Genomic DNA, 288358 nt, shown 5'->3' on the forward strand with positions numbered 1-288358 from the left:
GCAAAAATAAATAGATCTGTGAACCCCCTCCCTGCTCCAATCATTCCCCCGATCCACCCCCCCTATGTCCGCTAATCTGTACAATTTGCCGAGAACGATCACATTTTCACGAGCGGCCGGTGCAACTAAAGCTTCAAGCAGATTAGCCAGGAAAATGCTTACCAACCGCACTAAGGCTGCCATTGACAGGACTGTACGTCCGATAAATTTGAAGTGGGAGGGCTGCCTCTCGGTTGAAATAGAACTCTTTTCAATTAATGCAGAAGGGATATTAAACGGTACTTGTCGGGCGTCTATCGTCGTTCATTGCGCTGAAAGAGTTAACTTTTGTTCACGTGCGTAGGTTTCATTTGGTTTTGATACGTCAAAATATCCATTATAAAAAACAAATTTTCTCTATAAAACACACAGATCAGGGGTGACAAATAGTAGAAAAGACATAGAAATATTAAAAGTATTTGGTTGCCCACTCCAATTTGATTTAATTTGGCCCTGTGACATGTGACCTAATGATACTAGAATTTAATCACCTCTCCCATTTCATATTATATACATATACTGCAAGTTTGATAATTCCTTTTATTCATTCATGAGTTATCTAGAACAAAAACATACAAATGCCATTTGGCCAAGTGACCATTGACCTTAAAATTCATAAATTTCATTCCTTATTTCATTTCATAGTACTCATATATTCCTGGAAAATTGATACCCATTCCTTGATTAATTGTTGAGTTACAAGCGTAGAAATTCACTTTGGCCATTTAACTTCAAAACCTAGACTGCAATAATTGATTGATACTGTTGCTTTTTCCCAACACAACACAAATACAATAGATACATTAAATTTGTCCCAAATGTCATTTGACTTTAAAATTCCAAGATTTAGTTACCTCTTCTATTTCATATTACAAATATATCCTTGCAAGATTGATACCCATTCATTAGAAATTTACTTTGGCCCTTTGACCTCATTACTTCACAATCTAGTAGGCAATAATTGTTTAATAATTATCCTTTTACTTGTTCTTGAGTTATTTTCAACACAAACCTACAGACAAATTCAGTCCCAGTGACTGTTGACCTTTATATCTCAAAATGTGATGACCGCTTTCATATTACAAGCATATCCTTGGAAATTGATAAAAGTCCCCTCAGTAATTTTTCAGTTGCATCTACTACACAATTGAACACACCAAATTTGCCCTATACCCTTTTGACCCAATTACCTCAAAATAGGATTACCTCTTCCGTTTCATATTACAAGCATAACCTGTAAGATTGTTAATAATCTCTTTACACGTTCTTGAGTTATCTCGAACAAACATGCCCATATGGAACAGAATACATAACCTTATTCTTTCTCAGCGAGTTATTCTGGCATCCTTGCAATAAACCCCGCTCCTTACCCGTCTGCCAATGTTGTTGCGACAATGGCACCAAAACTCGTTTCTCGCAACGGCCATTACTCGTTGGTCGCGAGATTGACTCTGGCACAGACGGCAGTACGTAAAAAAATGACAGGCAGCAATTAGTCTACTCTCCGGTCCCTTGTCAGTTTGCTAATTCTTTTGTTGTCAAGCCCTAGGATTGGCCTTTGTCAGTCACGCCGTGTTCTCCCTGCCACCTTCCATTATTGCCATGCCATCTTCTTCAAACTGGGAAAAGGTTACATATTACAGATTTTTTCATAAAAATGCTATAAAATGTGTATATTATTTTCAGATGTTTTAAGCCTTGTCTGTCTTTTTGTGTTTCAGTACGGCTGACCGGCGACCAGTCTAAGGTGTAACTCTGCCTTTCGCCCAGAGCCTGTTGGGATAGGCTCCAGCAAACTCAACGAGGATGTGCGATACAGACAATGAATGAATGAATATTTTAAGCATGATAGTATTTTCTTGTAAATGTTACGCATGTTAATTGTTAAATTTGAAGATTTTTATCACTTGATAGTGAAAAATAAAAGTCCATCACTTTACTGTTATTTAATGTAAAGCTCTGTTTTCGGATAAAATTAATGGCCACCGCCTGCTGCCTGCCATTTTTTTTCCTTGGTGCTGAGTTGAGTGACAGTCCCCTGTCTTCCACCATTTTCTTAGTAGCAAGTGGAAGACAGTGTGAGTTTCAAAGTGAATTTTCACATTTTTATAAACTTTTTTTATACTTAATATCAAAAACTGCAATGTACATACTGAAGCCGCAAATGTTGAAGCCACAAAGTAGTGAAGGATCACAGTACTTGTTTTGGTTAGAGTACGAAATTGCAACACTTACAATGACAAAGTCAATTATTTCTGAATAAACAGCTATTTAATGTTAAGTTGTTTTTGTCATTAATCTTCCATTAATCCAGCTGTCTTCGGGCGAAAGGCAGACTACACCCTAGACTGGTCGCCAGTCAGTCGTAGGGCACACAGAGAGACAAATGACCATCCGCACTCCCAATCATACCACCACCAGCAGGAATTGAGCCCGCGCCTGCCCGCACCGAAGTCAGGCGAATGACCTTCACACCAGTTGACTAGAGAGTTGCATCTGTGTCCCTTGGTAGGGAATCAGGATCTGACTGCTGTTTGTGTCTACGCACTAAACAGCAGCTCAGAGTACCCCCCCTCCTTTTTTTGGAGTTCATGGAAGGGTGGTGGAGGTTGCCTTTCCTAGGGACTCCTTCGTTTTGCTGAGGGACTTCAATGCCCATGTGGGCATTGGCAGTGAGACGTGGAGGGGTGTGATTGGGAAGAATGGTCCCCCTGATCAGAACCCGAACAGGTTTCTATTTTTGGACTTCTGCGCTTGCCGTGGATTGTCAATAATGAACTCCACGTTCAAGCATAAGGGTGTCCATAAATAAATATGCACTTGCACCAGGACACCCGAGGACACAGTTCAATGATCAACTTTTTAGTCATGTCATCGGAGTTGTGGCCTCATGTCTTGAACACTGGGGTGAAAAGAGGGGCGGAGCCGTCAAACTGATGGTGAGTTTCCTCTGATGGTGGAGGAAAATCCCGGTCTGGCTTGGCAGGCGCAAACGTTTTGTGAGGGTCTGCTGGGAACGTTTCAACTCCCACCTTCGGCAGAGCTTCTCTCATTGCTACGATCGCGCAGCGTCGTCGTGGCACGATCGGGAATGGATTAGGACCCAGGCGCGGGAATCAGGAGGGAAACGAGGCAGTTAGGTTCAAAACAACATCTTTAACAAATCAGAAGAGCTCTACAATTCAACAAAGGGCTGGAACCAAAACGGGAGCATGCAGGAATATGCAGCAGCATGCAGGACACATGCAGGACTTGGAGGAACGATCCAACAATGAGCCATCCTTTGTGTGGTGCTTAAATACCCACACCAGGAGGCAATTAAGGATTGTCTGCAGCTGCTCTGACCTGACGGCAAGCCAGGAGTGACAAATGAGCCACTCCTGAAACTCACCTCTGAGAAGAGGCGTGGATATTGAGTCCAAGTGGACCATGTTCTGCCCCTTTATTTTTGAGGCAGAAGACCAGATCGGCGGGCGGAAGGTGGTCGATGCCTGTCGTGTGGTACCCCACAAACTCCTGGTGGACACCAACATTAAGGGATGACAGAGATTTCAATTTTCTCACCAGAGGTCCAAGATGTTGGGGCGGACATATTGGATCTAATTACAAAATATCTCGATTTTTTTGATGGTTCATATTACTGTAATAGCTCACTTTCGAACAAGAAATAAAAAGAAAAAAATCAAAGCGGATATTTATTTTATTTCATAATCACAAATCTACTACTACTATCATGCAGCTAAACTTTTAAAATCATTGCCTGCATGTAGGCAAATTCAAAAAGAAAGTAATGTGAGCAGTACAACCAGGAAGTGTGGCCATAGTGGTCTAGTTTTCAGCAAGTCTCTGGGTGCAATGCTAGCATGAGATACACATTACGCATGTATCAAGGTTGATTAACCGCAAGACCTTCGATCAGCCTTAACAACTATTGGGATGTCCTAACATGGTAAACACTACAAACACATCTATTAAGGCTACTTGCGTCTGGCCAGTCAGAGCACGTTTAACCATGATAAGAATGGCGACGCCCTGAGCAAGCAGTGGCAAGCAAAAGTGAGTGATTTTTTTTGTTTTATGCCAGATTTGTTTATTTTTTCTTGAATTTCATTCATAGACATCAAAATAAATTTTGTTTAGCGTTTTATCAGTTTATCTTTTCTCTATTTTGAAATAAATTACCCTATTGGCTGCATTGTCTTGCGTTATGGCGTTTCGTCTTTGTCACCTTGCAGTTTCGTGCATGTCAAGTCTAATTTATGTGCATATAAGCCGTACCCTGGAGTCATCATTTTTTTGACTGACAAATACAGCTTATATGCGAGAAAATATGGTACCTGGAGTTGCTCCAAAATCAACACGTTGTTATTAGAGGTGACCCACAGTTGTCTCGGAATTAACAAGAAGCAAACCAAATCATCAAAAGAGACCTGGAGGTACAAGGAAACAGGAAGTGACTCCACATCAACACAAAGTACCTGAATTTGACAAACTATTGCTAATATTGTGAACTCATTGACAGCATCCACTATTCTAAAGATCTGAAGTGCAATGATGCATGCTAATATTTAATAAACTTCCCGTGCACATGCCCTAACCCAAATACCTCACATTTCAAATTTCACAAAGTTGTTTGCAAACTGTCAAGTTGCTGTAAGGTCCTTGGCGCTCTCGAGCAGATAAAGTTGCTTCTTTAAGTGGAGAAGAAGTGTTTTTAATGAAATTCGGGCGGATGTTTGCTTTTTGGTGGTCTTCACTTCTTCACACGCTCCAGTGTTTGCTTGACGACGAAGGACTGACGAGCTGCTGACGGCTCAGCCGTGCGTTACTGGCCTTCACCTGGAGGGTCTACAAAAGGGTCTCAGGGGGACACTAGAGTCACTCTCTTGGGTGTTCTCTGTGTTCTCTGGAGGCCAAACTAATTTTGTATTCTCTCAAGCAGTTGCTTGACTATGCGCATATGTGATTTTTTCTCTCTCCGTATTTTCAGTCTGGCAGTAATGGAAAAAAATCTGTTCAAATGGTAACTAATTAACTCCCATCAACAGCAGTAGATGTCCATTCCATTTGAAGTGGGAAGTTGGCAGCAAAGGAAAGAATATCGTGTCGCAGTTCAAATGGACTGAACATCTACATGTGATGAACTAAACTATATGAACAAATTAAAGGATGATATTTTATCAAGTTTTATTTTGTGGGAAGGTGCCAACAAATTAACACTTGTTAATTTGTTGACACCGTAACTCATCAAATGGATTGGTCATCTGCTAGTGATAAACACCCCTAACTAAATCCAGGTAAACACTTTTGCTAGTTTTATTCTCTATGGCTGCCATTGATAACGCTAGACGTCCAATCCGTTGCAAGTGGGAAGGTGGCATCGAATTAACAAATGTTCATTGGCTTCGGGCTAAAGGCAGACTACACCCTAGATTGGTCCCCAGTCAGCTTTAGGGCATAGAGAGAGACAGACAACCATTAACACACACAATCATACCACTACCCAGTTGAATCCCACGCTTGCCTGTACCAAAGTCAGGCGACTGAACCCCTGAACGATCAGATGGGTTGGATTGGATGTCTACAAATGATAAAGTAAACTGATTAAATCATGGAAATGATTTTCTGTAGTTTTATTCTCAATGTCTGCCATTGACGGGGGATGAACGTCCAATCCCTTTGAAGTGGGAAGGTTCACAGCCAGTGAAAAAATGTTCATTGGGTGACATCTACTCATGATGAACTCACTTATATTTACAGCAGAAGGGTGGTTGGACACTGCATGATTAGATATCTATCATCGTTAATGGCAATGAAAATGAACATGTGAATTTGATCAGACATGGTCGTCGATATATAGAAAAATGTAATTGGGATTCATTCATTCTTTCATTTACTAGACCACTTATTCTCACAGGGATCAATCGGGTTGTTGGAGCCTATCCCAGCTAACTGCAGGCACCAGGCGAGGGACACCCTGGATTAGTAGCCAGCTAATCGCAGGGCACAAGGAGACAAACAACTATTCACGCTCATACCTATAAGCAATTCAGAGTCCTCAACCAGCCTATCCTGCATGTTTTTGGGACGTGAAAGGAAACTGGATTACCCAGAGAAAACCCACGCAATCATGCAAACGGCGATCATGCAAACTCCACACAGTGAGGACGTACTTGGGACCGAACCCAACCCCACTCATTCCCTGGGCTGTATTTGGAATTCATGAATTTAATTGAGCGGCCCGGTAGGGCGAGTGGTTAGCGGCCTGGCCTCACAGCTCTGAGAATTTAATTGACTTTTTTTCCATTTTTTAAATTTTTAGTTTAAATTCACTTTTAAATCAGTTAGTTTTTTTCCATGAAATGAATTTGAAACTGTATTTTTTCTATTTATCTATTTATGTTCTAGTTTCCTTATTTTCTTTACTTTTCAAAGTGTATGTATTATCTCTCATTTCATTTTCTGAACCGCTTTATCCTCATTAGGGTCGTGGGGGTGCTGGAGCCAATCCCAGCTGTCTTGGGGCCAGAGGTGGGGGACACCCTGAATCGGTGCCCAGACGATCGCAGGGCACAAGGAGACAGACAATCATTCACATTCTCAACCATACCTAAGGGCAATTTAGAGTGTCCAATCAGTCTACCTTGCATGTTTTTGGTATGTGGGAGGAAACCAGAGTACCCGGAGGAAACCCACGCAGGCCCGGGGAGAACAGGCAAACTCCACACAGGTGGACCGACCTGGATTTGAACCCAGGACCCCAGAGCTGTGAGGCCGACGCGCTAACCACTCGTTCCACCGGGCTGCCCATGCTTTCATTATTACAGTTTTTAAATTTATTTTATATTTTCTGTTTGTTTTTACATTAATTTTAATTCAGTTTTGTAACACATCTTATCCTTTTTAAAAATATATATTTATTCAGTGATTTTATACATTTTAAACTTGGGATCTTTTTGCTACTTTTTGTCCCTGATAAATATCTTTTTTTTTCTTTGATGTGCAAATTTCAGTCATTATCCTGAGCTGCTTAGTCAATCAGTTAAAACATTGTTTTTGTTTTTACCTCCAGAAGGTTCACCAGAGGTTTTACTGACACTCCAAAAAATGGATAAAAGAACATTGGACTCTTTTGAACTTAGTTGAATACCTCCAACTTGGCAAACTTGCTGGAGTGTCTTCCTTTATTAGGGTTATCTTAAGAAGTGTGCTAATTGTGTGCACAAACACTCAACAAAAAGAAGAAAAGCTGCTGACATCTCGGCGATGGGCGAGTCAGGCCGATGTTTCTTCTCCTCCTTTTCCTAGCCGGGAAATTAAATGTCAAGCTACGGCCGCTTGATTAGGGCTAAATTGGGAGGTAATTGCGTCCGAGCGCCCATAAAAGAGGACGCGAGCGGCAGAGAACCTTTTGAGAGCCAATCTCCTTTTTCGTAGTGCTCGCCATGCGTCTCCATGGAGACCTACAAGCAAAAAAGTGGGTCAACGAGGACACTACATCCTTTCTTTGGTAGTAAAAAGTCTGACTCATCCTAACATAACGGATAATGTCATTGGTGATGATTCTGTCACTTTTTTAAATTCTTTAAGCCTTTACGTGGCACTAACTGGCTGCCATTGATGGCGTGAGACATCTAATCCTTTTACAATTGGAGGGGAAAATATAACTAATCTTGCACATTATTATTATCATTGCAGTTATTTTGTTTATTTTATGGGATCAGTTGCAGTCTTTTTCAGGCGTGTCACTTCCTGTCAAATTTTGGCACAATTCAGATTACCTGTTCTTTTGGGGTAACTTCTGGTGATTTTGAAACAATTACAATTTATTTTGTTGAGGGTGGGTCAGTTACTGTTGTTTTTTGGTCCCGTTCTATTGACTTTAAAGCTACAGGTTACCTGATATTTTTGGATCACTTATTGTTTATGTTAGGTCATTCTCAATCACATCCTGTCCATTTTGTGACCCTTACTGTTGATCTTAAATTAATTTGAGGTTATTTTAATGATATTGGATAGCATTCTGTTGCTTTTAAAAAATCCCAAATAATATTTTTTTTGTTTGTCACATGGTTAATTCTGAGGCAATTCTGCATGAATTTCAGTTGATTTTGCGTCCTTTCCTGTTTAGCCTTAATCATTTCTCTGTTCATTTTGGTTAACTTCTTATTCTTTTTAATTCATTGATTATTTTAACACAATCCAGAAAACCTTTTGTTGATTTTGAGTGACTTTCTATCAATTTTGGGTGACTTCCTGCTGATTTTAGGTTAGTACCTGTACAATTTGGCTCAAATGCAGGGCAGTTTCTCTTGATATTAGTTACATCACAGGTGATTTATTTGAGTTTGGGGTCACTTGCCTGGTTTTTGGGGCCTTCCTATGTTTCACTTTCTGTTCATTTGGGGCCACTTTCTCTTAACTCTAGATAATTTCTAAATTTTTCATGGTAACTTCCTGCTCATTTTAAGACACAAATATTTGTAGCCAATTTCAGGTAACTTCATTTTGAGTTTGAGTGATTTTCTATCCATTCTGTGTTACTTCCTACTGATTTTAGTTCACTATTTGTTAATTTTAGCCCAATTACATCTTAAATCTTGATTATTTTGCAGTAATGTAGGGTTTCCTTTTGGTTTTAGGTCACATCGTGTCCAATGAATGTATGATATGTGAGTGTGCTAAACCATCAGCTTCGGATGAGCAAATTTGTGTGTTTAACCCAGTTCCTTCAACACGGCAAAATATGAACATAAAAAATAATCCCGGCGAACTCAAACTGACAATCTCTGCACTAATGTATCATAATTTATCATGATACATCCAAGTGTAACCCATCGAAATATGATCAGAGTGAAAGTGATTAGATTCCCCTCCAGGCAGAAACTTTTGGGTGTTCTGAAAATACAATCTTAGTGTCATTTATTATTTATATTTACGCGCTTGAGCTCAGATCTCGTCCTGCTCTCGACCAATTGCGAGCTTTGCCCTCTGGCGGGTTGAATTAGCGTCCCTATTGCCAAACTTTTGGCATTGGAGGCCTGGGTAGTCCTTGCATGGCAGGGGCGCATGTGCAAAATCCAGATTAGTTATCCGAACGGACGCAGGTCGCCGTCTCGGGACTTTGATAAGAGAAAGCCAAAGTCGCATGCGATGCTATCGTTTCTTGCCGGATGACACGTGAGGAAATGAGATCTTCGAAGGGGAACCAACTAGACCATGGCCAGTAAACGCGCAACAAAATGGCGGCAAAAAAAAGAAAATTAAAAGCCCCAACTGTTGTTAAATGTAATTTTATTATTTCTATTAAGTAATACATTGAGATACGATCTTAATGTGGTCCGGGACCGAGCTCGTATGTCAATTTACTCTTATCTCAAATATTTTTTTCCCATAAAAAATAACAAAATACAAATTAATCCATTCCCACCCTCTGAAAAAACACAAAAAACAGGATATTACAAAGGAAAAACATCTTTTTATTTGCTCTAATTCACCACCTACTCACAAAGTAACAAATGCCTGTCTAGTGGTATATACAGTTGTGGTCAAAAGTGTACATACACTTGTGAAGAACATAATGTCATGGCTCACTTGAGTTTCCACTACAACTCTGAATTTTCTCTGATAGTGATTGTAACAGATACTTCTTTGTCACAAAAAAACATTCATGAAGTTTGGTTTTTTTATGGCTTTATTATGGGTGAACAGAAAAAAGTGATCAAATCTGCTGGGTCAAAAATATACATACAGCAGCGCTAATATTTGGCAATGGCGGGCCGTCAGGGCCTTCAGGGCCTTCTCTGTTGGCCTTATAAATATCTGAATCATATTTTGTCCAGCGATACTTATTAAATAATTCCAAATTGTCTGTTGGCTTCCTTTCATTGCTTTCCCCCCTGGTTGCACTGCTTCCAGATGTGTTTTCATATTGAAGCATTTAACCAATCACATTTCAGCCGTTATTTGTTGCCAGGGTCAGAAATCTGCCTCAAGGCCTTCACAATCCGTTCTGCGGGCTCTGCTCCATTAAACAAGCGTCTAAGACTGTTGCTTTAACCAATCAGATTTCGAGTTGGCAAAACCACAATGTAATGTCGCAGGCGTAGGGATATGTCATTGCCTTCTCGCAGGCGTAGGGATACGTCATTGCCTTCTCGCAGGTGTAGGGATACGTCATCGCTTTCACCAACTATGATTGGCTAGTGATTAGCCACAGCTACCAAACTATATCTAGAGCGAGCTGCACAAGCAAATATATTGGATTGGATAACTTTATTCATCCCGTATTCGGGAAATTTCATTGTGACAGTTGTAATATATTGATAATGATAGTTGCCTCGGGTTATGGAAGAGTGTTTAACCACGCCCCTGGAGCCGTGGGGTAGCACAGCGTAACCCGGAAGTAGTAGTGTTGTGTGTCCGGTTTGTGTGTGTGCGTGAGTTGGAGAGTAGGCAATAAAGAGCTACACGTGTTTTACCCTGGGCTCCGCCGTCTATTACTGTTATGGATATATTAACAGTTATATAACCTGCAAAGTTATTACAGTGGCGACGAGGATGGGATCCCTTTTCATGCGGTAGGGATTAAAAAAATTTCGGACGAAGAGATTAAGGCGTTACAAGGAGGTAACGTGACTTTGCAGACTAGCATTAGCACGAGTGCTAAGCTAACGGCGGCGCTGCATCATGGCCAGATTCCTGGGAAATCTCGGCGAATACGAGGCAGTTAAAGAAGATTTTGAATCTTACTTGGAACGTTTTGAGCAATGGATGATCATCAACGAAGTGGAGGAAGGTAAAAAAACCAACGTGTTCCTGTCTATAATTGGGGCAGAGGCTTACGGATTGTTAAAACACCTTTGCATACCAGAGAAGCCTAGTAGCCTCTCATATGAGGTGCTAAGTGGAAGATTAGCATCTCATTACAACCCGAAACCGCTGGTGATCGCGGAGCGATTCAAGTTTCAAAAGAGGAATCAGAGAGAGAACGAGTCTGTGTCGGATTATATCGTGGCGTTGAAGCAGCTATCCAGCCACTGCGAATTTGGTCTCCAGTTGGATGAAGCAATGAGAGACAGATTTGTTTGTGGATTGAGAGTGGAAGCTATTCAGAGAAGATTACTCACGGAGCAAGATCTAACATTTAAAAAAACATGTGAACTGTCGTTGTCCATGGAGATGGCATCAAAGAGTACGTTGGAGTTCGCTAGCAAAATGGAAGAACCTGCCACATTAAATAAGATTGACCAGGAAAAGACAAACAAAAGTGCATGGAAATACCAACCAGCCACCAGCGATTGGAAAAGTAAAACCACAAGTGGAAAATTCAGACCACAGAGAAGAGAAAATCACCAACCCTGTTACAGATGTGGACTAAGCAACCACGCCGCTCATGAATGCAGGTATAAAGGAGAGACATGTTACAAGTGTTCAAAAGTAGGACACATAGCAAGGATGTGTAAAACTAAAAATTGGCAAGGACACACGCAGTATGTAAAAGGAAATAAAAATGAGACAACAGAAAATGCGGATGATGAACTGTGGGAGTCATATCGCTTGAATGCCGTGTATCCCACAAATGCTGTCGGGAATTGGAGGAAGGAAATGACAGTACAGGTCATATTAGAAGGAACTCCTCTCGAGATGCAACTGGACACAGGAGCAGCTGTAACACTGGTTTCAGAAATTGTGTATAAGAAGCATCTCTCTCATCTGCCTTTGGAAGTAAGTAAAGTGCAGCTGTCAACTTTTTCCGGAGAGAACATTCCTTTGAGGGGACAAGTGACGGCCAAGGTAAAATATGGGACCCAGAGTGGGAAGCTACCATTAGTGATCGTAAAAGGTGACAGACCAGCCCTACTTGGCCGTAACTGGCTCCAAAACTTCAAACTGGACTGGGCACGCATCTTCTCAGTTATACCAGCAAGGGGCGGTAACGACGCAGATGTGGATACACTGTTGCAGAGACACAAAGCAGTGTTTGCTGAGGAGTTCGGCACTATTCGAAATTTTAAGGCCAACATTACAGTAAAGCCAAATACCAAACCGATCTTCAGGAAGGCCAGACCAGTGCCATATGCATTAAAGAATGCAGTTGAGACGGAGTTAAATCGCCTAGAGAAAGCTGGCATTATCTCAAAGAAAGAACATAGTCAGTGGGCCGCGCCCATAGTAGTGGTACCCAAAGCAGACAAGTCAATTCGTATCTGTGGAGACTATAAGGTCACAGTAAATCAAAGTGTGGAAGAGGAGACCTATCCACTACCAAACGTTGAAGACCTTTTTGCCACCCTAGCTGGAGGCAGTCTTTTCAGCAAGTTAGACTTGTCACAGGCTTACCAACAGCTGGAGTTAGGAAAAGACTCAGAAAAGTATTTGACAATAAATACTCACAAAGGACTGTATGTGTATCATAGACTTTCATATGGAGTGTCCAGTGCTCCTTCCATATTTCAGAATGTGATGGACCAGATACTCCAAGGTTTGGAGCATGTCACCTGTTTTTTAGACGACATTTTGGTCACAGGAAAGACAAGAGCTGAACACCTGAGGAATCTGGAGGAGGTACTGAGCCGCCTGGAGAGCTACGGGGTAAGAGTGAAAAGAGCAAAATGTGATTTCATGCAGGAGAAAGTAGAATACCTGGGGCATCTAATAAGGAGGGACTGCACCCCACTGCGACAAAAGTGGCAGCCATCGTTAATGCACCCCAGCCTACAAACGTCACAGAGCTACGGTCTTTTCTAGGACTATTAAACTATTATGGTCGGTTCATGAAAGACCTGTCGACGGTGCTGCAGCCGCTACATCAACTACTGAAGAAGGAAGTTGATTGGCAATGGACTACTAAATGTGCAGCAGCATTCAAAGATGCAAAAGAACAGTTAGTAAAAAGCTCAGTAGTAGTGCACTATGACACCAAGAAACCCCTGAGATTAGCTTCCGATGCATCCCCTTATGGAATCGGGGCTGTCATATCTCACATAATGGAAAATGGAGATGAGAAACCGATCGCATTTGCATCGCGTACATTGACAGAGGCAGAAAGCAAATATAGTCAGATAGAGAAAGAGGCTTTGGCCATAATTTTTGCCGTGACTAAATTTCATAAATATTTATATGGCCGAAAGTTCAGTTTAATAACTGACCACAAGCCCCTTCTTGCTATTTTGGGACCCAAGTCTGAAATTCCCACTTTAGCTGCTCTGCGAATGCAGCGCTGGGCGCTGAGACTGATGGCTTATGACTACAGTATTGAGTACAGAACGTCAGCAGAAAATGCCAATGCAGATGCGTTATCTAGACTGCCGGGGAAGGAAAAGGATAACACAGCGGAGGAAAACAGCATCTTCTATTTCTCAGTAGTAGATGAGCTTCCCGTGCAAGCTACAGAGATTGCACAGAGCACTCTCAGGGACCCAGTCCTATGCAAAGTACTGGAGCTGACTCGGTCTGGATGGCCAAGTCAAAACAAGGACGAGAGACTGAAACCATACTTTTTCAGGAAAAATGAACTGTCGGTGGAACAAGGTTGCATATTGTGGGGAATTCGAGTTATCATTCCACCAGCACACCGAGAGCGACTACTGCATGATCTTCACCTAGGACACCCGGGAGGGTGCAGGATGAAGGCCTTGGCCAGGAGCTATTTGTGGTGGCCGCAGTTGGACAGTGACATAGAACATACAGTACAACAATGTGACGCCTGTCAGAGTGTGAGGAAACTACCTGCAACCGCACCTCTACACGTCTGGAAATGGCCGACTAGAGTTTGGCAGAGAATACATATTGACTTTGCAGAGAAAGACCAACACCACTTTTTAGTACTAGTGGACAGTCATTCAAAATGGCTGGAGGTCATCGCCATGGCAACAACCACAGCAACCAAAATGATTGAGGCGTTGCGGAATATTTTTGCTTCCTACGGGCTTCCTGAGGAGATTGTTTCTGACAACGGACCTCAATTCACTTCGCAGGAGTACAAGACATTCCTGCTGAGCAACGGAATAAAACAAACTTTGGTACCAGCTTACCATCCCGCTTCCAATGGAGCGGCAGAGCGAGCAGTTCAGACAGTGAAAGCATCACTGCTGAAACAAGTACTCGAGGAGAAGAAACAAAAGGTCACAATAACTATGCAGCACAGGCTAGCTAACTTCCTGATAGCATACAGGAGTACACCGCACACTGTTACAGGATGTGCACCAGCGGAACTGTTTTTAAAACGTCAAATCAGGACCAGGTTCAGCTTACTGAAACCAGATCTCGCTCGAGTGGTGGAAGCAAAACAAGAGAAGCAGAAACACTATCATGATAGAACCACCTCCAAGCTGAGACATCTGTCTGAGGGGGACTCAGTTCTGATCCGGAATTTCCGTGGAGGGAAGGAGAGGTGGACAAAAGGAACAGTGGAAAAGAGACTCGGACCAGTCACCTACCTGGTGTGGAATGGTGTGAGCCGACGCTCGATCCACATTGATCATCTGCTGTACAACCAACCGTCCAGACCAGAGACATTGGAGCTTCCGGATGAGCAGCTGGACATCACAAACAAGTACCCTGTGGTGGTTCACGCAGATGTGGGGGGGAAAGGCACACCTGGAGCAGTAGGTGGTAGCCCGTACTCACCTGAAGAGACACGTGTAACATCTTCGCCAGGCTCAGTGGCCTGTGACAAGACAGTTACACCTGACAACCGAGCAGTCAGTTCCCCAGAGGTGTGTGGGCGCAGGTACCCAGTGAGAGATAGAGCACCTCCGAAGCGACTGAATTTGTGATCGGTCAGTTGTGAGGAACGTCGTTCCTAAAATAAAAGAGTTCCTGTTCATACAAAAATGTGAAAAGAGTTCCTGAGATTGAAATGTCAAAGACTGGAATATTGAGTCTAATGGTTGTGTTAGCAGTAATAATTTAGTTACAAGTTGAGAAGTAAAATTATAAAAAGTTAATGAGGCAAAGATAATTGTTGGAGTTGAGTGCTAAGTCTAAATAGGAACTTCATAGTTAAAGGGGGAGGAGTGTAATATATTGATAATGATAGTTGCCTCGGGTTATGGAAGAGTGTTTAACCACGCCCCTGGAGCCGTGGGGTAGCACAGCGTAACCCGGAAGTAGTAGTGTTGTGTGTCCGGTTTGTGTGTGTGCGTGAGTTGGAGAGTAGGCAATAAAGAGCTACACGTGTTTTACCCTGGGCTCCGCCGTCTATTACTGTTATGGATATATTAACAGTTATATAACCTGCAAAGTTATTACAACAGTAGCAAGAAAAGGCATAGTTATACGTTAGACAGTACAGTCAAAGGCCGCAGAACAACAAAGTAAAAGCAAAAAGCCCAAAGTACAAAGCAAATCAAAGTCAATGGGATCATTAAGAATTACCAATTCATTAAGACAGAAAAGCAGCAAAAACACAAAACGAGCTACGAGTTTCGGTAGCAAAAACGGATAGACTCAAAAAGACGTAAAGTTCTGAGTCACTCTTCCAAGCTTATCCGCACAGTTCCACAGTAGTCTGGAGCTGAAGAAAACAGCAGCAGGGCAGAACTCCTCGACTCCGTTGCTGGTAAGCGCTGACAGCTCTTCCATCTTATCCCACGGTGGAATGGTTGGTCAGAAGCGGCGGCACCGAGGTGTTGCTCCTTCTGCTGCGTATTGTAACAGCTAGTCCCATGTGTGTGAAAGCCTAGACATGGCTGAATGGTTCCAAAAAAAGTAGTAGCCGAAAGAAGCCAGGCTAACAGAACAAGGAAAGTTGTAAAAACATTAAAGTAAAAAGTAAAAAGTATAAAGTACAAAGTAAAGTAAAAAGGGATGTATTAAGAAATATTAAAATGTAATTTAAAAAAAGATAGGAGGGCTGTAAAACACGAAAAACATAAGAGTGTACAGAGCTACTCCCACTGGCTCCCGCGTGAACGGCGCCATCTTGGAATTCTGTCGTTTGGAATTCAATCTTGGAATATTGTTGTGTTGAGTAAAATATGGCTATATTCCTAAATGACGTGTCTCTACGCCTGCTGGAAGGCCTTGGTGTCACCAAACCGAATTCTGATTGGTTAAAGCAACAGTCTTATCGACGCTTGTTTAATGTAGCAGAGCCTGCAGAACTGATTGTGAAGGCCTTGGGGCAGATTTCTGACCCTGGCAACAAATAATGGCTGAAATGTGATTGGCTAAATCCTTCAATATGAAAACACACATCTGGAAGCAGTGCAACCAGGGGTGAAGCAATGAAAGGAAGCTAACAGACAATTTGGAATTATTTAATAATTATTCATGGACAAAAAGTAATTAACATCAGTCTGTGATTCAGATGGAAATCATAAAACATTAATGTTTGTTGTTGATTAATGTTGTTTTTCTTGTTGTTTGAATTCTTAATGTGGCGTTTGTAAGACATGTGTTCATGTGGTTATCGTGTCTTGTTAGGGTTTTGGGAGGATGTGTGTGTGTGTGTGTGTGTGTGTGTGTGTGTGTGTGTGTGTGTGTTTGTGTGTTTGCTTTTCGCCTCTTGTGTCCCGGACCATCCGGGCTTCCCTTGCTCCGCGGCACCTGGATGGACACAAGAGGCGAAAAGCAAACACCCACACACACAATCCACCCGAAACAACACATGACAGTGGTTGTGTGCTATCTTTTTGTTGCATACCGTTAGCTTCCTCTTGTTTCCCTCTGTTTGAACACGGATAGATTTTGTATTCTTGTTATTCATTTTAAGACATTAATAAATCATTTTCTTATAATTTTCTCTCATTTTAGTGTTTTTCCTCACATCTTTCATACAAAATTTGGACAGTTTGACGAATTTTAAAGGCTTTAGTTGGTAATTGTGTGAGGACCGTGGAAATAATTAGAGAAGTACTGCTCTCAAAATGTTCAAGTTAGGAAAAAATATCTGGAACCAATTAATTTTGTCAGTAGAGGTACGACTGTAGATGGATAAATATTGAAATGAATCTTAAAAAAATAACACTAAAAACGTAACTTTCAGTGCCATTGACGATGATATTGAATTATCTTTCTGTTCAGAAAATAAATTAGTTTATCATTAGTAGACTCCCAATGAATGAAAACAATAATTTGCTGCCAACATTTCATTTCAAATAGATTGGACGTTTATCGATGGCAACAGCAGACCACATGTTAATGTTGTGGCTGTATATGAAGCGGTGACAAGAGAAGAAAAGTGGTGACATACTCCAGTCTGACAAGCGCACACAAGCTGCCAATTGTCTGTTGTGATCAATAGTGGATGCTTGTCATGAAGACGATGATGAGCAGACGAGCGGGAGGAAATTGAGCCCCGGGTCACGGCCCACTTCCTGTTGTGATGGACGTTGCTGTCGGAATAACCCTTTTTGTGACCAATTAGCATCCAAGCACCACTTCCTGTATTTGCGGACAACACTTTCATTAGTTCACACGCTAAAATCAATAGAGCGTAGATTAATGGCTGCCTCCTCCTGCTACACATTTGACTTGCTCGACAGCCTACTTCTACTCATGATAGATGTACAGTACCTACCTAGGTTTACTGTATACAGTAAGACCTTGAGATACGAGCTCAATGCGTTCAGGGACTAAGCTTGTATGTCAACTTACTCGTATCTCAAATCATTTTTTCCCATATCAAATAAGTCAATACAAATTAATCTGTTCCCACCCTCTGAAAAAAACACACCTAAAAATAGGATATTGCAATGGAAATGCATGTTTTTAATTGTTCAAATTTACCACATGCGCTCACAAAGTAACAAATACCTATCTAGTGGTTATGATCTGCAATATAATGTGAGATTATCATGTAGTATTTCAGTGCTGTGTGGAGTTCTTACCTTCGAGACAGACGGTAGCAGCTAATGTAGATGTGTGCGGCAGCGGAGGACAGAGACTTCACGGCAGCACGTGACACTACTTAACATAACATAAACTTTAAATTTAACTTAAATGAACTTAGCTTACAAAGCACACACCTTTGTTGCGCTAAAACTTAGGCAAAGGTGTTAATGTATTCCACCGCGGCTTTTGAGTCGGAACTTGCTGCTTTCGCATGCCTCACAACTGAATATATTGGGATTCAGGGGCTGAACTTTTAAAATATATCCTAAGGGGAAAGGATCCCTGAATATGTCCACTTCAAACCAAAATGGCTGAATTCCTGTCTGTTTTTGATAATGACTTTCGTAGAGATTTTTGCAGATCTATCCATGCAAGACATGTCTACCAAATTTTCCCTTGCTGTACAAAACTGGCTTCAGGGGCTGATTTTAAATAAATAAATATATATATATATATATATGTATGTGTGTATATATATATATATATATATATATATATATACATATATATATATATGTATGTGTGTATATATATATATATATATATATATATATATATATATATATATATATATATATATATATATATATAGCCCAGGAGCAGAGGCACCCTAAAAAAATGTCCACTTTGAACAAAAACTCCTCTTGTGTCTTTTCACGCGTCTTCTTGATGCAATTTTGTGGGTGTACCATGATAGACATAATTAACAGGTTTCATGTCAATACAAAGCGCTATTGTGATCTGTTAGTTCCACTGATGTGCACCACTCCCTTCAAAGCTAGCCGATATGTGTTAGTTTCCGCCACAGCTTTTTGTCATGTGTCAATTCTAACGTTAGGAGATGCTTTATACTACGAATGCTGCTGACTGTATTAATGCAAGGGGGCCGAATAATACATTCACATACGTGTGCACACAAAGACACAGAGGCGCCCGTTATCTGTGAAATTAATGGCAGCAATAAGCGACGGCGGGGAAACGCGGGGTGATTAGCAAAAGCAATCGGTGTCTTTATTAGATTTAGAGGAACAAAGACGCAATCGAGGCGAGTGCTCTGTAAGATGAATGGTCGCCACGTCCTCTGGGTTTCAGCCTCAAGGAGATGGTTGTTCAAAGGCGAGTGTGAGCGGAAAAGTTGGAAGTACACTACCTGGCCAAGTTTAATTGCTTACACAAACACAATTTTATGGGGATATTAAATCAATATCGGCTGTTGAAATGTTATTTGTTGTTGCAGCCTCCACAAATGATTAACACTTTTGTTTTGTTTTTATGAACTCAGAGGCAGACCAACAGCAATGCATAATTTTAGTATTTCTGGCAGAGGATAAAGAATATCTCAACTAATCTCATTTTCTGAACCGCTTTATCCTCATTAGGGTCGCGGGGGGTGCTAGCTGACTCCGGGCCAGAGGCGGGGGACACCCTTTATTGGTGGCCAGCCGATTGCAGGGCACAAGGAGACGGACAACCATGCACACTCACCCATACCTAGGGGCAATTTAGAGTGCCCAATCAGCCCACCATGCATGTTTTTGGAATGTGGGAGGAACCGGAGTACCCGTAGGAAACTCACGCCGGCCGGGGAGTACATGCAAACTCCACACAGGTGAACGTGACCTGGATTTGAACCCAGGACCCTATAGCTGTGAGGACGACACACTAACCTCTCGCACCACCGGGCCGCCCTAAATGAAAATGTAAATAATTAATACAAAATTAAAAAAAGAATTAATTATCAGACTTTACATAGATGCCTCCTGATGACCAAGTGGTTAGTGCGTCGGCCTCATAGTTCTGAGATCGAGGGTTGGATCCCAGGTCGGGTCCTTCCCGTGTGGAGCTTGCATGTTCTCCCCAGGCTTCGATAGGTTCCCTCCCACATCCAAAAAACATGAAGCATAGGCTATTTGGACACTCAAAATTGCCCCTAGGTATGAGTGGGCGCATGAATGGTTATCCATTCCCTCGTGCCCTGCGACTGGCGGCCACCAATTCAGGGTTTCCCCCGCCTGTCGCCCAAAGTCAGCTGGGATAGGCTTCAAGCACCCTCGGTGACCCTTGGGAGGATAAGCGGCATGTAAAATGAATGAATAACTACATAGTAGGAAAAGTAGGATAAAGCACAAACGGACAGAATAAGACAAAACTAAGGTATCGCAAATCTACACACGTGACAAAGTATAATAATAAAAAAGCACGACCGAGTCAGCGAGGAAATTTGTCCCTCTGGCCCACCCATTCCGCTGACTCAGGTGCTGGAAAACAGAAAAAGAAAACTGAGTGCAAGACAGAGACATGACAATTTTAGCACTCCTTAAAAATAAATTTAAAATACTATATATAAAAATACAAAAACTAAAACTAATTCAAATAAATACGTACATACAAACTTAAGTCAATCAATATTTGAATATATGCATAATTCTTCAGATTGATTGCGAGCCAGCTGATTTTTAGATTTTCTCTGCCGATACGGAGTCCCGCAACGAAACCTAGGTAAAATGTTACGGAAACAAAATCACATTCAAATGTAAAACATTTCCATGCTGCAGAAATGATCACAGTTGCACAATGCTATCTTACAATAGCTTACCGCGAACGCTGCCAAAACGTCTTCAGATAGTCTTTATTACCGCAGTTTCTGCCTGTGTTGCAATGTTATGTAGTATTTCTTTTAGACGTATCCTTAAACATCTCTAACATTTGGTTGCTTTGAAGCCCTAAAATTTTATTCATTCATTTTCTATCCTGCTTATCTGCTGGACCCCATCCCAGGTAACTGCAGGCAGTAGGCGGGGTACACCCTGAATTGCCCTAAACTTTACCAAATAAACTACCGTATTTATTGGCATCTAAGCCGCCCCCGCGTATAAGCCGCACCTTAAAATTGCCTTAAAATTGTTGAATTTTACAATTTCTCACGCATAAGCCGCCCCTTTGATTCACAATTTTCACCTCGTTTTAATAGGGAGCACAAATGTGTTCATTTGAAGCGAAAATCATTGCACGTGGTATTTCTGAAAAATGGTATGAATCAAAAGCACATTGTTAGGGTCAATACCTTAAGGAAGTTGATATGCCTGTCTTTGTAAATGCAAAATACCAAATTATTCAATTTGAAAAAATAAATAAGTGTATCTTGATGAGAACCTGATGATTTTGTTAATGACAGAAATTACAATTTTCTTACCAGAAGTTTAAGATGTTGTGGCGGCCAAATCCCTTCTAATGTCGAAATACCTCAATTTTTTTCCGATGGTTCATAATAGCAATAGTTGTCACTTTCGAACAAGAAATAAAAAGAAAAAAAATCAAAGCAGAATTTTGTTTTATTTCATAATCACAAATGTACAATAGTTTCATTTATGTGTTCCGAAACCAAAAAGGTGTTGCCTGCACATAGACAAATTCAAAGAGGAAGTAACGTAAGCACAACCAGGAAGTTTGTACATAGCGGTATAGTGTTCAGCAAATCTCTGGGTGCAATGATAGCAGAGATACACAATATGCAGCCTCGATCAGCCTTAATAACTATTTGGATGTGCTGACATGGTAAACAATACAAACACGTATCTAGGCTACTCGCCTCTGGCCAGTCAGAGCACGTTAAACTACGGCAAGATGCAGTGAAAGGCACAAGTGAGTATTTTTCACCTTTTCTGGACGTCAAAATAAATTTTGTTTGCCGTTTTATCTGTTTATCTTTTCTTTATTTTGAAATAAATGACCGTATGGGCCACATTGTCTTGCATTATGGCGTTTTGTCTTTGTCACCTTGCAGTTTCGTGCATGTCGTCTTTTTATGTGCATATAAGTCATATCCTCGATTCAGTCATTTATTTTGAGCGGCAAATACGTCCTATATGTGAGTAAACACGGTACATAACTTTCACAGATCTTTTTCACTCGATTGTAAATTTTGTGATTGGACCTGATTTCGAATCATGTGATCAGATGTAGACAAAACTGCCACTTGGGAAATGAAATTAGCAGACTGTTAGAAAGTTGTAATTTTGAGTCAGTCAACGCTCGAAAATGACCGTTGGCATGCCATCGATTTCGATCTTCTCGCACCGGTTTCTGTTCAAACTTTCACATCAAAGTGCTTTTTACCGGCCCTGTAGTACACGTAGTTGCAACTTTTATTGTTAATAGGATACTGCGGCCGCTTCATTAACAAGCCGCTGCATATGCGCGAATGCAGCCGCGCGTGGCCTTCCGCTTCCAACTGTCTGTTGTACAAATTGCACGCGCATAATTGGCCACTTTCAATTAGCGTGTGTCAAAAGCCAGCAGGAGACTTTTAATGATGTGAGCGTGTTTCACTCCAGTCGGCAGAACTTATTTGTATTTCTGCAAGTAGTCACAGACTGCTTTAAGCCTTTTACAGCATATGTGTCAAACTCAAGGCCCGGGGACAAAATGTGGCCCGCCGTTTTATTTTGTGTGGGCATATAGCAGTGGTGGAATCACTTTGAATAAGGGCCTTGTGCGATTTTTATCAACAGGATCCTTGAATAAAGTGGCAGAGTGACAGAATGACAGTATGCTCACACAGTGACAAGAGAATGGCATGTCCATGGAAAGCATGCTCGCAGAAATCTGAATCTTATTTTGGATGTGACATCCTCATCTATGTGGAGATTTTAGTGGGTAGGGTTGAGGCACCTAAGAAAGGAAGACTAACTAGGATGTAATTTCATGATTATGTCTTTCCTGTCCCTTTTGGGGTGCATTTGTGTCCAAAATATAGACTGGTATCATTTCAATGTCACTTGCTGTAGTATTTAAGAGCAGCTCTAATGCCTTTTAGTTGATTCATTATGATGGTGTCTGATATTTACCAACCAAGATATGCGACCTCAACTGAGAATTCAATGCTGTGAGCTTAGGATGTTTCTGGAAACGCTGGCTTCTATTCGTGCCGTATTAAGAAAAAAAATCTTGCCATTTCCACAGTCCTTCTTCTTTGATTTGTTCGCCACTTGAGACACTCACTCCGATTTTGTTGTGTTGTCAAAGTGAAGGACGCGCGGCGTTATAGACAAAAAAATAAAAATTAGCTATACACATTCGGCTCCAATTAAGCGCGGCGGATTCGCCGAGACGTTGACGTTTGCGAGGCGCTCTTGTGATTAGAGCTTTATTATTTGAGCGTCTAAGAAAGCCGAGGCAAACACGTTTTATCCATGGACTTGACGGCTTATAAAAACACCAGGACGGAAGTGGACATGAAAAGAAAAGATATTATAAAAGGATAGAAAAGACATTATAAAAGGAGAGAGTGAAGGACGCTTAATTCGTCAAGGCAGTGGCGGCGTTCGTGCTGTCAAGTCGACGTGAGCTTCGAGCTACTTTTCTTTTGCTTTTTGACGGCTGCGGCCGGCATTACGGGTTTACTTGTCGTTATCTCTGGACGAGATGACAAAAGCGCATCGGGCGATTTAAGTGCGAGATGATGACGAGGTAAATTGCCGTTCGACCCTTACATCATCTTTTTCACGCTGGCAGTCGACATTGGACTTAACTGCAGCTAGAACACCGCAACTGGAAATGGCTGGCAATGAATGGTCACGATTTGGTGTCAGTGACATCCCAATCCATTTGAAGCGGGGATCTGTCAGCAAATTAATATTTGTTCATTCGCTGCCACAGCAGTTTTTATTGAATGCCGCAAGAATGGACTTCTGTAGCAATGAGTTTATTAAAAAAAGAAGGTACGCAGAAGCAGCAGATGATAATTCATTCATTCTTTTTCTGAACTTCTTATCCTCACAAAGTTCGCAAGAGAGAGCCTATCCCAGCTAACTATGGGCCCCAGAAGGGGGACACCCTAAATCAATGGCCACCCAACCGCAGGGCACAAGGAGAGGGACAACAATTTATGCTCACAGGCTAACACCATACGATAATTGCATTATTAAAAATAATGTAAAGAATGTCGTTCTAGGTGAATTTCCAAGTCATTTCCTAGTGATTTTGAGTCACTTGATATTGATTTTGGATAACTTTTAGGTCACTTTTTTCTGTTGGGGGAATATACAGATAACTTCCTGTTAATTTGAGGTTGATTCCTATGTATTTGGGGAAACTTCCTTTAATTTTGGAGGTATTCTGGTCAGTTCCTGTTGATTTGGCACACTTTAGATTGCTCTTGAACCATTTCAGGTCACCTTGTCTTAATTTTTTCATTCAATCATTCATCTTCTGTACATCAAATCCTCGTAAGGGTTGCCGACTGACTCTGGGCAAAAGGCAGACTACTCCCCAGACTGGTCGCCAGTCAGCCGTAGGTAAAAAAGAGAGACAAACCACCACAGCATTCATCTCCCGGCCAAAATTAATGCGGCTCTTTCCTTTTTAGAATATTTTGTATATATTGTGACACTTTGCCTCGTTTCATGTTTCTCGTTTCATTCAACTCCGGCTAAGTTGCATTTGCTGTGTGTTGAGGGTGGACACTAGCCTTGAAATGAAAACATTGTTGTTTTGTTAAGGGAAAGAAAGTGTTGTGGTGAATAATAGGGTTTTTTGTGTGTCTGTCTGCTTTGGCAGGTCACTGAGTGGTGTGGCTCTTTGACTTTCAGTTTAATTTTTTTGCTCTTTGTGTCTAACTTGTTCGCCACCCCTGCTCTACACATCAGGCATCTTGCCTTAATCCTAATACAGTGGTACCTCGTCATACGACTGCTCGTCATACAAAATTCTCGTCTTACGGCGGAAATTTCGAGCGAATAATTCGCCCGTCATGCGATCAAAATTTCATGATGCCACCAAGCCATGTCTTTTTTGCATATCTTTCGTGTATAACAATATCTACGAGCACGGAACGATTAATTCAGACGAGTTTCTCCTAAGACCAGGAAACGCACAACGCGCATGCGCGTGCAAAAAGAGGGCTTTCTGTGTAATGAAGTATACTCGTGCACACAACACCCATAGCCAATGGCAACCTTTCTCAGAATAAAACTTCATTACCCACAATCAATACAGACACTCCTCAACTTACGAACGCAATTGGTTCCGAGCGATTGTTCATAAGTTGAATTTGTTTGTAAGTTGATTTAGTGCTATATTTTGTATTATAATTTATGTTTAAGGCCTATATAAGTATATTGAAGGTTTATATAAGTGCATTTGTATGTTTAAGGCTTGTATAAGTAACACGCATTGGTTTGTACTGAAAAAAAAACATTTAATAAAATGGAGAGAATATGTACAGTACTGTAGAGAGAGAGATAGATTTATGTATTAGAAACTGGCCAAAAGAAGCGACCTAATGACGATTGCACAGTTTTCTTCTTTTTTTCATCATAAATGATGCAGTAGCACTGTATGGCATCATTCAATTGATTTGCAAACTTTGTGCAACGTTCAATATTTGGGTCCTGCTGCTCGATCTTTCTGTTTATAAATGGTACTGAATGTGCAACGCTCACCACTCTCATGCGCATCAAGCTTCGTTATTATTGCCACTCGTTTCAAATGAAATGGCTTGCCTCTTCCTTGCAACTCCCTCAATAGAAGCCTTTAGCTTTTTACCAACCATATTCAATATTGGATGCATGAGATATTTAATGATACAAATGAAAAAGGTTCTTTGCACACTGGAGATACATTCACGCACTTCCGCATTGCAACGAAGAAGAAGGTAGATGCTGGATGAGCTGAGCTCTCACAGCGCCAGGCGTCGGTATTAGCGGCGGAAAGAAGTACTACTCCGAAAAAGACGCGAAATACAAAATTGGACTTGCGAACATTTTTGGACTTAAACGCAATTTGCAGACATGTTCGTATGTACCGTTGTTCGTAAGTTGAATGTTCGTAAGTAGGGGAGCGTCTGTACGTGGGTAAGCTCAACTATTGTATTTCCTGTTATTCTTTCTAAGGAAAGAAGCTCCCACGATCGTTCTTTAAAGACTATTTCTCGTTGGCAAGTGGTCGTGCATTATCCTATTGTGAGGACATTTGTGTGCATCATTTTGGGAATATTTTGAAGGCAATACAACAGCAAACAGTCCATCGATAGCGAACATGAGGGTGGAGGCGTGGCAAACCGCCAAACCGGAAAACGAAGGTAACAAAAGATTACAACAAAATTAGAATTCAGTTTTGTGTAAAGTTACATTAAACGTATGTTTGAGTGTCTGTATATATTAATCTAAGTTAATTTAAATTAGTTTGTTCCGTTTACGAGTGCGTTGTCATGTAAAAAAAAAGGAACCCCACCCCCCACGCCCCCAAACGTCTCTGTCTCTCATCGGCGAAATCTGCCCAATTTTAGTTAGATTAAACACATTTTATTACTATTAAACCACTAGTTATGTGTTACTTTGTTAATAGATGGCGAATTAGAAGAAATAAAACATTTTTTCCAATCCAATATCCTGTTTTTGGTGTTTTTTCAGAGGGCTGGAACGAATTAATTTGTTTTCCATTCATTTCAATCCGCTCGAGTTACGAGAATCTCGTCATACGAGCTCAGTTCCGGAACGGATTAAGCTCGTATCTCGAGGTACCACTGTATATACTATATAAAAACAATTCTAAAATAAAATCCTAATTTATTTCATATTTTCCATTTAATTATTGAAATTATTTTACATTTGTCAATCAAAATAAATATTGAATCTGTTCCAATTGTTAAAAATACTTTTTATTGAAATTAATCTAGTTTAGTTTTGCGGGCAAGGTACACACATTTCAATGACTTTTCATCTTATTATCAACTTGTATCTTCTTGCAAGCGGCCCGGTGAGGAGTGGTTAGCGTGATGGCCTCGCAGCTCTGAGGTCCTGGGTTTGAATCCAGGTCAGTCCACCTGTGTGGAGTTTGCATGTTCTCCCCGGGCCTGCGTGGGTTTTCTCCAGGTACTCCGGTTTCCTCTCACATTCTAAAAACATGCTGATTGGACACTGTAAATAGCCTCTAGGTATGAGTGTGAGTGTGAATGGTTATCCGTCTCCTTGTGCCCTGCAATCGGCTGGCCACGGATTCAGGGTGTCCCCCGCCTTTGACCCGGAGTCAGCTGAGATAGGCTCCAGCATCCCCTGCGACCTTAGCGAGGATAAAGCGATTCAGAAAATGAATGAATGAATCTTCTTGGAAATTAAACAGTATGACCTCTGGTGCAACTAATGTCAGGGGCTGTTTTTCCATTTATTTGTGTGAATGTCCATCTAATTTTGTGTCTCTTAGTGAAACTGTGATCACTGTAACGCCGTCAGAGTCAGCAGGTTGAAAAGTGTCACTTTCATCTTTCCGATCGAACACATTGATCTGACGTTGGTCGGTCAAAAATGATAAAGTGGGAAGAAAGTTCAAGTGCTCACTGTGGAAAAAGAAAGGAAGCTGAGCGCCATGGAGGAGAGCTTTTGTGATTGGTCCCCGGGGTCTGTCAATCAAACCAGAGAAGTCAGGTGTGTCCGACCTCGTGGCTCCGTGATTGACAGGAGCGGCTGCCAATTAGACGGCCGGGCGCATACAAAATGTCAATGTTGAATTCTATATTTAAGAGTCGTCTGGTTGCCGTGGACGGGGATGGATGTCCAATAAATCTGGGCCGGCTGAAATTGTATGCTAGCTAATAAGTATCTTAAAATCCCATTTTCATTTCATTTATGTCCAATATTTTTGGAAATACTTTGCAAAACAAAATTCTTTTTTAATATTGCTCATAATGATAGGTAGCACTAATTACACTTTTACATTTTTGATAAAAAACAACACTTTATTCAAAATGACATCATTTCAAACTTTAGAAAATGCTATTTTACCTAATTTATTTTCCCCATTCACATAATTCAGACATTAAAATAAAGATCACAAAGATTAATTATTTTTTTTTTAGAAAAATGTCAAATTCCGCCCAAAATTTTCCATAAACTTCCCCATATATTTTCAGTGGCTCCATTAATTTCCAATGTAAAAAAAAAAATCATAAAATGTCCCCACAATTAACAGGATGTGACCCAGGAATGAACTTAAAACAACAAGTAAACCACAAATGCCAGCCTAATCCACAGGGTATGACCAATGAAGAAGTAAACAGAAATGACTCAAAATCAAGAAGAAGTGTATTCATTCATTTTCCATACTGCCAATCCTCAAAAGGTTTGCAGGGGTTGCTGGGGCCTAACCCAACTGCCTTCGGGCGAAAGGCAGACTCCACTCTAGACTGGTTGCCAGTCAGTCGTAGGGCACACAGAGAGACAGACAACCAACCACACTTCCACCGAGTGGGAATCGAACCCAGATTGTCTGCACTAAAGTCCGGCAGAGGAACCACTGCTACTGCCTGGGATGGACATCAACAGGAACTGAAATACCCTAAAGCTAACAAGTGACTCAAAATTAACCTGCCTACATTTCAGCACAACAGATGTCCAATTTATTTGTATTGGGAAGACTTGCTGTGAATGCAACCAATTCAATGCCACCGACGATGAAAATCAGCAGAAAATGGTCTAAAATGTACAGGAATGAGCTCAGAATGTCCAACAATGGGGGTGATGCAAAATCAACAGAAAGTGACCTGTAAATTCCCCAAAGTTAACAAGGAAGTGTCTCAAAATAAATTAGTAAGTGCCTCGCTCATTTGGTAGCATTTAAATCTCTTGGTAGATTGTTGGTGCATTTTCCAAATTTCTGCACTTCCTCAAAGTTGTGAAATGCTCAAATGAAGAAGAAATCTCAACAAAATAGCAGCAATGTCTGCTAATAAAAATAAACATTGATGAATTTATAAATGGTGTTGCGATAGCGAATAGCACGTTGATGTCTTTTCCTTTTAACGTAATATTATAAATCTAATCGTGTTGTTAATTCTCAACAAATGTGCATGTATTTTGGGATTAGAGTGAGTATCGGACCCTGAAAAATTCTATAAGAAGATTAGATGCATTATTTTCCATATTTGACATTAAGGACTTTAAATGAAAAGGATAGATTTATAATTTGGATCCACATATTAGGAACAGCAGGAGGTGAATCCCCTTTTGGGGTTCTGAAATATTTTCTATAATAAATGGAAAGAGATGAATGGATGTCACTCTGATAGATAAGATATATACAGTGCCTTGCGAAAGTATTCACCCCCTTGAACTTTTCAACCTTTTGTCATATTTCAGGCTTTGAACATAAAGATAGGCTTTTTTTATCAACAAGTGGGACACCATTGTGAAGTTTAACAACTTTTGGGGGGATATTTTAAACTTTTTTAACAAATAAAAAAACTGTAAAGTGGAAAAGTACAATATTATTCGGCCCCCTTGCATTAATACTTTGTAGCGCCACCTTTTGTTGCAATTACAGCTGCAAGTCTCTTAGTGTATGTCTTTCTCCGTTTTGCACACTGGGAGACTGAAATTGATCTACTGGGTCGCTGAAGACCAACTAGGGGACAAGCTGGATGTGGCGGGTACTTGGCAGCTGGCATGAAAGAAGGCACACAATTTGACAGAATTGGACATCATGGGGCGGTGGCGCGAGTGGTTAGCGTGTCGGCCTCACAGCTCTGTGGTCCTGGGTTCGAATCCAGGTCATGTCCATCTGTGTGTAGATTGCATGTTCTCCCCAGGCCTGCGTGGGTTTCCTCCGGGTACTCTGGTTTCCTCCCACATTCCCAAAACATGCACGGCAGGCTGATTGGACACTCTAAATTGCCCCTAGGTATGGGTGTGAGTGTGCATGGTTGTCCGTCTCTTTGTGCCCTGCGATCGGCTGGCCACCGATTCAGGGTGTCCACCGCCTCTGTCCCGGAGGCAGCTGGGATAGGCTCCAGTGCCCCCTGTGACCCTAATGAGGACAAAGCGCTTCAGAAAATCCAGGTAACTTGCATCCACGTATCTTAAATCCCACCCTCTAGGTCCTGGATGGCAGTGTGTATCTACGGCTCAGACCCTCACTTTTTCCCTGCTACACTGAACTGACACACATTATTGCCCTCCAATCCAACGCCTTGTGCTCACCCACCTTGACCACTGGTAGGAGAATGTACGGATGTGGCGCTCTATGTGGCCCGTTGCACATATCCACATCCCCGTGTCGCACCCTCCTACAACCATGTTCTTACCTAGCATGCTGTCTGCATTTTTATTTTAACTTTGATGTTATTTCGTATTTTTAAGTTGCTGAAGAAGAGCAAAAGGACACGTTTTTTTGGACAGACAACAATACAATTGGACATCATTTCGGTTTGGGATTACAGCCAAACCGATGGGTGGAGATTTCCAAGTGATGACATCTGGGGAATTAGCGCTTTTTTAATCCAAATGAGAGGCAATCTGCAGTTTATTTGCACATTTAAATGCTCAAAGAAGCTGGAAACAATTGGGACTGAAAAATGCAGATGAAGGCCTCGACCACAGCGACGCGCTTTCCCGCCCTCTCTTGTCATCCACCAGCCTTCGTTCAATCTAATATTAACGTGTTTTCACTGTTGCCGGCGTGCCGTTTTAATTAGCTGGCGCTATATTTATTCACTGTCCCGGAAGGCTTTGCCGTCTGATGCTGTCTTTGACTTGTCGTGCTTCCCTGCAGTCCAAGACACTTTTTGTCAAATGACAACAACTTACGCAACCTAACAACTAGGTCCGCCGTGATTGCACACCAATGCAACAAACTCAATTTTCAACTCTCAGTTTGTCATATGTAGATAACCAATAGCATATGTGGTCAACCTCACTTAAACAAAATGGCTGCAGTCTCAACTGTTTAAATATAGCCAATTAGTATCCTTCCTGTGATGAACCTCTGGATCTCTTGCACCCACTGAGCCTTGCCCCCGAGGAGCTTTTTAACCGCCTCAGTGACTTCAATCCTATGGACCGGAAAATCTGCCTCAGAGACCCCAGGTTCTGCTTCCTCATGGAAAGGCGTGTCGCTGGAGTTGAGGGGATCTTCAAATTATTTGGCCCACCAATTCACAACATCACGAGTCAAGGTCAGCAGCATCCCATTAAAATCAAATCAAATCAAAAGCCTTTATTGTAATTATACACAGCTGAATATAACAAAATTGGTGGTGCTACTCCACAAAGTGCGTTTTCCCAGTAAAAACATAAATAAGTAATATAAAAATATAAAAAGTCACATCCGGGCAAGGTAATTTCTAAAATATTGCACATTGTTATTGTACACCCTGAAATTATTGGACAGAAGGGATTGTGTGTCGTGCTAATGCAAGTTCAGAGCCCTGATGGCTGTGGGAAAATAACTGTCCCTTAGTCTATTTGTCCGTGTTTTGTGAGACCTGTAGCATCTGCCAGAGGGCAGCAGCTGGAACAGGTTGTGACCCGGGTGGTATGGGTCCCTAATGTTGTTCCCGGCTCTGCTGATGTAGCGAGGGCTGGCAATGTCATCCAGTGAGGGCAGAGAGCAACCGATGATCTTCTGGGCGGTGTTGATCACTCTCTGCATGGCTTTTCTGTCTGCTCCCGTGCTTCCAGCGTACCACGCTGTAATGCAGTATGCCAGGATGCTCTCCACAGTGGCTCTATAGAAGGTTACCAGAAGTTCCTCCTGAGTACCCTCAGGAAATTGAGTCGTTTCTGGGCCTTCTTCACCGCTGCCATGGTGTTGGTAGACCAGGAGAGCTTGTCCGTGACGTGGACCCCCAAGAATTTGAAGGACTGGACCCTTCAACGGATACTCCATTTATGAGGACTGGGGCCAGATCTGTGTTGCGTTTGCGAAAGTCCAGGATTATTTCTTTAGTTTTCATGGTGTTTAGTGTGAGATTGTTCACCAAACACCACAAAGACAGTTTGTTGACGTCATCTCTGTAGGCAGAATCATTCCCCTGCCCCCTGAGATGAGTCCGACCACAGTGGTGTCATCGGCAAATTTGATGATGGAGTTGGAGTGGTGGGTCGGTGTACAGTATTTGTACATGGCGTATAGAAGAGGACTCAGTACACAACCTTGAGGGGAGCCAGTTCTCAGTGTAAGGGAGGAATAGATGTGGGGACCAAGTCTAACAGTTTGCGGACGGTTGGTTAAGAAGTTCTTAATACAGCAGCAGATGGAAGAGGATAGTCCAAGTTGGGAGTGTTTGTCAGCCAGAACGTCTGGTATTATAGTGTTGAAGGCTGAGCTATAGTCAATGAAAAGCATCCTCACATAATTCCCATGGTGCTCCAGGTGGCTCAGTGCTGTTTGTAGAGCTACGGCAATGGTGTCCTCAGTGGACCTGTTTGCTCTATAAACAAACTGGTGAGGGTCAAGTCAGGGAGGGATTGTAGCCCTGATGTGGCGGGCGACCAACTTTTCAAAGTTGAAGTTTTCCGGTCCATAGGGTTGAATCCCAGCTGACTTCGGACCAGAGGCGGGGGACACCCGGACTTGGTGGTCAGCCGATCGCAGGGGACAAGGCTACAGACAACCATACACACTCACACCCATATCTAGGGGGAATTTAGAGTGTCCAATCAGCCTACCATGCATGTTTTTGGAATGTGGGAGGAAACCGGAGTACCCGGAGGAAACTCGGCCCGGGGAGAACATGCAAACTCCACACAGGTGGACATGACCTGGATTCGAACCCAGGACCCCAGAGCTGTGAGGCCGACCCGCTACCCACTCGCACACCGAGCCGCCCCAATCCGATTCGGATCCTATAGAAATGTCGTGGTCGAGCCCGATTGCCGATGACGTGATCATATCTACAACCCGTCTACTCAAAATTCATCGTGTCCAGGCCCCTTTTGCAACCGTTCTGCCACTGATCTGTTGTACCCAATGAAGCGTCCGGTCGTCTCCATTCTTCCATCTCACCACCTCCTGCCGAGCCTTTGTGGCGAGGGAGTCGTCAAGACAACGATGGCGATCACCCGCATGGCGGGGGCCATCATCTCCGACGCCGTATGCAGATTCCATTTCCACGCGTCATCAACTCCGTCGCCGAACGTCGGCAGGAAGTCAGTCGGCGTCCCGGCCTGCTCGCTCACACTTTCATTGGAGTTTTTTCCAGGCAAATCACTTCGACTATATACAATTTTGATGATGATGATTACCACCTGAAAAAAAACAATGATGGAATAAATTGTTTCTCACATTCAGTGAAATTGGATTTATACATTTTGCTTTCCTGATGCTGAAAAACTATCATGCAGTTTCATATATATTGTTAATTACAATTGTCATAATGATCTGTCTTTTGCATTTACAGCATCTACGAGTTATTTTATTTCCATCTTGAATTGTTAGAATATAAATTATTCGTAATTTTAATTCTTTAATTCTGCGCATCGGCCTCACAGTGGGGGACCTGGGTTCACATCCAGGTCGGTCCGCCTGTGTAGAGTTTGCATGTTCTGCGTGGTTTTTTTTTCCGGGTACTCCGGTTTCCTCCCACGTTCCAAAGACATGAATGGTAGGCTGATTGGACACTCTAAATTGTCCCTAGGTATGAGAGTGAGGGTGAATGGTTGTTTCTCTTCTTGTACCATGCAATTGGCTCGCCACCAATTCAGGGTGTCCCTCGCCTCTGGCCTGAAGTCTGCTGGGATAGGCTCCTGCACCCCCCGCGATCCTAGTGAGGATGAAGCAGTTCAGAAAATGATATGAAATGATATGAGAAAATTAATTGTTCATATTTTCCTTATTTTAAATGTTTTCTGTTTTAATATATAGTGCATTCTTTAATAAAATCCACATTTTACAAATGTGTATTTTTTATTATAAAAATATATTTAAACATTTCCTCACTTTTATTTTTGTTTATGTTAAATATGAATTTATTTAAAATTATATTTAAAAATCATAATTATCCCAATTTGATTTTTTTGTATGATTTAACAGAATACATATATTTATCTGATAAAATACAAATAAATCTTATTAAAAATATTTTTTTTATTTCTCACTTCTCATTACACATTTTTATTTTTTCAATAATTATTCCCTTTTTAATAACTGGATTAGTTTATATTCATTTATAATTATAATTTGTATGACTCATTTATAATGATTTGATAATAACATTTAATTTAGTTTTTATAAAGAATAAATATTTTCATTGATATATTTTATTGCTATTTAGAATTAAAGTATTCTTTAAAAATCAATCATTGTTTTTTTATTTTCCCTTATATAATTTACTATGACAAAACAACTCATTTTATATAATAGTATGAACTAATAAGGCAACATTCAAAATTGCAGTGTGTCATGTACTGTACTTGGATTAGGCAGCATCATTTGTAACATTACAGCATCCTGTTTTTCATCAGGGGCCGAACACTGGGTTCCTTATGCCTCTGCGGGCACTCCCGGCCGCAGGCCATGGTGTCCAAACACAAAGCAGCAGATGTCATGCAACAAGTTGAAGGAAAGCACAATGAGTCACATTAAAATCTGTTCATCATACCCACATGGGTGTTTGATTTTTACTTTATATTTTTTTTCAAAAACAGAACAAAGCCAGAAAACAAAAGTTCAGTATTACACTCTCACATGAATTTCAAATCTGGCTGTGATAAATTTTGCATGGGCAAGGGATAAGTTCGTGTTTTTACATGATCAATTACCATCTGACAGTTTTTGCTATAAATTCTTTAAACAATTTCCTGTTTTGATGTAATCAATTTCCTGTTTTAAGATGGCAAATTTAAATTTAAAAAAGCACATACTTTCCATTTTGCGGGGATGAATTTGTTCTTTAAAAATATTTTTGATGTGAAAAAGGTCCCATTTTTAGGTGAGAAAGTTTATCTTCATCTTATGCACATGAGTCTTTGATTTTCATTTAATTTAAAAAAAATAAACAATAAATAAACAAAGCCAAAAAATGATTGTTCAGTATCAGTCTCCAGTGAATTTTAAATTTAAACGTGATAAATTTATATTCTGATGTCACAGTGGCGGTCGGTGCATTTTCTGGTAGCGCCTTCAACGTATCAATCCAACCCTCAAAAACTATTTTATGGCTATAAAACCTCTACTGCAGCTAGAGCTGCGACACATAAAAAATAATCAATAAATCAATGCACAAAAATGGGGTAAAATCCACTTCCTAGCAGCATTTATTGACTGAATACAAATACTGGAGCTTTTGAGACATTACAACCAGGCCAGGGGGTGATTTCCTCGAGAAAAGACAGCGATGGACGTCAATGGCGTACGGGCAAACATTGCCCGAAAATGGGGTAAAATCCAGCCGAAAACAGCATTTATTGATTAATTACAAATACTGGAGCTTTTTAGACATCAGAACCGGGCCCGGAGTATCATTTCCCCGGTAAAAAGACAGCGATGAACATCGATACGTCCATACGTGAAATGACAAAAAAATGCACTGAAATTAGGTGAAATCCACTTCCTAGCATCATTTATTGACTGAATACAAATACTGGAGCTTTTGAGACATTACAACTAGGCCAGGGGGGTGATTGCCTCGAGAAAAGACAGCGATGGACGTCAATGGCGAAACGGCAAAAATTAAACTGGGGTAAAATCCACATGCTAGCAGCATTTAGTGATTAAATACAAACACTGGAGCTTAAATACAAACACTGGAGCTTTTCAGATATCAGAACCGGGCCCACAATTGAAATATTAATTAGGAATGTAGCCATATCATACTCACCAAAAATTCTTTTTAACTGTACACAATATCCATCCTCCTTTCTTTCTTCCTTCATTCCTATCGCCATCAAAGCTAATGATGAAAGTCAAGCCTGTCCTGTCATATTTCCGGCATAGTCCGTTTTGAAAATGGCTTTAAATCAACACAACAATATACTATTTGCTTGTGCAGCTAAGTTAGCGCACTGAAAGTGCCGCACACACCATTTTCCCGGCTGTAACAGGCTTGCTAGCTTCGGAGTTGACTGCCCTTTCTTAATCATGTCCATTTTTTCTGGGAAAAGTCCGTCTGGAAAATAGCTTTGTGAGCAAACAGAATCCATTTGTTTTTTGCTTCTGTCGGCCATTGTGGGTGGATTTGCGATCTATGGCTTTGGCCCGCCTACTAGCCAATCATAGTTGGTGAAAGCAATGACATGTCCCAGCCAGCAAAATGCTAATGCGTATGAAAAAGCATTGTGTGGTTGCCAACTCGAAATCTGATTGGTTAAAAGCAACAGTCTAGTTTAATGCAGCAGAGCCCACAGAACTGATTGTGAAGGCTTTGAGGCAGATCTGATCTGGCAACAAATAATGGCTGAAATGTGATTGGTTAAATGCTTCAATATGAAAACACACATCTGGAAGCAGTGCAACCAGGGGGGAAAGCAATGAAAGGAAGCTAACAGACCATTTGGAATAATAAGTATTGATGGCAAAATATAATATGATTCAGATATTTCTTAGGCCAGTAGAGAAGGCCTTGAAGGCCCTGACGGCCCGCCACTGCGATGTCATAATTGTCACAATTGATTATTTGACCTGATCAATTGCCATCTGATCATTTTTGCAATATATTGTAATCAATTTCCTGTTTTGACGTTATCAATTTCATGTTTTTCAGATGGAAAAATCATATTGTAGCATAAGGCGGGGAACGCAACACAACGGGAAAAGAAACGAGTCCCAAGCATAATAGGATTTATTCATTATTATTTATATTATTATCACGACTTTTCTCATTTCAAGTTGGAGGAAGAGATTGAAAAGGCTGAACTAGTTTCGGCGAAAACATGGTATGAGAGCCACTTTTCAAGCGTCCCAAAGCTCAGAGAAGATGAAGAAAACCCATATATGTGACGGACCGACAGACTGTTCTACTAGCTGTGGCAACTCGGAACTGGAGGAGGACCATCTGAGTTGGGTGGATTAGATTAGATTAGATTAGAACTTTATTTCATCCCGTATTTGGAAAATATCCTTGGTTGCAGTAGCAAGACAGTAGCAAGCACAGACCAAGCCACGCGATGGGTGATGTCGAGTCGCAAAGGGTGAAAAACAACAAAGCAAAAAGCGCAAAGTACAAGGCAAAGTACATGGGAAAGCATTAAGAAATATTAAAATGCAATTAAAAAAAGATAGAAAAGCAGCAAAAACACAAAATGAGCAAGAGCGGACGGGGCTACCGCTACCGGCTGCCACAGCGACATGTCAAATTCTGATTTATGATTTCCATACTTGGGCGTCAATGGTGCCTTGTATGCGTGAGGTTTAAAATGGTAATATTTATTTTTTGGACCGACTCGGGTACCAGTGGTTAGGAACTGTTGTTCTAAATTGTCTCTACGTATGAGTGTGTGAGCGTAAAAGATTGTTATTGTTGGATCTAATCGATAAACATTCAATAACTTCGAATTAGAGGAAGCACACAGAGTCGGCCATGATGAGTTTTATCTAGCTTCAGCTGAAGGAGGGGGTCAGAGCAGCCAGCGGCAGGAGCGCGTCTATCCTCCAGCCTGACTAGTTTGAACTCCCTGAATCCCCCCAGCAGGTCGACTAGTTTTATTGACAAAGGTCATGTGACATAGGTACAAACAGAAGGCGGGACAGTGATCTAATCATGTTTGATACTATCACATGCAGATGATGCGCCCCCAACTCATAGGTGTCACGGACGGAAATTTCCGCTAGCCCATGCAAAATTCTATCCTAGTGACTACACTAAATGAACCTATTGACTAATAAAAAGCATAAGAATACATTCCATACTCCACATTTCCCCCCTGTAGTTACTTTGAAAGAATTTTCATTAGACATCAATTTATATCCCTCCTATCCAGGTTCTAGAATACAAATATCATCAACAGTTACTTTCAACAGGGTATGGAAAATAATAAAATCACTTGTCAAGGCAGAGGCGAAAAACTCGAGGTATTTAGCGTCATTCGAGAAAAATTCCTCTGCGTCCCTCTTAATGAGCGAACACAATTTTTTAAGTCAAGACAAGTACAATTACCCGGACGACTCGACAAACTGAGGCTCGTCACACTTTGAAAGCGCAATAATCTCCAGTATGGTTTGCCATGCGGTGATACTGTATGTCACTGTAAGCTACCAGCGTGTGCTGGATAGTGTTTCAAATCATAACTTTGATACAGGGGATTACACAGAAAAAATACAGAACAGAAACAAAATCGCAAATGAGGGAGTTGCAAATTTAAACAGCATTGACTGGTTTCGTCTGGGATGAAGGTGCAGCAGTGTTCTCCCATCATGGCACACACACCTCCATCCTCCGTCCCGCAACATCCCTAAGGGCTTTGACAGTTTGGTTAATGAGCACTCATCTGCACCACTGCAGATTTAAGTGTGGCGTCTAGACCCAGTGAATTCAGGTTGTCAGGATACCACACGTCTTCTTCATAGTAGTTCTCCAGATTGTTCTTTCATCTTGCTGTTGAGGGATCGAAGACCCTCCAGGGCCTTGGTTAAACTCCCGTCAGCTGCTGTGTTGTTCGGGATGAACGTGCAATTTGGTCAGCGAGCTTATACTCATCTGGTACACTGCGGGGAACCCCGATGTTGATGTAGGTTGGGTCCCCATCCAAGAGCGGACCGCTTGGCTCTGCCTTTCCAGTGATGAGGCAGGACGTTTCCTGCACTTGTTTTCCAACTCGAGTCTCTGTGGGCGGGGCGTTCAGATACGCCCAGGTTGTCACTGACAGTGCAGTCACTGACAGTCCAGTCACTGTGATGTGGGTGGCAACAGCTTTCACTGTGGCTTCTGTATAGAGGTGCAAAGTCTATGGGAGGTCAGGGTTAAGTGAGGGGTGCTCGTGGCTGGTGAGTAGACGTCAGATGAGTTTCTTCATGGACAAGGGTTTTGACACCGTCCGACTTAGTCCACTCAGAGTCACCTGTCTCGAACTCTTGACCTGAATCGACTTTGACTTTTCAGCGATCTTTGCTGCTGTGGAGGTTGGTGAGTTGGGCCACGAATGGGTCTTCCCATCGTGGAGAGAACCAGGACTTCATTTTTATGACTCGGATCAGGATCCAGTCACCTGGCTACACCACCTCCTGCAAGATATACAAAAAGATCACGGCACCTTACATGTTCTTTGGATGAGTTTCTCTCCTTCATCTTCCCATAAAGGAAGTTGAAATGGTCTTCCAATAACTATCTCAAAAAGTGTTAATCTCAAGCTAGTTCTACCAGTTGTTTTGCCATGTTTTGCACTATGCTGTTTGAAAAATAAGCTCCATTGTCACTCCAGATGATTCTGGAGATCCCATGTTCTTTACAGATCAATAAAATAACAAATTAAACAGTTCCTACAAAAAATTTAAAATAGGTATTTATACCTGTTCACCATACCTCCCCCCTGTTGAGACATTTATGGCTCAATTATGGAATACATTTTTGGTAGGCACGGTAGGCCTTTAGCTTTGTACAGTTCGTCTGCTCTATAGTTTGTGAAAATTTAAATACCTTATCAGTCAAAATTAAACATGCTAGCTGATATTCTATTTTGAACACTGTTTCCTTGTTAAGATCAAAACCCATATTTGTTTTTTCCTCTTTCCTACAATTACACAAATTAACTAATCATACTAAGAATAGGAAAAATACAAAAAGCAAACCAGGCTGCTTTCTCCTCAGGAAAACAGCTTTCCCGTTCTCTGTAACAGTTTAGATTCACATCAATTAATATTCAGAAACAAAATGCACACATTTATAATTCTGAAAAGAATTGAACCCACTAAAATGTAACCACCCCTTGTTTGTCAGGGTCAACATTTTTAGCATAACTGTGTCTTTTAGAGCAATTAAAACCCATTACTTTTAAAATGCATACTAATCAAGTCCCAATTCAATTAACAATGTGTATCGCGTTGCATATTAACCTCAGTTGTTTGAAATTCAAAATATCCCAAACTAGTAGTCTTTTAATCAAATGTAACATTCCATTGTCTTTGGAGTTTGCCAATCAGCTCCTATAAAACTTTCTTAATCAATATTTCTCAATAGTCAGGCATAAAATTAAAATCTAGTTACATTTCTATCCATTGTAGTTTCTCTTTTCTCTCTAATTGTTTACTTTAAAAATATGTAAGAAGATCTAGTCACAATTGTTTACTTTAACTATCTGTAAGAAGGTGTAGTCTCAATTGAAACGCTTTTTTATATGGAGACAATAAAACCAATATAAAAAGTTCCTCATGGCTTATAGCATTGCTCCCCGAGCAATAATCTTTCCAATCAATATTGGAGTGCTTGCCATTTTGTCTGATTACGTCAAAAGTTTATCTTACCTGCCTCCGCATACGTTTCAACTGAGAGAACCTTCTTACAGAGCACAAAATGGATCCGCTATTTTCATGTCTGCTGGTTTGGTCAGGAACATTTGCACTCTCATCCTGGGTTGCTCATCATGTTTCCTGTTGAGAAATGCAATCTCCCTCTGCCAACCCAAAATTAATGCGTTTCTTTAAAGTTTTTTCTTTTATGCAGACATATGATTAGCCTCATCCTCCAATTCCAATCGTGTAGTTAATAATGGCGTTTGGTACATTCCACTAAATTGGATTTCCATATTTTTCCGGAACGAAATATGGAAACTTTTGTCAATTCAGTCAATTATTCTGTTAACACAATTTGGATGCCATTATCACAATAAATCAATAGTACTTTGGAATTTGGTATCAAGCACTGTCTTTTCAGTGCTCCTAAATTTTGCATAGCAGATTTGTTTCTCCACTTCAATTTTCACATTTGGAGTACTGCTGCTTTTTCCATTAAAAAATTCCTTGGACAAAATATTTTTCCATAATTTGTCGTTGCCATCCCTGGAACGGGCTTATTGGCGAATTCCGAAATCGATTCCAATTTGCTAAATCATTTTCCACCTTGATACCTAACCGATTGATTATATCTTGGTGGTCGGCCAATTAGAAACACAAAAAGACAAACAAACAATCATTCATGTTCACACTCATTTTCAGAAATCAGTGGTCTGCAATTTTTCATCACTGGTGAAGAGCGCCATCCCACGTCTGGGCTTTTTGGCAGCTTACCTCCATTTTGCTGTCTTATCAGCCTAATCATTCTCAAAAGAAATAGGTTAACGTCATTTGGTTGACATCAACTGTTTGATGCTAATGCAATTCGTATATCATTAATATTCTAATAGTCATTAAAATGAACCACGCCAAAGCATATTTCACTTGTTCCGGGCAAAACAAGGAATGCTTTTTGTGCACTTAAAAACATTCCATGCCTCTTCCGTCCCAGGGAAATCATGCCTATCCTAAATCAATTATTTTATCTAAATGTACCTAATAATTTGGATAAATGCCATTTCTGCGTTGTTTTCATGTTTGATATCATTAATAATTTGGATGATTCTTAATACTTAAGTCTAAATTGCAAATCACTCTCATATTTCTAAAACCCAATAGTTAAAGCTCTGGCTGAATTCCTATCCGCTCTAAGAAGGCGGTTTTATTTAAAATAAGAGCCATTTTCTGTGCTCACTGTTACCTCAATTAAAATTTAGGGAAAATAACCTTTCACTAGGCATTTCCTAATATAAATAAATATCAGTGTTTAATAAAGGACCCATAATTTGTCACTAATATATTACAACACTGTCATCTCTCTGTCTCTCTCTCCTTCCCTCCCCCTCCGTGGGGAGACAATCGGACTCAAGTGATTTAGGTTCAAACCTGCAGTGGCATTTGCGTGCTGTGGTTCCTCTCTCTCTTTGTGCAGGGGGAGGGGGCCTTGGGCTGGGCTGGTGTGGGCTCTCTCCTGGGTCCAGGTGTGAAATGGGCAGTAAGAGCTATGGGCGAGCCCCCCCCCCCTCTTTTTGTTTGCACCGGGTGTGCTTGGCTTGTCGGGTGAGGGGTGTCCGCTTCTGTGAAGGGGGCCTGGCCGTAAAGTGGGCTTCTTGCCTGGCTCCACATTATTCGGCCATTTTCGTCCTTTGTTCTGTCTTACATGTGCTCATTCCCCCTTCTCTCTCCCTTTGTAGCTCATCTTGCCAAAGGCCGTACCTCTTGAGCTCATGTTCAATGATCTTCATAGGGAGGGCCCCAATTTTGAAATGTGTGACTATTACCTGAACTTGTGAAAAACATATAATTCTTGTTCTCCATGAAGATAGAAAGTTTCTTGAGGAAAGACAACCACCTAAAGCAGCTCCTCATCCTTTCTGTCCAGAATCTTCACAAGCATGTTAACCATGTTTTAGTTTCATTCTTCAATGATCAGGAAAATCTCTCAGCATGAATTCCACATCTTCTTACTTCACGTCCCTTTGTTTGAACGTTTTTTTTAAAACAATGGTCACATGTTACGCTATTAATACATTTAAGGCGATATTTTACGGCGATTCTTTAGGGACGTTGCATCTAATTTATTATCTCTTTAATACTTATCTTTTATTATCCTATTTATCCGTCTACGTCGTCTTTTTAACCGTTATTCTCTTCAATCCTCTCGATTCATGAGCGCATACCAAGCGCGTACCAAGCGCGACATAAAGCGCGTCACGGCCTACTTCCGGTTCTTAACAAACGCTTCTGGTTTATATAATAGTAGTACTATACTTTTTAATCGAGCGCTTTCTTACTCATCGGGTGCAGTATTTTTGGAAGCTTTATTTTTGACAATCTCCAGAAATCCTTTTAACAAAGGGGACTCTAACCCCCACCTTAGGGGGACTTTTAACCCCCACCCTAGGTTAAGCCGCGTCACCAGCCCACCTCTTGGATCGACATTTAGTTGGCCAGACCGACTAAATGTACGTCCGTTGCATACCTTACGTATCTATTTTCCTTTTTTCTGACATACGTACTTCTCAACAGTATGCACAATTTATCCCCTATTTATGAGGCGTTTTTCTCGACTATTCCACGAATGAAAAACGGGATTCCCACCAGCCTTGTCCTAAATATTAATTTTAAACAGCCCCTTACCGTCTCTTGTGCCTCCTCTTTTCCGATGGGGGTTCGTTCTTCAAACGGGCCGCGATCGACCGAAATGCCTCTCTCTTTCAAAGTAAGAGTAGCTGACGTCAGTAATTCCTGGCCTTCAGTCCACCGCGGTCCGAAAATTCAGAAATGAATCTCCCGGGTTTCGGCACCAGAAAATGTTGGATCTAATCGATAAACATTCAATAACTTCGAATTAGAGGAAGCACACAGAGTCGGCCATGATGAGTTTTATCTAGCTTCAGCTGAAGGAGGGGGTCAGAGCAGCCAGCGGCAGGAGCGCGTCTATCCTCCAGCCTGACTAGTTTGAACTCCCTGAATCCCCCCAGCAGGTCGACTAGTTTTATTGACAAAGGTCATGTGACATAGGTACAAACAGAAGGCGGGACAGTGATCTAATCATGTTTGATACTATCACATGCAGATGATGCGCCCCCAACTCATAGGTGTCACGGACGGAAATTTCCGCTAGCCCATGCAAAATTCTATCCTAGTGACTACACTAAATGAACCTATTGACTAATAAAAAGCATAAGAATACATTCCATACTCCACAGTTATCTCCCTGTGCCTTGGGATACGTTGGCAACCAAATGAGCGTGTCCTCCGCCTGCTGCCCATAGTTTGCTGGGATGGGCTCCACCACCCTCTACGTCCTTTGTGAGGAAATGAAAATGAATGAATGAACACATTCTCATGTGATACATTTCACATTTAAATGGAATAACGTTTGCCTGGTGATGTGATAAATGCCATGTTTTGACACAATCAATTTCCATACGGCAAGTTCCATCATGCTATATATATCGTCATCAATTTCCTTTTTCAACATGATCACTTTCATGTTTTTAAGATAGCAAATTTCCCATTATAACGAAATGAAGCAGCAGGCCCTATTATCCATCCATGACTGATATTGCAAGGCAATATGACCGTAACCCACCTACCATCGTTACAATATTGAAGCAGAAGGAAGCAAAAAAAGCACTCCTTGCATGGCTGCTCTGTACTGAATGGCGAGATGGAGAGACTGTTACTCCTTTGGAGTTCTATTTAATGCTGAGTTGATTTAAATTCCTAATTTGAAGTTGTTAAGATGTGTTTATGGGCATTCGGTGCTTTGTCAGTTGCCTAACGGTAGCTTCCACCTTACAATAATGAATATGACATGTTATTGCATGTTTGTTATTCATGTACTACATCGTAGGCAGAGGTACCACTGTGTGTATGTAACATAATTTTAGGTAAACTTGTCTGTTTACGTGCGTGTGTACATAATTCTCTACAGCCCCCTGAAAAAGTCAACAACAACATGGTGTCAGAAGTGGGATAAAGATCTGTTTGTCATTGCCGAAGGACGGTTGGGAAATATTTTTATTTCTCCGCTTCTCAAGCCTAAGCAATGCTGCCATCATTCACGGTCTCCAAATGAAAACATTTCATTTGCCAAATTTCCTGTAATGCAATAAATTCCATATTTTCATGTCACATAATGTTTTACATTCCATATTTTAAAAGAGACATTTCACATTTGAACACAATAAATTTGAGTGTCATGCTAAAGTTCTCCTTCCGGTATGATCAATTTCAAGTTTTGACCTGACAACTATACCAATATGACTACATAAATGGATGTTGAAATGTGTTTAATCTTCACCTTTACAAAGTCTACTTTTTGAAGTGACAAAGTTTACAGTTAAAATACAGAAATTTAAATTTCGAAACAATAATTCTCCCTTTACAGTGTGATAAAGATTACTTGTAGCATTACATTAGCACACGGTAACTATGTTAGCTCATTCATACATAGGGATTGGATGGTCATTACTAAGTCATTTTTGGTGCGTTTGGACAAAGATGAGGAGCGACAAGAAGGTGCCAGAGCCCTCCCCGAAAGTCTCCTTTAAATCATTAAGTCCACGTATTTTGAAATATGAATTACGTAGTTATCAAAATGATTCCATTTGTAAAAAAGATTCAGCACGCAAAACAGCCAGCGGAGGGATGCGGCAGCAGCCATCCCCTTCAAGTTTTTCCCAGTCCCTATTGGCGTGGATGGTGTCGGGTTCTTGTCAAAGTGGGTTAGCCTCCGTTGCTAGCTGTTCGCCGCCACAGAGACCCTGAATATTTCACACCATACTGCATACCTTATTGATACAGCAATATTCAGCAGCCAGAACGAGTGAGAAAGTCATAAAAAGTCAGAATAAACTGGTAGAATATGACTCTTAAAAAAATAGGTGAAATGTTACAAAATTCAACCCTTACAAAGTCAACGGATTCACAATTCAACGTGATAAGATTCACATTTTCAAAGGTGAAATTGAGATTTTAGAGTGATAAAACTATCATTTTATCTTGTCGTTTCACATTCTAACATGAGTTTCAATTTGTGACGTGAAATTTTTCATTTTTTAATGTTTATGTTTTAATTTGATGGAATTCACTTTTTCAGTGGTGGAATCGAAGTTTTAACGTGATAAAACCAACCTTTAAGCGTAATATGTCACATTCCAACATGATGCATTTCAAGATGTAAAATGTCATTTTTTTAACGTTCACTTAAATTTACGATGAGGGTGCAATTCCCATAAAGCCCGCCTGCCTGTGAAATTTTTGTCAATTATTGTAAATGCAAATTGCCTGAGAAGAGAGAAGCACCTTTAGAGAAAAATGTGTTTCAGAAGCAAAAAGACAGGTGCTGGATGCGATAAAGTTTGGCATGGAAAGCAAAAGTCTGGGCACTGAAGTCAGGCAAGTGAACCTTCACACCATCAGGTGGCTTATTTTGTGTGCTCAAATTTCATTATTTTCCTAAAGTCTCACTATCACAAACTTCATTCATTCATTTTCCGCAGAGCTTATCCTCACAAGGATTGAGGCAATGCTGAAGCTTATCCCACTTAACTGTATGCAGTAGGCAGAGGTCACCCTGAATTGATTGCCAGCCAATCGCCAATAAAGTGTCTGAAGAGGGCGTCTTTCCGTCCTTCTGTCATGTCACTCGGTAGCGACTCTGGCTTTCTGTCCAACAGCGAATTTGGCTTATAAATGATTTTTGTCCTAAATTGTTTTTTTCTTTATAAAGAAAACGCTTGCAGGTTGTGGCTCAACTAAACCCAATCTATTAAATGTATTAAACCACCCCCTATAGTGTGAGTGTAAGTCTTATTTATATGTTGCAACTTGTACTGTTTTGATGGTAGAAATTCATATTCCGTACATTTGAGTCACTCGTAGATGAAAAACAGGTCACAATGTCATTTTGTCAGCTGTGACTCCAAGTCAGAGTTTGACAGATTTTTGTCGGCTCCGGACAGAAGAGTGCTTGTTCTGTTTTGGAATCTCGTCCGAGCCCCCAAAAGCCTCAGGCCAAAACTCTGTGCTTAAAATGGCCACCACCGCTAATCCTATTCCTGGCAGACAAGAAGTGGGGGGAAAACTGGGACGCCTCCGGACTTTTTTGCCATCGCCAGACAGTTGTTGTGGCGCCTTGGTTTAAGGGATCTCTTTCACTTCCCGCCCGACGAGTCGCATTGGAATCACAAGATGCAATGCATTTCTCGATGGACACCAGAAAGTGAATTTGCGGGGACATCTGAGGGGACATCCTTGTTCACTTTGCATAATCAATTAGAATTCTAATCTCTGGCTCGGGGGTTTTGGGATGATTCGACTTGATAGTTTTCGAGTTGAATATCCAGCCTTTCGAACAGCATAAACATTTTAAAAAAATTAACACGCACAGTGCGATTGACAGTGATAAAAGTCAGACAAAAATCAGGAAGCAGGGGGGCACCCTGAATTGGCGCCAGCCAATCGCAGATACTGAAAGTAATTTAAAAAAATAATACATGAAAAAAAAGATCTCGAAAAGCTGGGAAACCAAAATTAACTGTTATCTTGAAAACCACTATAATACCCCCAAAAAACAGAAAAAAATGTGACTACTAAATATGAAAATAATTTTAAAAAATGGAAAACTATAAGTGTGTGAGAAAATGAAAAGACCTTGAGAAAAGGAACAGAATTGAAAAACTCCACATCATTAAATGTACTGTATTAGACATAATATACTGGTGGGCCGTGAATTTCAAACCGACGCTTTCAGTGTTATGTCTGAATCAATCCAACCCTCTAAAACTATGTTATGGCTATAAAACCTTTACTGTGGCTACCGCTGCAACATGTATAAAAAAGCATCAATAATAACCTCATACAATTGAAATACTATTCAGGAATATAGCCATATTTTACTCACCAAAAATCTGAACACAAAATCCATCCTCCTTTCTTTCCTCCTTCTTTTCTATCGCCATCGAAGTTAATGCTGAAAGTGGAGCCTTTCCTGTCGTATTTCTGGCATAGGTTTTTATTCGATTTAGTGCTGAAAATGTTCATTCCCGGTTGTGGTAGGTTTGCTTGCTTTGGAGTTGTCCAACCTTTTTTAATGAGGTCCAGCTTTTCTTGAAAAGTCCGTCTTGAAAATGGCTTTGAGAGTAAATCCGCAAACAAATCAATTTCCTCTCCTCCTTCAGCCATTGCGGGTTGACAAAACTGCTATTAAATCAACACAACAATATATTTGCTTGTGCAGCTCACTCCAGATACAGTTTGGTTGCTCTGACTAGTCCACTCTATCACTAGCCAATCATAGTTGGTGAAAGCGATGACGTATCCCTACGCCTGCGAGAAGGCAATGACATATCCCTACGCCTGCGAGAAGGCATTGGTGTCGCCAACTCGAAATCTGATTGGTTAAAGCAACAGTTTTATCAACGCTTGTTTTATGCAGCAGAGCCTGCAGAACTGATTGTGAAGGCCTCAAGGCAGATTTCTGACCCTGGCAACAAATAATAGCCGAAATGTGATTGGTTAGATGCTTGAATATGAAAACACACATCTGGAAGCAGCGCAACCAAGGGAAAGCAATGAAAGGAAGCTGACAGACAATTTGGAATTATTTAATAAGTATTCATCGACAAAACATAATTAACATTAGTCTGTGATTCAGATATTTTTTTAGACCAGCAGAGAAGGCCTTATAGGCCCTGATGGTCCACCACTGCTATTTTTAGATATTTGAAGCTTTATTTAAGCGCACATACGCAGGCCTTGACATCCGCGACTTTAACAATGGATCACCGAGCAGAAATAAATAAAAAATAAAAGATGTCAATGCGCCTTCGACTCTCTTTGTGTGTGTGTATTTTCTTCCTATCATGATTATTTATACACATATCTTGTGAGTTTTCCACTTGCCCACATTAAATGGTGCTTCAAAGAAGCTTTTATCATGACCCAAATCAAATTAGTATGCCAATGTTTGAATATCATAGAGATGTTTTGCAATTTCATTCAGTGTCTGTGAACTACATTGGGTGCCACACTTAAACATAATTAAATGTCTAATGAACTGACAGATTTTCTGATAGTCGATAAATCATTTGTAGACATTAAAACTTGTCCAAATCCTCTTTTTGAGCCTCTTGATAGCAAATATTTTCTTGTCTTTTGAACATTTTTAATAAAAAATAGGGCAAAGTTAAATATTTCTATTTAGCTATTAATATTTTCTTTTAATTAAAAAGAACCAAAGTAAATATTCATTGATTTAATGATATCTTAATATTTTACTTTTCTCACATAATGTAAACATTTTTTACTTAATTCTTTTATCTTGTAATATTACAACATATTACTTAATTCTCATAATATTGCAATTTTGATTCATTCCTTAATTCGTTTTCTGAAGCGATTTATCCTGATTCGGGTTGCAGGGGTGCTGGAATCTATCCCAGCTGACTGCCGGGCCAGATGCAGGGAACACCCTGAATTGGTGGCCAGTCAATCGCAGGGCACAAAAGGACGGACAACCATGCACACTCACACCAATACCTAGGGGCAATTTAGAGTGTCCAATCAGCCTACCATGCATGCTTTTGGAATGTGGGAGGAAACCGGAGTACCCAGAGGAAACCCACGCAGGCCGGGAGAGAACATGCAAACTGCACACAGGTGGACCGAGCTGGATCAGAACCCAGGCCGCCAGAGCTGTGAGGCCGACGCGCTAACAACTCACCGGCCGGGCCGCCTGCAACTTTTATCTCGTAAAATTTCAACTATTCTCCTATTTAAATTTTCTCCCTTTCTTTTTTTTCTAGATTTTTATTGACGGGATGTCAAGAAAAAATCCGGCAACAGGAGTCATATGAATGGAAAAAAAAAAAAAAAATTATTGACTGCTTCAACGTGGCTGAAATATTTAACTGAAAAATGAACTCCGTCGTCTTCACTGTGCCACCATATTTCAACGCGAGATCTTGGGGGAGATGGCCTATCTGCTTAAAATGTTGACTGACACATGGAGCTCTAACTTCTCCCACGTCCATTGTTGTTATTGACAGCCGGGCACCAACACAAAGCCGTTAGCTGCGTCCATCCGTCCGGACGTGGCACGAGAACACAGGCCAGTCCGTGCCTGAATATGGATGAGCACCAGGCATCTCTTTGCGGACAGGGCGACCCGTCGCAGACGGGCCTCGCTCATTAATAAACATTCTCAGATGCTCTCTGAAAATATTTCAAATTTTACCCGTCCAGATGTCTACGGAAGTTCCGTTTTTCATCTCCACTTCTTGGCATCCGGTCAGTTCAAAAGAGAAAAAGGAACGGCACCACAGCCTTCTCAAATCCTTGTTGTTTTTCTAGTTTTGCAAGGAAATCTGCTGATATCTGTGCTCTCCCAGCCACAGTCAAGTGTATGTCTTTTTCTGTATGTCTCGTAATGCCGACTCACCTTATACTCCTTAAACTGCTCACCAGAAAGTAAACACTTTATCGGTGACTACATATTTAGTTGTCCAATATTCTTGAAACTACGACATTTAGCATTTACACCTGTTTTTTATTTATTTTATTTTTTTTTTTTTTATTGTCTAGCATTACTCACTTGATGCTAGTCACATGGACTCGTACAGAGTACCTGTTAGTATAAATGAATTAGACACACAGCTAGCAGTTTTTGTTCTGTAGTTATGAGTTGACATATTTAGTTTAATGTCTTTTCTATCTATATTTCTATAATGCTGGAGTTAACTCATTGCTTGGGGGAGTGCAATTAGTCCTTACCAGTCTTTATATCGCAATCCATTTTTTCAAACTCGATGCGTATCGTGACGTTTTATATCGCGATATCATGTTAAACAATATTTTGTCCCGAGTCTAGAGTAAATGATTATTTTCATTATTTTGTGCGCTTGTACTCAATTTACTGGGCACTGTCAACAGGAATGGAAATCTAACCTATTTGAATTGGGATTTCCAGGTTATTTCCTGGAGATTTTGGGTCAAGTCCTAGTTAATGTCTCATTTCATTTTCACACTCACACCCATACCTAGGGGCAATTAAGAGTGTCCAATCAGCCTACCATGAATGGTCTTTGGAATGTGAGAGGCAACTGGAGTACATCTGGAGGAAACACACGCATGCAGAACATGCAAACTCAATACAGGTGGACGTGACATGGATTTGAACCCTGGACCCCAGAGCTGTGAGGCCGACGCGCTAACCATTCACGCCACCGGGCAGCCCCCTAGTTAATGTTTACGCATACGTTTACTCAGCAGCAAAACCTTTTCTTCCTTCCCCCTGACCTACACACTCCTTCACCCTCACCTGCAATTCTACTCCATTGGAAAATGTGTTTCATTAATTAATTTTTTGTACAGCTTAGCTTCACAAGGGTCGCAATAGGTGCTGGAGCCCTAACCAGACAACTATGGGCACCAGGCAGTGGACACCCAGAATCGGTGGCCAGCCAATTGCAGGGAACAATAAAAACAACCATTCATGCTCACACTCATCCCTAGAGGCAATTTAGAGTGTTTAACCGGCCTACCAGGCTTGCTTTTGGGGTGTGGGAAGAAACCGGAGGACCAGGAGAAAACCTCCAGGTGCTCAGGGAAAACAAGCAAACTCCACTCAGTGAGACCTAACTGGGTCTGATGCGCTAACCAATTAATCTCTGACTTTAATGTCTTTACATTTCACATTCATTTTAATATCTTAATAAATAATTTTGTTTTGTGAAGTTGTTTGTTCATAAATAATACATTCATACATTTGCATATATATTTCATACGGGGTATACATGGGTATAACTTTATAATTTTTAAAGTCAAAAGAGAGCAATAAAATCAAATGCATGAATTAAATGCGAGCGCCTATAGATGTCATTCACTTTGATTGATAGATCTGTCAGCCAGTAGTGCTCAGGTATACAGGGGGTGGGCTGACTCATCGATTTACCTTCTATTTTGTGTCGTTAGCGCTGGGCTAAGTGTACTTGCACTTTATTTCTGAATCTTTTAAACATGAATTCCTGCAACAATTAATGAACTAAACTCAATAGAAGTGAATGTTTTTGAAGTGGGAAGGACAAGTTACAATTTTCGGAACTGGATTTTTTTGCGGGAACTAATACAATAAAAATAAATGAATAAAAAGACAATAACCTCAGCAGATTGAACTATTTTTTAATACTAATTAGTATGTCATGTTTTAGGGATCTGAAGGGTGGTCGGACCCAAAAGCAGTCAGTCAATCAATCAATAATTCAATCGATCAATCAATCGACCGACCGACCGGTCGATCGATCGATCAACCAACCAACCAACCCACACACCCACCAATCAATCAATCAATCAATCAATCAATCAATCAATCAATCAATCAATCAGTCAATCAATCTCTCCATTCACCCATAGAGATATATACTAATAAACATCTAAGAAAAAAAAATCATGCATATCAGGTTAATTTTAGAAATGTGAATACATACTATGTTTCAGTGCAATTGATCCACTAGACGTCCAATGAAATTTGACTAGGTGGGGTGATCTCACGAACAACATTGCATTGGACGTCTAGCGCTGCCAATGACAGTCAGTGAGTTAAAGACATGACCCAAAAATGCCCCAAAATCAAGACATTACAATTATGTTATGAGAAGCTTGTACATATGTACAGTTGATACAGTAGATGAAATTTTAATTCAGGACTTTTGACATTCCTGGGTGTCAAATCAAATATTTACAGCTTCTTCCTGGTTCAGGGGCCGTCCTCCCTATCGCTAATTAGTCAGTGTAATGGACGTTACAAGCGGCAAGGCTCATTAAAGACAAGTCTTCGCATGTCTATCGGTGAGAAGAAGAATGTGGGAAGACTTGTCTCATTATCTGGCTAATGACTGTCGAGACCCCTTTCAAAGTCCACCCCAGCCCAGCGCTGACAACTTTTGACACAAAAGCAACTTTCATGAACTCAGATCGAGAAACAATCATCGGCATTTGAGGATCAGAGAGCATGATGGAAATTGGAGCTGTTCACTTTCACTGTTTCGCATTAAACAGACACCAAGATATAAGCTGTTGTATGTTTATACATACACACACACATGCACATATACAATATACAAATATGCAGTAATCCCTCGAATATCGTCGATAATATAGACCAGACATCATACCTGTCAACCTCTGCCGATAACTGCCCTTATAAATTATTATGATTCCCCTTACAAACCCCCCCAAAACCTTACAAACACCGTACGACTCGTACGGTGTTTGTAAGGTTTTTGGGGGGTTTGTAAGGGGAATCATAATTTTTCATGCATTGACATGTTCATCCACTGTCACAACTCCCAATTGAAATGTATGAGATATCTCCTAGTGAAAATCACATTTAAATTCCCAATAGAGGAATGATTGGACGCAAGGCCATGTCACGCATCATCAATAGCACGTAAAGGGTTTAAAAAAAAAGAGTATTAAAAGAACAATGTAAATACAACTATTAAAAGAAAGTGGAACCTGAACATAAAATTGCACAACTAGAAAAAAGGTCTAACGTCAAGAGGCTACATTAAAGCACTTGGCGATGTGCTTAATGCTCTAATGATGGTGCTAAGCACTGCATGTTGGTACAAAAGGCTTGAGTGCAGCGTAGTTAAATTGGACGAGTTGGCTGCACGGTGGCAATACGTGAAGGTTTTCCAGCACCGTGCTAATCAAATATTTTAGCCAGTCAACATTAAGTCAATTTAACTTCATCTTGACCCGCACTCACAGCTCCAGGCTTATAATTAAAGGTCTAGGGTGCACTCCACTTGCTTGTGAAGGATTACTGTCACGTCTTTGTAATTATTTGCTACGTCATGAACATTTGGCCTCATAGGAAAGAAAAATCAAGTAGTGGTTTAAAGCATGGGTGTCCAAACTTTTTTCTCTTGTGGGCATCTTTCTCAATAATCAAAGCATACAAGTGCTAACTTGAATTTCTTCCATTTTTAATAGTTAAATAGAGCAGTGTTTCTCAAAAACTGTGCCGTGGCACACACTGGTGTGCCGTGAGCGATGGTCAAATGTGCCTCAGGAAATTACAAGTCATACATTGTCATATTCAGAGAGAAATGTTAATATTACGAGATTGAAATTGAACTATTTTGAGATTAACATTGAAAAAGATTTTAGTATTACAAGATTCAAATTGTAATATTAGGAAATGTGTTGCTTTATTTCATGTAACGTGAACCGGAAGTTGTTTGGTTTCACGGGCTTCAAATTCTGTCGATGTTCATTCTGTGTGAGCAGAAAACTGCTCTATGTGTAATATTAAGATAAAAAGCCATACAACTATGAGATTAAACATTTGACATTCCCTATTTTTACATCACTCGAAACAGAAGTTCCTCGGGGTACACAGACATAATTTTCTGGTTGGTATGAAAAATTCGATTTTTGAATAATTTTTGGGGTTTAGGTGACATAGTTCTAATTTAGAAGGTTTTGCTTTTGCCGCCAGATTATGAAAAAAGTGTGGTGCTGCTCAAAAAACTGTGAACGAGAGGATTGGAATTGGGTTAAAAAAATAAGTGTTTTTTTAATTGACAATTTGCGATATAATCATCAAAATAAACAAACCACATTAAATACTGATGTAGTGACAATATATCTCAATAAAACACCTACTAAAATCAAATTGTTTGTTCTTAAATTAAACACACAAACTGTTAAATCATTTTTTTTTAAATCACAACGCCTAACATTTTGTTCTTTGCTATTTAGAGACAATAAAAACGGTCAACTTGATTATTTTGTTAATAAATTTGAAGCCAATTTATTTACTAACAATCTAATTTTTCATAAGTGGTGTCTTTTCAAAGCTATCTGTGTAGAATAAGAATTTATATGTTATATTAACTGCACACATCTGCATTTATGTTGAGTGTGGGGTTCTTTTGTTTTGAAATATTAATTGAAAGTACACGTGCTAATCGATAACTGAATGCTCTACACCAGATGAAAACATGTTATTTCAAGTTCTTCAAGTTACTACTTTTAAAAAGTTTAAATAGTTACGTTACTGGAATTAAAAAATATATATAAAATATGATTTCAAAAAGTGTTTTTATTGTTCTGTCATACAGTAAGAGATAAGAAAACCGCTTCAAATGCTATGAAATGTAAATGGAATGTAGACAATATAACCTGCAGAATCTTGAAAAGGCATGTTTATATTTTATGAACTTGCAAACTTATCAAATAGATCAAATATTCTCACCATAATATTAATAATCAACCGAAGACACCATCACCACTGGCAAGAAAGCAAACTATTTGAGCCTTACAAAAAGAAATGATGTAAGTTTATCTCACATATGGCCGTTTCAAACGATGGATGAACTTAAGTGCTCTCTCTCTCGCTCTCTCTCTCTCTCTCTCTCTCTCTCTTCTCTCTCTTTCTTATACAGAGCAGCAGAGACCTCTGTGAAAGGACTCACATGACACTTGTGATTTTGAACATAACATGCAGGCTGAGGGATTGGAACCAATGAGGTTTGGGGACATTGTGTCGTGTGATGGGCGACTGCTCACTGGGGTTTAGTTGAATATAAGTCAGTCATGTTTGCTCACTGTGGATTCATGATTCCAGATAAAGTACACGACAGGGGAACTTTTCACACGTAACATAAGTAACAAAGGCAACGCTCGTACGATAGCTATAGGGCCATCAAAGATTCAGAAAATGTAAGGTGTACCGTTAGAAGTTACAGGAAAAGAAGTAGTTTTGTTATGTAATGTAACAAATAGAAATATAGCCTATTGACCACCTTCGCGTATAAACCGTACCCTTACGATTTCTCTCATATAAGTCGCCCCCTTATTCACAATTTTCACCTCCATATTCATGGTTATAATAGGGCAGGGGTCACCAAACTACGGCCCGCGGGCCGGATACAGCCCGTCAGCACATTTGGCCCGGCCCTCTGAACAATACCAGAGATGCTATCGGATTTATTTCCTATTTGGAAAAAAAAATTCCAGATTTTTTTTCTTCCAAAAAAAAATCCTAGGCCCCGCCCTGTCAAAGAGAGAACGGAATAATGGCAAAAAAGTTAGGTAAGAGAAAAATTGATTCAGAATGCAGGGTATTTAACCTGGAGTGGACAAATGATTATTTTTTTGTTCAATGCAAAGAAAAGGCTGTTTGTCTCATCTGTCAAGAGACGGTGGCGGTATTCAAATAATACAATCTTCGCCGACACTATGAATCCCGTCACAAAGACAAGTACGATAGCTTGCAAGGCCAAATACGAGCAGGAAAACTCTCAAAGCTAAAAAGTGGACTACTCTCTCAGCAGAATACATTTGTACGCCAAGCTCAGCTGAACCAGGCATCCGTTTGGGCCAGCTTTCGGGTTGCTAAACTGATAGCAAGCAGCGGTAAGCCATTCACTGACGGAGAGTTTGTTAAGAAATGTATGGATGCTGTCGAGGAGGAGGTGTGTCCCGAGAAGAAATATGCATTTAATGCCATAAGTCTGTCGGCGAGTACAATCACCAGACGCGTTGAAGAAATCGGGAGTAATGTACATGCCCAGCTGCAGCAGAAGACGAAAGAATTTGACTTTTTTTCATTAGCACTGGATGAAAGCACGGACGTGCAAGACACAGCGCAACTGGTCATTTTTATTCGTGGAGTTAGCGCAAACTTTGAGATATGCGAGGATCTGGCAGCCCTCCAAAGACTCAAAGGGACTACAACGGGAGAGGATATTTTGACAAAGTGTGCCAAACCATGGAGAAGTTGGACCTGGACTGGTCAAAGCTAGCTAGCATCACGACTGACGGGGCTCCTAGCATGGTGGGCGAAACTCGCGGTCTAATGGGTCGCATGAACCGGGATGCATGAACCACTGCCTAATTCACCAGCAAGCACTGTGCTGCAAAGTGTTGACGTGAGAGAGATTCTGCTCTGACAACAGAGCTGAACTTTTATCTGTTAAGATTGTGCATGGCACAACAGAAAGTTAATGTTCCATGGCTTTTTTTTTCTATGAAGAACCCAGAGAGAGTTATTTAGTTATTATTTATTTCATAAATAGTGTTATTTATTTCCTGTTTTTTCTGTGAAGAACTCAGAGAGGGTTATTTGGTTATGTGTGGCTTTCTGGAAAACAATAAAAAATTTAAGCTCCCCTACGATCGTCACACTTTTTCTGTTACAAACTGACACCGGCCCCCCATCAGAGAAGGGAAAGGTTATGTGGCCCTCACAGGAAAAAGTTTGGGCAAATTCAAAAAGGAAGTCACCTGATCAGTACAACCAGGAAGTGTGTCGGACTCTCTGGATGCAATGATAGCAAGAGACACACATTACGCGGGTATCAAGGCAGATATTTTAATGATGACCGCAAGAACTTCGATCAGCCTTAACAACTATTGGGATGTGCTGACATGGTAAACAGTACAAAAACATGTATCATGGCTACTCGCGTCTGGCCAGTCAGTGCACGTTTAGCTATCGGTAAGATGGCGGCGTCCTGAGTGAGGAATGGCAGGCATAAGTGAGTTTTTTCACGTTTTATGCAAGATACAATTTTTTTCTTGAATTTCATTTATAGATGTGAAATATTTGTTTTGCGTTTTTTCTCTTTATCTTTTCTCAATTTTGAAATAAATTACGGTATTGGCTCTGTTGTCTTGCATTATGGCCTTTCGTCTTGGTCACCTTGCAGTTTTGTGCATGCCAAGTTTAATTTGTGCTCATATAAGCCGTACTCTTGATTCAGTCATCATTTATTTGAGTTACAAATACGGCTTATATGAGAGACAAAATGGTAGTTACAACACTAGGTGTCAGTTATAAATGTTTTCTATTTTTTTAATTGTTTGCAAGCGCTGTCAACAAAATAGTTTTCATGCAGAAAGTGTCATCTTTTAACTGTGAAGGTTAGAACAGTAGGTGTCAGTTATAAATGTTTTCTATTTTTTTTAATTGTTTGCAAGCGCTGTCAACAAAATAGTTTTCATGCAGAAAGTGTCATCTTTTAACTGTCAAGATTGCGTTTTAGAGAAGACATCTATTGGTTGATAGCAGGCTGAAGTGGTTAGAAATAATGCGATTATTTGATGTATATAGTGACAGGATTAAATTCCGTCAAAGCAAGCGGGTAAAAAAGTAGAGTAGACAAGAAAAAAAACGTATATGTATGTAAGAAGGCGGCCCGGCATCTGAGTAGTTAGCGCCTCAGCCTCACAGGTCTGGGGTCCTGGGTTCAAATCCAGTCAGTTTGCCTGGGTGGAATTTGCATGTTCTCCCCGGCCCTGCTTGGGTTTTCTCCAGGTACTCCAGTTTCCTTCCACATTCCAAAAAACATGCATGGTAGGCTGGTTGGACACTCTAATTTGCCCCAAGGCATGCGTGTGAGCGTGAATGGTTGTTTTGTCTACCTGCGATTGGCTAGCCACCAATTCATGCCCAAAGTCAGCTGGGATAGGCTGCAGCACCCCCACAATCCTAATGAGGATAAAGCGGTTCAGAAAATGAATGAATGAAAAATGTATGTATGTATTGTCAAGTCAACTAAGCGGAAGATACATCTGCCCCCCTCCAGACCAACAGGAGGCAGAAAAAAACCCAAATCAGACCAAACTCTCCTCGCTTCCTGGCTGAGGTCATAGCCAGTATACAAGCTCAGTAGTCCAGCCTAAAAAAGTACAAGACTCTTAAGACAGGCAACCAAGCAGTGGCGGGCGGTGCATTTTCTGGTAGCGCCTTCAACGTATCAATCCAACCCTCAAAAACTATTTTATGGCTATAAAACCTCTACTGCAGCTACAGCTGCAACACATAAAAAATAATCAATAAATTAATGCACAAAAATTGGGTAAAATCCACTTCCTAGCAGCATTTCATGATTAAATACAAATACTGGAGCTTTTCAGACATTAAAACCAGGCCATGGGGTGATTTTCCCGGGAAAAGACAGCGATGAACGTCAATGGCGTACGGGCAAACATTGCCCGAAAATGGGGTAAAAAATCCACTTCCTAGCATCATTTATTGATTGAATACAAATACTGGAGCTTTTGAGACATTACAGCCAGGGGGGTGATTTTTCCCGGGAAAAGACAGCGATGGACGTCAATAGTGAAACGCCAAAAATTAAACTGAAGTAAAATCCACTTCCTAGCAGCATTTTGTGATTAAATACAAACACTGGAGCTTAAATACAAACACTGGAGCTTAAATACAAACACTGGAGCTTTTCAGAACTTGGCCCACAATTGAAATATTATTTAGGAATATAGCCATATTTGTAATTTTACTCACCAGAAATCCTTTTTACACAATATCCATCCTCCTTTCTTTCTTCCTTCTTTCCTATCGCCATCGAAGCTAATGATGAAAGTCGAGCCTGTCCTGTCATATTTCTGGCATAGTCCGTTTTGAAAATGGCTTTAAATCAAAACAACAATATACTATTTGCTTGTGGAGCTAAGTTAGCGCGCTGAAAGTGCCCCACACACCATTTTCCCGGCTGTAACAGGCTTGCTAGCTTCGGAGTTGACCGCCCTTTCTTAATGATGGGCCAATATTTCTTCATTTTTTTTCTGGAAAAGTCCGTCTGGAAAATAGCTTTGTGAGCAAACAGAATCAATTTGTTTTTGCTTCTGCTTCTGTCGGCCATAGTGGGTGGAGTTTGCGATCTCGGCTGCCTGGGTACTGCTTTGGCCCGCCTACTAGCCAATCATAGTTTGTGAAAGCAATGACATGTCCCAGCCAGCAAAATGCTAACGCCTGTGAAAAAATCATTGTGGGGTTGCCAACTCGAAATCTGATTGGTTAAAAGCAACAGTCTAGTTTAATGCAGCAGAGCCCGCAAGAACTGATTGTGAAGGCTTTGAGGCAGATCTGATCTGGCAACAAATAATGGCTGAAATGTGATTGGTTAAATGCTTCAATATGAAAACACACATCTGGAAGCAGTGCAACCAGGGGGAAAAGCAATGAAAGGAAGCTAACAGACCATTTGGAATAATAAGTACGTATTGATGGACAAAATATAATATGATTCAGATATTTCTTAGGCCAGCAGAGAAGGCCTTGAAGACCCTGACGGCCCGCCACTGCAACTAAGGAACCAAAGACACCCTTCAGTTCCCAATCATACGCAACTAGTAGGATCAAATTTGAGTATTACTTGGATTCCAGCTGATTGATACTCAGTTTGTTTCTCACAACCATAAGTTGTATAAGTTGCATTCTTTGTCTTTTCCTTTAACTTGGATTACTCTTACTATCAATCTCTGTAAAGTGAATATTCATGTTTGATTTACTCAATCAGTTAATGTTCACTGAGTTCACTTCCACTCTATCATTTGAACACTTCTGCATTTCTGTAGTAAATTCAAGATGTGACTAGTAAACTCAAGAGCAACACTTTGATCAACATAGCAACTTGAAACTTGAGTGATGACACATGCTTCCTTCTTTCCCCCTTCTTTAAGGTTTTCAACCTAATCACTTCCTATCTCAATAAACTTCAATAAAATTGTAAAATGGAGGAATAATTTGAGTTGTTCATGCGTTGAGAAGATCGGGGCCTTTTTCAAGTTGGGGCAAAAATTGAGGGAATTAAACAACAACTTGACAGTATACCACCTCATCTCATTTTCTGAACCGCTTTATCCTCATTAGGGTTGCGGGGGTTGCTGGAGCCAATCCCAGCTGTCTCCAGGCCAGAGGCGGGGGACACCCTGAATCGGTGGCCAGCCGATCGCAGGGCACGAGGCCACGGACAACCATACACACTCACACCCATACCTAAGGGCAATTTAGAGTGTCCAATCAGCCTATCATCTATGTTTTAGGAATATGGGAGGAAACCGGAGTACCCGGAGGAAACCCACGTAGGCCTAGGGAGAACGTGCAAACTCCACACAGGTGGACGTGACCTGGATTTGAACCCAGGGCCCCAGAGCTGTGAGGCCGCCGCGCTAACCACTTGCTCCACCGGGCCGCCTGTATGTACCGGGTGACCCAAAAAGATGCGTACCCATGAAAATTTCAATTGTGACTTTGATTAAAGAGCGATTTTTTTCAAATTACAACCACACATTATTCAGTTTATGGAAGACCATTCACCAGAGTTTCAGCTATTTCTGTCAATTTTTAGTCAATTTATGGCTTTCCCAAGATGTGTTCCAAATGTCCACCATTCCGTTGCAAGCAAACCTGTACTCGTCTGACAAAGTTGTCAATCACTTTTACACACTCCTCTTTCGGGATGGCTCTTATTTTTGCTGTGATGGAAGTTTTCAGTTCCTCAATTGTTTGTGGATTTCCCTGGTATACATTGTCTTTGAGGAAACCCCACAGATAAAAAATGAAGACGGTCGATCTCAGACAGTCAACAAGGAGCGCTACATGGCTGTTCTGAACAAGTACTGGGCGTCGCTGGGACGCCGGAGAAGGGTTGTGAGAGCTTCACAATGATTTCAGCAAGACTGGGCCACACCTCATACAGCCAACGAAACCATTGCTTGGTTGAGGCAGAGGTTCGAAGAGAGACTCATAAGCAGAAGATGCGATTTGGAATGGGCCCCGCACTCACCAGATCTTAACCCCCCAGATTTTTATCTGTGGGGTTTCCTCAAAGACAATGTATACCAGGGAAATCCACAAACAATTGAGGAACTGAAAACTGCCATCACAGCAAAAATAAGAGCCATCCCGAAAGAGGAGTGTGTAAAAGTGATTGACAACTTTGTCAGACGAGTACAGGTTTGCTTGCAACGAAATGGTGAACATTTGGAACACATCTTGGGAAAGCCATAAATTGACTAAAAATTGACAGAAATAGCTGAAACTCTGGTGAATGGTCTTCCATAAACTGAATAATGTGTGGTTGTAATTTGAAATAAATAGCTTTTTAATCAAAGTCATAATTGAAATTTTCATGGGTACGCATCTTTTTGGGTCACCCTGTATGTAATATTCTATACGTAGGAGGTTTTACTATAAAAAGCATCCCCAGAACAGTCTGTTATTTAACGCCTTTTCATTTTAGATTTAACTAATGTGACATTATTACTATGATTATTTCCAACTTTAGCAGTCAATTATGTCCAATAGATTACAAAGTAATCTTATAACAGCAAGATGACTTTTCAGGAATAGAATGGAAATCATTTCATTTCATCTCAGGTTTTAAGTTTCGTTCATGGTGAAGGTGTCGCTAAGTTAACCACGGTCATTAGTGAGTGGAGGAAAATGGCAGTACTTTTTTGCGGGTAAGTGGCTTATCTTTTCTTCATTATGCTGGGATTCCTGCACAGCCAGCAGACGCTTCTCGGCGTAATTACACAATTCACATTCTTCATCTGGCGGCGGTGGAGGAATGATGAGACGGTCAGAACGATTGCACAAGGCTTTCCTTCTGTGCTCGCCCGTGGGTCTTATCGCCTGCTACGTTGGGAGGCAATGCGGAAAGTTAATGAATAAATAAAGGCGTAATAAGTTTCAGGAATCATAAAAAAATAACCGCCTGAGGTTTTTGGGAGTCTACATGAGAAGTCAGATTTTTGTTTATATTTTAAACATGTGTATTTCCATTGTGTTGCGATTTTTCGGTGGTATTATGTGCTGTGTTTTATGCGCCGTTTTCAAATGGGACTCACTTGAAGGACGCGCTAAACAAATTGATTTGCTGTATTGCTTTTGGCTTCAGATCTATTGTTAAAATGTGACGCAAGCACTGACTTGTGCACTAAAGCCACACTAGAAGCTTTGCTCCAAAAAACATAATTGAAAGACCTGTTATAATTAGGAAGTCACCCAAAATGTACAATAAGTGATCCAGAAATGTCAAAAAATAAACAGGAAGTGTCTTAAGATCAAGAGGAGGCGACCCAAAAATGCTCCAAAATCAACAAGAAATATACGATTATGAATGTCACCCAAAATCAATAGACAGTGAACAGAAATGCCCCCCAAAATCATCAGAAATAACCCAAAATCAACAGGAAATGACCTGAAATAGAACTAAAACCAACAGGAAGAGTCAAAACAGAGAGGAAATTACACATTCAAATTGAAGGGACCTAAAAATGCTAAACATTAACAGAAAGAGACCAAAATATAACCCAATGTAATCAGGATCTGTCCCAAAATCAATAGAAAATAATCCAGAGTTTACCCCAAATCGACAGGAAGTGATTCAGAAATGACACAAAATCAAAAAATGAAAGGGAGGTCTCACAGGAATGCCCCAAACACAGTGGTTTCCTGCTACATTCCAAAAACATGAAGTATGGGCTGGTTGAACACTAATTGCCCCTAGGTGTAAGTGTGAGCCTGAATGGTTGTCCTTCTCCCCGTGCCCTGCGGTTGGCTGGCCACAAATTTAGGGTGTCTTCCGTCTGGTGCCAGTCAGCTGGGATAGGCTCCAGCACCCCCCACGATCCTTGTGAGGAAAAGCGGTACCGAAAATAAATGACTGGTAATTAAGTTATTATTAATTGTTAAAGTAACTGATGAAAATACACACATAAGAATACTAATATTTTTTTAAACTATCAAACATTCTTACTTGCCCTATGAATGGCAAAATGTTTTTTTTCATGTTTTACATATCTAGGTGGCCAGAAGACTTGAGTGCTTAGCAAGCTCTCGCGGCTCTGGGGTCCTGGGTTCAAGCCCAGGTTGGTACACCTGTGTGGAGTTTGCATGTTCTCCCTGGGCCTGCGTGGGTTTTCTCCGGGTACTCCAGGTTCCTCCCACATTTTGAAAACATGCCTGGTAGGCTGATTGGACACTGTAAATTGTCCCTAGGTATGAGTGTGAGCGTCACCGGACGTTTGGTCGTCGGACTTTTGGTCGCTGGACATTTGGTCGCCGGACGTTTGGTCGCCCGGACCCAAACGTCCGGTGACCAAACGTCGGTCTACGCATCAATCAAAGCCAACAATGGCCCTGAGCAGTTTCACTGAGCGGACATGTGAGTGTAAAAGAGTGTGTATGTACATGGGTTGTCCCCTTAGGAAGAGACGTCAGTAAGGGCCTTAACAAGTTCTCCAACAAAACACAATAAAAATACGGGAAATTTGCAGCTTTTCTTTAGCCTAATAATTAATAGGGCATTAAGTATGACTAAATAATAATTCGCAGTTTGTATTTAGGGAATTTGAGCAACAATTTTAAATGGTAATTATCAATGACCTTCCGGGCGACCAAACGTCCGGCGACCAAACGTCCGAGTACCGAGTGTGAGCGCGAATGGTTGTCCGTCTCCGCGTGCCCTGCGATCGGCCGGCCACCGATTTAGGGTGTCCCCCGCCTCTGGCCCGAAGTCAGCTGGGATAGACTGTAGCACTCCCTTTGACCCTAGTGAGCATAAAGCAGTTCAGACAATGAATGAATGAATGAATGCTTTACATATCTCATCTAATTTTATGAACCGCTTTATCCTCACGAAGGTCACAGGGGGTGCTGGAGCCTACCCCAGCTGACTTCGGGCCAGAGGCGGGGGACACCCTGAATTGGTGGCCAGCCAATCGCAGGGCATAAGGAGACAAACAAACATTCAGGCTCACACTCATACCCAGGGGAAATTTAGAGTCTCTAATAAGCCCACTACCCATGTTTTTAGAATGTGGGAGGAAACCAGAGTACAGGGAGAAATCCCACGCAGGCCCAGGGAGAACATGCAAACTCCACACAGGTGGGCCAATCTGGATTTGAAGCCAGGTTCGCCGGGCTGCCGCTTTACATTTCACATAAGATAAACTAAAGTGTTCACTCGGTTATATTAGATTTAAATTATATCGATATTGTTCAAAAACTATACTTTGTTCTATTACTTTGCACGGAGCCATTTTTCGATATATTGTGAACATCTTTTTTGTTCTCAACTGTAAAGAGAAAATAAGGCGAGCTTCTTGCTTGCATAAAATATAAATAGCACACAAGTTGTTGTCTCAAGTGAGAAGAGCTAGCGAACTAGCCCGCGCATGGCCGCAGGCGTTGTGTCCTTGGCGGTCCGCTGGCCCGTGCCCGATCCCCCCTGCCCGCGGCACATTCTTTGTAGCCGCCATGCAGCGGCCTCAGGGGTTTTACCCACAATCCTCCTCGGGGCCGTCTGTTACAGTTCGGCGCGCGAGGTCAGCCGGCCGCCGGCCAGGAGCATGCTCCTGCCGAAAAAGAACCAAGACAGTGCACTCTGCAAAAGTTAGGGGTGCTGATCACCTATGTGAAAAAATGTCGGGGAAAAGTTCTCATGCCAGAGAAACTTAAGTTTGAAATTTTACAGCTCTCCATGATTATTTCATTGAAATATCACGAAAAATAATATTTATCGGAAAGATTCACAGATTTTCTAATCTGGTCTGTTTACCTCCACTAAAAAGAACAAGCGATCTTACTTCATTCATTTTATGTAACATTATATACACCCTAAAAATGTCAGTCTATGATGTTTTTGTTTGCAGTGCACAATCTGAGTGATTATGGCCAAACTGTGATTTTCAAGCCTTGAAAAGCACGATTTGACCGAGTTTGTTCATTGATTGATTGAATATTTGAACCGTTTTATCCTCACAGGGTCACGGGGGAGCGTTGGAGCTTATCCCAGCCAAAAAAATGGGCACCAGGCAGGGGACACCCTGAATCGATGCCCAGCCAATCGCAGAGCACAAGGAGATAGCCATTCATGCTCGCACGGGGCAATTTAGAGTGCCCAACGAGCCTAGCAGGTTGCTAAAATATCAAGGAAGACAAAATTAAAATCCTCTTTACTGTGACTTAATAGCTTCATGAATTTGGGGCTAACAGTACCAGCCCCAGTAGCCATATAGTATACTGTTATCCCTCCCCATTGCGCGCCTTCAATCTATTGTGGTATTTTATCATATTATATTTTTCTGAAGTGTCCAAAATCCAAAAATGTTTCTAAAAATTTCAAAATTTGTACTAAAACTCGCAAGCAGAAAGCGCATGACGCTGTAGCCTCCTCGAAGAAAATGACAAAAAATCTGAAATTGGGGGTGAGATCGAAGGTCACCAGGTAGTGGAGATCATGATGTTTTTTTACTTGATTTTTTTTACGAATGGCCGCACACCACGGAGGAGCAGAGTGGACCTTGGATTTATCTTGCAAGCACAGGGCAGACGATGTTTCTCTTATCCGAAACCAGAGCAGCAACTTGTGTGCTGCTGAAGACCTTTTCACATTTCATTCATTCATATATATATATATATACATATATAGCCCTTGGTTTATAAAAAAGGAATGCTCCTGAAAATAATTTGCTCATTCAGTCTTTATGACAAGGAGAGCAAAACTATGTTTTGGATGTAAACACATTCAAACAAGAAGTTGCAAATTCATGAATCCATTCATTCATTTTCTGTACCACTTATCCTCACAAAGGTCACGGGGGATACGGCACCCGGACGTTTGGTTGACGGACGTTTGGTCGACGGACACTTGGTCCCCCGACGTTTCGTCGAACGGACGTTTGGTCGACGGATAACATGTACACACGCCAATAATACGCAACTTATGGATAATTTTAATATTAGATATTTAGATAATAATGCTCTGACATTTACAAACTCTCTCTCATGATTATAATTTTGAGAGCGAGCAAATCCGGAAGCGACAGAGCGAATCCGGCCATGAATAACATGTACACACGTTAGATATTTAGATATTAATGCCCTGACATTTACAAACACTCTCTCTTATGATTATAATTTTGAGAGCGAGAGATTACCTGGTTGATCGCTTTCAACAGTAAACTCTCTCTCTCATGATTTTAATTTTGAGAGGGAGTGAATCCGGCGACAAATTGTCCGTTCGACGAAATGTCCGGCGGCAAATCCGGCGACCAAACGTCCGTTCGACGAACTGTCCGTCGACCAAACGTCCGTCGACTAAACGTCCGGTCACGTGGGTATACGGAAGCCTATCCCAGCTGACTTTGGGCACCACGCGGGGGACATCCTGAATTGGTGGCCAGCCAATTGCAGGACACAAGGAGACCGACAACCATTCACGCTCACACTCATACCTAGGGGCAACTTAGAGCTTTCAACCCGCCTACATTTTTGGGGATGTGGGAGGAAACCGGAGTAACCGAAGAAATCCCACACAAACCTGGCGAGAACTGTTATGATCGTGGGCGGAGGGCAACAAAACAGGCACAAGGATAACTGGTTGTAGTGGCTTTCAGTTTATTCAAAACGTACCAGGGCAGGTCAAAGATACGAGAGAAGCAGCGTAGGCAGGTCGGTGAACGTGGCGTATAGGTCGATAGCCGAGAGGTCCGTAGAGGTATCCAAAAAAAGGTACACAATGCGTGGTCATCGCCGTGGTCGAGTTCGTAATCATGGTTGGTGAGCGTAATCGTGGTCCGAGGCAAACTTTTTCTACAGTCGCCAGGATTTAATTACTCTCGGGAGGAGATGCGATATATCCATCACAACAGATTACCAACGAACCTACAATATCCCCGAGGACATCTCGAGACCACCGGGATCTCTGTGGATAGTAATAGTATCTTAGATTAGGCAATATTTTAGTATTTACCTTAACAGGATGTGACTCTTGTATTTCTATACTACTTATTTTTGGTCTTTTACCGTGAAGGCGCACTTTGTGGAGTCGCACCACCAATTTCGTCATACGCAGCTGTGTATGATGACAATAGGCTTTTGATGATTCGATGATGATGATGATAAAGCCTATGTCTGAACAGTGAACAGTAAAAACAAGAGGTCGAAGATCAGACAAGACAAAGGTAACGCGAGAAGATATTTTACAGTGAACGGATAAAGACGATCCAGCGACGTCCTTGACAACTGATGAGTCACACCTGGCGCTGCTTGACCCAACAGGCGCTGGACCTGTGATTGCCTGGCGGGCGCATTTGCCCACCAGTCTGGCCCTGGGCTTGACAACAACATGCAAACTCCACACAGTGAGGAACAACCTGGGATCGAAATCACGAAACCCAAATTGTCCCCCCGTATTTGCAGATTTTCATTTTTTTCATTGTTAGGGTATTTTGAATTATATGACTTATTAAAATCTCTAAAGCTTTGCTTAACAAGACACGGGAAGTCTTCCTGTTTTATGTTCAGTCACTATTCATTTTGTGCCAGAAATGAGGCTCCCCCACATTGTCATCTCCAGGATCAACAACTTCTTAAGTTCTAAAGGAGCTGAAGGTGAATAAATCAAACAGACACACTCAGGTGTGTGTGCCAGTGTCACTATATCGATAATCAATAAACTTTGATTAAACACAGATGGGCTGATTGATGGGGCTCTCTATTTGCCAGAGAGCAAGCCACACGCTTACACAGGTGACGCGCATTGATTGGTGGAAATCTATAAAAGACACAAACAACCGTAAGCGTTAAACCTTTTTAGAGCACATGACTGTTTTTGGTCATTTAAGAAAACAGAACTAAAAAACTTAAAATTATGTTTTGTTTTTACGGGAAAAAGTGCTGGGAAAACATGGTTTTTGGTCAGACATTTACACTGAGCCCATGGCCACTACCCAGCTAATAGCCAATGGCAAAGCAGCTCTAACATAGCAATTTCAAAACAAAATACATGATGATAAAGAATATTTTATTTTAGATTTTGGGTTTCGTAACTTGGATATTTTCTTTTTCAAAATTTTCCAATTGCGGCTCATTGTGAACTAAGTAGTAACCTGATTTTTACCGGATTGTGATCTTTAAAAAAACAAACAACAAAAAAAAACAATGTGATCCAATCAGGGACATCGTTCATTTTTCTAAATAAAAATTGTAAAACTTTTTTAAACTATTCATAAAAATTCAATTAATAAAAACCGGATTAAAAACCCAATTGTTTTCATTGGCCACAATTGATGTTTATCACTGCCAGTCTTTCCCAGACCAAATAGATTGGACATCTAGTGCCATCAAAGTTTGCCATTAATTTAAATGACTGCCTCATACAGAGTTAATGTAGGTGTAACAATAATGAATGAAGAAAACAAAGAAAACTAAAGTTAAAATAAGTTAGTTTAAAACATTGATGACCAATTAACACGCAGGTCTGACAGCAGCCTGCCGCCATTGCCAAGACGACGGATGGGAAAACTCATTTTATTTTCTCTCTGTGTCAGGTTTTTCCTTTTGCAACCCATCAAAAGGTATTTTGCTTTGAGACACATTTTGAGTCACGTCAGCATGTTTTCAAATTTAAATTTAAATACAAATGGGAGGAAATTCTTAAGCCTTTTAAAATAAAGATTCTAATAGGCATAGAACGTTTAGATATAACCACATTATGTACATTGTACTAGGTATATGCCAATCGCATATTTTTGCATCCGAGTCATCTAATTTTGTAGATCTGCCGATACTGACACATTATCCTTTACCTCTGAAATATATTGAGGGAATTATAACACATCCAAATGTTTTTTTTTTTCTCAAATGGTTCTAATACTTGAACTTATCCCAAAAAAGTCCAATGTGATAGATGGAGCTTGTGATATTCTTGACATTTATGCTCTCTTTGTTGAAATGGGTCAAATGAATAAAAAATAGCAAGTTTCATATTTACTTTGCAACATTTACATCGTTAATGAAACTTTTTTAAGTGTCTTCCTGGGATAGAGAAATTGGGTTTTGGGGCTGAAATTTAAAACAAAAACATGCAAACACAAACCTTCAAACAACATTCAAATGTTCAATGACAAATGGCAGATTTTACGTTTGTTTTTTTGTTAATGAGACTTTTTTGTTAGTCAATGTCAAAGCCACTTTGAGGCCTGCATTTTCAAAATAGGCTCATGCATTCATTTAGTAGAGGTTGAAATTTGCTTGCATTCTCTGAATAACGAGAGATGTCACTTTGGCGGTAATTCAAGACTGACTTTGTTGTCTTCGTCTATCAGACGATTGGTTTAAATCGGCCGACAGATCGCCTCCTGCTTCTGCGCCGTTCTCCAGTTTGCAGTGGCGACGAGAGCCACGCTCCCTCATTCCAGGCTCAGAAATCAAGCAGCGCGTTGCGGTAATGTAAGCCGTTAAATGGAATCCCTTTTCATCGGCGCCCTTAATCTCGGCGCGCTGCAGCGAGAGCATGAGACAGCGTCCCAAAGCCTATCAAAACCTTAATTCAATCTGCAGCCAAGCTTCAAAGTGCCTGTCACGTTAAAGCGCATACGTGTGAAATTGTCCCGTCGAGTTGAAATGTTTCTACAAGTGCTAATGCTGGAATTGTGACACGTTTTCCTCATTATCGGTGACCACTTTTGTTCAATCAACAGCTTAAATCAGAGGTGTCAAAGTGGATCCGGCTTGCCACAACATTTTGTGCAGCCTAAAAAGGTAAATTGTGTGTGTGTGACTTCATGTTTTATGGCAGGGGTGGCCTCGAGAGCCTCTATCCAGTCTGTTTTCCATAACTACCTCCTCTACAATACCTGAATCAAATGATCAACTAATCAGCAAGCTGTCCAGAAGCTTCATAACGATCCCGATTATTTGATTCAGGTGTGTTGTTGGAGGGAAACATGGAAAATAGACTGGATATGGGGCCCTCGAGGATTGGAGTTGGCCACCCCTAGTTTATGGTGAAAATAAAATCAAGATTTAAAATACCATTTACTGTTGCTCCCTTAAAAAAATAATAAATGCCAATTCATGCATTCATTTTCCATATCACCTATCCTCACAAGATCATATCCCAGTCCAACTATCAGACCAGGTGGGGGGGAACCTGAAATAGTGGACATCCAATCGCAGGGCACTAGAAGAGGGACAGCTGTTCACGCTCACACTCAAACCTAGGGACAATTCAGAGTTTTCAACCAGCCTATTCTGCATGTTTTGGGGATGTGGGCTGAAACTGGAGTGCTCGGATAAATGTTGATTGTGTGGGGCAAGCCTGGGAAGGGCCGAACACTCGATCTCAAAACTGTAAGGCTGACGTCCTAACCACTTGGTCACCGTGCGGCTGAAATGCTCAATTTTTAAACAAAAACCTTGAACATTAATAATTAAATTAAAAATCTAAATTTTATATTTACCTGCGACCAATTCAGGGTGTCCCATGGGTCCACTGTGAGGATAAGCGAGAAAATAAATTAATGAATATTTAAATTTGTAAATATATTATTAATAGATTCCTGATGAAAAAAATACCTTATTTGGACAATTGTTGATGTCTATAAAAGATGTATCGACCATCAGAAAAGCTGTCAATTCATTAGGTGTTTAATTGCGGCAGCCTAGTTGGCAGATATAACAGCCTTCTGAACAAAAAGATAACCACGGTGTGGCCCGTGACAAAATGACTTGGACACTCCTGTCTTAATTTATCAGTGACGTCTTAGTTTCAATAATGAATGCGTCTTTGTGGCTTTAAAGAATTTAACATTGGCACTTATAGGTCTGCACTCAAATGAAAGTCTTCACGTCCAAAAGGGAAAAAATGTTGTTGGATGATTGTTGGTGGTAAATTTTTCCCTCAAATTGCCCCAAAAATAACCAGAAGTGACCAAAATATGTATGCAGGGAGTGAGTTGTGAATGTATCAAAATCGTCTGGAAGTGACTAAAAATCAACAGAAAAAATGCCACAAAAACAATAGGAAATGACCCAGGAACAATCAAAAGAAAGAGACTTGTAAGTTGCACATAAACAATAAAAAATGACATGGAAATGTGATATTGGAAAAAAAATTACAATGCAACTTTTTGGGTGTTTGCGAAATATAGCGGTATACATTGTGATTTTAAAAATTGTCTGTACATTCCCCAGAAAAAGCAGGAAGTAAACCAAAAGATACAGGAATTGACCTGGTAATGCACCACAATCATCAAAAAGTGAACCAAAATCAACAAAAAGTGAGCCATGAATGCACCAAAATTAACAAAACGTGACGGACATACACGGAGTGACCCTACATATAACATACCTGTCAACCTAGGCCAATTGCTACCCTTATTAATGATTGCAATTCCCCTTATTAAGAGACCTTACAAACACAACACAGCACATATTTACTCACATAGGGTGCACTTAAAAGTCTAAAATTGTCCCCATAGTTGACAGGGTGCCCAATCAATCAGTGCGCCTTTTGTATTCTGTAGATGTCACCGAATGTCACTGACAGCTTGACTGTCTGGGTACATTGCTTGCTCACACGCTAAATTTATATACTAGTGTAAAGGTGGACATGACTGACACACGTGCGCATATCATGCTTAAGGCATGACAATATTAGCAATCAACGTTGATGTTTTTGTCTGCTACCATTGACTGAGACGATAAGGATTAGAGCAGAAACGGGTAAGACAAGATTGCTTTTATAAAAAAATATACTTTTTTTCCCCTGTACGTAAATTGTTATATGTCGTACACAACTTGAAATGATCAAAAAATTTATCAAATACAAGAAAAATGTATAAGTGGAAAGGAATGAGATAATGGGTAGTCGGTCGTTTGGTCGCCGGTCTTTTGGTCGCTCGGAAGGTTATTGATAAACACCATTTAAATCGTTGCTCAAATTCCCTAAATACAAACTGCGAATTATTATTTAGTCATACTTAATGCCCTATTAATTATTAGGCTAAAGAAAAGCTCCAAATTTCCCGTACTTTTATTGTGTTTTGTTGGAGAACTTGTTAAGACCCTGACTGACGTCCCTTCCTAAGGGGACAACTCATGTACATACAAACTCTTATACACTCACACGTCCGCTCAGTGAAACTGCTCAGGGCCATTGTTGGCTTTTATTGATGCGTAGACCGTGTTGTTTTAAAAAAATAAAAAATAAAATCAGACTTAGGCTTGTCGTCATCATTGACTAGACAAAAACCTAATTGTCATCATACCTAGCTGCGTATGACGAAATTGAAGGTGCTTCTCCACGAAGTGCACTTTTCTCAGGCAAGAGTTCAGACTTGCTGGCAATTTTGCCGTGATGGATACATCGCATCACCTCCCGAGCGCAACCAGCTCCCGGCGACTGCGAAGGATTGCCTCACCGATGCCAACAAAGAATAAAATGGATCACTTACCTCCCACTGTCTTCCTTACTTACCTAGTCAGCCAGCAGGAGGCAGATCGCCGCCCAACGTCCTTCATCTATCCTCACCCCGAAGTTGTTACACTGTTTTACCTTGTTTTGTCGCCGGTCTTTTGGTCGCCGTCTTTTGGTCGCCGGACTTTTGATCGCGACCAAAAGTCCGGTGACCAAAAGACGGCGACCAAAAGACCGGCGACCAAACGACCGGACACGGAGATAATGTCCCCAAATCAATAGAAAGTGACATGTGAGTGCCATGACGACAACAGGAAGTGCCCTGGCAGTGCCCCATAAATAAGGAGAAGGGACCAGGAAATGCCACAAGATCAATGGGAAGTGACCACTATACAGGAAGCTACCCTGAAATTTACAGGTATTGAACCAAAATCAACAGAAGGTAACGAAAAATCAACAAGTGACAAATGAAATGCCCTAAATCAACAGGAGGTGCCGACAGTTCAACACAAAGTGAACCAAAATCTACGGGAAATGACTTGAAAATGACCTTGAATTATAGAAAATTACCCATGGAAGAGCAAAGCAGCCTCAGGCAATTTCGCATTTACTAATTTACTATAATACTGACAAAAATACTCCCTCTAGCAGACACATTCTGCCCGCATCAATTTTTTTTACATTGTTTTTGTTCGGTATTTGGCATCTTCGGTGGGCGGGAATTCCCGCTAAGAAGCTTTCGTCGACCGAGTGGACAATTAAAAACTGAGCATTGTCGTAAATGTGTTGTTTCTCGGCCTAAACGAGGGATTAAATTGAGTTTATCAGGGATTAAAGGGCTGCTATCTGCCTGCACGTCCACCTTGTTTTAATTGTGTTCTCCGCTTTGTCCAGACGCGGGTTGCGAGGATTATGCCTCCCCTCCCCTGAAAGCAAATATCATCATCTACAGTTCTGCTTTTCTTCTCCCTGTGGCGGGAAAGTTTCTTAGCACTCTCGCTTCTTAATCTGCGGCCAAAAAGGCGATCGAGCTAGCCTGGATTACGACAGGATTAGGCCAACCAGCCGTTTGATTAATCCACCATTTTGTTGTGTCCGGAGTGAAGGGGGTAAACCCGTGCGGGTTTTAGGGTGACCCACATTTAGGAGGCTAATGTTGTTTAAACAGGAGAGAGAAAATAAATACAGCACATACACATGTTCAGTGCATAATCCCAGTTTTGACGGCAATAGACGTCTGCTCTGTTTGAACTGTAAGGAGCTGTCAGTGATCAAATTTGAATTGATTGTTAAATTGTGGTTAAAGTTAGGAAGTAATATGCAATATAATTCATTAAAATGTGGACCTTATCACATGAAAATGGGGAATATAAAAAAATGGCTTCCATCCGTTTAACTCGTTACTCATTTTGCACCTTTTGGTTTTCCTTGGTTGTGTACAGGCAGCTAATGGGTGAACAGTCACCGATTCATGGTGTCCCCTGCCTGTAGTTGGCTGGGAGATGGCCCTAGCGATGAAGTCACAAATCTAATTGTGGCTAAAATATTATAAAACCAAGAGGCAGATTTGATGGTTTTTTTGTGTGTGTAATAGAACTGCCACATTAAATATCTTCATTACTCTATCCAATGTCTAAAATGCTTTATTTTCCAATCTATGCCACCACAGCAAGTATGATGTTGCATTTTTTACAATTGTTTTTTATCTCTGAAGCAGATATTTTCCTTATTTTCCTACTTTGTATATCAGTGAAATCAAAATCTCTAGTGCCCTATAAAGGGTTAAGCGCATGACATATCGCACAAACACACGATGTGGATGATTCATCCCTAAATGCAACTCCAGTCCACCTCCCGCTGTCCACTCAATCACACAAATCAGATTAACAGACATATGCCCGCCGCCATTAAGAATTTAGCGGAGCTCTGATGGGAAGCCGTAGCCGGGTGAAAAATCTCAATCAGAAAGAAAAAAAAGTCAATCAGCGCTCTGTTGTGCCGGCCCTCCATCCACTTTCCCTCACGTTCAAATCCAGGAATAATTTTCATCATACCACTGAAAAAGACTGTTGAAGTGAAAACCACTGGAAAAGTCCATGTCCAATAAGTGAATATATAAAAAATAAACAATTATTTATTTTTTCATGTGATTCCATTTTCATCCACTGATGTGATCGAGCCGATCACGAGCTCAAGTGTAACAGTTATCACTATGTAAAATTTTTGCAAGCGGCAACAAGAAATCATGACACTAGTTAGCCAGTAAAAGCTATAAATTAACTGTTTCATTATTATTTTGCCACAGAATTTAAACGAAGAGAAACTTTTTTGATCATTAGTTCAAAAAATGTGGTGTAGAGCAAACTGCTGTCACATAACTGCTAAACATTTAGCATCCTCATCATTGCAAATACCCAATGGTTGACAACTGCTCGGTTGTGCGTTGTCTTGAATCTTGAAAGACAAGGACAACTGGCCGAACGTGTGATTAGGTTAGTCCCCAGGCGTCTTTTGTGAAGGTTTGAACTGAAGCCATTTCTCTCTTTTCTGGTTAAGAAATGCTGTTCACTTAAAAAAGAAAATGAATTTTGAGTGTTAGAGTATGCTTGGACTCAGTCACCGAAAACAGTGCAGCGTGCCTTATTCACAAATTTTGCAAAGAATGCACCAACTACAATACAAATTAGGACACCAAAAATTTCAAGAAAAGGGCTGCTTATGCATACCTAAATCGCCAGGACGGGCATCAACATCAGTACAGACAGTGGAGCAGGTTCATGAAGCCTTCCTGCGCAGTCCTGGGAAGAGTGGTAGAAGAGTCCTAATTTGTTTTGTAGTTGGTGCCTTCTTTCCAATAGGGTGGTTGGACACTCTAAATTGCCCTATGAGCAATGTTCCCTCTATTTTTTTGTTTGTCTGGGCAGAAAGACAACCTCCCTGAGCACACTGAGTGACATCACCATTGCTCGCTATGGGCACACACCAGTATCACACCTGCCATAAGCAGGTGCATGTCTACTACACATAAATGATTTAGTAATAATAAAATGTAATGATTAATATCTATGAATGGGCGGCCTGGCGGATGAGTGGTTCACACGTACGCCTCACAGCTAAAATAAATAAATAAATAAAAATAAAATAAAATTGGGATTTTATTTTGTGTGCTCCATATCATTTGCTGTGCGCAGAGAAGACGAGAGTAGTGCGCAATTGCGCACGCGCGCAGCTTAGAGGGAACATTGCCTATGAGTGTGTGTGTTTGGTTGTGTGTCTCCTCGTGCCCTGTGATCGGCTGGCCACCGATTCAGGGTGTGTCCCCCGCCTCTGCCCCGAAGTCAGCTGGGATAGGCTCCAGCACCCCCCGTGACCCTTGTGAGGATAAGGAGTTTAGATAATGAATGAATGAACAATCATAAGAGGCGGCCTGGTGGCTGACTGGTTGGCGCGTCGGCCTCATAATGGGGGTCCTGGGTTCAAATCCATGTCGGTCTACCTGTGTGGAGTTTGCTTGTTCTCCTGGGCCTGCGTGGGTTTTCTCCGGGAACTCCAGTTTCCTCCCAGGTTCCAAATACATGTATGGTAGGCTAATTGGACGCTCTAAATATACCCTAGGTATAAGTGTGAGAGTGAATGGTTGTCTGTTTCCTTGTGCAATGCAATTGTCAGGCCACTGATTCAGGGTGTCCCCCGCCTCTGGCCCAAAGTCAGTTGAAATAGGTTCCAGCACCCCCTGCGACCCTAATGAGGATAAAGCGGTTCAGAAAATGAGATGAGACAACCTACTTTTACTATGGTTAAAGGCTTGGATATTTGTTGAAAAAAATGCATTAATAACAAGATGCAAGTAGAAAAAAATATGAGAAAAAGCTTGGAGCAGGAGACATGAGAAAACAAGAAGCAGAGTGTTTAAGGAGAATGAGAGAGAAAGAGTGAACGTTATCATTTCTGAGGATCCTAAATGCGCCACATGTTGTTTAGTCACCTCATCATCACCTTCATCTTTGTGCAAGTTGCTTCATTAAAAAAAATGGTGTTATGCTTCGTAAGGTTACAGGTGAAATGCTACAAATGGTGGTGAAGTGTTCAGTGGGCACCGTTAACACAAGCACGTGTTACCTGACCAACACATCACAAGTGGGCTAAAGGTTTGCAACAGTGCTACCTTTGCATCACTTTTCATTTAAACAAACATTTTACGGCTTATTTTAAGGCTCATTTTCGTCATTGGCCTAAAGTCAAAATTTAGCTAACAAATATACTATGTGAAATTTGCTACGCGTGGCCAGCATGAGTAATGACCCCTCCCGGGCCAAGAAGTAAATTACGGCGCCACTTGAGAGTTTTTGCCATTATGCTGGCAACTATGGAATGTATTTTAGCTTCGTTTATTTTAGAAGGCACTGGCTCTCGAGGGGGAAGGATTATGCGGATTAAAGCTACGTTGTTATGACCATTATATTAGCGAACTTACACTAAGACAAGTGTTAACCTACATTTTCAACATATGTGACAGCATTGCCAGCATATTTGAAAATTCAATTGATGAAAGCAGTATGCCTTAACATTACAGTATAGTTAAACATTGCTATTTATATATATTATTTATATTATATTATTTAATTTTCTCTCTCATTTTCTGAACCGCTTTATCCTCATTAGGGTCGCAGGGGGTGCTTGAACCTCTCCCAGCTGACTCCGGGCCCGAGGCGGGGGACTCCCTGAATCGGTGGCCACCCGATCGCAGGGCACAAGGAGACGGCCAACCATACACAGTCACACCCATACCTAGGGGCATTTTAGAGTGTCCAATCAGTCTACCATGCATGTTTTTTGAAAGTAGGAGGAAACCGGAGCACCCGGAGCAAACCCACGCAGGCCCCGGGAGAACATACAAACTCCACACAAATGGACATGACCTTCTTTCTGACCTTGCTGGCAGCTGCGATACATTTGAGGCGCACTGGCATGTAGGCGGGACCTGCGGGGGCAGTGGGCAAGGGTCTCATTGGCTGCCGGCAGGTGTGCTTCCTGACTAGTGCCCCGCCCCCATAATGAGCACCCACAGGAATGGAAGCGCGCAACCACGCGGGGGTTGGGGTTTCGCTTACTGCATCAGTCATGGCTGTCACTCACCTCCGAAAAATTATGAAGAACAAGAATAGATTGTGACTGGCAGGCAGGGCAAACAATACAAAAACATTTTTTTCTGCTCTTTGACAGGGTGAATTACGTCTATTTTATTTGTTCATAATAATAAACTCACTGACTGGTATTGGGGACCGTGGACGTCACCGTTGATGGCTAGACAGCTGGTTATATCATTCTGATTTGTCCAAGCTGTTGTCATGACAACCAGTGCAACAGGATGTATGTGGTGGCTGCTATTTGTGCATGAGCAGCATATGTTTTTGTATTTCGTGGCAAGGGCTTGAGCCTCCGAGCAATCAGATTGCTCCCTTAAAATAGACGCTAACATGCTCAGACCTGCAGGGGAGGTTAGCGGCGCACCGTCTCCGTGACGACCATCCATCCCCCCTCCTTGTTAGGCATCTTTTCCAAGAGGGCGGCTTGACACTCGTTTTATGTTAGTGATGACGTTGGTCGTCTGGATTAGTAAAATGGATCAGGTTAGCTATGGTAATAATTGTCTAGAAAAAGCTAAACATTTTACGAATTTCTTGAAGATGCTATGAAATACCACAGTTTATGACTTTAAAATCTGATAACCTGCGGAGGAAAGTCATTTGTATCCGGGATCATGTTCTTTCGGTTATGACCCACAGCTTGAGACCCTAGATGAGGGGAGAGCGTAGAATCTCTATCCAGTCTGTTGTCCATGTCTCCCTCCACCAACACATGTGAATAAAATGATCAACTAATCAGCAAGCTGTCCAGGAGCTTGATCACGATCCTGATTATTTGATTCAGCTGTGTTGGTGGAGGGAGACATGGAAAACAGACTTGATAGGGTCCCTCGAGGACCGGAGTTAGAGACCCTTGGTGTAGATCAACTGGTAAGTACAAAGCTTTGCCTTTAGGCCCAGCTCCTTTACCAAGACTGACCATTGCAGAGTCTGCATCATGGCAGACGGCACTCCAATTCCCCTGTCGATCTCCCGCTCCATTCTTTCCTCACTTGTGAACAACACCCTGAGATACTTAAACTCCCCCACCTCGGATAAGCGGAAAAAGATGACTCTAAAATTAAAAGTGAGAGCAAATGATAATAATATAATTCGATGATTATTAGTCTTCTTTTCTAAACTGCTTTGTCCCCATCCACACAAAAAAACTCCAACCAGAAGATGATGTCACACCCACATTTTTACAGCCTGCTCTCTGCTTGATGTTTTCTTGAGCTTTTTCTCAATATGTGCTAGATATCTTGCGCAGTATACTAGAAAATTAGACATGATCCTAAATTCTGGTTGGTGTGTGATTTCACAACAAATATTTATAAAAAAGGGAAGTGCTTCTCCCTGATGCCTCATTTTGGGCAGAATGATTTATAAACTGGGAAAAAGAAAAAAAAAGCCAGATTAAAGGCTACATTTGTTTTCTACATTTAACATTTAATTAGTTCATTTTTTTACATGGTCGCCTTTTGATGACGCATTTAACTTTTTCAGTACCATTGACAATTTTAGATGTCGAATGCTGAAAAAAGGTGGGTGGTCCATCATTCATTGTGTTCTTTTCATTTTTTTACATGCTTACCATTTCATAATAAGCTATCACTCAATGACTGCTAAATCCATAGCTGTTCCCCTTATCTTAAATGAGGGTAGTCATTGTCATATTACGGCACGTTTGTGATATGCAAGGGATTTTAAAAGAAAAGTTACAAAAATACAAAAAAAAGAATTAAAAATAAAAATAATAAAATATTTTTGACATATTTTAAAGGTAATACAAAGCATGTGACACAATTTTGACCAAAACCATCACACATTATGTTTCATTTTTGTTGCCTGAGAGAATGTGAGCAGTTTTTGGTGAGGCATTGTTTCTTTTATATAAAAATATTGTTCATGAGATAATACCTTTTATGAGCTGCTGTTTTTGTTAGCAACCATGTACGCTCACACTCAGACCTAGGGGCAATTTAGAATGTTCAACCAGCCTACCATGCATTTATTGGGAATGTGCGAAGAAACCGGATACCCGGAGAAAACCCACGCAAGCCCGAGGAGAGCATACAAACTCCACAAAGGAGGACCGTCATGGGATCGAACACAGGACCCCAGAACTGTGAGGCCAACGCGCTAACCAATCAGCCGCCATGCAATGCAAATTTCACCAAAAACCTTACATACATCCAATGAATGATACTAGGTAATTTATGTTGTCCGGGACTATGTGACCAGCTGTTTTGGCTAGCTAAAGTTCATTTGACACATTTAGGCCAGTCACGATGCAACATTTTGGTGAGCATTGAATATTCCCATAAATGATGCCAATATGCGATATTAGATTGTCTTTTTTCTTTTTTTAAAACCAATTTAAACACTAAACCAGTGCTTCTCCTTTGTTTTCTGTTGCGCCGCCCCAGGAAGAATTAAACCTTTCGCGCCTTCCCTGGCAATCACTTTGTGCCTCCCCGGCCTCCCCAGAGGGGCACGTCCCACTATTTGAGGAGCACTGCACTAAAGTGACTGTATATTCTAATAGACCTGACATTTGAATGTAACAAATAACTAAAAACACAAACTATATAAAGAAATAATAATTAACACATTTTAAAAATCAGTGCATATCAGGTTCCTTGAAAGGTACGTACTTTAGCATTGAAAGTGAAAAAGGTGAAGACCTAATGCCATTTTTATTTTCTTTCCATTAGAGCCGATAGAAACCATCGATTTCATAAAAAAATTACAGTATTCCCTCGAATATCGCGGATAATGTAGACCAGACATTGCCGCGATAATCGAAAAACCGCAAAGTAGGATCACCCCTATTATTAGTACCATACTACATGATTTTGAGCTTATACAGAAATACAACTACACAAGTACAATAATCAAGAAGTTTATTTATAAAATATTACAGCTATACGGATAAGAACTTACTTTAATGTATTAATATTTTAATATAATTTATGCATATAAAAATTGTAAATACTTTAAATACTGTACGCTCTCTTCTTGATATAAATCCCTAAAATAAACAGGATAATGGGAGTTTTATTCCAAGTCCTCCTGCGCGAGGCACAACTTTGCGTTTGGGATGAAACAGTTTAAGAATCCGTCATTTGTGAAGGCTTTCATGATCCAGGCTTTCCGGTTGCTCATCCAGTAGACAGGCAGCAAGGCGTTGTTCTTGTTTTTTTAAAGCATGAGGATGGTCGCACTTGGAGATTAAGGCGGGCTTTGCCATGAAGCCAGCCAGCAGCATCCACACATATGATGATTATCCGCACATTCAGTTCATCTTTGAATAAGAATTTCCTTGAAGGCATCTTCTTCCAAAAAAGGGCAGTCTCAGTCCCGGAAGAGAACCAACCATTCTCTTGAATTATGTGTGAGGGAACTCCTCCTCGACGTAACATTTCGCTGCCGAGGAGGCGCACTCACGGGAATGGAACAAGGTCGAGGTTCATCTTCATTGTTTTCGCCAGGAGCTAAGCTATCGTAAAAGGTCTCGGCTTGCTTTGGACTTCTTTACAGTCCTCTCGGCTATCGACCTCCACGACTCGTCTATGCTGCTCCCTTCATACCCTTTATTCCCTTCGCCCGCCCCTAGAACACTCTCAATAAACAGAAAGACGCCACGTCAAGCTTATGTTGGTTTGCCTGTTTCAGGGCCCTCCACCTTCAAGCGTAACACCACGATCCAGCCAAGTATGGACCCTGCAGTCTCCGAGCGAGCTCCCACCAACCAGTCACCACCACTCATGGATCAACACAGTCAGGCAATTCATTTCCTCTTGATGGAGGTATGTCAAATTTCTCAGTCATTACATTCGCTGCAGGCTCAGTTCACGCCGTTGCCTCATGCACAGAAGACACAACCTACCCCGGCCACGCCAGCTCACGCGGTAAACATGGCACCACTTGGCCCATCCGGCGCTGGACCTGTGATTGGCTGGCAGGTGCGACCCCCCACCCCTCTGGCCCTGGGCCTGACATGTGCACCATTCTTCTTCATATGCACCCAGCCTTGAGTGCCACCCATTTCAGCGCCGAAGAACCGCTGCCCTGACTTACGCAATTTTTCATCTACTATCTTCTGCTTGCAAGTTTCAGCGTGGATTTTGACATTTTTATGAACTTTTTTTATTCTTAAAATGAAAAAACATGATGTACTGAAGCCAGGAATATTGAAGCACTGAAGTGGTGGGATTACACTACTGTCATTATTTCGTGCAAAGTGCACGTTACTAGGATTGAAAGCAGTGTGGTTTCAGACATAAAATTATGTTTGTACGAATGGATTTCTGCTGTTTTGGTTATTATTATCATCAGCCAATTAACAATTTGACTTTTGGATAATTAGCCTGTCAAGCAGCAAGCGACAAGTCGAAAGTAAGTTTTTTTTTAAACCTCCGCAACCAATTTAAAAACAAAATGTCTATTTGACATTTTGCCTCATTTTTCAAAAGTGTGTCTGTGTATGTAATTAAAAATGAGTCGTTTGATGTCACAAATGTTTCATTAATTTGTGACAACTTGGGTTCTTTGTTGTGGTTGCTTTTGTTTTGTCTCTCAAAGCTTTGATTGCAATTTGTGAGGTCGTCTTTTGTGCGGCTGTGCGTGCACCCTTGAGAAAAGGTACCTACCATCTTATCGAAAGATGTTTATTGTCGATGCTAATTAATTTGCAACATTGGAGACAGGTAGCGTTAAAGGCACATGGCGTTCCTGTATGCTCATCAAGCAAGTAGTACGTGACGGACCTTGAGACTTTACATGTAGAATGTATTAGATTAGATTAAACTTTATTCATCATGGTATGTTTACAGTGCATCCAAATGATAAACATGATCATATCAGGATCAAACTTGATTTGGACAGTTGGATATTTTTTTCCGCTTGTTAATACTGCATGCTCGGTTTCAACAAGTGTGATTAACACGTATGCCTCACAGTTCTGAGATCAAGGGTTCAATCACCGGTGGGTTCCAACCTTCCTGTGTGGAGTTTCCGTCTTCCCAAGCTTGTGTAGGTTTTCTCCAGGTGCTCCGGTTTTCTCCCACATTCAAAGAACATGCATGGTAGACTAAATGAACACGCTAAATTACCCCGGAGCTGCCAATTTCTGTCCACCACATTACAAGCGTACCCTGTCCCATTTCTGGAGTTTTATGTTTTCATCAGGAGTGAATGCGATTCACGCTAAATTGATATAAAACACCAAAAAAATTAACAGGGTAATTTGGATTGGATAACTTTGTTCATCACGTATTCGGGAAATTTAATTGTCACAGAAGCAAGAGGGTGAGACTTTCAGATACAGGAAAGGCATTTTAAATATAAATCAAACTGTTATTATTGTGTTTTTACATGAATAGAAATCGTGTTTTTGCAAACCATTGAAAAAGTAAAGCATGATGAAAATAAGTATAAAAAGTGAAAGAAGTATTATTTGTCGATCATTTCTTGGCAAAATCAAATTTCCACAACATTATTTTTTAGCTGGTTCCTTATTCAAGTGACAATGTCAGTCCTTTTGAAGACAATTTCAACATGGGATATTTCATTGAATATGAACCAATAAACCTCTGCGAGTGTCTCGGAATTCTTATTAGAAGTTTCATCCAAATTGCCATCAATTTTGTGCTTATCCCGAGCAGGAATATTAGTAAGATTTACCAGTGCTGTGTACCTCCTTTAGAACAACCCCGGAAATGATAGGATTTGTTTCAAAACAAAAGACTGGTGGTTTAGTCAGCCTTAATATTACTTACTTCCCTTGTGAAAAAGATGAAAACGAAAATGTTAAAGCGATAGAGGATATCTATGCAATCGATTGCCACGCTGAAGTCGCACAAGATGAATCATTTGTCAGAAATTGTACATCGAATAATTCACAATGCACTAGTGTGACCAAATTCATCCGATTTACAGTGCAGTTGAATCGAGATAGCGGAAGCCATAGCGATGGTGTAAATTTTGAGGCATTTAAATTGGAAATTTGATACTCTTCTGAAATAGTTGGTTTAAAAAAAATTCAAATGACAATTTTTGGGATTTCTGGAGTTTAGGGAGGATGTCCGGAGTCCCGGAGTTTGCGTGACTTTTCCGGAATAAACTCTGCAAATTCCGGAGAAGTTGGCGGCTCCGATTGCCCCTTGGTATGTATGTATGTATGTGTGCGTGAATGGTTGTCTGTCTCCTTGTTCACTGTAGTTGGCTGGCCACCAATTCAGGATGTCCCCCTCCTGGTGTCAGCTATAATACTTATAAAAACGGAACCAAATGCAAAAAAACAACAACTATAAAACAATACTATTATAAATGATTGAATAAAGTAATAATATTAATAGTAGCTTTTAAAGTTCAAATTAATTTAAAAGGTAAACTACCATCAATAAAGGTAAAATAAGAAATGATAATGGAAGGAAAATAAAACCTTTAATATAAATACAAATCATACATGAAAATAACTATTTAAAGATTAAAGTCAGTATTATTATATATATTTTTAAATATTTTGACTTTGTCTATTTGATCATTATATCTAAAAAATGAATTGAATGATTATACATTCTTAATGTATTATGTTTAAAATTTAAACATTCATTCTTTCATCTTCTGAACCACTTATCCAAACAAGGGTAACGGTAGGTGCAGGACCCTAGCCCAGCTAACTGCAGGCACTTGATGGGGGACCCCTGAATCCGTGACCGGACATTTCGTCGACGGACACTTCGTCCCTGGACGGTTCGTCGAACGGACACTTCGTCGACGGACAATTCGTCGCCGGACACTTCGTCGACGGACAATTCGTCGCCGGACACTTCGTCGCCAGACAGTTCGCCTAACTTTAACCACTAACCTTAACCACTATTAAAGAAGACAAAGGAAATTCACATATTCTTTATTGAAGAAAATAAAAACAGCAACAACTCGCTCGACAACACAAACACATTAATATTTGGGCGTGTGCAAGTACTAGATGTGCTCGTCTCCAAACACACTACGCACGAAACGGTTCCTACGTTAAACGGTTCCTACGTTGAGCGCTCCATTTTTAAAATAAAAGGCAATAAATCAAATTATTTTATTAAAAAAAATATTAAAAAGAAGACAAAGGAAATTCACATATTCTTTGTTGTCTTCCCTTTTTTGCTTGGTATTCCCACAGGTATGAATCAGTGGCTCGCCAATCACAGATAATTAAAAAGAATATTTTGTTATTGTAAATAGCACAACATAATATATACAAAACATAACATATTATTTACAAAAAATGTTTGTTTTTATTATGACTGATTATAATATTAATGTCATTTTTTTTCTTAAAAAATGTTGACTTTTTTATTTTAAGCCCATCATATTCTAATGATGTTTTTAATCCTGCATTGATGCTGGTTTTAATAACCTGTTTATAAATGAAGTTGTTCTTTTTTTTCTAATAATGCTCCTAATGATGTTTTTGGCTTGTGTTGAGCAGACGCTAAACAAGATAATCCATACTCTCTTTCTAAGCTGCTTTTACTTTTTTTTTAAACACAGTAGGATTGGCATTGAATCATCACGTTTTTGCCATCAACAACAATAGACTTCCAAACTTCTATATTTTTGTTTCTAATTATTTGTATTAAAATAAATAGAGGATAAGTTGAATTATACTATAATTATCATAATTCAATACACAAAAGGAAGAAACAATAAACATTTTTTTAATATGTTGAAAATGTATTCATTTAATTTTGAAATAAAATTATTTTAAATCAGTATTATTTGATCTTTCATTCAGAACCACCGAAAGTCCATTTACCAAACAACATAAAATCGATGCACATTATTTACTACTTTTCACACGGTATCTGACATATTCCATTTTATGTAACAATAATTTTCATGGGCTAATAACTTTTATGATTTTGGAACACACGTAACGGTGATTTTTGAACATTTTTACGTTTCAGAGTTGACAAAAATTACAAAGAAAGGTAAAAATAAAATCTAAACAACAAAGCCACGCTTGAGGAAATCGTCCCTTTGCCTTTTTGGAACAGTATTTCATCCAATTTGTTGTTGCTGCCTCGTTTCCTCCATCACTACTTTGTAGCTAACCTGTAGGGGGCGCTCATAGCCCGGGTGAAAGAGCCTTCCTCCGGAGCTCCGCGACACGCACGCACTCGAACGAGAAATGACAAGAAAAAAAACATTTTTATTTACTGTACAGGGTAAAAGATGTATATCAAGACTAGAACTACGCGCGCGTGTTTCAGGCATTTTGTGTCAATTGTTGACCAAAAAAAAGAATTCCAAAAGCTATAAAAGTCCTTTTGACTTGATGAAAAGCAGTATGTGAATATGGTTTTATTATTATTTTATTTTTTTAATGGTGGAAATTTTATGGGAGTTGCACCCACCCACTCACACCCTCACGTCCGAGTGGTAGAGCGACACTCCCTCAGAGGAAGAGAGAGAGAGAAGGGAGAGTAGTTGTGAGCTTGGCAGTGCTTCAGTTTGTCATCATCCGGGCGGCAGCGCGGCAGCAAGCGAGCAACCGGCACATAAAACCGAGCCGGACCGGACCGGGCCTGGAGTCGGACCCCGAAGCATCAAGCAGGAGCCTTTTCTCCTTTTCTTTTCAGTTTTTACTTCTAAACATTTTTTGTTGTAATTTTGACATCCACTCGTCCGAGTTGAAACCCGGACGCAATGCCGACCGAGTGACCGAGCAAACCGAACCTGTCACGACACTCGCAAAAAGTGGACTAAATTGTGCCAGGGATATTGTCTTGTTTGGATTGGGACTCCTGTGGATTTTTATTTCGTTTTTTTCTTCTCTCTCCGAGCACCGGAGTGGACGCCGACCAAGAGCTGAGCCTGTAGCCGGGCTGGAGCGTTCCATCCTGGGCAACCGCGCGGCGCTCACCCGCTTCGGGTAGGAACGACGTCCACCTGGTGTCTATCGTTACATCGTCACTATTACTCCCGATTGTGTTCGCTCAACCCGCTTGCTTTATTTGATATTTGTGACGAGTTCAAGCCTTTTAAGAGCCCGTTTTGCTATAATTTCAAACACTTGTTGTCACAAATGGATCCTAGTTTAAGTCCACCTTCATTGCAATCATTCAAGCGTATCGATCCGCATCGATCACTGTTCAATACAATCAAATAGAACCTGTTTGACACCAGAACACTAGTTCGGGTGTGAGCCGTTCGAAGGTCCGTAAATCGGTATTTCAAAGATACTTTGGTGAGAAAAAAGTATCTTGTCGCAAAAGTTTGTGAATAAATGGACAACCTTTTTGGCAACCTGTTTGAAAATACCCATTTGTCATTCACGGCATTTAACGGTGATGGACGGCCAGTTCTATTTGAACTGGGAGATCCTGGCAGAAACCGATTGTCGTAGAGACCCCCCCCCCCCCCCCCCGTTCAAATATATTTGGACGTCTGTTGATGTCAATGGCACTGAGACATCAAGCAATACATTGGACATAAATATGTCAGGTATAATGAAGGTTTTTGATTATAACGTCTCCCTAGAAGCCGATTTGTCATAATTATAATTTCAATATTTATTTTAATTAAAATTGTTTGGACATTCAGATTGTTCTAATGGTTACTCTTAATTGTTGTGTACTTAATTTATGAAAATAAAATAATTAGAATTGATTTCTAAATTACACAAATTTTAGGTTGGATTAAAACATAACTATTAACTAATCTAAAGGCAATAGGATCATTTCTAATTATTTGTCTTTTGCTTGTTTTTTGAAAACCTAATAGTCGTACCTTTCCAGGATCATGCAAGACAAAAAGGCATATTTTTAAAAATAATTTGCCTGCTAAAAGCTGATTCTGAAATATCAAAGGAAAATATAAAATATTCAAAATGAAAGATTTTTAAATTCCATCCAATAGAAAAAATCAAAATGAAAAAGCTGTAAACAATAAAGTACAAGTTGAAAAAAAAAGTAAAATAAGAATTATAGCAATTTCTCTGAACATTACATATCATCTTCAAGTTAAATCAAATCACTAATGGATGGTTTATTGGAAGATTATAATAATAATTTAAAAAAAAACAATTTACTACAAAACACATTTTTGTCCTCTTTTGACGACCCTAATATTCATATTTCCAGCATGCTCAACATTAATGTATTCATTTTCTGTATCGCTTATCCTCACGAGGGTCGCAGGTGGTGCTGGAACCTACCCCAGCTGACTTTTGGCACCAGGCGGGGGACACCCTGAATTGGTGGCCAGCCAATCGCTGGGCACAAGGAGACAAACAACCATTAGCGCTTAGAATCATACCTAGGGGCAATTTAGAGTTTTCAACCAGCCTTTTTGCGATGTGGGTGGAAACCTCAGTACCCGGAGTAATCCCACGCAAGCCCAGGGTGAGCATGAAAACTCCACACAGGAACATTTGGACCTGTGATTGAACCCGCAATCCCAGAACTATGACGCCGACGCATTAACCGCTCCACCACCTGCCCGACCATGCTCAATATATCGAGGAAAAATGTGCATTTATTTTAATTTTATTTATTTAATTAAATTGGCTCTAAAAGCTGTCACCAATATATTAAATCAACATATAATTTAAAAAAATGTTACATATACGTTTTAAAAATCATAAGAATTTAAAAAAAAAATCTTTACCCCAATATTTAAAATTCAAAGCGAGTGAATGAAATCCTGTAAACACCATAGCACACTCAGTTGTCTTTTGGAGTTTCGGTGTATATGTGCGGGTCACAGCGAAGGAATCTAGTCATTCCGGTTGCGCCGGCGTGCCTGGCTGAGTGAGGATGTGTGAATAAAGTTTGTGAGTATTTACATTTGCCGCACACGTTCCTGTCCAACTACACTTTGACCCCCTCCCCCACATCCCGTCAAGTTTCCTCTGTAAAAAAATAATTTGCCACCACTGACAACATTAAAAATCCAATCTGTTTGGACTAGGAGTGGCTGGCTGCAACGGTCAATAGCAGCCAATGAGTTAACAGCTAATATTCCTACTTAAAGAATACACATACATGCTTTAATAAATTAATGCATAAGAAGTACCGTATAACAAAAACATTTTATTTTGTGTGTGCATGTATATATATATATATATATATATATATATATATATATATATATATATATATATATATATATATATATATATATATATATCCCATATATGGCATCTAATAACACTCATAAGTTTTTGTGAATTTTATAGCATTTAAGTCACTGGCTGGCTTTGATGTCTAATTCATTTTGACTGGGATAGATTGGCGGAGTTTAATTTGAACACTGTTTTTGTTGTGCAATATCTTGTCATTATTAACAATAGACAGCAATAGTGAGAAATTGTTTTTTGGTTCAAAATTAAAGCTCAGTTATTGCCAGTTACTAATCAAAAAGGTTAACTAAATGTTCAAATTGGTTGATGGTTGTTGAAACTGACTTTTGGTCTGAAATCTTAGAATTTTTTTGGTCCAAATTGATTCATTTTTTTTTAGCCATAATGGTTCATTTCCATGGTCGATCACAATTGCTGCCATCCCTCACAGTCAAAATGGATTGGACTTCTAGTGTCGTCAATGTCAGCCAATGAGTTGAAAGTGGGCCCTAGAAAGGGTCCCAAGAGTGCTGTTAGATAATAGGTATAACAATTTAAAAAATAACCTCATGATACATTGAGCTGTCATATCGTGAAGGAAAAGAACAAAATAGCTGACATTTGACCTTTGACTTGTCTGCACTTAATCTTAGTTCTCTTCTTGATACCATTTGAATACTCTTTTTGTTGTTAAGACTATGTCATCATTAATATCAATAGATGGGAGTTGCGTGTGTGTATTTTCTTTAATCTGAATCAAACAATAGCATGTGAATGGAGTCATTAGCGTAATCCTTTTTGTTATGCAGCCTGGCTGGACCACACACGCACATTAACATCCTGAAAATATAAAAGCACCTCTCTGTGTGTGTCTGTGTGTGTGTGCGTGTGTGTGTCAATGCGTGTGTACTTCTTGCTATGTAAACGGGTTGCGCTGGCCGCTCAGGTTACATGCACACACATCTACAGAAATGCTAAAAACCAGTTCGCAGCACCTTTTGTGGTGTGAAATAACATTTAAAAAGTGAAAGGTGTGAAAGTTGAAAGGTTATATAGCCTGATTGAAGGCAAAGGAGACGTTTAAACTTTGTTTGAGGATTTGGTTGACATTTCAGACTGTAATTAACTTTTTGGGTGCCGTTGACGGCGCTAGAATTCCAGTCCATTTGAAGTGGGAGGGTGACAGCATCTCAACAGACTAGCGATAAACGCATTTAAATACACTGCAGAAGACTGAAAAGAGACACAACATTGTCAATTATGCTGCAATAATTAAAGATGGGCGACCTGGCTCTTTATTTTGCCATTTTCAAGAAATCAAAATATGCCACACCCAACATTATGGAGAATCCTGTCACTTTAAGAAATCAAATTCCTTTTCCTAAGTGATTACTTGTTGGTTCCAAATGTTTAATTATCACTCAGAAAATTCAAGAATTGTTATTCTCTGACTACACAAAAAGTACTGTATTATTTTTGGTGCACAATATTTAGTCAAAATTAACATTAAGTAAAAGTGGTTAGATTTCTTTAAAACATTTTTTTTTCAAATTATTTTGTCTTAAAGGGTTTCTCAATAGTCAGCATTGGCAGTCCAATATGGTAAATTGTTGATCCAAATTGGATAATGTCTCATCTCATTTCATTTTCTGAACCACTTTATCCTCACTAGAGTCGTGAGGGGTGCTGGAGCCTATTCCAGCTGACTTCGGGCCAGAGGTGGGGGACACCCTGTATTGGTTGCCAGCCAATCGCAGGGCACAAGGAGTCAAACAATCCTTCATGCTCACACTCATACCAAGGGGAATTTAGAGTGTTCAATCACCCTAGTATGGTTAGATTTTGTAAAAATAAATAAATAAATCATTTTAATTCAGATTTTCTTCATTTCCTATCTCAGTTGATTTTTTATGAGATATGTTTTGCTGATACCAGCCCATTGCTCATACTTTTAGACCAGTAAAAATATTAAATACTTGAACCCAGTAAATGATGAATCTGGAAATGGTCTGTTTACAAATATTACACAATATATAGTTATTATGATTAATTTCTAGACAGAAGTAGTCCCACTCAGCCGACGTGTTTGCCTCGTCCAAGGGTGGGCTAATTGGTCCTCAAGGGCCGCTGTGAATCCAAGTTTTTGTTCCAACCAATCCAGCACAAACAAATTTACCAATGATGATTCTGTGAAAACAAGAAGCATCTGGTTGCAATCCACTGGTTACACTTTTAAGACACCAAATTGATGAATTGGCATCTCCTGTAGATGGCTTGGAACGAAAACCCGTACCCTAGTGGTTTCAGTTACAGTAGTCAAAAAACACCATGGTACTGAAAACAAGTGACTACTGGATTTGATCCAATCTTAGGACCACATTTGCTACTGTCCCATACTCCAAAAATAGCTGTATCGGGTAGTGAGTATCGGAGCAAGACATCACTACATTTGGGATGGATTTGTGTCAAAAATATGCTCTGCTTTTAAATTCACAAGGAGACAAACTAGCTGTTGTATTTCATAGCTCCTTTAACCGCCAATGACCTGGCGTCCACGTGTGTGGAAATCACATTTTTGGTTGTCAAAGACTATAATGTTAAATTTTGGACTACAAGGACCTGGCGTCCACTTATGATGTGCACATCTTTTCTCTCAGAAACTACATCATGTCAAAACATCATCATTTGTTTTTACACTCATCAGGTCCTAATTAGCCTAAATATCAAAGATAAAATACAAATGGATGCCTTTCAAGAGCTTGGGTCTTAGGAGTTTAAAGCAATTTGAGCAGTTTGAACTGTGTTTTCATAGTTAAGCTTCGTTGGTTGTTGTGTGCCCAAGTCAGAGTGCGGTCAGTGTAAGAAGCTAGTTTTCAGTTCTTTCAGCATTGCTTTGTCATGCGCACACACACGTTGGTGGTCTGTAGTGTGTCTTTTGTGCATGGCAGAGCCACACTTAGCAAGAGACTGCACTTGCAGTTTGACTCCATACACATTGAAATGCTACACATATACACATGTATAGCGGCAGGTGGGCATTTACATAACATGGTGTTTGTTGCTCTAGGTCTTTTCTTGGTATGCTAACAAAGCAGGGCTGTTGCAAGACGACACCGCATTTGTCTTACCGTTTGAAAAAAAGCAGGCCTTAAAAAGAGTTGTGGCAAGATATTTGTAAGTTTTGTGTTCAGAGGTCGTGAGAAGTTTGTTTGTGGCGTCGGGAGATTTTGTGACATTCCTGCTTGGGTGTTCACACGCCCTTAGCTGACATGTGTCTTCACGCGCACTCTCTGTTTCCACAGTTTCCAAAAACACATCAAACTGAATTTTAATGTTTGTGTGTACAAATGTGAACAAAAAGGGCAATATTATTTGATGGGGAGTTCTTTGTTTATTATTGAAAATGCTTATTCTAACAAACATGAATTGCATGCTTAACGACTTTTGCAGTCGTGAAGTCGAACAGACCTGACTTGGATGGGTTGTAAGTCAACGACTCCCTGTAACTATAAAAATCCGAAAATTCCTATACATTTAACGTTTTAATTACACCCATTAGCATAGAAAGATGACCAATGTACTTACTGTATTTTCCGCCCACTTTCAATAAATACTGGCCTATTTTAAAACGCTTTTCATATATAGTGCGCAACACCTTATACGGTAGACATAGTGGTTTGGGGGTTACGTTATGCATCCTGTAGATGGACCTGCGCAAAAGGGAATGTCATGATTAACCAATATTTACCCATATATAAGGCGCATTGTCATCTTTTAAGAAAATTTTAATCTTTATGGTGCGTCTTACAGTGCGGAAAATACGCCACCTTACATATCTCCCATATAAGCCTCATTAAAAAAGGAGAGGTAGTAAACTTTACTTGGAAATATAATTTCATCACTTTTCCACAAATAACTATACTAAACTATAAAAAATGTGTCACGAAGGAAAATAGGTTTTAACGTTTCCTGACAGTTGTGAGGGCAAGGGTTCATGCCTGTGTCCTGTGTGCAGTTTCCAATTTATTTTTAAGTACAATTCATAATACTTGTATTTTATATTATGTAAATTTTAGTTTTCTATACGTTACATTCATTTATGAAACACTACTCAGAAAATTACTTGTGGAACATTCTATCAGATCAGCAGTCTGCCTATGCAAGACTGAACTCTTTTAAGCCAACCAAAGACTGACTTCTAAAGGCTGTCGACTGTTTTTTAGTTGTTTTGAATTACACATTTGGAAAGTGAATACAAAATTGAATCTTTTCTCTCTGCTGCTTGTGGGTTTTTGGATTTACTTAACTGAAATAGGCGGCCTGCGGACGAGTGGTTTGCGCGTCGGCCTCACAGTTCTAGGGTCGAGGGTTCGATTCCAGGTGGGTCCTCTCTGTGTGGCTTTTGTATGTTCTTCCCAGGGCCAAAGACTGATTGAATACTTTAAATTGCCTCCATGTATGCTTGTGATCATGAATGGTTGTCCGTCTCCTTGTGCCCTCCCCTCCGATTGACTGGAACAACAAACACCCCGAGTCAGCTGGGATAGGATCCAACACCCACCGCAACCCTTGTGAGGATAAACAGTTCGGAAAAAGAATGAATGAATAAACTGAAATATCTTAATCAGAAAAGTCCGGGGAACGGGTGGAGATGGTATAGTAAGGCGGAGCTTCAAGGCTGGAAAACTCGGAAATTTTCAGTTTTTTTTTCATTATAGGCGTTCATTCACAGGTTTTATGTGCATTGCAGTTCACTACGTGGCATAATCCGCCTCAGTGTAACCTTCTGGGCTAAAAAAAAACAAAGTTACGTTTTGCTTGATTTCATCCTGATCCTTCTTGTTCTTGAGGCCACCTGGGTTGCGTCTCGGGAGGCCGCAGTAACTACACAGAATGCCATGCATTAGTTTTCCATCCAAACATGTTCGAAAACAACACTAATGGGTCGCGCCCAGCGGCCAGGCAGGTTCATTCTCATCACGCTGCCTCAATGTGCCTCATTTTGGCAATTAAAACCCCAAATTAAGTTTTATCAGGATCAAGTTAGCAGGACGATACACTCTACCAGAGCTGGCGGCTATGGGAGCACGCCATGCATTGCATTGAATTGTGAACTACAGCTTGCAAGAAGGCCCATAAAAAATTACCCCTTACAAATATTAAAGGTCTCAAAGAGGTTTTGTGTTAATGCTGTTATTGACATTTTTAACTGACGGGATTAATATATACTAATATTGTAATATTTAAATTAGATTATATATATATTAGATAATATTTATCTCTGCTATTTTGGTTTTATAAAAAATGACTCTGGGTTCTCGTCAATAAAGTCCAATCTATTGAACTCCGTAAAGTAACACCCCCCTTCACCCGCAAAAACACACATGCATGGGGGCCTTTAAAGTTCCTCGCTAGGATTGTGGGGGGTTGCTGAAGCCTATCCCAGCGGACTTCATGCCAAAGCCCGACTAAACCCTACACTGGTTGCCAGTCACCGTAGGGCATGAGAGACAGACAACCATTTGCATGCCCAATCATACCACTACCAAGCGGGAATCAATCCGAAGCTAGCCCATAACGAATTCAGGCGAGTGAACACCTACACCATCAGGTGGCTTAGTTATTCATTTGATACAGAATTAGTTGTTGACTAGTCAATTAATTGCAGCTGTTTTGTTGACGAACAAAAATGTCCCAATGAAGAAAGTCAGAACTACTATGTGGCCTGCAACAAAGATAGACTGTCCCATAATAACAATAATAATACATCAGATGACACAGTTGATTGATTGTGGCGTTTCCACGCTGACTAGTTAGCGTGAAATGCCTTGGCAGTTGGTGGTATATTTGCTAGCTCTTGGAGAAAATCTGTGCACATTCAGCCCAGTGGAAGTGTATTTGTGCGTGTATTTTTGATAGCAGGGAGGCAAAATGGCACCAGGCTGAACATTTGCTGCTCTTTTGCCTACTTGACAATGAGCAAACAGCACACCTAGCACAATAATAACCTCAATTTTAGTACTTGGTTGTGTACTCAATGCACTTGCATATATTTTCCATATACGATGAATTAGAACCCGGAGGACCGATGTCGAGTTAGATGAGGAGTGTTTTACATATTTGATAGAGTGGCAACTCTTTTTAACTCTAAAACACAAGCTGGAGCCATTCCTTTCCTAAGCTTTGATGAAATTCCCCGAAAATGTAATGACGTCTTACATTTCATGTTACAATCATATTCCACACATTTGATAATAATCCCTTTATTTATACTTATGTTATGTTGAATCCAAACATACAGATGTAACTGAATACACAATCAGGGTGTTTGGTCTTTGTTTTGCTAAAATGTCCACTGTCTTTTTTTTTCCAGCACGATGGCAGTGTTGAGGCGGCACTTCCTGCTGTGCTTTGCGGCGGCGCTACTAAAGGGCTGCGCCGCCTTCCCCTCCGAAATCCTCTACCGGGTCCCTGAGGAGCAGCCGCCCAACACTTTAGTGGGCAGCTTGGCAGCGGACCGTGGCCTCCCCGACAGTGGGCACCTGTACAAGCTGGAAGTGGGCTCACCGTACCTGCGCGTGGATGGAAAGACAGGTGACATCTACACCACCGAGATCCCCATCGACCGGGAGACCCTGAGGGACTGCCGCAACCTCTTTGAGGACGACAAGTGCTACCTGGAGTTCGAGGTGTCGATCACCGACATGGTGAAAGGAATGGGGTCGGGGCCTCGCCTGATCGAGGGCCGCATTGAGGTGCTGGACATCAATGACAACACGCCCCAGTTCTCCTCTCCCATCCTCACCCTCTCCATCCCGGAAAACACCCACGTGGGCGCCTTGGTCTCCATACCCACAGCTAGCGACCGAGACGCTGGCGACAACGGCGTGGCTGAGTACTCCCTCAGCACGGGACCTGATGCCGAGCGGCTCTTCGGACTGCAAGTGGCACTTGACACCGATGAGAAGCTGCCCCAACTGGTGGTCATGGGAAACTTAGACCGCGAGAAGAAGGACTCTTACGACCTGAATATCAGGGCGGTGGATGGAGGGCGCCCAGCAAGGGCGAGCAGCGCATTGCTCAGGGTGGTCGTCACCGATCAGAATGACAATGCACCCAAGTTCGAGAGGAGTCACTATGATGCCGAGCTGGCAGAGAACAGCCCGCTTGGACACTCCGTGCTTCAGGTTAGACGTCTCTCGCAATATCGTAAATTTCCGAGTCACTATGTGTGTGCCTTTCGGACAGTTTTTTTTCTCATGTCGGAAAAAGAAGATTCAAAAATGAATCTACAAGGAGTCCTCAGGTTACAATGTTCTCAAGCGATAATTTTTTGATTTTATCCCCAGCTATTTCTGGTTCCCTATTGAATAGGACATTGTTAAAGATGCGCTGCATTCTTACAAAATTGTTCCCTCAAAATGCCGCGTTCGTAAAAAGAATGAAGGAGAGCAATACCGACACACAGTGTCATGACTGCCTCGGGTGCATGGCGAGGGTTCCGTAACCCAGTGATGAGAGGAAGGGAAAAAGCGGCGAAAGTGCTAGTGGACAACTTAGGCTTTTAATGACAAAAAATGGTGGTATAAAAGTGACAAAAAAGGGGACGAATGCACGCTAACGAAGAGGCAAAACATGACTTACGTGGAGGGGAAACACGAGGTACAGTGCAATTATACAAAAGTTAAATTGTCCTACCAAAACACCTCTCTTAGCGCCAAAGGCCATTTTCTGTTCACACAGACATTATGTCACCAACAGCTAAAGTCAAACACCTCCCGGTTCATGTAACATAAAAATGACGACAGTAATATAACAAATCCTGTTATACGTATACTTGAGGCTGCAATGGGGATGTGTTGAGTGTTGTGTTTTCTGGGCTTCAGCATCTGTCTTACAAATAGTAGAGTAGAAGGGATGGCTGGAGGAGTTGCTTTTGGGTCAATTTTGTTTCATTTTTGTTGAAGGTGTTTTATTTTTTTGTTTTTTATTGGAGGTCAGGGTGCATTACATGTCGCATATGTCCAAAGAAATGGGAATTGGCCTTATTGACGATCTGGTGCATTTGATTTTTCCTTTTCAATTTTGGTTTGTTGTCAATTATATCTTCAATTTACTTTCAAACAGGATGAAAAATCTATCACCTTCTCAAGCTGTTGTTTGGGTGTTTCCCCAAGACAGATTTTTAGCACTCAACATACCAAACTTAGCTCTCACCCTGTCACAGAATGGCGATGATCAGGATTTAGGTGATAAATTCCACATGAGTAAGCGCTTGTCGTCAGCATGTGACACAGCGGTGTCGAAGGGGGCATTGGTACGAATGCCCTGCACGCTTACATATTAACCCGAGGATTGTGGGAAACTTTATTTTGTTTACTTTTGTGACTCTGCGACCAGTCGCTAGTCAGTTAGCCGAATAGTAACCCAGTTTATTGTTTCCTTTTTTTTAATCAAACATTTTCGAATTAGGCTTAAAAAACAAATAGTTGTTCACTAAAGGTTTTTAGAGCTGATAAAAAAATGAATTACCATCATGATTTAATTTGTTGCTTCTTTGATAGGAAGGCGAGTAGGTAGATTCCTTTGAAGATCCCATTCATTTCAGTCCCCTTCATAATCAGACATAAAATAGATTTTGAGATGTCTTTGCCGATACATTTTTTAGAGATGAAGCTGGTAGAAAAAGGCGTTATTGATTTACTTTACTCTTTAAGATCAATCCAAGGAAGGGTAGAGAAATCACTCTCCATTTATAGCCAGGGTGGGCAAACTGTAGCTAACTATAAAGGACCGCAGTGGATGTGGGTTTTTGTTCCAACCCATCAAGAGGACACCATTACACCATTACGTACATCAACCTACAAGCGCATTCAGTGGACTGCAGTCAGGTGCTTTTTATTTCTGCAGAAACCTCATTGGTAAAACGGTCTGTCCTGAATCGGTTGAAACTAAAAACGTGCACCCACAGCTGCCCTTGAGGACCGGTTTGCCCAACCCTAATTTATGGTCATAGAGATCAATGTTTCAAGGTAAAATTAATATAAGTTGAATTTCGCCATCTTCATTGATCATGTAAAAATAAAAATCTTAAAAATCTAAATATTATATTATATTCTATTTTTAAAAATACCAATCACACATTTTAAAGTAAATCAAAAATAGGTTAAATTTCAAAAAATTAACTGTAAGGCAAAATGTTATTATTCTCATAAAGATGGATGTAAATTAACCATGAGGAAAATAGGAGTAATAATTAGTAAAAAAGTAAAGTAAAAGTACACAATACAATAAGGCCAATTCTGCACATTTAATAAAAATACTATTTCTTAAACAATAATAATAATGCTTCAAAAGCAAAACAAACTCAGCAAAAGTCACATGACCTATTAGGGCCTGCTGTTGTGAAGACTGAACTGTAAATCGGTGGAGCGAGTCAGCTCTGGTTAATTGTTAACGTGCCAAACGGATGCTCTGCTCGATTCGTCCTGCCTCCAGCTGTCGATGATTTACGCGCTACTCGCATGAAGGCCGTGCCCCTTTAAGCCTTCCCAACCAAAAATTCGATCGATTTGGCTGGAAAAACGTGGTGTGAGCGGAATCCGCCACTTCCGACTCTTGCCCGTCGCCCACCAAGGGGCAGGGGAGATTTAGATGAATCTATCCTGTCTGATCATGCAAATCCCTCGAGGATTGCGCACCCTGACATTGCTAGAAAAAGAGATCAAGTGCTGCTGAATTCATCTTTTTTTATTTTGAAAAAATGTTTTTCATGGAGATTAAATTACAGACTTGTGGAACTGGTCTCTTGATTGGACGCTTGGCCAAACAGTGCTACCCAGGGAGTTCTTGAGTTACGAGCGAATTATGTTTCTACGCTGTTGACATAAGCGGAATTTCTGCTTAAGTGGGATTTCACAGTTCAGTTTAAGTCGAAACTTACGTCAAAATGCATAATAAAATATGCATGTAGTTAAATGTTTTGTTTTTAATTTACCTAAAAAAGTCAATACATTAAAATAGGAAGATTCAATCATTCATCTTCCGTACCACGTATCCTCGCAAGGATTGCGAGAAGTTGCTGGAGGCTATCCCAGGCTTACTACACCCTAGACTAGTCGGCAGTCAGCCATAGGGCACACAGAGAGATAGACAACCATTCACATACCCAGTCATACCACCTAGCGGCAATCGATCCCACGCTTGCCCGCTTTTATTATTCGCTTTTCATAGTGTTAGAAAGGAGTTATCTTATCAAAAAATACTCACTAATCCTCTTATTTTATATTCAAATTTCTTACAAAGTAAGGTAATGTGCAGTCATTTTCATAATTGAACAACGAGGATTTTTTAAAATTGGCATAACAATTTTTGCCATATTGTCCAGGCATATACAGTAATACCTTGAGATACCAGCTTAATGCGTTCTGGGACCGAGCTCGTACGAGCTCCTAAGAATGTGCTTTTGATTCATACAGTACACTCATTCCTTGAGATACGAGCTTCCGAGGACTGCGCTCGTATGTCGATTTACTCATATCTCAAATGAACTTTTCCCATAGAAATGAACTAAATACAAATTAATTTGTTCCCACCCTCTGAAAAAAAAAAAAAAACAGGATATAACCTTGGAAAAAATATTGGTTGGAATACACCATCTACTAACAGAGTAACAAATAACTAGTGGTTATGATGTTTAATATTAAAATGAGACAGTATTCAGTACTACAACGCAGAGAGAGAGAGAGAGAGAGAGAGAGAGAGAGAGAGAGAGAGAGAGAGAGAGAGAGAGTGAGACTTAACTGATGCACTTGTAACATAACATAAACTGTAAATTTAGCTTAAAAGAACTTAGATTCCTAATACACACACTTAAAAAAGTTTTAATCTTACTTTACACTCAATTTAAATCTTCTTGTGCAATAACCAAGACAAATAGGTTAATGTATTCCACCGCAGCTTTAGAGGCGAACTTCCTTCTTCTCCATACGTATTGGCGAGCCAGCTCAGTCACATGTACACTACTCTCATGTCATGTCATCTCGATTATTTTGTGCTTTTTGGCCCACGGGAATCTAAAGGTAGCTGATGGGTACCGGCTGGCCAAGCGGCATGCGGCTCTGGGTGTCTCCGAGGCAAAAACCCGGACATGGAGGAGTTCGGCGAGGCAATGTAAATGACCTTCAGGCTGCTTCAAATGAATTTTGGCAAAGCCGGGGCATTCTGAGGCGCTTTTTTCTCTGCGATTGAAGTCACTGAGGTGGATAAGAAGCCCCTCGGTATCAAAGTCCCAAGGGTGGATGAGACCTGTCTGCGGTTTCTAAAGGCAATGGATGGTGTGGGGTTGTCTTGTTTGACTCACCCCTTCAACACCACATGAATATTGGGGACAGGGGTAACCCCTTTTATAAAAAGGAGGAGCAGAAGGTGTGTTCCAATTATAGGCGGATCCCACTCGTCATTCACCTTGGTAAGGTCTATTTAGGCAAACTCTAGAGGATTTCTCGGGTGGTCAAATCTCGGATTGAGGAGGAGCAGTGTTGTTTCCGTCCTGGCAGCAGAACAGCGCATGACCTCTATACCCTTAGCAGGGTTGTACAAGAATCATGGGATTTCCCCATCCAGTGTGTTTTTTGGATTTGGAGAAGTGTTCAATCATGTCCTCTGAGGAATCCTGTGGGGGGTGCTTCAGTGTGTAGAGAGAGTGAGAAGCTCAGTCATCCAGGAGGGCAGAGATGAGGAGACTCAGGCATCCAATTACGATGCTTCCAAAATGTCTCCCTGCTGAGGTGTTCTGGACATGTTCAAATACAAGGAGGCCATGAGGACAATCGGACACGAGGGAGAGACTCTGTTTCCCGGCTGGCCCATGAACACTTTGAAATCCTCCCGAATGAGCTGAGTGAAGTGGCTGGGGAGATGGACACCTCGGCTTTCCTGCTGAAGCTGGTGCCCTAATGACCTTACCTCAAATGAGGGGGAAAATGATGGAAGAATGGATGGCTCAGAAGAAACAAAAATAATTGAAATATTATCCGATAGTGGCCCGGTAGCTGAGTGGTTTGCGCATCGGCCACATAGTTCTGCGATTGAGGGTTGAATTCCAGGTTCAGACCTTCCAGTGTGGAGTTTGCATGTTTTCCTCGGGATTGCGTGGGTTTTCTTAGAGAACTCAGTTTTTTCCCCACATCACAAAAAATGCATGGTAGGCTGGATTAGCACTCTAAATTGCCCCCATGTATGAGTGTGAAGTTTGTTTGTCTCCTTGTACCCTGCGATTGGTATGTAACCAATTCAGGACGTTCCCTGCTTACTGCTTGCAGTCGGCTGGGATGGGCTCCCACACACCAGCTCCCCTGCGATTATAGGCAGTACAGAAAAGGAATGAAGTATCTTCTGATATTTTTAGTCTTGAATGAAAGCAGAGTGAGTAACTTGGTATTGAATGTCTGATGATTATGGTTCTTAATTATGATACAGAAAGATAGATCAAAACGTTTTATTGAACCCTGAAAGATTAAATGCAGGTTGTTTGTCTTTACAGGTCCGTGCCAATGACGCCGACACGGGAGCCAACGGCGAGATCGACTATAGCCTGCACCAAATGTCCGAAGCCGTCCAGAGACTTCTCCGCATTGACCGTTCCACGGGTATCATCTACGTTAAAGGAATGGTGGACCGTGAGGAGGAGAACTTCCTCAAATTCTTTGTCGTGGCCAAAGACCGGGGGCCCAACTCCAAGAGCTCCAAAGTCCTTGTGACCATCAACGTTCGGGACCAGAACGACAATGCCCCCGCCGTGGAGATCCGCGGCATCGGCCTGGTCACACACCAGGACGGAGTGGCCAACATCTCCGAAGATATGCCAGTGGGCACGGCGGTGGCGCTGGTCCAGGTGTCTGATCGCGACGAGGGGGAGAACGCAGTGGTTACCTGTGTAGTGGCAGGAGACGTTCCTTTCCAGCTGCAACCTTTGGGTGAATCCAGCAATGATCGGAAAAGGAAATACTTCCTGCAGACCACCACACCGCTGGATTACGAGCGGGTCAGGGATTACAGGATCGAGATCGTGGCGGTGGATTCTGGTAACCCCGCCTTGTCCAGCGCCAACTCGCTGAAAGTGCAGGTCACGGACGTGAACGACAACACACCCATCTTTTCACCTACCATCCTGGAGGTAGACTTTGCCGAAGGGAACCAAGCGGGTGACAGGGTGGCGCAGGTGGCAGCAGCTGATGCCGACGGTGGCAGCAATGCAGAGTTGGTCTACAGCATCGTGGAGCGCTCAGCCACAGCGCTGTTCGAAATCAACAGCGCCAGCGGTGAGGTCCGGGTCAAGAACCCACTGGACCGTGAGGAGATGGAGCATTACGAATTCCGTGTGGCGGCGGCCGACAAAGGTGTCCCGAGCAAAACCGGCACAGCCACAGTCATGATCAACGTCCTGGACCGCAACGACAATGACCCCAAGTTCATGCTGAGTGGGTACAGTTTCTCTGTCATCGAGAACATGCCACCCCTCAACCCGGTGGGAGTAGTAACCGTCACCGACGTTGATCAGGGCGACAACGCCCGTGTGACGCTGTACGTAGAACCCGACAATGGCAAGTTCATCATCCAGAATGGCACTGGGAACATCCTGTCCAGCATCTCTTTTGACCGGGAGAAGGAAAGCACCTACACCTTCCGGCTGAAGGCTGTAGACGCAGGCGACCCACCTCGATCCTCCTACGTGGGCGTGACCATCAATGTCCTGGATGAGAACGACAACGCACCATATGTGACCAAACCAGCCAACAAGTCCTACAAGTACCTGAGCCCTGGGGTGCTACCAGAGACTCGCGTGGAGGTGGTGGAAGCCGAGGACATGGACTCCGGCCCCAACGCTGAACTGGATTATGCCATTGTTGGTGGAAACCCTTATGGGCTGTTCCGCATTTCGCCTGCCACAGGGGAGATCACCCTAGCACGGAAATTTACCGTCAAGCACAACGGTCTACACCGGCTGGTTGTTCAAGTCCGAGACAAAGGCAAGCCACATCGCCAGACCACGGCGCTGGTACACGTCTTTGTCAACGACACCAAAGCCAATGTGTCACTGATCGAGACTCTGGTGGGGCACAGTCTGTATACCCCCCTGGACCGGGACATCGCGGGAGACCCTGACTACGCCATGGCCCAGCGGAGCAACATCCTGTACGGGAGTCTTGCCGGCATCGCAGGCGTCATCTTGGTCATCGTGGGCGTTGTGGTGGTCCGACACAGGCTCCAGAAGGACGCCAAGAGCGGCTACCAGGCAGGCAAGAAGGAGAGCAAAGACTTGTACGCCCCCAAGCAGGGACCCAAAAACTCCAAGGGCAAAAAGAGCAAGAAGGGCAAAGCCCCAAAAGCTGCCAAACCCCTGGAAGAGGAAGAGGAGGCTGGTCTCCAGAAGGGCCTCAAGTTTAACCTCATTGACGAGTCAGTGGGCGACAGCCCGCGGATACACCTGCCCCTCAACTACCCGCCCGGCAGCCCCGACCTGGGGCGCCACTACCGCTCCAACTCACCTTTGCCATCCATCCAGCTGCAGCCACAATCGCCCTCAGCTTCCAAGAAGCACCAGGCGGTGCAGGACCTCCCTGCTGCTAACACCTTCGTGGGAACGGGTGACAACAACTCCACTGGTTCCGACCAGTATTCGGATTACAGCTACAAGGCCAACCCACCCAAATACAGCAGCAAACAGGTAGGACACTATGCAAACGCACCCTTGTACCAGCCGGACATTTATTGGACCGATGGGGTGTGGTAGTCTCGCCCCTCCAAGACGGGGGACACATTTAAACCAAAGCCACGCCTGCCGCATTCACCTTTACCCCATTTGTGTTGGTTTCCCTTCACTGTTTGTTTCCCATCTTCCCTTCACTTTTACACGGCATAGACCACTAGGGGAAACTGTCGAGGTCTAGCCCAGGGGTCGGCAAACTTTAAACCTCTAGGAGCCAATTTGGCCCAGTTTCCATGGCCATTTTCAATTATTAAACTTAAGTGTATATGTGTACCATTTGAAGATGTTTTGCAGAATCCACTCAGATGCAGAGGAATTTTTTTTTAATTTGTTTTTTAAATTTGGTTTAATTATTGGCGAGCCCTCCTGGAATATCCTAAAGAACCAGTTTACAAATATTACATGGTGCTCTGTTACAATCAGAAAATAATTTGTGCTAGTGAATTGTGTAAAGACTTGTGGGTACACCTCTCAAGAGAAGCAACCTTGACTAGATATAGTTGGACAAATTAAGATCTGATTGAGTATTTTGTTAAGAAACACTCTTTACAGTGACCGAGTTTTTCTGTTAACTATGGGAAATTTCAACTCCTTTTTAAAAATTTAAAGGTCCTCAAGTACATTTAAATCAAATATTAATTTATCTAATACAAAACTGAGTTGCATCAAAAGGATCAAAGAGACACGTGACTCTGGAGCTGCAGGTTGCCGACCTCTCGTCTAGGTTTCCTTCACTGTCTTATTTTCACTTGAAGGAACTTCTACAAAAATTAAGATGTCAACTTTTACTGTGAATTGACATGCCACCACTGTGACATTTTGTTTCCTTTTCTTTATTTCTCTTCGCTTGGGTTTTGGTAGAGCTGGACACAAAAAAAAAGAAAAAGGAAATGCCATTAACGGCGAGAGTTAACTCTAAAAATGAACAGTTTTTATACTGAGCACTCAGTAACTTTGACGTGTTACCACTCACAGCAATGACACTAAAACACATTCACAACCTTACTATTATTCCAATGACAGGTTTTTTTCCCCAGCTCATTGACTGCCATTCACATCCAATCCATTTTTACTTGAAGGTAAAAAAAAAAAAAAAAAAAAAAGGGGGTAAATGTTTGGTCAAAAAAGCGTAATGATAGGTAAAAAAATAGTTTGTGGTCATAAAAAGTCAATTTTTAGAAAAAAATGTTATTTTTTGTTGAAAATAGTTCATTTCAGGTTCAAAAATAGTTAACTATGGTCAAAACTGCTGATTTACGTATTAAACGGTTCATGCTTGGTGCCAAAAGTTAAAAAATGGGTTCTTGTTTGGTCTAAAAATACAAAATTTTATTTAGCTTTTTTAAAAACATTTGTGTGGACAACTTTTTAACTGGTCCAAAATGGTGTATTCAAAAATGCTAAATGTATGGTAATATATATTTATATATATATATATATATATATATATATATATATATATATATATATATATATATATATATATATATATATATATATATACATGTGTGTATATATATATATATATATATATATATATATATATATATATATATATATATATATATAAAGGTTCACGTTTCTCCCAATATTGTAGGCTTAATTTAATGTTTGATGCAACAACAATACACTAATGCTAATGATAATAGGGGTTAAAGTTTGTTTTAAAAAACAATTAAAAATGAAAATGTTTGGAAAATACATTTTGGTCCAAACAGGATAATTGAATTGCCTGATCGCTGCCAGTTCTCCCAGTCCAAATGGATTGAAAGTCTTTCAAACTCAATGGCAGCCAATGATTTAAAAATCTCCTTGCAAGTTCCCAAAAAGACAAATTATTGGCGCAGACTTGGCCTTCTTTTATTACCGACAGTGCCTTTTTCCATTTAATATTCTTAAGGAAAGACCACGTTAGGACAATAAATACAGAAAACTGATGACATTTGGATAAAGCTAAAAAGGAAGTCTAACCTTATGGCGTGGAATTTTTAGAGACTTACAACATATGTCACTTCTCTGTTTTAAATCTTTTACGTTTTTAAATTGGTTATTTTTTTGGCTCAAACACCTGTTTTGGATTTGTGGGGTGAATAGAAGGTTGCAGTTGTGAATTTTAAGCAGAATACTGAAAAAGAAGCATACTGATCACAGTCACAGTTTATTTCATTTTTTTTCATAATGGAAAATTACGTTGGGAAATTACATTTTCATGTTTCTATGATAGAAATGACTTTTCTCATTTGTGCTATTTGCGTGTACAAAGAAGGTAATTTAAAGGTGAGCTTTCATGGATTTTTTTCCACTGTTGACCTAATTGAAGTTTTTCTGGTTTGTAATTTTATTTTAATTGCTTTTGTGAGTTTAAGTGCTCTGAAAATGAGCAAAAAACAATATATATTCTTCTCCAAAAATATTCTTTTTTATTATTTGTATTTTTTTTTCAAATTTTCATTCTGAATTTTATTTGATTATTTTGTTCCTTTTTTAATGTTTTCATATTACATTCTTTGTTTCATTAATTTCGTGTTTTGGTTTCATTTGTACTTTTTTTCTTTTTCTATTTTTTCATTAATACATTTTTTAATTATTTTAAATTTGTTTTGTTCATTATTTCATCACTTTTCTTTCATTTATTCCCTTTGTTTTATTTAAATAAATAAGAATATTTTTGGCTTAGATTTATTTCAGCTTTTTAAATTGAAATTTCATTGGATTTCTTCATATGTATTTTTCATTATTTTATTTTTGAATCAAATTTCAAATCAGTGAGGTTCTCATGTACACATGACCCTCCCCACTTTGTGCTTTATACACACCCAACTGCCAATCAGAGCAAAGAGCCTAGATTCAAACATAAAACTCAAATAGTTTGGCAAAATGCCATCGGAAATATTCTTGCATACTTGATAAAGAGGAACAAAGGTCATTCAAAATTAATCAAATCCACTCGAGGTAGGAGATTTGGCAATGAAAAAAAAGTTCCTGTCAACTCTCCCGCCATAAACTGATTGGACGCCTACCAAAATAAAATATGAAAAAATAACAGAAAAAAAAGACTTTTGACCATAGAGAAAATAGACACACGTGAGTTCTTGAGTTCTTGTTTTCTGCCTGGATTTCTTGTACAGAAAGTTTGTATTGTTTATTATTTGTTGTTTTGTGTTTATTAAGTTTGAATGCATATTTCATTTCAATAAACGTGCTTCAATGTGATTGCTTTTGGGGCTTCCTTTGCTGCTTGACATTGTGAGGAAGCTGTCTTCATTTCCATCTATCACGCATGGAGATCAAATGTCTTCTTTTTCCTCGCATTTTTAAGGCTTTTACATTAGTTTCTTGTGTGTCATTGGCAATGACAAAAATGAACGTCCAACCAATTTGCGCTGGGAGTTATAATTTGCAGGCGATGACAAAGGTACTTTTTCAAATGTTTCTTTTTTTATATGCATTATTTTCATCTGAACCCATTGGTGCCTAAATTTTCATTTAACAACAAATATATATCAACCATTGTAGAAATACATCAGTATGTAGAGATATGTACATATGTAATATTCATTCATTCATCTTCCATACTAAGCATCCTCATAGTGGGGGTTGCTGGAGCCTATCCCAGCCGACTTCGGGCGAAAGGCAGACTATTCCCTAGATTGGTCGCCAGTCAGCTGTAGGACACACAGAGAGACAGACGACCATTCACACTCACAGTCATACCGTCACCAGTGGGAATCGAGCCGGCAACTGCCCACATCGAAGTCAGGCGAGTGAACCTCCACTCCATCAAGTGGCTTCTATATAACATTACGAGTTTAAATTCATTTTGTTGTATTCCTTACTTTGCACGAACCGGAAGTTGTTTGGTTTCCCTTTGATGACGTATGGTCTGTATCAACCCAAAAACTACTTGCCATAACAAAATCGTACAATCAAAGTTGTTGAAGTTGTTATTAATTTAATTCACAATTTTTCATGCCCCAAATCTGATCACGTAATCTTAAATTGGGCCCGATTGGGTCATTTTCACAGGGTTGGAATCAGGGTTTAAAAATGTTTTTGGTTTATTTTTGTTTTTAACTGTTAACTCATTGGTTGCCATTGACACTAATAGACATTTAATTCATTTTGACTGGTAGTCTTTTCCCGTGACCGGACGTTTGGTCGCCAGACTTTTGGTCGCCGGACGTTTGGTTGCGGACGTTTGGTTGCGGACGTTTGGTTACGGACATTTGGTTGCGGACGTTTGGTTGGGGACGTTTGGTTGCGGACGTTTGGTCGCCCGGACCCAAACAACCGGCGACCAAACGTCCGGCGACCAAAAGTCTGGCGGCCAAAAGTCCGGCGACAAAACAAGGTAAAACCACACGGTCTACGCATCAATCAAAGCCAACAATGGCCCTGAGCAGTTTCACTGAGTGGACGTGTGTGTTTAAAAGTTTGTATGTACATGAGTTGTCCCCTTAGGAAGGGACGTCAGTCAGGGTCTTAACAAGTTCTCCAACAAAACACAATAAAAGTACGGGAAATTTGGAGCTTTTCTTTAGCCTAATAATTAATAGGGCATTAAGTATGACTAAATAATAATTCGCAGTTTGTATTTAGGGAATTTGAGCAACAATTTTAAATGGTAATTATCAATCAACCTTCCGGGCGACCAAAAGTCCAGCGACCAAACGGCCAAGTACCGTCTTTTCCTTTGGCCATTTCAACGAAACATGATCACTCAATGCCAGTCTTCCTAGTTCAAATGGATTTTAAGTTAAGGGCTACAAGCAACAATAACAACAAAAAAATCCAGAAGTATAAGTTTTAGGGTTGTCCCAGATCCGATTACGTGATTGGAAATCAGGCCCCACCACCTCATTTTTTATAAATATTAATTGGATGAAAAAGATGGGGTTTAAAAAACAAATAAGGGACATAAATCAACAAAATATCTTGAAATATGTTGTCAAAAAAGAAAAAGATGTTCATAATTGCCAAGGTATTGAGTCAGTTGTTTGGCATTGTAATTACCTCAAAATCAGGGGACCCTTTACGTGAACACGCAGTTGTACCAAGGAGCACAGACTTCCACTTCATGCGAAACTAAGACCAGTATAAACACAAAACAGTATTTGGCAAAGGACGTAATTCTAAGAATCGGTTGAAGTTTTTCTCTCCTTGCCTGTTTTTCTCTCTTACCCCTCGGACCTGACACGACTTGACAGTAAAGCGAAACATGTGTGTGTGTGTGTGTGTAGCCCTCAGAAGCAGAAATACAAGTCAAAATATCAGTGCCCTCGAGGGCACCGCCGACGAGGTCAGTGCACCTGCGCACCTGTGGGAGGGGTCAAAGGTCGTGAGCCTCAAGCCGCTCCAGGCAAAACATCATGAATTGCAGGAAGGATATTTTGACATGTTTGCTTTCGATTTCTCTTTGTTAGATACCATTAAAAACAACACATGGCATTAGTTTCGAGATTTGCGATGCGGTCACATGACGGGCCACCAAATTGCGCCGATTCGGAAAGTCACCTTTTGTTTCATTCGCCAGCGGGTTTATGGAGATAAAAAAAATATAGAAAAAAGGATCAACTAGAGAAGCGGCTGTTCTGGTCACGCTAAAGAGTATAAAAAAATGGAGAAAAAGTGCTGCAGTAAAAAAATAGACATTTTTGGGTGAAGGTTTAGGGGGCAGTGCCAGCGTAGAAGGCGGGATTAGTCTCCGCCTGCATTTAAGGAGCACTTTAGCCGGCTCCTAACATTTGCGTGCGCATCAACATCTGTTAGGCGCTAATCCCAGTGCTGACCTCACATCTTCAGCCTTCATTTCCTCATTTTAATATTGAATTTTGGAATGATTTCAAGAGCTCCGGCTGGTCGAGTTGAACTTAAATTCAGGAAGGTAAAAAATGGAAGAAAAAAAAATAAAGATGAAGAAGAAAAGGGAGGAAAACCAGAGAAGAAATGCCAGGATTACCATCTGTCTTAGTCTGGTAGATTTTATCGAAGGATTGAGGTCGTGTGTTCATACAATTTACACTTTAGCTCTCATGCTTAAGTCTCCTTTTCATGGTAGCAAAAAAAACGAATCTTACATGAATGAAGTTGCCATTTTTTTAGGCAAAGTGACAAAAATTTGATGAATGAATTCATATTTTTATTGAAAAAGGAATAATGTTGTGGAATATTCTATTAATTTAAGAAAAATAATTTTATGTGAATGATGTTTTTAACATAAAAATATTATTTTCAATTTCTTTCGAAAATAATGAGATTTTTTTTCATAAATTCATTTTAAATCAGCTTTTTAAGGGAGAATAATGTGAAATATTGTATTATTTAAGAAAAATAATTTTATGTGAATATTTTTTAACATACAAATATTATTTCAATTTATTTCGAAAATAATGAGATTTTTTCATAAATTCATTTTAAATCAGCTTTTTAAGGGACAAATACAAAAACATATAAGTCCATGTTTTCCATGGTTACATTTTAAATGGTCAAATTTCCTCACAAGGAAAAAAATAATTTACAATAATTTTAATAATAATGTTTCAAAATATTTTTGTTGCCTGTAATGTGCCCTTTTAAAAATATTTGAAATCATTTTATGAGACTCAATAACACAGGCAAGGAGAGGAATTGGCAAATAAAATATTAAATTAGGAAAAACTGTTTTGATCTTTGTCCTGCGTGAAACTTATTTAAACAACAACAACTTTTCAGCAGACAGATTTTTGGCTAATTTTTCCTCCATGCGAAAGTTCACTCCTCATTTTTGACCAGGGGTCGGTAATATATAATTGGTAGAACAGTATTGCAGTATATTGCCAAAAATATATTTTCAATTGGGCTGTAAATGTATAATTGTCTATGCTGAAAAATTATCAATTATTGGTCGCTGAACCCAAATTATTTCCAATAATTTTCGGGATACTTAGAGCTAGTAGTATGGCTCATGCATTTCCTCACGTTGACCGCACGTTTTTAGCTGTGCACCACTAATTGCGAACGTTATTCCTTACTCAACATTGACTCAACATGTCCAAGAAGAATGAAGTGCTGTTGAGACTCCATTTTGGAATCGCGAGTTTTGTCTCTCGTACCGTTCCCCATAGTTCTCTCTTTTTTCATATAAATCTACAACCGTGAATCCAAAAAAACTCAAATGTCTTCTTGATTTCGGATGGGAACTTCAGGGTAGTAGTGCCAGGGGTTATAAACATTTAATTTTGGGGGTTAAATCTATTTTCTCCTTTAAAAAATAACAATTTTCACATGCTAAGCGCCAATAGAATTTTCGCCCAATTATTGAAATATTTTTTTTATCAATTCCTTAGGAATTTTGCGCACCAGAACAAGTTTTAGACGGTGCGCCCCCTCAATGCCAGAACTCAATTATAAAGACAGCCAAATGTGATACATTTCCTTGAAACTTAGTGACTTACACACTGACCTTCTTTTGAAAATTTGAAAAATATTAAAAACTGTATTTAGAAATATGTGGCCCGGTGGGGCGAGTGCTTAGCGCGTTGGCCTCACAGCTCTGGGGTCCTAGGTTTGAATACAGGTCATGTCCATCCATGTGGAGTTTGCTGGTTCTCCCCGGGTCTGCGTGGGTTTCCTCCGGGTACTCCGGTTTCCTCCCACATTTCAAAAACATGCATGGCTGATTGGACACTCTAAAATTGCCCCTAGGTTTGGGAGTGCGCATGGTTGTCCATCTCCTTGTACCCTGCAATCGCCTGGCCACCGATTCAGGGTGTCCCCCGCCTCTGGCCTGGAGACAGCTGGAATTGGCTCCAGCAGCCCCCTGCTACCCTAATGAGGATAAAGCGGATCGGAAAATGAGATGATAAGATTTGGAAATATATTGCAATAATTTTCAAATATTGATTTCTACGGCGAAAATTTCAATATGTATTTTTTCTGCGGCCTAAATTAAAATATATTTATTTTGTGAGACATATATATTTAATATGTAAAATATTTTCAATTATTTTTTTAAAATTTATTATTTATTTATTTTCCAGGCCCTGCTTTTTACACGCCAAAGTCTTAAATAGTGACACCGGGGGACGCCGCTACCGCACTGATGCTAACTGGGAGTGAGGGTGTTGCAACGGGCGTGTTCAGACAAACACACACGTGGGTTTAGTATACAGCCCGAGGCGGGTCTGCGCCGCCGTGACGGCGAGTTAAGAGCTTCATTCGCATCTCTCTGCCCCACAAGGTGACGTGCTAACTGCAAAGCATTCTTGGTAGTTTGTGCGGAAAGATAAGCTTGTTTGGATGTTCAGCTTTTGCGTTTGAGGATGGTCAATGTTGTACGACGGCAGTGGTTAGCAACAGATGGCTGTGTATAATGTTAAGTATGGCGCTGGCTAGTCAGTTAAAATAGAAACATACATATATATATATATATATATATATATATATATATATATATATATATATATATATATATATATATATATATATATATATATATATATATATATATATATATATATATATGGTGTGAATGCCTTTACCCAAACAATAAGGAACAGCCTTCATGAGGGTGGCCTGGGGGCCCGGCGTTCTGTAGTGGGCCCAATCCAGACAGCCCAGCACCTTAGACCTCAACTGACATAGGCATGGGAGTACATCATTGTGATTTTCTTGACTTATATTGTTGCTGGAAATGTTTTCTTTGTTCTGCATTTTTTTGGAACTAGTCTAAATATACACTAAATAATATAATACTGTATAGGTATTCATTCATTCATTAATTTTCCCTACCGCTTATCCTCACAAGGGTCACGGAGTGGGGGTTGCTGTATTATATTCCAGACAACTAAGGGCAGCAGGTAGGGGTGATTTTGAACTGACTGGTTGCCAACCAATCGCAGGTCACAAGGAGACAAACCATTCAGGCCTAATCATACCCGAGGCAATTTAGAGCAACAACATGCCTGCCATATGTTTTTGTTGGGGGATGGCGGCAAAAATCGAAGTACCCTGAGAAAAACCTATGCACGCCCGAGGATCACATGCAAACTCCACATAGGAAGGTTGGATCCCACCGTGGATAGAACCCTCGATCTCACAATTTTGAGGCGGACGTCCTAACCACTCTCGCACCAGGCCTTCTTGTATGTGTTTTTCCCAATACACCTATATATTGCTGATAATGCTTTCACTACATTTCAGTTATATCAAATCCATTTCAGTAGAAAGGGCTGGCATTGAATGAGCATGTTTTACTGCCATTGACAGCAGTAGGCCAATTCATTTTTGTGAGGGTTGTCAGCAATCTGTCCAATCAAACTTGGGGGTTGGAAATGATCGAATGATTGCTGCACACCCTGCCAGTCAAAATGGATTGGATGTCTATCCCTGTCAATAGCATTTCATACATTTTAAAATTCCGATCTTTTTTTACCCGATTCCGATCATCTGAAAATGACTTCCGAGCACATATAGATGTATATTTCAGTAAGTAGAATATAGTATATTGGGTTAGAAAGAAAAAAAACATAAATCTATGCTAACTATAAATTCTTACTGCACTAAGGAATTCATTTACATTCAACGTCTCATGTATTTTCACTGGATGGTCATTCATTCCAGTCAAAGTTCATAATTGAAGATTTATTCTTGTCAATTTGACTACCTAAATGCTTTATAAAGGGTTGAGATACTACAGTATGTACATTTGGTTAAAAATGAGATCCTGGGTCTACGTTAAATTACAAGATAGCCCTGTTAACTTGCTGCTACCATGTCTTTTGGAAAGCTGATGTTTACACACACTGACACACACATATCAATCAATTGCCCTGTTTGCTGAGCTCACACTCGACTGAGTGATTGACTGACCCATTTGTGCGAAGGCTCACTAGTGAACCTCAGATATACACAAACGTGCTGTCCAAACGCTAATGAAGCATCTTTCATGTGATTTAGTCAACTCCAAAACGTTAGAGATGCCATTGGAGCTTCACCTGGAAACAATTTGGGACGGTAACTGCAATGGGCTCTAATGAGATAATTACAAAAGTAAAGACAATTTTTAAAAATGGGACCCCAAAAGTAGTTTAACTTAACGACATGAAATTTGGTAGACATTAGTATCATGGGTAGGACTACGAAAAAGTCTCAAAAAGCCTTGCCAAAAAAGAAAGTCTGCAAATTTGAATGAAAGTGAAAATGGTATTGTGTATAGAACTCCCAACATTATCAAGAAGCCATACCTGACATGACACGGAAAGTGTGCAATTTTGGTTAAGAGACATTCAATGGGTGATTTTTATGGATCTTTGCCCTGGGATGTATTTAAAAAAAATCAGCCCCCAAAAATAAAATTTGCTAGACATGACTATCATGAGAAGAACAACGAAAAAAATCTCAAGAAACCATGCCTTATAATACACACAAAGTCTTCCAATTTAGTTGAAAGTAAACATTTTGGCAGAAACATTCAGGGATTCTTGTCATCAAGGATGTATCGTATTATACTATGGCATAACTAAAATATTTCAATTTTCTCCAAAGGCATCAGTGTACCACCACCGAGGGGGAATTGAACCCAGTCTACCCGCAGTAAAGTCAGGCGGGAGAACCCCTGAACCATCAGGTGGCCTGTGCCTAATTTATGATACACATTTTAAGATAGGCCACTCATTCAAAGTTTGCCTTATAATACAGTTTGTCTCAGTGAGGAAAATATGGTATTTTAAAAATTCAGTGGCACCCCGTGGTGTAAATGTTCACTCCCCTAACTTTGATCCGAGCAGGTGCGGGTCCAATTCCCGCTTGTGGCAGTATGGTTCTGAGTGCACATGGTCGTTTATCTCTCTGCGTGTCCTACGGCTGACTGGCGACCAGTCAAGTGTGTAGTCTGCCTTTCGCCCAAAGTCAGCTGGGTTGGGCTCCAGCAACCTCTGCAACTCTTTCGAGGATGTGTGGTATAGAAGATGAATGAATAAAAATTCAGCCCATTATGCCAATTTCATGTAGCAACATGAAACTCGGTGACCTTGTCTGTCATGGTAGATCCACAAAAAAAAAATCAAGAAACCATGTTCAAAAAAGAATCAGACAGTAACCCATTTTTGTTTAAACTGGAAATTGGTGTGCTCATTTCCAGGGATTCTTGACACCCTGGATGTAGAATATAAAAAATAAAAACAAACAAAAAAATCAGTTTCTAAATCTAATTTCACCTAGCAACATGAAACTTGGTAGTTTTGTCTATCATGAGTGGCATCCAAAAAGTCAAAAAAAGTATGTTTTTAGAGCAACACAAATTCTGCCAGTTTGGTTGAAAGTGGACATTCTAGGGGTCATTTGTAGGAATTTTTGTCCATTTTTTAAAATACAAATTTCAAAAATCAGCCCCCGAAAGTTGTTTCATGTAGCAACATGAACCTTAGTAGTTGTATCTATCATAAGTAAACCCACAAAAAGCCCAAATACCTAAAAATACACATACACAGAGACTGTAATATCACTTTGAAGTAGACGCCATAGTCTCATCAAATTGGGAAAATATTATTTTTCAGCTCTGAGACGAATGTTACTAAATTTAAACCAAAAGGCCTGACAGATGGACGTCGCTAAAGTGTCAATAATTTAAAAAAAATATCATTGCATGTGGGCTAAGCGCGATGGTGAATTATGGTGACCTGCCACCCGACAGTATCCTGTGTGGTGCCAGGTTCCGTTTAACACAACTCACTACTTTAATTGCTTTCAGTTTTATATTTCTTGGTCTCTCTGAGAGGTATTCAAACGTCAAGGCTGCTCGCCCACGTCCATCTAGCTCTCCTTCACTTGGACACAGAATACTGTTCCTAACAAGCATTTTCCATTTGCATTCTACTGCTTGCACGCTGTGAGCAACTCACATTTTTCAGTTTCAAACGGTGCACAGCAACAACAAGTAGAAAACATTTAAAGGGCTTGACTTGACGCTAACCTCAAAATCCCACTTTGACCCTCTTTTGCTTGAATGTGCGCGTGTGCAGTCTTCTCTCCGCACTCCTTTGTTTTACCGCCATGCAATGCACTGCATCATCGCTTAATGACTGACAGGCAGACGACTGACAACTGACAAGATGTAGAGATGTGCGTGTGTGTTTATGCAGGCTGCCGTCACCTCCGATGTACTTTCCGACAGAAAAAAAAACAAGCAAATTATGCATTTGTCTATTTCCCAAGATGTCTCTCAAAATTTTACATCATTTGCCTGATTGCTCACATGTTGTTTGATTTGCTAACACATGACATGGCAAAAGTTCTGAGGATGAAGTCGGAATTTCACGAGCGACGTTTCGTAGTGTGTCTGTGATCATTGGCTTCCAATAACGGGGATGGATTTGCAATCTATTTGTATTAAGAGGCCTTGAAGTGAGGCCTGAGAAATATGAGAAATATATTGTTATCACCATAAAATAATGAATTAGTCGATATCAATAATTGTCACGATAACTATCACATCCTATGTCTTTGAAATACTCCTGTGAATAATTAAAATAAATCATTTTACTCATTTAATTATGAAAGCAACTACATTGCCTTTCTTCAAGTAAGAGAGAATATAAAATGATTTTAATGTGTTTTTGTTGTTCTGTTGTGCAATAAAAATAAGACAACTCCCTCCTTACAAAGGAATGCATAATAAAACCTGTAGAAATTTTGACAGGCATCTTATTTTTATAATTTTGCCTTCAAACCAAATGTTTCTTTGCAAAATAAAAAATAAAAAATCACCTGAAGAGATCATCACTATGAGAGACTATTTTCGCAAAAAGAAACAAGGTTAAATTTATCTCACGTGGCCATTTAAAAAAAATAGACATTTAAATTAAACCCACTTAACCCATTTTAACCCAACTTAACAAGTTTTAGATTTTTGCAACATTTTCATAACATTTGCATAAAATGGGGAAACTCCTTATTATCACGTAAGAAAAGGAGAGTGGGTTAAAATGGGTTAAGTACATTTTCAATAAAGCTACTGTTATTCATGAGGCATTTAAAAAAAGAGAAAAAAAACGTAGAAAAGATAACATAGAAGTCTTTGTTGAGAAGACGATATGATGTGGAGCGCTGGCGAGGTTCAGTTTGGTCTCAGTGTGCCTCGCGTGCATTCATAAGCCCAGACCCAACAGTAAGAATTCACTTGGATCTTTTCTGGGTTAAGCTCGGTGTTGTCCTGCATCTCATAATCACTCATTTTGGCTGTTATTGTCCTTTTGCTTTCATGCTTTGTATGTGACGCTCTATTGCTAACTCTGCTGCTCCATTAGCTGTTCCTCACAATCTTTTTTGTCGCCAGATCGTTGGTCTGGAATTAGCATTCATGTTGCATCATCGCCCCCTTTCTTTTTGGTGTTTGGTGGTGTAATCTAAAATTCATCTTACATTTCTCGACTTTTATCGAACATCTTTATTATTATTAATGACAAAAAAGTTTTACTGTATAGTTTACCATCATCTTTTTATTCCCCAGGTCTACTTGGGGTCAGACATCTATACATATTAATATTTCTGAGAATGTGCGTGTGCATGTGTCCGTTATGTCTGAGTGAAATGGAGACAAGACCGTAAGTCCGATTTGAATGCGGTTTCCACCAAAAGTTGGCAAATTTACACCTCTAGGGATGCACCATGGCCGATTTTCGAAATTAGACTCCATTTTTTTTCAGAAAATTTATATTTGTACCAGGGTGTCGCATTTTTTAGGTCGGAAAAATGCAACTTTGGGCCATTTTTTTCGTTACTTGCGAAACGTTCAGATCAAAAATACTCTGTTTTGTAAAAGCACCATGACGAGGACAACATTGCACGTGCATCATTTTCCAGGTCATTCGTGTCGTCTTGCTAAAAATAAAAAAAAAAACTCAATTTTTGACACTTCCAAAAACAGCCATTTCATACGGATTGGACGCCATTACCACATTTTACATCCGATTTTAATGCGTTTTTGACTATGGTTAGCTTCAATAGTGAGTTTTGTCATGACAGGGCTTGATTTTTGAATTTTGCCTTTGGTTCTTCAAAAAATTGATTTAAATCGACCCTGCGGTCGAATTTTTTAACTTTGACCCAGTTTTTTAACACATGCAAAACTTTCAAACCACAAACGATTACAGTTTTTGCAGCACTATGCAGGATGTATCTGCTTTTTAAAGTGGCTTCTACCGTTAAGCTACGAAACGACAAAAACCCTTGATTTTGGACATCCTTAAAACTTGCTTCATGTTTTCTTTCACTTTTCAGGGTGCCCATGAAAGAGAATTCCATTTCGACATCTCATCTCATCTCATTTTCTGAACCGCTCTATCCTCATTAGGGTCGCGGGGGGTGCTGGAGCCTATCCCAGCTGACTCTGGGCCGAAGGCGGGTGACACCCAGAATCGGTGGCAAGCCGATCGCAGGGCTTCACCGGTCCCCCCTGCTTGTGTTTATTATTAATCATCTAAATAGTTCATTTTTAGCTGTTAAGTCAACATACCAGTTTCCGCTGACAAACTAATTCCAGATCTAGAATGCCCTTCCCGTAACTGTTAATTTGACATCTGATTCAAAGGTTTTTTTGCAATTATTTTTCAACCCTTTCTCATTAATCCATATGAAAATGTATTTCGCTAATTGCTTGTGTCTCGTTTGATTTGTTAACACACTGGAGATGACACAAATTACAAGGATAAAGTCAGAATATGAGGAGCGACATTTTGTAATGTATGATGGTAAACATTAACTTCCATTGATGGGACAGATATGCAATCTATTTGAACTGGGAGGGCATGAGGGCATGGTCATTATTATTCAACAAATTTTAACCACAAAGCAAACACAAGTAGCTGCAGACTAATTAATTGCAGATCTAGAATGTCCTTTCTTTTCCTGGTAATCTGAAATTTGACTCCATGGGAATTGTTGCAAAAACGTTATAACTCTTCATTACTGATACATGCATATATAAACATTGGTTTGGCTAATTGCTTGTTTCTTGTTTGATTACCTAACACACAAGAAATGACCAAAGCTAAAGTTGGAATTTTGATCTGCGGAGCAACATTGAATAATGTGAGTCATAATAATTCGCTTCCGTTGACAAAGATAGATGTGCAATCCAGTTGAACTGAAAGGGCATGATGGCAAACATGATCTTAATTCATCATCGAAATGGTAGACTATTAGCTACGAACCCAACATACTAGTTGAAAAAATAAATGCAGATCCGGAACATACTTATCATGCCTGTTAATTTGGCTCATTACTCAATAGGGTTTGTGGCAAATAATTGTAACATTTTGTAACCTATATAAGCATAACCTGCTGAGTCACAATGCTGTTAGAATCCATATATTCTTTGGTGTATCCAACAATATGACCCGGAAGAAGCTACAAGGTGAATCACAGGTACTTGAGTGCAGATTTGTGGGTGCGAGAGAGATTCACTGCGTAATCTGCTACAGTTATTGCCATGCGGGTTAGGAGGACAAACATGGCCGACTTGGGTTTCTGGGTTACTTTGGACACATCGCTGACGCGAATCCGGGACCTCGCTGAAAGAGTGTTTGGAGCCTCCGGGGGCAATGGGAGTATTGATCGCAACGTGTGTGTGTGTTAAACATCAGAGTGTATTGTTGTTGCTAGATGATCTCACACGCACACATTTAGATAGTGCAGGTCAGTGTGTGTGTTTGAGTGTTTGTCGATAATGCCGGCGGCAGTGGCATAACGTGCATGGATTGACCCACACATGCGCGCACGGATTGAGAATGCTGTCACAGATAAATGATCCGCCCGCAGCTTGTAGGCAGAAAATACTGTTCCATTTTCAAATGTGGGACTGAGCAAAGAATCGTTACGTAGTTGCATATTTGTTCTGGCCTTAAAAACTAGTGTTTTTTAAAGTAATTATCTTCTGGTCACTTTGAGTTTAGAGTTCATTTTTAGAAATACTAAACAATAATATTAATATTATTATTAATAATAATGATAATAATAATAAAGTTATTAATAATAATGATAGTAATATACATAATACCAATCGACAATGATAAAGAATGATGATAATAATGATAATAATATAAAGAATACTAATCAACAATGATTAATAATGATGATAATAATGATAATAAATATAATATTAATATCAATGATAATAATAATAATAAGAATAGGAGTAGGAATAGGAATATGAATGGGAATGGGAATGGGAATGGGATTGGGAATGGGAATGGGAATGGGAATGGGAATGGGAATGGGAATGGGAATGGGAATGGGAATGGGAATGGGAAAGGGAATGGGAATAGGAATTGGAACAGGAACAGAAATATGAATAGGAATAATAATAATAGATTAATAATATAGGTGGCCCTATAATTTTTAGATATTTCTTGGTCCCCTTAATGTTCAGTAGCCCAAAATAAAAAATAAGTGACTTGCACCTGCCTACAAATCAACACACCCTGAAACGCCCCACAAAGAAAAAGAAAGTGACTAAAATGAGCAGGAAATTACCCCAAAAATGCCCCAAATCATCTTACTGGCTGCCATTGATGGCCTTAGATGTCCAATCTATTTCAATTGGGATGGATGGCCGTAAATGAATGAATATTAATTCACTGCCATCCTCCCAATTCAAATGGATTGCACAACTACGAGTGATAAACTCATTTCAATGCACAGTAGAAGGTTAAAGAGAGTGTGGTTTTCTGATTATTGGTTTAATACTGTTATTAGTTAATTTAATATTTTAGAATGATTTCCTGTATAAATTTTCCAATATTTGTATAGCCTCATGACGTACCCAGATGTTACCACCTCTAGCGTGTTTGAGCAAAAATGCTTTATGTTCGCGTCATAGACGGACATCTCACAGTTGTGAGATCGAGGATTCCTATCCCCAGTGGGTTCCAACCATTTTGTGTGAAGTTTGCATGTTCTCCCAGGCCCGCGTGATTTTTCTGAACTGGTAGTCCAGTTTCCTCGCACATCCCCAAAACATGCATGGTAGCCTGGTTGAACACCCTAAACTGCCCTTTGGCATGAAAGAGAGGGTGAATGGTTGTCTATATCATTGTGCCCTGTGATTCAGGGTCTCCCTTCTGCAGCCCATAGTTGGCTGGGATAGGCCCCAGCACCTCCTTGACCCTTGTGTTGATAAGCGGTAGGGAAAATGAATAGTGATTTAATTCATGTCAGGTCTGGGGCTCCGTCTTTCAGAGGACCTTTAAATGTACATACTATAGGGATTAAGGAGTAAATTCTGATTCTGCATTCTGCTCCACTTTGTACTTCAAACTCTTTGCTTTCTGTGCTTCGAAAACTCTAATCGAATGTCTTTTCTGTTAAGGGTTAAAGTTGAGCCACACACACGTGGTTCTAGTTATGTCCTTGTTACCGCGGCGACCAGGTGGAAGCTGATTGATGAGGCTCTTTTTATCCACCTAATGGATAGGCAGTCCTGACCTCTGAACTCGCTGTCACACGTACTCCAATACCCGATTATGGCGTTACATGCATGCATGAATGGCTAGACCTAGGCTCTAAAACTATAAAAATAATTATCGTCAACTAAATGTTTTCAACAGTAATAATACAAACTTTTGATAATTGTATGTATATATACAGTTATGGTCAAAAATTTACATACACTTGTGAGGAACATAATGTCATGGCTCTCTTGAGTTTCCAGTTATTTCTACAACTCTGATTTTTCTCTGATTGAGTGATTGGAACATATACTTCTTTGTCACAAAAAAACATTCATGAAGTTTGGTTCTTTTATGACTTTATTATAGGTTAACAGAAAAAGTGATCAAATCTGCTGGGTCAAAAATATACATACAGCAACACAAATTAGCAATTTTGGTGACTTAGAAAGTTGTGTCAGTGAAATGAGCTTCATAGAATGGCCTCTTAATTTCTTGTGAGTGATTATGAGTGACTACAGCTGGTGACTTCTCTGAGACCATTTAAATAGGGCTCATTGGATGCAAACACCCACAAACTCTACAATGGGAAAATCAAACGAGCTCAGCATGGATCTGAAAAAGCGAATCCTTGACTTGAACAAGTCAGGAAAGTCACTTGGAGACATTTCAAAGCAGCTGCAGGTCCCAAGAGCAACAGTGCAAACAATTGTTTGTAAGTATAAAGTGCATGGCACTGTTTTGTCACTGCCACGATCAGGAAGAAAACGCAAGCTAGCACCTGCTGCTGAGAGAAAATTGGTCAGGAGGGTGAAGAAAAGCAGATCTGCCAAGAATTAGAAGCTGCTGGAACACAGGTGTCAGTGTCCACAGTCAAGCGTGTTTTGCATCTCCATGGACTGAGAGGTGCAAGAAGGAAGCCCTTGCTCCAAAAGTGGCACCTTAAGGCTCGACTGAAGTTTGCTGCTGATCACATGGACAAAGATAAGACCTTCTGGAGGAAAGTTCTGTGGTCAGACAAAACAAAAATCAAGCTGTTTGGCCACAATGCCCAGCAATAAGTTTGGAGGAGAAAAGGTGAGGCCTTTAACCCCAAGTACACCATGCCTACCGTCAAGCACAGTGGTGGTAGTATTATGCTGTGGGGCTGTTTTGCTACCAATGGAACTGGTGCTTTACAGAGAGTAAATGGGATAATGAAGGAGGATTACCTTCAAATTCTTCAAGTCCGAAGATTGGGTCTTGGGTGCAGTTGGGTGTTCCAACAGGACAATGACCCCAAACACACATCAAAACTGGTAATGGAATGGCTAAATCAGGTTAGAATTAAGTTTTTTTAATGACCTTTCCAAAGTCTGACTTAAACCCCAATGAGAACTTGTGGACAATGCTGAAGAAACAAGTCCATGTCAGAAAGCCATCAAATTTAACTGAACTGCACCAATTCTGTCAAGAGGAGTGGTCAAAGATTCAACCAGAAGCTTGCCAGAAGCTTGTGGATGGCTACTAAAAGCGCCTAATTGAAGTGAAAATGGCCAAGGGACATGTTACCAAATATTAGCGCTGCTGTTTGTATATTTTTGACCCAGCAGATTTGATCACTTTTTTCTGTTCACCCATAATAAAGTCAGAAAAACGAACCAAACTTCATGAATGTTTTTTGTGACAAAGTATCTGTTCCAATCACTCTATCAGAGAAAAATCAGAGTTGTAGAAATAACTGAAACTCAAGAGAGCCATGACATTATGTTCTTCACAAGTGTATGTAGACCTCTGACCACAACTGTACATATATATATATATATATATATATATATATATATATATATATATATATATATATATATATATATATATATATATATATATATATAAATAGTGCCCAATTCCAATCCCCTGAAAATCATGTGGTCGGGTCAGGGACATCATTTTTCAATTAGTTTTACACTGATTGACATACGCACTTAACTCACTTGTGTTTCGGATTGATTTCATGTGCAAGTCTGCCTGTATTCCCAACCAATCTGGAGCCAGCAGGCAGACCAAATTGTGATTCAAGTGTGTATAACAATTGTTAACTTCAAAAACCTTTTACAAAAACAGTATTTCACTTTAGAATTATGGAATTGTGGCTTGAATCTAAAGCTTACTCGTCATATTCATTGATGGTGATAAGTCAATGGTAGCAAATGAGTTTAACACGTCGCAATTCACAGGCGAGCGCCAGCTCTAATGAGGCAGCGGAAGGCCGCTCGTGGTCAAAGGGCACACTTTTGTGAATACCCGTTTGCGGCCGAGAGGTGAAAGGTCGTCAGGCAACTCGCAGCTGAAACGACACACAAACATTTGTTGATGGCGCGCCACTGGGTCAAATTTTTTCTTCATCTTCTGGTTTTCAAGCTTCATTCTTTTACTGCAGTTGCTTATAGGCATCAAATTATGTGGGGCCAGTCGTCCCTGTGAAACAAAATTAGTATCTGAGGTCCAATCCATATTAATAGTGAGGGTTGTCAGCAGATGATAATCTGTTCACTCACTGCTAACCCTCACAGTTCAAATGGATTGGAGGACTACCACCATTAATGGCAGCCTATAAGTTAAAGCACAAGAGTTGAAATCATTTTGGCGCTAATAGATTTCCATTCTATATGAAATGAGAGGATAGGAAACAAATCAATCGACTTTATTCACTGGCAATCCTCATTGTTCAAATGGAATGGACGTCTACTGCTGTCAGGTTAAAAAAGAAATGAAACACTTGCTAAGGGTTGTGCAGCTCTGTTTTAAATGTCAAAGACGCCAACAGGATGCGGGAAGCACAACAAAGGAGATTTCCTGCGGGGCGGCAGGATGTTAGCGGCGGGCGGCTGGCCGGACGGCGTGACACGTCACGTGCGGCCGACTCAAACGCCTGCCGAAATGGCAGACAATATAATGTAAACAGGAAACCATATCGAATTGACGCTCGCCGCACATATTTGCTCAGTCAACATTGTCTGACAATGAGGCTAAGGGCCGTTTGCACAACAATGCTATGGGTGTGAAATCGCAAAAACTTTTCCAGGCAAAAGCATTTCCAGACAAAAGCATTTTGGAGGGCTTAAAACATAAACATGAAAAGTCCTTCCAGAGTGAATATCTTAACAACACTCAAGCCTGTCTACACTAGAAAAATACAGATGTAAATGTAGTGGCATGAAGGCCAGATCTGGTCCACCACATCACTTTGGGTGGCTTGCCAAACAAAGGTATTACGGTATAACGCACAAAATGTTGCCCCAAAAAACTGAAGCAAAGTTCGGGTGCGTGTTATACACGGATCCTAATGAAATTCTGCCCTCCCTCTGTCCATAGGTATGAGTGTGAGTGTGAATGATTGTTTGTCTCATTGTGCCCTAAAGTTGGGTGACTGGCAACCAATTCAGTGTGCGGTACCTACTTCTAAGAGTTTGAGTTTGATTTATTTAATAATGGGACAATATTTATTAATGAACATATACATGCTCATGTTAATGAACATATGTATGTTAATATGTAAGATTGTAGCCAAAGGCTAATTTCCATCTTTAGTCCGTTGTACAGGTTGAAGATAAAATTAATAAGGCAATAGTGGACAAAAGACAAGAAAGCAACATAGAAACGATGAGACATGAGACATACACAAGTGGCACAGGTCTAGGCAGTGTTGTGATCACATTGTTGTTCACCCAGCAGCCAGGCTTTAAGATGATTGGCAAAGAGGTTCAAAGACGAGAGTTTATGTATGGTAATTGGTAATGAGTTCCAGGTATGTGAAGCAGGAACAGAGAAGGTGGTTTATCTTGGATAGCACTCACACGACCCTTGCAAGTACGCTATGCGTACCCCAGGGAGCCAAACCACTTCAGGCCGGTAGCATTAACCTCTCACCTGATCAAGACATTGGAGAGAATCATCCTCAATCACCTCAGCCCCCTGATGAATGCAGAGCTGGACCCTCTGCAGTTCGCCTATCGTCCAGGCATTGGTGTGGAAGATGCTACCACCTACCTAATGCACAGGTCTCTTTCACACCTGGAGAACGCGGGAAGCACGCTGAGAATGATGTTTCTTGACCTCTCCAGTGCCTTCAACACCATTCAGCCGGTTCTACTGAGAGGGAAACTGGAAGAGGCTGGAGTAAGGAACCACCTAGCCGCATGGATCATCGACTTCCTCACTGACAGACCACAATATGTGAGACTCCAGGACTGTACGTCTGATGTGGTAGCTTGCAGCACGGGGGCCCCACAAGGCACAGTGCTCTCTCCACTCCTCTTCTCCCTCTACACATCGGACTTTAAACATAATACAGACACCTGCCACCTCCAGAAGTTCTCTGACGACACCGCTATTGTTGGACGAGTGACGGACGGGAACGACCTGGAGTACAGGGGAGTCATCACAGCCTTTGTTGACTGGTGTAGGCAAAACCACCTCTACATCAACACCAGTAAGACGAAGGAAATGGTCATCGATTTTCGGAGGAATCCTCAACAGACCACTCAGGTGAACATCCAGGGTACAGACATTGAAATCGTGGAGAATTTTAAGTACCTGGGTGTTCACCTCAACAACAAACTAGACTGGTCCACAAACACAGATGCCCTGTACATAAGGGGCCAGAGCCGCCTCTACCTACTGAGGAGTCTACGGTCCTTTGGAGTGTGCAGGACACTGCTGAGGACTTTCTACGACACTGTGGTGGCCTCTGCAGTGTTTTATGCAGTGCTTTGTTGGGGATGCGGGAGCACGGAGAGGGACAGGAACAGGCTGAATAAGCTGGTCAGGAGGGCCAGCTCTGTTCTGGGCTGTCCTTTGGACTCTGTGGAGGAAGTGGGAGAGCGGAGGATGCTGACCAGGATGATGTCCATCATGGACAGCACCTCCCACCCCCTGCATGAGTCTGTGGAGTCCCTCCGAAGCTCCTTTAGCAATAGACTGCGGCACCCTCATTGCAGGAAGGAGCGCTTCCGCAGATCCTTCCTCCCATCAGCTGTCAGGCTCTTTAACAAAAAAATGGCTGTGTGTTAAGACCTACCGTATGCATGCATGTACATTTATGTGTATGTATGTATGTATATATGTCCTAAGCAACACGCTTATTTAATTATATATTTATTCATGTATTTATTTCTTGACCTACTTATTACCTCTCTATTACCTATCTATTTATGTCTAAAATGCCTTTCCTAATCCTGCATCCTCACCCTCTTGCCACTGGAACAACGAAATTTTCCCGAATACGGGATGAATAAAGTTATCCAATCCAATCCAATCCAAGGAATAGGTGAAACTGAATGAATACACAAATAGTGTGAAGACACAGAGACAATCCGGGTGAGGGCCGCAATAAAAGTAAGTTTTACACCCCTCGTCAGTTGATCTTTCACAATTCAAATTGATTGATTGATTAGATGTCCATCACTGTCAGTAGTCGCTAGGAGTTAACGCAGAAACTTTGAAATGAAGTTGTTATTAGTAAAAGACCAATTAATTTGAACTGATAGACCAGGCAGCAAATAAAAATTCATTGAAAATGCAGAAATGTTGAAATGAGTTTGTCGATTAAACACATTTAAATAAGACAATCTGCATCATTCTGTTCATATAGAAAGATTCCTGTTTCATTCCATGTAAAAACAACTCTTTTTACCAGCAACTCGGGCTTGTTTTTACCTGTGAGCAATTGTTCGTGTTTCAGTAGATTCACATACCAAGTGGTAGGACAAATGCCATGCGAGTGGGGGGAGGAAAGCACACTTTAACAGCAGACATGAAATGGTCCCCCCCAAATGGGTCTTTTTGTGTTCCAAAGTATTTGTTTCTCAACAGGAGAGCGCCTTTCTCCTCCTGCCATTTTATAAATAATAGCAGCTTTTACCCCACTCTTGCTTTGCGAATACCGCCTCTGAATAGTAACATTAGTCATTTACAATGCATACATAACAAAGTCAAAGCCCATGCTTTGTTTGCACCGCTTTTTATAGACCGGGTGAACAGGTGAAGCAGCGGAGGATGGGGGCGGGGCTCCATTGGTTGACGACCCCGTCTTCATCATCCTCTTCCTCCTCACATTTGTGGCTCAAAATGTGACCGGCTTTACGAGTCTCCGCATTCTGGGGGAGGAAGATGCCGACTGGGAACAATGGAGATTTACTTGAAAGCACTCATCTCATTTTCTGAACCGCTTTATCCTCGTTAGGGTCGTGGGGGTGCTGGAGACAATCCCAGCGGGCCAGAGGCGGGGGACACCCTGAATCGGTGGCCAGCCGACCGCAAGGCACAAGGAGAAATTGAAAAATAAAAGGGGAAAGTAAAAAATATTCTCAGTTTTATTTATTTATTTTTCTAAATTTTAGATTTAGAAAATTATTTTGAGATAAAAAGAAAAAAACTAAATATTCAGTTTTTTTTATTTTTAATGATTTGTTTTTTTATTAAAAAATGAAGACAGTGAATATATATTTGAAAAATATATTTATTTTTATTCACATTAAAGAATAAAAGTAGAAAATAGGAAAACTTCTATTACTTTCCTGTATTTTTTTAAAATGTGTAATGTGCCACAAAACGATGAAGTGGTAAATGTTTAATTTTTTATATAAAAATTGATTCACATATAACCGGCAGTTGAGTGGTTTGCGCATCGGCCTCACAGTTCTGGGATCCTGAGTTTGATCCCAGGTGGGTCCTCACTTTGTGGAGTTTGCATGTTCTCCTTGGGCTTGCGTGAACACAAATTCATTCTTTTATTAATTCTGCGAACAAGTATATGTAAATTGCTAATAGTGATATCCCGATGCAATACTCAGGATCAAAGCCCTAGACGGCTTTTTTTGGAGTATTGGATTTGGTCACAAGATCAGATCCATTAATGGTACCTTGTTGCTTCTTGGCTGCTCTAAATCAAATGTGTCTGCCTCTCTTTAAAAAAAAAATAGTAATGATAGTAATAGAGCATTATGTAATATTTTTTAAAATGGAGGGAAATTAGGGGGTGTTGATGGTACTGCAGCAAATCGAATTCCACCAAATTTCCAATATTTTTAATATGTTGGATTATTGGTACCAAACAAACTAGGAAAGGAGCCTTTAATGGAAAATATTTCATTTTCTATCACCGGTGTCAAACTCAGGGGTTGGGGGTGGAATCCGGCAATGGCAGACTTGAAGTCTTTGTGTGTCAATGGCAGTGAATAAGCAAAGCAAGTTTATAATTCTATTAACTCATTCATACTGTTGTATTTCCATAAAGACATTTATAATAATAATAATAATAATAATAATAATAATAATCGGACATAGCCCTGTCGTCATTATCAACAACAAAAAAGCCTTTGGGCAGTGTTAATCACTTTCTGCATGGCCTTTTTGTCAGCCGCCGTGCTTCCAGCGTACCACACTGTGATGCAGTACGCCAGGATGCTCTCTACAGTGGTTCTATAGAAGGTTATCAGAAGCTTGGTGCCCAAGTTGTTCTTCGTAAGTACCCTGAGGAAATGGAGGGTGAAAAGAAACAAGAAAGCAAATACGTAAAAAGGAGCACTACTTGGAATATATTTCATTTTCTTTACGTCGGGTATCAAACTCATAAATCAGGGGCCAAATCCGGCCTAGCACATGTTTTACAGCCGTTGAAACATCCAATTCAATGCCTTATTTGAAGTCAATATCAATTTGCTTTGGCAGCAAGAATGGAGAAAATTTATTTCAAAAGCACCCATTATAAGCAATAGTGTGTTGTTTGCCTCATCCTTCAAAGTTCTTTCATCACACACAGACGCACAAAGAAAGGCACCCGTGCCTAATTTTAGCCGGCGTTCAATCCTTGCAGCTTGTCGAGCAGTCAATAGAATCCTCGGCAAGCCGTCGGACATGTTGTCCAAATTTGTTTCCCACATCCTTTCTGAAGCCTGAACATTTCCTCTTCTTCCTCGCCAGCGAGCGCACTCAGGTTTAGAATTGGAAGGTTTTACAGACGCTGAGTCAGAGTCAAGTTAGGTGGATCAATGGAACTTTTATGTTGAGTAAATAAAACAGGCAATCTTATTTCATTTTTCATGCTTTTATTAATATATTTTTTATAACAATTAATAATTTTATTAAGGTAATGTTAAATCTTTCAGGGGAAGGAGTTACAGAAGTTGTCTATTATGCCACCCCTAAAAGATAAATGTTTTGTCAAAAGTTGGCCCAGCGGGTGAGTGTTAAGCGTGTCGGCCTCACAGCTTTGGGGTCGAGAGTTTGATCCCAGGTCGGTCCTCACTGAGTGGAGCTTGCATGTTCTCCCTGGGCTTGAGTGGGTTTTCTCTGGGTATTCCAGTTACCTCCCACATACCAAAAACATGAAGGGTCGGCTGGTTGAACACTCTAAATTGCCCCTGGGTAGGAGTGAGTGTGAATGGTTGTCCGTCTCCTTGTGCCCTGCGATTGGCTGGCCACTGATTCAGGGTGTCCCCCGCCTGGTGCCCGCAGTTATCTCCATCACCCCCCTTTGACCCGTGTGAGGATAAGAAAATTAATGAATGTTTTGTCAAGTATTGTCAATTCTGGGTCCGAACAAGTATAAATACTTTGTACAAAATACCTGAATTGAATTGCTAAAACGCTGCCAGCCTTTCCCCCTCCAAATCGATTGGACATGATTGCCATCAACGGTGGCCAATGAGTCAAAACGGTTCTCTGTCGGACCTTTTTTTCTTATCTGTCAGAGTGTAGCGAAGCAGGAGAGCTTCCTTGTGCGTGCGTGCAGTATCACTCTTCGCACGTGGAAAATTAATTTTCGACATGGCTGCTCTTTTCCGCGTGTGCACGAGCTGCCGTCAATACTAATTTGTTGCCGGAGAAAACAAATGTATTTAATCCCTGCTTGTCTTGTCCTGTTTCCCTCTTTACTCCCCACCGCCCTCCCTCTATTTGCCTTCTTCCTCCTCACCGTCCCCCTGCAGAGGGATGATAGCCATTAGCGCCGCAAAGAGAATTTTAATGCAATGCCGGCCTCGGTGCGAGAGGAACGAGCTTTTAAAAGGAACCGACGGCAATAAAGGCTAAGAGGAACTATCTGGTCTGTGTGCAAACGTGAGCAATAAAAGGGAATAAGTTGCTTTTGAGAAAAGACTAAATCGTTTTACATTCACCTCTCCAAGTCCAAATTAATTTGGATGTCTGGATCCATCAATGGCATTAAAAAATGAGCAGTCATGGCTAGACCTCGCTCTTTAAATAAATTGTTTGTCATTTTAAATGCAGGCATTGCGTTCACTTCATTGTTCATTTTAGAGTATTTACGAATAGCTTTGATTCTGCTGATAATGGGTCACTCCCTGCACATTTTGAGGCATTCCAGCTTCCTTTGCTATATTATTTCATTCACTTTCCATACTTCTAATCCTCACAAGGGTGCAGGGTGTTCTGGGGGCCTGTCCCAGCCAACAACGGGGACCAGGCGGGGAACACCCTTATTTGGTGGTCAGCCAATCTCTGGGCACGAGTCGACGGACAACCGTTCACGCTCAGACTCATATCTAGGAGCAAGTTAGAATGTTCAACCAGCCCTTTCTTGGATGTGTGAGGAAACCAGAGTACCTAGAGAAAACCCCTGCAAGGCCTGGAGAACATGCAAACTCCACACAGGAGTCAACCCTTGATCTCAGAATTGTGAAGTAGACGCTGTACAAGGCAGACAAAAATAAATTACACATATAAAGCACACCGTATAATAAGCCTCACCACAAAAATGATATTAAATATTAGCGAAAGCACACATATAAAGCACACCAGACTGCAAAACATCTGTTAATTTTCAACCCTAAGGCCGTGGGAAAATGACTAATTATGGGCCACTAGCAGGTTTGTCCACATGGTGATGTATCATTTGGGATCCATTCCAGGAAGTTGGCTTATCTTGGAATTACCTGTTGCATGGAGGAATGAGATTGTAACAGAATGAAAGCTCATATTTTGGCACTGATTCACAGCGCTCATCTGATTTCCACTCAGCCAGCTGAGCAGATCGTGTTATGTGTACTTCCTGTTCGTTCTTTAGGAAATGTCACCGGCGCGGTTGGGTTTCATAGTGCAGCAGCTCGTTTATACTGACTCCGTTCACTGATCAATTGATTCTGCTGACTTGTTAGCGTTTGATCTCAAAGAGTTGACTCTTTTAAATGCCTCTCTCATGGAAAGGGTTCTGTGCAGAAGAGCAAGTTTAGGTTTAATCCCAATGTAACGTCTAATAATGTAGTGCAGACATGTTTGCAATAATTGAAAAATCAAGTATGATCACTGCTATTATTTCTACCATACGCACATATTTGCGACCATACAATATTAAGAAGTGCAGATATTAAAGTTTACACAATAATATGCTTATGTATTTCTGTAATGTATTAATATTTAAATAGAATGAATATATAATAGCGGCCCAGTGGGGCGAGTGGTAAGCACGTCGGCCTCACAGCTCTGGGGTCCTGGCTTTGAATCCTGGTCATGTCCATCTGTGTGGAGTTTGTATGTTCTCCCCTGCGTGGGTTTCCTCCGGGTACTCTGGTTTCCTCCCACATTCCCTAGGTATGCGTGTGTGTGCGTGGTTGTCCGTCTCCTTGTGCCCTGCGATCGGCTGGCCATGATTCAGGGTGTCCCCTGCCTCTGGCCCAGAGTCAGCTGGGATAGGCTCCAGCACCCCCCGTAACCCTAATGAGGATAAAGTGGTTCAGAAAATGAGATGAGATGGGTATATATAATAAATGCGTAAATACTTTAATAACGAGAATAGCTCTTCTCTGCTTAATATTATTTGATTCATTCATTCATTTTCTGAACCGCTGTATCCTCACTAGGGTCGCGGGGGGTGCTGGAGACTATCCCAGCTGACTTCGGGCCAGAGGCGGGGGACACGCTGTATCGGTGGCCAGCCGATCACTGGGCACATGCAGATGGACAACCATTCGTACTAACATCCATACCTAGGGGCAATTTAGAGTGTGCAATCAGCCTACCATGCATGTCTTTGGAATGTGGGAGGAAGTACTCGAAGAAAACCCATGCAGGCCCGGGAGAACATGCAAACTCCACACAGGTGGATCGACCTGGATTTGAACCAGAGCTGTGAGGCCGACGTGCTCACCAAAAATGATGATGGGAGACCTGTGCAGTACAATTAAGGTGAAGTGAAGATGATGACAATGTGAGCAGGTTAGTGAGAGCTTCATTCCAAGTCTCTTTGTCAGATTTGAGATGAGTCAGCTGGTCAGCAGGAGAAGCTTCTGCGGAAGGTTTTTTAGCCCACAGGGATCATAGTGATGGAGATTTGTGACTGGTGTTTCTTTTTGTACAATATGATTTTGTAGAAGGACATGACAACGTCAAGAAATGGCCAAATTTGATGGCTATGACCATGTTGTCATCAATCTCAGGGACACGTTGTTGCAAACTGCGAGCTATATTGAAGATTTATTGTTGATTTCTCAAAGTACTAAGACCACGTTGCTCATTGTCATTGCCGTCATTGTTTTGGGGGTAATCCAACTTCCACTCTGCTCCTCCATAGCATCTAGCCATCTTACCTGCCCAGAGAGATCGATTAACAGATGAGGGTGACAGCATGAGCCATAACGTTGCCCGAATATCGCACTTTGAAAAATTAAGGGCAAAGTCCACCCTCAGCTCCATTTCTCCGAGGATCCTGTTCGTCCTGTCCGTTTTAGGGGGCTCTTTTTTCGGATTAGGCCAACAGCAATTGCCCTACATATCATGAATTGGCATTCTTCTTCTTCACCGCCATTGTTCTTTTTCAGCTGAGTTCAATGGTTTTTGCGAGTTTCAGCGTGTATTTTAATATTTTTTTACGAACATTGATTTGACTACTTAATATAAAATAATGCGATAGACTGAAGCCACAAAGTGGTAAGGGATGGTTTTCCTTTGAATTTCATTATTTTCTTACCACAAAATTATGCACATGCAAAGTGACCCAAAATTAACAGAATCTGACCCCAAACTGTTAGAAAGGCCTCGGCTACTGACGGTATTAGACCCAAAAGCAGGAAGCAGTCAACAAAAAGAGAATTTTTGGTGCGCAAATTTAAGGATTAGTCGGAAAACAACTACAAAATAACTTTACAAACCTGAAACTGGGGAAATTTAACAAAATTAAAAATTCAACAGGAAAGGCAACATGACAAACTACAGAAAATACTCACACATTAATGCACAAACACAGGGTTTAAATACACAGCAGTTGAAGACAATAACAAACACCTGGGTCCAATGTTCCCTCTAATTTTTCGTTGGTCTGAGCAGAAAGTCAACCTCCCTGAGCGCACTGAGTACCAGTGTGAGCGACATCATCAGTACTCGGATGATTCGCCTAAAGACGTTTCGCCGACGGACGTTTGACAGACGGGCAGGTCGCCGAATGAACGTTCGGCGGAACGTCCATTCGGCGACCTGTCCATTTTTCATGTAAAACATGCTGTAAAACACGAAAAACATAAGTGGACAGAGCTACTGCCACTTGCTGCCGCTTAAACGGCGCCATCATGGGGAAAAGGGTAAAAAAAAAAAAAAAAAAAAAAAAATCCGATTTTTTTTTTTTTTTTTTTTACTGCGCGCCATATGATTGCTGCTGCGCAGCGAGGACGAGAGTAGTGCGCAATTGCGCACGCGCGCAGCTTAGAGGGAACACTGCCTGGGTCACACAATGGAAGGAGAGCCCGAAAAGACAAGGCAGGGTAAACTCATATATACAATCACGCGGACATGACACACAAGGAAACACACCCAACCACCAAAACACCAACAAAGCGTGACACAAACTACCTCCCCAAAACAGGAAGCGACCTGAAATAATCAATAAATCCAACAAATCTTTTTGCAAGCAATCTGATTTAGTTTCATTTCCATAACTGTTTTGCTGTGTAATAATTTTACATTCATAATGTGTTCTTGAGGAAAAACTGCAAAGATTGCATTTCAGGTCTTTCTTTGTGGCCATTATATGGGAGCATCAATTATTCACTGTTTTTTTTATATTCGAGGTTGGATGAGATCCTGTTTTAATGTGCTTATGAAAGAAAATGTTTTCTTCAATTGCCATTTTTCTTACCTAGTTGGTCGCCATTGACAGTGAGAGAGGTCCGACTTGGTACATTTAACTAAGAAGTAGCGGACAATGAAATAGCGATCCCACCGACTTTTAACTGTCATCTGAAATTGAACCCAAATTAATAAAGAACTGCTCCAAAATCAACAAATCAAAAAAGAAATGCACCAAAGTCAACAAGATCTGCTGACAATTCCCCCAAAATAAAAATAAAAATGCACCAAAACCAACCACCTGTGCTGAAAATACCAAAACGAAATGCAGCAAAATCAAGAGAATGTGCTGAACATACTACCAAAATTGATAAAGAAATGGTAAGTGACCTGGAAATGCCGCTAAATTAAAAGGAGGTAATCCAAAATGCCCCAGAATTAGCCAGAAGTAGCAGGAAATGACAAAAAAATGATCAACAAAAAACACCCTAACACTAAACCCTAACCCTAACCCATTTCTCCAAAATCAAGAAAAAAGACAAAAAATAACAGGAAATGACACAACAATGCCCCCAAATTATCAGAAGAAATGCTCCTAAATCGAGGCAGGTGACCTCTAAATAAAGAGGAAAGAGTAATTTCCACTCGAATGAGCTAGAACAAACATAAAAATACACCCAAATCAATGGGAACTGACCCAAAAGAAAAATCTTCCTCTAGAAAACCAACAGGAGGACCTCCGACTACTAAGATTTTTTTGCATAGAGAAGAAAATTCAGAATCGTGTCAATCTTAGTCCATACACGAGATGAATTGTCCAACAAACCAACAAATGTAAACGTGGAAATATGTTTTTTTCTTTATGCAAAAAGCTAGCATTTGTTTACCCCTGTTGAGTCAGAAAGAGACGGCGCACAGTGCTAATATTTTCTTCCTTTAGTCATGTGGTTCATCTGATGTTCCGAAGACAAACGGGGGTCGACCGCGGCGTGAATACGAAGTGCTTAACGTCCCGTCCCGGCGTCCTTCGCGCCGTGTCGGGAGGGCGGCAAAGCGGCGAGCGGAATTTCAAAGAGGACGCACACAAATTGACTGTCAGCGAGCTGTGAATGACACCTTCATCCACATTGGCGCGTGCACTCCCAACCACCCTCCTTCCCTCCCCCGTGCCTGCATGGCCATGTATGTCTCCCAGCAGGTAAATGTGCGGAGTTAAAGGTTGGCAAGCACACTCCATGACTGCTTTGAACAGACCCAGTGGGAAACCTTCCACCATGATGACATAGACACAGTCACAGACACAGTACTGTTTTAGTGCATCAAGTACTGCATGGCTACGGTCACTGTGTTGTAGACCATCCAGGTGTACCCAAACCGGAAAACGTGGACGACCAGCCTGATCCAATCACTCCTCATGGCCAGTGATGCAGCATTCAGATCTGGCGATAGGGCACTCTACAGCGCAGCTCGCGCCAACCTGAGTGAAGGCATCAAGGCTGCCAAGGCAGACTACAAGGGGAAGATAGAAGGGCAACTCGATAACCCCCGAACAATGTGGCAGAGCATACAGTCCCACACTAACTACAAGGGCTGTGCTGCGACTCATCCAGATTCAGATATGGCAACGGCAGAGGAGCCAAACAAATTTTTTGAGTCCCAAGCCAAGCAATCAGTCACATCACCTTTACCTCCAATACATCCCACACCAACCTCTGGAAAAAGCTTCATTCCACTCATCATGGATGTAGTGGATGTGAGATATGTGCTCACTGCTGTCAATCCCAGGATCCCCACAGAACTGGGTGGAATTCCAGGGAAAGTACTTAAGGCATATGCTGACCAACTAGCACCAGTCTTCACAGGCATTTTCAAGCTGTCACTAGAACAAGCCACCACCCCAGCCTGCCTAAAATCGGCCACCCTCATCCCAGTACCCAAGAAGTCACCCGCAAACAATCTGGACGACGACCGCACACTATCTCTCTCACCAATCATCACAAAGTGCTTTGAAAGACTGGCACTGAATCCTGTCTTCCCCTCAACCACAACCTGCATCAGTTTGCATATCAGCCGAATAGATCCACCGAGGATGCAATCTATGCTCCGCTGAGCCATCTTGAGAAAAGAGGGAGTTATGTCAGAATGCTCTTCATTGACTACGGCTTAGCCTTTAACACAAAAATACCAGACATTCTTATCCCCATGTTGGCCAACCTGGGGCCCCTACCTTCCATCTGCCCCTGGATTAAAGACGTTTTGGTCAACCGACCACAGCACCTGAAGCTGGCTGCCACCTCACATGCGCCCGCACGCTCAGCACTGGCTCGCCCCAAGGCTGTGTGCTGAGTCCACTACTTTACTCGCTCTACACACACAACTGCAGATAGACACATCCTGAGAACATTATTGAGGAATTTGCGGATTAATGCCTCTACCTACACTGTCCACCATCTACAAATCCCATTGCCTAGGAAAGGCAACGAGCATCATAAAAGACAATATAGATGCCGGCTTCCACCTCTTTAACCTGCTGCCCTGTGGCAGGCGCTACAGAACCATAACAGCCAAAACAAACAGACTCAAGGACAGTTTCTTCCCAAGAGCCGTCGCCATACTCAACTGGAGTTCTGTACCTAGGAGGACCTAATCAAGACTAAGGTCTCATCTAGAGCTTGCACTAAAGCTCCATAGACTGCTAAACACTTTAGTTACTTTTTGTACCAACTTATATGTTTATATTGTTTATTGTTATATTGCTTATATGTTATATGTAATATTTATCTTGATTACTTATTTATGTTGTTGACAACTCATTATGTAGATGACTTATTTATTTATTATTTATTTATAATTATTTATTCATATTTATTATTTATTGATTATTTATTTGTGCACTTCAGAGTAAAGCTTTAAATCTCATTATACTTGTATAATTACATTAAAAGCATTGAATTCAATTTAACCAAACTCACAAAACACCCATTTTTTTGTTATTGGAGAAAAACTTCCCTCTTATTCACAAATGCAACAGCAAGACATTCATTGATTCTAAACACTGCATAAAATATAGCTTTCATTACACGTGTGCGGGGTCTTTCGTGACGGGGGGCACCTGCTTTTTCGTTTATTATTTTATTCATGTGTGCTACCTCCGGCTGCCAGCTGGCGGCGGATCATCAATAAGACGGCAGATCGGGAAGCCAGTGTCTGTCTGCTTCCCCGCCCTGCTCAACAATAAGCCCAATAAATAAATGCATCACAAAGTTGGTGCAGGAACGCTCGCTGTCAGCCAAACGTCCCATCAGACTGATTCCGCCGCACGTGGGACCATTTGTCCCTCCCGTCAAAAAGACGCATCGGCCATTAGGTGAAGTGAACTCAACGCATTGAATGACATTTGGATGTCAGTCGTTATTTTCTTGTTCATCATTTTCCAAGCTGGGGCCAAACAGCTGTGGCAAAATGACATTTGTGCATTTGAAATCCTAGCCAAATGAATTGGACATTTAGCGACGTCAATTGAACTGAAAGAGACATACCATTCAGAATAATTATGAGGTTTCCCTGTAGAATTACAGCGAAAATAGCATTGTTTTGCGTCATAGCGTCATGGCACCATGGCGTCATGGCGTCATGCGTCATGATGTTGTGGTGTTAAGGTGTTATGGAGTAGTTTCGTGTGTGTTGAATTTTTATGCGCAAATAAGCCGTTCCCTCGATTCAGTCATCATTTTTTGTCAGACAAAAGCGGCTTATATACGAGTAAATACGGTACCATTTTTGGACATTTCCAGCTAATTTCCTGTTGATTTGGAGTCACTTCATATTGATTTTTTTTGTTGGTTTTTTGTATTTCTATGTTACTTCCAGTTCATTTGTGGGCACTTATTGTACATTTTAGGACATTTCTAATCAGAATTTCACAAAACAATATGACAAGTCTTATTTTAAAGTCTGAACACTGTAAAACCATGAACATCTGTGAAAATAGTGTACAAAGAACAAAAAATATATATATTTGGGGGCTTTGCTTTGCAATGCTAATCACAGAGGCAAAATGTGAACTGCGAAAACTAGGGAAACTGGGAAACTATGCCAAACTCTTCACACAGGTGGTCACCTGTCCAGTGAAATCTTCCCTACGCCAATCTTACCAGTCACTATTTCAGAAACATGACATAAACAGGACATGACACATGTTTTTAATGGGTCACTGTAACTTCCAGGGATTCCCACTTGAGTGGACAGAAAATAACGTTTTATTTTTTCCTACGGCCTGGCTTTTGTTCCTCATGCATTGTTGACATCTTCCTTCCTGTCGGGGGAGGGAGGTTCCCTAGGGGAGCCCTGCATCCGTTGTCGCCCACACACTCGCGCACTTCGTCCTCGCACATCACAGGGCAGGAAGTGGTGACGTCACATCCCGCCTGTTTGGAAAGGAAGTAGATTGGACGCATCCAGCAGCGGAGTGTTTGTGTGTCGCCACAGCATTTGATTTATGCGCCTAAGCCGAGGTCGCTGGCAGAATCCTAATTCACCACTCAAAGAGCTGCTGTTCATGGTAGCTCCAGCATCCCTTCTTTCCTTAGCCAGTTATCTACTTCTGCTACTGACGGCGATGGACGTCTAATTGTTTCTTTTGGTTAGAAGCAGGCATTTTCTGAGTCATTTTTTTATCGTTACCAGGCCAATCATTCATTTTCTGAACTGCTTATCCACACAAAGGTTGTGGGGGGTGCTGAAGCCTATTCCAGCTAACTACAGGCAACAGGCGGGGGACCCCCTGAATCGGTGGCCAGCTAATTGGAGGGTACAAGGAGACGAAACACAATTCACACTCTCACTCATACCTGAGGACAATTTAGAGTGTTCAACCAGCCTACAATGCATGTCTTAGAAATGCGGGAGGAAACCAGAATACCCGGAGAAAACCCAAGCAGACCCGGGGAGAACATGCAAACACCACACAGATGGACCGACCTGGATTTGAACCCAGGTCCCACACTGCGAGTCCGATGCGCTAACCACTTATGGGAAGAAACCATGAGTACCTGGAGAAAACCCACACAAGCCAGGGGAGAACATGCAAATTCCACATAGTGAGGACCGACCTAGGATCGAACTCAGGCGCCGGGCTGCCAGTTTGCCACACAGATTTTTAAAATTTAGCACTTGTAGTTTCTTGAATCACTATGAATTTTGTTAGGCAAATGGATCATAGGAAACAAAAAAAAAGGGTTTCATGAAGCGATGCTCATAGACCGTTTGAGAACACTCAAACTCCACACAGGAAAGTCCGAACCTGGGATTGAAATTCGATTCGATCTCAGAACTGTGAGGTGGACACGTTAACCAGTCGTCTACCGGACCGCCCACGACATATAAAGCAAAAAGTCTCAAAACGCTAACATTCACTGGCAACCCCTCCCATTTCAAATGGATTGGCTCTGTGTTGCCAGCGAAATGAATTTGCCAGAGGCCGTGGCCCGTTTTTCTAATTTGTCTTTATTTGCACCCGAGTGATGAAAACAAATCCAAAGCGTTTTGTTTGTTGTGCCTGCACTTTACGAGGTCGGCTCTAATCAAGCCGGCCGAGTCGCCGCCGCATAATGACCTTGAACGGACGGGCTTGCTCAGTCGAGCCCGGAAATGGGATCGTCCTGAATGGGACGCACCTAAAAAAAGGGAGCACATTGGGGAAACGCTGCTTTGGCGGTCTATAAATCACAGAGGTGTATGCATGCGCAGATGCTTTGCGTTTCTATACATGCCGATAAAAATAGACACGGGGCGATGAGGGGGGAGGGGCCGCACTGGCTCGGGTCGATTGTGCGGAAACAAGAGAGGACGTAAAATGCTGAGTGAGAAAAAGAACATGGAAACAGACCAGAATTCATTACTTACATTCATTCTTACATTGGTTGGTGACCATTCATTTTGTTAACCTATAGCCTTTACTTTGATCAAAAGGGTGTATTGTGTATGTTGTGTGATATTGGGTTAATTGGAAGACGTCTCCTGATACTGACCGACAGTTTGTTTCTTCTGCCATTGGTTGGTGACCATTTTTTTTTAACCAATAACTTTTTGTATGTGATAATCGGTCACGGCTAGTTTTTTTTTTTTTTTTTTTTTTTTTTTTTTCTCAACCTAAAACCTGATATTGAATAGAAACCATTCATTCATTTTCTGAACCGCTTATCCTCACAAGGGTCGTGGGGATGCTGGAGCCTATCCCAGCTCACACTCATATCTAGGGGCAATTTAGAGTGTTCAACCAGTCTAAACCCATGCAATCCCAGGGAGAACCCACACAGTGAGGACCCACCTGGGACCAAACTCTGGACCCCAGAACTGTGAGGCCAACGTGCTAACCACTCAACTGCAGGGCCGCCTGAATGGAGACCAGTCTTTTTTTTTTGTGAGATTGAGTGATGACCATTTCTTTTGTGTTCTAATATTAAGTAGTAAGCAGTCATTTGATTTGATCAGAAGGTTGTCATCGCCAGTCTTTTTTATACACGTGTCCAATATTAACTGTCGTTCAATCTATTCTTGTCCACGTGTTCTAGCATCGATTGCCAAAAAGTCGTTTTTTGTCTCCATGTGGCTGACCTTTAATGGTGCCCAGTTATTTTTGTCTCCATGTGGCTGACCTTGACTGGCGCACAGTCATTTTTTGTCTCCACGTGCCGTAACATTGACTGCCGAACAGCCAATATTTTGTTCACATGTGCCCTGACATAGAGTGATGATAAGCCAATTTTTTAATCTTCATGAATCTGACATTGGCTGGTGACCAGTCTTTTTATCTACATGTGCGTGACATTGACTGGCTTCCATTCATTTTTTTCTGTCTAAATTTGCCTAACATTGACTTGTGCCCTGATAACCTTTCTTTTTTTACATATGGCCTGACAGAGTGGAGACCAGTCTTTTTGGTTTACATGTGCCCTGACCTATAGAGTAGCAACTAGTTATTATATATCTGCATGTGTCTTGACAATGACTGGTTAGCAATGTATTTTATCTACATGTGTCTGACATTGACTGGTAACCAATCTATTTTATCTACATGTGCCTGACATTGACTGGTAACCAATCTTTTTGGTATAGTAGTAGGTGTCCATACATTGAGTGGTGATGGGTCTTTTTATCTACATGTGCCCTGACATTGACTAGCGACCAGTCCAGTGTTCATCTAAAAAATCCATGACCATTCTTTTGTTTCCCCATTAATGCCATGACGCCGAGTGGTGACAATCATTTTATTTTGTCTGAATTGCCCTAGTATTTATTGGTCTTAGTCTAAATGTTCCCTGACATCGAGTTGCAACCAGTCAATTGCTTGTCTAAAATATAGTTTATTGCACATTTTAGGTCAATGTCTGCCATTGGCAGCAGTCAACGTCAAATCCATTTAGACAGGGTGTGTCATTGTTACGGTCATGGGCGGAGAGCCCCGAAGCCAGCAAACACACACAAACTGGACGTGGAGCATTCTGTTTATTTTAAGTGTCAGGTGAAGGTACAAGGGGAGAAGCGTAGTGGAGTCGTCTTGCGTAGCATCGAGGTTGATAGCCGTGAGGTCGGTAGAGGGGTCAAAGCAAAGGTACAAGATGCGTGGTCGTGATTGTGATCATGATTGTGGTCCGTGGTCGGAATCGTGATTGTGGTCTAGGTCCTGGGAACAAAACGAGAGGTCGGAGATCAGCTGAGGCAAAACAATTAGGTAGCACGAGAGGGTACTGTACAGTGAACTGATAAAGACGATCCAGCGATATGGTCATGCTCTGGTCGGCTTAAATACTCCTTGATGACTAATGAGCCGCACATGCCGTTGTCTAGCCCATCAGGTGCTGGACCTGTGATTGGTTGACAAGAGCAACCACCCACCTGGGCCTGACAGGCATTCTTTATTTGCCACTTACAGTTTAAATGGATTGGACCTTTATTGCCATCAATGGCATTGGTTAGTTCAAATGTTCTACTCCCACTTACAAGTTATACATTTGTTATACATTTACCAACAAAGCATAACACACTAGTATAGCACACTATACTGTATGTAATTCATTTTTACCATGATGCGTTCCAGTTTACTTTCGTAAAACAACAGGATTTACTTACTTGGCCAAATGAAAACTTGAAATACATAAATTTATTTTTGACATCTATTAAAGTGACCTGGAACAAATTATTGAATGAACATGTGGCGTTTCTCCCCACTTTTAAGCGTTTCTTGAGTCGTTAAAGCCATTTTGCTAATCTTCCAAGTGGACTGTTCTCCCTTCTCGTGGATTAAAGAGCACCACAAAGAAAGCCGACTGTTGCAAATATTAAATGAAACGCTGTACCTGCCGTGTGCTGCTTTGGACTGATAGTTTAGCTATAAGCTGGATGCTTGTGATGTTTGATTGACAGCGGAGAAGCGTCAGCAGCTCTCTTCAAGGCGCGCATTCAGACAAAAAAAACGTCAAGTCGTTTTTGCAGAGCTTTTTCTTTTCTGTCAGCCGTCGGTGCTGCGTTCGGGTTCTGTCCGGACGTTTGAGTGTTGAGCCTGAAAGCAGCCAGGCAGCAAATTGAAAAATAGCAGCGGAGAAAAGAGATTTACTGCTTTTTCTCCCCCCACCACTATATGTGTGTGTGTGTGTGTGTGTGTGTGTGTGTGTGTGTGTGTGTGTGTGTGTGTGTGTGTGTGTGTGTGACTTTTGAGTTCATCCAATTCAAGTGTCGTCACAGAACTGCAGGGCAGACAAATGTTGGCGTTCTACTGAACTCTGGAACCAGATGATGGACTCAGCTGACCTGAATTGAGCGTGTGTGCGTGTAAAATGTCACTGTCACAAGCTCATGAACGCAGATGAGAGACTCAGCTGGCATGTGTTGTTGTCAAAGTGCAAGAGCAAAACACACAAACACACAAATGTCACATAAAGACACACAGTGGATCCCACATACACGACTACCTTATTAACAATGGACTATCAGCTCAAACTGACCATGACCAAGAGAAAACCACTATTTATTCTTTTGAATTGAATAAAAAATTGAATAAACAATTGTCTGCGATCTGATCAGAAATTGTACGGAATCATGTCATTTTTGGAAGATCAGAATTGAGTTAAAAAGATGGGATTCCATTTATATTCAAGTATTGACACATTGGCTGCCATTGTGTTGTAGAGATTCACTTACCTGACTTCGATACCAACAGATACATGTTTGATTCCCACTGGTGATGGTATTATTGTGAGTGTAGATGGTCGTCTGTCTCTCTGTGCGCCCTACGGCCGACTGGTACCAGTCTAGGGTATAAGTTCCGGCAATCACTGTCACGATCACGAACTCTATGGTATGGAAGATGAATAAATGATTTGATTTAATGTCTATGACTGTCAATTGCAGTAAAATGATTAAGGGCTACAAGTGTAACCCAGACAAAAGCATGAGTGAAACTGTTTGTTCACGAAAACAGTAACGTGCCATTCAAACAGGTGGTTACTTCTGAATCGAAAAAAAACACCTATAGTAATCCCTTGTATTTCGCGGATAATGTAGACCAGACATGGCAGTAATAATCGAAAAACCGTGAATTAGGATGACCCCTATTATTACTACCATACTACATGTTTTTGTGCCTATACAAAAATACAAGTACACAAATACAATTATTAAGAAGCGTATTTATTAAATATTACAGTTTTAAGCATATTAAAATATTATAATGTGTTAATATCTAAATATAATCTATATATGAAAAATATAAATACTTTAAATACTATTCTCACAACAAAAATAGTTCCTCTCTTTAAAAAACAGGTTAATGGGAGTTTTCATCCAAGTCCGTTATACATGTATAATGACAATGAAGGCATTCAATTCAATTCAATTCAAGCCCTCACGTTCAGGGTGAAACAGTTTAGGAATCAGTCGTTCGTGAGGGCGTTCATCATCCAGGCTTTCCTGCCGCTCATTCAATAGACAGGCAGCAAAAAGAAAGCAAGAAAATCAAAACAAAATAATCATATCAGCGAGCATTGCACAGTCTCACAGTTTGTTTTTTTGTTGTTTTTGTTTTTTGTTTTTTTGGACTTATGGACTTGTTCTTGTTTTTTAAAGCATGATGACAGTCGAACTTGTAGATTAAGGCTGGCTTTATCATGAACTCTGGCACTTTCAGTTCATCTTTGAATAAGAATGTCCGGGAAGGCATCCTCTTCCAACCAAAGTCAGTCTCATCCATGTTAAAAACCTGCTCTAGAAGATAACCATTCTCTTCAGTTATGTGAGGGAACTCTTCCTTGATGTATCATTTCTCTGCCTCTTGGTCTCCCGAGGAGGCTTCCCCATACAGCAAAACGTTGTAGACTATAAATCCTCTTAAACTTTTAAAACCAGCCCTTGCTTGCAATACAACTACGAGGCTCACTCGCAGCACTGGTACAGGGCTTTGGTTCATCTTCATTGTCTTCCTCAGGAAATACGATATTGTGAAAGGTCTTGACTTGGGTTTTAATCATGTTGGTATCCAGATGTATCTTCTCCATACAGTACAAGATACAGACCCGTAGGGAATTCTCCATCTTAACAATTTTATTTTCTTGCTAGTGGTTACCACTCCCTTGGTGTCCTTGGAAAAATATATAGTTGCTGTTTACTCAATGTTCGTTTCTTCTTTCTTCATGTCACGCACAGTAGATTCAATTATGATGCCTTAGATGACGCAGGACGCTGAGGAGGCATTTCTAATATTTTAAAAATCCAAACAATGCTGGAATAGGCTCGGTGTAGTCTTTCTGTGTGTGGTGCGAAATGTAATCCGAAGAAAATAGAAAAGGCAGGATGATGTCCTTCTTGACTGTTTGCATTATTTGGCGCGTCATCCTTCTACGGTGAAATTTTGATTCTTCTTCTGCACTGAGTGCCACCCATTTCAGCACCGAAGAAGAAACGATACCCTGACTTCCACATTTTTCATCTCCTGTCTTCCACTTGTGGGTTTCAGCATGAACTTTACAAACTTTTTTTAATACTTCTATAAAAATCTGGATGTACTGAAGCCGCGAATGTTGAAGCCGTGAAGTGGTGAAGGATCACAATATATCTCTTTGATATATCTAACCCACACACCACACAATCACAAAACACATCCTCACCAGCAGGGCCCCTCAAAACACACACTATAACCCTAACCCACACTCTCTTAACACACACTCACCTCATCACGGTTCATTGGTTAATCCAAATAATTGCTAAACTTCCACTCGAATCGGTCGAATCCTTTTCTGTTTCCGCCTGATTAACCGGCAGGATTTTTCTCTTCTCAGGTTTCGCCCACCTCGCGCCGCATTAGCGTGAGAAGAAGAATGCAAACATGAAAGCGGCTAACACTATTTTAACACCTTTGAAAAATCCCCCACCGACATCCACACTTTGACCTTCAGGTGGTCCTTTCGAGGATGTTGACTGGTGCAACGGCCAAAGCCGGTTGTAGCTCGTGATACACACATGAACCAATTGCGATATAACGTGTTGATTGTGTATTGACTGTTCTTATCAACGATTTTCAGAATCTTTACCCTCTGGGAACCACCTGATAGGTTCACTCGACTGACTTCGGTGCAGGCAAGCGTAGGAGCGGTTCCCATTCGGTTAAGCTGAGATAGGCTCCAGCACCCCCTGCGAGCCTCATGAGGATAAGCAATATGGAAGATGAATAAGTGAATGCCCTCTGGGATATCTAGAACAAGGCAGACTAAGGCTAAAATATGAAATGACCCAAACACTTACAAATTCAAACTAATAGAACATTGGCACACATTTATTCATGCTTAAATACGCACAGAAATGTTGGTCTAAAAGTATATTTTTGCCCCTTGCCACTTGTAAAATTTAGGAAGCCAGTTTGATGCAGCAAAATGAAAATAGATTCACATGGCTAACATGGGCAGACCCAAAAAAACTGCTTGAAAAGACAACATTTTGTTTTAAGTTATCATTTTAGTGGTCCTTCTCAAGGATCCTTGCCCCAACGGATTTCTTTAAAATTTCACTATATGAAGCCAGTTTGGTCTAGAAAGAGAAATGGGATACATGTGCAACAAGGGTAACAAAAAAAATCTCAAAAACCTATAGTTGAAGAGAGACACCAAGTCTCCCATTTTGGTTTAAAGTTTACATTTTAGTGGTCATTCTCAATGTTCATTGCCCCACGTAGGATATGTTAACAAATCCGTTCCTTAAGCCAGTTTTATGTAGCAACATGAAACCTCCAAATAATGTCTATAATGGGAAAACCCACAAAAAAGTCTCAAGAATAGTGATCGACCGATATGGCTTTTTCAGGAACTATACCGATTATTAGTAGTTAGATGAGGTCGATATTTGGACGCAATATGTGTGTGTGTGTGTGGTTAGCGTGTCGGGCTCATAGTTCTATCTTGGATGGATCTTTGGACTAGCGTGGGTTTCTCTGGGTTTCCTCCCACATTCCAATAATATGCAGAGTAGGTTGGTTCGTTCATTCATTGATTGATTTTTTTCTAACCGCTTTATCCTCATTACGGTCGCGAGGGGTGCTGGAGCCTATCCCAGCTGACTCCGGGCCAGAGGCTGGGTACACCCTGAATCGGTGGCCAGCCGATCACAGGGCACAAGGAGACGGAAAACCATGCACACTCACACTCATCCCTAGGGGCAATTTAGAGTGTCCAATCAGCCTACCACGCTTGTTTTAGGAATGTTGAAGGAAACCGGGGTACCCGGAGGAAATCCACGCAGAACATGGAAACTCCACACAGGTGGACTGACCTGGATTTGAACCCAGAGCTGTGAGGCTGACACACTAACCACAGTAGGCTAGTTGAACACACTAAATTGTCCCTAGCTATGAGTGTGAGCGGGAATGGTTGTCCTTCTCCTTGTGCCCAGCGATTGGCTGGCAACCAATTCAGGGTGTCCACTGCTTGGTGCCCTTAGTTTGCTGGGACAGGCTCCAGCACCCAGCGCAACCCCGCTGAGAATAAGCATTTCAGAAAATAAATGAATGAATGAGTCATTTCTAGCAGGGGTAGACCCACAAGTCTCAAGTTACCATTCCTGGGAAGACACAGGAAGTCTGCCTTTTTTATTTAAAGTGGCGATTTTAAACCAAATGACCATATTGGCGGCTACCAAAAGGTTTGCATCCTGTGTGAATACAGTGACTCGCTCACTCACTTCCACACGCTTATTTTTTGTGTTCCCTGCTGTTTGTGAGGAATTATGGGATGTCGCTGCTCTCGACGTGGACCACGTGTGTTTGCGAGTGTGCGCTTGCATACTTGATAAGCACAGACTTTTATAAGCATGCACAATGCAGCCTCACACACTCTTATCTCCCACACAGGGAGGTAATGAGGAGCTCTCACACACACACACACACGCTCACGCACACACAAAAGTTGCGTTATCTGCCGCTTTGTGTCTCGGCTGACAAACAGCCGGTGAGACGAAGCGTGGTACGTCTCTCCTCTCCTGGTTGCTTTTTAATCATTGGCAGCCCTCCACCTCGTTGCTGCTACTTCCTCTTCCTCCACCTGCGGCTCCTCTTTACGGGGTCATTTGCTCCCGTTCACCCAACTAGAACCTTTTTTCCACACCTTTTCTAACAGTAAAGGCAAATGTAAATTTTTTCCCACTATTTATTCCGCCTGATTTGGAGCAAGTACATCAAAAGTATTACCTCTCATTACCTTGCATTGAGTAGCAAAGAAATCATGGGAAGAATTTTTTTAGATAATGGGACCTTAAGTGCTTCCCTTATGTGAAAAATTGCGCATTGAAAAAAATTAAAAATTAAATATTTAAATCCCCTCCCAAGTTGAGCGGCCTGGCATCTAAGTGGTAAGCACATCAGCCTCACAGTTTTGGGGTACGGCGTGCAAATCCAGGTCGGTCTTCCTGTGTGGAGTTTGTATGTTCTGCCCGGGCCTGCGTGGGTTTTCTGGTTTCCTCGACATTAGTAAGTCCAATCCATTTGAAGTGTTCAGATGGATTGGATTCCACTAGTGCAGGGGTGGAGAACAAGTTAGAAACAAAGTGCAAAAAAATAAACTTTGAGAGTCAAAGAGCCACACCACGCAGTCACCAGCCAGAACAGAGAGATACTCAGAAAAACACACAATTAAAACCATATTATTCACTATAACACTTTCTTCCCCTTATAAAACAAGATGTTCATTTCAAGCTAAGTGTCGAACCTCAACACACACATCAAATGCAATTTAGCCAGAGTTAACACATCAACTACAAGGCAAAGATCCACACTATACATAAAATATGATAAGAAGCAAAGAGCCGCATTCATTTTGGCCAAGAGCCGCATGCGGCTCGAGAGCCACGTGTTCCCAACCCCTGTACTAGTGACAACCTCATTTCGATTTAGAACACCGGATTGGCCGCGACATAATCAAACGTTTATCATTGTCTGTGTCACAGAAATAAACTTTACCCCGATAAATGTCATAAGCACAAATCTGAATTTTATGTCAGCTTAGTTCAAAGGACAACCTAGACATTGTTTTTTTGTGAACCGCTAGAGGGAGTTTCTAACTCAGCCCTACTTTTACGAATCACTCCCAAGTGTATATTAGTTCATAGCATCTCGCATGTAAATAATAGAAATGCGTGTGGGCGTCTTGAAAAAATCGTAGAGATCCAAAGAGTTCCTGGGGTGATTATGAGGTTGTGCTCTACTTTTCTATTTTTTTCTGTCTTCCTACGACTGTGACGTGTGAGGCGCGCTTCGTCTCCGCATAGAGATGGTGAAGATAGCGGAGATGAGTTCGTCTATTTACGGCAAACAAACAGCGTGCCAACACATGGGTACAAAAGGATAAAAACAAACAAAGATTTGTCGCAATATGTGCCAGTTCACCAAGTAAAAATAAAGGTACTAAAGATTAAAAAAGACTCCAGGGAAGTAAAAAAAAAAGGAATAATGAAGTTTTGGAGCTATGTAAGGATGGAATAGATTTTTCCCAGTCAGTGCATTATTAATATAAATTCATTCGAAAACAAAAATAACTAATTCCTTTTTAATTTCTATTTTTTTTTTCAAATTAAGAAAACAAAGGGAAAGCTGGGTCCTGTTTTGTTTATTCTTCACTTGTATTAACTTTTATTTTATTTTTTTAATTTAGTCATTGTGTAATTTAGTCTCTTATCCTCATTAGAGCGGTGGGTATTTTTTTTTAATAATTATTATTGTTTTAATAATTGAAAGAAATCGTAATAGTAAAAAAAGACAATTAAACATGACATTTTCTCTTTTGACTTAGTATTATATATTTTTAACAGCAATATGAAACACAAAGGAATATTGTATTATTTTTTTTAGCATTTGGTCCTTTTCATAATTGTACTTAATTCTAAATGATACATGAACAAATATAATTTTTATTTTTTTTATTTTTGTTTTTTCATGCAGTCACTTTCCTTACCACCTTTGCTCACAAAGGTCGCGAGGACTTTTTAAGAATCGTAATACATTTTTAATCAGCACAATAAAAAATTTGACCACCCACATTTCTTGATTTCTCCTAATTTTCTTTTTCTTTTATTTCGTGTTCGTAAATTTTCATTAAATAACTTTTTTATTAGATTTTTGGGGGGAGGAAAAAACTCCTTTTAAATTATTTCCATTTTGTTTAGTTTTTAACTATGTATACCTAACAAGTAAATATCTTCAGAACATTTCAATGTATATATATATATATATATATATATTTGTTAATTTCAATGAAAAATACAAAAAAATAATTAAATAACTAAAACAAATAACAAACAAAATAAAAACAAAAAAATGGAAACGAGATATTCTCTTTTTTATTATAGAATAGTATAACTTTTATTTTCTTCTCATATTAAATGTGTTCACCCACTCATTGCCATTGATTTTTATTAGCCCTCTCTTGGTCAATAGCAGCGAACACCCAGAGATTACCTGACTGAACAGTTATAATTTTGACAAAAACTTCTCAAAACAGCAAGTCTTTTGGGTGCCGCATAAAACTGTTCCGGGTCCCGACTAGGATGCCAGCAGTTCCCATGGAGACCAAGTCTCCAGCCAGCTAGGGAGGCACGCATAATGCCGTTTATCTGCTCGGCCGTGCTCAGGTGTGTGCGCGTCTGGATCTGTGCGTGCATGTGTGTCCTGCAGCGCTACATGGACAGCTAATTGTATTTTAATTATAAAAGCATCAAGTCAGACAGCTTCCTCCTCCTCCACAAAGACAAAGTCAATGAAGCGTCAAAGTTTGTTTTCAGCCTGCTGATTTTATGCAAACTAACTTGCCGCTTTCAGATGACATTTAAACTCCAAATTAACTCAGCCATGCTGACTAGGACGTAGACTCAGAGGGAATGGCTTGCGCGTTTGACACATTTTCTGGCAAAAATAAATGTTATTGGGTCATTATGTCGGCAGAGGAAGACATATTTCTGAGAGTAAGGATCTAAACTGCATTTGTCATGATCTTTCATTTGCTACGTTCTCATGTTGATTTTATATGGACTTTTTTAAATCACGTTTTGTGTGGCAGCCCGGTGCTGCGAGTGGTTAGCACATCGGCCTCACAGCTCTGGAGTCGTGGGTTCAAATCCAGGTCATGTCCATCTGTGTGGAGTTTGCATGTTCTGCCCGGGCCTGTGTGGGTTTCCTCCGGGTACTCCAATTTCCTCCCTCATTCCAAAAACATGTGTGGTAGGCTAATTGGACACTCTAAATTGCACCTAGGTATGGATGTGAGTGTGCTTGGTTGTCTGTTTCCTTGTGCCCTGTGATTGGCTGGCCACCGATTCAGGGTGTCCCCCGCCTCTGGCCCGGACACAGCTGGAATTGGATCCAGCACCCCCCGTGACCCTATTGAGGATAAAGCAGTTGAGAAAATGAGATGAGATGAGATAATTTTGTGTGGTTGATGGTTTTTTTTTTGAAAGAAAATGTTTTTGTTGGTCATTTTACCATCATTGCGGCCCGGCAGGTGAGTGGTTAGTGTGTTGGCCTCAAAGCTCTGGGGTACTGGGTACAAATCCAGGCTGGTCCACCTGTGATACTGTGAGCTTAACATTTGTTTTTTATTTTATTTTCATTTCCTAAACCATTTTATCCACACTAGGGTCAAATCCCAGCTGTTTTCGGGCACAAAACGGGGGACAACCTGAATTGGTGGCCAGCCAATCGCACGGCACAAGGCGACAAACAACCATCCAAGCTCACACTCATACCTAGGGTCAATTTAGAGTGTCCAATCAGCCTACCACGCTGTATTGGTGGCCAGCCGATCGCACGGCACAAGCAGATGGACAACCATTCTTACTAACACCCATACATAGGAGCAATTTAGAGTGTCCAATCAATGCTTGTCTTTGAAATGTGGGAGGAAACTGGACTACCCAGAGAAAACCCACGCAGGCCCAGGGGGGAGAACCTGCCAACTCCACACAGGAGGACTGACCTGGATTTGAACCCAGGTCCCCACTGTGAGGCCGACACACTAACCACTCAGTCAGCAGGCCGCCCTTGCCATATCGTGTTTCATTATATTTGCATCATCACAAAAAGGCATATTTCCCAAAATATTGTGTTTTCTTTTATTTAATATATGACTCAAGGTTCATTTTCTTTTGACCATTTTCAGCAATTTTATGTGGGCTGTTTTTGGTCATATCACCATAATCCAAAAGCGTCTTTATGTCACCACAGAAGGATAGAGGTGGCAAACATGTGGCTCAAAATGAATGTGACTCTTCGCTTCTTATCATATTTTGCATATACTGTGGCTCTTTGCCTCATTCTATGTTTTTCTTATTTTTATTCTCTTAAAACACTCAAATTCATCTGGGCCCACCCAATATAAAACAAATATTGAATTATATCTAAAATAGAATTTGGCCGACTGGATTTTTTAAAAGATGCTTCTGATGTAATGGACCGTCAATCATCTCTGCGGGTGTGAATCTTTGACTCTTAGAGTTTAAAATTGTATGCCTTTTGTGTCTAACTTGTTCGCTACCCCTGTACAAGGGACTGACAAAATGATTTTGGCTCTAGCTGCATTTGGCATGGGCTTTTTTTGATGTATCACTTGACATTCTTTTTTCATGTGTTGTTTCCTGAGTAGTGTATGTTTGCCGATGTTTTGGGGATTTTTTTCTTAGGTCATTTCACTATCAGAGGGAGGGCAACTTGAAGATTGAGTTTACCTAAGCATTTCATTCGACATATGACTCATTGTGGTTTGTAGTTTACTGATGTCCTACTTTTTAAGTGAATTTGGATTTTTAAAATGTTTTTTGATTCAAGAGCATATGTTCAAAATAATCAAAAATCCGGAATGCCGTCATGATGGCCTTTGGAATGTCACGCGACATTACGCTGTTTAAGTTATTAATCACGTGCATCGTCTACTTCCCAGCTGCCGCACCGCCGAGTGACCTTCTCCACTGCCAACCAGTCGCAGGACCTGCAGGACGCATCCCAGCACAGCTACTACGACAGCGGGCTGGACGACTCAGAGACCCCCAGCTCCAAGTCGTCGTCCGGGCCTCGGATTGGCCCACTGGCGCTGCCCGAGGACCACTACGAACGCACCACTCCTGACGGCAGCATCGGCGAAATGGAGCACCCCGAGAACGGTGAGTCCTCTCCCCCTTCTTTCCAACGTTTACAACAGCAGATGGTGGGGATCCCGCCGTCTAATCACATTCCCGCCGTTCCCGCGCAATGCAATCAATATGCAACATAATCAAGTCCCATGGCTCGGCGCATTAACATCACGATTATGCAAATGACGGCCGGTCCAACCTTCCATCAGCTCCACTTAAGGATCCACGGGGGAGACTGGAATTGGGTTTGCGCTCGTTATCGTTTTTGTCAGCTCCACGACGACGTGTCGCTTTGCTTTGTGCGTGCGCCCGGTTGGTTTATTATTCTCACTCGCAACACCGACAAATATATTTCTTGATCAATGTGTCCACATGGTATGAGGCCATATTGTTAAAACAACAGTAGTTTTAGAATGCGTTCCTCATAGTCTTTAATTTGATATGTGACTCTTAAGTTTTCTTTGTCATTTTTTCATCATTTCAAAATCTAATCGCAGACGCCATTGTAGTTATGGATTTATTCAGTGGGCCGTTATATCTGCCAACTAGGCTCGCACAATTAATCAACTCATGAATTGACTCTTTTCTGATAGTCCATACATCATCAATACATATACATCAGTACATATGGCCAAATCCTCTTTTTGAGTAACAGTCTCTCCATCTCATCAATCTGTACAGAGAGGTCATGCCGAGGAGTCGTCACTTTTAGTGCTTCCTTCTGCTTCAATAGCAAAACGATACTAGTAGGTGGCTTACGGGCAGCCTGTATTGGCTTACAATATCAGTCAAATGCAGGCCACTTTCTTATCTTCTGTTTTTCCTCGATGGATAACAAGGCCCCCTTATTCATTTCATTCGCACCAATAATTTTAAATAAAGAACTCTGACAACAAACGGCGGGCAAAAGAGAGTTGCTGTTGTGAGGTTCCTGTAGGAAGTCAGCGGTGTGTCAAGGAGGACGCAGAGCAATTTCAAAATATAATTACGGACACAGCAAATTGTTTTGTTTTGGTGTTACTATAGGGGTGGGCAAACTATTCCACAAAGCCGCAGTGGGTGCAGGTTTTCATTCTAACCCATAGAGACGGCACCTTTTCACCAACCTGCTGTCCTACAAGTGCAATTAATGAATTGCAGTCAGGTCATTGGTTAAACTGACTGTGCTGGATTGGTTGGAACAAAAACCTGCACCCAAAGCGGCCCTCAAGGATCAGTTTGCCCACCCCTGGCTTACTTGGATCTTGTTTTTGTATATTGGAAAGGTCATTTGCATATCAAAATGTTTCATATGCTGAAAATGTAATTTTTAGAGGCGTTCCAGTGTAGTATTAGTAAACCCCTTTATTATCTATTTAGTGAGGTTTCAAAGCATGAAAACATGATTTCTTCATTTCTTGAATATATAAGTGATATTGCTGAACTACATCTATGCAGCTTTTGGTATGGCCTTTGATTTGATAATTACTATCTTCGTTTGTAAATTCCACCTTCCCCCCTTATCACCAAATCTGTTTATTATGTGGTTTAGAAAGATTTGATTTTGCAAAAGTATCAAGATATTAAACTTCAGTGAGTGAACTAAAATGACTTGGCTGTAAGTAACACTGATGCACTACAAATCTCTGCCATGTTCACTCATTTGGCTTATTAAAGAGCTTATTTAGCCAGCACAAACCCATTTTTGTTAATTGCTTCAGCATAGTGCATATCACTAAAATTCCAGATCTACAAAGCTATTATGGGATATATAAATATTGTTCTTTAGCAAGAAGCATCAGCATATGATGCAAATGTTATCACTTATTTCACTGTAAGTAACAATATGATGCTAAAATCACTTTTATGCGTATGTCTTGGTCTTCAAAGGCTTAATTATGAGGTACTTTTTGCTCTAAAAATATATTTATTTATTATATTTAAAAATATATTTTTGTTCATTGCTTTAGCATACAGGCCACCTGATGGTGCATTGATTCCCAGTTTGTGGTAGTGTGATTGTGAGTGCGAATAATTCATTCATTCATCTTCTGAATCGCTTATCCTCACAAGGGTCGTGGGGAGTGTTGAAGCCTATCGCAGCTAACTACAGCCACTAGGCACGGAGCACCCTGAATTGGTGGCAAGCCAACCGCAGGTGCAAGTGCAAATAATTGTCTGTCTTTCTTTGTGCCGAACCCAGCTGTCTTTGGGCAAAAGGCAAACTACACCCTAAACTGGTCGCCAGTTAGTTTCAGGGCACACTGAGAGACAGACAACCACTCATACCTGCACCGAGTAGGAACCGAACCCAGACTGCCCACAGCAAAGTCAGGCAGAATAACCACTGCACCATCGAGCGGCTAATTCTCTACTATGCGATTCATCAAGATTTTTGAAGTAAAGCACAAACATCTGATTCAATTTTAATGAGTTCTTTGCAAGTAACATGGTGATGCTAACAAGATCACACCCTGTCTTAAAAAGCTTAATGTGTTGCATAAACAGATTTTTTTTCATTGATTTGATATACAAGTCTATATCACTAAAATGATATACAACTTGAGTTACTACTCTACGTATAAGTAACATTGTGATGCTAATAACACCCTTAAGAGAATGTCCTGTTTTCAAAGGTCATCATCTCATGGGGGTCAAAGTTAATTAAGTGAATTAATGAACAAAAGAAGAAGAGTTACTTTGAAGACTTGGCCGCTAATTCAATTGTGCATTTTAGCGTTTATGTGCGTGTGTGTGTTAGAGCGGCAATAATCAACGCAAATTGACTCAATAATAAAATGGCCTCAGTGGACAATTAAAAGTTATTTTAACTGCTCATCTTTTATGCAAACAATTTGATGCTCTATACTCTTTTTTTATATAAAACGACAATGATGATAGATGTCCAATCCATATGAACTGGGAGGGCTAGCAATGATAAGCGATTTATAAATCATTGGCTGACATTAAAGGCAATACAAGCCTAATCCATTTCAAGTGGGAGGTGGCAGTGAAATAACAAATCTTCATTTGCTGGCAGCCCTCCCACCTGAAATGGATTGGACATATAGTCGTGATGAACTCATTTAAATTTGCTGCAGAACAATGAATGGACGCCAAATAATTGCATCTCTATCACTGTCACTGGCACTGAGAGAGCTTTTAAAGATGTGTGCGTCCAACGCGTGCTATGCAGCAGATGGACACGCATCTCCTCCGATCAGTGACCAGTGCTCTTAATGCTCCCTGTTGGATTACGGTGATATCAACTGGTAATCTGAATTTAATCCATGTCACATGTAAGCGCACTGCCCATAAAACAAGAGTAGTCTGGTGTTGTTTCTACTTATTTTTATCTTTCTTTTCCTGTTTTTTTCTTGTTGCCACGGTGACCAATTACAGCAGTGGAAAATCAATATGCACAACAAAGGTATAAAATGCTACCCTACAGGAAATCCTTTACTGTCATAACTTCCGGGACGGCTATAGTTGCCACGGGTGTCAATGACTGTCAATGAGGTACTGTCATATGAGCAAAATATTATACATACAGGGAGTTCTCGACCATTTCTATGCTTGTAACGTAAGCTAAAACTTTGCTTGAATCGGTTTTCATCTTTAGTTGAAATGTACGTCAAAACTGACTTTTTATGTACATACTGCTGGTGGTGTGATTGTGAGCGTGAAAGGTTGTTTGTCTCTCTGTGTGCCCTACGACTGACTGGGGTGTACTAATATGCCTTTCGCCCGAAGTCAGCTGGATAGGCTCCGGCAAATGCCCACAACCCTTACGAGGATACGCGGTACGGAAGATGAATGCATACCAAAATTACAATTACTCTGTTATGGTGGTCCATAACAAGAGTTTATTGTTTTGATGTTTTTCCTTCAATTGACACATGTTAATTTAGGAATGATAAACATTCAGTTATTTTTTCTTTCAATTCAAAAATAAATTTATTGTATTTAAAAAGTTGCTAATCATTTCAAAATACAACAAGATACCATGTTATTGAAACCCATAATAATATATTTTTTTAAATCTGAATTAAAATATATTACATTTCTGGGGAAATAATACAAAAATAATTGGAAAATAAATACAAAATATATTGATAATTTAAAAGTAATAAATAGTTATCCCAGTCAAGTTGAGGTCTTTCACTGAGTGAATTAGTTCAAAGTGGTGCTTAAAGCTAATTAAAGTGGTTTGTTGTCCTTATTTTCCATTTAATTGTTAATCAACACAGCAGCTCTTATGAAGCATGAGAGATTTGTATGTGTGGATTTGTCCATGTGTGCGCGTGGGTGTATAATTTGCATTTTTGTGTATATTTGAGATGGTGTGCATGTGCACATACGAGAGTGTGTTTGTTTGCTTTGATGTGAGGTGGATAGGAACAAAGTGAAGAGAATGAAAATGAACAGCAGATAGAAAATTTCACCCTATCTAATATGAAGTGCATGTGTGCATGCAACACACACGTGCTGTCATACACTCCATCAGTCCTCCATTTTGTGTTAGTGGCTCAACTTTGCTTTCTAGCTCTTAGTAGACCTCGCTCAGCCCCCCCCCCCCTCCCCCCCCCCCCCCCCCCCCCCCCCATCGTCATCATCTTCCTCATCCAGATGCTCCCTATTGCCGTGTGCGCTCGCCACCGACAGGAAGTGGGCACATTAGCGAAGCGAGGCAGGCTAGAGCCACGGGCATTAGTGTCCATTACGCGGGCTTTTAGAGCATGTCTTCTCGTAGGAGCTCAAGTGAAAGCAGCGGAGGCGCGCCATCGTTGTCACCGCGAGGCGGATGACCTCGCGAGTGGACACCGACAGCGCTGGAAAGTCCATTTGTCTGCGTAACTTCTCGTTTTTTTATCACGTTCTCCTGAATTCCTCCGTCGACAGTTGTCAATTCAGAAAGGAAATGTATTTTTATGTTTAAATTTAATGATGACACATGTTGGATGGGTCAAAGGTTAATGGAATAACATTTATCATTACTAATTCCTTCATTTTTCGAGCCACTTATCCTCACAATGTTACGGGTTAGGGTTAATAGGCTCACTGATTGATGATGTCACCGGTTGGGTGTGTTAAATGTTGGTGATGTCACAAATTTAATATACTGTAGGGGTGGGCAATATAGTAAAAATATCATGTGTATTTCAAATGAAAATGACAATTATCATGAAATTGATCAATCATATTTTTTTTACTAATTTGAATAACACTGACCATATAACACATTTAAATATTTAAAAATGTATACAGAACTCTAAAACAAATGAAACACAAAAAACTATGTTAGGCCAAATAAGCTTTCTTTCAATTTGATCAAAATGTAGAATGAATATAAAATGCAATGAACAGCAACACAAAGGCCCTCATCAAAGAGCCGCATGTGGGTTGCGGTCTTCATGTTCACAACCCCTGCTATAGAGCATTTGCCAGTGTATTTTATCTTTATGAAATTGTCAACGCCTCAAAAGTCCATAACGATTTAATACCTTTGTGTCACCCGCTTGTTGATGTCACAGTTTGCAGAATGTGTCATTAGTTTATGATGTTATGGATTGCAAATAGGCAATGTCACGGATGTGATGGCAACGGAGGGTAATTTAAAATGATGTCACAGATTTACTATGTTGCAAATTGATGATCAGTTTTGTGACAAAATGACGAGATCACAGGTTAGTGTTGTGCCAGTGTGCGGTATTATGAATGGTAGTAATGTCATATGAGGATGATATCACAGATTGAGTTGGATGATAACGGTGTCACATGAAGATGTCAGGTTTGTGATGTCATGGATGAATGTGTCATGGGTTCATGATGTGACAGATTGGGAGTGGGTGTGATAATAATGGTAATGCCAATAATGATAAAATTTAATGATGAAGTCACTGATTCATTATTTTGCCAATTGATAATATCAAGTTCATTGTGTCACAAAACGGTGATGTCACAATGTGTCACATGTTAGTGACATTACAGGATGGTGCTGTCAACATGTTGATGATGTGACCGATTAATTGAGTTGCTGATGACGATGTTATGCAATGATGTCCGTGGTTGGTGAGGTAACAGGTTGAATATGTCATTGATTTACCATGGTGCAGGAATGTCACAGGTTTGGCCATCACACATTATCTCTCTACGATTAGCATCTTGCTTGATGATGTCACAAAATTATGTCACATGATGAAGTAACAGCATCTTGCTTGATGATATCACAAAATTATGTCACATGATGAAGTAACAGGTTGTCGCAGTTTTATTAATGATATCACAAGTTTGCGACATCGATAGGCGACAATGAAACATTTGAGGATGTCACAGTTTGGTAAGTTACAGGATAGTGATGTCAAATGTTGATAACATCTCAGGTTGGTCATGTAACATGTTAAATGTGTCAACGATTGTCACCGAGTGACCTTCGGTTTTGGATGTCGGACATTAATGACGTCTCATCTCTCATCTTCTGAACCGCTTTATCCTAATTAGGGTCGCGGGGGGTGCTGGAGCCTATCCCAGCTGACTGTAGGCCAGAGGCAGGGGACACCCCGAATCGGTGGCCAGCCAATCACAGGGCACAAGGAGACGAACAACCATCCACACTAACCCAGCCTACCATTGCTTTTTTTTGGAATGTGGGAGGAAACCGGAGTACCCGGAGGAAACCCACCCAGGCCCTGGCAGAACATGCAAACTACACACAGGTGGACGTGACCTGGATTTGATCCTCGGACCCCAGGGCTGTGAGGCCGATGCGCTAACCTTTCGCGCCACCAGGCCAGCCCATTAATGACTTGTGCTACATTTCAGAAAAATGACGTCTTCCATTCCTGACTTGACAGGATCGTGATCTCCCACGTCAATAAAGTTCGCCGTGTTTTATGACACATTGTTCCATGGTGATGATATTACCAGGTCAAGCTTCGTTGCTTGCAGTCCCCATGCTAAACCTCTTATTTTTCTTACGGACATTTTTGCCAAGAAAAGCTCAGCATCCTTCGCATCAAACCGACATACATTTCCTCTTCTGGCAGCTGCTTACTTTGCAAAAAAAAATCACTTACCGACTAATAATGGCTCTCTCTCACACACTCACACACACAGGCAGGCAGGCAGTCATTAGAGCCCGCAGTGTTGGAGCGCCGCACGCTGTGTGTTCAAAGGCTTTCCAGGCTGAACAACGCACACGCTGGCAGTTGCATAACCATGAAAGCGGACGTCCACGCTTTCGGAAGTGGGACGCTCGCTGAGAGATTGGCTGACGGAAGCGCCGTCCTCAGGATGAGGGCCCGTGTTTGCATTTGTCTGATGCTCATTAGCCGGCAGATAAAAGCGCGAGAGGTGATTTCTCCCCGTGGAAGCGCGGTGGCACCTCCCGCTCACTTCTCTCCCTGTCTGCTATTTGTGTGGTGGATCGATTGGCTCGCTGCGATGCCGAGGAGCTTCGCAGGAGCACTCTCCATGCCCTTGTCTGGAGAACAATCTTTTTTTCCGGGTCTATTGTTTATTTCAGTTTATCTGTGCTAGATGCCCACGTGGGAAGGCTAGTAGGTTTTATGCTCTGTTCAAAGCGACTGGGTTTTGTCGCACCGAAGCACGTCGCCAAATACAGTTTTTTTTGGTCACACGGTCCAAGAGTTTCCGGTTCAGGTAACATAAATATAAGTAATGTATCGTCTTTTATCTCATAATTTTACAGCTTTTGCATATTTTTCCCCTCTCAATACTACTTCATTCATTCATTCATTTTCTGAGCCGCTTATCCTCACAAGGGTTGAGAGGGGGAAGGGAAAACTTGAATTGGTGCCCAGCCAATTACAAGGCAGAAGGAGATGGACAACCATTCACGCCCACTCTCATACTTCGGAGCAATAGAGAGTGTTACACTAGCCTACCAAGCATGTATTTTAGATGTGGTAGAAAGCCGGAGTACCCGTAGAATATGCAAACTCCACACAGTGGATGTTGAGGAAAGTTCCGGCAAGTGAAGTCACGTGAATTTTGGCCGCTTTCTCGTGGTCAAAATCTATTGTGGAAAGATGAACTCAGCCCTCTTTACTACGGTTGGAAAATGACACGACATTGCAGGGTGATGCCTATCTGATCAAACTGGCGCGCTGATGCCTATCAGCCTTTGTACACCATTATATTGACTTTGGACTCGAACTCATCTTTTTTACTAGCATCTTTCACGCAGAGATATTGGCAAACGGGCGGCATCACAACTGACTTTTGATGGTGAAGGACATTCAGACTGGGACTTCTGCCATCGAACGAACGCACTACCAGTTCAGGACATCTATGTTTTTTAATGAGTTATCATAAAACCGTATTTCAACAGCATGCCGTTCTACTTTTCAAACTTTCCCCCGTAGTGCCGTTCAATTAGAGGTGCCGTTCAGTTAGAGGGTGCCGCTTTATTTTTCGACTAGCTGGTCAGAATTTTGAGAAGATGCGGGAAATTTTATGGATGAAAAGAGAAATCAGGTAACATATACATATTTATTTAACAAAAGTCACAAATACAAGGCGATTACTGGTAAGTAATTACAAATTCAGTGGTGAAAATCAAGTGACACTGTTGTAGCTGTCATTCACATCACCTTCCGCATCAGTGTCGAGTGTCTGAGTGAGTTCACGTTCATCGTCGCCAGCATTGGCCCACGCTTGCTGGAGAAGGTGGAAACCAGTCTGAATCGTGCCGTCTGACCTGAAACAATGGATCTGGCAATCCTTCGAGCCATCGAGAGCAGTTGGTGCTCGCATGTTGCCGAATTTGGTGTAGCTCTGCTTGCCGTGCAACATCCAGTTCTCGTAGAACTGTCACACTTTGGTCTTGAACCAATAGACCTCGGGGGGCTGTATAAATTTGGTGCACCCTCCTGGAATCACGGCCACATCGATATGGAGCTTCTTCAATTGCTTCTTGGTGGCATCGCTAATGTGACAACAGTATGACTCCCAGGCAAGAAAGCGCTTGCCATCTCACCACCTTCTCAGGTAGAGAAAAACCTCTATTTTACCGGCATGCCGCTGTATTTTTCCAACTTTTCCCATAGTGCCGTTCAATTAGAGGGTGCCGTTCTGTTTTTCAATTCTTCAACCAAGGTGCCGTTTTCTTAGAGGTGCCGTTCAAATAGAGGTTTTACGTTAAGTGTTGGGACATAGTGAGGTTGACAAATGAGGTTTCAAGATTGGGTTAAAGTTTCAAGCTAGGGTTTGAAGACTTATTTAGGGTGCAAAGGGGTATGCAACACTAGGTTCTGAGATTTCAAGTCAAGTTTCTAAATAATTTTAATGTTTTACGGGGAGGTTTTTAAGTCCCTGATGCTGTTTCAAACAAAGGTTTAGTCTTTCCGTTTTTTTAAAGAGCGACTCATGTTGTAGAGGTTCACTCGCCTGGCTTTGGTGCGGGCAGGCGCAGGCTCTGGCTCGATTCTTGCTGGTGGCGGTATGATTTTTTTTATTTGAATTTAAAAAAAAATATTTTTATATATTTTCATTTGTTTTGTTCTCAATGTTTTGTATTGAAGAATTATTTCAAATGTTCTTCTTTGCTTTAGATTTTGAGTGCTTTTGGCTTTTAAACAGTTAGAAATCAAAGTGTCAAGCCCAGAATAGGGTGTGTTTAATATCCTCCTTTAGATTCATTATAATATGGCAACATATTTATCTAATCTCAGAAATTTAATCTTGGGCGACCCTGAGCCGCTACCTGGCGGGTCCTGGCTTGGGTCCTGGCCCGGCAGCTGTTCCCGGTGAGCTCTGACGACGTCTAAGGTACAGATGGTCTGCCGGCAGGAGGGGAGAGAAGGGTTAGTGGACACCTGGGAAACCGTCCAATGAGAGCGCAGACGTGGCAGGGGATTTTGCCACAGGTCTGGTCGCGAGGTTAGCGAAGCATTATGGCGACTAATGAATGCTGGGTGGTTGTGGGATGTAAACAGGTGTGGGTGTTTGTAAAAGGATACACATTTCTCCCTGGTGTGTCCAACTTTGTTTTTGAGCTGACCTGCTGGTATTGTTGGAGGAGATGCATCGCCATGGACACACGAAAGCACACTGGGATGTTTTTGTTTAGTTTTGGGAACTCACCTGTCATGCACACACAGGCTGAGTCAAAAGATTAATGGATTATTAACAAGACAAATTTTAATAGCATGTTTTCTGTCTTTTTCCTAAATGGCTTTTTGAGACTTTGCTGCAAATTTCATGTTGCTTAGTTACCACAGCTTAGGGAGGTTAATTTTAAAATGCATCTCAGGGGCAAGGATCCCTTAAAATGATCCCTATAATGTACACTTGGCTGACATTCTGGGTCTTTTAAAACACTGCTTATTTAGACATTTTTGTGGGTGTACTTTAAGAGACATACCTAATAAATGTCATGTTGCTTAGTGCAGTGTTTGCCAACCAGTGTGCCATAAGCAATGCTCAGGTGTGCCGCGGGAAATTGCAAGTCTCACAATGTAATATTCAGTGAAGAAAATTCATAGGAATATAACGAGATTAAAATTGAACTATTACAAGGTTAAAATCTAAATATGTTGAACATTAAATGATAGATTATAGTATTACAATTAAAAGATTCAAATTGTGAGCACACCATTTTTTTCCATAATTTAAGGAGATTTAAGTTAATAGTCCAATATTTGGAGAAAAGTTATAAAAGTATGGGATTAAAAACATGACATTACTTACTTTTGCATCACTCAAATCGGAAGTTGTTCAGGGTCTGCAGACATGAACTTTTCATGACATTAGGTCAGTGTGAAAATTTTGATTTTCGAATAATTTTGGAGGTTTATGTGATTCCTGCTGATAAAACTTTGATGACAATGACTATTGTTAACTGAGGCGACATAGTTTTAAATTAAACGATTTTCAGATGGTGGCGTCCCTTGAGATTTTTTCAATGCAAAAAGTGTGCTGCAGCTCAAAACAGGTTGGGAAACACTGGCTTAGTTGCATGGCTTCGAGGGCTGAATATTAAAATGCATCCCTGGAGACAACGTTCCCTGTAAAGGATGCCTAAAATGGCTACTTTATAAAACAAAATGGCAGGCATTTGGTGTCTTTTCAAACATTGCCTCTTACTTGGTTCCACTCATGACAGACATAACTACCAAGTTTGATGTTGCTACGTAAAACTGGCTTTGGGTGTTGAATTTTATAATGCATGCCAAGAGGTAAGCATCTTTGGACATAATGCCTAAAATTTCAAACTTAAAGCAAAATGCCTGATTTTTCTTTTTCTTTTGGTCCACTCATGATTGATGTAACTACCAAATTTCATGTTGCTATGCAAAACTGGCTTCAGGGGATGAATTAAAAAAATCACATGATATGGATGCTTAGAAATGATGCCCTAAATACACTTTATAAATAAAGCATCCTGTGTCTTTTTTAACATGACCTAGACCCCTAGTTTGCATGTTCTCTCCTTGTGCCCCACAATCGGCTGACCACCGATTCAGGGTATCACCTGCCTCTGCCCCGAAGTCAGTTGGGATGGGTTCCAGCACCCTCATCATCCTTGTAGGGATAAAGCAGTTCATAACATGAATGAATGAATAAAAAAATATATTACTACTACATTGTTTTGTGAAACCTAAGCTAAGTTTTTTGGGGGAGTTGGAGTGGGACTTTTTTAGTTTTAGCTATTTTAGGAGGATATCTGTGTGTGCATGTGTGAGTTACTTTGCATAATTCTTATGCAACTTAACACAGAATAAATATATACCCATTTCAATTATTAATTTTCACCAGGAAAACCAATTAAAAGCTCAACATTCACAAATACATATACATGTCTGAAATTCAAAAACAAATCAGTGACCAATATAACCACCTTCCTTTGCAACAACACTCAAAAGCCTGCTATCCATGGATTTTGTGTTTTGAACTGTTCACAATCAACATTGCGTGCAACAGAAACCATAGCCTTACAGACAATGTTCAGAGAGGTATAATGTTTTCCCTCCTTGTAAATCTCGCATTTGATGAAGGACCACATATTCTCTATGGGGTTCAGATCAGGTGAACAAGGAGGCCATGTCATTAGTTTTTTTCCTCTCTACTTTTTGGAGTATTGTCCGGCATAAAAAACACAGATTTATTCCTATACCAATGCTTCTAAAGGTGTCTTCCAGAAACTGGCATTAGTACTGGGAGTTGAGCTTGACTCCATCCTCAACAATGGAAGGCCCCACATGCTCATCTTTGATGATACCAGCCCATACTAGTACCCCGCCTCCACCTTGCTGGTGTCTTAGTCAGACTGGACCTCTCTCCCCTTTACCAATCCCCCCATGAGCCCATCCATCTGGCCCATGGAGACCCACTCATCTCATCAGTCCATAAAACCTTAGAAAAATCAGTAATGAGATATTTCTTGGCACAGTCTTGATGTTAGTGCTTGTGTGTCTTTTTCAGTGGTTGTCATTTTTCAAAATTCCTTACCTTTGCCATGTCTCTGAGTATTGCACACTTTGTGCTTTTGGACATTCCAGTGATGTTGCAACTCTGAAATATGGCAAAACTGGTGGCAAGTAGCTTCTTGGGAGCTGCACGCTTGACTTTTGGATTGGATTGGATAACTTTATTAATCCCGTGTTCAGGAAATTTCATTGTGACAGTAGCAAGAGGGTGATTAGACAGAACAACAAAGTAAAAGCACAAAGTACAAAGCAAATCAAAGTAAATGGGATCATTAAGAATCACCAAATCAAATCAGGACAGAAAAGCAGCAAAACCACAAAACGAGCAAGAGTGGATGGAGCTACCGCCGTCGGCTGCCATTTGAACAGCGCCATCTTGGTTGCGGTAGCTAAAACGGATACAGACTCAAAAAGACATTGTAAAGTTGGACAAAAACTGGAACCACACACAGGAAGTATTCCACAAGATGGGGAACTTCTGCAGACTGTGACCGAGGTAGAGAATATGCAGAGTCACTCTTCCAAGCTTATCCGCACAGTTCCTCAGTAGTCTGGAGCTGAAGACAACAGCAGCAGAGCAGAACTCCTCGTCTCCGCTTCCGGCCTGGTAAGCGCCGACAGCTCTTCCATCTTATCCCACGATGGAATGGTTGGTCAGAAGCGTTGCTTCTTCTCCCGGCACTTTTGTCCAGCTCCGAATTTCCAGCGGGATTGAGGTGTTGCTCCTTCTGCTCCGTATTGTAACAGCTAGTCCCATGTGTATGACAGCGTAGGCATGGCTGAATGGTTCCAAAAAGAAGTGGCAGAAAGAAGCCAGGCTAACAGAACAAAGAAAGTTGTAAAAACATTAAAGTAAAAAGTATAAAGTACAAAGTAAAGTAAAAAGGAATGTATTAAGAAATATTAAAATGTAATAAAAAAGAGGCTGTAAAAGATGAAAAACAAATAAGAGTGGACAGAGCTACTGCCACTGGCTTCCGCGTGACGGCGCCATCTCAGTTCATGAGCAGTTATTTTGCGCCTTGGTTTTTCCACATGCTTCTTCCGACCCTGTTGATTATTTTGAATGAAACTCTTGATTGTTGGATGATCACGCTACAGCAGCTTGGCAAGAGTGCTGCATCCCTCTGCAAGACATCTCACTTTTTTGGACTTTTCAGAGCCTGTCAACCCTCTTCTGATCCATTTTGCCAAAGGAAAAGAAGTTGCCTAACAACTATACACACCTGATATATGGTGTTGGTGTCATCAGACCACACCCCTTATTATTACAGAGATACACATTGCTGATATGCTTAATTGGTAGCCTATACAGCTCGGAGTAAGACAACGTGCATTATGAGAATGATGTTGACAAAATGTGCCTAATCATTCTGCACTCCCTGTAATTACAGAGTTTCATGTTGCAAAATGAAACTGGCTTCAGGGTCTTGAATTAAAAAAAAAACTATACCACAAAGAGGGTGGCCCTGTGGACAAGGTGTTAGCGCGTCGGCCTCACAGTTTGGAGATCGAGAGGTCGATCCCAGGCCCAGACCATCATGTTTGGAGTTGGAATGATCACCCCAGGCTTGTGTGGGGTTTATCCAGGTCCTCCAGTTTCTTCCCACAAACATGCAGGGTAGGCTGGTAGAACACACAAAACTGCCACTACGTATGACTGTGAGTGTGAATGGTTATCCATTTCCATGTGTCCTGTGATGGGCTGGCCACAAATTCCTGGGTGTCCCTCTTCTGGTGCCCACGACCCCTTGTGTGGATAAGCGGTTCAGTAAATGAATGAATAAATGAATACCACAGAGATGGGGGCCTTCATTTCTTGGCTTAAAAGGCAGTGCTTTGGTCGCAACTTTACTTCCTGTGTCAAAATAAAAGCTCTCCCCAGCTGCCCCTCCTTCAGTGCAATTAAAACCTTGTCAGTAGCAATTAAAACGGGCGTCGGCTGATGGATTAGTGCAGGCTTAAACGTGTGCGCCGGTCACATAGCGCCAATTAAACGCTGCACTACCTAATTAAGGAGCGGCTCAGGGCGGACTTGCGCTCTTAAACCAATATTGGGGGAAAAAAGCTACTCAAGCGTTTCCCGTGGTTCAACTGATGACGGTGACGGTTCGCTCGGGATTAGCAAACATTAGCGCTAATAGGGCTAAGCTCTTCATGAACTTAAACAAAGTCATGTTAGACTTTAATTTTGCAAATGCCATGTGAAATTCAGTATTGCATTTCTATCATCCAAAACTTATTTCCCTCCAAAACAATTTAGTGGAGAGAAAAAGATATATACACCATTCATTTCCAGATGCACATTCAACGGATTGTCTATTTTTATCGTGGTTAAACAGCTGCAAAATAAATACATTTTTAATTCCCCATTGGTGGAAATTTCCCAAAAATAAAGAGGAAAGCCACTTAAAATCAACAGGAAGTTACCTGAATTGCCCTAGAATCAATTGGAAATTACTTAAATTCCAAAAGAAGTGAACCACAAATTGTTTCCTTAATCAACAGGAAGTTCCAATAAATAAAGTCATCGAAAATCAACAGGACATGACTCGAAATGAACATATGTAACCAGGAAATGTCCCAGAAGCCTAACCAAGTGATGTAGAATTGCCCCAAAATCAACAGGAATTATTTTTGTGATGTGTAGTTGGGGTTTTGGGGTGGATGTATGTGCGTTAACTTCTTGTGTGCTGTCCGTGTGATTATTGTATGCATTTCGCCAATTGTGTCCCTCATGGTTTCCCTTGCTTCGTGTGATCAGGTGTGTGTATTTTGTAATCAACCTCTGTCCGTCTATTTAAATCTTGTGTGTTTGAGTCTTTGTTGGATCGTCTGCTTTATACTGTTCTACGTTGCTACGCTATTCCTCGTTTCCCCGTCTTCTCATCAGGTTTGGTTTTGTTATTTGATTTCAAGAGTTCTTGTTATTTTCTGAAGATCCTACCTTAGTTATTAAAGGTTTTGTTAGACTACTCCACTTCCACCTCCTTGATTGCTTCCCCGCATTTGGGTCCATCCACGTTCCACGCTTGACGCTGCTGCACTTATGTGACAGTTTTGTACTTTTATGGTGCCTTCCCCCAAGGTGGCCTTAAAAAGCTCTTTAGAAAGTCATAAATCTCTTTGTAAAGCAGCCATAGTTCTCGTGACCACGATCCCCCACAATGCACCTGTTGCATCCTCACAGCTGCCACCTTTGGCACGCTTTCGAAGCAGCAGGCGTGTGTTTGACCTTTTTTTCCTCTATGTGAAGTAGAGCAAATGATAGCTGGCCGCTCAGAACCCGGCACATCCTCCCGCTCGCCCGCCAATTATCCGCTTCGCCGGTATCCCTTCGGCTGAGGCTGGCAGCGCCGAAAGCAGGGCCGCGTCAGAGCGCGTGCCTCGCTGCTCGCCCGCCGGGTGAACCCTCTGACCCGCCAGCCAATTAGGAGAGGTGACACGCCTTTGACGTACGGTGTTTCATGTGGGCGAGCATGGGGGAGGGCAGTGGTTCAAAGCCAGGAGTTAACTAATACATTTTGGGCTGGTCCCTTAAGGGATTGCCACAAAGAATCAACTTTTTCCACTTGACCCTGTCCTTTGCATCATTCTCCACCACAATCCACTTTCATGTTCTCTCCCTCACTATATCCATGTATCTTCTCTTACATCAACATCTACCCCGCTTCCCTGATAGTTCCACCCATATCAAAACCATTCATGTCAGAATTATTTGACCGATTTGTTGACAAATCTGAATGGATAAAATAAATAAAAATGAGTCCATGTATCTATCCATCCATTTTCCGCACTTACAATCATACCGCCACCAGCGGGAATCAAGCCCACACCAAAATCACCACGACTCGGCACCAGAAAAGGAATGAATGATCAAATATTACCATTAGGTGACCCCAAAATGCCCCAAAATTAACAGGAAATGACCTGTTGTTAAATGTCCCAAAATGAACAGGAAGTGAGAAAATATCAAGAGGAAGTGGGACAGAAATGCTTTAAATTTAACAAGGAGTGGACTGATATCAATAGGAAAGTGACCTGTTGCGATCCTGAGATCAACAGGAAGTCACCCAATGTAATCAAGAAGTGAGTGGGAAAAGTCCCAAAATAATATGAAGGGAGAAAAAATTTGGAGAGTAAGTACCACAAAATGTCATCAAATTAACGGGGACCTGACCTGACCTGATGTCAATGGGACCTGTGAAAACCCCCAAATCAACACGAAGTGAATGGAAACAAACCAACAGGAGATGACCCAAAATTAAGAGCAAGTCCCGGAAATTTTCCCAAACTAACAAGAAAGTGAGCCAGCATCAAGAGAAAGTGACTCAATGAGTGTCCAGAAATCAAGAGGGATTGCCTGAAACTAAAAGGAGGTGACCTGTAAAGCGCCAAAATCAATAGGTTAGTTACCCAATATGAATAGCGAGTGATCGGCAAATGTCTTTAATTTAATGGGACGAGAGCAAATATCAAGTGACCCTGAAATGCCCCAAAATTTGCAGCAATTAACCTCATGTCAATATAAATTCATCAGAAAGTAATGTGCCAGAAGTGCCCTGATGTCAATAGAAAGATACCTGCAGAGATCCCAAAATCAACAAGTGACTGAAAACCAGCAGTAGATCTGGGAAATTTCCCAATATTAACCAAAAAGTGAGCCACTGTGGACCCAGTAGTGTTCCAAAATATACTTGAAGTGACCTGACTTCAAAAGGAAGTGAACTGTAAAGCCCCAAAGATCAACAGTATGTGACCGATAAATTTCCCAATATGAGCATGTAGTGTGAATTCTTCCATTAGTAAGGGAGTTTTTAATAAGAAAATTAACTCTCAATGGTGTTATTGTATCATTTCCCATTGTTTGTGATGCCAGACCTTCAAAAGGTGCATTCTGGGCTATGTATAGGGATCCCTGATTGGGCGCCGGCATCTTTGCCCGACAGGATTTGGATTACGGGCAGTAGGGATGCGTCGGGACAAAACAAAAAAAGACAGCATCTAATCCGCAGTGACCCTCGGCTAATCCACTTATTTGCCACTACGATCCTTCCCGAGTTAATAAGGTTTTCCGCCCAAAGGGTTTCCGATGTATCGGGTCCTCCAAACAAACATGTCGGATGAACTTGATTATGCTGTCACGCTGACGGATAAGAGCGGGGATCCCCAAACTGTCCTTGGGACATAGGTAACAGCTACCGAGTTTTGCATGGTCAAACGCTTTTCAACACAAGTCATGAATCAAAATACATTTAAATATTTCCTTTCTTACTGATAGTCTGCAAGTCAGAGTTTGGCTTGGGTTGTCAGTCATGTATTCTTTTGTTTTTAAGTTTAATTTTTTTGGGATGCCAACGCAAAATCCCTAAAATGTTTGCAAGAGTTCCACCAACAAAAACTATTTATAGTACAATTGTAAATGAATAACATACATTAGTAATTTGTGAGTAATAAGTGAATATCCTAATGAAAAAAAACTAATAATTCAATGAACAAACTATGGCATATTAGCAAGAATTAAATACATATGTAAAAAAATAATTAGTCAAAAAGTGTGTTGTGTTGATATTCCGTGCTACTTTTTAGTGATAGATGTCCATTCCATTAGTCCTGGGATACTTGTTAGTGAATTTTGCCTTTTCAGTCTAATTGAGCGCCTTTAAAAGCATTGAGCGAGCTAAACTTAATTGTTTTGGAAAATGGTTTTAGCATGTGTGGGTAAAATTAGCCTCTGAATTAATGTGTTCACTCATTCACTCTCTAATTTTGGGTTAATTTGGCATTTTAAACATTGAACATGTTGACGGTGAAAGCTTTCTTAGTCATTTTCAGTCGCGTGACTTGGCAAGGGAGGAAGAACAACGAGTTACAGTAGGCAGAGGATCCTTGGGATTAGCCGCAGAAGGGCAGGTAATCCCAGGCAAGGAGGTCGCTAGTCCACACGCAACTAATTACTACGAGATTTGTCCGACAAGCTTCTTACGAGGGAAGACAAGATAAACGTGTGCATTTCCAATGAACGAGGAAGAATCCTCGTGTACTGCAATTGCAATACATAGGCACTTATATTTTACTGTAAATTCTGTACTATTGCACACTGGGAGACCCAGATTTAATTAAATGTAGGGGGAAAAAACAAGCATAGTGAAGAGAAATCCATCTTCTACAATACTTACCTGTCACAGTGAATTGACCTATAAGAACCCCTAAAATTAACAGGAAATGATGCATAAAAGCCTGATAACAAATTTTTTTACAAACGCAGCAATGCGATCAGCGCTGTGAAGCTAATGTTGCATTTGGTGCTATACTAGGAAAATGTAGGAAATAGAGTTTTAACAGATAGCAGAACACTCGCGTTAATATTTAAAGATTTTGGATGCACCAAAAGCAGCTATTTTCCCCTAAATCCATCAATTAGCTTGTTCAGTATTAAAGCTAACACTTCTAGTTTACCCTATTTTCTAGGTTATAAGCCGTATTCATCGCAAAAAAAGACTGAATCCAGGGTATGGCTTATATGCGCACAAATTACACTTGGCATGCACGAAACTCTATAACGCAGGAAAATGGGGCAATATGGTAATTTATTTCCAAATAGAGAAACGGTAAACAGATAGAATGCTAAACAAAAATTAAACTGTGTCTTTCGTAAAACGTGAAAAATCTCACTTACTTGGGCCTGCCATTGCATCTTACTCTGACTGGCCAGACACAAGTAGCCTATAAATACATTTGTTCATAGTCTTTACCAGGTCAGCACATCCCAGTAGTTGTTAAGGCTGATCGAAGAAATACCATGTGTTATGATTTTTTCTTAAGATTTTCCCTTCAAAGTAACACATTTGTACTCCCTATTAAGACCATGAATTATGGAGGTGAAAATGGGGAATCAGGGGGCGGCTAAAATGTGAGAAATTGTAAAATGTATTGATTTTAAGGCAATTTTATGTATACGGCTTATACGTGGAGGCGGCTTATATGCGAGAAAATTCGGTAATACTTTTCTTTTTCCTTGTTTGCTATCACCCCATGAGACAACACTTCTTCCTTTCCATCAGATATTTCCTCCTCCTCGTTTTTCATGTGTGCAGATATTGGATTTTAAAATGTTTGAGCATTTGGTGCAATCGATTCTCACACTTCAGTCGCCGGCTCGGCCTTCGAGTGTTTTCATCAAATGTATCATGCAGAGAATCTCTTTATTTCTTTATTTGGAGAGCAAAAAAAAAAGAACAACTAAAATGTTTATAAAAATGTCCAATTTTTTCAATGTCTTTTTTAAAGAATGATTACAAAAGTTGTGGTATGACAAGATTTTGCTGCATTTTTAAGGTCTGAGAAACCTAAAACCAATATCATTAGTCATCAAAATGTCAGAAGAGTTTGATGATAACGTGCCTATTGTGAATTTGATTAAATATCCGTAACGATTGGTTTGCATTTGATATTTTTTGAATGAGTAACAATGAGAATTTCATTAAAGTAAATGTTGGACAATATCAATTAATTCAGGTGGCCCAGTGGGCCATTGTTTACTCCGTCGGCCTCACAGTTATGGGTTCATGGGTTTGATCCTAGGTTGGTCCTCACTGTGTTAAGTTTGCATTTGCTCCCTTGGCTTGCTTGGGCTTTTTCCTGGTACTCCGGTTTCCTCCCACATCCCCAAAACATGCGGCGCATAATGGTTGTACACGCTAAATTGTCTCTAGGTATGAGTGTGATATTGAATGGTTGTCCTTCTCCGATTGGTTGGCAACCGATTCAGGGTGTCCCCCGCCTGGTGCCTGTATTTAGTTGGGATAGGCTCCAGCACAGTATTATTTGAATTTAATAAGGTATTAAACATTTAAAATGATTAAATATATTGATGAAAAGTTTAATGAATAATTGTTTAAAAATAATAAATACATGATTATTAAACAAATAAGTAAGAAATATCAAATTAAGATTACATTAATGTTTGGTAAAAATAGATGGGCATGGGATGATAATTTTGTGTTAAGTTTTTGTCGCTTGATTTTTTTTCATGACAAACATTTGACATAAGACCTTCCTTTTTTATTATTATTCATTTTTAATATAAGTCCATATGAACACCAGGAAGACTCGTGATCAGTCTTACCAGATTGAGAAAATGTTGATGTATAAGCAGTTCTGGCCGAAAGCAGGTTAAAACACCAATACAAAAAAATCATTTTGGAAGTAAGCAAAAAATGGCAAGAATGCTCAGCTCGTCATTGCTCTTTTAGGGTTGATCTGCGTAAAATCCTGTCACTCCATTTACAGGCATCACCTTTATTTGATCTTTAAATCGTTAGGGCACTTTTTTCTGGCCGTGTCAAATGTCTAAATCAGAAACACGTGTGGCCCCACGCCATCTCAAAGACCCCCGGAAAGACCGCACCGGAGTTCAAAAGACTCAAATGGAGGGATCCGGGACCAACGGGGTCCAGGTGGTTTCAAATTGCCGTAGCCGAGCAGGTCTTCCGTCCTGATTGGATTATCCCGTCATCTGCGTCGCCTGATCCATCCGTCCTCAGCATGCTGCTACGCCAATTCCCTGATCCCTAAGCAGATTTGACAGACAATAGCATTAAATAGCATTACGGCCGCAGCACATGGCTTACATTAACGCGGGGGATGGGACAGGAGACAGGTAGGGGTGCTAGAAATAGTTGTTTCATGCACGTTTGATGCAAATTACTAATTGGAACTGTGAAGACCGTTCTTGATCTTGTGACCATTTCCAAGGTTTTTTTTTCAGAAGATGAGCAGAGAGGAAATATTTTGGGTTTACCATCACTTAACATATTTTATTTGTTATATCTATCAAAATTAGACCCCGAAGAACAAGCCTCATTCACAAAGTCAAAATAATTCAGCCATCTTGCTTTGAAGCAGCCATTTTGTCCATTTTCAAAGTCAACTACTACAGTATATTGACTTAAACAAACCTTTAAAAAACAAAAAGTAATTAAAGCTATAGCTGAAAAGTCACACGATTTCTGCAGCCATTTTGGCCATTAATCCAAGCTAAGTCTACTAAATGTTACTTAAAAATTCAGTCTGAAGCCAGTTTAACTTATCAACTTAAAATTTGGTGTACATGTTCAGCATGAGTGACCTTCAATAAAGTCTTAAAAGCCATGGCTAAAAAGTTACACTTTGCATTTTAAGCAGCCATTGACAGCTATTGATCCATGTCTGGTCTATGAAAATAATATTTAGAAAATTAAGCCCTTTAGGCCCGTTTGAGTTATCAATTTGGAATGTGGTGTAAGTCTTCATTAGAGATAGCCCTTCAAAAAAGACTCAAGAAGCCATGCCCCAAAATATATAGGATTCCTGTCTTCGGGTGACTGGCAGACTACACCCTAGACTGGTCGTCAGTTAGTCATAGGGCACAGAGAGACAGACAACCACTCACACTGCCACCGAGTGGGAATCGAACCCAGACTGGCTGCACTAAAGACAGGCAGAAGAACCACTACACTATCGGGTGGCACTGTCCTCACAACATGAATAAAAATGACACGTCAGTGATGCTTACCAGCAGGAACGTCCATCATTCGACATCACCGAGGGCCACAGATCAGCATTGGCACTGGGGGGACAAGGACAGAGCTAGGGGGGCACACACACAACCCGGAATGTATGTTGACACACATACGGAATGTCCCGGATGACGAGGTCACCTCCCCTGCAGCGCGCCAACATTTTTCTTTTCTCGCAGGGTGACAAAGTCAGAATGGAGAACCTTCTGACTTCTCATCCTTGTGTTTCATTAAATAAGACACTTTTTATTAATTATTGGTACAGACGCTCCCCTACTTACGAACGAGTTAGGTTCCGAGTGATTGTTCATAAGTTGAATTTGTTTGTAAGTTGCTCAGTGCTATATTTTGTATTATAATTTATATTTAAGGCCTATATAAGTATATTGAAGGTTTATATAAGTGCATTTGTATGTTTAAGGCTTGTATAAGTAACACGCATTGGTTTGTACTGAAAAAAAATTAATAAAATGGAGAGAATACATACAGTACTGTGTACACATACATTAGAGATAGAGAGAGATTTACTAGAAACTGGCCGAAAGAAGCTATCTAATGACGATTGCAGTTTTCTTTTTTTCATCATAAATGATGCGGTAGCAATGTATGGCATCATTCAATTGATTTGCAAACTTTGTGCAACGTTCAATATTTGGGTCCTGCTGCTCGATCTTTATGTTTATAAATGGTACTGACGGTCGAACGATTCAAGTTGTATTCCCGTGCAACACGCATCAAGCTTCGTTATTATTGCCACTCATTTCAAATGAAATGGCTTGCCTCTTCCTTGCACCTCCCTCAATAGAAGCCTTTCGCTTTTCACCAACCATATTGAATAATGGATGCACAAGATATTTAATGATAAAAATGAAAAAGGTTCTTTGCGCACTGGAGATACGTTCAGGCACTTCCGCATTGCAACGAAGTAGGCAGAAGAAGGTAGATGCTGGGTGAGCTGAGTTGTCACAGCGCCAGACGTCGGTATTAGCGGCGGAAAGAAGTACTACTCGGAAAAAGGCGCGCAATACAAAATCGAACTTATGAACATTTTTCGACATAAACGCAATTAGCAGACATGTTCGTATGTACCGTTGTTCATAACTGGAATGTTCGTAAGTAGGGGAGCGTCTGTACTGTGTTTGAAATTAGTTTTCCCCTAAAAAAATATAACTGAATTTGACAGTATTTAGAAAAAAAATATTTTGAAAACAAATGATAAACAGGAAAATAAAAAAAGTGTTTTGCATCAAAATGAAAATCAGACAGTGAAATTTAACTTATTATAGACAAATTTAACAAACGATGGATCTTGTTTTGAAAATAAGATATGTGGAAATATTTTCTACTGAATACTTTTTGTGGGATTTTTTTTAATTACAGCTGCTGTGTCTTTGGAAAAAATATATTAACATTATTTTTTGTCTATTTTTAATTACTTTAGATACAAATATCCACCAGACGTTTTATTTTAAAACCATCATATTGTATTTTGAAAAATAAATGAAAAATAAAACAATTGTAAATTTTCAGTTTTTGTAAAAATAATTAATGGGCAGCCCAGTGATGAGTGGTTAGCCTGGTCTGTCCACCTGTGTGGAGTTTGACTGTTCTCCTGCTTGGGGTTTCTCAGGGTACTCTGGTTTCCTCCCACATTCCAAATAACATGCATGCTAGGCTGATTGGACACTCTAAATTGTCCCTTGTTATGGGTGTGAGTGTGCATGGTTGTCCATCTCCTCGTGCCCTGCTGGTCACTGATTCAGGGTGTCCCGCGCTTCTGGCCCGAAGTCAGCTGGGATAGCCTCCAGCACCCCCGCAACCCTGTTGAGGATGAAGCGGTTCAGAAAATGAATGAATAAATGAAAACAATGAGTATTTTTTTCATTTATTTTCATCAGTTTTTATCCTGGAAAAAGAAAACTATATATAAACATGATTATGCGATCAGAAAATATCATTTTCAGTCAATCTAAATCCGGTAAAAAGATTGTTGTTTTATGTAATAAATCATTGGCTCCCTTTGATTGAATCTAATGATCGCTGTCAACTCTCCCAGATAAAATTGATTTGATGTCTATATATAACAGTTAATGGCAGTGAACTCGTTAAGGGCTATGGACAACAAAGTAATCTCGACGTGTCAATTTAAAAAAATAGCCACACAGTATATTTGATACTATAGATTTATTTTCACACTAGTTGTTGGAATAATGATTCAAACCTTTTAAATCATTATTAGTAATATATAATTAAAAAAGGAAAAACATCTTTCAACAAACTCTGCTTACAACTTGCAAGGAGATGCAATGTGACGCCGTCTTAGTCCCCAGTGCATTCTGAATTGCAGTAACTGAATCATTGTATTTAATCGCGACACTCGAAAAACATGGTTATGTAATCAGTACAATAACACCCTCGCTGGTTAGAAAAACAACAGTGTGAGGAATGCTTTCAAGGTAAACAAAGCAATGTTATACTGTAAGCAAAGCCGTATTTTCAAACAATAATGCGATTATCGCCATCTGCTGCTGGAGTCCCGTCAAAACAGTCCCGTTGTGTTCTGCCGAAAAGCGTGTGTGAAAACAATGTGTCCTCGAGCTGTGGGGCCTTGAGGAGACGATGTGGAGGAAAAGTGTCCATGGTTCCATGAATTGGTTTATAGCCTTATTACTTATTGAAAAATGCTTACAACACATATAGAATATTCCATAATAATTCTAACATTCCCTCCTTTTACTATATGTTTGTTATTCATTTTATGACAAATTCAAAAAGACAGGGATATCCCCGTTGGCTGTTTTAATTTTACCCGCTTAGGCTCTACTCGTTCGGCAGGTCTGAAAAACAGAAAACAAGATCATTTTCGTCCAATCCATCCTCGTAATTACCATGCTCCTGGAATTCACTGTTAGTGTCAGCACGTCTCAGTAGGGGATATAATTCATGCAATTTGGAATTTGTAGGGGCAATCGCAGTGGTTATAAGTCGGCTTATCAAAGATCTTAAGCAGGGAATAATACAACACCCACATAATGTCAAAATCGTAGCAAAAAGGGCTACGGAAACTGCAACGGATTGAGCCAAATTCCGATATTCTCCAAACATATCCCGCCACCAGCGCTGCCAGACGGATTCACTGACTCCAGAATGCTTCTTCATATTGCGGTTGAGGGTCTGCAGGCCATCAATGGCGTCGGTGAGGGACCCCTCGGGTGACGTGTTGTTCGGTATGTAAGTGCAACACTCATCTCCGAACATTGCACACACGCCCCCTTTCTCCGCGAGCAGCATATCAACTGCTATGCGATTCTGGAACGTCATTAGGCTGGTGGCTGCTAGTTGTTCCTTTATCGCCACAAATCCCTGTTCAGTATAATTTCCAAGTTTTTGGACATTGTAATGCAGGTAATTTATCCGATCAACATTTTTGTTTGGAGTAATTAAAAGAAAAATAGACTCCCAACCTGCTGCGATCTGATTAACCAACTTATACTCATCTGGGACTCCCCGGGGGACGCCAATCGCATCAATGTAGGTCGGATCACCCTCTCTCCATGCCGATCGACGCCGTCGCGAGGGGCCCGCCATCATACCAGATTTCTGTGCAGCCAATTGTATCTCCTCTACTGTAGATGGAAAAACAGACACTGGTAATAGCAGTGAGACCAAGGCACAAAGTCCTGCGGCATTTTTGCAGGAGTCGTATAATTTGTTTTGGCCGCACCACCACCATAGGTCAGAACGTGGTATCAGGGGTGCAGTCTGTTTTAGGACGTGGGCACACCACGTCACATTTATCGCTCCCAGTGCCGGACCGTGCCCTGTGAGGACTAAACAGGTAAAATGATTAAACGCGACATGTGTTGAAAAGTTAGGCTTGTCCTTCGCTGTCGTTGTAACTGGGTAGACATTATTCCATTTCATACATTTTGGGCTTACATCTTCTTTTGTCATTATCTCATTTACACAATCAGGGGTAATTTGCGCGGGTACTACTCTTAAGAGAGGTCGGCCCCCCATACATGTTATACCGGTTTGATACAGGTTTGATTTATAATAGCTGCATTTTCCATCAACAATAACCAATTATTTCTTACCGCCTCCCGTTTGGGAACTCCCCGTTGCAGAAATGAATTCTCTGGTCATCTCAGATTTTAATTTTACTATGGCGGATCCGGGTGTTTCCATCTCTGACGACCTTCTTACCCATGGACTTAGGAAAAACGTCAGACAAAGATCCACAAGTTAATTTGTCAGTCTGAATTATGATTTGTAATGCCCCACCGTATGGGTTAATTTTATCGAAGGCCTGATGGTTTTTCGCACACGTGTGTCATCCAAGCTTGCCAATCTAGACCAGTTTCTGCAACAAGGTTTCCCCAATCTGTTTTAGGACTGTTATGTACCATACATATTCTATAAAATCCATGTGTATCCTTTGAAATGGATATGTAGCTTTTGTAGCTTGACATTGGATTGGATTGGATTGGATAACTTTATTCATCCCGTATTCGGGAAATTGCGTTGTTTACCTTGAAAGCATTCCTCACACTGTTGTTTTTCTAACCAGCGAGGGTGTTATTGTACTGATTACATAACCATGTTTTTCGAGTGTCGCGATTAAATACAATGATTCAGTTACTGCAATTCAGAATGCACTGGGGACTAAGACGGCGTCACATTGCATCTCCTTGCAAGTTGTAAGCAGAGTTTGTTGAAAGATGTTTTTCCTTTTTTAATTATATATTACTAATAATGATTTAAAAGGTTTGAATCATTATTCCAACACTAGTGAAACTAACTTTTCAGAAAGAAGAGAGCATTAAAGTAAATAAAATCACAATCATGCGAGCTCAAATGTAGAACATTGCATTATTTCTTACATAAATAAAAAATAGAGGTATATTGCACAAAATACAGATACATTTGTTAATTTCTATATATTTAATTTTATACTCTTGAAACAAACAGCAGAACAAAGAGAGCATAAAAGTAAAAAAATCATAATTGAGAGCTCAATTTATTGAACATTTTCCCTATACGTTTATTTATGAGAGCCAAATATAAGATTGTGATTTGTTTGCAACCCTATTTTGTGCAGCACAACTGCTTTCTCCTCCCATTTAAAAAAATATTTTTTCTTTTTTGCTAATGACCTGCTTGTGAGGCTTTAATTTTGGATATCTTTGTTCAAATTAGAAAAAAAAAGACTTTTGGTTGTGCTATTCTTTTATCCTTAAAAAATGTCCGATGTTTGGAATTGGGACTCAGTATCGTCAGATCCACAAAATGAGTTGACTCTGACTCGCCTCATACATGCAAAAATATATTATCAAGACATCCCTAATATACAGTAATATGAGCTTAATGCATACCGGACCGAGCTCGTATGTCGATTTACTCGTATCTCAAATCAACGTTTCCCATAGAAATGAACGGAATACAAATTAATTTGTTCCCCCTCCTCGGAAAACCCCCCCACCAAAAAACAGGATATTACAATGAAAAACATATTTTTATTGGTTCTAATTCACCATTTACTCACAGAGTAACAAATAACTAGTGGTTATGATGTTTAACACTAAAATGACACATTATTCAGTAGAACGTGGGGTGCGTGCAGGAGGGAGAGAGAGAGAGAGACAGAGCGACAGAGAGAGAGGGAGAGAAAGAGAGAGAAAGAGACACTTGTCGTAACATAACACACGGAAACATACATTTAACTTAAATGAAGGGTTCCGGTTGAGTGGAAGGCTCCCCTTTTTAATATGATTGCTTTGCTTTTAAAGTCATGTAAATTCTGCTGGCTTTTTCACATATTGTAGACTTGGTCACGCTATCTCCCGCTAACTGTTTATCTTTTATCCATATGAAAAGAAGGCTCTCCATCTCATTATGAATGTCACTGCGCAGCTTGAAAAATATGGTTAGTCTTTGGTAAGCTTGATATCCTTAATAGAGTCCTTCTGCTTCAGGATGGTGCATATTGTTGAAACACTCTCATATTGGCGAGCCATCTCCATCACACGTACACCACTCATGAAAAAAAATGCAGCGCTCCGCCCAGTGCTTGTAGAGATCTTTACACAAGGGAGATGCGGTGAGAAAGTGCACTGAAATCATAAGCAGCCTGGCTGTCTCATTTGCTCATATCTCAACATTTTCTCGTATCTCAAGGTAAATATTTGCTCAGAATTTTACTTGTATCTCAAATTCCTTGTATGTCAACGTATTACTCTATAGAAATCAATATGATTGTCCGGATTCATGTCGGCCTCTGTGAGCATATACCTGTTTTTTTTTCTTTTTTGCATGCATTTTTGTGCGCGTTTGTTTGCTGGTGTATAGCTCACATTTGTGACAGGAAGTCAATTTCCTATTTGCGGTTTGTTGTGGCGGTGATTGGTCCGGTCTGTAGTTGATTTGTCTCGCTGAACGCCAATCAGATTTTTTCCCGATGATGGACCGACGGGATGCTGTTATTATTTACAAATTGAACTCCATGTCGTATTTCATTACACAAGGTGTTTTGCATCAGAATGTAAACCCTTAGTAAACGTTTGACTTTGGTGTGCTCATAGTACTAAGATTATTTGAAATATTTCTTCATAACTATGGACTTTTAAAATTAAAAAAGTTTAAAAAGCTGCTCTAATTTTGGAAAACAGATATCAACATTCTTCCTGGTTTGGGCTATTCATAATACTTAAGTTTTTATTTTTTTGTTAAGCAAAACAATAATTCATTCATTTTACAAACTACTTATCATCACAAGGGTTGGAGGGTGTGCTGGAGCACTATGGGCACCAGGGGGAGCACACCCTGAATTAGAGGCCAGCCAATCGCAGGGCACAAGGAGAAGGACAACCATTTGCAATCACACGCATGCCTAGGGGCAATATAGTGTCCAATCAGCCTCTCTAGGCATGTTTTGGGGAGCACTGAATAATAACTGGGTATAACTGGATATTAGCTGGGTATGATGACAATTAGGCTTTTGTCTAGTCCAGGGGTGGCCAACTCCGGTCCTCGAGAGCCGCTATCCTGTGTGTTTTCCATATCTCCCTCTTCTAGCACACCTGAATCAAATGACCAACTCGTCAGCAAGCCATCCAGAAGATTGATACCGATCCTGATTATTTGATTCAGGTGTGTTGGTGGAGGGAGACATGGAAAACAGACCGGATAGCGGCTCTCGAGGACCGGAGTTGGCCACCCCTGGTCTAGTCAATGATGATGACAAGCCTAAGTCTGATTTTATTTTATTTATTTATTTATTAACTGCAACACAATCATCTTTAATTTTGAAAAATAATTGTTTTTCATACAATCTGCTTTTATTTTGTACTTTTTAAATTTTTGTGAGCGCTGCCCAGTGGATGAGTGGGTAGCTTGCCAGTCTCACAGTTCTAGGGTCCTGGGTTCGGTCCCAGGTTGGTCGTTCTGTGCAGCTTGCGTGGGTTTTCTCCAGGTACTCTAGGTTCCTCCCACATTCCAAGAACATGCATGGTAGGCTGTCTGAACTCTCTAAATTGCCCCTGAGTAAGAGTTCGAGCATGAATGGTTGTGCGTCCTGTGATTGACTGGCCACCAATTCAGGGTCTCCTCCGCCTCGTGCCCCAAGTCAGCTGGGATAGGCTCCAGGACCCCCCGCGACCCTTCTAAGGATAAGCGGTTCAGAGAATGAATGAATGAAAAGGATGAAAAAGTGGTAAGTCTATCCGCCTCACAGTTTTGAGATCAAGGGTTCAAACCCTTGTGAGTTCCAACCATCCTGTGTGGAGTTTGCATATTTTCCCGTGCCTATGCGGGTTTTCCTCCCACAACCCAAAATATGTATGGTAGGCTGATTGAACACTCTGAATTGCCACTAAATATGAGTGTGAATTTGAATGGTTGACCATCTCCTTATACCCTATGATTTGCTGTCCACCAATTCAGGGTGACCCCGCTACTGCCCAAAGTAATTCCAACACCCCCAGTAACCTTTGTGAGAATCAGTCTTACAAAAAATGAATGAGTGGTTTGTATTTTTGTTGTATACTTTTTTTTCATGACATTTTTTTAAAGAAAAAAAAATCCATTGATTTTTTTCAATACATTTAGCTTTAATCTTTAATTGGTTCTGAGTCACTGGCTTTTGAATATGGGGACAGTCCTGGTTCACTTCAATGTTCACTAAAACAAGATCAATAAGAAGTGACCTGTACATCGCCCAAAATCAACATAAAGTCACAAAAATGAACAGGAATTTAGCATAAATGACCCACAATGTACTCATTGGCTGCCATGACGAATGAATGAATGCATCCCTCCCATTTCATTCATAGCAGGAGGTTGTTATTCTGATTATTAGTCTATTTTTATTACTAGTTAACTGAATATTGTAGAATTATTTCTTGGCTAATGTATGTCATTATCTTAAGCATTGAGTCGAAAATTTTATCCTATCGTGAGATTTCTACCTCTACTTATTAAGGTCACCTTAAATCACACTGCCATTTATGGCCAACATCTCCCCACTTACAAGCGCATTTACTCGATATTCAATTCCCATGTACCTGCACTTCGTCCAAAGTAACTCTTTTTGCCGATCAAATCACTTTTCCGTGCTTTCTGCGCACGCTTGTCAGCGTGTGTGTACTTGAAGGGTCAGGACAAAACGAACGCTTGTTAAAGGCAGCGAGATGCAACGCCTGAAGCTGCTTTTTTTAACCTCAAGATGGAGACGGTGCAAAAAAAAGGAGAAAAAAAGGAGGAAAAAAAACAAAAGCTTCTTTTAAGACGAAGGAAGTCGTGGCAGCGGCGCCGCTTCGGTGTGCACCTTCATTGTGCAGTGCACAATAGCACGAATCAAAAGGCGGCCAGGTCGCTGAATGTGCCGTGAAAAGACAGACTTTCTGAAAGATTATGTGGTGAAGCTTACACCGATGTCAGGGACATGGACTCTGGCCGACTCCTAAGATGCTAATGCTGACATTCAAATAGAGATAGAGAATTTCAGTTAGTTAATTCTTTTCATCATTATTATCAAAATGGTAAAATGGTTAAAAATGTGTAAATAATGAACTCATTTAAGTGCAATTGACAGCGCTAGACGTCTTATCCATTTAGACTTAATTCATCATTTAATCGATTAGCAAATACTGTCATTAATTTTGATTGTCGGACCATAAAACAACCATTTTGGACCTTATTCAACCATTTTCTCTTTGGACCAAGTATTTAACTTTTTTTGTTATACGTTTGATATTTTGTCTTATAGCTGTTTTTGGCATTAATGTATGTAGCACTATTCAGGAATAACAGCAATAACTGTATTTGACGTTGGTGGTTGTAGATGTCTTTTGTAATCACAGTAATGATGACATAATTGGCTTTGACGTTTCTAGAGATCTTTAGCATTGAGGCCATTTTTTGCCATTGTAGGTTATAAATGGCTTTCACATTGACAGTTATAGACGTCTTTAGCAATCACAGCAATAACTCTTCTGGCATTGAAATTTATAGACACATATACCATTGACGGGCACAGCTGTCTTTGGCGCTTATAGACATCTTTGGCACCAGAGAAGTTGGAGAAGGATGCCAGGGAGATGAAAAAAATAATTGAAAAATGAGAAGAGAAAAGGCACTCGACAGCGAGACTCCATTTTTGTCTTTTTCATGGCGCTAAAAGCCTCGCGCATTCACTCACCTTGTCTTTTTGTCTTTATTGTCAATGTTATGAACTGTGTGTCATTATTCCTCTGGAGTGTTTTTCTCTTTCCTCTTTTTCTCCTCTAAATGACTCCTCATCACCGATTTCCTTTTCATATTTCTGTTTCCTTTTAAAAGGCTTATGCTCATGCCCCTCTGCCTGTCTTGCCTTTAAACCTAAACTCGGTGTAATTAGCAACAATATAGTACGTCGATTACGCGTGCTAATGACAAAATACCGACCCCATAGAAGATTAATTTCCGTGCATTAAGCATGAGTGGCCGCCATTAATGTATTTTAGCATCCCAAAGAGCGGTGACCATTTTGTGAAAATCTCCGCCGGGCTCCCTTCGCCGATTTGTCTATTTGCTTTAAGGCAATCTGCTTGTACCATGCGACGCTTATTAACATAGAGCAAATATTTGCCAGATTTCCTCAGTGGAGTGGAAGTGAGTGCAGTCAGAAGATACTGTTAGTCATGAGGAACAATTTTGATTTCATATTTCAATCGCACTTTATTAGCACTGTTGAACAATTTGACTACAAATAGCTTCAGGCACCAAAATTAAACCAAACCAAAAAGTCGCTTCTGGCCAACAAGACACACTTCCTGCATGTTTATGGGCAGTTTCTTAGGCTTTCTTTTCTGATTAACGTCTACACCAAATTTCAAGTTGTTTAGTCAAACTGGTCGGAGTAGTTACATTTTCAAATTTTAGTCTTTTCGTAATTTGGACAGGACTTTGGAAGAACTTCTGAAAGCCTACAAAATGACAGCTTGTCAAAAATAATAGATTGTTGGATAGACGTGTGGTGATATAAAGATGACATTTCATGTGGATTTTTGGGCATTACTTCTTAAGACTTTTTTGTGAAATCGGGTTCACTTTCAACTATTGTTTAGAATATTTTGTAAGTCTACTTATGATTATTAATTCCGCTTATCCGCTTAAAAGGGTTGTGGGGGCATTGGACCCTATCCTGGCCAACTAGGGGCAATAGGCGTAGGACACCCTGAATTCGTTGCCAGTCAATCGCAGGGCACAAGGAGACAGACAATCATTCACGCTGACATTTATACCTAAGGACAATTTGGAGTCTTCAACCGGCCTACCATATGTGTTTTGTGGACGGAAACCAAAGTACCTTAAAAAATCCATGGATGTACGTGTTAACTACTCGACCAACATGAATGATGAATATCTACACCAAATTTCAAGTTGATAGCACACTTCAGGAGCTCAATTTTGAACATATATTAAATTCAAGTATCAAATCACAGAAGGACACCTGAAAATAGCTGCCATGCCACTCTTCCTGTCTGTTTTTGGACATGGCTTTTTGAGGACCTTTTGTATGCTTACTGCTCATAATGTACATATATAGTACCAATGTTCACATTCACGTCAACTCAAGTTGGCTGCACGTGCTCAGTTTTCAAACATTCCTTGTCTGAGAAAGAATTGCTTAAAACGACCCAAATGGCAGTATAAGGGCTGCGGGGGTCTTTGGGGGCTATCCCACCTGACTTCGGACGATAGGCAGACTATCTATTTATTCTCAGGCATTGCTTTTTGAGACTTTTTGGGATGGGTCTCATGACGAATATGTTCACCAAAGTTCAAATTGAAAACTAAAACTAGACTCAGGGGCTAAATTTTACAAATACTGCTCATTGTAGGAAAAAACCCTCTAAAAATGGCAGCTTCCAAGAGCTGAGACTTTTTATAGGTTACAAGTTATAAGTTGATATATAAAACTGGCTTGAGAGGCTCAATTTTGAAAGTGTATCCCTTTTATACCCATTGTTTTCAAGAAGTTAATGACGGTGATTGACGTCCAAAACATTTTGACAGCATTCCTGCCAGACAAAATCCACACAAATTTGAAAACGCTGATCACTGTCAATGGCTGTAAATTAGTGACTTGTTACTTTTTCTAAGTCGGATGACAAAAAGACGAACCGTAAGGTTTCAAAGTAAATTTACAAAACAGAAAAACATTATAGGGCGGCCCGGATGGTGAGTGATTAGCATGTCCGCCTCACAGTTCTGGGGTCCTGGGTTCGAACGCAGGTTGGTCCTCCTGCGTGGAGTTTGCATGTTCTCCCCGGGCTTACGTGAGTTTACACCAGGTACGCCGGTTTCCTCCCACATCCCCAAAACTTACATGGTAGGCTCCTTGAACACTCTAAATTGCCCCTAGGTATGAGTGTGACAGCGAATGGTTTGTCTCCTTATGCCCTGCGATTGAGTGGCCACCAATTCGGGGTATCCCTCGCCTTGTTCTCAAAGTCAACTGGGATAAGTTCCAGCACCCCCCTTTTGAGGATAAGCAGTTCAGTAAATGAATGAGTGAAAGAAAAACATTTTGTTGTCCGGTCAAATGGTCCCAATAGGCTTACCATATCTAACAATGCTATGCTAGCTCTATTTAAATCTAAATTCTTGAAAGGTCCTGGTGTAATTTTAGTAAAATTGGTTTTACGGTGTTAGCGCTAGCTTGTTTAGGCGCCATTTTTTTCATAGATGTTAGATTTTTGGCTCATAAACATTACTAAATGTATAGGTACATATTTTTTTTCAACATTTTCTTTCTGCTGTTTTTTCAAGACACTTCTATTTTAAAATCCCTCCCTCCTGTTTTTTTGTTGACTTTTTCCTTTTTTTGTATTTTTATTTTATATTTTTTGCATGGATTGTGCTTTTTGTGCCCAGCGTGACCTGAATTGAGGTGTAAGACGTTGCGTGTCTATCCTCTCGCAGGTGCAGCATCGTCCAGCAGCCAGCTGGAGAGGGCAGCCGGACTAAAAAGACTTCCTTAAGACAAAAAAGTCCCAAAGAACAGCCCTTTTCCCCCTTCTTCTTATTCTTCTTCATGCTCCATTTTAAAAACTGTTGCGCTCCCCCTGCCGTCCTTTATTAGGCCAAATGATTTTTGTGCATTTTTTGGAATGAAGAGAAAATATCTGCAACAAGACAGAATTCAAGTTTTTGGACTACTTTGGACTGGCTGGATTGTCTTTTTGATTGTTTCTTTTTTTTCTCCTAAACTCTCACTTGGGTCTTACAAATTTATATTCTTTATTTCGGAAGTCAGGGTGAAAGATTCCAACAGCTCTTGGGGGACAGAATTCCTGACGAAAGTGAGAACATTTTCTTTTTTTGAACGGCTTCCTTGAGAACTGTAAAACCACTGGCCTAAAAACACCAGAGCTTATTTTATCAAGAATTTGTAACATGATATAATAAACCTCAAATAGCCTTCAAACAAAATTTGAACAGGATGTCTGTGGCTACATGAATAAAAGTTTCAAGTGTGATTTTCAAGCCCTTAAAGATACTGTAAACTCAAAGTAAAAATGAATAAATTGTTGGATGGAAGAAAGTAAAGACATTGCTAATAACCCTGGAAAATGTATATGAATTTAACCAAATCACGAGTGCATGTAATAAGGATTTACAAAGGGAGAAAAACAGTTTTCCCTGTTAATATTATGATTTCGTAGGCATCTCAATGCCGGCGGTCAATCATACTCCTAGCTAACTGTGGCCCGCTGTCCAGTATTCATTTGCCCGGAGCAAATTATGAAACTATCATTATTATTAAATTCAACCTAAAATGCATTGCACTTCTCAGCTTTAACAATAGATGGAGCGAGCCACTTAAACAGTGATTCTCCACTACTTCAGGGGTCTAAAACCTGACAGGTAGAAATTAATTTGTGAAACTACAATTTTAGCATTTTGTCTAAATAAACTTTTCTAAGAAAATAATCTAAATTATTGGCATGTAGTATATATATATATATATATATATATATATATATATATATACATATATATATATATATATATATATATACATATATATATATATATATATATATATATATATATATATATATATATATATGTCATACCTGTCAACCTCTGCCGATAACTGCCCTTATAAATGATTAGGATTCCCCTTACAAACTCCCCAAAAACCTTACAAACACCGTACGAGTCGTACGGTGTTTGTAAGGTTTTTTGGGGGTTTGTAAGGGGAATCATAATCGTTTATAAGGGCAGTTATCGGCAGAGGTTGACAGGTATGTTATGTATACAACATAATTTGTACTGTGCAACAAATTTGCTAAAAAGAAAAATGGTTTGGATAATAACTATATAACTTTAGGTTTGGAAAGGTTTGTTTGAATTAGTAAAAAAAGGCATTTTGATGTGCTATTTTTCCTTCTTTAATAAATTTGCGGGGTATCGAATCGGGAGTCGGTATCAGCAGATTCACAAAATCAGGTGACTCACAATCAACGACCATGTAAAAATATGTCAATGGGTGATCTATAATTGTGTTGCTTGTACCCTTAAGTCATTCACAAAAAAAATGACAGTTGTATTACATGACTCCTTGTATTACATGATTACAAGGGTTTGTGTTTATTTTTCGCTCGGTTGAAACCAATGATGACCTAACATACCTTTAGCTATAATCTTGGAGTAGCTTTGTTTAACTTTGAAAAAAATGACATATGGATGTGCTTTTAAATTATGGACGAAACATTTGAAATTTAATACGTTTTCGAGGTATCGGATAAGGATTTGGTATCGGCGGATCCTCAAAATCTGATGACTCAGACTAACATGCAGAAATATGTTATCAGAACATCCTCACCAGAAAACCCCAAATTTATATCACACTCAACTGTCAAGCAATCCTTAACCCGCTTAACATTACCTTTAAAACTTGAAACTGCAGACATCCTGTTAAAAAAGGGGAAAAAGTACTTTAATATCACGAGATGTGTTGTGAGGTGTTCATAAAACAACATGATCGTTTGAATGCTTTAGTATCTGTTCTCATTTGTTTTAGCTTAAACTGCAGACACACCCATTAAAATACAGTGGGGCAAATAAATATTTAGTCAACCACCAATCGTGCAAGTTATCCTACTTGAAAAGATTACAGAGGCCTGTAATTGTCAACATGGTTAAACCTCAACCATGAGAGACAGAATGTGGGAAAAAACTGAAAATTACATTGTTTGATTTTTAAAGAATTTATTTGCAAATCATGGTGGAAAATAAGTATTTGGTCAATACCAAAAGTTCATCTCAATACTTTGTTATGTACGATTCGTTGACAATAACGGAGGCCAAACTTCATAAGCTTTTCACCCACTGTTGCTGGTATTTTGGCCCATTCCTCCATGCAGATCTCCGCTAGAGCAGTGATAATTTGGGGCTGTCGTTGGGCAACACAGACTTTTAACTCCCTCCACATATTTTCTATGGGGTTGAGATCTGAAGACTGGCTAGCCCACTCCAGGACCTTGAAATGCTTCTTACGAAGCAACTCCTTTGTTGCCCTGGCAGTGTGTTTGGGATCATTGTCATGCTGAAAGACCCAGCCACGTCTCATCTTCAATGTCCTTGCTGATGGAAGGAGATTTTCACTCAAAATCTCTCGATACATGGCCCCATTCATTCTGTCCTTTACTCAGACCAGTCGTCCTGGTCCCTTTGCAGAACAAACAGCCCCAAAGCATGATGTTTCCACCCACATGCTTCACAGTGGGTATGGTGTTTTTAGGATGCAATTCAGTATTCTTTCTCCTCCAAACACGAGAACCTGTGTTTCTACAAAAAAGTTATATTTTGGTTTCATCTAACCATAACATATTCTCCCAGTCCTCTTTTGGATCATCCAAATGCTCTCTAGTGAACCGCAGAAGGGACTGGATGTGTACTGGCTTCAGCAGGGGGAACACGTCTGGCAGTAGAGGGTTTGAGTCCCTGGCGGTGCATTGTGTTACTGATAGTAGTCTTTGTTACTGTGGTCCCAGCTCTCTGTAGGTCATTCACTAGGTCCCCCCGTGTGGTTCTGGGGTTTTTGCTCACCATTGTTGTTATCATTTTGATGCCACGGGTTGAGATCTTGCATGGAGCCCCAGATCAAGGGAGATTATCAGTGGTCGCGTATGTCTTCCGGTTGATTTCTTTACACCAAGCATTTTACCTATTGCAGATTCAGTCTTCCCAGCCTGGTGCAGATTTACAATTTTGTCTCTGGTGTCCTTCGACAGCTCTTTGGTCTTGGCCATAGTGGAGTTTGGAGTGTGAGAGACTGAGGTTGTAGACGGGTGTATTTTATACCGATAATGAGTTAAAACAGATGCTATTAATACAGGTAACGAGTGCAGACCTTGTTAAACCGCATTAGATGAAGTTAGACCTCTTTGACAGCCAGGAATCTTGCTTGTACGTGCCCAAATACTTATTTTCCACCCTAGCTTGGAAACAAATTCTTTAAAAATCAAACATTATAATTTTCAGGGTTTTTTCAACATTCTGTCTCTCATGGTTGAAGTTTAACCATGTTGACAATTACAGACCTCTGTAATCATTGCAAGTAGGAGAATTTGCACAATTGGTGGTTGACTAAATACTAATTTGCACCACTGTACTTCATACGCCTATGCTATACCATGTAGCTGATGTTAACTATGAAAAGTCAAATGAAATGGAGATGATGTACAGTCCATTCATTCATTCATTTCCTGAACCGCTTTATCCTCACAAGGCCCCCGGGGTGTGCTGGAGCCTATCCCAGCTCACTTTGGGCACGAGTCAGGGTACACCCTGAATCGGTGGCCAGCCAAATGCTGGGCACGAGGAGATGGACAACTATCCACGCTCACACACATACCAAGGGGCAATTTAGAGAATCCAACCAGTCTACCATGCATTGTTCGAATGTGGGAGGAAACCGGAGTACACGGAGAAAACCCACGCAGGCCCGGGGAGAACATGCAAACTCAACACTGGTGGACTGACCTTGATTCGAACCCAGGACCCTAGAACTGTGAGGCCGATGTGCTAACTCCTAACCCTCAGCCGCCGGGCCACCCCCAATTGGACAGTTTTTCTTTTTTTAATAGTTTTTTTTTTGTTATGAGCTTGGTGACATCACATGAGGTCTTATTTGCAAGTTTGTGTCAATCGAGCCATTGAAACTATAAATATTAAGCAATCATTTACCTGCGTGTAAATGAAAGCTAAATACCAAATAGAAAAGTGTTGCCGTGTAACGGGAAAGCATAATCTACTCAATCTACTCATTTTAAGCGCCGCCCTTCGTGCAAGCTGTCAATCAAGCATTCTTGTCGTCGTTGCCTAATAGCCGAATGGAATATTTATTGCGCGTGTGTCACAGTGGTTTGTATGTGTGTGCGTGTGTGTTATGGGAAGTTAGTCATGACTAGGGCAGTGTAGCAGGAAGTTGTTCCTGTGAATGTATTTATGATAATATGATTTGTATTCACTGGTTTTTATGACAATAAAGATGTGTTGAGCTTACATTATGTGTTGATGTATTCATTTTCAATTCTGGGTAACCTCACAAGGGTAGAGGGGGATCTGGAGCCTAGGTGGGGAAAGCCGTGAATTGTTTTCCAGACAATCGCAGATGTTGATTCATTTACTATGAAATTCAGGAGACATATTTGTGAAGACCCACAACAAATGTTTTTGCCCACTCCACCCAGTTATTTCATTCATTTATCTTCCATACCGCACATCCTCAACAGGGTTGCGGTGGTTGCTGGAGCCTAACCCAGCTGACTTTGGGCAAAAGACAGACTACACCCTAGACTAGTTGCCAGTCAGCCGTAGGGCACACGGAGAGACAAATGAACAACTGCACTCACAATCACACTGTCACCAGTGGGATTTGAACCCACACTCTCCCACACCAAGGTCAGGCGAGTGGACCTCTACACCACGAGGTATCTCCCTCACCTAGTTGTGTGCTTTAAAAAATTTAGGCCTCACACCTAGTATAACTTAGACCATCCTACCAAATGTCATGTCCTATCATGAGTTGACCAAAAACAATTTATCAATAGGTCTTTCCTGAAAACTTAATGGAAATCTACCATGTTTCTTGGAAGTTACCATTTTAGGAAAGGCAAATTCAATCCACCCAACCATTATGACTTGGGAACATGCAATATTGGTAGGATAGTCTATGATGAGTAAACCCACAAAAAATACTCAAGAAGTCATACCTGAAAATTTAACAGAAATCTATCTTGTTACTTGGAAGTGACCTGTTATGGTCGTGGGCGGAAGGCCCCGAAGCAGGCACAATGACAATTCTGATGGTGGGGATTTCTCTTTGTTTCGAAGTAACCGCGACGTACCAAGACAGACCGAAAGTACGAGGGGAGCAGCGTAGGCAGCTCGGTGAATGTTGCGGCGTGGGTGCAGTGAGCCATGACGTCCGAAGGATAATCCAAGGAGAAGATAAGAGCTCTATGAGCGAAAACGTTGTCTAGGCAAAACAAGAATTCGGAGATCAGGCAGCAAGAAGATAGTAACAATGAACTGATAGAGACGATCCAGTAACCCGGCGATTGGGTGACATGCACGTCACCCCACTTGCCCAGCCCTGGGCTTGACATGACCACTTTAGGCTCATTATTTATGCAGCTTGTTGTAAAAGTAAAAAAAAAAATTCAGTCCCCGCACTTAGTGAAACTTAGTGACCTTATAATTTGTAGAAATGTACCTCATTTAGATGCCCACAAAAAAGGTTATTTCCAAAATGTTAAGAGGAATATTAAAACAGTCATGCTCAAAAATACATAAAAAGTCTTTCATTTTGGTCTGAAGTGTACCTTACAGAATTCATTCAGTCATATCCCATACCTCATGCCCTTAAGAGGGTCTTGTAGACTTTTTTGGGCAAATTTCAAAATTGAGTGGAATCAAAGGCACTTAGAATGCTGGCAAATCTGTTGCAACTTTCAAGTTGAGTGCACATATTAAAATGCACTAGCTTTATTATCAACAGTACCATTAAGATTCATGAGGAGGATGAAATAAAACATTTATTTGTTTTAAAAAATGCCCCTACAGCTAAACCAATTCAACATTTCCTGCATTTTTGAATTTATTCAATGTTATCCATCGGCATAATCCTACTAACTGTGTCATTTTAAGACTGCCGTGTCTCAAGACTTTTGCCCACAGCTGTGCATTTATCCACGTCAGAAGCATTTGGATTTTAATTGAGGTTTCGCTAATAATTAACATTCCGAGCTCACATTTAATCTCATTTGGTTTCAGGCCTTTTTTTGGATCACGAACGTCGCATCGTGCTGCTTCCTATCACAATTCATGTTGAGTTATCTTCGCTGGCAAATCGCCAGCTAAAGATGCATTTTGTGCACGTGTTGGAATGCCCGCGTACGTGCATGTTCATACTTAGTGCTGCTGTTATATTTTAATTCAAGCTGAACAGCGGGCTTAATTACCGCCATGATAAACAACATCTTTCTCGTTCACTCGTCTTCAAAGTTCGGCCAGATGCACACTCATACACACACGCAAGGAGTGTGTGTGTGTGCAGTGATTTAGCACATGTGAGTTCATGGCTCTTAATGAAAACTGAGGCCACAGTCCCAGAATCCCAACACTAATCACCATCCCGCTCTCTGGACACCACCCTCACCAAGACTCATAGTGTGTGTGTGTAGTGTATATATATATATATATATATATATATATATATATATATATATATATATATATATATATATATATATATATATATATATATATATATATATATATATATATATATATATATATATATATATATATATATAGTTGTGGATATATGCGTGTGCGCATCATCAATTTTACTGTGTGTGTGTATGTCAAGTGAAGCGAGAAAGACTTTTTTCCTTTTTAACCCAGCAAAAATGTTTCATAAAATCTCCCTCTAGAGACAGTTTGACTTGGCAACATGGAATTTGGCAAAAATATCCAGCATGTGGTGACCCACAAATAAGGCTCGAGAAGCCATGCAAGAAAAGTCACAAGAAGTCAGCCATTTTGATTGTTTTTTCGGCATTTTGCCATTTCTGCGACATCAGGCCCCACATTCGGTTAGACTTATCAAGATGAAATTTGGTACATATGACGATCATAAAGGTGGCCCGAAGGGGCGAGTGGTTAGCGCTTCGGTCTCACAGTTGGGGACCTGGGTTCAAATCCAGGTCGGTCCACCTGTGTGGAGTTTTCATGTTCTCCCCAGGCCTGTGTGGGTTTTCTCTGGGTACTCCAGTTTCCTCCCACATTCCAAAGACATGCGTGGTAGGCTGATTGGACACTCTAATTTGCCCCTAGGTATGAGTGTGAGCATGAATGGTTGTTTGTCTCCTTGTACCCTGCGATTGGCTGGCCACCAATTCAGGGTGTCCCCCGCTTCTGGTCCGAAGTCGGCTGGGATAGGCTCCAGCACCCCCCGTAGCCCTAATAAGGATAAAGCGGTTCAGAAAATGAGATGAGATAAGAGATTACTATTTCTGAGAATGCATGTGTGTGTGCGTTAGTGTCTTTGTCCGTTAACATTGGACATGGATACGATTTTGGTCACCAACAGGAAATTTGATGAAAACATCCATGTATTGATCTAAAAAGAGGCTCAACAAGCCATTAAAAATAGAACATTTGAAGCTTATTTTAAATATTTTGTATTTAGGTAGAAATATCCAGCATGAGGTGGCACACAAAGAAAACTCAAGAATCCATGCTTCAAAAGCCACAGCAAGTCAGCCATTTCATTTTGAATTTGATATTTTTGAGGCATTTTGAAGTCTTATGCCAATTTGAAAAATCAGGCCCCAAATTTGGTATATCATAAGATGATTATCAAAAGGTGATCCCCAAAAATGTCAGAAAATACATGAAAAGTCAAACATTTTTTTTCAAATTTGACAACTTTGAGGCATTTTTCTTATTTATTCAAATAACAAAAATTAGTCCCTGTATTCTATTTAACTCAACAACATGCTATTTGGGATAAATATGCAACATTTGTTGACCCAGAGAAATGCCTCAAGAAGCCATTTAGAAAAAGAAACAAAGTTAGCCATTTTGTTTTTAATGTGATGTTTTAGAGGTATTTTACTGTTTACGCAAATTTGAAAATTCACTTGTTGACAGTTTGACTTAGAACCAAAACATTTGTTAGGGATTTCTATAATGACAAAAACCATTAAAAATTCTAAAGAAGCCATTCTGAAAAAGACAGAAAGTAAGAAAGAAAAGTATTTTGCTGTTTGTGCAATTGACAAAGCAACATGTAACTTGGAATCTATGTCTATCACGACTAGAAACAAAGATTATGGGGAAGCCATCTTGCAAAACACAGTCACCCATTCTGCTTTGAAGATGACAACTTAAAGGCACTTTGTCCTTAAGGGTAATTTGAAAATGTAACATTTGCAGACAGTTTGACATGAAAGTTGGCAGCATAAAGTGACCTACAAAGAAGTTTTTTAAAAGCCATCCCTAATAAGACAATCAATTTAGCAATTTGGTTTTGAGGTTGATAGTTTATGGGCATTTTTGTTTTCATGCCAATTTGAAATTTGAGCCACCTTAGACACTTTGACTATCAATTGGAAAGAAATATCTAACCCATAAAAAATTCTCAATAAACCAAAATGAGCCACCTCATAGTTTAGAGCAGGGGTGGCCAAGTCCCGTCCTCGAGAGCCCCTATCCAGTCTGTTTTCCATATCTCCCTCCTCTACCACATCTGAATCAAATGAGCAACTCATCAGCAAGCTGTTCAGATGCGTCATACCGATCCCAATTATATGATTCAGGTGTGTTGGTGGAGGGAGATATGGAAAACAGTTTGGACAGGGGCTCTTGAGGACCGGACTTGGCCACCCCTGGGGTAGAGGTTCACTTGCCTGATTTCGGTGCGGGCAGGCGCAGGCTCACTTCCCACTGGTGGTGGTATGATCGGGAGTGCAAATGGTCGTTTGTCTCTCTGTGTGCCCTACGACTGCCTGGCGACCAGTCTAGGGTGTAGTCTGCATTTCGGCCGGAGACAGCTGGGTTAGGTTGCAGCAACCCCCGCAACCCTTTCAAGGATGGGCGGTATGGAAGATGAATGAATGAATACATGAATGAATGAATTAATGACTGAGTGAATGAACCAATGAATGAATGAACAAACCAAAACGGACAGGAAATCTTCAATTTTTCCATGCAGTTCCATTTTTTAATTACTTAAGTCGTGGTTTTCTTTCTTTTTTTTAAACAAGAAAATACTTAGCAACTACTTGATCTCCTGTTTTGCCTTTGCTGTTAAACACTGAATAGCCGCTAAAGAGCATTAATTTCCCCCGGGCTTCAAATACTCTTTTAAAAGAAGAGGAAATGTTGGATTTCATCGCAGTCAAACGAAGTCTGGCGCGAGTGCTAATAAAACGCTGCAGCGCGCGTTACGACAGCAGATAAAGCTAACCAAGTGTTTAGCGGCCGCGCGTCACAAATTAACAGCATCGGGAGCGGAGCCGGCGTGTTTTGGCGCCGTGAATCAGGGAATAATGAGAGTTTATTAAGCGCTGGCCCCACTCAAAGTGGCAGCACGAATTGGACGTTAAAAAGCTCGCTGCTAATTTAATTTTCATTTTTATGAGCAGCTCACCGTCTGCATCCGCAAACGCTAAAGGGTCGTATTTGCACGCTGGATAGCCGCGCGGGCAGGAATTTGACAATAAATCATATTGAGAATTTCATTAGCTCCTTTCACATGTGCCATCAAAGCTGACCTGACTCATGCGAAATGTGCTAATGTGGGACGCTGAGGACGAAAGAACTGGTAATTTTAACTACGATACATGTCCAATCTGGATGAACTGGATTCTGGTTATATTTGATTGATGAACTGGAGAACAGAACATGAGTGCTAAGGTTTCAGTTTGTCCCCAAAGGCAAGTTAGATGAATGGATGGATGGGCATCGTACATGTTGATGGATCCTCAGAAATATCTGGAACAATCGTTCAGTTGTTGTGCGAAAGGAACATCCCAGAAGGCGAAACTTGATGGATCATCTAATTATAGTTTGACTAAGTCATGACAATTTAGCACCAGACCTCCCAAATCAATGAATGAAAATGTAACCCCAAATGTGTGTGATTATTTTTAGCCATCATGCAACTATTTGGGCTACCAGTGACAATTTTGAGCAAAAAGTTAACCACTGTCAAACAAATATTAACTTTTTAACAATTCAATCGAATGTGCAATACAGCAGACGACCCTTTCGATTCATACAGTATCTCAGAAATACCACGTGCGCTGATTTTCCCTTCAAAGTAGCACATTTGTACTCCCCATAATCATGCATATGGAAGTAAACATCTTATATGAGAGAAATTGTAAAATTCAACAATTTTAAGGCAATTTTAATCTATAATCGGAGGCAGCTAATATGCGAGAAAATACAGTATTTAAAAGGCAAGTGAAAGCCTACAGCATCAGGTGGCTGCAGCTCTGTTAATGTCAGATTATATGTACGTTTATTTTTAATTTTTATTAATTATTTGGATCAACTATAGACCTCTACAACAAATCCTCACATTTTTTCTTTACCAAAAATCAACTATTTTCATGTAATTAAAAAATTACAACTCAATGTTTATTATTATTTTATTCTTTTTTCTGTATTTTTACCAAATATGACCCTTTTTCTTCCAAAATTTAAATTTTAGCGTAAAATAAATAAATATTTTTAGTCGAAGACCTAATTTTTGGTTGAAGTCAAAGGGTTGAGGTTTGGATCGTAATTTCACAAGGGGAAAATTTGTTTATATTTGGTAAAAAAAATGGGTTATACTTTGTGTTAAAAAAAGTTTAATCTTTGTATAAAAAAGCGTCCATAAAAAAATCTAATTCCCTTGGTCCGAGAGGCCTTTTGTTATAATAATTTTATCAAACATTACACTTTGAACTGCAAATATTTCTTCAAGATACAAGTGCCTTTCTCTCTTTATTTTGAGTGAGTACCCTACAAAGGTTTAATACTCTGCCCTACCTGACCCAAAATGTGACGTCAACATTTTTTGAAATTCCAAAAAACAATTGCTTGGTTTAAAAAATAATAATAACTCATATGCCTGCTCATCCTATGTAATGATGTTGAGGTGTCCAATTTGACCAAAGTGCTTTGAAAAAGAGTTTCAAAAGTATTTTTAAACCTGCAGACTCTTTTGAAAAAGGAACAAAAAAGCCTTGGCTGGTGTGTGGTTGAGAGCGTGTCCTGACTGTCCTCCTTAATGAGCAAACACAGAACAGACTCGTCTGTAGAGGGAACCTTCCAACCTCCATTACTGCGATAGTTACAGTGTGTGCTTGGAGTGTGTGAGTGTTCCGCTCCGTTTCCAGTAAACAGCGACTTCTCATTAAAGCTTTCCGCTCGGCCGCCGGCAACTCCCGCGGACCGCCCTGATAATCCACTTCCTGAAACACTCGCTGGCGCGTGCGACATGCACATTCACGGTGCCTCGCCGGTTACCTGTGGAGAAGATGAGAGTGGAGTGGGATCAGTGTGAGGAGGAAGAGATACAAGTGAAGTAAACAAGGAAGAACTTGAACACTGTCAGACTCAAGGTCCGGGTCCAACGTCTCAAACAAGTTCCAAGTCTTTCGTGTTGTAGGCAAGATGCTGCAAGGTCACCACAGGGTATAGGTTACTCTATTCCATATATTGGATTTAGCTGAACCACCTCGTGGTGTAGAGGGTCACTTGTGTGACTTCGGTGTGAGCAAGCGCGGGCTCAATTCCCGTTGGTAGCGGTATGATTGGCGGTGCGGATGGCCTTTGTTCTCTCTGAGTGCCCTGTGGCTGACTGGCGAACAGTTTAGGGCAGTGGTCTCAAACCGGTCCTCAAAGGGCCGCAGTGGGTGCAGATTTTCATTCCAACTCAACAAGAGGATACCTTTTGCAAGTGTAATCAGTTAATCAGTTGATTGCAGCCAGGTGCTACTTATTTTAGAAGACACCTGATTGGTTAAAATGTCGGCACTGGATCGGTTGGAACAAAAACCAGGACCCACTGCGGCCCTCAGCGGAATCGGTTTGAGACACCTGGTTTAGGGGGGTGTAGTCTGCCTTTCGCCTGAAAACAGCCGGGTTAGGCTACAGCTGGGTTCAGGCTCCAGCAACCCCCGCAACCCTTTCGAGAATGGGCGGTATGGAAGATGAATGAATGAAAGGATTAAGCTGAGCCACAACCTATAGTCTTTTTCTTTGTAAAATCAACAAAAATGCAAATAACAGTTTTAATCCCAGTTCTCTGTTGGCCAGAGGCATAGTGGCATAGTTAAAATTGACACAGGAATAGAAACTACACAGTTTTAGCCTGCATTTCCAAAACTCAGTCACGAGGGCTGTGTTATGGCACTTCGGCCTCCATTTTGAACTCATACAGTAAAATCTCATATTCTTTGTGAATTAATTGCTCCGCGGACACATTTTCAGTTTCGTATTCCAACACGTCGCAAGGTACACACGAGTATTCATATACTTACTAGTCCATTGACTCACAGGCCCTCTGGTGGAATCCTCACCTTTAATTACACTGCCTGTTTCAACTATGCACAGGCAAACAGTTACATAAAATATATAAATATATTTTAGTGTACAATTTCACTAACAATGGATCTGTATATGCCTTTATAGTTATTTTTTAATACTCTTTGGTAATATTATATCATTTAATTAGTGAGTAAAAACCTGTGTTACTGGGATTTTAAGTCCCTTGCACTATAGTTTCTACTAAGATAGTGCATAGTGGTCGTCAGTGTTTGTGCGCCGGCCGGGAGGATCTTTGCTTTTTTCACCTTTCTTTTTTTCATATTATGACCCCAATGAAGAAAGTGGTGTCTTCTAACTCTCGTAAATACAATGGAAACTAGCTTAACATCACATAAAGGACAGATAAATGAGAAACACCGACAAACAGCTGATAAAGATGGGCTGCATTCAGACCAAAGTTAAAACGTTGCAGAAAAGGCATCGCCAAATGCAGTTTTGTGTTCCCCCAGACCTTAAGTAGGGGAATGGTCAAAGTCCACGAAACCAAACAACTTCCAATTCACGTAACCTGAAAATAAGGACATTGAAACATTGGCTTTCATGTATGCTTCAGTTTGCAACGTTGACATGTTGATGGCTGTATTCTGGGCTTTGTCTAAAACATGTCATTGCCATTGATAATGATAGACAAACCAAATGGATTGGAGTACTAAAACTCCCAAAAAGATTAGTATCAAACTTACATTAGTCACATATTTGGTCAGAAAATTTATTCTATTGAAACCATCAAGCAACTGCACAATTATTCAAGAGATGAATCTATTATCAACTCAGTGACTCCCAATGATAATGTGTCGGCACCATTGACGTTTTTAGACGAATCAATAGGTTAAAAAAATTAGAAAGTCAGTTGCTTTTCACAAAGCATGCAAAGTCAAGTGGCATCACGGCGTGACCGCCAAGGAGTTAGCATGAGGAGGTCTTCTACCACTTAATCCTCAGATTTCAACGCCTCCACCGCGTGGGAGGATTAGCCTCTTCGTTGAGCTACAGTGCCAAGATGACACTAGTCCCGCCGCTGGGCACCTCCTGCCCTCTTCCTCCCAGATCTCTGCGTTTTGTTTGGTCCTGAGCGTGGTTCGGAATAACCGATCAGGGGACGGTGGCGGGCGAGCGGTCGTGCGTCTCTGCGGGCGATGGTTTTGATGCCTCCCCTCAATTAACCTCACCAAAACACCAGAGATAACGCACGCATTTATATGCACGATACAAAGTTGTACAACACAGACACGCGTCAGGTCAGGGGGAGGTTGATACTCATAATTCATATCACACGCAAACTCGCACGCTCATGATGCCGTATTTACAATTCGGGTCACACAAGCGTGGATAAAAACACACCGAGGCCAACATGGGTCACTGGTGCGGCTGACTGTGGTACACACACATACACACCTGTATAGATGCACACACCCGGGCAAGTCGCAAGGGCATGGCATCGCTTACAATATTTGGATTGCTAAACGCATATGCAGTTTAACACCAGGCACACACTTGCAAATTTACACTCTATTAAAAATACAGACTAGAAACGCACAGACATTTGAGACAAACACAAACGGTTGAAATGAAAAAAAAAAACACAATTTGGACAAAAACTCATTGTCTGCCATGGCCAATGCATACCGCCCAATCCACTTAGATTTTGAGGGTTGACAGAAATCCATCTTGTACCGTCAATGACAGCAAATGAGTTAATCACGTTTCACATTGTTAAAACAATTACCATTGTCACACATATACCACTTACAATGGAATGGACATCCTGTGCCGGCGATAGCAGCCAATGAGTTAATAATAATTATGCATTAACCATCTGTACCATGCATCCTCACAAGGGTTGCTGGAGTATATCATGCCAGATTATTTAGGGTAAAACATAGACTACACCAGGGTTAGGGAACCTATGGCTCGGGAGCCAGATGTGGCTCTTTCGATGCGTGCATCTGGCTCTTCGCTAACCTGTGAGCTAAAATATGGAACCCGCTGGTGACAGAACTGAGATACTACGTCCAGTGCTGCTTTAGTCTTCTTTTTTTTGCATTCGACTCTGCTAGAATGCATACTCTCATTGATTAGCAACTGCATAAGAATGTTGTCAAAAGTATTCTTTTTTCCACTTTAAAAGTGGTGAAATTACTCAAATAAAAGACACCCATTTACATGTATTTTGACTTTTAAATTCGGAGTATGGCTCTCAAGGAATAACATTAGAAAATATGAATTGGTTATGGCTCTCTTCGTCAAAAAGGTTCCCGACCCCGGGACTACACCCTAAACTGGTCACCAGTCAGCCATAGAGCACACTAATAATAATGAATTAATAATATTAATATTTCACCTTTTTATACTATTGTTTAGCCGCCTCGTCGTGTAGAGGTTTACTCGGCTGACTTTGGTGCAGGCAGGCGTGGGCCACTGGAGGTATGATTGGGGGTATGGATGGTTGTATGTCTCTCTATGTGCTCTATGGCTGACTGATGACCAGTCTAGGGTGTAGTTTGCCTTTCGCCCGAAGACAGCTGGGTTAAAGTTTAAATCATTTGTGATAACTAATACATTTCCCATTAAGGTAGCCAAGCTACACTTACAACATTATGCCATAGCCCCCGTAGTCTGATTGGCCAAACTGCCAGCTGGCGTGACCCTGTCTCCCACAGGCTAGCGGGCTGCAAATGGACACGTCGAACGTCGCGTCATATAACTCACATTTGCCGGCTTAGGGGACACAATGTTGAGTGTGCTCGTGTCCAGAGGGTCCATGTTGTTCTGCTCCAGTTGCGACCCCCTCTCAGACACTAGCACCGTCCTCCACGGTCCAGTTCCTATCCATTTCCTGGTGCCCTTTGAACCCCACTGGCTGACTTCAGACATCCCGGGGGGTGCATGTTTCTGCCTAATGAAGTGGAAAGACACTCTTTGGATAATTTTGCTTCTCTAATGCCAAGGGAGGTTCATGTTTCTGTGTCATTGGCGGCGATAGACTTCCAAGCCATTTGAACTGGCAGGGAACAAACTTAAAGATATTATTTTTGATGGTGTGTGAAAATAAATGATGTGCATCGACTTTGTTTATTGCTAACCTGAAATTCAAATAATATTTATATATCAATGGATATTTCATTAATCATTCATTCATCATCCGTTCTCCGCAAACTTGCAAGGGTTGCGGGGGTTGCTAGAGACTATCCCAGCGGACTTTAGGCATAAGGCAGTCTACACCCTAGACTGGTCACCAGTCAGCTGTTGGGCACACAGAGAGACAGGCAACCATTTGCACGCACATTCATACCGCCACCAAGCAGGAATTGATTCCACGTATGCCCGCACTGAAGTTAGGCGAGTGAACGACTACACCTTCAGGAGGCTTTATAGCTATTGAATATTTTTACCATTTGACTTTATTTGAAAGTAAATAGCAATAGTAAATATACATCAATAAGGAGAAAATATAATAAAATATTTTTTAATCCTGACTTTTAAAAAAAAAACTATCAGTCGATATTGATAGTTAGAGATAACTATCAGTATATTTTGTCTTTTAAATTTTAAACTTCATAGTTCTGTTAATAAGTAAATAAATGACTTGTTATTCACTTTTGAAAGTAAATACTACATCCATTCATTCCTTCACTCATTTTCTGAACCTCTTTATTCTCACAAGGGCGTCGACCTCACAGCTCTGGGGTCCTGGCTTCAAATACAGGTCATGTCCATCTGTGTGGAGTTTGCATGTTCTCCCCGGGCCTGTGTGGGTTTCCTCAGGGTACTCCAGTTTCCTCCCACATTCCACAAACATTCTGGCTGATTGGACACTCTAAATTGCCCAAGGTATGAATGTGAGCATGAATGGTTGTCCGTCTCCTTGTGCCCTTCGATCGGCTGGCCACCGATTCTGGGTGTCCCCCGCCTCTGGCCCGGAGTCAGCTGGGATAGGCTCCAGCACCCTCTGCGAACCTAATTAGGATAAAGCAGTTCAGAAAATCAGATGAGATGCGATGGAAACTGTTGTGCAATATGAAATAAATACAATAATAATAATAATCAACTAAAGACATATTTACCGTTGGCAAGCAGACTATTTGGCCACATATGGACATTTAAAATACAATAGAAAAATGCTGGATGATCATCACCCAATTTAAACCTAGTTAACCTTTTTTTTGCAACATTTTCACAACATTTGCATAAAATTGGGTTACCACTTTATATTAAGTAAGAAAATAATTACTGGCTGTCCCCAAATCTCTGAATTTCTTTTAGTGGCTTCCCTTGACATCTTGCCCTAACCATCCAGCCAATCAATAACCTCTTCTGGGACGAGCTGTAGTAATCACGTCAGAGAGAGAATGAAGAGTCGTGTACACTGATGTCTTGAACATTACCTGCACTGCTGAGGTTTAGTCAATCATGTTTGCTCTCATTTTACTTCACGTGCCTCCACAAGTACCCATGCTTTGTGGTATAATTACATCGAACATTTTTATGATTATTGATGACAAAAAATATTTGTTGATATTTACTGTTGTTGTTTTATCTTTCCAGACCAATAAATAGTATGTATGGATTAATTCGCTTATCCTATATACCAGTGGCGGTCCGTGAATTTCCTAGTGACGCCTTCAGCTATCGGAATCAATCCAACCCTCAAAAACCATTTTGGTTGGCTCGTCCACTCTATCACTAGCCAATCATAGTTGGTGAAAGCGATGACGTATCCCTACGCCTGCGAGAAGGCAATGACATATCACTACGCCTGCGAGAAGGCATTGTGGTGTTGCCAACTCGGATTCTGATTGGTTAAATCAACAGTCTCATCGATGCTTGTTTAATGCAGCAGAGCCTGCAGAACTGATTGTGAAGTCCTTGAGGCAGACCCTGGCAACAAATAATGGCTGAAATGTGATTGGTTAAATGCTTCAATATTAAAACACACATCTGGAAGCAGTGCAACCAGGGGAAAAGCAATGAAAGGAAGCTAACAGAAAATTTGGAATTATTTAATAAGTATTTATGGACAAAATATAACTAACATCAGTTTGTGATTCAGATATTTCTTAGGCCAGCAGACAAGGCCTTGAAGGCCCTGACGGCACACCACTGCTATATACCCACAATAATATTTGCTATTAAGAGTTTAAAAACAAGGATTCAGGCCATCTTTGTGTCAACGGTGCTCCTAAAAATGAATTGACATAATGAAACCGAATAAATCCAAATTCAATGAACTGATTAGTAACTGCTACATAGATTGGTTGTGAAGGCCTTGAAACAACAGTTTGGCTCAAAGAGTTGACGAATCCGAGAAGAAAAAGCAGGCTAACACGGAACCGTGTCGGGTCACGCGGTCATCATCGTCGCTTTCGCCACTTTGGACGTGAAAGGGGGCCTCTCAATATTTCAAGTGAGCTGCAGGAAATGCGCCAGGCGTGTTTGATTCATTATTCATCCGCCCCGCGTCTTTTCTCGCGCTCGCCCTCGTGCTGCGCGACTGAGATAACGGCTCGGCTTCACGCCGTAATTCTTTTGCATCACAGATTAGACGACGAAGGAAAAAAAAACAACAATCCCGACAAATTCTGCTTCTTCTTTGGGGAAAACAAAAAAAAAGCCCTGTGGCGACACGAGACGACGAGCTGGATCCGGATTTCTGGTTTTTTTTACATTTATTTTATCGTTTGTATTTAACTGGTTCATACACGGAAGTGGACGTTTAATCCATTTGATGTGGAAAGGCTGGCATTAATTTATCATGTTTCAGTTCCATTGTTGCTGGTTAAAAAAAAGTAAAAGTTCAAAAAGTAGATTTTTGATTCCAACTTGGTGAATGTTAGGTTTGAAAAGGCACATTTGGAATAAAAAAAAATGTTTCATTCATTTTCTGTACTGCCTATCTATCCTACAACGGTCACGCAGAGTGCTGGAGCCTATCCCAGCTGAATTGGAGGTCAGCCAATAGAAGGGCACAAAGAGATAGAGAACCAACCTAACTGCATGTCTTTGGGATGTGGGAGATAACTGGAACATTGCACATTCAATCTCCACACAGGAGGACCAAACTGGGTTCGAACCCAGGACACCTGGACTGCGAGACCGACTCGCGAACCAGTTACCACCTGGCCACCTCCTGAGTTTCAGTGTTGGAAAATTTATTAAAATTCTTAATATAGAAACAGTTAATATTTAAAAGAAGTGTGTTTCACCTGTAAACCTTAATTTTCGCAAATGAGTTCTTGCAGCAAGAGCCGTGCTTCCTCCGGCTGCCGTTGCAATGTGAATAATAATTGTTGAAGAACTCTCCAATCAAATCTGGGGACAGAGAAAACAAATTACCCCCACCCCAAAAATAAAATAATAAAAAAGAAATAAAAAATAAAATAATAAAAAATAAAATAATAAAAAATAAAATAATAAAAAATAAAATAATAAAAAATAAAATAATAAAAAATAAAATAAATAAATAAAATAATAAAAAATAAAATAAATAAATAAAATAATAAAAAATAAAATAAATAAATAAAATAATAAAAAATAAAATAAATAAATAAAATAATAAAAAATAAAATAAATAAATAAAAATAAACAATCTCCGAACATGACACTGGTTTATCCGTACTTGTTCCATATGAATAAGAAGCGGGGTAGTGTTGTGCAGTGGCCTAAAATGTGACTCAAAGGCACTGAGAACGAGTAAGAGGGCCATGTGAGAGAGGCAAACTCACAGAAGAAAAACGATGACTAACGCTAGCCTGGAGCTTTCACGCCGTCGCACGTCAGACGGTGTGAAAGGTACCTAATGCCCGGAGGGCAAAGGTCCGGATGAAGTCCACAGGCTCAATTTCACACCTGGGAACTGAACTGACTCGCTCTCTCACACACAGTGTCCGGCATTGGTGATACTCAACATCTCTATCACACTCTCACACTTTCCTACTCTCATAATAAAAAATGCACAAAAAGCAATGCAGTCACACTCACTCTCACATATGCTGTCATAGCACAGTCATGCTGTTGCATGAAATAAAAAAAACCTCCTCACACAATAATGATCTCCCACACTCAAAATCTCACCCACTTATGCCCTCCCACACTCAAATACATACTAATTGTGCTTTAACACTCACAAAACACACTTTTTCTCTCACATACTTAAAAAGGACACACTGTCACCATCAAAAACACTTTCACAATAGCTTGCACACATAAAAACACAGGTTTAGGGTCTCCTTCACACAATCATACACGCATCCATTCTCACACCAAATTCCAAGCTTCATGCTAAAGTCCATGCTGTGGAACAAAAAAACACTTGTACACTGTCACACACAAAGAAATGATGGACAAAAAAACAGTATCACATGCAAAACCACAAGTACACTCTCTCACCTAAACACACAAATACATGCACATGCATTCAAGAAACAGAAACATATGCCTCCCACACAAAAACACACACCTTCATGTTTCTTAAAACCCGCAAACACTCTCTCATCCCCTCACTAAAACACACACTAACGCCCTCCTAAACAAAATTACACAACACAAACACTCTCTCACGGTAAGCGTCTAAAATTTTACACTTTCACACACAGAAAACAGACGCAGTTACTCCCACTCCCACTCTCATATTACTGACACTAAACTACTCTCTCATGATGACCCTGCTTCCTTCGAACTCACGCACAAAGATGCTCTCTCGCTGAGACAGCAGACACTCATATTCTTCCAGGTGGCTCGGCGACAGCTATGAGGCGCACAGTGGGCAAAGCGGGCCCTGGGGCAGCGCCACATTTAGCTGCTGCATGTATGCCGCTTTTGTTCACTTCACACATGAGAGAGACAGAGTGAGAGAACACCAGCACAAACAGATAACAACTTCCTCTTTTATCTTTTGCCAGAAAAAAAATGCAAAGACGCAATAAAACAAGGAAGCACGCGACTTGTCCTCATGCGGCATCTTAACCCGTTTACTGTCGTTGACATAGATAAACATTCAATCCATTTGAAGGACAATGGTTCAGTTCGGTTACCCTTTAGCACTAAAAATGAACCATTTTGGATCGAAAATGAACCATTTATCACAAAAGAATCCTTCCTGAGATTGTTTTTTAATGCATTTACCAATTTTGGCCAAATATGAACAATTTCTTACTCAACATTAAACCTTTTAGATCCAAAATTTAAAAAAATGGCCACCTGATAGCGTAGTAGTTCACTCGCCTAACTTCAGTGCGGCAAGCGCGGGATCAATTCCTGCTCGATGGCGGTATGATTCTGAGTTCGGATGTTTGTCTGTCTCTCTGTGTGCCCTACACCTGACTGGGGACCAATGTGCCCTCTCATCTCATTTAATTTTCTGAACCGCTTTATTCTCATTAGGGTCGCGGGGGTGCTGGAGCCTATCCCAGCTGTCTCCGGGCCACAGGCAGGGGACACCCTGAATTGGTGGCCAGCCAATCGCAGGGCACAATGTTCCCTCAAAAATGTCATATGTCTGGGCATACAGACAACCTCCCTGAGCACACAGAGGACCAGTGTGAGCAACATCATAAATGCTCGCTATGGGCACACACCAGTACCACACCTGGCATAAGCAGGTGCATGTCAACTACCCTAAAATGATCTAGTCATAATAAAATGTAATGATTAATATCTACGAATAAAACATCTTAATAAATGAGACTAGAATATGCACAAATCTGACTTAAATTTTACCTTATGTTTCACTTTGGTCCTTCTTTTTTCTCATTCTCATTCAAAGGACTTTTCTGCTGAATGTGTCATTTGAGATTGTCAAGTTTCCATTTATATGCTATCTTTTTCCATCAAAAAACTTGCTTACAATTTCAGCTTCGTTGCATGTTTTGCAGAGGAGAACCTTTGATTTTGATTTGATTTATTTAATAAGAGACAGCACCTAATAATGAAAATATTTATATTCATGTTAATGAACATACATATTTAAATATGTAAGATTGTAGCCGAGGGCTAATTTCCGTCTTTATTCCTCTGTGTAGGTTGAAGACAAACACATACTACACACACACACACAAACACACATGCACACATGCACACACGGACACAGATGCACACGCAGGCACACACGTGTAGCACAGTTTTAGACAGTTCTCACCCAAATTCACCACCTGTTCTTCTATTTGTATACACTCCGACAACCATTCCATCCTAAAAGCACCACATTTCTTTTTTTACTTTGGCTTGTTGAGTGGCCCTGTCATTTCGTATGATAAAGGAGTGGTACCAGATCCACCGAACTGTTAGCTATTCCGAACCTGGAAATCAGAGGCACCTGCGCATAACTCGTAATTGACGCATCCAATCAATGTCGTTAACATTTACATTTACTCATGCCGCGGAAGTAAACACACGTGACGCAAACTGCATCATATCATTGGCTGGGCACAGTGTTAGTCATAGCTTTATATGTGATTAGCGTTTCTTGTTGTTTGTCAGTGACAGGCTGCCACTCTCTTGAGTTGCGTTGTAAAATAGCAAAGAAAAAAAGTGTATTGTGTTTACTTTTTTTAAAATTCAGGTTGGGTTTTATTTTGTGCGCTGCATATGTTTGCTGTGCTCGGAGAACACGAGAGTAGTGCGCAATTGAGGACGCACCCAGCTTAGAGGGAACATTGCTGGCGACCATTCTTGGGTGTAGTCTCCTCTTCATTTGAAGTCAACTATGATAGGGTCCAGTAAATCCCCGCAACCCTGAAGAGGGTGCACGGTACAGATGAATGAATTAACAAATGTTCTACTTTTTGGGATTGGAGATTTCTCACCATCAATAGCAGCCAATGCGTATTTAAAAAAAAATCAATGTGTGTAGATAATCAGACACCTTTTGGATCAAATAAAAACACAATAAAGAAAAACAACCATTTTCCTAATCTTAATGTTTATTTTGTTAATTTTACAAATTTTGACCAAAAAAATAACATTTTAGTTTTTCCCCAAAATTAACTTATTTTGAACTAAACCTTAACTGTTTGCTTTTTGGGGTATTGGCCATCCATCACCGACAACTAGAGCCACTGTTCATTAACAACATTAACATTCAAACAAACACAACAAGTTTGCTATTTTTTTTAAAATAAGAATTGATGAGTTTTGTGCCAGAAGTTGGCTAAAAAGTTTCTGTCCGGAAGTTTCATATGAAGTTAGCTAACTCGCCCTGTGAGGACTTCCCTCAGGAAAACTTTAAAACTTTGAAAGAATTTAACGGGATCGCTTCCAGGAAAAATGTCTTCATGTTCTTATATTTTTTCTATGTGTTTTTGATGTGCAAGCGTGTCTGTTATTGTTGTGTGTGTGGAAGGAGGAGGGGGGTGTGCGTTTGTGTGATTGTGTGCTTACAAAGGAAGTTTCGAGGGAAAAACGTACTCATTATTTATCTCTTTCCTCATTCCTCACTTTTTTTGTCTGTGTGTTCTACTTTTCTCCAAGCGGGAATGCGTCCGTAATTTGTAGGTCATTTTGCAGCCCCGTTTAGCTCACGTATTGCCATTGACACCGCTAAACGTCTCCTGTGGGATTGGAGTCATGATTTGAAGTGGAATGGTGACGTCAATGATTGAATAAATTATCTTTTTAGGTTCTTTAAAAATATTATATATATATATATATATATATATATATATATATATATATATATATATATATATATATATATATATATATATATATATATATATATATATATATTGGATTGGATAACTTTATTCATCCCGTATTCGGGAAATTTTGTAGTCACAGTAGCAAGAGGGTGAGGATGCAGGAATAGGAAAGGCATTTTAGACATAAATAGATAGGTAAAAGTAAGTATATATATATATATAAAAAGAACCACATTTTTACAGAGGATGTGTCGTGACAGTCAAAGAGGAAAATTGATATAGAAAACATCCGTTGGGAGGAACTGGCAAGGGCTGGAAGCGATTGTTAAATGTTTTAATTGAATTTGACGTCAACTTCCATCATTGACAGCAAACACCCACAATTCTAAGTAATTTTGAAAAAAAAGCAAAACAGATATTCTCATTTCTATAGTTCAAAATCATAGAAAAATGATTATCTTTTCGATAAAAAATGGTAATCATGATTCAGTATAGTATATTATTAATAATAATAATAATAATAACAACAATAATAACAATTTCAGTTTGTGTATTCTTTCCATACATCACTTTTCATACCCCTTTTCTATTTTTACTTCTTTTCCTTCCTCCAAATTTTTCAAGATGGCGTCAGCGTCCCATTAACAAGCCCCCCAGTCCCTGCAGCCTTCTTCCCGTGCCCTCTCCCCAGTGCATTCTGGAAACTTTTTGCGCCGCAGGCGCCGGCTCAGCAAATTTATTCACTTTTGGCAGATAATTGAATTTTCCCGTCATAGTCGAACCGGACCACAGGGATGACAAGCGCTCATGCAATCTTCCTCCTCCTCCTCCTCCTCCTCCTTGTTCTTCTTCTATTAATAATCGCCTCGATGTTGCCGTCATCCCGCCGCTAATTCTGTTCTGCGTTAGATGTGAGTCGAGTTACTTTGCCGTTGATGTTATTTACGTTCAGGCGGGCCTATGCGTCCTGACGGGCGATGGGGGCAGGGTCACCTATTTCCAGCAAGAGGGTCACTTCCGGTTTTGATGTGCTTTTAACACTGGCGAACACAAACAGCGCTTTTATTCGATGACAATGACAGGCAATGCGCGTACTCACACGTATGGCTCGACGCAAAATGACGACAGACCAACGTGTCCTTTAGACAATGAATAAGCAATGGATTTTCATTCAGGTTACCTCCCGCTCCCTGAGAAAAATTCACATTCCATCCCAAGCCTGAGTCATAATCACAATATCATAATAACAATCAATTTCAAACAAAGGTCCAACCCAACACAAATCTCATAACCTTTCGTCCTGATTTTGTTACAACAGGCAATCTGCCTTGTCCTTTGGAATGGATAAAAGGAAAACCAAACCAGCATATTTATTGCCTACCTTAGATGAATGAAAGTTTAAAAAATAACACATTTTAATAAGAACTAGCACAAATAAAAGGACAATACAACATACAAACTATATATTTTATTAGCATTTTTTACACGCTTACATATGAAGTAGTACAACCATAATTTCCCACTTATTAAATTTTCCACAAGAACAAGGATATTTCAATACATTGGTCCAGTTAAACCAACATGGAGTTTCATGTGTTCTTCTCTCTTTATGCCTTCACTTGCTCCACCGTTTGCCATGTTGTTGTGTTATGTCTCTGAGTCCAGTCCACTCATCTGCTAGTAACCAGAAATGAAATTTTCGTTCCTTTGACACAAGTCAAGATAGTGTTGGTCAAAGAAAATTAGATACTGAAATGGACGCTGCGATCCTGTAGGTTATTTAACACAGGTAAAAATCACATTGTTTAATGTGTTCCCAATTGCGCCCGTTTTTCTTATTCCAGTATAGTACTGTCCTAATCACGGAATAAATAAAATCTACTGGAGTCCCACAGGAATCCTGTGACCTGGGGGATTTCCCTAAGTATAGTGTTATCTCTACTGACAAAGTTAATTTATTGCAGAAATGGTTTCATAACTTAGACTTGGAAGTAGAGATTTACAATGAAATGTGGTAATTTGTTGCAACCGTTCTAAGGTCCCGATACTACCTACCCCCGAAACAATGTTGTGTGATATATGTGCAAAACAAGAAAAAAGAAAACATAGATAAGAAAATTATTCATTATTCATTAAAATTAATATTACATGAAAATGGATTTTCCATTGGGATGGGGGTGAGTGTGTAGGAAGAGGCAAAAGTTAGCCATCTGAACCAACATGCATACACGTCTTTTGAGACAAATTTTCCCAATGAGGCCAGTCAGAACCTGAATATTTGGTATGTAGAGACACTCGTAGTAGTACCATCCTCTGGTATGTATCAGAGTTATTATTTAACGAAAAAAAAATACTTTTCCTCATGTTTTTAATTATAATATAATATAAAAATGTAATCATTATCCTGTAAAAAAACAATAATTTTGATTATGATTATCACGCAAATAGATTGTCTACCTTGGTACTTCTACTTATGACATTAATTGATTCATACTTTTTCGTAAGTACGTAGAGGCATATTTTACATTAAAATAGCATAATCCATTATGCAATCTTTAATACTACCCGCTATAAAACCTTTTAAATTGATGGTATAACAATTTTGTATGAAATATCTATACAAATCTGTGTACGTTTGCAAAGAAAAGAGCAAACATATAAGAAATCTATAATCCCATCAGAATAAAGCCACAACATTGAACCAAACAGAAATGGGCTCTGACTGTAAAGAGTTGTAAACTTGACTATGTAGCATGGGTGTTGCTAAAGTCAAAATGTATTTAGTGAGTATGCCTTGCATACTAGCTGCAGAAAGTTGGCAAGTGTTGTAGCAGTTCCTTACTATATTTATCTGCTAAACCCCAAGTGTTGTAGCAGTTCCTTACTATATTTATCTGCTAAACCCCTTTTGATGTTTCGTAACTTGGACAGATTATCACATCTTGCAACACTAATTTACCTATGAAAGTGTTTTTGTTACTTGAAAATTGTGTACGTTGAAGAATCACTGTACATGCAGTAATACCGTGAGATGCGAGCTTAATGCTTTCGGGTAACTAAATACATATTAATCCATTCCCACCCTCTGAAAAACACCCAAAACTGGATTATTACAAAGGAAAAACATTTCATTTGTTCAATTTCACCACCTACTCACAATGTAAGAAATAACTATCAAGTGGTTATGATCTTCAATACTAAAATGTGACATTACACATTAAAGACTCGGTCACGCTGTCTCCAGTAAAAAAAAGGCAACCTGTATGGCCCGGTGCTCGTAGATATCTTTACACAAGGAAGATGCAGCGAGAAAGACAGACCGATGCTATTCTCAGAAGCAGTCTCTCGGATACTCGGACGCCACATTGGGAACACTCTCGTATGCTCGTAATTCAAATTTGTCTCAGATGTAAAGGCAAAAAAATTGCTCTGAATTTTTCCTGTATCTCAAATTTCTCGTATGTTGGGACACTAGTATGTCAAGGTATTACTGTATATGTGTATAAAATAATAAATATCATAGATAATGAACAATAACTATCACATTTTCAAAACACATTACCATGTCTTAAACATAAAAGTCATAAAAAAACATAATCCCATTATAGAGAGTAAGAGTGACCGTGAAGATTAGGCATTTTGAAGACAAGGTCAGAGAGAGCATACTTTAGTAGTTTGGGCATTTTCCGAGGAGATATCGGGAGTAACTATACTGGTGCAAAGATGTTGAGGGTGGAACTTTCAGGGAAGAGGGCTTGAGGTCGACTGAGGAGAAGATACATGGATGTAGTGAGGGAGGACATGAAAGTGGCTGGTGTAGGGGAAGATGATTCAACGGACAAGGTGAAATGGAAAAAGTTGATTTGCTGTGCCGAAACCTGACAGGATGAGCTCAAAATGTACAAGTACTATCTTTATCTCTCTGAATTGCTTGCATTTTTTAAAAACTTTTAATATATTTTTACAGTGCATTTATGTACTTCATATTCATCAAAATTGAGTGCTGGACGTCCTTCCATTGGCCCCTCCCAATCTAAATGGGTTGAAATGGGTTGGACTTCAAGGACAGCCAACGAGTTTTATGAATGCTCTGTAAGGGTAAAATAAAAAAAAAGAGTCCAATACACTTCAAGAAAATATACTTGGCACATTTTGGAAGTCAGCTTGGAATATGAATTCTAAGTAAAGAAAAGCCTCGTTGCCCTGCTGCTTTAAAGACTTCTCTCTCACACACACACACAGACACAGACACACACCGGCAGCGGTCAAATATTTATGCGCCGGAGAAGCTGCAGCCGCGTTATTGTACTTGAAGTGGCTTCGGGCGCCTTCTGTCCGATTCTTTCGCAAATGTTGAAATACAAAACGCTACAAAACCAAAACGGCAAGCAAGCACACGCACCCGCAAAGCCTCCATTTCATGCTGCCCGTCACGGACGGATTTACACCTTGTCGTTCTGCGCGTATGGCAGATGGCACAATAGCCAGGGACTGAAGGAATTTCTCGGCCATACAGGCAGTTCAGAAAGCAGATTGGCTGAGGAAAGGATTTTTTTAAGATGGTTGACCATGTCAGGCCAACTACGTAATTCAAATGTTTTGCAAAAAGAAAAAAACACTAATTCAAATTGGCACAATACGAACGCCAATTTATAATGCTTTGCAATACAAAACCAGAATGCACATTTCCAAAACGCATGAATGCAAAAAATAGCAACAGCAACAGGTAGATAGTTGTAATCCTAATGCCTACTCCGTGGAATTTAGTCCACTTTTGGATCGTCCATTTCCTTTTGGGTTGTGGCTTTTTGCATTCATGCTTTTCTTCTTTTGCATAGCGTTCTGAATTGTTCTTTGTCCTGTGGCAATTTAAATTCATGTTGTTGGCAATTGGAGTTCATGTTGTGCGTCATTGGGGTTCATATTGTGCGTCATTCAGGTTTGTGTTGTGCGTCATTGGGGTTCATATTGTGCATCATTCAGGTTTGTGTTGTGGCAATTGACGTTTGTCTTTTCAAAATTGGGGTTCTTGTTGTGACAGTTGAGGTTCATGTTGTTGAAAATGTGTTTGCTTATTTGCATTTGTGCTTTGGACATTTTGCATTTGTTCTTTTCTTTTGCAAAGCATTTTGAATTGCCATTCGATCGTGGCAATTTGCATTCATGTTGTGGCCAATTGCGATTCATGTTCTGGCAATTGGGGTTTGTGTTTTGGCAATTAAGGTTCATATTGTTGCAATTGGGCTTCGTGTTGTGGCTATTTGTGTTTTGTCTAATTGGCATCTGTGATTTTTTTGCAAAGCTTTTTGAATTGGCATTTGTCATGTGGCAATCTGCATTTGGGTTTTGGCCAATTGGGGTTAGTGTTGTGGCAATTAGGGTTCATGTATTGGCAATTAAGGTTCATGTTTTGGCAATTAAGGTTCATATTTTTACAATTGGTCTTTGTGTCGGGGCTATTTGTTCTTCCAATTTGAATTTGTGCTTTTCTGTTACAAAGCATTTGGATGATGCTTTTCAAGTTTCTCTGCCACAATAATTTATGCTTAAAAAAATAGTGAAAATATGTGAATCGAGAATCTTACAATTTCAACTTGATACCAATAGGAACCTATTAAAGTGATATGCTGAATGTGCCAATGAGGACAGTTTCTTTGGTGCAGAAGTATCAATTGCATGTAACATTCATTCATGTTCCAATTCATTCATTTATAGTTCTACAAAACAAACATTCATTTTGGTCAATCAACTGTGACGTGGATGTTCTTGCCACTCAACTGTGACGCGGAATATTACCTTAATAGGGCTGTAGTACGTATAGGCCTTTCGTGTTTGGTAAAAAAACGTTTGGTCCATAATCAGAATATTATTGAAAAACATTGTGAATATGTTAGTGGTAAATGCAAATGTGTGAATTTAATTTACTAATGGATTTGAATGGAATGAGTAGAAATAAAAATAATAATAATAATGTGTGATAGAAAATGTGTTAATGGGATTTGATGGCAGGTATTTTTGTAATAAAAATGGTCAAATTTTGGATCAAAGATATTTGAAATATATATCTGAGGTTATTTAATTTTGTCTCCTTGGATTGGAACGAACTTGTTCTCTCCTTCGTCCTTGTCTTCCCTGAATCATTTAATTAATTGCAGGCTAATTTAATTCCTGCAAAAGTAATAAGTTGTTTAAGTCACAATAAAGAGTGACAAGACATACTTCTAATCTGACCCTAGTTTAATTAGCCCGGCGACATTCGCCGGAAGTGGCGACCGGGGGCTTTTGGTGCTGAAGGACAGGTATATGTATATGTAGAAATGTGTGTATATGTGTGTGTATATATGTATATATATGTGTGTGTGTATATATGTGTGTGTGTATATATATGTGTGTGTAGGTGCACTAAAAAGTCTTACATTTTCTCCGAGATAGACAGGGCGCCTTATAATGCGGAGCGCCGTGTGTAAGCTCTTAAGTCATAGGCGGAGAGGCAACAAGACCGTGCAAGCTACACACAATACGGACCCCAGAACTGTGAGGCCGACACGCTAACTAGTACTTTTCCATCAGGCGGCCTCATTTTTTGTATTTTTCAAGTTTAAAATAGTGTTGAAAATTGAAACGCATAAAAGAGATCATGACACTTTTTACACCTTTTCCCCAATTCTACAAAGAGTCAACAAGTTCTATGTTTAATCAACACTCAAAAGTGTTTTCAATTAACCATGGCAGCCAGGATTGGCCCATAGCAAAAGTCAGTTTCATCTTGTCTATTTTCAGATTTTTTTTATGTGTACTGAAACTCCTTGATGCTTTCCATCTCTGGCGCCTCCTGGAGATTACCCACTGGGGTGACTTTTTTTTTTGATAAACGATTGCAGAGATTACAGTTTTAATCTCCTGATCCCACCCTGCAATGCTTGTTTTTTTATGAACTTAATTTTTTTTTCATCTTGTTTTTGTCGTTGTTACCACGGCAATCAAAGTAATTCCATGCATCGTTTGTGTCCCCCCGTTCAGATTTGCGGCCCCTCCCAGACGTGGCAATGACAGGCAACTGCACGCACGAGTGCACCGAGTTCGGCCACTCGGACTCGTGCTGGATGCCCGGCCGGCCATCGCCTGAACACAAAGGGCCCCAGGGCGCCGCCGCCAAGCTGTCTACCTTTGTGCCTTATCAGGAGAGCACCAACGCCCGGGATGCGTCGGCCTTGGCCAATGGCAGCCCCAAGCCCATCCCCGGCGAGGAGCGCGGTCCGGGCGCGAGCGGGGTCAGGGTAACCAACATGCGCTTCACGACGCCCTACAGCAGTGCCTACCCCATGGGGGCCTCTGGTCAGACCCCTGCCAAAGACTGTGGCTTGGAAGAGATCCCCCTCAGCCAGACGGTGGAGTTCCATTCGGCCACCACATCTGCAGGGCACCACGCCTCCAAGAGGGAGATCTACCTGTGAGCCTCACCCTCTCTCGATCCCCATTGACCTTGCTGATCTAATGAAACACATACATTGGCACCCATATGATTCCTGGACACTTACCTGTGCCACCCAAACATCTCACCACCTCTCTAACCATCTCACCAATCCCTTTACCAATCTTACCACCATTTTATTTGAAACTTCACTTACCTCCCCCAATAATAAAATGTACTGACCCTAAACACCTCCATACTGCCAGCCCTAACCACCTCACCAGGCATTGAAACACCAACACCTGCCTGCAGAATTACACACCTTACGCTTCAACCCAAACAGCTTAGCACCACCCTTAAACACCTCATTATCCCTAAACAGATATACATCTCCACTTTCTCACCTCCCACAAACAATCTCACTGATCACAAATATCCTAAATGTTTTTCTTCCTTACTAAATAACTCCATTCTTGTCCCTGAACACCTCACTGGCTGTTTGAACAGTGAATTCTAGCGCTAATCACTTCCCTCATTACTAAACTCTTCACTCCCACGCAGAAACACCCTAGTCAACTGCTGTTCCACACCCTAAACACCTAACTCTCCTATTAAATATTTCTCTTCATTCACTGAAGACCTGACTAACACATAAAAAAAAAAATCTGGACTCTGCGTGGAACGCTTTACTTCCTTAATTAACATCTCAATTCTTGTCCCAAAACACCTCATTGTCCTTCCAAACAAGTAAACTCCAGCCCACGTGTAAAATCTAGCCCTAAATACATAAAAAGCACCCTTCTTAAAAAAATAAATTCCATCTTAGACTACACCAGGAAAACCCTTTTTTGTCCCTTAACACCTTACGACCCTTCTAAAGACATCCCTGTGCCCCTAAACACCTTACCACCCCATCCTAAAATCTGAACACTGCCCTGAACACCTTACTTGCCTACTAAACAATTAAATCCCAGCTCTTAACACATTACTGCAAACATCTTCCTGCTCCAAACACCTCACCTGTGCCTGGTTGTGATGCACGACAGCCCCCTTTCCCTCCACCTTTACGCCCACTGCTTTAGACTCTGCCCACCTGGCTTCTTGCCAGCCAATCAGCTGTAAATGAGGAAATGGAAGGAATGTAAACAACACGTCGCGTGGTCTCATCTTTTTTCCCCCACCTGGTTGACTTAGTTGTAAATCCTTACGCAGTATTTAATGTGAAACTAACTAGCCTGACTTTGGGATTTGTTTTCACCTGGAAGTTTACAGATCAAAAAGTCAACACCCTGGCCTTTTTTTTCTTTTTTGGTCCCGTTTCCACTCGACAGATGTACACATGTAAATATGGCGAAGCTCACTTGACGTCTCGTCACTTACTGATGAGTTTTGCATGTATAGAAGCGGCCAGGAAATTTGAGTTTTGTCCATTTTTGCTTTTTTGAACATCACTTTGCGCTGGTTCCAGGAGAAACTGTGTGTGATTGATCCTTGGGCCCAAAATGCAAGTCAAGTGTTAAATTATCGTCTTGAGAGCTGAAGGTGACAATTTGACTTATTGAAGCTAGACCTTCACGATTTTCTGATTGTCATTATTGTCTTGATTACATTTTTTTCATATACCAGTCTATGGAAGCCATAAAATGCTTTATAGACCACTCTCTTTAAATGCCTGGCTGCCATTGATTGCAGTAGACGTTCAATCCATTTTGACTGGGAGGAATTCAAAATGGCGGCGCAGAAACATTAGCATTTACAATGAGGCCAGAAGCCCATTCATGACATTGTTTTTTTGTTTTAAAATTTTATTCATTTGCTGGCATTGGTGCTCTTTCCATCATTTGTATTTTTTTCCATTATAGTGAATAAAACATAAAAAAACAGTTTTTTTTTCTTGTTGTCAGAATTGAGGTCGTGTTAGAACAGTGATGACTATCATGTAAAAAGTGATAATTATCACAAAAAGGCAAACAGGTTAAAATATAATTATGTAAAAAAGAATAACCGTTACATATAATTGTGATTTATGTAAAAACATGCTAAATATTCTGTTTTTACATATATATGTATTGGATAACAATACCATAGTAAATTAATGTGTTTTCATTATAGTACAGTATGAAATTGTGAAATTGTCACAAAAATTTAAAAATCATTTAAAAACAAAAAAATATTAATAATATTTATTTTTGAATTTGTTATATTTCTTTATTTACTTTACTTTTAATATTGTATTTTTTCCACAATAATAGCATATAAAAATGTGATCGTTAACATATACATGACAGCTGGCTGTATTTTTTTGCTTGTGGTTGTGGCAGTGATACGCTTCCCTAATTTAATAATGTGAGTTTATAATTTTTATTTTACCTTTCCAGAAGACCGATTCAGCCATACGTTTTTTTTTCTATACTCCAGTTCTTTTCCTTTACTGGAAGGAATGAGCTCCCATTTTCAATCATTTTTGTGGCATATTTGCTGCATTTGGATAGTCAGGAATGAGGTGGTGCTTGCCAAGTGGTCACCATGTTTTGCTGTGTGAGGTAAAGATGGCGAGCAGAAGTCATGCTCGCTTTTTGCCACCAATTAACCTCGCCGGCCTCTCAACTTTTAGTGTGCATGGTCGCTTCATTTGAAAAAGTCCATAGGATGCTGTCTCATTTTCTGAGTCTTAATTTAAGACTTTTTGACCCTGGAAACCAAAGAAAAATAAGTTTAACTGCCCAACACTTTTATTTATCAGCTCGCCAAAACAAAAAATCCACTAACGGCAATTCATTTGAAACAGTGGGTGGCGGTGAATGAACAAATGTTGCAATTGGATTGGAAGACAAACTCACTGGTGAGCTAAATTTTGGGCACAGATGAACATTTCAAAACTTCAAAAAGCTTAAATATTTTTCTTTTCTGCTCTCTTCCAGCTGTTAACGCAAATTCACTATGAACATTTATTCATCACTTATTTCAAATGGATTGAACGTCTGTCTATTAGAGAGAAAATTTGGCACCAGTTGAACATTAGTTTGTTGTTTTGTTGCCAAACCTCAAAAAGAAACAAGCCCAAATTCAGCTCTTATCTGACCGCTAACACAAATTGCTCTGAACATTTGTTCTATCGCTCCCAGACCTTGTTTCAAATGGATTGGAGATCTATTAAAGACAAACTCAGTGGCGAACTAAAATTTGGCAGCGGAAAAAAAAGTTTGTATCTGTTTTATCGCCAACATCCAAACAAGAAGTAGCCAAAAAAGATTCCTTCAGCTCTCATCCGATCACTAACAATGACTCTCTAACGTTGCTGTTTGAGCTCCTTCCTCCCGTATTACATTATCGCCACAGCGTGCCTTGTGGCAAGAATTCAACAAAACGGGAAAAAGCAGGTCAGAAAAATGTGACAAAACACAAGAATTTGTACAACTGAATTTTAAGCGTTATTGTTCAATGAATGGTTATAATATTTCTCACAATTTTACACTTTGTTTTTTTAATTGTACATTATATTACTGAGCATGATACAAGCAGATTTATAAATATGAAAAGGTTTTATTTTCGTTTTTTGCTCTGTGTAATTGTTTTTTGTTGTATTATGTCGGAATGATTCAAGTTCTAAAAGTTATTTTCTGGTGAAAACAAGAAAAGTGCAAATTAAGGACACTCAAAATCAATTAAAGTTTAGTCAGTTAATTGTATAATATATATAAAAAAAATACTTTTTTCATATTTTTGAAAAACGAGACATGTTGACTAAAAAAATGTGAAATTTCCCATAGCAAACAACGTAAATTATTACTACCATTTTTTTACAATGCTTTGCTTCCGTTCGAAAAATCATAAATAAATTCTTACTACCTTAAATGTTATTAAAAAAAAATCACAATTTAAATCTACAGGTAATCTTTTTTTACACTTTTATAAAGCTCTCATGTTTTGGCCAATTTAAAGAAAACAAAACTTTATTTCAAATAGTTAATTGAGCCACATGAACTTAACTTGTTTCAGTTTATACATAACTCGATAATACCATGTGTTTCTCGTCAATTAGTTACAATGTTGTGATTTCAATACAAAATAATTCAACTTCTATGATAAAACCGATCATCTGTTTATTTCACAACCACTACTAAGACTACACTTTCGACTTGTCCAGTAAGGTGTCGCCACAAAACGGTCAAAAGGGTTATGCTAGATTGAGACGAGTGGCCGAAATGAAACAGTTGTTTCCAGTATGACGCGAATGAACGTTAAAATGGAAGCCCTAAAACATATATTTTTGAAATGCTGAAAACTACACAAACCTGAAATGAATAAATAAATTACTTTATTCTGATTTTAATGCAAACTGTAACATTTATACAAATTAAATCTGCAGATATTAGTGTTTATGCTTTCAGTTTTTTGCCAATTGACTAGGAAATTGGTTAAATAAATATTTTTGTGTAATTTTCACGTAATGCGCCAACATGATTTGTTCCTCTTTTCAGTACCAAATGGCTCAAGCTGCTATAAAAATTGATCAATGTTGTTTTTTAACCAAATAAAACAACTGTTTAGCTAAAATGTAAAAAAAAAGTATTTGACAAACATTTGTGAAATGTCATAGATTTCTAATGATGAGTTCCAAAAATATTTTTCGCTACGAACCAAACTTACAATTTCCTTATCAAAACAATTATGTCAGAATGTTACGAGCAAATGTTCTGGTCAAAATGAAATCAACATTTCAAAGTTAAAATGCCACAAAGGAATGTTAAAATTCTACGTTAAACATATTTCTGAAATGCCGCAAACTATCCAAACTTAAAAAAATATATAAATAAATAAATAAACATAATTTCCACTTAGCTGACAGAGGTTCTAAGGCTAACAAGTTAGCATGAAGTGTTTGTAAACAAAACCTTGTAACATTGTGACACATGCTCTAGCTCAAAACAGGGAAAAAAGTCTGTCAGGCGACTTATAGTTTCCTAACTTTGAAAGTGTATCTTTTTTCACGAATTAGCGCAAAAAAAGCCTGTTCATGTTTGTAGACTTGCTGTGAATTGATTGGTCGGTTATATTTCTATAGAAACAATGCTAGTGCTGCCTTGTTTTTTGTACAGTTTTATGTACACGGAATTGTAGTTTTTTCCAATGAGATGACAAATACCGATATCTATCTATATCTAATAATCTATACTCCAAGTGTGCGAAGGAAAGGTGGCACGGAGGTTCGCCGTGCTGCTCGGACGCTTCTTTTTTTCAAATTCTTAGCGGAGGATTGTCAGGTGACGTGTCGGTTTTTATTATTATTATTTTTTTCACGGGCATGTTTGACTCTCAGTGTCAGTGTTTTCTTTCTAGTTGTTGATAATTTTTTTGGCTGAGCAAATCAAAGAAGTGATGACTTGTAATTCTGACTTCTTCCTTATAGCTTTACAATAAAAGACATTAATTCGTTCAAATGCGACGGCATCTTGTGTCTCATTTTGGAGGGCAGTGGCTTCACTTCCTATGTTTTTAAAAATCTTTTCACAGGTGTCTTAAGGTTTTCTTTTTTCCAGTTTCCTTTCTGATTTCACACTTCTTCACAATACTTCTTAACAGAAACTGTTGGAATAATCATTATTATAAATGTGTTTGCAATGCTTACTTAGGAATAGAAAGCCTTATTATAAACATGCTTACTATATTAATCAATATATTTACTTATTAGGAATAGTAATGCTCATCCTGAATGTGTAACAATATTAAACAATACATATATGTGTTGAACACTGTGCTTTTATGTTAGAGTTATTGGCATTAATAAAAGCCATTTTAATGCATGCCTTGCTAAAGTAAGGACTGGTTCACATCAAGAGGACAGGGGATGGAGAGGTCTCACAACAATTGCTCTTGGGAACTGCGAACTGTTTTCGGCTTCGGAGGACTCAGGACAGGTGCTCTTGGGAACTGAGGACTGTTTACGGCTTCGGGAGGAGGACTCACAACAAGCGCTCTTGGGAACCAAGGACTGTTTCGGGAAGATTCGACAGGACGTACAATTGTTTTGATAACTGTGCAAAATTGTTGTGAGACTCTACGAATGTTTAGACTTCTGTGGGGCATGGCGTTAAAACCTTATGAATAAATTAGCGAAAGGGACTTCGAGTTGTTAGAATTATCCTGACGGGAGTCGCGGATGGATGTATTCTCTTCTTGCAAGAATTAAACAAAGATATGACTTCCGATGCCTTTTTATTGAAAGCTAAATACGGAAAAACCTAAGGATAAACCTACAATTGGATGAACCTAACAGAAACTCTTTCAATGACAATTACAAGGGCTGCGGGGGGTGCGTCCAATATTACTCGGCCCCTTTACTTTCAGTAAAGTAAACCCACTCCAGGAGTTTTGTGACAATCTCTGAATTATCCATTGTTTACTGATGTTGATAAATAGAATCGATCACTTCCTCTGTCTTATTTTTAATGACGATAGGACTGGATGACACAAAAGGATGGCGGACCCGGGTCGTCATCTCCTGCGGTGTCCTCCGATGCTAATTAATAAATAGAATCGAACTATATGTACTCATGTCTCTGTATAAATGTACCTGCTTGGTAATAGTCTCAGGCTTCTGTTTAAATCGCATATAGAAAAAGATTTCTCAAGCTTTAAACATCTCAAAGAGCACTGTGCAAGCAATCATATTGAAATGGAAGAAGTAGCAGACCAATGCACATCTACCAAGACCCGGCCGTCACATTAAACTTTCACCTCGAACGAGAGAAGACTGAAAGAGATGCAGCCAGGAGGCTTATGATCACTCCGGATGAACTACGGAGATCTACAGCTGAGGTGGGAGAGTCTGTCCATATGACAACAATCAGTCGTACACTGTACAAATCTGGCCTTTACGGATATATATATGTATATATATATATATATATATATATATATATATATATATATATATATATATATATATATATCTATATATATATATATATACACACACATACAGTGGTACCTCGTCATACGACCGCTCGTCATACAAAATTCTCGTCTTACGGCTGAAATTTCGATCGAATAGTTTGCACGTCATGCGATCAAAATTTCGCGATGCGACCAAGCCAGGTCTTTTTTGCATATCTTTCGTGTATAACAATATTTACGAGCACGGAACGATTAATTCAGACGAATTTCTCCTAAGACCAGGAAACGCACAACGCGCGGGCAAAAAGAGGGCTTTCTGGGTAATGAAGTATACTCGTGCACACAACACCCATAGGCAATGGAGACCTTTCTCAGAATAAAACTTCATTACCCACAATCAATACGTGGGTAAGCTCAACTATTGTATTTCCTGTTATTATTTCTAAGGAAAGAAGCTCCCGCGATCGTTCTTTAAAGACTATTTCTCGTTGGCAAGTGGTCGTGCGTTATCCTATTGTGAGGACATTTGTGTGCATCATTTTGGGAATATTTTGAAGGCAATACAACAGCAAACAGTCCATCGATAGCGAACGTGAGGGTGGAGGCGTGGCATACCGCCAACCCGGAAAACGAAGGTAACAAAATATTACAACAAAATTAGTATTCAGTTTTGTGTAAAGTTACATTAAACGTATGTTTGAGTGTCTGTATATATTAATCCAAGTTAATTTAAATTTGTTTGTTCCGTTTACGAGTGCGTTGTTGTGTGATAAAACAAAAAAGGAACCCCACCCCCCCACGCCCCCAAACGTCTCTGTCTCCCTTCGGGGAAATGTTAGATTAAACACATTTTATTACTATTAAACCACTAGTTATGTGTTACTTTGTTAATAGATGGCGAATTAGAAGAAATAAAAAAAAATTCCAATCCGATATCCTGTTTTTGGTGTTTTTTCAGAGGGCTGGAACGAATTAATTTGTTTTCCATTCATTTCAATGGAAAACGTCCGCTCAAGTTACGAGAATCTCGTTATACGAGCTCAGTTCCGGAACGGATTAAGCTCGTATCTCGAGGTACCACTGTATATATATATATATATATATATATATTATATATATATATATATATATATATATATATATATATATATATATATATATATATATATATATATATATATATATATATATATATATATATATATATATATAGTTTTATTCGAGACACCATTTAAGGCTCAAAGATTAAATTAAATACAGTGGTCTTTAAAGGGTTAAGTAATACATATATTGACATATTCTTTCAAATTGTATACTGGTGAATGGTTGTTTTTCTCATTATGCTCTGCGATTGGTTGGCAACCAATTCAGGTTGTCTCCAGCCCACTGTACACAGTGGGCTAGGATAAGTAAATGAATGTATTTGTTTGTTCTGAGGAATAATTAAATGCTTAGCGTATGAATCATTTTAATTTGAATTACATTTGTGGTTCTGAGTTTAAAGGGTTATATGATACATAAACAAATTGTATTTCTTTTTTTAATGCTACACTTTTGTTCATGTAATTGATTTTTTTTTAATGAGTACAAAAATGTTTTTTTTTCGAATTATATATTATATTAGTATTTATAATGTCCCCTGCCTCTAGCCAGTAGTCAACTGGGATAGGCTCCAGCACCCCCCGTGACCCTAATGAGGACAAAGTGGTTCAGAAATTGAGATTAGATCATTTTTAACAGAAAACAGTATTTTTTCAAATTGTTAAAATGTAATCATGGAGTGGTTTGGCTCAACGAGTTAATTCTGTATTGTTGGCCTTTTTTTTTTACGCCGTTCTACAGAAAATAAATAAAAAAATTAAAATTGCACTCCAATTCTTCTCTTTCAAGACTCGAACAGGCCCGTTTTTTTCATTGATGAAGTACAGAAGAAAATAAAAGTACTTGAAGCCTGTCACATTGGCACAGTCAAAATCAATACGATCATCGATCACTTCCACTGTCTTATTTTTGATGACGACAGGACTGGATGACACAAAAGGATGGCGGAGGAGGGTCGTCATCTCCTGCGGCGTCCTCCCATGCTAATTAGCGTCATGCTAATTATCGCCTGCCGTTAAAAATAGTTGATGAGGATCAGTGCGACCGCCTTTGTCCTCTTTAGGCATATAACTTCTGGGATTTTTTTTTCTTTTAACCGAATACTTTAAAATAATTATTTTATATTTTTCATTTAGAAGTATTTTTTTTTGCTTTTCAATGTAAAATATTAAAGTTTCCCTTGAAAATCAAACACAATTTACAATTTTAAATAATTTGATTAGAAATATTAAATCTGAATTAAATATTATAATGTTTACTTTCAATTACAAAAAACAGCTATCAAATTTGTTGAATATGAAATCAACATTGGTGTCCCAGTAATGGTGGTTAGCATATCGGCTTCACAGTTCTGAGATTGAGGGTTCGATCCCAGGTCCGGCCCTTACTATGTGGAGTTTGCATGTCCATTTTCGTGTTTTTCTCCAGATTTTCTCCTCCCACATCCCAAAAATATGCAGGCCTGGTGCCCCATAGTTGGCCGGAATAGGCTACAGCACCCTTTGTAACCCTTTGTGAGGATAAGCAGTTCGGCCAATGGAAAGAGAGAGCAGGAGAGTGAGAGAGTGAGAAAGAGTAAGCGAGAGCTAGAGAGAGTTAGCGAGAGAGAGCGAGAGAGATGAAAAGTAGAGTACATATACTCAAATTTATTGTTAAATATTCTTTCAGAAACAGTTCCAATTTTACACCAGACAGAAAAGTTTTGGTTTTACTTTTGAGAGAATACTTAATTTCTTTTATTTTAATTATGAGTGATTTTGTCATGTTTGTAATGGTTTTATTGGAAAAACAATCCATTTGATTTCGAAACAGATTGTTCATCTATTGCCTTCAATGATAAGCAAAGACTTAAGAAGCAGCTCTGAACAAAAAAAAAAAATCATTTGCAAGATGATCCAATTTGTTACCTCTACTTACAAAATTAATTGTTTTCAGAACTTGTTTCGTAACTTGGATTACCACACATAAAAACTCTCAAATTTGTTCCACGGTCCTAAAAAAATCCTACCAACTAAACCTGTGAAAAATGATCAAAGTGTCCCAATTTAGTATTTAAGACGTGACAAACACACACAATGAGAAAAAATGTCAAGAAAATTATTTAGTATAACGTATTAAAACGAAATAGAAGCATGCAAAAAAAGTTGCTATTCGTGCAGCTGCTTAAGTGTTTAGGATGAAACTAATGTGAGGCAATAGACAAAGCACACAAACACACGCATAACACACGTCTAAACAACTTCAAATTATGAATTCAAAACAACAAGGTCCGCTTCGTCATTTCATTTGTACCGGAAATTTTAAATGAAGAGCAAAGTTGTTTTAACCTACACTCGAAAAACTAAAATAAAAAAACAAACATGGAGGGTTGTTGTTGGGAGCCAATAGGAGGCCAGAGGTGTGTAGGGAAATTCATTCATTCATCATACCACCCATCCACAAAAGGGTTGTGGGGGTTGCTGCAGCCTAACCCAACTGTCTTCGGGCAAAAGGCAGACTACAACCAAGACTGGTCACCATAGGGCAGACAGAGAGACAGACAATGACTCACACTGCCACCAAGTGGGAATTGAACCCAGACTGCCCGCACCATAGTCAGGCGGAAGAACCACTGCACTATTGGGTGGCCCGGGTAGGGAAATTGTCCCAAAAATAAAACGGATTCAGAAAATCACATATTTATGTTTTGGTGGATTTCGTAACTTGGATCTTGTTTTTGTATATTGAAACAGTAATTTGCATATCAAAGGGTTTCATTACCTGAACATTTCATATGTAGAAGAATTCCTAAGTAGAGGTACCATTGGATTTGGAAAAATACATGCATGTAGTATATAGTATAGTATATCATATATGTCGACTTTTGTATGGGATACTTTTTTTAAGTACATTTTTTTGTAAAACCGATCTCATTTTACCCATTTCGGCTCTGATCCGGGTCGTCTCGGTCACTCGTAGCAGACGAAAACGTCATCGTCGATTGCTAATGTTATCATGCTTTGAGCATGATATGCGCACATGTCATGTCAGTCACTTCCACCCTTTTCACAACTATATAAAGATAGCGTGTCAAGGAAGCAATGTACCCAGGCAGTGAAGCTGTCAGTGTCATACAGCAACACCTACAGAATCTTGAATTTAGTGCATAAAAAGTGCTATATACTGTATCTTTCTTATAAAGATAATTATTGACAGTGTATAAATTTGTGCACTAAAACACAAGCATTTACACTGGATTAATTGAATTAGACATCTGTCCTTGCCAATGGTATGTAATGTGTTACTAGTACTACTAACAATATTAATGACTTCAAACATTAGTTGAGGTACACATATGAAGAAAATTATCGGGCATTTTTTAAGTGGGAGAAATGAATCTAGATGTGTCATTTTTTCTCTGAGAAGATTAGGTTTTTAAAATAATTTGTTTTTATTTATAGCTATTAATTCATTGGCTGCCATCAACAGCAATAGGCGTCCAATAAATAATAGGTGGACGTCTTAATACTACTTTTCTATTCATTCATTTTCTGAACCGCTTTTTCCTCACAAGGGTCACAGGGGATGCTGGAGCCTTCCCAGCTGAGTTTCGGGCACGAGGCAGGGACACCCTGAATCGGTGGCAAGCCGATCGCAGGGCACGAGGAGACCTTGCATGTCTTTGGAATTTGGGAGGGAACCGGAGGCACGGGGAGAACATACAAACTCCATACTGGTGGACCGAGCCGGTTTTGAACCCAGGACCCCAGAAATGTTGGCCGACGTGTGAACCACTCATCCGCCGGGCCACCCCAAATACTATTTATATACATTATGAATTAAAATAGTGTTAATTGAAGCTAAATTAATCAAATTAAAATGACTACAATGGCGCTTCATGGTGTAGAGCAGGGGTCTCAAACTTGCGGCCCGCGGGCCAACTGCGGCCCGCGGGACGATAATTTGCGGCCCTCGTCTTAATATGAAAGATCGATTTTTTTTTTTGGATTTTTTTTTTTTTTTTTTTTTTTTTACCCCTTTCCCCATGATGGCGCCGTTTAAGTGGCAGCCAGTGGCAGTAGCTCTGCCCACTCATGTTTTTCTTGTTTTACAGCATGTTTTACATTAAAAATTAGAGGGAACATTGACATGCACCTGCTTGTGGCAGGTGTGATACTGGTGTGCCGATAGCGAGCAATGATGATGTCGTGACCGGATGATTCGCCTAAAGACGTTTCGCCGACGGACGTTTGACAGACGGACAGGTCGTACTAGTATTTGTTAGTTTAATGATTAAATACAAATACTAGTATTTGTATTTAATCATTAAACGCTGTTTTCAGCTGGATTTGACCGAATTTGAGAGCATTTTGAGCCGTTTGGCGAATGGACGTCTATAGACGTTTTTTTGCCTCCATCGCGATATCATCCAGTATTTGTATTTAATCATTAAATGCTGTTTTAGGATGGATTTGACCCGATTGCTGTCATTTTACGGCTCGGTTCTGCTACATCTGCCTGCCCAAGAGTGCTTATTCCCGGACTGCCATTGAAGGTAGACGAACATTGATTTTTACTATAATTTGGACAACACCGGCGGCGGGCCGGATTAAAAATCCTAACGGGCCGTATATGGCCTGCGGGCCGAGGTTGAAAAACTTGTACACACACGATCCGGCGGGGCGAGCGTTCGAATCCCGTTTCGGCGAAACCTCCGTTCGGCCGAATGAACGTTCGGTGGAACGTCCATTCGGCGACCTGCCCGTCTGTCAAACGTCCGTCGGCGAAACGTCTTTAGGCGAATCATCCGAGTACCGATGATGTCGCTCACACTGGTACTCAGTGCGCTCAGGGAGGTTGTCTTTCTGCTCAGACCAACAAAAAATTAGAGGGAACTTTGGTTCGGAGCTGAATGAACCAATCACGGTGAGGTATACGGCTCTGGGGGGCGGGACATCGGCCGGGCTGTCCAGTGCCTCGCTCACTCACTCATTCATTCCTCCAATCAGCTGGGCGGAGGAGAAGCCGTGAGGCCGATCACTCCGCTCGGCGCGCACACTCCTCCGCTGCTCTCAGCATAGAACTGAATGAGGCGCTATGATCCGTGATCCAGCCTGTGTCAGTGTCTGTAGCCATCTCCGCGATTGAAACGGAGAGCGAAAGTGCACATGCGCCACAAACCCGCGCGACTGAATGTGAAAGATCAACCCGAGACTCATTCCAAGTGGAAAAACATATTACAGAGCCCCAGAGATGTCTCTTTCAAAGCCTGCCGTGAAGAGAAAGGTCGGTGATGAGCACAGACAGTTTCAAGAAAAGTGGGGAGTGCAATATTTCTTTGTTGAACACAGGGGCACCCCGACGTGTCTCATTTACACTGAAAAAGTTGCGGTGCACAAGGAATACAATTTGAAACGTAATTGTACTATGAGACATGCTGAGGAGTATGAAAAATACCAGGGAGATGAGAGAGCCAACCAGGTTGCCAGTCTTAAAACACGTCTTCTGAGGCAACAGGATCTCTTCAAGAAGGCTACCAAAGACAGTAATGCAGCAGTCAAAGCTAGCTACGCCGTTTGTGAGTTGATTGATCCTGTGCTAAGTGATCCCAAATGGCTCATGGACTTGGCTTTTCTTGTTGATATCACACATGAGCTTAATGTACTGAACAAGAAGCTACAAGGCCAGGGGCAACTTGTCAGTGCTGCCTATGACAACGTGAGAGCATTCTGCACTAAACTTGTGTTATGGAAAGCCCAGCTCTCTCAGACAAACCTTTGCCATTTCCCAGCATGCAAGGCTCTCGTGGATGCAGGCACACCATTCAGTGGTGAGAAGTATGTTGAGGCCATTTCGAAGCTACAGGAGGAATTTGATCACAGATTTGCAGACTTCAAGACACACAAAGCCACATTTCAAATTTTTGCGGACCCCTTCTCCTTTGATGTGCAAGATGCCCCTCCTGAGCTTCAAATGGAGCTCATTGACCTGCAGTGCAACTCTGCACTCAAAGCCAAGTTCAGGGAGGTGAGTGGAGAAGCAGACAAGCTTGGGCAATTTTTGAGAGAGTTGACCCCCAGCTTCCCTAAACTTTCCCGAAGGTTCAAGCGGACCATGTGCCTTTTTGGGAGCACATACTTGTGTGAGAAGCTCTTCTCCACCTTGAACTTCAATAAGTCCAAGTACAGGTCCAGACTTACTGATGAGCATCTTCAAGCTCTACTGAGGGTCTCCACTGCTTCCTCCCTCAAGCCAAATGTGACTGTGAGAAGAAGCGCTGCCAGGTCTCTAGCAGCAAGGAGTAGGCAAGAGAAGCCGTGTTCAGAATATTTCATGTTCAATGTTCCATTCAAGTTCAGAAAGTTAAAGGTTAAAGAGCTGTTAATACAGACATTTGAAACGGAATAAAAATAATTCATTTTCTCTACTTAGCCAGCCAGTGTATATCTACTGTATGCTCATTAGTATTATTTGGTTTTGTATTACTGATTGATTTATTTTTTATTCATCTTCAAGTTAATTTATTTAATTCATTATTTTTTGTTAAAAAATAAAGATATTTGATAACGTTGGAATGTTTTATCAGTGCTTTTCTTGTGGAAATCCGGATGCGGCCCAGTCTCACCCAGACTCGGCCTCTAGCGGCCCCCAGGTAAATTGAGTTCGAGACCCCTGGTGTAGAGGTTTGCCTCACTTCGGTGCGGGAAGGCACAGGCTCGATTCCCGCATGTGTCGGTATGATTGTTAGTGTGGATGGTTTTTGTCTCTCTCTCTGTGCTCTATGACTGACTGGCAATAAGTCGAGGGTGTAGTCTGCCTTTTGCCCGAAGTCATCTGGGATAGGCTCCGGCAAACCTTGCAACCATTACGAGGATGCGCGGTACAAAAAAATGACTACAAACAGATACTGGTAACAATATGAAGTAATTATTATTTTTATTAATATTAAACAATTTTACATACCATGGACATGGATATAAATTATTATCATTATTATTATGAGTTTAAATAATATATCAATTTAAACCGAGAGGATTGGCTGTTTATATATAGGAAACACAACTATGATTAATAATTAAAATATATGTAAACAATATATTTAATGTAAATTAAATGAGTTCCCTTAAATGATTAAAATGGTATGTTTTGATTTTGCCTCATAAAACATTGATGCCCAAGTTTCTTTTCTCGCTTAATATATTTATATTTTCCTTTGGACAATTTTACTTCATGGTTACGGCATACTAAATGCCTCGTACAGTTTTAATGTTTGCGTGTAAGATCAATGGAACTCCAAGCCATCCGATTTTCCTCTTGCAAACTCGTTTTCGCAAGATTTCCATACCGTCCCTTAAAAAATGTTTAACCTGCATTTTTGCACAAGGAACAAAGCAATTGATCGGTGAGGAGGAAAATAAACAGAGTGCAGGTTATTTCCCTGAAGGCTTTCTTGTCTTGGAAATATATATATATATTTTTTTGTGTTCGTATTTGTATTCATCTTCTATCTTGGGAAGAAAGTGGTTGGAAAGTTGAGCTTATTACAAATGTTTTAAAGTTTTAAGGTAAATAAAAGATGAAAATAATAGACAGAATATATACTGTGTTGGTGTTAGTTTCAACCTTGTTTCTTAAGTGTTTTTTTATGTGACTGCGGTTTCTTTTTAATCCTTTTGTGGTTTTAAAAAAATATCTTAACTCTTTGAGTTAAAAGTCCCACTATCATGAATCTTTACACACTAATTAAATTATTGAATCATGAAAGAGTATTCTGAAATTAAGGATAAAGTCTCACACAGATCCACAACCATTGAAAGTGTACAACATAAAGCAGGTCGCCTCTGTATAGTTGAAACTGATGTAGTATGGGAAGAGTAAGGATCAACTTGGGGCATATGACTCAATGAAAAACAGTAGTCCAGACTGGTTGACTTTATCTCAGAATACAGAATTGAAAGTGGGTCAGAGGAGGAAGTTTAACCAATCAAAATCCTTCCAAAATAACTATATTACATTGCAAGTGAGGAAGAGACATCTACTGAATACTAAATATCTTACATTTACATCTCCGACTCTACAAGCAACCATAGCCATTGAAAAATTAATAACTTATCCACTGAAAATATTAAAAGGTGATTTTTTTTTCTTTTTTTACTGTTGCACTTTTTGCTGAAGCCTTGTTTTGGATTGGATTGGATAACTTTATTAATCCCGTATTCGGGAAATTTCATTGTGACAGTAGCAAAAAAAGGCATAGTTATAAATTAGACAGTACAGTCAAAGGCCACAGAACAACAAAGCAAAGGCAAAAAGCACAAAGTACAAAGCAAATCAAAGTCAATGGGATCATTAAGAATCACCAAATCGTTAAGGTTCCTGTATCACTTCTGACAAACCAATTCATCAGCAACACTTCGTCAATTGTCATTTGGTCAAAGCAGTCTGCAATACAATGTTTGGGTCAAAACAAAGAATAGGCTAATTCCTTCCTTTTACATGCTCAATTCACTGTGCTTGGTTGGATGAAAAAAAATCATGGTTTATATCAGCAGTGATGGTGCTGTACCAATTTCCTATCCAACACATATTAACAATTCATTCATTTCCACACACTCCATCCTACGGACAATTTGGAATTATCAATCAGCCCGGCATCCATGTTTTTGGCATGTGGGAGGAAACCGGAGTACCCGGAGAAAAGCCATGCAGGCATCCTGGGGAACAACTACACACAGGAATGTCGGAACCCAGCAGGGATTGAACCATCGGTTTTAGAACTGTGAGGTGGACATGCTAACCACCCTACTACTGTGCCTCTGCGGTTAAACCACCACACCACCTAATTAAGAATTGCAAAGGAAAACAGTTTCAACAAAAACATGTTTTACAATTTGAATAAAATAATCAGGTATATTTGAAGTATTGACAGAGGGTATATTTGCAGTTTTAACTGTCTTTTGTGAGAAATTATAATTGCAATTTGATGGTCTTTTTGTTCCAAGGGAACATTAAAGGGTCAGAGTTTAACACATTTCAAAATTGTTGTCTATAATTTTGCGGTTTGGGCTTTAAAGGGTTTATTCTCAATTAGTTTGATACGTGCTTTCCTGCCAATTTTAAATTCAAAGCTAATTTTAAATCTAATCCAGATTTTTAGCACCAAAAGTAACAACAAAAAGCCTGGAAATTGTAATAAAAAATACCTGTGACTTCAGCAAGAGTCAAACAAGTGGTCCTAAAGTCTGAAAGTCAAGGAAAAAGTTAATTAACATCAAAGCCATGAGCTTTAAGGTGACAGTTTAAGAAGGTTGGGGGGGGAGGGTGCCGGAGCTAATGAAAATAGTTCCTAAGCTTGAATTCCTTAATCACTACATGTCCCTCTTTTTGTTAATTGAAGATAATTATAGGATTTTAATTTTCGTATGTAGGTTAAAGAGGCGATGAAGACGACAAGGCACTCCAACTTTATTAGTCCGCCTGCTAATTAGGGATGTCTTGATCACATATTTTTGCATGCGAGTCGAGCCGGATAACCTGATCTTGTGGATCTGTCAATACTGAATCCTGATCCAATATCTTAGAAATTTGATTAGAAGGGAAAACTTATTTTAAAATATATACATTAATATCATGACATACAAATGCCCCACGAGGAATTTGAGATATGAGACACATTTTGAGAGACAAGCATAGGAGAGGGCCAGGTGGCCGAGACGCGAGCTGAAGGCTATGATTTCAGCACATTGTCTTTCTCGCCGCATCTTCCTCGTGCAAAGATATCTATGATCACTGTGCGAAGCATTGCATTTTGCCGTGGTTTTTTGCGTTAGTCAGTGCAGAATTAAGGGAAACACAAAGCTATATATATAACTTTATTCATCCCGTATTCGGGAAATTTCGTTGTTATATATATATATATATATATATATATATATATATATATATATATATAACAACGAAATTTCCCGAATACGGGATGAATAAAGTTATCCAATCCAATCCAATATATATATATATATATATATATATATATATATATATATATATATATATATATATATATATATGTATATATATATATATATATATATATATATATATATATATATATATATATATATATATATATATGTATATATATATATATATATATATATATATATATATATATATATATATATATATATATATATGTTTTATTTAGTTCTATTTGGTTTTTTTTAATGTGCCTAATAAATAGCTCAACAATAGTCATCGGCTATCAGTGGCGGGCCATCAGGGCCTTCAAGGCCTTCTCTGCTGGCCTAAGAAATATCTGAATCATATTATATTTTGTCCATCAATACGTACTTATTATTCCAAACGGTCTGTTAGCTTCCTTTCATTGCTTTTCCCCCTGGTTGCACTGCTTCCAGATGTATGTTTTCATATTGAAGCATTTAACCAATCACATTTCAGCCATTATTTGTTGCGAGATCAGATCTGCCTCAAAGCCTGCACAATCAGTTCTTGCGGGCTCTGCTGCATTAAACTAGACTGTTGCTTTTAACCAATCAGATTTCGAGTTGGCAACCCCACAATGATTTTTCATAGGCGTTAGCATTTTGCTGGCTGGGACATGTCATTGCTTTCACAAACTATGATTGGCTAGTAGGCGGGCCAAAGCAGTACCCAGGCAGCCGAGATCGCAAACTCCACCCACTATGGCCGACAGAAGCAAAAACAAATAGATTCTGTATGCTCACAAAGCTATTTTCTAGACGGACTTTTTCAGGAAAAAAATGGACATCATTAAGAAAGGGCGGTCAACTCCGAAGCAAGCAAGCCTGTTACAGCCGGGAAAATGGTGTGTGGGGCACTTTCAGCGCGCTAACTTAGCTCCACAAGCAAATAGTCGTGTTGATTTAATGTTATTTTCAAAACGGACTATGCCAGAAATATGACAGGACAGGCTCGACTTTCATCATTAGCTTCGATGGCGATAGGAAAGAAGGAAGAAAGAAAGGAGGATGGATATTGTGTAAAAAGGATTTTTGGTGAGTAAAATTACAAATATGGCTATATTCCTAAATAATATTTCAATTGTGGGCCAAGTTCTGATATCTGAAAAGCTCCAGTGTTTGTATTTAAGCTCCAATGTTTGTATTTAATCACAAAATGCTGCTAGGAAGTGGATTTTACCCAGTTTAATTTTTGGTGTTTCACCATTGACGTCCATCGCTGTCTTTTCCCGGGAAAAATCACCCCCCTGGCCTGGTTGTAATGTCTCAAAAGCTCCAGTATTTGTATTCAATCAATAAATGATGCTAGGAAGTGGATTTTACCTAATTTTAGTATTTTAGTGCATTTTTTGTCATTTCACGTATGGACGTATCAACGTTCATCGCTGTCTTTTTACCGGGGAAATGATACTCCGGGCCCGGTTCTGATGTCTAAAAAGCTCCAGTATTTGTATTTAATCAATAAATGCTGTTTTCGGCTGGATTTTACCCCATTTTCGGGCAATGTTTGCCCGTACGCCATTGACGTTCATCGCTGTCTTTTCCCGGGAAAATCACCCCCTGGCCTGGTTTTAATGTCTGAAAAGCTCCAGTATTTGTATTTAATCATGAAATGCTGCTAGGAAGTGGATTTTACCCCAATTTTGTGCATTAATTTATTGATTATTTTTTATGTGTCGCAGCTGTAGCTGCAGTAGAGGTTTTATAGCAATAAAATAGTTTTTGAGGGTTGGATTGATACGTTGAAGGCGCTACCAGAAAATGCACCGCACGCCACTGTCGGCTATTGATACTAAAACTTAAAAAAGCCCACTCTAACTACCAAATACTCAGTTTTGATATTGAGTCTTTTTGGGTTCATTAACAAAATGGTTCTTGTTCAATAATAAACTTGATCCTCAAAGATACAACTTGCCTAAAAATTCTGCATTTAATGTAGTGATGAATTGAGCTCTCTTGCTGTTGATTTTGGCTTTTATGCTCTTTGTTCTGCAAAGTGTGTTTCGTTAATCTATATATGAATAGTAAAAAACATCAGTGGTGTGCCGTCAGGGCCTTTAGGGCCTTCTCTGCTGGCCTAAGAAATATCTGAATCACAGACTGATGTTAATCATATTTTATCCATGAATACTTATTAAATAATTCCGAATTGCCTGCCAGCTTCCTTTCATTGCTTTCCCCCTGGTTGCACTGCTTGCATGTGTTTTCATATTGAAGCATTTAACCAATCAAATTTCAGCCATTATTTGTTGCCAGGGTCAGAAATCTGCCTCAATGCCTTCACAATCAGTTCTGCAGGCTCTGCTGCATAAAACAAGCGTCGATAAAACTGTTGCTTTAACCAATCTGAATTCGATTTGGCGATACCAAGGCCTTCCCGCAGGCGTAGGGACACGTCACTGCCTTCTCGCAGGCGTAGGGATACGTAATCGTTTTCATCAACTATGATTGGCTAGTGATAGAGTAGGCGGGCCAAAGCCAGAGTGAGCCAGCCAGAGATCGCAAACTCCATCCACAATGGCCGACGGGCTCCGAGGAACAATGTAAATTGTATTGCTGGGAGTGCCTGTTATTTGCCACCGATCGACATGGAGTTTGAAGCAACACTGGATTTTCAAATTTGACTTGTTTAACTGAAGCAGCAACAAGAAAGAAAAGCACTGCCCGACACTTACAAGCAACGGTGCTCTCCAAAACTTTTGGGGAAACCCGAGTGGAATTACAGTTCAGCCAGCAAGTGCGCAGGGGAACGGAGGGCCACAACGAAAAGGTAAATAAAAATAGGGAAATCTTAAAAAGTTTGATAGACTGTGTAAACTTTCATTTTGGGGACACGATGAAAGCGCTGCAAACCCAAACAAAGGAAATTATGTGGAACTACTTTCTCTCATTGTGGTGAGAAACACAGATTTACATTACCACCTGTCCACTAATAAAGTGTTTAGTGGCACGTCAGGCAAAATACAAAACAACCTGATCACTGCTATTGCTGAAGTGATGGAGGAAGAGATCAGAAGGGAAATAAAAGTACTGTTTGTCTCTGTAATGGTGAATGAGTCTGTGCGGTGTGCTGATGGATTTAAAGCACATCTGGATGATTTTGAATTTTGATTTTTTGTTTCACACATTTAATCGCATTTTTGAGCATTCAGACGTGCTTTTTTCAATACTACAGAACAACAAACTGAATGTACAGTTTTGCATTGCAAGAGTAAAGGAGTTTTGTGACACAGTTCAACGTGAGAGCAGCCGATATGAGGAAATCTAAGAGGCCACTGAACGCAGTGCGGGTGCTCCAAGCGCACAAAGAAATCAAGCGCAAGATTCGCGTGGGCACTACCACCAACTCCATGACTGGATTCTGGACAATATTATTTGCCAGACACAGACCAGTTTTCAAGAACACTAAAGACTGATTCTTCTCTCCCTCGTCGACCCGCAGAAGTTTTGCGAATACCAGAAAACTTTCCCACATGCAGCCTTCTCCATCTTAACGCAGAGCCATGGTACACTTTTTGATCTGCCTCGGCTAAGAACAGAACTGATTGTAATGCATGCCACAGATGATTTTACAGGAAAATCTCCCACTGATCTCAGCAGAAAAATCTTAATGAGAGCATGGGGCGGCTGTACACATTAGTGGGTTTGACAGTGACCATCCCCGTGTCCACTGCTTCTGTCGAACGGACATTTTCAGCCCGAAACAGAATCAAAACTTATGCCAGAAATACAACAGGACAGACTCGACTGTCAGCATTAGCTTTGATGGCGATAGAAAAGAACTTCTAGATGGACCTGAAACGCACGTGTAATCTCTATGACAGAGTAATTGAAATCTTCTCTAGGAAAGAAAGGAGGATGAATTTTGTGAATAAATCAAAATATTTTTTGGTGAGTAGACAATGTCTATTTTCCTAAATAATATTTCAATTTTTTAGGTTATTTTTTATTCTTTTTTATGTGTCGCAGCTGTAGCTGCATTAAAAGTTTTATAGCCATAAAATACTTATTGAGGGTTGGATTGATTCACACACAGCACTACTGAAGGCCTAGGTGTGGAATGCACGGCCCGCCACTGCAAAACATACTACATTGGTACCCCGACATACGAGCACCCCAACATACGAGCATTTTGAGATACGAGTAAAATTTAGAGCAAATACTTATCTCTAGATACGATACAAATTTCGAGATATGAGAAATCCAGGTGGCCAAGACATGAGAGGCTGTTTATGATTTTAGCGCACTGTCTTTTTTGCCGCATCTCTTTTGTGTATAACAGATATTTACAAGCACTGGGCCGAGCATTGCATTTTTTTTCAGTGTTTTTTTTTCCGGCACTCAGCGTGAAATACGGAGAGATCGCCAATAAGAGGAGTATATATCAGTATATATAATCGCTATTACAAGACTACTTCTCGTTGGCAAGTGGTCGTGCGTTATCCTATTGTGAGGACATTAGTGAGCATCATTTTGGGAATATTTTCAATAATACAGAATATATACAAAATCAAACAACCCTCAGTTGCATATGAAAGTCAGGGTGGAGGCCGGGCAAACAGCCAACCCAGCCGGGAGCAGAAAGTTATCAAACTTTAATACAAAATTAGAATAAAGTTTAGTGTAAGGTTAGATTAATTTTATTTTTGAGTGTGTCTGCATCGTAATCCAAGTTTATCTAAATTTGTTTGTTATGAAACGAGCGTGTTGCCGTGCAAAAAGCACGCCACCCTCTGTCCGTCTCTCTCACTCTTCCCCCTTCGAAATCCGTATAATTTTAGTACTATTAAACACATTTTAGTAATATTAAACCACTAGTTATGTGTTACTTTGTTAAAAGATGACAAATTAGATGAAATGAAACATTTTTTTCCAATCCAATATCCTGTTTTTGGTGTTTTTTCAGACGGTTGGAACAAAATAATTTGTTTTTAGTTCATTTCAATGGGAAACGTTCATTCGAGTTACGAGAATATCGACATACGAGCTCAGTCCCGGAACGAATTAAGCTCATATCTCAAGGTACCACTGTATATAGTATGCATTTTTTCAAAATATGCCTCTGGTATATTTTAATTTATATAAAAAAATATTTCGAGGATATGAAATGAGCTCCCTTGATTGTAATTTGGTAGACTTTTTCTCTGTTGCTGAACATTTTCACTTTTCATATTTATGGTGTAAAGAAATGTAGTATAATTTTTATTTTCCAACCTATATCTGCATTGTTTTGTTGTTTGTGGCCCTTAAATCTTTCACTGCCATTGACAGTTATAGACATTAAATCCATTTTAACTGGGAAGTCTGGCATGGAGTAATCTTGTTTAACTGCATTTGAGGGCAATAGATCTCATTATTTTGACTGGGAGGGATGGCAACAATCCTTTCGATATTTGCTAACCCCCCCAGTCAAACTGGATCGGACATTTATCGCCATCAATGGAAGCCAATTGTTTAATATTTGACAATAAATGAATACATTTTAAAAAACATGTTTTTTTCTGATTCCGATTTTCTGAAAATAGTGTGATCAGGTCCAAAATACCCATTGACATGATGGGACATCTTTACCGCGAATCACACTTTGTTAGCTCAATTAGATGGCCGCCCAAATGTCGGACGGTAATTCATGAAAACTAAAAATGCGGCAAACTCCTTTTCTGTCCATCATATAACCCAAAGCTTAATGCGGGGCGAGAATAAATAAAAAGCGCATGAATTAAAGAAGCCGTCTTACGTAAGAGCTTTTATTTGATACGAGACTTTCGCCAGAATGAGCACGCACCAGTAACAAGGTCGCATTTGCTCCACAAAAAACAGAACCAGGGCCGCTAACTAATTTATTAAACATGAATATGTTTGACAAACCTTATACATCGAAAGATACGTCACTCTACACTAACCCAAGTAAAAAAAAACATTTAAAAAATTCATATTGTCACATTTTTGGGTCCAGACATTCCGAAATATTATGCACACAAAGTTCTCATCTCATCTAATTTTGTCCTCATTAGGGTAGCGGGGGTGCTGGAGCCTATCTCGGTTGTCTCAGGGCCAGAGGCTGGGGACAGCCTGAATTGGTGGCCAGCCGATCGCAGGGCACAAGGAGACAGTCAACCATGCACAACCAAGCAGCCTACCATCCATGTTTTTTTGGAATGTGGGAGGAAACCAGAGTATGCGGAGTAAAACCACACAGGCCTGAGGAGAACATGCAAACTCCACACAGGTGGACCAACTTGGATTTGAACCCAGGATCCCAGAGCTTTGAGTCCGACGTGCTAACCACTCGATCCACCAGGCCGCTGAACACCAGGTTGATTTCCAATTTTGTCTCTAACACCAAACTTCCACGAAAACAAACTTTAATTTCCAATGACAAGAACATTTCCAATGTTCAAAATGCTACCTGTCAAACTGGTTTTGTCAAATCCGCCCCCCAAAAAAAGAAATCGCAAAAAACGTATGATTCCGTCCTATTTTTTTACTAAAACTTTTCAATGCATTTTCAATGAGCCCATTCACTTCCAAAGGTATAATCAAGTCCCACAGAAAGATTTCCATTCAATCTTATTGATTTTCAACTCGGACCTGCAAAATTATTTCCATTCCTGGTCAATATTTTTTATGAAAAAAGAAGAAAAACGTATTCTACTTGCCACAACATTAACTGGGAGAGAAAAAAATATTTGGGGTTTTAAAAAGTTGATTTTTGGTAAAAAAAAAAAAAACAAACTATAAAGGTTCATTTTTTTTTTTTAATCACTTTAGTGTTCATATTGTAGCACATGTTTTAGATGTCTTTCGTCCTTTTCACACTTTCACCCATAATTTTGTTCTGGATGATTGGCTTGAAGGCGACCCGTGGTTAGCATTAGGCCCGGTGAGTGGTTAGCAAATCTGCCTGACAGTTGTAGGGTCAAGGGATCGATCCCAGGTGTGTCCTCACTGTTTGGAGTTTGCATATTATCCATAGGCTTGCATGGGTTTATTCCAGGTACTCTGGTTTCCTCCCACACCCCAAAAATATGTGTGTAAGCTGGTTGAACACTCTAAATTGCCCCTAGATGTGAGTGTGAGTGTGTATGGTTCGTCACTACTTTAGGCTATCCCCCGCCCAGCACCCAAAATCAACTGGGATAGCCTCCAGCACTCCCCGTGACCCTTGTGCGGATAAGTGGTTCAGGAAATGAATGAATGATATGATTGAACATAAAATTCCAATGATGTGAAATCATCAAGTACATCATTAGAAGTTCATTGCAGTGAGAAGAAAACTACAAAGCCCCCTCTGCACACTCCGCCGCATAGCAAATAGTCAGCTTCACTAACTTGAAGTGGAAATTAGGCGACAGCTAAAAACAGGGGCGGCAAACTCAACATGATGGCAAAAGAAACAAGTCCAAAGCATAATTGCATTTATGTTTCTTTGTTGTACAAGAAATATGCAACTATTCTCATTTCAATAGGAGGGCAAGAATTGAAACGAGTGTACACGTTTTAACAAGTTTGGAATCAGCCATTGGCCGGTGGGGGCCGGTGTGGCTGGTCTCGTACTCTGCTGCACCCTGGAGGCGCCACCTGGGGACATAGACCGCGATGCCATAGCCCAGTTCCTCCAGTGCAGCCTGTGTTGAGTTTCCATGTTTTCCATGGGCCTGCGTGGGATTTCTCCGGGTCCTCTGGTTTCCTCCCACATGGTTGGATAGATGGTTGGATGGATGGTTGGATGGATGGATGGATGGATGGATGGATGGATGGTTGGATGGATGGTTGGATGGATGGTTGGATGGATGGTTGGATGGATGGATGGTTGGATGGATGGATGGATGGATGGTTGGATGGATGATTGGATGGATGGATGGATGGTTGGATGGATGGTTGGATGGATGGTTGGATGGTTGGATGGTTGGATGGATGGTTGGCTGGATGGTTGGATGGATGGTTGGATGGATGGTTGGATGGATGGTTGGATGGATGGATGGTTGGATGGTTGGATGGATGGTTGGATGGTTGGATGGTTGGATGGATGGTTGGATGGATGGTCGGATGGATGGTTGGATGGATGGTTGGATGGATGTGTTAAGATTCTACCCTACGTTTGTCCAAACCCTGCATTGTAGACAGTTGAAATGTTTGATGGTGGCCAGAAACGGCTGTCGGATCTTAATAGACGAATGATTGAATTTCTTCACCTTCTCTAAGTGTGTAAACTCAAGCTTTGTATTTGTTAAAGCTGAAAGCAGAGTTGATGTATGGATCACTGTTTTTACATGATGTCCCTAAACGCATTGCATGGGTGATTGGTCCTTGAGTTTCCAGGTGTGGGAAAACTGGTTTCGGTTTCTTTCCATGTTGACTACGCCTTACGGTAGATATGTTGGTGCTCTCGTGTGGGCTTCATGTATAGCCTTGATTGGCCCTGATTTGTTAGCATTTCGAGGTATAGCTGTCTTTGAGCCTCCTGTGCTTTGCATGGGTGTGAGTTGATGGTCATTGTTAACTCAATCAAATGATTGTAAATGTGCATCGACCGCGATGCCATAGCCCAGTTCCTCCAGTGCAGCCTGTGTGGAGTTTCCATGTTTTCCACGGGCCTGCATGGGTTTTCTCCGGGTCCTCTGGTTTCCTCCCACATTCCAAAGACATGCATGGTAGGCTGATTGGACACTTAAAATTGCCCCGAGGTATGTGTGAGTATGAATGGTTGTTTGTCTCTTTGTGCCCTGCGATTGGCTGGCCACCAATTCTGAGTGTCACCTGCCTCTGGCTCGAAGTCAGCTGGGATAGGCTCTAGCACCCCCCGCAAACCTTGTGAGGATAAAGCGATTCAGAAAATGAGATGAAAGATGAGATGGTAGTCAGTCTTTCGCCTGATGTCAGCTGAAATAGACTCCAGCACCCCGCGACCCTGACAAAGTAACGTCCTGTTGAATAAGAATGAATGACTAATGTCTGAAAACTGCTAGGCCATTAGCGATAGATCATTACAACGTATTTCCTCTCCCACATTCAATTTGTTTTGGCTCTCTTTGTCGGCATAGCGACGTGTCATGTCCCGCATTTGGCATCTCCTTTTTTGAAGTCTTTCAGCTCTTCACACATCCCAGAGCAATCTTAAGAGTCTCCACCGCATCTTTGTCCCTCGCTGTTGGTTCTTTCTTCTTCTTTGGCTCTTTTATCGGCAGCAATATGAGATTTTGGGCTGCTGAAAACGCAAGTGTCTCGGAGTCTGGGAAGAAGACTGCCCCCACTGCCTGCCTCGGGGGCTCTCCTTCTCTCTCCCAATTCTTTTTTGTGCTTCTTTTTTGTCCTTTAATTGAGCGCTGGCGGGCCCGATGAAGGGGGAAGGGTGTCAGGGGTAGAAAGCGATGTTCCTCGATGTGCGCGGTGGTAGTGGGAGGGCTGTGATGAAAAAGTAATGATGCTAGTTACATTCTATTAGAGGAAATGTGAAGTCCCCCATTGCGCACCCTCAATATCAGCGGATGAATTGTGGGACACACATTTTCACTTCCATGTGTTCATTTTAGCGGTGTTCATGTATTTTTAATGTTGAATTTCCCCCGACAGTGACTTTTATTTTGTGTTTCCTCGTACGTTCCGTTTCGACGCGTAATCAGCACTACCGTGGAAAATGACATTAATGAACTGCCAGCTTTTAATATTCATCACTACGGCTTGAATATTTAGCACTTGGTCATTTTATATTCATCACTTCATTCTTGAATATTTAACACTTTGCACTGTAGCACCACCTGGATGAAAGAAAAGTATTGCATTGATAAGCATTGTTTGAAATTCTAATGGACTTCCAAAGTATAAAGTCATTCACTGCAACTCATGAGCATAGGCTTTACTTTTGGTTGGTCTGCTTAATCAGGCAGCAATAATTCCCCAAAACCAAAACTTACCGAGGCATAGGAAAAAGTTTTAGGAGCAGGAACAGAAATCAGACCAAGACGGAGACTAGCGGAGCAATCATAACTCAATGAGTTCAAGACCATCACAAGACATTTGGGAGCAAAACCGGGGTCAGAGCCCACAGAGACAGAAACAAGAGTTATGACATTTAGGAGTGAGGACGGATACCAGGCCAAGATATTAGCTGAGACAGAGATCATAGATAATCGAGAGTGACACTAGACCAAGACCAAGAAGCCTGGGATCAGAGCTCAATGAGACCAAAAGACGACAGTAAAATTACTTCAAGTCCATCTTTAACAGCGTTGTCTGCGATAGACCAGTGACTGTTGTGAAGATAAGTGGTATGGAAAATGAATGAATTATTTCAAATTGAAAATCAATCAAAGCAATGATAAGTAGAATAATGTTTTAACTGTTTACTTCTCTTTAGATCGGCAGCATCTCCGCACAAAAGTGACTGAACGCCAAACTGTGTATAAACACTACAGCCATCTTTAACAGGGTCTTCTTAAAATCCAATTTCTGTGAAGACATCGTTAGCAAAACTTCCTCGTCCAGTACCATCTCATTAGCCGCTAGCCTGGCTTGTCACCGAATCGCCACAACGCCGACGGTTGTCCGTACCCCGTGGACACAAACAATGGCAGATAGCAATTAAGCCAGCAGAAGATTGGATTCCAAATAGTGTTTCTGTTAGTGGGAAAAAATAAACAGTTAAGGGGCTAATTACAAGTCAGTTCCAAAAAGACCGACAGATTGTGACGGTAAACAGAGGCCACCACCAGAGCGCTGTCTTTCAAAGCAGCCTCTGATTGGACCCACAAACAACATGACTGGAAAAGTTCATCGTGGAGGAGGAACCCGCATTTGTAGAAAGAAAAAAAAGAAAAAGTTTAGAAAACTTGATAAAAGTCGCAATGTAATTATTTGTTGGGCTAAAGTTGGCTGTTTTGTTCTCTTGTTTTTGGAATTCTGATTTTGACCTCTTTACGAGGACATTGTGGGAAATTATTTTTTATTTCAGTAAAAACCACAGGACAGACCCCCTATGTCATTAGCAAATAAGTAAAAACAATTATGGTTTCAATCCTGGGTTAAAAATGCAAAACAAGAGTGCAGTCAATGGCTCCCAATAACAGCGCTAGGCATGAAATCCATTTCGACCAATTGGGGCAAATGAACAAATCCCACTCAAAATGTATTGGACGTCTAGAGCCGTCAATAACACTAAAAAGTGAGCATTCACACAAGGTTCTCCCAATTGATTTGAATTGGACATCCGGTATTGTTAGTGACAGTAATTGAGTTAGTTTAACTCAATGTGAAAGGGTTAGTGTCAGTGCATTGCCGCCTTTTCTTACTACTGTCACAATGAAATTTCCCGAATACGGGATGAATAAAGTTATCCAATCCAATCCAATCGGACTACCACATAGATGCTCGCTGTAGATTGCACATTTATCTTGACTTTTTGACTGCTATGGCTGATGATATACCTTCTAAAGATCCACAGGAAGTGACCTGCAATTGTCAAACGAAATTAACTAAACTGACCTGTAATTATGCCCAAATCTACAAGAAGTGACCTTAGGTAAACAGGAAGTGGCCCAAAATTGCCACAAAATCATGTGGAGGTAACAATAAATAAACAAAAAGTGACCAGGAACTGAATTAAAATAATTTGCAAAGGACTTGCAAAGGGGAAAAAAGGAAACATTAAGTGACCAAAGTTTTTCAAAAATCAAGAGGAAGAGCTCCAGCTTGTATTTTCACATTATCTATTTTTTTCTACTTTTTTATCCTTTCCGACGAGTGCATCGATAAAGAATTCAGGTTACTTCCTTGTTCATAAAGCGCGTGAATTCAGGCCAGAGGTGGGGGTGACACCCTGAATTGGTGCCCAGCCGAACACAGGACACGAGTAGATGGATAACCATTAACGGCCACACTCATATCTAGGGGCAATTTAGAGTGCCCAATCAGCCTACCATGCATGTCTTTGGAATATGGGAGGAAACCAGAGTACCCAGACAAAACCCACGCAGGCCCGAGTAGAAATGCAAACTCCACACAGGTGGACCGACCTGGATTTGAACCCAGGACCCCAGAGCTGTGAGTCCGATGTGCTAACCACTCAATCCACTGGGCCACAAGATTTAGGAATCATGCATGTTTAATTTCGGTGACTTCTTATTTAATTTCGGGGAAAAAACAGGCCACTTCATTTTAAATTTGGTCACTTCCTCTGGCTTTTGGAGACATTTCATTTATTTTCGTTCAATTCTGTTAAATTTTAGGGACTGTTGAATTTGGGGACAATTTATATAACAATGTCGGTGATTGGTCACTTGCTTATGAATTACAAGACAATTCAGTCCACTTCTTTTTGATTTTCAGCAAGGCGAAAGAATGAATGAAAAATATCTAACCCCTAACCCTTAAAAAAATGAAGGAGAAAAAAACTTTCACTTGTCCTGCTTTGAGACTTCAAAAAGTTTTTATTTTAACAATTTTCTTTGAAAGAATAAAAAATGAAATGAAATCATTTTTATTTATTTACTTATTTTTTTAATTTTTGAAGTAATATTTGTAATTACTTTTTTAGAAGAAAAAAAGCAATATGAAATTGACACAAATTATCTAGTTTCATGGCCCACATAAAATGATATGACTGGCCAGATCTAGCACCCCACCCTGCCACTTTGACAGTTCTGCTCTACATGGAGGCTTTAAAGCCATGGTTAGTTTTGTACAAGTTGCGAAAAAACAACAAGGAGAAGAAAAATATGATTCCAAGTAGGGTATCCGCGCAGCTAATGAAAAGAAAAATGCCGATGTTGACATAATGCATATTTACATCACAAGCTGCCGTATCTTCTATTATCTGGACGCTCATTATCTGCGGCGGGTAAAGCCCGTCGTCATTTTTCTGAGCTTTTTAGCTTCAGAGCCATCGTATCTGCCCGCTGCAGGAAGTTGTTCGTCTGACTTCTCGGCAGATGACTTTTGTAATCATAATTCACGCCTTCGTCAAATCAAAGCGCTTCGCCTGACTTGGCCTTTTGATGCGCATTTCTCTCCAGGTGCCTAAAGTGCTAAAAGTAGTCTTTCTTGTTAGAGGCCAAGCTTTTATTCAACACAATTGTTGATGGAATTAGAGTGAACAAAATATAATTTGGTAGGCATATTCATCATAAATAGTCCTACAAAAAATCCTGAAGCAGGCATGACCAAAAAGGCACAGGAGGTCGGACATTTTTTTTGTTAATAGTTTAATAGAGTTAAACCCTTGTGCCACATCTGAATCAATCATCATTTAAAAAAAATCACCCGCCAAAACAGTCTTAGTTAGAAAACATAGAATTTGTTAGGCATTTTCATTTTGATTAGACCTACCAAAAAAGCCTGAAGAAGGCATTACTAAAAATGCAAAGGAAGTTGTTTCGTTGATGGTTTAGTTTCAGTTATTTTTGCAACATCAGTCTTACTTAGGAACGTGCCATTTGGGAGCCCTTTTCATCGTGAATAGACCTACAACAAAAACATCAATAAGCCACGACCAAAAAGGCACAGGAGGTTGGCTATTTTGTTTGATGTTGATAGTTTAGGTCAAGGGTGCCCAACTCCTGTCCTCGCGGGCACCTACCTAGTCTGCTTTCCGTATCTCCCTCCTCTACCGCACCTGAATCAAATGATCAACTCATCAGCAAGCTGTCCAAAGCTTCATAACAAAATATTGATAATCCTGATTATTTGATTTAGGTGTGTTGATGAAGGGACACATGGAAAACAGACTGGATTTGTTTCAGGTGTGGTAGAGGAGGGAGATACGGAAAGCAGACTAGGTAGGGGCCCTTGAGGACCGGAGTTGGGCACCCCTGGTTGATCAGCCTTCCTATCACAGTCTTAATAAGCAACTTAAAATTTGAGTTTAATTTATCTCATCTCATTTTCTGAATCGCTTTATCCTCATTAGGGTCACGGGAGGTGCTTGAGCATATCCCACCTGTCTCCGGGCTAGAGGCGGGGGACACCCTGAATCGGTGGCCAGCCGATCGCAGGGCGCAAGGAGATGGACAACCATGCACATTCACACTCATACCAAGGGGCAATTTAGAGTGTCCAATCAGCCCACCATGCATGTTTTTGGAATGTGGGAGGACACCCACGCAGGCCCGGGAGTGCATGCAAACTCTACTACACAGATGGAGCAAGACCCCACAGCTATGAGGCCCACGCACTAACCACTTGCATCACCGGGCCGCCAGAGTTTAATTTAAAAACATGGAATTTAGTGAACATGTCTATGATGACTAAACCCCCCCAAAAAATTCAACAAAAAAATGCCCTCTTGAAAGGAAAGGGGAAGTCGGTCATTTTTTCTTAAAGATCCAAATTCTCTGCACCATGAAGCTGCACATAGCCACCAATGACTTCCATAAGCGGAAAAAACTGAGAGCTTTGCAGGAATGACTCTAATTGGAGGCAATTGTTTCCCATGTAATAACTGGCATCCTATGGGATGCGCGCTGGTAAGATTCTCTCAGTTTTGGCTCGAGGCCCAAAGTCTGAGTGACTTTTAATTAATCAAATCTCTGAGTGACAGCCTGATGAGGCTGCCAGCAAAACTACTACTCTACACTTTCAGCCTGTCCCATGAGTGGCCATCACAGCGAATGGACTTTTTTCCATTTTACCCTACCCTTTGTATCATTCTCCACTACACAAACCACTGTCATGGCGTCCCTCAATCAATCCAATGTATCTTCTCCTAGGAGGACCTCCACATCTGCTCCCTGGCAGTTTCACCCTCGACATTCTTCTACCGATAGAGTCCCCCTATCTATTGTCTGAACATACACAAACCAGTGAAGTCTTCTCTCATTAACTTTGTTACGAAAACACCTAACCTTTACTGGCCCTCTCATTCCTAATCTTATCCAACCTGGGCATGACTAAAGAGAACCTCAGCAACTTCATCTTCACCACTTCTAGCTCCACCTCCTGTCTTTCCTCACAGCTACATACAACAACCATACATACATCATGACTGGCCTCACCAATGTCCTTTAAGTCTTTACCTGCATTGTCACTGATACTCTACTATCACATAACACACCTGATACTTTCTTACAGCAGTTCTAGCCTACATGCACATGGTTGTTCACTCCTTTCCACATTCTCCATCAGTCTACACTGTCAATACCAAGTACTTGATGTCCACAACTTTCTTCACATCTAGTCATTGTAACCAGAACGTTTTGGTATTTTTCAGGTTTTTTTGTGGTTTTGACAGTTTTTTTTCCCATGTTGTGGTCAGTATATGATATTTGGGTGTTTTTTCTCATTATTTTAGGTTTTTGAGTTGTTTGTTTTTGAAAAAAAAATTGAGGTGCACATTTTTTAATTAAAAAAAATACTTTTTGGCTGAAAATTTGTGAATCTTTGATGTGGAACAAATATAAATGAATAATAAAGGGAGCAGCCCAGTGTAAGAGAGGTTACCACATCTGCCTGATAGTTCTGGAATCAAGGGTTCAATACCTGATGGATTGCTAATTTCATGTGATACGATAATAATAAAATAATGATAATAATGGATTAATGATAATCTATAATCCTTACAAAGCATGTTTTATGGATGGATGATGGATGATGGATGGTGGATGGTGGATGGTGGTTGATGGATGATGGATGATGGATGATGGATGATGGATGATGGATGATGGATGATGGATGGTGAATGATGGATGATGGATGATGGATGATGGATGATGGATGATGGATGATGGATGATGGATGATGGATGATGGATGATGGATGATGGATGACGGACGATGGATGGATGGTTGGATGGATGGTTGGATGGATGGTTGGATGGATGGTTGGATGGTTGGATGGTTGGATGGTTGGATGGTTGGATGGTTGGATGGTTGGATGGTTGGATGGTTGGATGGTTGGATGGTTGGATGGTTGGATGGTTGGATGGTTGGATGGTTGGATGGTTGGATGGTTGGATGGATGGTTGGATGGATGTGTTAAGATTCTACCCTACGTTTGTCCAAACCCTGCATTGTAGACAGTTGAAATGTTTTATGGTGGCCAGAAACGGCTGTCAGATCTTAATAGACGGATGATTGAATTTATTCACCTTCTCTAAGTGTGTAAACTCAAGCTTTGTATTTGTTAAAGCTGAAAGCAGAGTTAATGTATGGATCACTGTTTTTACATGATGTCCCTAAACGCATCGCGTGTGTAATTGGTCCTTGAGTTTCCAGGTGTGGGAAACTGTTTTCTTTCCGTGTTGACTACGCCTTACGGTAGATATGTTACTGCTCTCGTGTGGGCTTCATGTATAGCCTTGATTGGCCCTGATTTGTTAGCATTTCGGGGTATAGCTGTCTTTGGGCCTCCTGTGCTTTGTAAACAAGACATGGATGCAGACTTATGGGTGTGAGTTGATGGTCGTCGTTAACACAATGAAATGATTGTAAATGTGCATGTCAAGTGTTGCTGCTGCTTGGTTGATTTGGGTAATGCGTGTTGGTGGTCATTGTTTCCAATGGGTTTGAGCTGACTGTGTGGGTGCAGCTGTTTTGGTAAGTAAACTTCATTTTAACCTTGGGTTTGCATGTTTTCCACAGGTTTGCGTGGGTTTACGCCCAGATCCGGAAAAACATGCAACAGAGGCTGGTTGAATACTCTAACTTGCACTTAGAGAACAGTATGTGCGTGGATGATTGTCCTTCTCCATGTGCCCTGCAATTGGCTGGTCACAGATTCTGGGTGTCCCCCCGCCTGCTGCCCAAAGTCAGCTGGGATAGGCTACAACACAAAACATTTTGATTAACTAAATAATTATTTGTAATGCAAAGTAGCTAATGAACATTACATTTCAGTTGAATAATATGGTGAATATTTGTTTTAAAATAAATAAAGGGGAGCAGCCCAGTGATGATTGGTTTATGCGTCGGCCTCACAGCTTCAGGTTCAATCCCAGGTCGATCCTCATTGTGTGAAGTTTACATGTTCCTCCCCGAAAACTTCATATTTAAATTGTTTGTTACATTAAATTGCTTTTAATATTTATATTCAGGGTGTCTGAACTTTTCTCTCCGATGGCCGCTTTCAGAAAAATCAAAGGATGCGAGGGCCAAGTGGAAATCTTTCAACTTCCAATTGTTATAAAGAAAATCGGAATCAGGAAGAAAAAAAAAGATCAGGTTTAAAATTAATTTTAACTGGGATGCCTGTCAGGAATCGTTTGATCATTTGACATTATGACTCAATACTTGAATACTGAAACGGATTCAATGTCATTAAATGTCAATGGCAGTTAATTAATTCAAATATACAAGCAACAAAATAATCAAAATCTCTATCTAGTGGTAAAGATGGAAGTGCAATATTGACTCTATTCAATTATATTTCCATTATTTACCAAAGTCCAAAAAAAACGTTCAGTGGGCCGGAGGTTCTATACAGGCCATAGTTTGGAGACCCTTGAGCTCACCCACAAAGAAGCCATAGTTACAATAAATGCAATCTCTTTTGAAACTCTAATTTTGACTAAAGAAGGGTCAAAATAATAAGAAAAGCTACATTTTTTAATTTCACTCCTCCTCCGCTGGGAAATAACGTTGGCGCACAAAAAAAGAAGCTCTCAATATTGTGTTTGCTTGCAGGAATCATTATCGTGGATATTACTTACTGCGGCAGTCGGGGTACTCTGTTGAGGGAGGGGCAGTGCTGAATGCCCCCAAGAAGCAAATATATGAACAAAAATATCCCTTTCTTTGTCTTGTCTACATTTGAACTTTTCTTGTTTTTTCAATGATTTGAAAACTTTTTTCTGTTTGTTTTTAAACCATTGGCAGGGATAGAGTTCTCTATATGTCCAATCCATTTGGATGTAAAGGATTGGCAGCATCCATCCACTTCTAAAATATTTTTTTAAATATATACAGTGATTTATTTAGCTATTTATTTAATGCCAATGCTTATTTATTTTTGAAGTGATTAGGGCGTCGGCCTCACTGTGTGGAGTTTGCATGTTCACCCTGGGATTGTATGGGTTTTCTCCCGGTGACCCCTGCCTGGTGCCCGTAGTTGGCTGGGAGGGGGTCCAGCACCACCCGCAATACTTGTGTAGATAAGCGGTTGAGAAAAGAATTAAATGAATGAATGCTTATTTATTATATATAAACATATTTTATTCATTTGTATTTTTTTGTATATTACCACTTTTTATGTTTATTATGTATTTGTTTGTATAAGATGTGGTAAAATCAGTTTGTATTTATTTCAGCCTTTCCCACATTTCACTTGTTTCCTATATATTTTTTGATTTAATTAGATTTGTCTTTATTTTAACATTTGCATTTCGTATTTCCTCATTTATTTGAATCATTCAAGATGAATACACTGGGTTGCCCGGCGGATGAGTGGTCAGCGCAGGGGTGTCAAACCAGTTCTCAAAGGGCCGCAGTGGGTGCAGGTTTTCATTCCAACTCAACAAGAGGATTCTTTTTGCAAGTGTAATCAGTTAATTAAAGTCAGGTGCTACTTATTTTAGAAGACACCTGATTGGTTAAAATGTCGGCACTGGATCGGTTCGAACAAAGACCAGGACCCGCGGCCCTCAGCGGAATCGGTTTGACACATGTGGGTTAGCATGTCGGCCTCACAGTTATGGGGTGCTGGGTTCGATCCCAGGACGATCCTCCTGGATGGAGTTTGCATGTTCTCCTCGGGCTTGCGTGGGTTTTCTGTAGGTAGTCCAGTTTCCTCCCACATTTCGAAAACATACATGGTAGGCTGGTTTAACACTCCAAATTGCCCCTAGGTATGAGTGTGGGTTTTACTGACTGGCCACCAATTCAGGGAGACCCTTGTGAGGATAAGCGTTTCAGAAAATCAATCAATACAAAATTTGGTCTACAACATGAGAATCATCCAAAGCTCAGAAGCGGCACACTTGCATAAAAGGCCACTCTTTCCAATGTAATTCCCGACCAGGCGACAAGTCACCGCAATTTACTGGACGCTCTCGCGTAGGTTCAGCCTTGCTACCAATGCACACTCCCGTATTGGTTTGCTCCGGGGATCGGGTGCATTTTTGTGTTTTGCTCTCTAATCGGACGGCGAGCCATTACCGTGCACCTAACTTGCGTGGAAAAGCTAACACAGCAGTATCGAGCGGCACCAGAGCGTTTACATTATCCGCCATCCCCTCAAACTAACCGGTCCCTGCGGTCTATTTGAACTGAGGGCTGCCGTAAATTACGAAGAGCCCAGCTTCTGTATTAAGCAAATTAAACAGTAAATTTCCTGGCCGCTTTTTTGGTGGTTAAACTGTCGCGGCTAAATGGACACCTGCTGTTTTTGCCTTGTAAATATGCGTAAGCATGGAGTGAAACAGAAATAAAGTATCAACGCAAATTAACAAAAAAATAAAAAAGAAGTGGACTAAATTGTCTTGGAATTCATAAGCAAGTGACCAAAAACCGACAATTTTATCTGAATTGTCCTCAAATTCAACAGTCCCCAAAATTGTATGGAATTGAATGAAAATAAATGAAATGTCTCCAAAAGCCAAAGGAAGTAACCAAAATTTAAAATGAAGTGGCCTGTTTTTTTCCCCAAATTCAACAAGAAGTCATTGAAATTAAACATGCATTATTCTTAAATGTGGAGGCAGGGCGATTTGAGTGGTTACACGTCGGCCTCACAGCTCTGGGGTACTGGTTTCAAATCCAGGTCAGTCCACCTGTGTGGTTTTCTCCAGGTACCCCGGTTTCCTCCCATATTCCAAAAACATGAGTGGTAGGCTGATTGCGCATCCTAAATTGACCCTAGGTATGAGTGTGGGTGTGAATGGTTGTCAGTCTCCTCATACCCTGCGATCGGCTGGCCACCGATTCAGGATGTCCCCCCGCCTCTGGCCTGAAGTAACGCAATTTACGAACAAGGAAGTAACCTGACTTTTTACCGATGTACTCACCGGAAAGGATAAAAAGGAGAAAATACTAGATAATGTGAAAATACAAGCTATCATATTTGGGTTGCTATTTGCTGAAGACGTTGAATACAGGCCACCAGAGATTAGCGGGCTGTGTTTTTGCGTCAAAAGCTTTATGTCACACTGTGCGAATAAAAGCCTGCCTTCATGTGCTGTCAAGCCAGCTTAGGATGTTGTCGCGTCGTCATGATTCAAACATCAGTCAACAGTAAACATGGTGAGAATTAGGTGGCTTTATTTGGACTGTGGGACACTTCTTGTAGCGTGTCTGCACACATAATAAAGACTACTGACCAACTGTGTCCAAACTACGGGCCATGGGCCACCTGTGGCCAGCTGCCTAGTTTTTATCGGCCAAGGGCAAATAATGAAAATCTCGTTAAATATAGTAGGCCCTGGGCGGCCCGGTGGCACTAGTGGTTAGCGCGTCGACCTCACAGCTCTGGAGTCCTGGGTTCAAATGTGTGGATTTTGCATGTTCTGCCCGGGCCTGTGTGGGTTTCCTCCGGGTACTCCGGCTTGCTCCCACATTCCAAAAACATGCATGGTAGGCTGATTGGACACTGAATTGCCCCTAGGTATGAGTGTGAGTGTGCATGGTTGTCCGTCTCCTTGTGCCCTGCGCTCGGATGGCCACCGATCCAGGGTGTCCCCTGCCTCTGGCCTGGAATCAGCTGAGATAGGCTCCAGCACCCCACACGACCCTAATGAGGACAAAGCGGTTCAGAAAATGAGATGAGATAGTAGGCCCAATCTAAAATAATATAGCCACCAACATTTTTCCTTATCGCAATGTATCACATGCAGTCCGTAGTTAACTTCCAATGACATTTTTTGTTTGAAATGCAAAATAAAATGTATTATATATTTTAAAATATCTTTATACATCAGGATTATTTTTTCGTTGATTTGGTTGCAGCATTGGTTGGAGCCTATTTTATTTTGTTTTTTCAGTAATCTTTAATCAAAAAGCTTTTTTTTTAGATCAAGAAGATATTTCCTGTTTTCCCCTTTCATTTTTTAAATGAAACCCCCCAAAATTCTCAAAATATTTTCATTGCCTTTCTTGACGTACTTGACTTGCTAGCCCGTGAGATTCAATTCATGTACACGTGCCCCACAATTCTAAACCAACCAGGAGTTGTGATGAAGGGCGAATTCTGATTGGGTTCTTCCTATCCAATCATAACAAGAGGTGGTAAAAACGTGCTTGAAATGACGCATCAATGTAAACAAACATCAAACATGGTTCATATAATAAATTAATTATTATATAATAAACTACTCACATGTGGATGCTGTGCCATAATATTTGCTGATGAGTTGGCATACTCATGATCTTCCAAACATCGTAGTTATACTATAAGAAATTGCCCTGCATACCGACTCCTGATTGGTTGAGAATAGTCGCAGAATTATAATATTAAATCAATCACACGTGCAACAACCGCGTTGTATGTGTGTTAGAAATGCATAGCACGCACAATATAATTGTGAATTTATCCGAAAACACGCTTTTGTACGCGCTGAACACGTTATATGTATGTGGGTCACATTATGTTTATGGAATTGTGGCAGGAATCTAATCCCGTGTACATATTAACACCTACATACAACGTCTAAAACACAATTAATCGGCCTCTCACGCAACGCCACCTTGCCATCCGATGTTTATAGCAGTGCGGTCGCAGTGAAGGTGTTTACGCGACATTTTTCCCGACTGACCGCTATGGGACGTCCGCCTCCGCGATCGGGTGGCAGCTGCAAATTCCGCCCGACCTCCCGGCGGCGGCTCTCTCTATCTCAGCAGTCCCGGTGGGGTTCATTAAAGCTGCGCTTAGCGCTTAAATGGCATCCGCGGAGACGCCCGGCCGTCCCGGGACGAGCGAGAGTATAGACGAGTATAGCGAGAGTAGAGTCGCTGACTCGTAAGAAATAAAGAACAAGGAGGAATTTTACTCCTGAAATGAGAATGCGGGGTCACTTAAAAAAGTGTTGTTCACATCAGTTCCACTAGTATACATTTTGAAATCATTATTTTTAAAAGATGAACTTGTGTGAGGTTACTTTCTGTAGCTCACAGGTGTTAATGGGGCAGGGTGATATCCACATCCAGCGAGCCATATTATGTTGTGCACCCCACCAAAGTACACAATGTGTCGACTTTATGTTGTAGAATACCTGCGGTACCTCAAGACTGTTATTCCGCGAAGTAGATTTTGTTTTGCATCCTAACGCACTGTGATCTTACAGATAAGTATGAGTCAATCTTTTTTTAGATCAATGAAGACCGCACCAATGACCCAGCCTTTATCTAGTTTTTGATTTTATGTTTTCTAGAAAGAAGCAAATCGCCATTTCAGTAGAATGATGTTTTCTAAAGCCAAATTGCAGCATTTTAAGGGTGAATAGACTGCTGTTAATGAAATCCACCATTTGCTCCGCTCCTATATTTTCCGAGACTTTTAAGATGGCAGGACGGAAGGATGCTTATAGGTCTGTAGTTGTTGGTTATTGCGGGGTTCCCTGACATGGGGACCGATGTGATAACTGAGCACGTCCAGGGTTCAGAGAAGAGACCCTCGTTTATGGATTTGTCTTAAAATAGTGGATAATAGAGCTATGAGAGGTTATTTGTGCTATTTCAGAAATGTCACATCCATATAAACACATCTGTTAGTTTGGATTTTTTGAGACCAGATACCGCTTTCTCAACTTGTGACTGGGAGACTATGTGCAGATTTGTGCGTGTGTGTGTGCGTGTGTGTGCGTGTGTGTGCGTGTGTGTGTGTGTGTGTGTGTGTGTGTGTGCATGTGTGCGTGTGCGTGTGTGTGTGTGCATGTGCCATCATTTATCTTCAACCTACACAAGGGACTAAAGATGAAAATTTCGCTTCGGCTATAATTTTACATATTTTCATGTGTTCATTAACACGAATATGTATATGTTCATTAGTATGTGCTGTCCCTTATTAAATAAATCAAACTCAGAGGTGTATTCCGTAAAAGAGATTATCTAAGAAGTGGGACATTGAGAGGACAGACAAGAGCAATGTTCCCTCTAATTTTTCGTTGGTCTGAGCAGAAAGTCAACCTCCCTGAGCGCACTGAGTACCAGTGTGAGCGACATCATCGGTACTCGGATGATTCGCCTAAAGACGTTTCGCCGAGCCGATGAACGTTCGGCGGAACGTCCATTCGGCGACCTGTCCGTCTGTCAAACGTCCGTCGAAACGTCTTTAGGCGAATCATCCGGTCACGACATCATCATTGCTCGCTATGGGCACACCAGTATCACACCTGCCACAAGCAGGTGCATGTCAATGTTCCCTCTAATTTTTCATGTAAAACATGCTGTAAAACACGAAAAACATAAGTGGTCAGAGCTACTGCCACTGGCTGCCGCTTAAACGGCGCCATCATGGGGAAAGGGGTAAAAATAAAATAAAAAAAAAATAAAAAAAATTCCGATTTTTTTTTTACTGCGCGCCATATGATTGCTGCTGCGCAGAGAAGACGAGAGTAGTGCGCAATTGCGCACGCGCGCAGCTTAGAGGGAACACTGGACAAGAGTAGACAAAAGTAGAGGGAGTTAAGACGTAAGTGAAAAATAAATGTGACAAAGGTTAGATCTGTACAGGCTGGCCAGACAGAGGGACAGAGATGAGAAGGATATCAGGCAGATTTTAGAGTAATGAAGGTCAGAGATGGTAAGGTGTTGACAGAGGCCAGTATTGTAAAATGGAACAATCATTTTGAGGAATTAATAAATGATGAAAATGGGAGAGAACAATGTGTAGCAGAGACACCTTTGGTGGGACACAAAGTGTTAAAGATAAACAAAGCTAAAGTATGACATGCAGTAAAGAGGATAACAAATTAAAAGGCAGTAGGCCCAGATGACATACCTGTGGAGGTATGCAAGTATTTAGCAGAGGCGGCGGAGTCGTTAATGAAACCCTAGAGGAGACGAAGATCCTAGAGGAATGAAGGAGAAGTGTACTGGTGCCCATTTTCAAAAAGAAAGAAGATGTAGAGAGTAGTGGAAACTGTAGGGGAATAAAGGTAATGAGTCATAAAATGAAGTTGAGGGAGAAGGTGGTTGAGGCTAGACTAGGGCCAGTAGTAGAGAATTGTGTCAGAGTAGTTGAGAAAATGTATAACAGTTGTACTACGGCAGTAAAGTGTGGAATAGGTGCGACCGAACACTTTGGTAGTGAGGTGGGATTGCAACAGGGGCCAGGTCTGAGGCCCTTTTTTGTTTGCCATGGTGATTGATAGATTGACAGATGGGGTGAGACAGCAAGCTCCTTGGAATATGTTTGCAGATGATATATTGATCTGCAGTCAGACCAGGGAGATGGTAGAGGAGAACTTAGAGAAGTGGAGGTCTGCTCTAGAAAAGAGAGGAATGAAGATGAACAAAAGTGGAACGGAATATGTGTGTAAATTTAAATATCCCAGGGGAACAGTGAAGTTACAAGAAGGATGTTAAGAAGGTAGACAACTTCAAGTACGTAGGGTCAACCGTGCAGGCTGATGGAGAATGTGGGAAGGAAAAGAAGAACCATGTGCAGGTAGGCTGAAACAGCTGGGAGAAAATATCAAGTGTGTTATACAATAGGAGAGTGTCACCAACGATGTAAGTAAAGGTCTACATGACAGTGTTGAGCCTAAACATGATGTATGGCTTAGTGACAGTAGTTCTCAGGAAAAGACAGGAGGCAAAGTTAGAAGCAGCGGAGATGAAGTTGCTTAGGTTCGCTATAGGAGTGACCAGGTTGGATAGGATTAGGATTGAGACAAAAAGAGGGACAAAGAATGTTAGCCAGAGAGTCAGAGAGACCAGTCATGGGTGGTTTGGACATGTCCAGAGGAGAGATATCAATATAAGGAAGTTGTCGGTGGAACTGCCAGGGAAAAGGGCTACTGGTCGACCTAGGAGATGAAGCATGAATGTAGTGAGGGAGGACATGAAAGTGGCTGGTGTAGGGGCTGATGATTCAAAGAGCAGGATGACATGGTAAGCCTCGATTTCCTGTGGCGGCCCCTAAAGGGACAAGCCAAAATTGTAATAGTTTCTGTTGGTTGACCCACTCTTAGACTACAGTTCGTAGAAACTGTCCCACCTGGTCGACTCGACTCACCAAAATAGTAATCTGCCCCCTTTCAGGTATTTTAACTAATTTTAGTATCAAGTTTAGCCATCACCCACTGGGTAGCAGTAGTGAGACATACCCGTCGATGGACTACAGTGCTTAACAAATGTATTAGAAACCCCCATCCAGTGTAATTAACAAAATCAGTGCGTCATGATCCTTAATTTCTTTTTTTTTTTTTTGACAGGTGTTCACCTAAATTCGGCACACAGGAGCGCGTATAGTGCTTAAGGAACATATTAGTCCACCACTCTGTGTAATTACCAAAATCATGCGCACCTGAGCACATCTTGATTCTTCTTTTTTTAATGACAGGAGACTTAATAATTTTATTAAACACATACACACATCTACACAAATAGTGCTTAACAAAAGTATTAGAGCAGCACTGTGTGTAATTACCAAAATCACCTGCATTAAAACACTTTACAATGCTTTTCATTATCCCTCCTTTTTAACGAGGAGAGGTGCTGAACGTGTGGAGTGCTATCTATGGAAGTGCTCACAACTCCAGGTGCTTTGTTACTGACAGGAGTTGACCATTACAAACAGGAAATTACTCAGAAATAAGCCAAAATCAAAAGGAAGGGGCACATGAATTCCGCAAAATTGGCAAAAATGACATGAAAATTTCCCCAAATGAACAGGAAGGGACCAATGTAAACCCAGAGTCAAAGGGAAAGTACTCAGAAATGACCTCAAATTAACAGGAAGGTGAACTGGAAATGCTCAACAGGATAAAAATGAATATGTGAAAAAAATCCTTAGCAAAATATTCACTTGCCTCAGAGACAGCTTTCATGCCCCTTTGTTTTCAAAACAGTTGGTATGCTCCATCAGTCAAATGTAGCGTCGCCAACATTTTGAAAAGGAGAGAAGAAAAATCTTTTCACGTTTGTCTTTGCAGTTATGAACAGGTCTTTATCCCCATCATTTTGACAAATGTAGCCAACCAACTGTCCCAATAAGTGAGAGGAATCTCTTTTTTTGGTACTTGAAATCATATTATGATGTGGTTTAGTGCGTTGTGGGATCCAAGAAATGTGCACGATAAAGGCATTTGTGATATTGGTCCTTGCTAAAATAGAAAAGTGACTGACTTATGTAGTGATAGCGGCGGGCCAGAAGGCAGTGACAACACTGGGCTTGGGCTCGCAACTTCAATTTGTGTTTTAAACCCACCTAAAACAAAACCTAAACAATCAGACCAAAACACTTTCTACCTTTAAGTCAGATATTCAGAACTCAACTGTTCTCAGCTTGTGCTCCTGCTTTCAGCACTTATTTTTGGACATTTGTTTAGAAGAAAATGATCAACATGTTCTGGGGTTGTCTTGGTTGACACGCGTCTGCAACATCACGTGGACATCGGGGACAGTGACTCTGGATTTTTGAAAAGGGGGACCGGAGGATGTGATCCAATTATAGGGGAATCACACTCCTTAGGCTTCCTTGGAAAGATCCAATTCGAGAGTACTGAAGAGGAGAGGCTGCCGGGAAGTCATATCTCGTATTCAGGAAGAGCAGTGTGTTTTTTTGTCCTGGCCTTGGAACAGAGGATCAGCTCAATACCCTCAGCAGTGTTCTCAGGGTGTATGGGAGTTCGCCCAAACAGTCTACATGAGCTTTGTGGACTTGGAAAGGCGTTCAACCATGTCCCCCAGTGAGTCTTGTGAGAGGTACTCTGGGAGTATGAGGTACAAGAATCCCTGATGTGGTCAGAGTCTGGTCCGTGTAGGCATTAGAAAGTCGATAAGTTTCCAGTGAGGGTTGCCCTATGTCACCAATTCTGTTCATAACTTGTATGGAGTGAATATCTAGATGCAGCTGTAGCATTGAGGGATTCAGGTGTGGTGGCCTCAGTATTGCATTCCTACTTTTTGCTGATGATGCGGTTCTGTTGGCTTCATCAATCTGTGTTCTTCAACTCTCACTGGAATGATTCACAAGCGAGTGAAGCGGTCGGGATGAGAATCAGGACCACAAAATCTGAGACCATTGTCCTCCATCGGAAAACAGTGGCATGCCCTTTCCAGGTCATTTGATTATAGGTCCTTCCCCAAGTGCATGAGTTTAAGTATCTTTGGGTCTTGTTCACAAGTGAGGGAAAAATGGAGCGGATCAGTGCAGCGTCTGGAGTAATGCAGACTTTCCATCGGTCTGTCATGATGAAGAAGAAGGTGAGCTGGAAGGTGAATCTCCCTATTTACCAGTCAATCTACGTTCCTACCCTCATCTATGGTAAATGATCTAAAAATGGTGACAAATCAATATGAATTGACCAGAATCTACCCAAAATCAATAGGTTTCTCATGAATGACCCAAAATCAACAGGCAGTGACCTTAAAATTCCCAAAATCAAAAAGCAGCAAAATACACAAGATGTCCAGGTTGTGGCATAAAAATAAGATAATTGATTGATTGTATTGCTTTCTAGTACAAAGCTAGTTAGCTAGCACATGTTAACAGAACATTCAGATGGCAACGACATAATAGCGAGAGTCTGAATAGCATGCTAGCAGAGAAAAAAAACAAAAACAGCTGAGTGTGATTTTTTGGGGCGGTGCAAAGCAGCTGTGAAAAGCAGACTGATTTGAATCTCATCTCATCTCATTTTCTGAATCCCTTTATCCTTATTAGGTTTGCGTGGGTTCTGGAGCCAATCCCAGCTGTCTCCAGGCCAGAGGCAGGGTACACCCTGAATCGGTGGCCAACAGGAAACAGACAACCATGCACACACACCCATACCTAAGGTCAATTTAGAGTGTTCAATTAGCCTACCATGCATGTTTTTGGAATCTGGAAGGAAGCCTGAGCACCGGGAGGAAACCCACGCAGGCCCAGGGAGAACATGCAAACTCCACACAGGTGGATCAACCTGGCCTTGAACCCAGGACCCCAGAGCTGTGAGGCCGACGTGCTAACCACTCGCTCCACTGGGCTGCTGATTTGAATCTAATTTTATTATTAAGCCTTTTTTACACTTTCCTTTTAGTGGAATTGTGTCCAAAATATGCTGTTATAATTTCCTGTATTGCTTCAGAGCACCTTTGGTTTTAATTTAGTTTTTTAAAAGTTACATGATCATCATTAAGGATGCCTATTGATTTAAAAAAAAAAATAAACAATTGAAAAAATATTCTCTTGTCATACAAAGGGTTAACACACAACGATGACGACTGACTTTCTTTCCTCCTTACGGTGGTGGTTCTCGTAAACGCATTATCCACCGAATGTGGACTCGTGCCTGTAAAAGTGAGGCTTAAATGAGATTTGGCTCGGCACAGATGCACACACCGCTTCCTGCCTGTGAGTGAAGTGTCAGGTTAAGCAGAATGAATGGACTGACTGTGAAAACACAAATTGCAGAGTAAACAGATTAGAGTGAAAACGGACTCCTCCGCCTCCTGAAACCGGAGCGCTTAGCCATCATTCAGCCCCGCCCCCAGGACCACTTCACACACTGCAGCCAAGCACCTCCAGAGGTAAAGAGCCCCCCTCCACCCGTCTCCGGCCCACTCCTTCCCTCGTTAGCTCCCTCTAGAAGCCGCAACAGCGTTTAAGAGCCCGGACAAATCCATCATGCGTAATGACCAAATGCACTAACACACACATATCATGTATATCATCATTATATAGAGTGGCAAACAGCATTTGCAAGGGCTCACAGCAACAGAAACATTTGAAAATGCCATTCATTCATTCATTTTCTGAAATGGTTAATCCTCACAAAGATCGCGGGGATGCTGGAGCCTACCGTATTTTGCTGTTTAATATACCCCCCATTTAATATACCCGGGTATATAAAACGGCAGGGGTATATTAAATGGCGCACAAACGGGAAGGTACGATCCACTATGCACTCCTTATGCCGTGACGGGGTAAGAGAAAATCTGTTGCTTACAGCGATTCGGAGTCTTTGTCCGACTGGTAACTACTATTTACTACTGAATAAAGTATGACTTGGAATTTTAATGAACTTCAGTATCTATAATTATGCCCCCATGAACACCATACAAATGTTGCCCAAAAAGCTGAGTTGCCGTTTAATATATTTAAGTATATTAAACGGCAGGGGTATATTAAATGGCGCACAAACGGGAGGCTCAAAAAAGCAAAAAATCATTTAATATACCCGGGTATATTAAACGGCAAAATACGGTATCCCAGTTGACTTCGGGCCGGAGGCGGGGGACACCCTGAATCGATGGCCACCCGATCTCAGAGCACGAGGAGACGGACAACAATTCACACTCACGCTCATACCTTTGGGCAACTTAGAGTGTCCAATCAGCCTACGATGCATCTCTTTGGAATGTGAGAGGAAACTGGACTACCCGGAGTACCACACATGCCCGAGGAGAACATGCAAACTCCACACAGGATGTCGGACCTGGATTCAACCCCAGGAGCCCAGATCTGATTATGGGGAAATCCGAGTTACTTCTTATTCATTTCAGGTGATTTGGGGGCAAATCTGAATAACCTTCTGCTGGTCACTTTCTATTGATTGTTGGTCATTTTCAGATTATTCCAGGGCAATTCTAGATTGGATTGGATTGGATAACTTTATTCATCAAGTATTCGGGAAATTTCATTGTGACAGTAGCAGAGGGTGGGTGATTAGACGGAACAACAAAGCAAAAGCACAAAGTACAAAGCAAATCAAAGTAAATGGGATCATTAAGAATCACTAAATCAAATCATTAAGACAGAAAAGCAGCAGAAAAACAAAACGAGCAAGAGTGGACGGAGCTACCGCCGCCGGCTGCCACTTGAATGGCGCCATCTTGGTTGCCATAGCTAAAACGGATATAGACTCAAAAAAACGTTGTAAAGTTGGACAAAAACTGGAACCACACACAGGAAGTCTTCCACAAGATGGGGAACTTCTGCAGATAAATTACAGTTTACTTTGGATCACTTCCTTTTGATTTTGGTAAAAATCTTGGTCACTTTCTATGCTTGGCGTTAAAAACTGGGCTAAAAGTAGGTAGGAAAAAGGCTGTAATTGTAATTTCTTTAGACTTTTCCTAGTCACTTTTTAACATTTATTGTATTCTCGAATGTGACTTGTCGTTATTGCTAGGTTTACCATGGCTTACTGCCTGGTAAATCACGTTAAAACCCTATCCGTGTCAGAGTTAGAAAACAGCACAATGGAATAAAATAATTATTTGATGTGTATTTGACTAACTTGTGCTGAAGAGAAATAAAAGTTTCCACTTGGGAATCCTTTTGTTGTGTGTATACGTTCACCAGTGTTGTGCTCCTGTGTCACATCGAAAAGAGACGGTACAATATTTTTGGAGAGAACTTTAAAAATGGGTGAGAAGTGTATGAGTGTTAGCATTCATAGCCTATATTGTAGGGAGAGTTTTAGACATCAGGCCATTGTGAGCAGTTTTAAAGAGGTTTTAGCGATTCAGGTATATCCATGCATTGCTTGCCTCCTAAATCCCATGAAAATGAAGTTTTCTTAATCTTTGTCTTTAGTTGCATTATCGAATAACAGTAAGAATTAATGTCACCTACACTCAAACCTTCACTGCTGCCTCCAGGTGACAGAGGTCATTTCTACTGTTGAGGGTGCACAGCAGTGACGTTACACACAAAGCCCGGGCCTTTGTGATTGGTTGCAAATGAGAAAGACATCTGTTTGGCTGCTGACTGACTGCAATTAGAAAAAAATGTTCCACCCCTTCCCAAAATGAGTTTCAAAATAATTCACACATCAATGAGTGTGGATTCGAAATGAAAAGCATGTTATAAATGTGTGAAAGAAAATTCACACACATTTTATAAATGTATGTGTATTTGCTGTTAGATTTGTTGACAAATCCCAAAATGTGTGTTTTGTTTGTGTGCATCTGCATCTATTCACAAATATGTGTGTATCAAAAAAAATGTGTGTGTTCATTATGAGACTGCTCTGGCTCCATAAAAAGCTGTCTGTTAATGACGCCAAAATGCAGGGTGTTATAAAACCATACATTGAGCTAAACAACTCATCCACATGGAGCGAAGATTCAATGTCATGTCCATAACAACAGGTGGACTGGAACAAAATAGTCACAAAAGCACAATTCTATCCAGCGCTGCCAAGCATTTATGCTAATGTCGCATTCAGCAGAAGAATGGCGGATTAGCGCGCACGATAGTGAGCTATCTGGACACCATCCACGCCCGTCCGGTTGTTGGCGAGAGTACAGGGTCACACCATTCTGGGATTTACGGAACACGCTAATTAGCAACAATAGTCACAAACAATGGTTTTAGACTTCTGGAGATGGATTTGGAATTTCGATTTCTCATGTTTTTCTGCGTAGAAAAAGAGAATTGTGTTCTAAATGTTCATACTGACATTCAAATGTGATGTGATGATGGTACAAACTTTGATGTTAACAATTTATAATAAAACTGTTCATAATTGTTCATTGTTAATAACGTTTATAATTTTAACATTACACTGTCATGAACACTACTTATAACTGATGTCATTAAGTGTCATCCAGTAAATTATTTCATTTTTCAATCCACTTTCAAACCACTTATCCGCAGAAAATTATTTCGCAGGGATCCTATCCTGGCAAACTATGGGCAGTAGTCAGTATTCACCCTGAATTAATTGCCAAACAAAGATTGTGTCACTTTTGATGAAAAGTTGACACTGCTTTTATCATGACAAATTTACACGTGAATTACTTCACTTGGACTACTTATTTATTGATTTATTTGTCCGTCTGCTGTATTTTGTGCACTATGTGGTGAAAGTTTTAAATTTCATTATATGTGTATAATGACAATAAAAGCATTCAATTCAATTCAAGTTGTCATGGCAAAAACAATGTCAACTTCGCATCAAAGTGATTAATAATTATTAATAATAATTCACGTCAAGTTGTCATACACAAGTGGTCATGAAAATGACACCAAAAGTCACATTATTTACTGGCTGACTCTTAGCGACATCTGTCATAAAGATTTATCAACTTTCATTAGAGTGTCATGCCATAATTATGACAGTTTTATGAACCCTCTGTTGAATAAAGTGTTACCTGTTTGGTTTTGTGAGAGCTCTTATCAAGGATAATTGAATGCTTCCACAGGTCATTCTTGAGACTTTAAGACTGATTTGGACTGGTTAAGTTGTTGGTTAACTCCAGATTAAGGGGCTTCACGATCAGTGAGTTTCAGTTTGATTTATTTAATAAAGGGACGATAGAATAATACCTTGAGATATGAGCTTAATGCATTCCAGGATCGAGCTTGTATGTCAATTTACTCGTATCTCAAATCAACTTTTCCTATAGAAATGAACTAAATACAAATTAATTTGTTCCCACCCTCTGAAAAAACAAAAACAAAAACAGGATATTACAATGGAAAAAACATATTTCATTGATTGTAATTCACCATCTACTAACAGAGTAACAAATAACAATCTACTGCCCATGATGTCCAATACTAAAATGAGACATTATTCAGTACAACGCGGAGTGCACGGAGGGGAGAGAGAGAGAGAGAGAGAGAAAGAGAGAGAGATTTTTTATATAGCCCTCGTAACATAAGAAAAACATAATTTTTACTTAAATGAACTTAGATTATGATAAAGACACAACTAAAAATAAATTTCAATTTTACCTTACACTAAACCTAATTGTAATTTAGATTTTTTTTTTACTTTTCTTCTTCCGGCTTAACTCTTTTTGCCTCGCTTCCACCTTCATTTTTTAGCCGGAGTTTTAAGAGCTTATCTAGGGTTGTTTGCTTTTGTCTCCCCTTCAAAATGGCGCACACAAATGTTCTCACAATAGGATAACGCACAACCTCTTGCCAACTTGTCCGGGTGCTCCTCTGGAATTGGCGAGCCAGCTGTCACGCGTACACCACTCTCGTGTTTTTCGATTATTTGTTGCTTAATATCTATTGTTATCATACGCCTTTACTTCGCACTACCCTTCATTGAGCCAGCTTGCCTTGGACCCATTGTGTTTCCCTTAATTCTGCACTGACTAACGTAAAAAAAAACATGGAAAAACTGGAACGCTCCGCCCAATGCCCAGTGCTCGTTGATATATTTACATGAGAAAAACAGTGCACTGTTATCATAAGCAGCCTCTCGCGTCTCTGCCACCTGGCTCTCTCGTTTGCTTGTATCTCAAAATTTGTCTCGTATCTCAAGGCAAATATTTGCTCAGAATTTCTCAAATTTGTTGTATGTTGGAACACTCGTATGTCAAGGTTTTACTGTACATATTAATTAACATAAACATGCTCATGTTAATGAACATATATACGAAAATATGTAAGATTATAGCTGAAGGCAAATTTCTATCACTTCCTGTTCATTTTGGGTCAATTACGCATCACTTTCTATTAATTTGGGGGCAGTTATAGAGAAATCCATTGATATTAGTTCATTTATTTTTTAGGTATTCTCAGGTAACTTGCTGTTGATTTCTGGTCTCTTCCTTTTGATTTTGGGTCAATTCCTATTAATGTGTTCATTTTCTATACATTTTGACACATTTACACATTATTATATGTTGACTCTGGAGCAGTTACGGATGACTCTTTCTTATTTTGGTCCTCTTTCTATATTTATTTTGGGGGAATTCTCGTGTCACTTGAATGAACCCAAAGAGAGAGCTACACTTGAAACAGTGCAACAATGACCCATCTGTGGAACTGGCACAACTTTTGGAAAGTCCCAGTTATTGGAGTGGAACCAGTACTTCATAAATATGTACTGTGTAAAAAAAAAAAACATTCCTAATATAGTTTTTTTTAATATATTGTCCTTTTATTTGCACTAGTTTTAATGAAAATGTATCCTTGTGGAAAATTGTTTTGGTTTATCAATAAATCAAGACATGATTAATGAATGTCCTGATTTTTCATTTCTTATATCCATTTACGAGCGTGACTAGTGTTAAGCAGCTTGCAAAATCAGGATGAAAGGCAATCAGATATGTGTTGAGTTAGGGTTTTGTTTGAAATGGAATATGGCAACGTACAGTATTCATTCATTAAATTTCTGAACCACTTATCCTCACAAGAATCGCAGGAGGTGCTGGAGCCTATCCCAGCTGACTTTGGGCATCATGAATTGGTGGCCAGCCAATCGCAGGGCACAAGCAGACGGACAACCATGAGAACATACAAACTCCACATAGGAAACAATACATTGATCTTCGTAATGACCAACATTGTAAATAACGTAACGTTGTAAATAACCGAAAGTTGTAAATAACGTAACGTTGTAAATAACCGAAAGTTGTAAATAACGTAACGTTGTAAATAACCGAAAGTTGTAAATAACGTAAAATAGTAAATAAAATGATAATTAATAATTAATTAAAAAGGAATGGGATGGTATCAATTTGACTGGAAGCGGGGATGATTGTATAGCAGTGGAACGGGGTGTGATTTTTTTTTTTGACTTAGGTCCGGTATTGCAATGGAATTGAATTTTTCTTTGGGAGTGCGATGGAACAGAAGTGAAAATCAACAACACATTCATGCTCTACTACTAAAGTTCAGAAGTCTGTTAGAACGGCTGGATTGGACGCAAAATGAGGTTCTACGGGTCGCCCAATGCAAGCAAATTGAGGTTGACACCCCTCAGCGTGAGCGTATCATCTTCCTGCGGTAAATGTAGCCACCCCATCCCTGATGTCCGCACTTGTCCTACAGGAGGGTGGATGAATAATGAATGTCTGGAAGGAAATGATACAACATTACGCCTCAGTGCGACCACTCTAATGGCATGTGGTGCATTTTAAGCCCATGATACAACCAGTGGCCCCTATCCGCCTTCTGCTCAATACCCCCTAGAGTGGCTGCAAAGCCGGGGGCTGCACCACATCTACCAGACACCTGATTTATGGTGCACGTTTGCTCCCATTGTCCCGGTTCTGGTAGCGCCTGACTAAAGTCTCCCGAGCGACCTGTCCTTGGCTAGGAGGTAAGCACCGGTTCTCCCAGGGTATTTTGCCAGAAATACAACAATTTCAGTAGCGGTTCATTTGTTATGTCATTCAATTCTGCCATCAATTGACAAAAATGCTCCATGCATTTCCAATGCCACTTTTTTCCCTTACAGACAAACTGCAAAATATCTCTCTCTCTCTCTCATTTCTGAACTGCTTAATCCTCACTAGGGTCGCGAGGGGTGCTGGAGCCTATCCCAGCTGTCTCCGGGCCAGAGGCAGGGGACACCCTGAATCGGTGGCCAGTCGATCACTGGGCACAATGAGACAGACAGCAAGCTTAGTTCAGTCATCAGCAAATGGATTATTAATATTTTTTACAGAGGTGAGTCAGTCACGATGCTAATATTATATGAGCTTGTCGGATATTGATTCAAAGGTTTTTTTTTAGCTTTAGGAGGTACGTTGTCATAGTAACCATGTAATGATGCAATGCTTTCAGTTGAAGAGGATGCTAGGCAAAGTGCTCGTGTCAGTCTTGTATTTTTTTTCCCAACTCCCTACGGGTATTGGTGAATCATGTTCTCATACAACTCTTAGTCATTTAGTTAGTTAACAGGTTAGCAAGAACATGGGACCGTCACTCGGTTGGTCACTCCGTCAGCTATTCGTTAAGTTAGCCAATGACTTTGTTTGTAGGCAATTCACTTATTTAGCTAGCTAAATAGATTTTTCATCAATACATTGATCTTTTGCAGCTTCACTACATCGTTGATTTTTTTTCTGGGGAAAAAAATACAATTAAAAAAATATATATATTTTTTCTTTTTTTAAGTTCATAAAAATGTGTAAATCCACGCTGAAACTCGCAAGTGGAAGCCACTCCCCTGTCTTCCGCCTGCTACTAGGACTCAGCATCAAAGAAAAAATAAGCGGTTATAATTGGGGTGGTCCTACTTCGCATTTTTTCGTTTATCGCTGCCATCTATTTAGGTCTAAAATGCCTTTCCTATTCCTGCATCCTCACCCTCTTGCTACTGTGACAACGAAATTTCCCGAATACGGGATGAATAAAGTTATCCAATGTCTGGTCTACATTAACCGCGATGTTCGAGTGATTACTATAAATGTTATGTAATCATTCAGTGGGCTAATTTTAATGAACTTAGTCAGATATCCACTCAGGGTTTTTTGGAACTTTATGAGAAGCATTGTCATATAGTAACCGCAAATTGATGCGATGCTTGGAGTTGAGGTAAGCACTCCCTTTCGTACGTAGCGTGGCTTCACATCTCATTACACGCCAGATGAAGGCAGCTGAGATGTGTGTGACAGAGTGTACCTACTACTTCTACTCACGCTCCTGCGAGGCAGTGGTGTGATTAAGACGCATCGTCCCGCTTTGCGCATTTATCAACCCCTGCCTTAATGAAGAGATCACAGGCTTGGATCTGACGTGCTGAAATATGACGCCATTAGACTCCGACCCGCGGCATTTAGCTTGTTTACTCCTCAAACCCGACACCCGATACGTGAAGCATAAGCGATGACCTGCCGTGCCAGCCCGAAGAAGGACAATCTTTCATCACCGGCGATTCAAACGGGAAGCAGGCGTATGGCATCCCAGCTGCCTGTCCAGCAGAGAATGTGCTAATAAAGTGTTGGCGCGCACCCCTTTTTAATTGCATTTGTGCCTCGTTGAACAAAGAGAAAGTGGATGATCGGGGAGCGATGGAGTGACGATATGTCTGGGGAAAGCTGGCTAAAAAATAAAACGGGCACCTCGTAAAAGGTCGTGTCACACCGCCATTTAGACACCGACGCAGACCTCATTGTTTATTGAATTTAGAACAGATGACTTCTGAATCTCAGAAGCCTTAGACCTTAATTCATTTACATAAATTTAAATTTTGATGTTCATGGGGGCTTTTTTGTCCAATAGATTTTGGGTGACTTCCTGTCTATATTTGGCCATTTTAGGGTCATTTAATTTCATCTCATTTTCTGAACCGCTCATCCCAGCTGACTTTGGGCCAGAGGTGGGGGACACCCTGAATTAGTGGCCAGCCAATTGCAGGGTAGATTTTATTCTCATATTCTCATTTTCCACGTACGCATCTGAGGTCACTCTTCATGGTGATTTAAGTTCACTTTCCGTCAATTTAGTGCATAGGTGTGCATAAGTGGGTGCCGGTTTTCGTTCTAACCCAACAAGACGACTTTTCACCAATCTCTTCTCTACAACTATAATCAGTTGATTGAAGTCAGGTGCTACTTCTTCCACCAGACCTCTTCATTGGCCTAACTGTCTGTGCTGTTTTAGTAGGGAGGGAAACCTGCACCCTCTTGGCCCTTTCTGGAATCAATTTGACAACTGTGATTTAATGGCATTTACAGAGCAAATCCTGTTAATTTTTGGAAAATGTCCTCTTCAATTCAGGTGGAATCAAGGTAACATGTTACTGTCCGAGTATTTCCGTGTCGCTCCCTATAGATTTGGTTCAATATCACATTTGGTTTTTGGGTATTTCTCCCTCACTTTCTGTTGGTTTTTGGGGCATTCCAGGGTCACTTTGTGTTTATTTTGGTTCACTCCCTATTCCGGAGTATTTACACATTTCAATCCTTTTGATTTAGGATCAATTCCAGGTGCCTTCCTGTTAATGTTTGGGCACTTCCGTTTTCACTTCCTGTTGACATTCTTTTAACTTTCTGTTGATTTTGGGAGATGTACAGGTGACATCATTTTGATGTCGCAGCATTTATGTGCTGCTTCTTGTTGATTTTGGTTCAATACTCTATTGAATTGTTAGGGTTAGTTGGGGTTTTGGTTGGTTTGTATGTTTTTCACCTGTTGTGTCCCTAATGATTTCTGTTCCCTCATGTGATCAGGTGTGTCTACTTTGTAATCAACCCTTGTCTGTCTATTTAAACCCTCTGTGTTTGTCAGTCTTTGTCGGACCATCTGCCTTGTCTGCTTCACGCTAAGTTACCATGCCATGTTTCTCGTTTCCCCATGTCTTCCCGTCAGGTGTGATTTTGCTATATGATTCTAAGTCCTTGTTATGTTCTTGATACCCTTGCAACATTATATTAAAAGTTTTGTTAGAGCACTCAACACACTTGTCCATTCCCTGGTTCCCTGTATTTGGGTCCAACTACATTCCACGACCGACCTAGTCGTAACATTAATTTTGGGCTTTTTCTGAATTTATTCCTTTTTATTTTGGGGCATTTCTGTGTCACCTACTCTTGATTTGGATTTAATAGCAGATTTGATTTTTGGGCATGTCTGTCTCCGCTTCCTGTTTATTTCGGGGCATTTCTGTGTTTCTTCCTGTTAATTTCACTTAAATGCCAAATTTGATTTTTGAGCATTACTGGATCAAATTCTGTTGATGTTAGAGAATTTGCTTGTCACTTCCTGTTGATTTAGGCTCAATAAAAGATGTGATGTTTGTTATTTTTTTGTCACTACCTGTTTTTCTCAAGGCATTTTCTGTGTCACTTCCTGTTGATTTTGGTTCAATGCCAGATTTGATTTTTGTACAATTCTCAGTCACGGCCTATTATGTACAGGTCAGTTCTTGTTGATTTTGATTCATTTTCTGTTTTAGGGTATATTTACAGATCAGTTTCTCTTCATTTTGTTTCAATACCAGCACTGTGTCCTGGTTTAATCCTCCTGGGAAGTGAGGCGGGATGGAAGGCCCACCAAAACTAAGCCAGGTGGAACCACCGAAACAAGGACACAATGTAGTATTTAACAGGACAGGTAACCCGAGTGGCCTGCTCCTTTCTCTCCAGTGGATCTTTAGTCCGACGCTAAATGACCAGCACATAATTATCCCACACTTGCCGACTCATTAGGAGAGCGCCGATTAGATAACGGAGGTCTAGGGTGTACTCCCGTCCTCCATCTGGCCGCCCATTCATTTTCATCTTATTGGAAGGGTTCAAAGTTCATGGGGCCTCCCATAGGATCCTTCCCGATTCTCCGCTTTCTATTGAAGAGAAAAAAAACGAAGGACATGGAATGTCTCAAGCATATTGTTAGTCTGATTGGTAAAATGAAATCATGTGATCCTTTTCTCAACATCTCATTGGTGAAACTGCTAGCGGTAACGTGCTGGCAAAAACAAGGGCAAATCTAATATGTAGAAGAAAAAGGAAACATGTAACTACTAGAGCCGCGTTCCTCTACCACCGGTCTGGGAGCCGCCTACTGCCGGTCTGTCGGAGTAATAATTATTAACGTTCTCAATCTCGCCCTCCTACCTGAAATGAGAAAATTTATAATAATATTAAATAATTGCTATTATGCTTATGACATTTTTTTATTTTCATTTTATTTTATTGTTTTGCCACCGTGGACGTTGTTTGTGCACTGACCCCACCCCCACACAATTTAGTCTTAAATTGTGTGGGGGTGGGGTCAGTGCACCAGTCCGCAGTGAGAAGAAGGTTGTGGACCGCTGCACTAGAGGTTTTATTTCAGAGGGCCAACTAGGAAGCCACAATGAATCGACTAATGAATTGTCACCTTTTCGGATGGTTGATAGATAATTAATAGACATTAGATTTTGTCCAAATCCTCTTTTTAAGACCGAAATAGTAAAAATTATCTTACCTGATTTTTAAAATTAATTAATTTTTTGTAATAAGGAGGGAAAACATTAAATATTTCTTTTTTTTTCGTTTAATCATTTGTGTTTTAATTGTTCCTTCATTCACCCATTTCCTGTACTAGCCTCTCAACGGTTGCGGAGAGTGCTGGAGCCTAGTTGACTTCCGGCACGAGGCGGGACACACCCTGAATTGGCTACAAGCCCATCACAGGGCACGAAGAGAGGGAAATCCATTCACACTCACAGTCATACCTAGGCGATGTCCAACCAGCCTACAATGCATGTTTTCGGAATGCGGGAGGAAACCGGAGTACCCGGAGAAAAGCCAACCTGGATTCAATCCAGAACCCCAGAAGGCCGACGCGGTAATCATCCAGCCGCCAGGCCGCCTGTGTTTTAATTAAAAAGAAAAATATTCAATTTATATATATATGTGTGTGTATGTGTGTGTGCGTGCGTGCGTGCGTGTGTATCTATATCTATATCTATTACTGAAAAATAAGAGGGTTGTATTTTTTACGCATGTGGTAGCAGTTGCAGATATGTTTATGATGCTGTAAAACGGTGAGCTTGAAGTGTCATTTTTTAACTGTGAAGATTGAGTTTTTTAGAAGACAGCTATTGGTTAATAGCAGGTTAAAACCTCTGAAATGAACTTGAGACTAGCATGCAATCAATGTATATTGAGTGCACGCTGCACAAGCAGCGATAAATCACAACCGGTAAAATTACCGACACCATTTTCATTTACCGTGCGATGAATTGACTTATTGCATACTGCAATAGTCATATTGAGCTGTTGTTAAAAATCTGGATATATGACTGACTTGAAATTAAGATGATGTTAATTCTGCGGTTGAACGGGACACAGGTTTCAATCAAATCAATTTCGGTCACGTGTCGAAGGAGGCATGTGGAATCACAGCATACCCCCGCCCGCTAATAGCTTCAGTAGCTAAAGTGTACCTAGGTAAGGCAACCTGATCAAAAAGTGGGTGTCGCCATTACGCTGTTGACTTCCTGTCTGATAAGAGGAGCGAGCGAAGAGCTTATCGAGAGCCGGCAGACTCGATTCCGACGAGAGCGGAGATGCTGTGGGGAGATTTTCTTTTAATCTGCGATTTCCTGCATGGCCTTTTCAACACTTTGGCCTTTTCATGTCTAAGGACTGACAGATGAATGCGAATTGTGAACATAATTTATTTATGCTCAAAATATCAAAATGTTGGCTGTTGCCCATACACAGAAATGTTTGATGAATTGAAAATAAAATGGGAATGAAAAAATGAAATAAAACAAGAGTTCCTTTTTAATAAAACACATTTTTTAGATGAAAAATTATATCGTTCAAAATGGGTTTGTTTGGTATAAATATGTGTATTTTTGGTTTTTCAAAAAAAGCAGAATAGAAGATTGTTGACATTATCCAAAATACATATTTGGTTAAAAATAATAAATAAAATTAGTATTATTTTCTGTTCAAATGAATAATTGGTAATTAAATGATGAATTTGGGTCACTTGAAAAAATATTTTGGCTTAAAATGGCGAATGTTTTATAATAAAGTCTTAGTACGTACTTGGAAAAAATATAAAATGGTCAAAAAAATAATGTTTATCTTGTGTAAAATTGCTTTGCACCGAACGTTCATTCGCTCCTCCCAGTCGAAAAGATCGGTCCCCTAGCACTGTCAATGGCGACCCATCATCACCTTGGAAAGGGTTCGTGTTCAATGCTTTTTCTGCCCGCAACTGATTAGTCAGATCAGCGTGGAGCAATAAAAACGATCCTCTCCAATATACAGTGAATCGGGTTAACTGAAGAATTAGTCGTTATTGATTTGGAGGCGTCCGTCAGTGTAACGGGTGGCAGCCATTTAATTAGCAAGAGAGATGCACATATTTATGAATTGCCACTTTCCAGTCAGGTAGATGCTAAGCGGCCATCATATGCCGAATGTTGTATCGTTTGTCGGATTTATAAGCCAAAGCTTCTCTACATGTTATTGTTTACATGCACGAATTGGTCGCTGAGCATTTGCAAACAAGCTTCCTAGTGTCAAATGTTCTCTTAGCAATGTTTCACTTTTATTTTGGTGTTTGATTATAGTTTCAATCATGAAAAAGATGAATCTGTTTATTCATGCATTTTCTGAAACGCTCATCCTCACAAGGGTCACGGGGGTTGTTGGAGCCTATCCCAGCTGACTTCAGGCACCAGGCGGGGGACACCCTAAATTGGTAGCCAGCCAATCACAGGGCACGAAGAGAGGGAAAACCATTTACGCTCACACTTGTACCTAAGGGTAATTTAGAGTGTTCCACCAGCCTACCATGGATGTTTTTGGAATGTGGAGTACCCGGAGGGAACCCATGCAAGTTTAGGGAGAAAATGTAAACTCCATCCAGGAGGACCGACCTGGGATAGAACCCAAGACCGCAGAACTGTGAGGCCAATGGTCTAACCACTAATCTGTCAGTCCCCCGGGAATCGGTTTATGTTGTCTCTTTATTTAAAAAATAATATTAATCAAAGATGTAGTAAATTTTTGGTTTTAATCTAAGAGATTAAAAACGAAAATTGTATACTTATTTGATTTTTTAAAATATATTTATATATTTATAGTATATAAAAATATATTCAATGTATGTATTAAAGTGTAAAATGTTCCTTGATTATTTCAATTTAATTTATGTGGAAAAGGAAGTCGATACATTTATTAAAACACACTCTAATAAAAACTGTAAGAAAATATTTTTTATTCTTTAAAAAAAATTTTTTAGGTTTACATATGAATTTTAAAAAGAAGAAACAACAGTTATTATTCCCTTTAATTTGATTGAATTTGTTTTCATTTAATTTTCACCAACCACACAAAACAATGCAGGCTCCAAGTTGGACATTAAAACATTCAATAATAAAGAAAAGAAAAGAAAAGGTTATTTCGCTTGAGGTCAGGCTCGCGACGTCCACAACAACTGGACAGAAAGACGGATGCTCTTTTTTGTTTCTCCCCTCCTCAAGATCCATCAAGAGGAAAATGGAGCTGCCGTCTGCAACATGGCCAGAGCAGATATTTCACCACGTAGGAAAAAGAAGATGAAGAAGGAAAATTGATGCGAGCAAGATGGCGAGATTGCGAAGGCTGCTTTCATTCCGTTGCAAATGAAAATTCGTGCCGGTGGACTTTGGCACTCATCAAATAAAATATTAGCGCAGCCTCAGCCAAGAATAGAGAAGACAGAAATGGAAGGAAATAATTTTGGAGAAAAAGAAAGAAGGTGGAAATGAACTCATTGACTCCAAGTATAACTTGATCCACTCATCAACTGGATCGTTAGCAAAATTTACAGGAGTGACATGGAAGTGGAATAAAATAGATAGGAAATTACCCCAAAGTTCCCAAACGTAAACCAGAAATTATCTGAACTTGTCCCAATATAAACCAGAAGTGACCTGTAATCTATAGGATGAGACCAAAATTGCACCAACATCAAAATTGCGACCTGAAATTGTCTCAAAATAATCAGTATTTGAACTGGGGATGCCCCCGAACTAACCCGAAGTGTTTCAAAAACAGGAAATGACCTGGAAATGCAGGAAAACATGACTGTCAACTTATGCATTTTTACCAGATTGTATACATTTTTTGATCATTTCAAATTGTGTACGCCATATACCAACTTTTGTAGAGGATTTTTTAAGTAAGTTTTTTGTAAAACCGATGTTGCTTTACTCATTCCGGCTCACACGCGCATTCCCTTTCACCCGTCCGCCTTTTCACTATATAAATATAGTGGGTCAGAAAGCTGTCTACTTTGGAGAAAATATTCGCGTTTTGCGTGTGCCCTATTTGAGCAAATATTGCATTGCATTTGTATGTTTTTTTATCGCTTAATAAGGTGAATTGCAATCATTATAAGGGGAACAATTGTCCCAGGTTAACAGGTATGAGAAAATCAGTACTAAATGACTCGGAATTTCTCCACAAGAAATTCAATTTCACCGAAAATCAAGAAGAAGAGACCACATTTGCTCCAACTTCAACAAGGGAATCTGATTTTCCCAAAAGAAGGGAGTGTTTTATGCGACATCGTGTTTGTAATGAGAATGTCTGAGGCAAACATTCACTTTGTTTAGCAAATGTAAATGAATAATAATAGCACTGACAATAATTCCAACATTTCCCTCCTGTTTATCATGTACATGTACAAATTCTCATTATCTGGTAACTTTTTCTTGTGACTTTCAGTTACAGAATCATTTTTGGGAGAGCAAATATAAATAACTCAGCAGAAAACATTTTTACTAATACTAGTATGAATCTATTAAAAAAAGAGGCAAGTTTGATAAAAACTCATCATTGCCGCTATCATGGACATGTTTCATCATTAAATGATACATCTCCACCACCTGTTCCTTCGTGGGTGGAATAGCGGTGGTCATGAGTTTCAAAAATACAATATCCACACAAGGTTAGTATTGCTTCAAAAACAGTGATGGGGATGAAAATGTGGATCTGTTCACAACAGAACGTTCTTCCAGTTTGCGGGTCAGCATCTGGAGACCCTTAATGGCCTGGGTCAGTCGACTATCAGGTGCAGTGTTTTGGGGAATAAAGGTACAGCACCAGGCATGGAGCATACACATTAATGTGACTTAATGAGCGTGCTATCTCCCATTGTCTTAGCCCCAGATCTAAATAAAACGGTATTGCGCTGAATTGACTGAATGGAAGGAAGTAAGTGTGTTTGGGAGCAGGGGTCCTCCTTTTTTGGAACGCAGTGCATGTCAATCTTTCAAGTATCTCAATAACTGCTGCTTGCTTGTTTTTGGAATTATCTTTTTTTTCCGCTGGCGGCCAGGCTCAGGAAAAAAAAATGAAGAAAAAAATATTTCTAGGAATCTCAGGGAAAAAAAAGAACAAACAATACAGGGAAAAAAAATCAAACAAAAACCTTGAAAATAATAATTTTAAAACAACCTTGAAAATAAATTATTCACAAAAAACAAATTTACCCCAAAAATAATTCAAAGAACAAACCTCAAAAAATATTAATCAGAAAAACGTTGGTAAAAAATAATTTAAAAATTAATAAAACAACCGCAGAAAAAAAAACACCACCAGGAGCCGATGTACAAAATTCCCACACCAGAGGCTACTGCGTGGCGAGAACAGGAAAACAATGTTAACCAGGTGCCTCCACCAGGCAAGGCTATAGTTACCCAGCAGGTATGCTGGCCAGGGAAAAAAGAGTAAGGGGACAGTCCATTGAAGGAAAGAAAAAAAAAACAACGTTGAGCAAAACAGCAATTTCTCGGCAGTGCCTATGTCACATGGCCTGCCTTCAGTTAGTTGAAGTTAAAAGAAGCTAATTAAAAATCTGGGCGGCCCGGTGGGCGAGTGGTTAGATCGAGGGTTCAGTCAAAGGCCTGGACCTTCCTTTGTATATTCTCCCTGGGCTTGAATGGGTTTACTCTGGTTTTCTCCCACATCCCAAAAAGATGCAGGGAAAGCTCTAAATTGCCCCTAGGGATGAATGTGAGTGGTAACGGTTGTCCCTCTCCTCCTGCCTTGAGATTTGCTGGCCATCAAATCAGATTGTCCCACGCGTGTTGCCTTCATTCATTTTCTGAACCGCTTATCCTCACAAGGGTCACGTGGCATCGAGCCTATCCTAGGTGACTTCAGGCTTCACCCTGAATTGGTGGCGAGCCGATCACAGGTGTGTCCAACCTGCCTACCATGCATGGAATGTTGGGGAAAACTGGAGTACCCAGAGAAAACCCACGCAACCCGGGGAGAACATGCAAACTCCACACAGGACGATCGACTTGGATTTAAACCCAGGACCCCAGAACTACGAGGCTGGGCTGCCTCGGTATAGAAAATGAATGAATTAATAAATAAAAAAAGTCAAATGACCAAATGATGTAAAATGGCTCAATTGAAATTTGCCATAGATACCAGTCAACGTAGACAGTTAGTGTAGACAGCGACAGCAGGAAGATATTGACCTTTGCCGATCGTCGTACAACAAGCGAACCAATCAATTCATCTTGAAAAATAAACTCAACCGAAACGTTCACAGCCACAATTGCTAGCCAGGTTGACAGCTGACAGGCAATTGGAAGCGAGAGAACTCGACATCAAAGAGTAATGAGGAAATCAGCATATGACCCTCCTTATATAGAATAGCTCTGCATGCCAGTGGGCTAATCAGTGGCCTGAGCCAAAAATGAAAACAGATGGTGGTCTATCATTTCCTCTAAAATTATATATCAGGGCGGCCCAGTGGCTTGAGTAGCTAACGTGTCGGCCTCACTGCTCTGGGGTCCTGGGTTCAAATCCAGGTCAGGCCACCTGTGTGGCATCTGCATGTTCTCCTGGGCGTCTGTGGGTTTCCTCCAGGTACTCCAGTTTCCACCCACATTCCAAAAACATGCATTGTAGGCTGATTGGACACTCTAAATTGCCCCTAGGTAGGGGTGGGAGTGTGCATGGTTGTCTGTCTCCTTGTGCACTGCGATCAGCTGGCCACTGATTCAGGATGTCCAACGCCTCTGGCCCAGAGTCAGCTCGGATAGAATCCAGCACCGCCTCCGATTCACTATCAGATGTTATTCATGAATGTATTTATTTATATTTTTGGGGGGGGGGGAAGAAAAAATCTGGTGAAAGGTCATTCTGCATTGATTTCCCATAAGGAAGATTCAGGTACTGCAGCTGCACAAGCATAAAGTCAGAACAATATAAAATACAATTAAAATAAATAAATTTTAATTTTAATTTTTCGTTGGTCTGAGCAGAAAGACAACCTCCCTGAGCGCACTGAGTACCAGTGTGAGCGACATCATCGGTACTCAGATGATTCGCCTAAAGACGTTTCGCCGAAGGATGTTTGACAGACGGGCAGGTCGCCGAATGGACGTTCCGCCGAACGTTCATTCGGCCGAATGGAGGTTTCGCCGAAACGGGATTCGCACGCTCGCCCCGCCCCCGGATCGTGTGTGTACAAGTTTTTCAACCTCGGCCCGCGGGCCATATACGGCCCGTTAGGATTTTTAATCCGGCCCGCCGCCAGTGTTGTCCAAATTATAGTAAAAATCAATGTTAGTCTACCATCAATGGCAGCCCGGGAATAAGCACTCTTGGGGGGGGCATGGCAGTCCGGGAATAAGCACTCTTGGGCGGGCAGATGTAGCAGAACCGAGCCGTAAAATGACAGCAATCGGGTCAAATCCATCCTAAAACAGCATTTAATGATTAAATACAAATACTGGAGCTCTTTGGATATTAGAACCGAGCCCAGGGAAGTGAATTCCTCGGTAAAATGTCGCGATGATGTTGCGATGGAGGCAAAAAAACGTCCATATACGTCCATTCGCCAAAGGGCTCAAATGCTCTCAAATTCGGTCAAATCCATCTGAAAACAGCATTTAATGATTAAATACAAATACTAGTAATTTAATCATTAAACTAACAAATACTAGTATTTGTATTTAATCATTAAACACTGTTTGAACGAAAGTTCATTCGGCGACCTGTCTGTCTGTCAAACGTCCGTCGGCAAAGCGTCTTTAGGCGAATCATCCGGTCACGACATCATCATTGCTCGCTATGGGCACACCAGTATCACACCTGCCACATGCAGGTTTATGTCAATGTTCCCTCTAATTTTTCATGTAAAACGTGCTGTAAAACACGAAAAACATAAGAGTGGACAGAGCTCCTGCCACTGGCTGCCGCTTAAACGGCGCCATCATGGGGAAAGGGGTAAAAAAAAAAAAAATCTTTTTTTTCCTGCGCGCCATATGATTGCTGCTGCGCAGAGAAGACGAGAGTTGTGCGCAATTGTGCACGCGCGCAGCTTAGAGGGAACATTGGATACAAGTAAAGCAGAAAATATTAGTATTGAGAGTACGTATTGCAAAGCAAATGATATGATAAACCGCATAATACATATCTATGTAAATATATCTGGGTGTGACCTAACGTTTTGTCTACTTCTTGGATGTCAGTGGTTCGAACATCATCATTCTGTCCCTGGTTGGTTTCATCTCCAGATTCGCAATCAGTCTTTCACCTCTCCTGCTTTTACACTACTGAATAGACAAAACACGACATCACCTCGGCGACAGTGGCTGTCGGTGTGCACGCTGTTGCTGTACATGTCTTTGTGTTAAACAGGTCAGTTATTTCAGCACAAGAACCTCAAGTTTTTCGCCGCTTATAGCGCAGCTTGTCTTCACCTCCCTTCTTTTTACGCAGAATTCCACTCATTTTTTTGTACAATAGAGCATTAATTTACTTCTCATTTGTCAGGGGGCGGAGGGTGTCTGGTCGGGCATGCAATACCATGTCCAGTCTTGCCTCTCACTCAACCATATACCCTTTATGCCATAAAATTGACCCCCTATAGGCCTGCGCTGGGCCGCACCTCTAAAACTTCCCTAAGTTCTGCACTTGAAGGAATTTAGGACACATTACGCAATGTTTTAGTCAGGTGAAACATGAAGAAATTTGGCGAGTCCACATCCAAACATATTTTGGAGATTTTATGAGTAATTGCAATTTTCAATCATTGCCTTTTAATGGACTTTTGACTTGGCATGTCTCCCCAAGCACATTTTTAGCCACCCGCCTTTTGATTTGCACGTATTTAAAGCACACTGCCACAACGTTTCCCCCCTAGAAGCTCGGCGGCCATTTTTACCAGATGTTTTCATGCTATTTGCCTTTTATTGTTATCCTCATTTCCTTCCTGGGAATATTTTCCGTTTTTCACCTCTCGCTTGAAATACTTTTTCCTCATTAAAGTTTTCCCTGCTCTTATGAAGCTTTTATTCCTCCCAATTGGAGATAAATGTTACAGATCACTTGTGCAAAGCAGACGCTGCTAATTAAGATTATGATACAAGCGCATTAAAAGGGAAAATCTTGATCCAAAAATGTCAGGAATTATTCATAGCATTTATCTCGTTTTTTTCTGTTTCAATCTTACTACCTTCTTGCAATAATTTCCCACTGCTCAGTGAACCAGGCCACCCCTGAGACACTACTGCTTATAATGGTTTCTTTTTTCTTTTTTTAAAGCCTAAGCATGTAGTGGAATAGCTTCCTTTTATAGTCTGCGTTGTTGAGAAATTAATTGCCATTTTTAGGACTTTACTCTCTAGATTTGCCAACCGAGTTCATTTTGGCAAACTTTGAATAGGTGTCAACATCTAAAATTGGCTTATTTCCCAGGGGATGTTTGAAAATTGAGCCCCTGATGCCAGTTTGACTTAACGGCATGATATTTTGTGAATGTGTCTTATCAGAAGGGGCACGGCAAAATAGTCTCTTGAAGTTATGCACAAAATAACAAAGGAAATCAGACGTAATGGTTTGGGAAATTAATGTTTGCATCTATAAGAGTGGAACTTTAGGTCACTTTGGAAGTTGAGACAAGAGACAAGATCATGACTCTTGAAATATGGCCTCCAACTCTTTTGATTACCTGCACTTTCATATGTTGTGCAAGTTTTGTGGAGGTTTTTCCTTTTGCTTTCAAGTTCTTCCATTCCCACCTCAAATGGAAACAAATTGGCAAAAGCTTAACAGCTCAAAGTGCAACTGACTTCTTGGAGAGGAGCCGCTGAATGACAGAAGGTTGGCAAGAGGGTTGGCGTCTGGGAGAGCGGCAGCGAGCACGATGGGAGGGGGTCTCCACACACAATGAAGCCACAGAGTTGGTTTCGTCTCGGGAGGATTTGGTAAATCCGTAACAGTGTCGAGCAGCTTTGGACAAAAAGGAAAGGTCTGCCTGAGCGTGACAACCGGCTTTATTTTATGTTATTGTATTCAAATTTAACACGTTGCCGTCACTTATCGTCCCCCCGCCTGGCGTCGCAGCGCACTCTTTGAAGATGGCTTACCATGGAGAAGGACACATTTTCCCCTTCCCCTAAAGTCGCCTCGACGTGAATCCGAGCGGAGAAAGTTATTTTTTACGCTTGACGCACTGTGAAAAAAAACCGCTCACTTAAACCTACGGAGTGGATAAATCCCACCCTGCTTGTCCCGTCTCGCCTTTTGTACAGAAAGGAATATGAGAAAGAGGGCTTTTTCATGTTGCCACTCTCGTGCGTGCCCGGAGGACATTTTTATCCTGACAACATGTCCGAAGACACTTGCTATGAAAGCAGACTCAGGTGGTAAAAATATAAATGGGGTCTTGATTTATTTGTGCGGTTGTGGAAAAACAGCACAGTGAATTTGCAATTAATGGCATTAGACATCAAGTCCATTTGGACACGGACAAAATAGCAGTGAGATCCTACCAAACTGACCTTCAACCAATGACCCACAGAAAGAAGAAAAAGTGACCTTGATTCAATTTAGAATCAACAAGAATTGAGCCAATATGAAAAAGAAGTGATCTCAAAATCTACCAATACCCTTGCTTTAAGATGGCCATCGGTTATTAAAGCCACCAAGTCCTACAGGAATTGACCCAAAATCAACAGTCAGGGAATTATATAAAAATCAAGAGGATTTGCCTCAAAATGCCCTAAAAACAATGGGAAACCCAACGTTGATAGATAATTTTATAATCGTTATATCGTAAAATTGCCTTAAAAAATATAAGATCTAGTATATTCTAAAATCCCACAAATCAACAATGACATGGAAATGCCTTTAAACCAATTAAAAGTGATGATTGATAAATATTGACATGTTCTCAAAATTAACAAGGGACCTAGAAATGCTGTAAAATAAACATGAAGTGACCCATGATTGCCAGATTGTGACATGTAATTCAAATTCAACATCTAAAGGAAAGGACCCCAAATTAGTGTTATAGTAATGAAAAATCAATAGCAATGGACTTTGGATTTCCCCATAATGAAAAGGAATTGCTGAAAAAATAAATGAACTTACCCGGGAATCATTAGGAAGTGACCGAAATTGACGGATTATGACCTGGAATTTAGTTTTACCTTGATTTATTTAATAAAATAAATAAATACAAGTATAAATTGCATCTAAAAATGTCCCGGAATCATTCATTCATTTTGCGCTTAATCCTCACAAGGCCCACGGGGGGTGCTGGAGCCTATCCCATCGCTGGACATCCTGGATCAGTGGCCGACCGATTGCACGGTACGAGGATACAGACACCCATACATGCTCACAATCATACCTAAGGGCAGTTTAGAGTCTCCTACCATTCTACCATGCATGTCTTTGGAATGTGGGGGAAAACCAGACTACCTGGATGAAACCCACGCAACCACATGCAAACTTCACACAGGTGGATCGAGCTGGATTTGAACCCAGGACCTCAGAACTCAGAGGCTGACACACGCCGCCGGGCCACATCCCCAAACCATTGGAATGTAATGAAAAATATCACCAGGAAGTGAGATGTTGAGAAGTGGCCCCAAATCAATAATAAGTGACCTAAAAAATCATCAAATTAACAGGAATTGACTTGGGAATACCTTAAAATCTATATAAAGTGATCTGCGTTGACATAATTTGACCCAAATTGCTTCCAGACAATCAGAGCATATTCCAAAATTAACAAGAAATTATCTTAAAATGCTCCAAAATCAAGAAAAAAATAATTTACTTTCTTTACATTCTATTAAATAACTATGTTTTATTCACTCAATGCCACTGATGGTGAAAGACATCCGATGCAATTAAACTGTGAGCCACTCAACTGATTGTTCTCGGTCCAAGTGGATTAGACATCTATCGTCTTCGATTAGCAACCAATGAATTAAAAGCAAGAAAGGGGCATTCGGGATGGGGAAGTGCTCTAATGCAGTAATTTTAGCAATTAGCGTGCTGTAACCGTACACTGGCAAGTGGTCTGAAACAGGAGTTCAGGACTATCGTTCTGCTGTGCCTCCTAATCATGGTGTGTTTACATGTGCATGTTTGTCCTGTACGGAAATGCAATGTTTTTCACTGTGTCAATTAGCAAGGGGCCACCATAATTATTCAGTAACAGTAAAGCCATTAATAGTAACGGTAAAAATCAGCATCCTTGTATTTCACACCTGGGCCTTTCAGTAGTGCTACGTGTGAATCAATCCAACCCAATATATATATATATATATATATATATATATATATATATATATATATATATATATATATATATACCTAGGGGCAATATAGAGTGGTTAACCAGTCTACCCTGCATTTTTGGGGGGGATATGCGAGGAAACCGGAGTGCCTGTAGAAAACCCACACAAGCTTGGGGAGAACATGCAAACTCCCTACAGGAAGGTAAGACCTGGAATCGACCCTCGATTTCAGAATTCTCAAACAACTCGTCCAGCAGGCCACCTCCTTATGTTATTAAAGATTTGTAAATATATATATTTGGACACATTTTAATTTCCATAAATTTTTGACTACCAGAAATGCTTTGCCTTCATTCGTCGATTAATTTTGGCAGGCTAGTCGGGAGATAAAGGCCCTTTGATTAAATCTCAGAATGCCATTAGCTTGCCACAAAAAGGTGTTTGACTCCCCCTTGTGTAATATATTCCAAGCGGACAATCTTTCTGCCATGTTGGGGTTGAATTAGGGTCATGTCTTTTTTCTCCCACACACCAGGGTCTGCCCAAAATATGAATCTTCATAAAGTCAATCACGCTTCACATTATTTTAGTCTCTTTCTCTTGACCTGTACCACGCCTCGGCCGCCATTGTTGTTAAACACCAAAACTTTGCTCCTTACCCGAGTGCACAACTTCCCACCAAGTGCTTGACAAGCCCCCAGGTAAAAAAACAAAAACAAACAAAAAACCTGCCCGATTGTCTCAAGGCCGGCAGCCAGTCTGGCAGTTCTACGGCATCTCCGTCACCAGCGCCATCAAAGCGGCGTGAAGCTGTCGGCGCCGACCTCCTCTTACGCTGATGTTTTGACACTTCAAAAGCATCCGGGCCGCCCGTAGTGCCCTCCCCGGGCCTCCTCACCTCGTCTCTTTGCCGACGTTGGCCTTTGATTCCAGCTCGCTTTTACAACGGCTCGTCGCCCTGAGACGAAATTTTCGCTTTGTCTGCATGACGCGCCATCAAAAATGAATGCAGACCGGTACACAGGGCGGCTTGAAACATTTGTTTGGACGGCTTTTACTTATTTAGTTTTTTTTTTAATACTCAAATTTTGTTTTTTAGTCCATTTTTTAGTATGACTATTCAATGCCTGTCATTGACGGAGACAGA

At 40.5% G+C, this 288358-nt stretch overlaps 1 protein-coding gene across 2 annotated transcripts; it reads left to right on the forward strand.

Moving 5' to 3' along the window:
• The first annotated feature begins 85773 nt into the window (after positions 1–85773).
• Positions 85774–219359, forward strand: LOC144082192 (protocadherin-1-like). Of its 2 annotated transcripts, none has more exons than XM_077609140.1 (5): positions 85774–86180; positions 94744–95557; positions 100915–103098; positions 152081–152300; positions 217086–219359. In XM_077609140.1, the coding sequence occupies exons 2-5, from the start codon at positions 94748–94750 to the stop codon at positions 217517–217519; spliced, it is 3648 nt and encodes a 1215-aa protein (XP_077465266.1). In that variant the 5' UTR covers positions 85774–86180; positions 94744–94747; the 3' UTR covers positions 217520–219359. The 2 variants fall into 2 exon arrangements, with proteins under 2 accessions (XP_077465266.1, XP_077465268.1); XM_077609142.1 differs by lacking the exon at positions 217086–219359 and adding an exon at positions 186727–187743.
• Positions 219360–288358: the final 68999 nt, after the last annotated feature.

Source organism: Stigmatopora argus, chromosome 9, assembly GCF_051989625.1.
Source record: "Stigmatopora argus isolate UIUO_Sarg chromosome 9, RoL_Sarg_1.0, whole genome shotgun sequence".
In the NCBI taxonomy this organism is placed as follows: Eukaryota; Metazoa; Chordata; class Actinopteri; order Syngnathiformes; family Syngnathidae; genus Stigmatopora; species Stigmatopora argus.

Excerpts from the sequence above, each read along its gene's own strand:
- LOC144082192 (XM_077609140.1), top strand. The coding sequence starts at position 94,748 with ATGGCAGTGTTGAGGCGGCACTTCCTGCTGTGCTTTGCGGCGGCGCTA. Across the intron at positions 95,558-100,914 it reads TTGGACACTCCGTGCTTCAG|GTCCGTGCCAATGACGCCGA; the intron begins GTTAGACGTCTC and ends TTGTCTTTACAG. Across the intron at positions 152,301-217,085 it reads AATGGAGCACCCCGAGAACG|ATTTGCGGCCCCTCCCAGAC; the intron begins GTGAGTCCTCTC and ends CCCCCCGTTCAG.